General features: G+C 42.6%; 7 protein-coding genes across 11 annotated transcripts; 2 read left to right on the top strand and 5 right to left on the bottom strand.

The window, feature by feature from the left end:
- Positions 1-3,015: 3,015 nt before the first annotated feature.
- On the bottom strand, positions 3,016-20,191 carry LOC114659736 (macrophage-expressed gene 1 protein-like). The gene is made up of 2 exons (XM_028812370.2): positions 19,663-20,191; positions 3,016-6,423 (listed from the first exon to the last, which is right to left on the bottom strand). The coding sequence occupies exons 1-2, from the start codon at positions 20,116-20,118 to the stop codon at positions 4,702-4,704; spliced, it is 2,178 nt and encodes a 725-aa protein (XP_028668203.1). The 5' UTR covers positions 20,119-20,191; the 3' UTR covers positions 3,016-4,701.
- Positions 20,192-26,594: 6,403 nt separating this feature from the next.
- Positions 26,595-34,254, top strand: LOC114659739 (uncharacterized). The gene is made up of 2 exons (XM_028812377.2): positions 26,595-27,532; positions 31,375-34,254. Exons 1-2 carry the CDS (start codon positions 26,956-26,958, stop codon positions 31,929-31,931), a joined length of 1,134 nt encoding a protein of 377 aa, XP_028668210.1. The 5' UTR covers positions 26,595-26,955; the 3' UTR covers positions 31,932-34,254.
- Positions 34,255-50,129: 15,875 nt separating this feature from the next.
- On the bottom strand, positions 50,130-60,791 carry LOC114659738 (zinc finger protein 883-like). 3 transcript variants are annotated; one of them, XM_028812374.2, is made up of 4 exons: positions 60,556-60,791; positions 58,702-58,878; positions 57,666-57,920; positions 50,130-51,720 (listed from the first exon to the last, which is right to left on the bottom strand). In XM_028812374.2, the coding sequence occupies exons 2-4, from the start codon at positions 58,832-58,834 to the stop codon at positions 50,300-50,302; spliced, it is 1,809 nt and encodes a 602-aa protein (XP_028668207.1). In that variant the 5' UTR covers positions 58,835-58,878; positions 60,556-60,791; the 3' UTR covers positions 50,130-50,299. The 3 variants fall into 3 exon arrangements, with proteins under 3 accessions (XP_028668207.1, XP_028668206.1, XP_028668208.1); XM_028812373.2 differs by having other exon boundaries at positions 58,702-58,875; XM_028812375.2 differs by lacking the exon at positions 60,556-60,791 and adding an exon at positions 60,386-60,547 and having other exon boundaries at positions 58,702-58,875.
- A 9,605-nt stretch (positions 60,792-70,396) lies between these two features.
- Positions 70,397-84,079, bottom strand: LOC114659743 (lectin-like). The gene is made up of 5 exons (XM_028812380.2): positions 84,020-84,079; positions 82,397-82,527; positions 81,564-81,704; positions 74,539-74,650; positions 70,397-70,536 (listed from the first exon to the last, which is right to left on the bottom strand). The coding sequence occupies exons 1-5, from the start codon at positions 84,075-84,077 to the stop codon at positions 70,469-70,471; spliced, it is 510 nt and encodes a 169-aa protein (XP_028668213.1). The 5' UTR covers positions 84,078-84,079; the 3' UTR covers positions 70,397-70,468.
- Positions 84,080-100,850: 16,771 nt separating this feature from the next.
- On the bottom strand, positions 100,851-133,525 carry LOC114659740 (uncharacterized). The gene is made up of 7 exons (XM_028812378.2): positions 133,399-133,525; positions 128,508-128,583; positions 123,853-123,948; positions 115,089-115,474; positions 111,160-111,289; positions 107,563-107,719; positions 100,851-101,028 (listed from the first exon to the last, which is right to left on the bottom strand). Exons 2-7 carry the CDS (start codon positions 128,572-128,574, stop codon positions 101,013-101,015), a joined length of 852 nt encoding a protein of 283 aa, XP_028668211.1. The 5' UTR covers positions 128,575-128,583; positions 133,399-133,525; the 3' UTR covers positions 100,851-101,012.
- A 16,753-nt stretch (positions 133,526-150,278) lies between these two features.
- LOC114659741 (phospholipase A and acyltransferase 3-like) lies at positions 150,279-238,116 on the bottom strand. Of its 3 annotated transcripts, XR_007936042.1 has the most exons (7): positions 238,037-238,116; positions 235,445-235,516; positions 234,839-234,934; positions 225,925-226,316; positions 224,078-224,187; positions 222,864-222,936; positions 150,279-150,485 (listed from the first exon to the last, which is right to left on the bottom strand). XR_007936042.1 is itself a non-coding variant. In XM_051932676.1 (6 exons), exons 2-5 carry the CDS (start codon positions 235,500-235,502, stop codon positions 224,104-224,106), a joined length of 630 nt encoding a protein of 209 aa, XP_051788636.1. In that variant the 5' UTR covers positions 235,503-235,516; positions 238,037-238,116; the 3' UTR covers positions 150,279-150,557; positions 224,078-224,103. The 3 variants fall into 3 exon arrangements, 2 of the variants coding, with proteins under 2 accessions (XP_051788636.1, XP_028668212.1); XM_051932676.1 differs by lacking the exon at positions 222,864-222,936 and having other exon boundaries at positions 150,279-150,557; XM_028812379.2 differs by lacking the exon at positions 150,279-150,485 and having other exon boundaries at positions 222,712-222,936.
- LOC114658481 (phospholipase A and acyltransferase 2-like) lies at positions 203,624-209,012 on the top strand. Its single transcript, XM_028810557.2, has 4 exons — positions 203,624-203,741; positions 204,554-204,625; positions 205,152-205,247; positions 208,612-209,012. The coding sequence occupies exons 2-4, from the start codon at positions 204,568-204,570 to the stop codon at positions 209,010-209,012; spliced, it is 555 nt and encodes a 184-aa protein (XP_028666390.1). The 5' UTR covers positions 203,624-203,741; positions 204,554-204,567.
- Positions 238,117-288,358: the final 50,242 nt, after the last annotated feature.

The raw sequence follows: 288,358 nt of genomic DNA, 5'->3' as shown, positions 1-288,358 counted from the left end.
CACACAGTCCTGCAGTGCAGCTTTTTGTTCCGCTGACGTCTGCGCCGTGTGACCTTCTGCCTCGTGGATGGCGAGTGCCTGCTGTGAGGCTTTTTATTTTGGAAATAAGTGAAATTATTTGATTAAATATGAAGAAAAGGTTGTTAAATGGGATTCCCAGCAGATTTTTGTCTAAATGACTGGGTGAGCTGCCATGTCCCTTGGAGCTGATTGCGACCTTATCTCAAACATGTTAGGATGACCTGCAGTTTCAAAAGTAAATCATTAAAAAGAAAAAGAATGTTACTTTTGTTTCACTTCTTATTACTGCACCGCAAACAGCAGGTGGAAGGTTGATGTGAAACATACGCGGTGCAGGAGTTCAGACACAATCTCTGATCCACAGTCAGATTGGTTATGTATAATTAAAACAGCATTCGAGTTTTTAAAAAGATTAAACGCACTCTTTCAGTTCCACTTTTGTTATTACTATTTTTTTGTTACAGCTCTACTAGAACTAGCAGGCTGAAACCATATATGGAGAGTACTCTGATATCCTGCAACGTTCAAATGAATTTCATTAAATGTGTCTGTAATGTATTTCACTTCAGTTCAATGATTCAGAGTCTTTGTTGTTGATGTACCCCATAGGAATGAAAACATCAAAAATTCGGATGTGAGCGTCAGCATGGCTTTGCGCCCCAGGGACCGACTTACCCCAACTATCTGTCTTGTCCTTTTTTTTCCTTCACAGTTCCGAGAAACTACCCAGGGAGGGCAACCTTCTGGTCCCTGCACTTCAAAAGGGCAACAACATCCCAGAATAAGGAAGACAAGCTGAATGAAGGAGCTCCGTATCGATCGACCTGACTGGCAAGGCCGGGTTAGTGACAGCCACTCACCTCACATGGTGACTGTTTTGTTTTCATTCTGTAAGTCTTGTGAGTGCTGTAGTGTTATGTCTGTTTAACTTTCTTCAGAAAATTTCCGTGAAGTATATTATGGCTCCCTTGGCTGAAATACTGAACTATAAATTTACAGTGCATCCAGAAACTATTCCCAGTGCATCACTTTTTCCACATTTTCTTATGTTACAGCCTTATTCCAAAATTAATTAAATTCATTTTTTTCCTCAGAATTCTACGCACAACACCCCATAATGACAATGTGAAAATGTTTACTTGAGATTTTTGCAAATTTATTAAAAAAAAAAAATTGAGAAAGATAGATAGATAGATAGATAGATAGATAGATAGATAGATAGATAGATAGATAGATAGATAGATAGATAGATAGATAGATAGATAGATAGATAGATAGAAGAAAGCACATGTACATACTGTAAGTATTCACAGCCTTTGCCATGAAGCTCAAAATTGAGCTCAGGTGCATCCTGTTTCCCCTGATCATCCTTAAGATGTTTCTGCAGCTTCATTGGAGTCCACCTGTGGTAAATTCAGTTGACTGGACATGATTTGGAAAGGCACACACCTGTCTATAGAAGGTCCCACAGTTGACAGTTCATGTCAGAGCACAAACTAAGCATGAAGTCAAAGGAATTGTCTGTAGACCTCCGAGACAGGATTATCTCGAGGCACAAATCTGGGGAAGGTTACAGAAAAATTTCTGCTGCTTTGAAGGTCCCAATGAGCACAGTGTCCTCCATCATCCGTAAGTGGAAGAAGTTTGAAACCACCAGGACTCTTCCTAGAGCTGGCCGGCCATCTAAACTGAGCGATCGGGGGAGAAGGGCCTTAGTCAGGGTGGTGACCAAGAACCCGATGGTCACTCTGTCAGAGCTCCAGAGGTCCTCTGTGGAGAGAGAAAAACCTTCCAGAAGGACAACCATCTCTGCAGCAATCTACCAATCAGGCCTGTATGATAGAGTGGCCAGACGGAAGCCACTCCTTAGTAAAAGGCACATGGCAGTCCACCTGGAGTTTGCCAAAAGGCACCTGAAGGACTCTCAGACCATGAGAAAGAAAATTCTCTGGTATGATAAGACAAAGATTGAACTCTTTGGTGTGAATGCCAGGTGTCACGTTTGGAGGAAACCTGGCACCATCCCTACAGTGAAGCATGGTGGTGGCAGCATCATGCTGTGGGGATGTTTTTCAGCGGCAGGAATTGGGAGACTAGTCAGGATAAAGGGAAAGATGACTGCAGCAATGTACAAAGACATCCTGGATGAAAACCTGCTCCAGAGCGCTCTTGACCTCAGACTGGAGCGACGGTTCATCTTTCAGCAGGACAACGACCCTAAGCACACAGCCAAGATATCAAAGGACTGGCTTCAGGACAACTCTGTGAATGTCCTTGAGTGGCCCAGCCAGAGCCCAGACTTGAATCCGATTGAACATTTCTGGAGATATCTTAAAATGGCTGTGCACCGACGCTTCCCATCCAACCTGATGGAGCTTGAAATGTGCTGCAAAGAGGAATGTGAGAAACTGGCCAAGGATAGGTGTGCCAAGCTTGTGGCATCATATTCAAAAAGACTTGAGGCTGTAATTGCTGCCAAAGGTGCATCGACAAAGTATTGAGCAAAGGCTGTGAATACTTATGTACGTGGGATTTCTCAGTTTTTTTATTTTTAATAAATTTGCAAAAACCTCAAGTAAACTTTTTTCACGTTGTCATTATGGGGTGTTGTGTTCTGAGGAAAAAAATTAATTTAATCCATTTTGGAATAAGGCTGTAAAATAACAAAAGGTGGAAAAAGTGATGCACTGTGAATACTTTCCGGATGCACTGTACATTATGGCTCCCTTGGCTGAAATACTGAACTATATATATACAGTACTATACTATATATACTGTAATTTGGCTATTTAGTCAATACAGGCACACTACAGTATCCCATATAGCTTTGCTAAGTACAGTATGTAGCATGGTGTTCGCACAACATCCAAATTATTACAGAATGTATCATGGACATTAAGTGATGCATACCTGTATATGTTTATATATAAAACAATTAACAATGATCAAAATATTAAACTTTATTTCAGATATAAAAAAAAATCCAGATTCATGTAATATTTTAAAAACTTTATTAGGTGAAATATATCAAAAGCACCACAGTACTTCCATAACAGTTAGCACATTTATTACATTCAGACAATCCTGATATTGGAATTTGGGAAGATAAAGATTAAAGAAGTGCTTAGTCTTTGAGTGTCTTTGATATAGATCCTCCATAAAGGTGGGATGGCCAAATCAGAGTCCAGAATTCCTGGAGTAAGTGGTTTACTCAACCACCGATAAAGTTTACTTCTTTGATGGCTCAGAAAACTTTAAAAAGATCCTCATTTATGTTTCATTTAAGAATCAGCTTTGTCACAGATGTTGCTCCTAAAATTGCTTAGAAGAAACAGCTTTAGACATAAAGGAGACATGAGCTATGGCTAAAGGTTAAAGGAGTCCAAATTGTGAATTTGATTTGAAAAGCCTAAAATATCTTGTGAGATCTGTAATCTCTTTCAAGACTTCATATTGTTCATTTATTATTGGACTGATGTCTTTAGCCAAGTTGTCTTGCAACATCTGAGATACGATTGGTTGCATTTCTTTTCATTATCCAATTGAAGCACAGGCAGGTGAAGTGACTTGCTCATAGTTACATGGTGTCAGTAGTGGGATTTAAACACATAACCTCAGGGTTTGAAGCCTGGCGTCTTAACAAGTAGTACAGCTTTGTGATTCTAATGAAGTGTTTTATTACTGCCATCCATACCTTACATCATATATTACCAAACACACAAATACTGAGAAGATCTGAACCCATTGTGCAACTTTGTTGAGATCTCCGCAAAGCGTGAAGGAGACCCTTGTGGGAATACCGTGGTAAAGCATTCATTAAAAAAACCTGAGAAGCAGGACACCAAAGACAAAGGCATCCATTTTATTTCTTTCTGATCTCATTGTTGTCGAGGAGAAACCAAGAAGATATGAAGGAGATTCCTTTTTGGTTTTTCATTCCTGTCCCGGCAGAGAAATCGGAGTGAACACAAAAATATTTGTGAAGGCATTCAAATAGGTCAAAGTTTGTTACCTACTGGTTGTCCTCTCTCTCTAAAACTTCTTAATAAAGAGATTCCAATAAAATATGTCTGATTAAATCAGACTCAGGCATTCCTTTCATTGGATGGAAATCCGTCATGGCTTAGTCACAAGTCTCATGTCTTAAATGGTTTTTACTTCATAAATGAGGTGGCACGACATGCAAACAAGTCTGGGAAGGGATTTCCTAAATTTATGCAAGGGAGGCTTTTTCTTATTTGTGGTGTGCCCGCCCTCCTCGGCCTTAGTCATGAAAGAGTCAACAGAAAAAGAAAGAATATGATTAAACAAGTAAACAAGTCAGTTGCCTGGCAGCCGGCTTAAAGCACACAATAAGGTTTATAAAAGAATTTCCAGATGCATAAAGTGAATATCCATACAGTGAATACAAAGTTTTTCATTGTTAGTAATAAAAAAATGCATATTTAAAAAAACACACAAAAATCTGATATCTGAAATAAAAAATTAAATCTATTCTTTAATCCATTTTCAAATTCGAAATTTAATTGCACTAGAAATTCAAAGTAGGTGATTTTATATATATATATATATATATATAAACATTATTTATCAATAGTTTAAAAGATGCAATAAAGTGAAAAAAGTGAACACAAAAACGTGAATAGTAAATGTATGGCATTTTAAACCCAGACGTGTTTATTAGGCACGTGACATCTGGCTGGAAGAATCTGCAGCTTCTGTTTCTGATCCCGAAACGTCAATCTCCACTTCTGCTTCATTTCCTCTCGTTTCCTCATTTAGATTCTCTCTGCTGCTATTTGCCAACTCTCTGTACCCTCGCCGGCGACAGCGCTTCACTCCAAATACCGCCACTGTTATTACGGTGGCAAGCACAACGGTGACGGCTAACGCCACGCCAAATGCCGCCCCGCCACTCAAAGCATTGCGATTGGGGTCGATCAGCGTGGCCATCTTCTGGATATCGGCACTCTTGACGGTCTTCCACAATTTCGTGGTGGAGTCTTTAATCCAGTACATCTCGCCCTCTGTCATCACCATGACGGTGTTGGTGAAGCTGTGGCTGGACAGAGGTGGGCGCGTAAAAGGAGGTAATTTGATGGGAAGTAATTCCCCCCCGTTAAATACTCCTGACGTCACACAAAAAAGAACCTGGCATCCATCACTAATAGCGGCTACGTGTTGACTGAAGCCCGTGGCACATGCGGTGCGAGACTTGCCTGCCAGTGGGTTAGTAGCCTCACAGCTAAGAAAACCCCCGAATCCCACTGCATACTGGGATGCCATCTCATAATCATTACTAACGCAGATACTGAGATCTTGTAAGATCTTCAACGGGATAAAGTGAGAGGGACATGACTGAGAATTAGTTATGGGGTTCTGCATGGATTTACTGTACAGACCACCAAATAGATAGCCATTAAATTCCGGAACAACTTCATTGATGGCAGCACACCAGTAGGTGGTAAATTGGACCCTCCTGATGTAGTAGGCATCACCACAGACATTATCACAACAACTAAATAACAACCAGCAGCCATGACACCTTTTATGACACTCGTAGATGCTATAAATTTCTTCCTTGACTTCACTGCGCAACTTGACAGCGGTATATGACGCTGCACACGAAAAGCCTCCAGTGAGCGGGTTCTTCTGCTCCAGCGAACGACAGAGCTCCTCACCATTTCCAACGAGGATGGAGCATTCTTGATAGACACCACCGAAGCTGAAGTTGGTCGCCACTCCTTCACAGGACCCATCGTCCACGTTCGCCTGGAAGTTGAAATTCTTGGAATCAGGTTTCAGACATCCAGGGTGTTTGTTGACGGTGTAATAGAGCATGATGGCCTTCTCAATTGACTTGGATAGCCTGCGGATGGTAGGCTCTGGCAGATCCTCCAGGGTCTCCTTGTTCAGGAAGAAATGAAGAGGCAGGCCACTGCGGTCAATGGCCACCAGATTATTGGTAATACCTTCCTGCCAGATTTTCAGTGTGATGCCAGGGTAGAAGGGGAGGCTCCCATGGCCTTCTATTAGAGAGTAGGTGGTGTTACCCGTGTATTGCTTGGTGTCCGAATCTTCAGTGGTACTGGAGCCCTTAACTCCAATGTTGACCTTGTTAAAAAAGTTAATGCCAGCTGATGCTGTGATTGTCGACTTTTGGTTGGTGAAATCAGAGAAGTACAACGAATGCAGATAATCCTCCTGCACTAAGAGGGCCCCAGCTTTGACACTGGTGATGACATGGGTGCCGTAATTGAGCACAAGTAATTCTGACAGATATGTGGCCGCTCTGGTATGGTTGTTCTCTAAGGCGTTGGCAATGTCTACAAGTTGCCTCTTGAAACGAGGGTCGAAGGAGAAATTGGGATTAGTTTTGACGCTGTAGATGTGGTTCCTCACCTGTTGAAAGAGCACAAAAAGACAGATCAGTCACCTGGGGCTCTGTGTGGTATCTCTTTTCATTTTTACTCTACTTGAATTACATTATGGACACCAGAATCTTCACTCATATCAAAGAACCATCCATCCATCCATCCATCCATCCTCTTCCGCTTATCCGAGGTCGGGTTATATCAAAGAACCCCTCAGGAAATTTTTACTTCTCAAAGTTTGATCTTTGATGGCTTGGGAAACTTACATTAGATTCTCTTGTATATTTCCTTTAAGAATTAGCTAGTCACAGATGTTCCTCCTAGAATTCCTTAGGAGAAACAGCTTTAGATAAAAAGGAGACATGACATACAACTGAGGTAAAAGGAGTCCAAATGGAGAATTTGGTTTGAAAAGCATGGTGCATTTTGTGAGATCTCTTTCTAGTCTTGCTTTTATCTCCTTCAAGATGACCAATTTTTTATTTATTGTTGGACTGATGCCCTTAACCAAGGGGGTTTACAACATCTGAGATTTGATTGGTTACATTTCTTTTGTTTTTCCAGTCGAGAGCACAGGCAGGTGAAGTGATACATGGTGTCAGAAGTGGGATTTAACCTCAGGGCTTGAAGCCTACAAATCCACTTTGTCACAGAAGTTGCTCCCAGAATTTCTAAGGATAAACAGCTTTAGACTAAAAGGAGACTTGAGATACACCTGAGGTCAAAGGAGTCCAAATAGAGAATTTGGTTTGAGATATTTTGTCAGATCTCTATCTAGTCTTGTTTTAATCTCTTTCAAGACTTCATGATTTTTACATTTTATTGGACCGATGCCTTTGTCCAGGTGTTTTACAACATTTGAGATACAATCAGTTACACTTCTTTAGTTTTGCTAGTTTGAGCACAGGCAGGTGAAGTGACTTTCTTGTGGTCACACAGTAATGATAATAAAACATCTGACCAGGGGGTGGCGAAGTGTGCTGACTGTCTTTCTCAGTTCCCTACAGACCTTTTCCGGGAAATCCTGGAAGGTTCCGGCGCCTCAGAAGACATCACTTTTGAAGCCGGCCCCTTTACTGACGTCACTTCTGGTTCCGGCCCTTTTGATGACATCATTCCCTCTACGGCCTTTAAAGCCTCCATCTTTGTCTATTGTAGTCAGTTCAGTTGTGGACTCTGTTCTATGCACATTGTGCTTAAAAAACTTAAACTTTTGCAGCTGGGAAAACAATATACGGGTGGCTGCCCCAAATCTTTATGATGTCTATGTTGTATTATTGTCACAGCACACAACCTTTGGGTTTGAAGCCCCAAAGTCTTAACTACTGTGCCACATTGCCTGTTTTTTCTTCTAGAATGAGTCTCGTGTAACTGGATTTGGTTTGGTTTGAGAAGCATGGAATGAAAACTCTTGACTAGGATTACAAAGCTGTAGTCCTCGCTTCTGAAGAATTCTGAGTTGCTCTAATTTACATTGCTGTGCTCCAGTTAGATCATTTAGAAGAAAAGGCAGGCAGTAGGGCAAAGTGGTTAAGACGTTGGCTTTCAAACCCTGAGATTGTGGATTTAAATCCCACTTCTGACACCAGTGTGAAATGGAATGGAACCAATTGTATCTCAAATTTTATAAGTCACCTTGGATAAAGGCATCAGTCCAATAATAATGGAATCTTGAGAGAATTAAACAAAGGCCTAACAAACCCTTATTTTTCAAACCAAATTCTTAATTTTGACTTCTTTAACCTCTCATGTCTCCTTTTTGTCTAAAGCTGTTTATCTTAAGAAATTCTAGGGGAGACATCTGTGTCAAAGAGACAGAAGTTGGCAGCATACATCGATACAGCATGTTGCCGCACCCACCACATGACGAATCACCTCAGGATCCCAAATTAGGACCCTGTGTAATGGGTGACACCTTAGCAACACACTGGAACAGCGTGAGGTGTTTTAGAGTGACCAGAGTGTCTCCAACCACCACGTTTTCCCCACAAGTTGGAGGACCTGCTTGCAGGGCTGGATGCTGGTTAACGTTATTCCCAGGACGGAGCAATGGCCGGTTAAGGGCCTTACTCAAGGGCCCAACGGAGTGGAATCCCTTCTGGCAAATTACGGGATTTGAACTGGAAACTTTCTGATTGCTGGTGCAGATCCTTAGACACAGAAGCCACCACTCCGCCCTACTATGACGAAGTGGATTCTTACATGAAATATAAATGAGAATCTCTGTGAAGTCTCATAAGCCATCAAAGATCCACCGTTGAGAAGCGAAATGTGCCTAATGGTCCACCCTCTTTCACAAATTGTGTTGTGTTTTCTTGGCAGTGGTGGCGTAAGCTAGCGAGCGGCCTAGCAAATCAGAGAGAGAGAGGGTGAGATCAAAGCTGTGCTGTCATTGGATCAAAAGAGTTGAATATCCACAATCATATCGATATGAATAGCCAAGTATTAAGAATCAACTCAATGGTTCAAAGGGGAGATCAGAAGAACCCACGGTTGTTCATTTCCAGCTGTTTAGGGTGGCATATTTTGTATTGTGAAGGGCAGTCACCTGAAAGAACTGGGCAAACATTTGGAAAATGAAGTTTAATGTAGAAAAGTGCAAAGTGCTACATGTGGGCTAAAGGAACGTCAGTCATAAATGCAAGATGGGTGACACTGCCCTACAGGAAGCAACCTCTGAAAAGGATTTAGGGGTTTATGTTAACCTAGTGTTTTCATCATTCTATCAATGTGCAGAAGCAATTGAAAAGAAAAGGAAAAGAAAATGTTAGATTGTTTCGTAAAAACTTTTGAATGTAAGTCAAGGGATGTTGACACCACATCTGCAGTATGGTGTGCACTTCTGGTCACCACACTCCAAGAAAGACATAGCAGCAGCTGAAGCTGAGCAATGGAGTGCGAGCAAGTGCTTCCCAGGACTTAAGGGCCTGTCTGACTCTGGCAAACTGATTAGCGTCGGGTAGAGGACTCTGCTTTGGGACCTCAACCACGTATTTAAAATCCACAAAGGCATCGACAGAAGAGATCCAACTTAAGGATGAAATGCATACTTGAGGACACCAGTGGGAATTAAGACTGAAGACTAAAGGTGGGAAACGCTTCTTTATGTAAAGAATTGTGGGACTCTGGAACAAACTACAGAGTCATGCAGTTCAGGCAGAAACCTTGAAAACCTTCAAGATGGATCTGGATGAGATGTTGGGACATCTTAGCTATTAACTCAGTGGTTCTCAAACTGTGGGGCGGGCCCCCCGGGGGGGGGGGGGGTGTGAAGTATCAAAAAGGGGGACAGGAAGATGTGAAAAAAAGACAACAAGAATCGAAAATATGAAAAATACATCTATTGAAACCAAAACAAATTAACTTAAACTACATTCTGATACTAGAAAAATAAATATAGAGTTAGATAAATGTCGATAAAAGTTAAGTAGGTATAATAAAATATGCATCTATGATATATCATTAATTAAAAAAGAACAGATTGGTATTAGTGGGCTCTTTTCAAAAAAATGTTAGGGGGGGGCGCAATTAAAACTGTTATGAAAACTTGGGTCGCAAAAACTTAAAGGTTGAGAAATGCTGAATTAACTAAGCAAATGGGTTTGATAGACTGAGTGGTCTCTGTGGTATAGCCAGAAAAAGGGCCAGGTTAGTTTAAATCCGTATAGCCATGTCGTCCTCCGTGGTCGCGATCGCACGACCGCGGGGAGTTAATGAGGTAGTTGGGGCGAGTCGCACCTGCACGTGTGGGTGCGATTGTTCTCAGTTGCTTCAATGGCTTCCTGTGGCGTGTGATTAAGGCGCTGCGGCCACAGAGGCGGGGTGAGACAGGGCTATATATACAGATCTGCAGCAGGAAGGAGGGGGGGGGGTAGATGAATAGATGGATGGATGAAGAAAATGAAACACAATAGAAGATGTGAAGCAGCTACGATCTATGAGCTGGGGCCCCACGAAGGATCGTTAGGTTGTGGTGCTCTAGGGGCTAGTTTGCCCCACTGAATGTTCTATTGGAGTGGAGTGAGCAAGGCAGGTGTCCTCCCGAGGGATCTGAGGAGCAACTGCGTGAGCACGAAGGATGAAGGGAGGAGAGCCGACCTCGGACGGTCTGGCAGTGATGTCCTTATAGAAGCCAAGATGGAGGTTGGCCAAAAGGAGCTTGTGGCTGTTGGGTCTCTGCCAACTGCGGGAGTTATGGGTGAGCTAGGGAGAATGAGAGACAGAGGTGGGCTAAGATCGGGAAGAGAGAGACTGCATATTAACCTTATTATCGGATTTATTTATTGTTGTTTTTATCCCCACTGAATGCTTGTTTTTAAGGATTTGTTGAACCCGCTGCACTGTACTTTGGACACTGTTTTGTTGGTTTTAATAGATAGATAGATAGATAGATAGATAGATAGATAGATAGATAGATAGATAGATAGATAGATAGATAGATAGATAGATAGATAGATAGATAGATAGATAGATAGATAGATAGATACTTTATTAATTCCAAGGGGAAATTCCCACACTCCAGCAGCAGCATACTGATAAAGAACAATATTAAATTAAACAGTGATAACAATGCCGATAACAATGCAGGTATACAGACAGACAATAACTTTGTATAATGTTAACGTTTACCCCCCCCGGGTGGAATTGAAGAGTCGCATAGTGTGGGGGAGGAACGATCTCCTCAGTCTGTCAGTGGAGCAGGACAGTGACAGCAGTCTGTCGCTGAAGCTGCTCCTCTGTCTGGAGATGATCCTGTTCAGTGGATGCAGTGGACTCTCCATGATTGACAGGAGTCTGCTCAGCGCCCGTCGCTCTGCCACGGATGTCAAACTGTCCAGCTCCATGCCTACAATAGAGCCTGCCTTCCTCACCAGTTTGTCCCTGTAAAAGCACTTTGGCACTTTTTGGATATATCCCCTGGCTTCATTTGAGAAGTGTCCTCATTTGTCAGCTCATCTCGGTGACATTACCGACGGTGTCGGGTTCAGGGCTCCCGAACGCAAGATGGGCGTGTGGAGCGGACCTGCATCGTCACAGTCTCCTATCATTTGTCAATTATTTTTTTTTTATTAAATTTTATTCCATTTTTATTCTTTGATGGCATAATATTTTGAACAACCTTTGAGCGTTAACAAAATCCTCCAATGGGAGAACCTTAGAAATGTTTTGACGACAAAAAGCCGTTCACCCCATCGAAGCTCATCAATCCTATTCACCGAATTCTGTAAATAGTCGAGTGTTCTATGTCCTTGAGGTCCCACTCTCTACCACTCTTCTGGTAATTTATTCCGTGTGTCTATGAAGGAAACCTTTCTTAACGCCATGTTCTTGTTAAACTCATTTTAACCTAACAGTCTCGATCAACCGTTCATAGCTGAAATCATTTCAGTCATGTCACCTCTTAAACTCTGTTTGCTTAAAGTGAAAAAGTTCCACGTTTTCAGTCTCTCCTTATAACTCATCCCCTGCACTCCTAATCAGTCCAGTTACTCTACTGTAGACTATATTTAGTGCTGCTATGTCTGTATTTTTATAATATTCAGACCAGAACGGCACACAGTACTCCAGATGAAGTGTGACCTTTGTGTTAAATGACCAAAGCATCAGGGCGGCTACATAACCTAACATCCTGTTAGCTTTTGTTATTTTATTAAAATCAAAAAACATTCCATACATGCAAGTCAAGTTTAACTCAAGTGGTTTGAAATAAATCGACCCCCCACCCATGGGAAAGAGAGCTAGGTCAGCAGAGTAGCACTTTAATAATAGTACAAATATGTAAATAAACAAATAGAAATAGAATAGAATAAAGAAAAAGAGGGGAGAGAATCCACTTCCTCAATTTAAATGCTTATTCTAAAATGTTATTCATCAGATCCCAACAGGTTTTGGAAAAGTTTTGTACAGATCCGCTAAGTGAGAATTTGATTTTTTTCCTATTTCAGATGATACATAAACATCAGTTACCCGCTGACTTTAAAGAGAAGAGTTAGGATTCTTCCGCTTGAGCAAGACAAGTCTACGTGCCAATAGTGAAGTGAAGGCCATTACAGTTTGTCACATTTTCTTATGCTCTTATGAAAGGTCAGCAGAAGAACTGAGCCATGGAGCACTTGGTATCCTCTCACAGAGAGTAATTGCTGATGATAACCCACAGAATGCTGCCCGGGATTGGTTCCTGCCTTGTGCCCTGTGTTGGCTGGGATTGGCTCCAGCAGACCCCCATGACCCTGTGTTTGGATTCAGCGGGTCGGAAAATGGATGGATGGATGCCTCAAGAGGGAATTCCTCCTGTCTCCCCAGCGGCGGTGTTGTCTTCCACCTGCCATTGTATGCATTCTTTTGGAGGGCTGATAGAAACACGTCCTCTCTGACTCAGCCCAAGTTGTGACTCACAGTCACTCTGAGCCTCGGGCACTAAAACTGCTCCTTGAGGTTCTTTGTCTTCCCTGTCAAACAGATGAATTTCTGTTTAGGCATAATTGCTCATACATAAAGAGTGTTGGCTAATATTATTACTTTGGGTTTGTGGTGGGCTGAACCCTGCATCGAAGCTTGAAAGAAACCAACAATGGGTGGGCCAGGGCACAGTTATGCCAGCGAACACAGACTACACGCCATCAAACTGAAGGGCCAAAGTAAAACTTACACCAGAGACTTAGAGACTACGACAGGGCCGGGATTTGAATTCAATGTTCCATGGACTCATATCCCATCTTCTTGTTAGGAGTTGTTAACTTCCTCCTGTGCCAGACGGCTGGGGACCCAACCCAGCCGGGATGCCTGGACGGTCCACGAGACAGACGATACCTCCCCTGGGCTACGAGAGGGCAGCTGCCCGGGTCTGCTTAGGGGTCACTGGAACGGAGCTGGGAAGCTCATCCCTATGGGAGGACAAGACCACTGCCAGAGGGCTCCCGGACGGCTATGGAACCCTGGATGGCAGCACTTCCACCACACCAGGTAGTGCTGCGGGAAGAAATCCCAGGGGCACCCAGAGTGCTCTCCTGACACTTCCGCCACACCAGGAAGTGTCATCAGACGGAGCACCTGGAGCTCATCCGGGTCATTATAAAAAGTGCCGCCTCCTTCCAGTAGACGAGCCGGAGTGGGGAGAGAGGAGACAGAGCTTGTAAGGAGGGGAGTGGAGCTCCAAGAAAGAGAAAGAAAAAGAGACAGAGAGAAAGAAAGGAAGGAGAGTGTTGGGATAAGGCATTGTGGAGCTGTGAAGACAATAAAGGAGTGTGCTTTTGGACATTCTGGTGTCTGGCTGGCTTTCCACACTCCTCATTTTCATCCACAGCCCCAAAGGGCAAGCCGAAGAAGACATCTGACCTCACCTCTCTTCCTGACCTGGAAGGGTTCCCCCTATATATGAGGATAAATCACAAAGTAGAGGGAATTTGAAAATTACATAGTAACTGCAATGGATAGGAGCTGATGTAATACAATACGCTAATGGGTTGATCAAACACAAACAGCACAGTCTAGTCAGATGAACATGGACGCTCCACTGTGGGATTGCACCCTTGTTGTGAGGTTTCCATGGGCAAAGGGAGTGAAATCCTGCTGGAATTCAACAAAGGACGTTGGCTCAGTGTAGACGTGAAAACAGCAGAACTCAACGAAACATTTATGAATGGGAGGAAAGGGTTAAAGCAAGAAGAACAAGTGTAACCGATGAAGATCAATCTGGTTGACCATCAACATCACTCACACAAGCCCGCATCGACATGGCTAATGCCTTGTCACACATGCGTGTCTGTCCGCCACTCTATGGGCTGATCAGAGGTGTGTAATACCACTCCAGGTCAAGAGGGGGTGCTGATGCTAATGTTCTCCTGTTATGTTCCCTCCTCAGCACAAAGAAGACACCCGGTGAGGCCAACTGACTCCAGTCTCCGAGCTATAAATCCTATTGTTGGCCGAGAGGAGGAGTTCATTCTTGCAGCGAAGCCAATTCAAGATGGAGTTCCTTCCTGACTCCCTTTCTATCACCGAGCCCGACGGCAATCTTGCTTTGAAGTTTTCTCTGTTGGCGCACGTAACGGCCCTAATTTTTGTTGAGTTAAAAACAAAACATTTAGGTTTGAATTAAATGGGGACAACCGGGTTGGCGCCCCAACGTTTTTCTCAGTGGAGACTTGCAGTTCCTTTACAGCCTTCATCAGAGAAGACCGATGGATTACGTAGTCTGCTGTCTCTGTGCATTTGGATATCGGCTATGGATCTGCACGTGTGCACAGTGCGTGAGGACTCAGGGCACCGTAAAGTTTGTGCAAGATGGGTCCTGATCTGCACAATCAACACTATGTGCAGGTTACAACATAATTTCTGAAATATTATGGGGTAGACCTGAGTGTCTTGAAGTGGATTGCTGCCGGAGATGAGATGAGACAGGGGTCCATCACTGTGAGACAAATGGAAGTCTCTCCGGGAAAGAAGAAATTCAAATGAGAGCCCTTCTCCATGAAAATCAGGATGACATTCCTTTGGGACATGAAGAGTCCTATTCTGGCACATTTTCAGGCACTCGGAAGATCGATGACCAGTGCAGCATACTGTGCTAAGCTCCGCAGGAAACTGAAACCTGCAATTTGCAGAAGAAGTAGAGGAATGCTGAGTGTGCACGCCCCACTTCAGAGGCTACAATGGTGGAGGAAATGCAACATCTGCGGTTTCAAGATCTTCCACATCCCCATTACAGGCCTCATCAATTACCACTCGACTGTCACATCTTTGGCCTACTTCAAGAGGCTCTAGATGGTCACCGGTTCACCTCTGATGATGAGGATAAGGACCACAGACCTGGTGCAGACCTGGATTAGGGAGAAGCTAAAAAGCATCTTCTCCCAAGAAGCGAAGAAGTTAGTGGAACGATACCAGAAGCACATCAACCTTCAGGAAGATTACGTGGAGATGTGACAGAACTCTTATGTTTATCTGCTCACACTTGCCGGTATTAAATGGTTGTAAGAGACGACCAGCAGCTCAACCCGGCCAAGGCGCCCCTGAGATGGAAGGATGGGGAAGACAGCTTTTTTAGGACACTACCTCCCCAAAGACGCTAGATGGCAGCTTCCATGGACTGCAGCGGTGCCCCGGATTCCCGCAGGGCATGATGGGACATGGAGTTTGGCAACACAGCCCTGCTGGGTACCGTGGTTGCCGCCTGGGGACGCTGTGAGAAGATAGTGGGAGATGAAGTTCTCACCTAGCCTGGAAGTACTAGTGGATCACGAGGACGCAAACCCTAAAGAACTTCCGGGCTGATTAAAGAACTTGAATTCTCCAGCTGACCAGGAAGTGCTGGCAAGTCACATGGGAGAGAAGAACAGAAGCACTTCTGGGTCAAGGACTATTTAAAGGACTGCTGAAGACCCAGCAAGCGAGCCAGAGTCGGGTGGAGGTGGACGAAGCTTGCTGGGAGGTGTGGAGGAGAAAGAGAATTGTGTTGATTATTGTCTTACTTGCCCGTGTTATTGTGGCTGTGGTGCTTGGGGAAGTTGGAGAAGAAAAGAATTTTACCTGGTGTCCTGAGTGTCTGTCTGTTGGGTTTAAAGGGACAACAGTGACCCCCTAGCGTTCACAAAGTTAAGTTGCTCTTAATTTTTGATTATCCCTCGTATACCGAGTGGCTGCCGGAGGCCAGCATTCTAGACGGTGATGCTGCTCCCAGTAGCTCCCCAGCAGCACCATATCAAAGCATTTGAACCCCGGCTGAGACCCTCATTTGATTCTATTTCACTTTTGAGTTCATGAAACGGGGTTCTACCAGGGTGTACCTCGATACTCATTTCCATCCCTCTGATCTCGCCAGGTTTCTGTTATTACTATAACATCACAATTATGTGCAGCTACACAGAACTCAACTCACGTGTTTAATTCTTGATACACCAAACACTGATGTAAGCCATTTTAAATTTATACACTTTCAACTTTGACCTTTTAACTGTAGGCTACAAAGTTACCTTCGATCTGTGTAGGTATACTGCTGCCCATCATCAGTGGCAGAGCAAGGCTTCTGAAGCTTGTCAGTGGACCCTGCCTCCCAGGGGGTCTCCCACTATATAAATGTGTTGGGGTGGTTGGTTGTGGTCCATGGGTTCCAGGGAAAAGGGGGCTTCTTTGATTGGCTGCAGAGGATAGTTTTCAGGGTGGGAAGATGGGGGAGGGGCGGGGGGGATTTTGGTGGCAGAGGATGATTTCCAAGGGGGGGTTATGTTCTGTTAATGCAAGCTTTCAGGGGAATGTTGGTGACATTCAGTATAAATCGGGGAAAGGGGATGGAGTGGGTGGGTGTTTATTGTTCTTCAGTGGATGGTTTGTGGTAGTGGGGAGGAATTAGTGTTCATCTTTTAATTTGCCCTGCTGGCTCTGCCTTTGACACCCCTTTATGTTGAGGTTCAAAAAATAGTTTGTCATGACAAAAGCTGATTAGGGAGTTTCTGCTGGTCAATCACAATAATGTTTGGTGAAAAATTATTAAAGTGAACTGCTGAACTATTTCCTTTTTTGATAGCATCGTCATGGATTGTGTGATATTTCATACAGTACAGTTTTATTACCCTCATGTTTGTCTGAACCCTTATCAGGCCACAGCTTCCTGCTTAATATTTGACCGAGTTCTGGACTTCCCTGTCACTGTGTACAGAACACTGGATGACAGTTGGATAAGAGTGATTCCCTATGTGACGCTTGCAGTGTTTCAGTTCAAAAGAGTGAAGCAAAGAGACTGAGTAGGCGTCATTACCACAAACAACAACAGCACAATTATTTTTGTGGTTTTGCATTCAAAGTGTGTGTCTATGCTGCAGTGCTAGTGTTGAAAGGTCCATAGTCCAAAAATTAATTCATTGATAAACATTCATGTGATTTACCAGCAAGCACCCTACTGATTGGACACCCCTGATTTTTATTATTTACATTTTATGATAGATAGATAGATAGATAGATAGATAGATAGATAGATAGATAGATAGATAGATAGATAGATAGATAGATAGATGTAGTTGGCAGGATTAGATAGACAGACATACAGCGTAGTTGGCAGGATTAGACAGACAGACAGACAGATACACATGAGAGGCACTATATGATAGATAGATAGATAGATAGATAGATAGATAGATAGATAGATAGATAGATAGATAGATAGATAGATAGATAGATAGATCGGCACCCTGCCCAGGATTGGTTCCTGCCTTGTGCCCTGTGTTGGCTGGGATTGGCTCCAGCAGACCCCCGTGACCCTGTGTTCGGATTCAGCGGGTTGGAAAATGGATGGATGGATGGATAAAGAATGCAGAAAGTCAAAAACTAAAAAAATATCAACCAGGCTAAAGAAATGAACTGCAAGTATGTCAGATTTTTCAGTTTTGTTTCTCATTTTTCATTGTCTAGGAGATGAGAACATTGCTTTTCAAGTTCCTGCTTTTTAAGGTCAGGATTGGACTGTTCAGAATTACCAAAGGTCCCGGCAGAACTTATTCCAGGTAACTGATGGCTGCCGTGAGGACCCTTTATGTTGTCTAAGGCCTCCTGCCACTTGTTAAAGATGGCAGGCTACTTGCAGATCTTTTAATTTGTGCTTGGAGATGAAATTTCAGGGACGAATGAGACAATAAGAGGAGCAGTCCCAGGGATTATACAGAATATTCCTGACCCCAGAAGTAGCTCAGCATTGGGGTTTAAGACCACCTCTGCACTAATAGAGTGGATCTGTGACGAAAATTGGACCAAAGGAAGAGAGGACAGAGATCTGAGTGAGAGTGAGAGGAAGAAGAGACAGAGATAAGTGGGCCATATATGGGTCACCCCACGGGTTTGCCTGCCTAGTTCGGCTTAGTATGGATGTGAATTGATGTGAAAGGCACTGTATAATAGATAGAAAAAGGATGGAAGGACTGGATTTGAAAACATTAGATGATTAGAAAATAATGAAGTATGTTGGGCTGAATGACCTGTTTTAATTAAAAATAATAATACATTAATTGTATTTTCCTTTGCATTTGGTGGGCTAAAATAAGAATTAGCCTTGTCACGCATGCACGTCAGAAGGTCACCTTCCGATTTCTTCCCTGGAATGTGTTACCACCCCAAGCCAAGAGGGGGCATTGCCACTAACTGCCTGGTCTTCTTTGTTTTCTCCAGACTGCAGAAAAACTGCCCAGTGAGGGCAGCTGACTCCGCCCCCTTCTGGTTCCTGGGCCATAAAAGCGAGACCACCTGGAAGGAGATGGAGAGCCTGCTCATAATCTCTTGCTTTATTGTAATCGAACAGGCCAGAGTGTTACAGGGCAGACTACTTGCTGCTCTGTTTCGAACATCATGGTGCATTGTTTTTGTTATCCTTTTCCAGTAAACGGGGACAGCTAAGTTGGCCCCCCAAAATTCAATATTATATCAGTCTGTTAATCATTCGGACGGCTTCAACCTCTAAGGGGAAACACTAGTTAGCCATGCTGCCCCATAGCTCCAGTGAGCAGGGATCAAGCATCATCTCCATGGCTATCTGACCATTATCATTGCCATTGTAACTATAAGAAATCAAGATAAATTCAAAAGTAATTTCAGTTGATCCATAAGAACAAATCAATCAATCAATTAATCAATATGTAAAACACCATGAGCAACAATATTCATATGAATATGTGCTGCAGAAATTATTAACGCTGCTGTTGTGTGGAGGCTGCATGCTTCCCCTGTGTCATTGTTGGATTTTTCTCCAGGTAGACCAAGTTTTCACCCACATTCCATTGACATGTTAGTAGGGTATATCGATTATTCTAAATTGATGGGTGCATGAGTGTGTGTAGGACTTGGTGTCCCACCCAGTGCTGCCTGGGTGGACTCTGACCTTTGGGACCTGCCTTTGGGACTTGCATGCTTTTGGACTCTCAGCCATAGCAATGCAGATGAGGGCTGGCAAACCATCTCCAGGTTTGTGGATGGATGGATGAATAAAAAATGGCCACCCATAGTTGGCCTGTCACCCCCAGAAGGAGCTCCCTCATCCCTGACTTGCCATAATCTTCTTCTCTTTATGACCTGCCTTTGTGGCTGGCATAATTTGGGACTCTCGGCCATAACAGTACAAATGAGGACATGAAGATCATCTCCATGTTTGTAGATGGATGGATGGATGGATAAAAAATGACAACCTGTAGATGATCTGTCACCCCCGTAAGGAGTTCCCTCACCCCTCACTCACAATCATCTGCCTCTCCTCCATGAACCCTTAGCCTTTCTTTAAGTTGTCTCTCACCTGCACCCTGGTCGTCGATGTCTTGTCCCGGACTTGATGAGTTTTGACTCTCTGATTTTCGGCTGAAAACTTCCCGTTGACCACAGAAAAGAAGGACGTGTCCACATTGATGGAGTGGGCGACGGTGCTCTTGTGCTCCATCCAGTTCTCTATGATCTCCGAGTTGGTCTCCACTTGGGTTTGCTTCTGGGGAATCACAAAGACTTCATCTGGAATCAAGTAGTAGCCATCTTCAGTGGTCTGACACTTGGAGAAACTGAAGTTCATCACCCGGCCCATGTCTACGTTGCGCAGATTGTCCCAGCCTCCACCTGGCAGGACCTCCAGAGCGGGGACTGGAATCAATTTCTTGCACTCCTGAAATTCTGGCAAATTTTTTAGTGAGGGACCCTGACCGGCACATTGCTGGACCAAACCGAGCAACCAAGAAAGGCAAAGAACCGAAAGCCAAGGCATCGTGGTGACTCTGTGCGAGCGCGAGGGGAGAAGCTCTTCAGCCACAATGAACAAAAGCAGACTTTGGTGTGCATATAAATGTTGGTGCTTCCTCTTTGTGCGGCCGTACGAGTTTCACTGAGTGGAATTTCCCGGCAGTCATGTGAGTTACTTTCTTTCTATTCTGTTTTTCAGATTTCTCTCTCTCTCTCTGTCTCTGTCTCTCTCTCTTTCTCTCTCCTGGTCTGTTTTTAGAAGAAATGTTAGCATTCCACCTGGAGATGTAATCTCTTCCCCAAAAATCACAGCAAAGTGCCCTCGGGCCGTGTCTTTAAAAACAGGTGTCGACAGGTAGAGTTCAAAGGTAATGGGGAACTGAGAGGGAAATTCATTCTTATGTTGAAAATGCAAGTAACCCAAATTTGGCCCATATTTTCATCCTGCACCCCAAACCCAGAACACACCTATTAATACCAAGTTTTGGGTTCAAAAACATTCTGTTTTCCACCATTACCTTCTAAATGCCAGTGTTCCTCTTTCTTCTGTTCCAGGCGAGCTTCTGTCCTACTCCTCTTCTAAACCGACTCACCTGTCTGATGTATGGAGACTTCTATAAGACAAGACCTGGGAGGACCTCTGGCACGTATTCCCCCAAAAGAACTTCAAAGTCATACGTGTTATATTTCGGCCTCTAGTTGGGCTTCAAATATGTGTCATATCTCTTCTTTGTCCATGTTTCATTCTTTTCTTTATGTCGTGAATTATGTCCTGTATAAGCAGCCTTTGTTATAGGCCTTGTGTTTTGTGGGCGGTCCTCCAAGAGGAGGAGCCACCTGCCAATCATAAACTCTGTCCTCCATCTTATATATCTGGACTGTCTCCCACAATTCCTGGTGGTTCCTTTCAAATGCGCTAGCAGGCCGGTGAGTTTACTTTGTTTTTTTGTTTTTGCTGTGTTTGTGTTTTTTGTTATTTCTGGATATTTTTGACCATTTTGCACATTTTTTTTTTTGACTTTGCTATTGGATTGTGTCTTGGGACTTGTTCACCTTGGATTGCCTTTTTAGACTTGTGTGCTCAACAGAGCTTCAAGTACTTACTTTTTATTTGGAAAGGTTGCCTGTTCCAATCCCATTACTGCCAGAAGGGATCCTACTCCGTTGGGCCCTTGCTCTTAACCTGAAAAATTGTTGACCCTGAATTCTGATCCCCCACAGGTCATGCAAAATGACAATTTCCCCAATATAGAAATCAGATCAAAAATGTAATGTAATGGCACTTCTTGTATATACCTTGGGGTGGAGTGGTGGCTCTGAGGCTAAGGATCTGCACTGGTATCCAGAAGGTTGCCGGTTCGAATCCCCGTCACTGCCAAAAGAGATCCTACTCTGCAGGGCCCTTGAGCAAGACCCTTAACCTGTAATTGCTCCAGGGGCGCTGTACAATGGCTGACCCTGCGCTCTGACCCCAAGGGGTATGCGAAAACTAACAAATTTCTAATACGAGAAATCGTATAAGACGAAATAAAGAACAAAAATATATATATATATATATACCTGGGGTTTTGACAGGATTTCCCCCTCTAGTGGGCATTTTTGGAACTGCTTTTGGGACAATGGCATAAGAACATGGATGAGGAAAGACAAACCATCTCCAAAGGCAGAGCATTTTTGTGATAGATAATAAATCTTTTATTTTATAAAGCTTCTCAGTGGCCCCTTTTGTATTTAGCCAGGATTTTTTGATGGGATCTGCCCCTCTAGTGGCCATTTTTTGTTTGTGCTCGCTGGGGTCTGCTCGAACCCCACATCTGGATTATAAACGGGATTGAAAATAACATGACATGAAAGCCAATGTTTCTCTTCATTGTGTTTGAACACACAGCTGTAACAATGGATGTGAAAACCAGCAGTTGCACTCGCCGCACGATTGTAGGTATCTGGAAAGGAGTGAGTAGACACCAGCTCAGAACTCTTCAGCTCTACTTGCGGGGCAGTGGCAAGACTCTTATCTGTGAATCGAGCGCGATCCTCTCAGCGGTCAGACGCTGTCAATAATTTTATTATTGTATATAATTCAGTTGTTTCTGATCTCTAAATTAGTTGCTTTTCCTTCGACAAGGTAAATATATTAGTTGGGTCTGAAAAAAAGAGAAAGGGGAGAGGAGAGAAAAGGAGAGAAGTGTTGGGTACGCTCAGTGCACTTAAAAAAAGAAGAAGAAAAGAAAAAGGAAAAGAAAAGGTTGAAAAGGAACCCCCACAGATTCAGTGTCTTTACTCGTCTTTTACAAACTTATATTATTGTAACTAAAGGGTCGCAAGCTGCAGATACCATGGGGAGCCCTGACTCACCAAACACCCACATTTGTGGGGACTAATAATACTGACTACAGCGTGCTATGGGCAATGAGGGAAACAAACCTTAGGGCTCCATATCGGTTTCAACCACCACTGACAATAGCTATTAACTTTACAGAAAAATAAATACAACTTCTTACTGCTATTGATGCTGTCAAATTAAAATAAATATATGTTGCATTCCGCAGTCAGCTTTGTCAGCTGTTACGTGCTGAATGACCGCGCTATGTGCAAATCCCATTACAACGAAATCCCCGTTATAACGAATTGTTTTTTTCAGTCCCGAGCACTTTTGTTCTAACGGAACTTCACCTGTATAGGGTAGTCCAGATCTAACTATGCAACATTTAATGTAATACAATGCAATAATTGCATAATTATATCTGGACCACCCTCTACAGTATATAAATAACAAAGGTAAGCGCGGAGTGTTTCTGTATAATTGAGGCTTTGGCGCCCTCTTGTGGGTAAACAGAGACATTACTAGGAGACATTTAAGGTTCAGGCTCTGCGCTCAAATGACAACTCCAGTTGTCTCGGTGTCGCTTTGGGGCTAGTCGGGAGAGAAGAGGTGGAGCCTGGGGGCTGGGTTTAGTGAAGTTATTTAATAATAATAATAATAATAATAATAATAATAATAATAATAATAATAATAATAATAATAATAATAATAATAATAATAATAATAGGGGCGGCACGGTGGCGCAGTGGGTAGCGCTGCTACCTCGCAGTTGGGTGACCTGGGGACCCGGGTTCGCTTCCCGGGTCCTCCCTGCGTGGAGTTTGCATGTTCTGCCCGTGTCTGCGTGGGTTTCCTCCGGGCGCTCCGGTTTCCTCCCGCAGTCCAAAGACATGCTGGTTAGGTGGATTGGCGATTCTAAATTGGCCCTAGTGTGTGCTTGTTGTGTGGGTGTGTTTGTGTGTGTCCTGCGGTGGGTTGGCACCCTGCCCAGGATTGTTTCCTGCCTTGTGCCCTGTGTTGGCTGGGATTGGCTCCAGCAGTCCCCCGTGACTCTGTGTTCGGATTCAGCGGGTTGGAAAATGGATGGATAATAACAATAATACATTTTATTCATATAGTGTCTTTCCCATGCTCAAGGCACTTCACAGAAGTGTTACTTGTCTCCTGGCCGCTGTTCTCTTATTCTATGGAAGCGCTATAAATAAACGTTCCTCCCGCTTTATTAAATCCCCTGGTTTACGCTGAAATAAGTTTATGTGATATGCCCTCTGAAAGACTGGTGCTCCCTGTCCAGTGTTTGTCCCTGCCTTATGCCCTACTTGGATAGGCAAAAAATAAAAAAATGCGATACTGGTCTGGATTAAGCGGGTCAGAAAATGACCAGACATGACAAGTTCGTGTATCGGAGTCACCAAACCAGTGTGTGCGACACCCCACCCATTTAGTGATTGGTTGTGTCACCTTCAGCTGCAGTGCACCGTCCACTTCAGCATCTCTACAGGCGTCTGAACGTTAACTAGACTACTGTACACCAAAAAGGATTTTTGCTGCTTTTTTTCCCTCATTCTGATTAGATTAAACTTTACTTCATTTGTCCCCAACGGGAATGGGGGCAGCTTTTTTGCTTTGGGTCTTTGTCTTGAGATATGACATAACCATGTCTCAGCTCCGGGTTATGGGTGAATGACGAGCAGAATTCATGGTCCCTTCCATTATGACAAGCCATCTAGTGAGACAACGCCACACCGTCAACCTACCACTACTGCTCAGCACGACCTTCTTACTGTGAAATGTTAAGTTTGCTGTATGCCAGACATGAAGGGACCCCCTCTTGTCTCGTTTGCCCACAGAATATGTTCACAAAAAACAAAAAAATGCTTGTGGATCAATTCCACTCGCAAACTTCTGCCACCTTATGGTTCTTTACTGGGGTGTGTGGTTCCTGGTAGCACCTTTGCTTGACTGACCACCATTTCATTATGTGATGGGTTCTTTGCATATGAAGTTAGTCGTTTATGCGATGAAAAACTTCCTAATATGGAGAAAAAAAATGAAAAACAGAACAGTTGGTTGGAGAGGATTTTTTTTTTAATAGTGTAAGTTCATGAAAATATGGGTTGTTAATGTATTTAGTTTGAAAACATGCATTGAAATGTATTACTAGTTTTAATTTGGAGTGAAAAACTATCTTTTCTGTGCATTAAATAGCACATTTCTTATCTGTCTACCTAGTATGTGGATTATATAGTGCCTTTTTCAGTTAACTATCAATGTGTTTCTATAACACCTATCCTATATTATATAGTGTCTTTCACATCTATCTATCTATCTATCTATCTATCTATCTATCTATCTATCTATCTATCTATCTATCTATCTATCATGTGTATTATATAGCACTCCATCCATTAACCAGCCTTCCATAACTACAGGGTCACGGGGTTCTGCTGGAGCCAATCCCAGCCAACACAGGGCGCCAACCCACCACAGGGCACACCCACACACCCACACACCAAGAACACACTACAGACAATAATAGGATCGCCAATGCACCTAACCTGCATGTCTTTGGACTGTGGGAGGAAACCGGAGTACCCGGAGGAAACTCACGCAGATACGGGGAGAACATGCAAACTAAGCGAACCCGGGTCTCCTAACAGCGAGGTGCTACCACTGCGCCACTATGCCGCCCTATATAGCACCTTTCCTATCTATCTATTATATAGTGCCTTTCATATCTATCTATCTATCTATCTATCTATCTATCTATCTATCTATCTATCTATCTATCTATCTATGTGTATTATATAGCACCTTTCCCATCTATCTATTATACAGTGCCTTTCATATCTATCTATCTATCTATCTATCTATCTATCTATCTATCTATCTATTATGTGTATTTTATAGCACCTTTCCTATCTATTATATAGTGCCTTTAATATCTATCTATCTATCTATCTATCTATCTATCTATCTATCTATCTATCTATCTATCTATCTATCTATCTATCTATCTGTTATGTGTATTATATAGCACCTTTCCTATCTATCTATTATATAGTGCCTTTCATATCTATCTATCTATCTATCTATCTATCTATCTATCTATCTATCTATCTATCTATCTATCTATCTATCTATGTGTATTATATAGCACCTTTCCCATCTATCTATTATACAGTGCCTTTCATATCTATCTATCTATCTATCTATCTATCTATCTATCTATCTATCTATCTATCTATCTATCTATCTATCTATCTATCTATCTATCTATCTATCTATTATGTGTATTTTATAGCACCTTTCCTATCTATTATATAGTGCCTTTAATATCTATCTATCTATCTATCTATCTACCTGTTATGTGTATTATATAGCACCTTTCCTATCAATCTATTATATAGTGCCTTTCTTACTTATCTTATCTATCTACCTGTTATGTGTATTATATAGCACCTTTCCTATCAATCTATTATATAGTGCCTTTCTTACTTATCTTATCTATCTACCTGTTATGTGTATTATATAGCACCTTTCCTATCAATCTATTTATAGTGCCTTTTTTGCTATCTATCTAATCTATGTATCTATTAATTGTATTGTATAGCTCCCTTCCTATCCTATTAATCTGTCTGTTCAGTATGTGTATTATATAGTACCTTTGGTATGCTATCCATCAATCTAATACACGTACGGTTGCTGTCCACTCACCCGCTTACACCTCTGTCTAATCACACACCTTATTTATTCACCCCTTGTATCCATCACGACGTCATTTCACGGAAAAGATGACGAGTCCAGCGCGCACTTCGCCTTTGTCCTTTTGGAATTGCCCCGGAGGAGCAGCGCGCTCCATTGTGTTATTAAAGTATTCGCTCAGACGAACGCCCTGCTGACATGACACGGATCTCCTCGGCATGTTACGCAATGAGATCAGCCGTCGGAGATGACTTCTACCCTGAGATCTGCAAAGAGCAAAACATAAACAAAGTCCGGCGGAGCTGCGAGGCGGATATCAGCTGACGAGCCGGAGTGGGCGTGGCTTCGCGTCAGCTTTGGCCAACAGCTGCTGAGGAGGTGGGCAGCTGTGGCGCGTCGCGTCTCTTATTATGTACTTCTAGACGGTGTTTTTTTTTTATCATCACAATAATAAAGGGGGGCATCGATCACAGGCGACGTATTCAATGCATTCAGAACTGTGTCGAAGCTGGCAGCTGGATATGTCGGGACTCTGCCCATGGAGCTCTCAGTATTCCTTCTGTATAGCGCAGTGGACGCACTAATCTAAACGCTAAAGACTATCTTCGTTCGGCTTGCTATCGGCAGCTGTACCGCTTGTTCAAGGCGTTGTTATTTTTCTTCCTAGCACCCAGGATTAATTAAACTTTTGAACAAAGACAAATGAAGAAGTGATACTTCAGCGGAGCTTAGCGATACATCACCGAATTGCGCAGAGACGGACAGCGTTAAAAACTTTCCAAGCACTTATCAGTTTGTAACGTTATCTTAGCTTTCACCTCGCTTCGCACGGACATGGCAGCGAATCAAAGTGACATCCTTCAGCTCTTGCTTCATCAACCAGGGGGAATTCCTATTGAGAAACTCCCAGGAGCTTTTCTGTGGGTTTACAATCGACCATTGATCCTTCCCAGACTTGGAGATGGGTTTCTGGAAGGTCTGCTTCGTGTCATGGGGAGTTCAGTCGTTTTTGAAGAAGATGAAGGGGAGCTGGTAATGAAGCCAATCTTTCACTTTGCAGACTTTGCCAATGTGGACTCCAACATTTGCCTGAGCGGAATGTTAAGAAATGCAAGTTCTCTTCCTAATCTCAACTCTGCAGTGGACTGGAGGCAGCTTGAAGGCCTCCCTGCACCTCCACGCAGCCCACCACACATGGCCGACATCTCAGCCCAGGTGTCAAAACCCTGGATGCAGCGTACCTGCGAGGACCTTTCTGGTGGACACAGAGCACCCCTCATGACTGATGTCCAGGCTTGTTGGCAGCAAAACCAACCGAAGTTATATAGCGACATACTGAAGGAGTCGATAAAACAAAGGAGGAACATAAGTCACTCGGTGGGCCCGCGGAATTCTTCTCCAGTAGTGCAAGGTAAAATATTCATCTTTGAAGTATGATGGTGTGTTTTATAATTTAGGTGGGAGAAGAAAGCAACTTGAGCAAATGAGTTAAGAAAAGAAATGTTAATATTTTATATTAGAGAGAGATGCTTTATTTCACTTCCATTACAGCATAAAAGATTTAAACTGCAATGCGGCGCTGGCATGATGGTGGTACAAAGTATGGCAGTCAGGTGGGGAATTGTGTGCACCTCCCATTAGCAAAACCAAGGAGCTGCTCATTGACTTCCACTGCACCAAATAACCTTTATGTCTGGTCATCATTCAGAAAGTAGACGTGGAGATGGTGCACACTTGTGGGTCCACATCACTGACAGAGTGGGCTGGTCTAGTAATACATAATGCCCTCCATAATGATTGGGACAAAGACACATATTTCATTGATTTCCCTGGGGCTCCACAGTTTATATATATATAATAATTCTTTATTTATTTGTCACATACATAGTTATACAGGACAACACGCAGTGAAATGCATCTTCTCGCATACCCCTTGGGGTCAGAGCACAGGGTCAGCCATAGTACAGCACCCCTGGAGCAATTGAAGGTTAATATATATATATATATATATATATATATATATATATATATATATATATATATATATATATATATATAGTGGTGGATGGCCAGGGCCCTTGCCTGACCAGGACGCCTCTTCTATATATGGTCCTGGGGAACAAGTATGGATTGAACAGTACCTCCCCCGAGAGGTTAGATGGCAGCACCCCTGGGTGGCAGTGGTACCTCCGATTCCCACAGGGCTTCTGTTGGGATCTGGGGGTGCCGCCAGGGGGTGCTGCAGTTGTTCCTGAGCCTTTGTGGGCGGCTCTTCCGCCACACCCGAAAGTGCACACAGAAACAGGTCATCAAATACCTGGAGCACTTCTTGATGGGCTATCAGAGGACTCAGCAGCCACCACTCCGGGAGCCAGAGTCGGGTGGTAGTGGATGAAGCTTGCCGGAGAGGAGTGGTGGAGAAAAAGAGGAAGAGAAGAAGAATTGTGGGGATTGTGCTTGTGCTTATTGGAACTATGTTGTGTCTGTGGGAACAGTGAAGGCGTTACCCACAGGCAAAGAGAAATAAAAGATTTATTTGTTTTATCAGTGTGCCTCCTGCGTCTGTGTGTGTCAGGCTGAGCGCTGGTATAACGCCTTTTGTCACAATATATACAGTGCATTCGGAAAGTATTCACAGCGCATCACTTTTTCCACATTTTGTTATGTTACAGCCTTATTCCAAAATGGATTAAATTCATTTTTTTCCTCAGAATTCTACACACAACACCCCATACTGACAACGTGAAAAAAGTTTACATGAGAGTTTTGCAAATTTATTAAAAATAAAAAAATTGAGAAAGCACATGTACATAAGTATTCACAGCCTTTGCCGTGAAGCTCGACATTGAGCTCAGGTGCATCCTGTTTCCCCTGATCATCCTTGAGATGTTTCTGCAGCTTCGTTGGAGTCCACCTGTGGTAAATTCAGTTGACTGGACATGATTTGGAAAGGCACACACCTGTCTATAGAAGGTCCCACAGTTGACAGTTCATGTCAGAGCACAAACCAAGCATGAAGTCAAAGGAATTGTCTGTAGACCTCTGAGACAGGATTGTCTCGAGGTACAAATCTGCAGAGCGAAAGCATTTGCCAAGAATGTGTTCATTAATCAAGAACGAAAGTCGGAGGTTTGAAGAAGATCACATACCATCATAGTTCCGACCATACACGAGGCCGACTGGCGATCCGGCGGCGTTATTCCCATGACCCGCTGGGCAGCCAACTGGGTAACCAAAGTCTTTGGGTTCCAGGGGGGAGTCTGGTTGCAAAGCTGAAACTGAAAGGAATTGATGGAAGGGCACCACCAGGTGTGGAGCCTTTGGCTTAATTGGACTCAACACGGGAAACCTCACCCGGCCCGAACGTGGCGCACAGGTGCATGCGACTGAGGCGGTGTGTGAAAAATGAACAGTCAACGTGACTCACAAGTGCATGTGGACTGTACACAGACGAAAGCAATTCAGGTGAGGAGTTGGGGGCGGACACATGAGCAGGCAGTGCGTACTGAACGATGACCAAGAGATGACTTAAGAAATCGGCAGACTAGAATGGCGGGGGTGGAATGGGCGTCAGACGATCGAACTTGCCTATCTAGAGGATGTAAATGTCCTAACACAGGTTCCGTATGTGAACCTGCGGAAGGATCGTTACCGGTTGTGCCGACCCGTCGTTGGGACGGTTAGGACCCGAAACCTCTCAGGCCCGCTTCCCTGCCCTCTCTCCAGAGTTCCATCTTTGCATTCACTTACAGTCGTATCCTCAAATCCACCCCATTTGGACAACTGTGTCTTTCAGGAAGTGTTCACCCATCGATACATAATTATGGGTTGGCTAGTATAATTAAAAAAGGATAAGAAGAAATAAGGTAGAACACAAACATTCAACATAAGACCTTAATTGCACATGAACACTAGTGTACGAGATGTCACCTATTGCACTGCTGCATTGAAGGTGATGAGGTGGCATGCAGTGCCCTGATAGCAACAGGGTAGAAACTTCTATTCAGTCTCTTAGTCTTTGTTTTGATGCTCCTCTGTCTTTTGCCTGATGTCATGAACGGGGTGTGAGGAGTCTTTTAAGATATTTTCTGCTTTCCTGAGGCAACGAGAGCTGTACAGTTCATCCAGAGAGGATAAAGAGCAGCCGATGATCTGCTGGGCAGTCTTTACGATCCGTTATTTTTCCTGAGGACTCTCGGCTGTAGTACTATACTACTATATATGTAAATAAAACGCTGAGGTCTACTTAGGTTTCATCCTGCCGTAGCTGGCAGCCCAGATAGTTTAAGAATAGTTTAATGAAATTCATGTTTGGGATGTTGTGGGTGGCGCGGTGGCACAGTGGGTAGCGCTGCTGCCTTGCAGTTAGGAGACCTGTGTTTACTTCCCGGGTCCTCCCTGCGTGGAGTTTGCATGTTCTCCCCGTGTCTGTGTGGGTTTCCTCCCACAGTCCAAAGACATGCAGGTTAGGTGGACAGGCGATCCTAAATTGTCCATAGTGTGTGCTTGGTGTGTGTGTGCGCACCCTGCGGTGGGATGGCGCCCTGCCCATGGTTTGTTTCCTGCCTTGCGTCCTGTGTTGGCTGGGACTGGCTCCAGCAGACCCCTGTGACCCTGTAGTTAGGGTATAGCGGGATGGATGTTTGGGATGTTATGAGCATATGACTAACTGACTTGAAATGTGAATTATTAAATCACCGTTTGCATTTTTCTGTATGTCTGCTTCTTTCATGGTTTGCCCAAATCCTCATTATTTTCTGGATGCTCCCAGCCAAGGTTGGCACGGTGTGCAGTAAGGAGACCCAGGTTTGCTTCCCAGGTCCCCCCCGCGTGGAGTTTGCATATTCTCCCAGTGTCTGTGTGGGTTTCCTCCCACGGTCCAAAGACATGAAGGTTAGGTGTATTGGCAATCCTCAATTGTCCCTAGTGTGTGTGTCCTGTGGTGGGTTGGCACCCTGCCTGGGATTTGTTCCTGCCTTGTGCCCTGTGCTGGCTGGGATTGGCTCCAGCAGACCCACGTGACCCTGTGTTAGGATACAGAGGGTTGTAAAATGGATGGATGGATGCTCCCAGTCAACTGCATCTTCGTACAGTGGAGTGTTGCCCAGAATCCCACCGGTCTGCTCTTTACCCCTGTGTCCGGCCTGCTGTTCAAACCTCTGCCAGTGCACTAACCCCATGGCACATCTGCTAGACAGACTGATATTAATTCATTTATTTATTCACACTCGGTTTTCTTTTTTGTTTCTCCAGTCTGTACATCTCAGAAAAGAGGAGAATCCAGAAGACGTCCCAGCGCACCATCAGAGAAACTTCAGACGGCTTCACAAAAATTGCCACTGAAATCAAAGAAAAAACATATGAAGGTGAAGTCATCTAACCAAAGTTTAAGCAAACCCCACTTTAATCCCCAAAGAAGACCATCACAGACCCTACCTGCAGGTCAGGAAAGAGTGAACCCTCAGCTGACGAGCTCAGCCATTAGAAAAGCGGCTCCACGCCATTATGCCGCGGCTAATGTAGTGGCACCTTCAACTGCCATGCAGAGCATCTCTCATCTGAAAAGCACCCTCCATTCGATTTTATGGGATAAAGAGGAGGGTCTTCCTATCGCTCAGGTGAGGAACATCTGCCTTTCTCATCTGTCTGAGCCATCTCTTCTCCAGGGCTATTCATCGATTAAGGATTTCTTGGAGACTATGAATGATGTGGTGGCCTTGGAAGGATATGGAGTACAAACGAGAGTATTTTCAGCTGGGCTCAAACCGGATGCAGTTTGTTACTCACAACTCAATTTATTTACGGATTAAAATTCTTCACTTTATGCTTCTTCATTTATATGCAATGTCAGAACCCACCCTCTTAGCAAAAGTGAAGCATGGATAAGGTGGCAGTCCATCATAAGAGTTGCCAATCAAGTTTACACATATGTCTTCAGGCCGTGGAAGAGGAGTTTTTGGGAGAGTTGGCTGGCATTTGTATGGGTGGAATATTACATAAAGAACATGAAAACCCCACACTTGCAGTCTCTAAGCTGGGATTCAAGTCCGCTTTATGGAATCTACAGCAACCACTGTTCATGCATCAAGAAATGGAAAGCTGAAACATCGGAGCTCCTCCAAAAATGATCACCTTAATGGGGTGGTGGTTGTTTTTCATTTTTATTATCTCATGGAACCTAGAAGCAAGTCAATTAAGAAGGGGAAAGTGCAACCCACCCACCACCCTACACACACCCTGCCCAATCCCACTAATACAAGCTTAGGAACAAAAACAAGACTGAAGTATATATATATATATATAAAGAAGTTAAAAAAAATGTACAGAACTAATAAGAAAGTAACCACACCACTCAATGTGACAAGAAAAATGACAAGAACAACATCAATGGGGTCGTAATCCGTGGGTCTTCTCTGATGAATCATTTGCCGTGTCGATTTGCGATCAGATCGGACTCTGTAGCTTTCGTTTGTTCTTCTCACTTTAAGCCTTTCTTCTTCTGGCTGCTCCCATTAGGGGTGGCCAAAGCAGATCATCTTCTTCCTTATCTTCCTGTCCGTCCTCTCCATCTTGCTCTGTTACACCCATCACCTGCATGCCCTTTCTCACCACATCCATAAACCTTCTCTTAAGCCTTCCTCTTTACTGGCAGCTCTATCCTTAGTACCCTTCTCCCAATATACCCAGGATCTCTCCTCATGTCCAAACCAACACAATCTCGCCTCTCTCGTCGTCCAACCTGAAGCCTTTCCACCCATTCAGAAACTTTTTGTTAAATCCTGCTGTTTTCTCTTCCATGCTGAGCCAACATCCTTTAGTGGAGTAGGTTTATCTGCAAGTAACCTGAGGCCTCATGCATAACGGCGTGCGTAGAATTCACACTAAAACATGGCATATGGACAAAAGCAGAAATGTGCGTACGCACAAAAAAATCCAGATGCATGAATCTATGCGTATGGCAACTTCCACGTTCTTCCGTTACATAAGCCCCGGTCAGCGTGAAAAGTAACGCACGTGCACGCGCCTGCCGCCACTCACCAACTCCTCCCAAAATCGCTAAATTTGTTGATGAGCTGAATATACAATGCTTACTCCACAGCACAATTACAGCAGACAAGGGCTCAATGCTTGCTTTCATTTTATGGAGGTGAAGCTGATGTTTTCTTTTTTTGCCAAGGGAGGAGTACTGTTATGTTTTGTTTTGTTTTTTTAAGAAACTTGGTTTTTGCTTTTACCGGATTCCTCACCTTATCCCGGTTTTGTGTGTACATGCAAATGCACTCACTGACGTAAGATCTTTCAATGTCTTCTAAAATGGCCTTCCGAGAAGGATCTGTGGAATATTCTGGCCTGAAAAGATTTCAGAATGGGGAACTCTACAGGACGATGAAATGCCTAAGGGCAAATAGTTGTCTAAAATGACTTAAGCACACGTTAAGAATGGACCATGAGTGCCTTCCAAAATAAACTCTTAGATGGACTCTCATTTGGAAAGAGGAAACAATGACAGACAAAAACAACATGGGCAAGGGAAATAACAACTGAAGTAAAGGAGGTGAACCTTACCTGGAGTGAGACTCAGCATGTGGTCAAAGACCCGGGTCAGATGCAAGCATGTCGTCCCAACTTTGGGACGAAGAGGACTTGTAGTAGTAGCAGCAGAAACATTCTGAGCTTGACTGGATGTTAGTTTGCAAGTGTTCGCTGAATAGAGAGTGATGAGTAGTGTTGAGCTGAATGACTTCTTCTTGTCATAAATAATCGGCGATTCTAAATAAGTAGCAGATGACATATAGTATGAACATAATTATCAGACTTTGCTCAATAAGTAACTAAGGGCAACATGGGGACTTTTTGTATGATGACAGCCCCCCCTAAATAAATATTAATAAGAGTCTGCTGTTGCATGTTATATGCACTTCTCATTTTCCTAATTAAGTGCGTCTCACTGACCCAGTCTTGTATACGTTTAAGACAATCTAAGGAATTTTTATTTAATGTTTGCAAAAACCGAAGGACCAAATCCAAATTTGTATTTCAATGCACTTTATGTTAAAAAAATGAAAATGTAAATGTTGTATATTTTTATTTTTGAACTTCATTTTCAATTTTGATTAAAGCGGTACACTTTCATTGTTTTGTGTTCCTGTGTCGAATTTAAGGAGGGCACATACTGTACGTATTTATTGTGTGGCGTGGCCCATTGTTTTCTCGACTTTGTAAATGACCTGTAAGGTGGGGCGTGAAACATTTGACTTCAGCACCAGTTCAGCAACTTCCTTGCGGGAGGAGAACACAGCGCTGACATTTCACACAAACCAGTCTGAAAAATTCACTGTTAATGACAGGCGGTGAAAAGTGAATCTTTAACAACGAATAGCTGAACCGAGGAAGGACGCCTCTGTAATAAAACAATAACCATTTCTTTACAGCAGCTTTCCTTAAATACGTTTGGTTCAAAGCGCATCACAAATTGCAAAGGAAAAACAAGTAAGAAAATGTCCTCACGGTGTAACCTTCAGGTGCATTGGTACACTTGGCTAATTTCTAGATTTTCCAGTCACTTCAAACAGTTTTATCTATTAAATATTTTTGCAATACGGAGTCAATTAAAAAAAAAACAGTGATATGAGAATGCTACCTTTTTATTTCTTTCCAGTTTGTTCTTCCCTTTTCTTTATTTAATCAATAAATTAAATTAACAAACGTTATTGCACTTTTGTTCTAAAAGGCCAGTGGTTTACGGTCATCTCTCCCCATGAAGAACAGTTCTTTGAGGTCTTTGTACTGAGCCCATGTTGAACCTGTGCAGGCCGGAAAGCCAGTTTGAGTTTGGGGCCAAGCTGCCTGGTGTGTGGCCTATCTCTGAGGTTCAGACCAAGTGGCGTTCTACGCCCGTCTTTATGAAGAATCTCAGAATTACTCTTTGGAATCACACTGTACTAGGACTAGGGGAAGAATTTATCCCATCATGTGATCTGCTAGTCCACAGGTGTCGAACTCTGGTCCTCGAGGGCCGCATGTTTTCATTCTAACCATCTTCTTCATTAGTGAGCCGTTTTTACTGCTAATTAACTTCTTTTGCTTTAGTTTTAATTAACTTGACTCAGGCCCCTTAATTGTCTCCTTTTCCTTAATTAGTAGCCAAACAATAATGAGACATCAAACAAGCCACCATACAGTGCATCCAGAAAGTATTCACAGTGCATCACTGTTTCCACATTTTGTTATGTTACAGCCTTATTCCAAAATGGATTCAATTCATTTTTTTCCTCAGAATTCTACACACAACACCCCATAATGACAACGTGAAAAAAGTTTACATGAGAGTTTTGCAAATTTATTAAAAATAAAAAAACTGAGAAATCCCATGTACATAAGTATTCACAGCCTTTGCTCAATACTTTGTCGATGCACCTTTGGCAGCAATTACAGCCTCAAGTCTTGTTGAATATGATGGCACAAGCTTGGCACACCTATCCTTGGCCAGTTTTTCCCATTCCTCTTTGCAGCACCTCTCAAGCTCCATCAGGTTGGATGGGAAGCGTCGGTGCACAGCCATTTTAAGATCTCTCCAGAGATGTTCAATTGGATTCAAGTCTGGGCTCTGGCTGGGCCACTCAAGGACATTCACAGAGTTGTCCTGAAGCCACTCCTTTGATATCTTGGCTGTATGCTTAGGGTCGTTGCCCTGCTGAAAGATGAACCGTCGCCCCAGTCTGAGGTCAGGAGCGCTCTGAAGCAGGTTTTCATCCAGGATGTCTCTGTACATTGCTGCAGTCATCTTTCCCTTTATCCTGACTAATCTCCCAGTCCCTGCTGCTGAAAAACATCCACACAGCATGATGCTGCCACCACCATGCTTCACTGTAGGGATGGTGCCAGGTTTCCTCCAAACGTGACGCCAGGCGAGCTGCCATGTGCCTTTTACTAAGAAGTGGCTTCCGTCTGGCCACTCTACCATACAGGCCTGATTGGTGGATTGCTGCAGAGATGGTTGTCCTTCTGGAAGGTTCTCCTCTCTCCACAGAGGACCTCTGGAGCTCTGACAGCGTGACCATCGGGTTCTTGGTCACCTCCCTGACTAAGGCCCTTCTCCCCCGATTGCTCAGTTTAGATGGCCGGCCAGCTCTAGGAAGAGTCCTGGTGGTTTCGAACTTCTTCCACTTACGGATGATGGAGGCCACTGTGCTCATTGGGACCTTCAAAGCAGCAGAAATTTTTCTGTAACCTTCCCCAGATTTGTGCCGAGACATTCCTGTCTCGGAGGTCTACAGACAATTCCTTTGACTTCATGCTTGGTTTGTGCTCTGACATGAACTGTCAACTGTGGGACCTTCTATAGACAGGTGTGTGCCTTTCCAAATCATGTCCAGTCAACTGAATTTACCACAGGTGGACTCCAATGAAGCTGCAGAAACATCTCAAGGATGATCAGGGGAAACAGGATGGACCTGAGCTCAATTTTGAGCTTCACGGCAAAGGCTGTGAATACTTATGTACATGTGCTTTCTCAATCTTTTTATTTTTAATAAATTTGCAAAAACCTCAAGTAAACTTTTTTCACGTTGTCATTATGGGGTGTTGTGTGTAGAATTCTGAGGAAAAAAATGAATTTAATCCATTTTGGAATAAGTCTGTAACATAACAAAATGTGGAAAAAGTGATGCGCTGGGAATACTTTCCGGATGCACTGTATGACAGAAAAAACAGGAAAATCAACAGATTTGGAAATGTCTGCTGTGGCAGAATGACAGCAGCAACAAGCCATTGAATTAAATAACGGGCTTAATTAACAGCAAGAATCAGCGTCTCATTAAGAGATTGGTTGGAGTTTGAAATGCCAGTTTAGCTGCTATTCTGTTGGCTCATTTCACGTCTCATTTCTGTTTGGCTGTCATTTAATGAAGAAACAAATCAATTCAGAGGACTGAATCCTTAAAAACAGGGCTATTGAAATGAAGGGAAAAGGAGTTGATTAGCAGTGAAAACTGCTCACTGATTAGGAAAAGGGTTAGAATGAAAACCTGTAGCCACTGCAGCCCTCCAGGCCAGGAGTTCGACACCCCTGTGCTAGTCCATAGACAATCGACTAGTGTTAGGAAGGACAAGGAAGAGAAGTCAAAATGAAAGCGAAGGTCAAAACCCTGAAAAACAATAGTGATGAGACGGAGGGTTAGACAAGAGTGAGATCAGTAAACAAAACAGGGGTCTAAACCAAAAACAAAGTAACACAGCAAAAAGTCCTATAGAAAGACGTAACAAACTTGGACATTGATTGGTCAACGCAGAAGCTATCACACCGATGACAAAGGTGGTCACAATCTCTGGGGGGGCAGGACCCTTGACATCTGCATGGCCACCAGGCACAAAATGGTGTGGCGGAATTCCAGAAATTACAATAACCAAAGGTTTTAAATAAAGAATCTGGTTAACCTCAAATGACCCTAGTAGGAGATCTTAGGTTAATAAAGAAAAATGTATTTCTTCCCAAATAAATTTAAAGGAACATTGGTTTGTGACACCCCAGAGAGAAACCTAAGAAGTATTTATGAAGCCTCCTACTCTTAACCTCAGCGAGGAATAGGAGTTCACACATTAGCAGCATGAATGTTTACAGTGCACCATGTATTGGAGAGTATTTTGCAATGCATGTAGTGATAAAGTGCATTCCATCTGTCATTCCAACAGATGGCACTTCAGAAACAAGTCAAAATACATCACTACAATAGTCTGTGATGCACCATCTGTTGGAATAACATGCAATTCATGTGTCTCTGTTTCATGCGATTTGGTAAGGGATTGGTTAAAAAGTGTGCCGTTTGTTGGATTGACAAACGCAAAGCATGTTATTACTACAAATGTTTGCGATGTACCCTCTGCTGGAATGACAGAGAGACCGCAACAGGGCGGACACACAGATACTTGGCGGAAAATTATGTAGATTATAATATAAGGCAAAATGGACTCTTTGTGGCTTTAATAAGGGTGACAATTTGAATACACAGTAAGTTAACGAATCAAACTTGCGATATCCTTTAAAAGTCGAAAGTTGACTCCCAGACAGGATCTTTTCCTTAAGGTTTCAGCCAATGAGAATGTCACTGAACTTGCTGTATAGAAACAGGGGGTAAGGAGAACAAAGGAAAGCAAATTTGTGTTTTCTATAAAATAATATGCAGTTCTGTTTTAATATGTTCAAGATGCAGGAGAGGAGTGACATGTTGCGTCTTGGTACGGATGACAATATGACGACTACTACTGCTGTTGTTACCATCATAAACCTCTTGGGCACGGCCATCAGCAGTGTGTCTGTTTGCGGAGAGCGTGTCGACCTCATCGAGAGGTTTACTTACCCAGGCAGTGACATTCACGTCTCTGGTGACTCTTCCTATGAAGTCAGTAGATGGATTGGGAGACCATGGGGGGGTCATGAGGTCATAAAGGGGTGTGTGGCGCTCCCGATATCTGTAAAAAGGATGAAGGTCCAAGTCTTTACAGTCCTAGTGCTTCCTGTTTGTGAGACATGGACGCTATCCAGTGACCTGAGATGAAGACTGGACTCCTTCATGTGTGACTCTTCAGAGGGTCCTCAGGTGCCGCTGGTTTGACTTTGCATTGCTCACAGAGTCCCAAATGAGGCACATGACCTGCATTGTGAGGGTGCGTCCGTTACGGCACTTCGGCCATGTGGCGCGATTCCCCGTGGGTGACCCTCATTGTTGAGGAGCCGAGTGGGTGGACCAGGCCAAGGGGTCACCCACATAACACCTGGCTGCAGCAGATATATTGTCATTTCAGAAGGGTGGGACTGGACCACATGTCTGCCTGGGGGATTGCCAATCAGGATCCCAGGCTGTTTCGTCGTGTGTGCGCTGTGCCAGTGCATGTCCCCAACTTGACTTGACTAAAACACTTTTTTTTCTGCTTCCATGCACACATAACTCACCATTTTGGTAACCACTGAACACCAACAGCCCATTTCTGACCAAAGGACCGAGGCCGGCTGATGTACGACGCGCCCAGAGAACCACAGCTGAGACTGGCATGCCTGGTAGCCTGGTGTTACAAAGCGTTTGCCTTTCTCTGAGCTGCTCACGTCACACACGACGTGTTGATCCACCTCACCAGGCCTTAAAAACGCCATCTACACGTATAGGACTGTCTCAATCCGAGCAGCAAATTACTTACACACACACACACACAAAAACAAGACCACCTGCATCCCCAACAGAGCAGACCCCCAGAGCAGGATCTACTGCCACACTTTTCACAGAGAATCTGTTTCATTTACATGCATTCAGACTTTCTGCGTATTGAATAAAATCAAATACATTCAAGTGACTTGAACTTTTATTGAGAAAAGATCTGAAACGTTACATTTCACTACAAAGCTCAAACAGATTAATCGATTTCGCCTTCAACAATACATTTTCACGTGGCATTTATTTTTTACAAGCCATTCTGAGGAGAGCTTATTTCAAGGCCAACTACAAGTTTTGTAGTTTTTGTATAATTTCTTGGCCACAATAAATATCAGAGAAAACAACAACACGCATATGGAAAGCATCAGGCCCCGGCAAATGTGTTGTTACTCTCTCAGCATTTGTTCTTTATTTCGCCTTAAACAATTTCTCGTATTAGGAATTTGTTAGTTTTCGCATACCCCTTGGGGTCAGAGCGCAGGGTCAGCCATTGTACTGCGCCCCTGGCACAATTACAGGATAAGGGTCTTGCTCAAGGGCCCAGCAGAGTAGGATCTCTTCTGGCAGTGATGAGGATTCGAACCGGCAACCTTCTGGATACCAGCACAGATCCTTAGCCTCAGAGCCACCACTCCGCCCCTAGCATGTCATTCATTTCATGTTTGCACCATAACTCAATAAAAATGAAGGCCTGTACTAGGGGTAGGGTTAGGGGTCTTGCATAAATTTAGAGTATTCCGCCCTCAGCTAGGATGTCACACTTTTGTTTTTGCAGTTACTCAATGAAAGGTAACTTCACTCTGCAATTCCTCTGAAGTCACTCACAGTACGCCCTTTCAAGGTGTGGCACAATTCGCAAATCGCTTAGAGAAACATACAGCTGACTCACCCACATCTTAACTTCTAACTCTTCCTGCATCTTTCACTCCACCATGTTGATCTTTCTTCTTTCCTCGACAAATCGACTGACATTAATTCGAATTTGGCAGCGGTCACAGGCTGCTCTTAGACCGCCATCTTCACCCAGTTCCCGGTATCTACAGGCACTAAGAGGACAAAATACTGCAAGAAACAAATAGGTGACAAATGAAGAGAAACTCATCATGATACAGTATCATCGTAGGACATTCGTCGCTTTGCTGCTGTCACTGGTGAGAAATCGCAGAGAACCTCGCCATATCCATTTCATGTCCACACATGGTAAGGTCCCCCCAAGTCTGTAAGACTATCCACTGAGGTAGACACAACTGTTCTGTAATCCAAAAGTCCGACAAAGAAGCCGAGAAGAACGGTGTCACCCTGGTCGAATTCCTGGGCAGAGACCATAACCAACAGTTGAAGGAGGAGGAAAAAACAGTTGTGAGAGACATGCAGGCTAACTGAGGTGGAGCTTCATTTACCCATGATCCTGTTCTGTTATAGAGTTGCAAGCAGCAGCACGGGGTACAAATCAGGGACCGGCCCAGAGTCCAGTTCATCACAGTGGTCCATCTTTATTTATAACTTTCAAGCTGCATGTCATAGACATAAAAAAATTACATTATCATTTTCTCCCGCTGCATTCAGCTTTCCCTTCTGCATCTAACTACTTGTACACATTTTTTATTTCACGTATACGAAGTACAGTAAATCGTGAAAAAATTCGACCTCGAGATTTTGATGAATCTTGATGTTTTACACCTCCCCGAGTCTGAAACTACTATTTTTTGGAATTATGTCTGTATGTGTAAACACGATAACTGAAAAAACGCAACGAGATAGATGGATGAAATTTGGCATGTGGTTGTTACACCAAAATCACAGTATTAACGTTTGAGCCAAATCCATCAACCGGAAGTGGCACTTTACCTGAACACATACTCGATTTTTTTTTTTTTTACTTCATGCAGATGCAGAAATTTTCATATCGGCGCATCACTACAAAGAGAATTTAGGACTGAAGCTAGGAAGCAAGTCTTTACACAAAGTTGTGGGAATCTTAAAAACGAACAGCCGAGACATGGAGTCAAAGCAGAAACCTTGAGGACCTTTAAGGATCAGAATTGCATTGTGGTGGCCTGCTGCTGGTCAGCTGAGATCCCACAACGTTAGTCAAGTAAACAGGGAGAGTCTCTGAACACTTTGAGTGGTGCGCTTCAGGGTGAGGTCAGCTGATCACTCTCACCGTCGCAATCTTTGTTTTTTTGCTTTCTCGTATATGAAGAAGTATAGGGAAAGTATTGGAATCGACCGAAGATTCCATGTTGAGATCTTGACATTTTAGACCTACCAGAGTCACAAATGTTTTTGGAATTATGTCTGTGCGTCTTACGTGCGTAAACACGATTGGGTACGCTTTGACTTCGGTCAACCAAATTTTGCATACAAGTATTAAAGTGCGAAACGTAGATTTCTATCAACTTTTGGACAATTTCCATTAACCGGAAGTGGTACCTTACCTTTTATTCATGCAGCTGCACAGTCTGATTTATTCAACTGTACTCTTACAAAAATTGTTCAATATATTATTCATTTGAGTTGTTGTTGATGGTTCTTTAATAGAATCATTGTCTTCCGATTTACTTCTCAAATATCCATCCCCATATCTGAGCATACGAGAAAGTCTACGGGAGATCACTCCCAATTTTTTTTTTTTCTCATTTTCTCAGCCAATTATTCAACCAAACGAAAACAAAGAGCTCTAAAATGCTGGGAGACAGCAAACATACTGGCTTGCAAGAAGTGGGAAATGCAGATCGAGGACATTGGTGTATGACTAAAGGTGAACGTGATTGTATTTCTTCCCCAATCTGCTCCTCAGTCATTTATACTTTAAAGCGAGAGGACACACAGTAATGAGGGATCTCAGGCATCAATTCCCTGGTGTAGCCAACACGCGGATCACAAGGAGTGGATCATAATGGACTCTCTATGCGAGACTCTCCTGAAGAGAAAACAAAAATCCATGCCATACCCCCTTCACAGTACTTCAGCCAAAAGTAGGACGTTTTTTCTGTTACGTATCGTGTGCTGTTTGTAGTGATGGCGGAGAAAAATTTTTAACCTCACGTTTTCATGGAGAAATGAGATCACAAAATTTATGACACAACCGACTACGGATGTTACAATCTAAGAAAATCAGGTAAATGTTCAGAATGCAAACATTTACACAGAGTTCTCAAGTTAATGTCGAATTGTAGCAGTTCAGAATTTGCATGTTTTAATTTCCAGTGCGTTTTTGTGCATTAACACTCATGGGCAGCTGGACGCTAACAATTTGAGACGTGCGACTGTCGCAACTCAGCCAGGAACAGAGACAGAGGGAACTCCATAAGCTCACAATCGTTTTATTTTAAAAGGGATAAAATGGAAATCAACATACTGCTCTGCACTCCACCAACCCATCTGTATGTAGACCAAACAGCCCAGCCGCAAGCATAGCCACCAACAGTTAGAATTATGAAAGAAGTCAACACCTGATATGCACTGCTTATCGTACTCGCCATACTGTGTCCGGAGTCCAAGAAAGCCCCGACATGTCTTTTCTTAGTGTAGCTATGCTCTGCAGTCCTGTATCTCACTGTCATTTTGCTTGTTGGCTACTTGACTATAAAGTCACTGTCGGTTCTATGCCTGCGTTATAAAAGGTAGTGGGGCAAGAAAAGTTCCTTATTTTAAAAGGTGTCACCGTGAGTTTGAAAAGGGAAGAACTGACATGGAAGATTTCAGTTACCCCTTTCATCTGGGACCTCATGTATAACGCTGTGCGTAGAACTTACACATAACATGGCGTAAGCACAAAAGCGGAAATGTTCGTACGCACAAAAAAATCCAGATGCATAAATCTGTGCAAACGCCAACTTCCACGTTCTTCCGCTACATAAATCCCGGTCAGCGTGAAAAGTAACACACGTGCACGCGCCTGCTGTCCCGCCCTAACTCCTCCCAAAATTACGCCTCTTTGAATATGCAAATCAATATAAACAGCCTTCTGTGAAAAGACAATGGCAAAAGCACGAGGGAAAATAGAAGAATTTCAGCGAATACCAAGTGGAGGCAAAGAAAATGTACTATTTGTTGGTTTAAACAGTAGTATAATCAACAAAAGGAAGCTGATCGAGTGACATGGCGTGTCGGAGAAACTCGAAAGCTCAAGTTCACAAAGTCGCACAGTGCCCAAAATAAAAAAGAAGCTGTCAGATATCAAGTCGTAGCTCACCGTCTGAGTGTCATATGAGAGCTTATTAGGGTACAGAGAAAAAAAAAAAAGGCACTCAGTGGGGAAAAAAAGCACGAAATGTTAACTTTAATCTTGAAATTTCCACATTAATCATATAGTTTATTTTGTCATTAAAGTAGAACATCATAAACGTCATCTTAAAATCGTTTAATTTACTAGTTTCTCAAACCCCATCGTAATTTAAGTAGCACGTTAAATGCTTTGTTTTGTATTTGATGGAGGCGCAGTGAGTAGCGCTGCTGCCTCGCAGTTAGGAGACCTGGGTTCGCTTCCCGGGTCCTCCCTGCGCGGAGTTTGCATGTTCTCCCCGTGTCTGCGTGGGTTTCCTCCCACAGTCCAAAGACATGCAGGTTAGGTGGATTGGCGATTCTAAATTGGCCCTAGTGTGTGTCCTGCGGTGGGTTGGCACCCTGCCCGGGATTGGTTCCTGCCTTGTGTCCCGTGTTGGCTGGGATGGGCTCCAGCAGACCCCCGTGACCCTGTGTTCGGATTCAGCGGGTTGGAAAATGGATGGATGGGCTCTATGTGTGTGAATCACTATGTGCTTCTTAAATGGGCTTTCTCTTCCTCCGACAGGACACAGAACCCATTATATTCGTGCTACTACAGCTCTCTGAATAATTAAAATACTGAGATGTATACAAAATATAATTTTCATGATGGTAGAAGTTAAAGCATGTAATTAAACATGGGAACACGGTGGTGCAGTGATTGTGCGCGACCTTCGATGAAATACTTTATTGTAGCAGTACTGTCTCTTTCAAATGTACTAACTCCCAATTCCTGTCCTTACTTTTCTTTCTCCAAATACCCAATCGCCACACAATCTGCTCTGTAATAGACGTTAAGCCATCTCTAAGCTTAAAACGCAGATTCTTCAAAACTTTTAAAGAACATAGAAATATCTTCATAGTACACGTTTAATTATTTTATCCATCTATCCATCCAGTGTCACGCTAGCACCAGCAAGAATACAGCGTGAGGCAAGAACAATCCGTGAACGGAGCGCCAGATCCTCGCTAGCACAGCGACACCGTGTCCTCACACATTTAATTATTAACAATATAGATTACTTAAATTAAGTTAAAGTTTTATCTGTGTAATAAACATATTTTGCTGCATTTCATCTTAAAAATGATATCATCATCATATGTAAATACGTGCTTTATAAAGTGGCTCAGGTTGTGCAATATTATAACTATTGCAAGTTTACAGTGAGGTGATTGTACTAATAAGCACAGACAGTTCTACAAGGGGCACTTGATGGACTGATTGAGTGCGTTTATAGTTCTTGGAATGAAACGGTTTCTGAACCATGAGGTTCGTACAGGAAAGGCTTTGAAGCATTTGTCATATGAGAGCAGTGCAATAGCCATCATGCCTGAGGTAGCGTGTGCTTGATACTGTATCCCGGTAATTCTTTCTGATCAGCTGCTGTTGTGATTCCCCACTCAGATACAGTGATATAAATACTACGAGTGGTGCAGTGAGAGTAATATGGAAAAAGATGATCCACTGTGGCAACCCCTAACGGGAGCAGCTGAAAGGAGAAGAAGAAGAAGGTGCAGTGAGAGTAACAACGCTAAAGCAGTTATGGTATTTGGAATAGTTTGGCCATTCCGTGGACCATTATATTGTTACAGGTTACTTACAATTAGATGCCTTAAACTAATAAAGCAATATGCAGTTAGTTTCAGTGTATATGATAAAGCCGCTTCAGGGATATGGATCTAAAAAAGAAAGGGTAACCACACAGGAACAGTAGCACTGCTTTGACGCTGGGTGCGACCAGTTTGCAAAATCTAGCGGAGAACTTGCGTACGCCAGGGTTGGAGCTACTGTGAAAATGTGCGTGGCTTTACGCCAAGTTTAGGTTTTATACATCGCGATTTGAGTGTGGAAACGTTTGTACGCAACATTTTTGTGCGTACGCACAGTTTATACATGAGGCCCCTGGTCTGTCAGAAGATGCTTTGCTATTTAGAATATTTCACTCAGTTGGGCAATTTTGAATGTTAGTATCGATACGCATTTTGACAAGGAAGTCTTGTTTTCTGTATAAAGCACACCATGATTGGGCAGGGGCGGCACGATGGCGCAGTGGGTAGCGCTGCTGCCTCGCAGTTGGGAGACCTGGGTTCACTTCCCAGGCCCTCCCTGTGTGGAGTCTGCATGTTCTCCCCGTGTCTGCATGGGTTTCCTCCCACAGTCCAAAGACATGCAGGTTAGGTGGATTGGCGATTCTAAATTGGCCCTAGTGTGTGCTGGGTGTGTTTGTGTGTGTCCTGCGGTGGGTCGGCACCCTGCCCGGGATTGGTTCCTGCCCTGTGTTGGCTGGGATTGGCTCCAGCAGACCCCCGTGACCCTGTGTTCGGATTCAGCGGGTTGGAAAATGGATGGATGGATGATTGGGCAGAGAAGGAGAGATTAAGGTGCTAACCATTTTTTTTGTTTTTTTAATTTAAATGCTTCTATTTTCAAATCCGCTCAATGTATAATTGGGTTTCATTGACTTCCCTACATGGCTTCACAAAAATGATCAGTCTCTCCCCCAAAAAGCTTGGTTCTGTTTGAACTCACTTCTTGTTTGTGCACTGCCCTGATTTTCTAGAAGATTTTTTTTAACAATACTTAAGAAATGCATGCGTTTTGGATGGCGTGAGCACACAACTGGATAAAAGATACGAGCAATTTGAGATTTTTTTCCCATGAATGTTCAAATATTGTTTACTGTTGTTCATTATTTCCCTTCTACGCCCCCCCACTGAAGCCTGTTGCATCATAAGCATTGTGATGACATTAAAAAATTTTCTTGACCATTACTACAAACACCGGGTAAGCAACAAATAAATACATTATGATTTTTTGGAAGAAGGATCCCTTTAAAGAGTAACATGTTAAGTTATACAGTAAAAACTGTTGAAAATATGAATAAAAGAACATTACACTCAGGTTATAAAATGCACTAGTGAGATGGCATCTGAAGTACTGGCTGCAAACCTGGTCACCATGCTACAAGAAAACAACAGTTGAAGCTTTGCAGAGGAAAGCAACCAGGTGCACTCCAGGACACAAGGACGTGTCACACTCTGATGACGGACTCACAGAATTAAAGATGTTTCGTTCCGGACAGATGAGACTAGGCGGGTGCCTAAACCAGGTCTTTAAAATTTTCAAAGACATCGATGAAGTAGATCCAGCAGAATTACCGTTTAAGTTCTCCCGCAAATAAGTCGTGGCTTATTTTTACTGTATACTTTCTGGTATTTTATAACGTCGGTCGTATAAGTCAAATGCGGAGAACTCACGCTATTGTTCCAAGAGATTACGATATGCTAACACCCACCTGAGAGAGTAACCACGAAGCATACAACCTTTTTTTCGCCCCCCCTATGTATTGTGCCTACGTGACCACATGGTAATACCCGAACTATTCCGAAGCGACATTTGCACTGTTTTGTGTATCTCACACCCTCATACACCTTTATCGTAACAGCATCCCTTATCTACCATGGAGTGCTCGATCAGAAGAAAATATGAAGCTGGTTTTACATTAAAGTCGTTGAAGTGGTGAAAGAAACTGGTAACTGAGCTGCTGGAACAAAATTCAATGTTTCTGAAAAACTGATGAGAGATTGGAGGCGGCAAAAAAAAAAAAAAATGGTCGTATTTTTGAACAGGCAGATAAGTTGGGGTCTGATTTTATGATCGATTTTTCGGGTTTCAAGACCTGACTTATACGCGAGTATATATACGTTATTTCAACTAGACGATGATTCACATATTCAAAGATGCCGCTGGAAATGAATGGAAGCTCCTCCTTATGCCGAGGAGTTATGGGAATCTGGAATAAACTAAAGAAGACATGGAGTTTAAGTAGAAACCTTGACAACCGTTAAGAATTGTCTAGATAAGATATTTGGACAGCTAAGCTATTAGCTAAACAAACATGCAGGATGGACTGAAAGGTCTTCTCTGGTTCGTCAGATTTCTTATGCAAGTTTGAACCTTTAATAAATGCAGGAAAATGGCTGAGATGGCTGCTGTCTCGCAAGGCCCGCTGAAGCCAGATGAATAACAAATCTGTCTGGGGACAACCATGAGTGAATTTTGTTTGAAACTGTGGGAACTATTAGTCAGCTCATTGAGTGTTTCTAAACCATTCCAGTGCCTTATTAAGGTGGCGCTCAAAGTAGGGGCGGTGATTATAAACTGAAAAGATTAAGGGGGGCTCTCACTTCTGATTATGATGAACTGTCAGAAAGTCTCCTAAAAACAACCCTGGTAGACATATAAAGGTGTGTCGCATGCACAGAGAGCACATTGCGTGTTTTACAAATAAACATAACTTGATGCAAAAGTGAAAACACTTTCTATTGCTTCACAATATACAGTGCATCCGGAAAGTATTCACAGCGCATCACTTTTTCCACATTTTGTTATGTTACAGCCTTATTCCAAAATGGATTAAATTCATTTTTTTCCTCAGAATTCTACACACAACACCCCATAATGACAACGTGAAAAAAGTTTACTTGAGGTTTTTGCAAATTTATTAAAAATAAAAAAACTGAGAAAGCACATGTACATAAGTATTCACAGCCTTTGCCATGAAGCTCGAAACTGAGCTCAGGTCCATCCTGTTTCCCCTGATCATCCTTGAGATGTTTCTGCAGCTTCATTGGAGTCCACCTGTGGTAAATTCAGTTGATTGGACATGATTTGGAAAGGCACACACCTGTCTATAGAAGGTCCCACAGTTGACAGTTCATGTCAGAGCACAAACCAAGCATGAAGTCAAAGGAATTGTCTGTAGACCTCCGAGACAGGATTGACTCAAGGCACAAATCTGGGGAAGGTTACAGAAAAATTTCTGCTGCTTTGAAGGTCCCAATGAGCATAGTGGCCTCCATCATCCATAAATGGAAGAAGTTCGAAACCACCAGGACTCTTCCCAGAGCTGGCCGGCCATCTAAACTGAGCGATCGGGGGAGAAGGGCCTTAGTCAGGGAGGTGACCAAGAACCCGATGGTCACTCTGTCAGAGCTCCAGAGGTCCTTTGTGGAGAGAGGAAAACCTTCCAGAAGGACAACCATCTCTGCAGCAATCCACCAATCAGGCCTGTATGGCAGAGTGGCCAGATGGAAGCCACTTCTTAGTAAAAGGCACATGGCAGCCCGCCTAGAGTTTGCTAAAAGGTACCTGAAGGACCCTCAGACCATGAGAAAGAAAATTCTCTGGTCTGATGAGACAAAGATTGAACTCTTTGGTGTGAATGCCAGGCGTCACATTTGGGGGAAACCAGGCACCGCTCATCACCAGGCCAATACCATCCCTACAGTGAAGCATGGTGGTGGCAGCATCATGCTGTGGGGATGTTTTTCAGTGGCAGGGACTGGGAGACTAGTCAGGATAAAGGGAAAGATGACTGCAGCAATGTACAGAGACATCCTGGATGAAAACCTGCTCCAGAGCGCTCTTGACCTCAGATTGGGGCGACGGTTCATCTTTCAGCAGGACAACGACCCTAAGCACACAGCCAGGATATCAAAGGAGTGGCTTCAGGACAACTCTGTGAATGTCCTTGAGTGGCCCAGCCAGAGCCCAGACTTGAATCCGATTGAACATCTCTGGAGAGATCTTAAAATGGCTGTGCACCGACGCTTCCCATCCAACCTGGAGCTTGAGAGGTGCTGCAAAGAGGAATGGGCGAAACTGGCCAAGGATAGGTGTGCCAAGCTTGTGGCATCATATTCAACAAGACTTGAGGCTGGAATTGCTGCCAAAGGTGCATTGACAAAGTATTGAGCAAAGGCTGTGAATACTTATGGACATGGGATTTCTCAGTTTTTTTATTTTTAATAAATTTGCAAAAATCTCAAGTAAACTTTTTTCATGTTGTCATTATGGGGTGTTGTGTGTAGAATTCTGAGGAAAAAAATGAATTTAATCCATTTTGGAATAAGGCTGTAAAATAACAAAATGTGGAAAAAGTGATGCGCTGTGAATACTTTCCACATGCACTGTAGGCCTACGTACACAAGTACCCACACGGTGTACCAAATGCATGATTCTGAACTTGCGACCGTGCATCCTCTCATAAAACCGGCTGGGGGAACACTGGAGGGAAATCATTGCGACACTGGACTTCTAGTGAATCAAGCTGAGGTCAGATGGCGGATGCTGCCGGAAGGTTCAAGTAAAAAGACGTTGAACAAAAAAAACTTTAAGGTTGGTGTACAAAATAAGGGTTAAGGGTTAAGCTTCAATTACCTTATGCTACAGAGCTCCCCAACAGTAATTTTAACTTTTTATTTTCTCTCAGCGCCAAGTCTTTTGTTCAGCATCTTTTGCGCTGTCCCCGAAACCCCAGCGGAGATTTAAAAATGCATGGACTGCAGGTGTTTTAGGAAGAAGCCCTGTGGGCGAGGATTTCACCGTTATTCACCACACACTTTTTAATCAGTTGATCCCGCACATGCATTCTCGTTTGAAGAAAAATCATGCCTGGCCCTGCGAGACTATAATCAAATTAATTCTAGCATTCTTAAATAGCTCTACTGTATAAAAGAGACAGGTAAGAGTATTTTCTAATGATTCTTTAACATTCAGCACGTTTCTAATGCAGGGTAGAAAACAGAAACGAAAGCAGCCCAAATTAGCTACTGCCATGTTTACGAGTAATACGAGTTTATAACTGCAGTCAGGCTCGAGCTTATGTTTTACCGTCCTGAAAAGCAGCAGCAACGTACAGTTATGTTTGCTTTTTAAGGTGAATGTTTCGGTGCTTCTTCATGTTGCCCAGCTGATTAAAACGTTTGCCACAGTCAGGACATTCGAAAGGCATCTCACCAGAATGAATGAGGAGGTGCTTTTTGAGGTTTCCCAAATGGTTGAAACTCTTGTTGCATGTTGTGCACAGGTAAGGCATCTCGCCCGTGTGAATCCGTTGGTGTTTCTTAAAATCGCTAGCATGTTTAAAGGTCTTCTCACAGTCACCGCACATATAAAGAGAATTGACTCGACGATGAACCTGTTGGTGCTTTTTTAAACAGGCTGCACTCCGGAAACTGCTGTTGCACTCATCACAGTGGTACAGACTGTCCACCATGTGAACTTGTATGTGCCGTTTCAGGTTATCCACGTGATTGAAACATTTGTCACATTCCGTGCATTTATAAGGTGCCATGCCAGTGTGGATCTGCTGATGTCTCTTGAGGTTCCCTACCTGGTTAAACCTCTTCCCACAGTCACTGCAATTAAAAGGAGCTTTCCCACTATGAATTAACTCGTGTTTTTTAAGGGTGCTGGATTCCCTGAAATGCTTCCCACATACCGTACACTGGTAAGGCATCACCCCAGTGTGAATACGTTGGTGTTTCCGCAGGTCCCCGGAGAACCTGAAGCGCTTGTCGCACTCGTCACAGGGATACGGCATCTCCCCAGTGTGGATTCGTTGATGTCTCCGCAAACGTTCAGAGTCTCGAAACTTCTTGTCGCACTCTGAACAGTGGTACGGCATGTCTCCTGTATGGATTCGTTTGTGACGGCGAAGATGTTTAGCATTTTTGAACACCTTTCCACAGTCCAGGCAGCAGAAAGAAGGGGGAACTCCCTGGTGAATCTTCTGGTGCATTTTCAAATGGGGCAGTTCCTTGAAATTCCTCCCACAGTCACCGCATTGGTAAGGCAACTTCCCTTCATGAAACAAGCGGTGTTTCTCCAGCGTTGATGCGTATCTGAAACTTTTCCCGCATTCGTCGCAGCGGAAGCGTCTCCGCCAACGAAAATACTGGAATAAGTCGACCGACTTGTCCACGCTATCACCGGACTCCACAAAACTTATTTGCCCTAGTAGCTGTTTGTGGACAATCAGGTGTCTCTGAAGGAGGCCCAGATCTCTGAAAATCTTGCCGCACTCGTTACACTGGTGTTGGAGATTTTCTTCTTGGCATGCTGTGTGCTTCTGATGGGCCTTCCCAGTGGACAAATGTACTTGCTTATGTTCGGCTGAAGAACTGTAACTCGGTTGCACTACTTCCACAGGAGCTGTTAAACCGCTATCAGAATAGTTCCTTAATCTCACAATTTTGTTTTCCAACTTGTTTTTAAATTGATCTTTGTGAAATTTCACAATGTGCTGCTCCATGTAGTATCCATCTTCTACTTGCTCATCTGTAAAGAGGATATTAAGACAAACATGAGCAACTTCAATCCATTAGAAAGTGTTAATAATTCCTAATAATTCCTTAGTACTAGGGTGTTGTACCGTGTTAGCCATTATGAATGTAGAGAAAAGCCAAGCAAAATGACACCTTTTATTGGCTAACTAGAAAGATTACAATATGCAAGCTTTCGAGGCAACTCAGGCCCCTTCTTCAGGCAAGATGTAATCATGTAATCGATTACATCTTGCCTGAAGAAGGGGCCTGAGTTGCCTCGAAAGCTTGCATATTGTAATCTTTCTAGTTAGCCAATAAAAGGTGTCATTTTGCTTGGCTTTTCTCTACATTAATAATTCCTTACAATTTATAAAGTGTTTATTTCACTACTCAAAACACTTTACATAGTGAGCCACTACTAATGTGTATCATCCACCTGGATGATGTGATGACAGCCATTTTTGCTCCAATACGCTCACCACACATTTGCGATTACATGGTGTAGGGATGAAAGAGTGATAGGCAATTAGAGACAGGAGATGATCAGGGCACCAGAATGACTAGGCCAGACATTGGGATACCCTTTACTCTTTACAATGGATGCCCAGGGATCTTCTATGACCACAGAATCAGGACCTCAGTTTTACATCTCACCTGAAGGACGGCGCCATTTTTACAACATGGTGTCCCCGTCACCGCACTGGAGCACTGGGATCTACATTCAGACTGCTGGGTAAGCGCTATCTGCTGGTCTGACCAACACCTCCTCCAGCAGCAACCCATACTTTTTCCTAGATGGTCTCCCATTCAACTACTGGCTGGGCCAGAAGATGCTTAGCTTCAGGTAGATGACCCCTTTTGAAGTGCATGTGGTATGTACCACCATCTGGCTCTGAGCTACGTGGACAGCTACAAAATTTATGGATGAATTAGAAAGACATGTTAAAACAACATTACAAGTAACTTTTGGTTCCATCTATTGGTCTAATCCTGTTAAAAATGAATTGCTTAGTTTACTTTCGACTGATCGATTACATTACACTCAGAAATTGGTCTTATGATCCAAGTCTCAGAATCGCACAAAACTTTACAGATTTAAAAACACACTTCTGATAGCACACATTACTTCATTCATAATGGTCATCCCTACTGACCATTCACAAAATGTATACCAAGTTCAGGGAGGTCTCAAACGATTACATTTCCAGGTTATTAACCTCTCCTATTTTCTCATGAGCCAGTCACAAAGAACCTGATATTAAACTGTAAGGAAAGCTGTCCACCAACTCAAACATAATTATCTCTTTCTCTCTGACGTCCGAGGTTCAGTTCCCCGAGAGGGGGGTGCAGTGAGTGTGTACGCCTGATGAGCCTAGAACTAGGCTGATGTAATGTGCGCAAAAATAAATCTACTTTTACTTTACCGGGCCAAGCTTCGTAATTGCAAATCTGACATCCTCAGAGTGAACACTTGCACAACAATGGGGAAGCTGGTCTCCACGTCTCAGTACCCGATTGGATTTTTCGTGTTTTCTGTTTTAGGTCTTACCTCATTTACCGAAATCTGATTGGATCTGCCACGCGATATTTTATAGGTTCCACCCTCTCTGTCTTGTGTGACACGTCAGGCGGCCTTTGAAGCATCTGCTTTGAAGCATCGCACCGTGCCCCGCGCATGCGCACTTCACCAGAAGACACACACACGGACACTGGACGCACACAGGGGTTTTATTAAAGAGGATATAATAATGATAATTGACTTTGATTTGATTTACTGATCCCAGAAGGGAAATTGTCTTTCCACATGACCTTTGAAGTTCAGAGTACAGGCTCAGCCATTGCACAGTAACCCCAGAGCAAGTTTCATGTTAAAGACCATGCTTAAGGGCCCAATGAAGTAAGATCCTTTCTGGAAGTAACAGGATTTGAACAGGCAACCTTCCAGACACCAGTGCAGATCCTTAGCTTCAGAGCCACCACTCTTCCTTTAACCTTGTAGTTAAGCTAGGATGGGTAAATGCTCAGCAACATGCCTCTCATAAACGATTGTGATTCACTGTGTTCCTTTTATATGTGAGTGGTCTCTTCTTTCCAGCTATCCTTAGTTAAAGTCTTCAGAAATTACCAAAAGGTTATTTCCTTTACTACTGTGTATTCGTAGTTAACTGTAAAATTGGATTCTGTGCTGTCATTTTTTTCTTTGTAGTGTATCCACTTTCTTCAAGAAATGGTTCGGAAAGAAAAAGACTTTAGTGCAAAAGTCACATTACCAAGACATGGAACTGGCAAATGTGCCATGGTATTAAATGCAGGAGGTGACTCGGGTTCAAACTCCTGAATATTGACTGATGCGAGTTTATTGTTGCTAACTGCCCTACTTGCTTTTTCCAAAACCATCCCACAGACAGGGTTGAGTTACTTTAATAAATTGCAATTGGTAATGGACAATCATCTTTCACTTCAGATATCCTTCTAAAATATGGCGGGGCCAGCTGGCTGCTCTTATAGCCTTTCACATCTTACATGCGAGATCATTTCCACCTGAAGTGGTAGAACAGGTGTTCAAGATAACATAGTAGCTCTAGCCCAAAAAATCATCACATGAAGGCATGTTTTTTATGCCCTGTTCTTTGGAAAGAATGCGAGTTATGGTTACATATTTAAAAAATAAAACAAAAAAAAAAAAAACAGGAGTGTACTCCCCTTGACTTTCTCGTATACTGAGATCGAGGAAAAGGTAATCCGAACCACTTCCAGTTACGCAATATTTCTTATATATCATATGTCATTGTTTCTCATCATAACTAATTGATAATATTGATACACAATCATTTATCTTTATTTATAATCAAACTTTATATTAAAATTATATTTTCGCACTTAGGGAGGTCGAAAACGGTGGTGGAACATTTTCATGATTACATATGCATTACCTCGATTATGTGCAAAGTAAAGAGTTATAAGTCACCTAAAAACATAGAAAAAGTGTTATTATATAATATTTGTTGCAATAAATTGCTACAGGAAAAACTGCATTTAGCTACATTTAATACGATAATGCTGGCGGAAAAAAAAAATATATATCATTAAATTAAATGTATTGCCAGGAACATGACGGGGATGTAGCAGCTTATTGTCCCCATTACATCTTTATACGTACATGGCATGTTCAATGTTTACACGTTATTGTTAAACTGATTATGTATAAATTAAAATCAAGATATTGAAGGACTATGCGTTATATTACAGTTTTTAATATTATGTAAACATTTAAATTTCCATGATACAAAAAATTCACATGGTTGCTTAAATAAAATACTACTTCCGTTTGAGTAATTTTTCTCAAATTTCATATCGGTTTGCTTTTTATCATAAACTAGGGGGCTCTGCCCGCTGCTCGCTTCACTCGCCAACCCCTGGTCGTGGGTAAGCCGAAATACAGTTGAAAGAGATTATTGTCATTCTTGGTAATTGTTACATATTTGTCATGCGCCCTCCGTACTATCTCGGGTTTGAGTATGCTGTGTTTTGTGGACGTTTGGGGACCTTGTACTCTCTACGGTTTGAGTGTGGGGCGGGATGCCGAAGCCTCTTGTGTTTGTTTTTTCTGTGAGGACATATGTATGTCTGTGAGTACTTATTGTATTACTGGAATGTGATTCACATATGCTGTGGAATCCGGAACCTTGGGGCTTCTGCACCATCTCGGGGTGTTGCCTGCGGTGTTTTAGACGCGCGTTGTAGGCGCCTGCAGCTTCCGTACTATGTCGGGTTTGACTCTGCTGTGTGTTGTGGACGTCTAGGGTTCCGTATTCTCTGGGCTTGTTGCTTTATTTCTTATTTCTGTTAGTTGAGCTCTTTCGTTGTAGGCGGTGTATAGCGCGTTGTAGGTGGCTGCGCTTTTCGTACTATCTCGGGTTTGATTATGCTGTGTGTTGTGGACTTTTGTGGACTCTGTAGTCTGTCCTGTTTCACTCTGTTGCAGGGGGCTGTATCCTTGTTTTTGTGTGGCTGTGTCGTCACCTATGGGCGCGTTACCTCATTTCTTATCCACGTTAGGTGAGCTCTTTCGTTTTTGAGCTGTGTCTCCTTCGTTCTTGGAGGATCGCGCTGTAGCCGCCTGCGCACCATGTCTCCTGCGTGCATGGGTATCTCGGGTTTGACTATGCTGTGTTTTGTGGACGTGTGGGGACTCCGTACTCTCTCCGGTTTGACTGTGGGGCGGGATGCGGACGCTTCTTGTGTTTGTTGTTTCTGTGAGTACTTATAATATTGTATTACTGTAATGTGATTCACATATGCTGTGGAGTCCGGGTCTGTGGGGCTTCTGCACCATCTCGGGGTTTTGCCTGCAGTGTTTTAGACGCGCGATGTAGGTGCCTGCACCTTCCGTACTATGTCGGGTTTGCCTCTGCTTTGTGGTGTGGACGTTTAGGGTTCCGTATTCTCTGGGCTTGTTGCTTTATTTCTTATTTCTGTTAGTTGAGCTCTTTCGTTGTTGGCGATGTATAGCGCGTTGTAGGCGCCTGTGCTTTCCGTACCATCTCGGGTTTGATTATGCAGTGTGTTGTGGACTTTTGTGGACTCTGTAGTCTGTCCTGTTTTACTCTGGGGCGGGGGGCTGTATCCACTTTTTTGTGTGGCTGTGTCATCACCGTTTTACGTACTCTCTCGGGTTTGATTTGTGAACCTTTGTGGACTCCGTAGTCTGTCCCGTTTCACTCTGGGGCGTGGCGCGGACTCCTCTTGTTTGTGTGGCTGTGTCGTTCGTAGTCTCTCCCGTTTCACTCTGGGGCGGGGGGCCGATTCCTCGTTTTTGTGTGGCGCCTGTGCACTATGTCTCCTGCGTCCATGGGCATGTACTGCGTCCATATCTGGTTTACCATTCTCGGTTAGTAATATGGATATCTGTACAAAATTTGAATCATCTATCTGTAATTATAACCACAGTTTACTTGAAAATTTGCAAAAGTTAAAGTATCACTTCCGGTTGCCAGAATTGCCCCAAACGTTGATAGGATTCCTTATTTTTTGATATAAAGCAGGTGTACAAAATCTCAATAACGGAGGTCAAAGCGTTTGAGTTATCGTCTTTACACACAGACAGACAAAATTTCAAAAATGGTATTTTCAGACTCAGGAAGGTCTAAAATGTTAAGATTCATCAAAATCTCAAGGTGGAATTTTTTCATGATTCTTATACTTTCTCTATACGATGTATTCAAGAAAGTAAAAATGAAGACCGTGTCGTGCATTTTTTTTCATGATAAAGAAGACTGTTTGCACTTTCAAATTGTTTAAATGGTTCCTAGAGAAAATAGAGGATTTTCACTAAGCACAGAGTGACAAAGAGTGAGAGACTGAAAATGTGGAGTCCTCAAAGTACTAGAGGACAAGTTTGGCGTGTTGTTTGTAACAGATAGTGGACAGGATGAATCAAAAGCAGCAGTGCTAGGGCAGCTTTCCTTTTCAAATTTGTACCTAATGCCCGCTCCTGTACTGTGATGCTTAATATAAGCAACCTCATTACGCCCTTGGAAAAGCTTTGATGAATGTGGTTCCTAAGTGCATAAACACTTCTTGAAAGGTGAGGGTTAATTCCTATTGAATAGTTCAACAAGCATTCCCACTTCTTAGATATTCAGGTCTAGAGGTTCTCTCAAATATCAAACCACAGTTAGGATAATCACTGCAATTCTTGAAACTAAAGTCCGCAATTGGAATAGCAGAATGGCAAAGCGTTGTTGAAAATGTCGGTTCCTCTTTCTGAACACAAGAAAGACCTTCACTCAAATCACAGTTAACACAACCAGAAATAGTTTCTGAAATTGCATGTGTTGCCACTTCTTGGACTTGTCCACACAGGTCTAACGTGTTTCCTTTATTCAAAGTCGCATTTTAAATGAAGATCCCCAATCTAAGCAACAGGAATCCCATGCACTGGTTTGGTGCACTCACCTTTATAATCAAGCGATTTTTTGGCGTGGTTAGGAAGTTGCTCAAAATCTTCTCCTTCAAAACAAGCAGAAGTGAATTTGTGCAGAGTTGGATAAGGACAGCACACTTTAACAAAGTTAATGGGGGCTCCGTTAAGTGAGCTCATATCCATTAGATTGATGACTGCTGATGTGGTGCAGCATTTTTCATCCTCTTCATGTTTCACTTCTGCACGGCTTTTGAAAGAATCTTCTTGCACATCATCATCACCAATGCCTTGGACAAAAAGAGTTAATAGATTATTATATAAAACAGCAATATAAGTAATAAAGTGAACAACAGGCTCATCTTTGGGATGTGGGAGGAAAGGTGGAATACCTGAGGAAGCCCCACAGAGAGACAGCATGTGAAAACACAAACTCCGTATTACTTGATGTTGAGTGTTTTGTGGGCAGGATATTTAGCTTATTTAGACAGACAATAGATGAAAGGCACTATATGATAGTGTATCCATATCTATCATATAGTGCCACCTATCTATCACATAGTGTATCCATATCAATTATATAGTGCCCTACGTGATAGATAGATAGATAGATGGCAGATTTTTCTGCTGGTGTGGTCACAGAAAGGTGCACAGCAGGAGTGTCAAACTCAGAGATCCACAGTAACTGTTGGTTTTTGTTCCATCCACTTTCTAAATGTATGTGAAACACAAATGTTACACGACATCATTTAAATGAAATGCCTGACAAAGTTTGCATTTCTTATCAGATGGAACCGGCTTCAGATGGGTCCTCCACAGCTCTGCGATTCAGTGGGTCCGCTGGGCAGCCAGTTGGACTGCAGGTTTTTGTGACTTGGTTTACTTGACTTGAGGTCAGATAACCCACCGCCAACTAAAATCTTAACCGCAATGTATAATATAAAGCAACAACCGCCTCAATGGAGTGCAACTCTGGAAGTCCACAGCTAGAGTCTACTGACTGGCTTCAGAGTTATGACAGTCTTATTAGCATTCACATGGCACAATATGCCAGACAAAACACATTTGTACCTGTATTTGGGACAGCAGCCTGTGATGGCACCAGACGATAAATAATTGGAATTTCTTCTTCTTTCATTCTGACCTCCTTGTCTTCGGAGACCACCCACTGAATAGGCGCCACTGGTTCTTGAAATGATTCCATGATTATGTAACAAGGAATACATAGATATATATTCTAGGAATCTGCTGAGAAACAGAAAAGGCACAATATGGTATCCTTAAATGGGGCACTAGTCCAATATAATTCTGTTAATAAATAACTACAACTGTTTAATCAGTACAGACAGCGAGAAAAGATGTGCAATATCATATTTTCCTCAAGATAATGGGATAATTTTCTTTAGGAAGTCCAATTTTTTTTTCTTATCGAAACAATGGAATAATTTTCTGAAGAACTTTGACAAAACAAAGGATATAAGGGAATGTTTGAAGAAAATAGCTTAACTCCTAGCTTATTTAATACCATGTGATGACTGGATTGTGGGGAAAAAAAATGCAATCCTGTTTGGACCAAAGATGATGAAGCAGGTGACTCTGAAGAAGGGGACCAAATTACACCTGGCACATGGACAGCTATGATAAACTCACAACTGGAGACTGGGCTTGGGTTACCCCAAAAAAACATTCAGAGCAGATCTCAGTACTGAACTCATATCTGTTAGTAGTGGCAGTTTGACACGAAGTAATGGAAAGCAGACATGTGCCCATCCCATCCACCCTTCAGCAGCGCATGATGCAAATGGCTTACATTTGTGTACATATCACTGGATCTTATCAGTTGCTGGCATGCAGCTCACCAGGAGCAAAGGTTAACTTTCGTTTTCTGAGAAAATGATTCCATTACCATGACAAGACAAAACAAAAAAGATAATGCACTTCTAGAAAATGATTCCATTACCTGAGTGAAATAAAAAAAATACATATAATTAACCTGCACATTCTCTCCTCTTCTGCAAGTCAGTATATTGCGTTCTGGATTCATCTTGTTTATTGTGCTATACCCATTTCTTTTAATATCACATCAAATAATATACCTAGACCTGATAATATACAAGGTGTTTTAAATTTTTTTTTTAAGAAAAGTTTGGGTTTATTAAAGCCAAAATGACAGACAAACTCGCACTTTGGTATACAGTATAATTTACTTGGGAGTATGTGTAGAATAATGGAGGAACTCGGTTTAAAATGAAAAGAAATGAAAAAAACCTGTCACGTATTGATTTTAAGCTTCCAAGCGTTTCGTTTGACTATCAATACTAGTGGTAGTTTGTTTTTTAAAATCTTTCTTTTTTGTGATCGATTACACATCCCACAAATTGCGCTTACGTTGTTTAAAACGCACTCTTAGGAGATTCTAATGACACACGGATTATTAATATTGCAGTGTTACGTTCATTTCTCCAAAGTTATATGACAAAGACATATAAGCATTCTGCTTCTGTTTTGAAAGCGTTAAATGGCTGCATTTGTTTCCCTTCTCCACAGTGAAACACTATGCGCAAACTTTTCCTTGGCGTCCCACCGAACCGTTACGCCTCATTATTTGCAGACAATAAGCGGCACTTCCCTTCCCTTCCCTTCTATTCTGTTCTGTTCTTCTATTTATACCGACCACGTTGCGTGTTTAACAACCGATTCCCTCATCTCGCATCGTCTGCATACTTCTCTACCACAAAACGGAAACGTTACCCACATTGTGGCCTCCCTCGGAAGCGCTCATAAAGACGGGAAACCGGTGCAGGCGTCTGTTCAGATTGAAACGATCGTCTTATAAAGTGCTATCCTGCTACGCTGCCATTTCCTACAACTACAAAACACGCCGCCGCTCACTTTTGCAACTTCGTGCACGTTTACAACTGTTACCTTATACCAACTGCACAATTCCCTTTTCCCCTTCAAAGCCTTACGCCTCCATTAACAAAGAATTCAAACCACGTGTTACGTTCCGCCCCAGGCTTGCTTGTTATTGGCCGCTGCTTCGCACTGGGGATTTACGTTCTCGTTGATCATTGGGTGGGTCACTTTCCTCTCTGGTGACGTCATGACGTGTGCCCTCGAACTACGGAAAAACTTTGAAAGTGCAGACAGTCTTGGCAGAGCTGTGATCGGCGGACGCGCTGTGTTTGTTTTGGTTTTGTGTTTGTTTGGAACAAGGATGTCATTTGCAGTCACAGCTTTACAAGTGGCCATGTCACCTCGATTAATACGTCACTGCCGCAGTGCTGGGCACTTGCCTGGACAGCATTAGCCGCACGTACTGAAAATCCCACGTATCCTGGAACAATTATTATTTCTGTTGTATATTGTGTTCTTAAGAATTGCATGTGAATGCTTTGAAATCACTTCAGTTGTTGCTTTCGGTCCGGCGCCACCTGATTCACCGGTACAAGAAAACCCCTCATATGATATAGCGTTCGACTCGTCTCGATGTGGAGTTACGCTTTTTGGGGTCCCCAACCCTTATGTTTGGTCCGCTAGACACGAAACCCCTAATTTTGGACCATATTTTATGCAGTACATTACATTACAGTACAGTACATTCCTTATAAAAAAGAGTAAACCAATAGGTGTCTTTTGCAAAAATGATCAGAAGGACTTGGAAGTTGTGCATGCCTCATCAAACGACATCCAGGGGTTCATCCCCTAATGGGATACGAGGGGTCAAAGTTACTTCTTTTCGCAAAACTTGAAGTATAAGCAGGTGGAGTGTCCTTTTATGCTATTTTCAAGGGTGCTGATCACGATTCTGATGATTTTTTGATAATTTGATTCTTTACTGGAAGTCCAACTGCTCTAGGAGCCAAATGTCAAACATAAACATGTGGGGTATCATTTTAAGTTGTTTGAAGGTCAGTGATTGTGAATATGATGTTATTTTGATTTTGGATTCTTTACTAGGCATCTAGTCCTCTATGGTCCACTACGAAGGGGTGTAAAATGACATATTTCTATTACAATTGGTATTATTTAGTTACATCTTGCCTGAAGAAGGGGCCTGAGTTGCCTCGAAAGCTTGCATGTTGTAATATCCTTAGCCAATAACAGGATTTTGCCTGACTTCTGACTACGACTTCAAGCATTTAAATTAAAGCACACATTTTAGTATTTTAAATATCTGATGCAGCTATTCTTGTTTGTTATGATACTTCTACTTCATGAACTAAATCATTAACATTTCTTATGAAGGCCTCGATTTAGGGTGGCATACACTAATTCAGACTTTTTGCTATTTGTATTCAGTCCTGGACTCTGACTTTTTATAATGTGAAATCCGAGCCTGGAGTTGACTACTTGTTTGCATTTTTCACATGCCATGTTAAAAAAAATACATTCAAATTTCTTTTTAGGATATACACTACTATTCAAAAGTTTGGACACACTCAGAAATATTTATGTTTTTGATAGAAAAAGTTTATTTTTTATCAAGATAGCATTAAATTGATTTAATAATACTGCCAAGACATTACTAGTGTTATTCCATTCCATCAAACTAGTGTGTTGCTGAGGTGTCACCTATTGCACGGATGCACTCGGTCCTAATTTGGGATCCTGAGGTGGTTAATAATAATAATAATTCTTTGCATTTATATAGCGCTTTTCTCACTACTCAAGGCGTTTAGCAATTGCAGGTTAAGGGCCTTGCTTAAGGGCCCAACAGAGCAGAGTCCCTTTTGGCATTTAGGGGACTCAAACCGGCAACCTTCCGATTGCCAGTGCAGATCCCTAGCCTCAGAGCCACCACTCCGCCTTCTGGTTCATCTTGTGATGGGTGGAGTGAAGGCTCTGACGCTAGGGATCTGCCCCAGCAATCGCAAGGCTGCCGGTTTGAGTCCCCTAAATGCCAGAAGTAATTCCACTCCATTGGGCCCCTGAGCCAGGCCCTTAACCTGCAATTACTTTGTCCTGGGTATGATGTTACCCTGCATCCGGCCCTGCAAGCAGGTCCTCCAAACTGCAGGGAAAATGTGGGGATTGGTGGCAGGATTGGCACTACAGCCGCTCTAAAAAAATCTCACACTACAGTGCATCCAGAAACTATTCCCAGCACATCACTTTTTCCACATTTTGTTATGTTACAGTCTTATTCCAAAATGGATTAAATTAATTTTTTTCCCCAGAATTCTACACACAACACCCCATAATGACAACGTGAAAAAAGTTTACTTGAGATTTTTGCAAATTTATTAAAAATAAAAAAATTAAGAAAGCACATGTACATAAGTATTCACAGCCTTTGCCATGAAGTTCAAAATTGAGCTCAGGTGCGTCCTGTTTCCCCTGATCATCCTTGAGATGTTTCTGCAGCTTCATTGGAGTCCACCTGTGGTAAATTCAGTTGACTGGACATGATTTGGAAAGGCACACACCTGTCTATATAAGGTCCCACAGTTGACAGTTCATGTCAGAGCACAAACCAAGCATGAAGTCAAAGGAATTGTCTGTAGACCTCCGAGACAGGATTGTCTCGAGGCACAAATCTGGGGAAGGTTACAGAAAAATTTCTGCTGCTTTGAAGGTCCCAATGAGCACAGTGGCCTCCATCATCCGTAAGTGGAAGAAGTTCGAAACCACCAGGACTCTTCCTAGAACTGGCTGGCCATCTAAACTGAGCGATCAGGGGAGAAGGGCCTTAGTCAGGGAGGTGACCAAGAACCTAATGGTCACTTTGTCAGAGCTCTAGAGGTCCTCTGTGAAGAGAGGAGAACCTTCCAGAAGGACAACCATCTCTGCAGCAATCCACCAATCAGGCCTGTATGGTAGAGTGGCCAGACAGAAGCCACTCCTTAGTAAAAGGCACATGGCAGCCCACCTGGAGTTTGCCAAAAGGCACCTGAAGGACTCTCAGACCATGAAAAAGAAAATTCTCTGGTCTGATGAGACAAAGATTGAACTCTTTGTTGTGAATGCCAGGCGTCACGTTTGGAGGAAACCAGGCACCGCTCATCACCAGGCCAATACCATCCCTACAGTGAAGCATGGTGGTGGCAGCATCATGCTGTGGGGATGTTTTTCAGCGGCAGGGACTGGGAGACTAGTCAGGATAAAGGGAAAGATGACTGCAGCAATGTACAGAGACATCCTGGATGAAAACCTGCTCCAGAGCGCTCTTGACCTCAGGCTGGGGCAACGGTTCATCTTTCAGCAGGACAACGACCCTAAGCACACAGCCAAGATATCAAAGGAGTGGCTTCAGGACAACTCTGTGAATGTCCTTGAGTGGCCCAGCCAGAGCCCAGACTTGAATCCAATTGAACATCTCTGGAGAGATCTTAAAAATGGCTGTGCACCGACGCTTCACATCCAACCTGATGGAACTTGAGAGGTGCTGCAAAGAGGAATGGGCAAAACTGGCCAAGGATAGGTGTGCCAAGCTTGTGGCATCATATTCAACAAGACTTGAGGCTGGAATTGCTGCCAAAGGTGCATCGACAAAGTATTGAGCAAAGGCTGTGAATACTTATGTACATGGGATTTCTCAGTTTTCTTATTTTTAATAAATTTGCAAAAACCTCAAGTAAACTTTTTTCACGTTGTCATTATGGGGTCTTGTGTGTAGAATTCTGAGGAAAAAAATGAATTTTTCAGGGGGTATAAAGGACTCTGGGAAACAACAGACGAGTGAGCTGAGCTGGGTGGAAGGGTGGCAACGCATCTGGGAGAGGAGGATTGGATTATTGTATTGATTATTTATGATTATGAGTATTGTGGAGAGAAGGGTGCTTGGTGCACATTATTATTATAAAATAAATAATAATTGGATTTTTATCTGGTGTCTGACATCTGATCTGAGGGCTCAAGGGGACAACAGTGCCTCAATCATTCACAATATGAAAAAAGTGCCTTAGAAATAAATGTTGTTGTATCTGCCCACCACACCTATATGAGCTTTTTGGACATTCCAGTCCATAACTGTGGGCGTTCATATGAAGCTGGCCACAATTTGAGACTTTAACAGCTGTAAGAAAGCACAAGACATATCAAACAGATTTGGGGATTGTCACTCATGTGCGATTGGGAGACAACTGAAAGGCCTTAAGAATAGTAATACCACGTCAGACCAGGGGGTGGCAAGCTGCACTAACTCTCTTTCTCAATCTTCTACAGACCATCCAAGGGAAATCTTGCTAGATCCTGACGCCAGTAATGATGTCACTTCCGGTTCCGATACCATGGATGACGACACTTCTAATATCGAAGACAACACTTCAGGTTCCAGCGCCAATGATGACATCACGTCTGGTCTCGGACTTTGAAGCCGCCATCTTTTCCTGTTACACTCAGTTCTGTTTTGGACTCAAACCTGTGAACATCACAATCAATTTCAACCCTTTTTTGCAGCCAAGGCACAATTTACGGGTAGCTGCCCCAAACATTTTTATGTTTGTGGTCTGCTACTGTGACAGGATCCACCTCATATATTGTGAAAAAAAATGTTTCAAAGGACTGATCTTAATTGAGTTCTGAAACTGGGCCTCTTTGTGTGTTTGTGGGGGTTTGGGGACTTGCTGAACCCCCCAGTTCCATCACAATTGGCATAGTCGGCAGAATAAAGCTCCAAGAAGAATGACAGAAGAGCAGGACCTGAACACAGTTCTCTCGACCATCATGGTGGATCTATAGAGGCTGTTGGTGCAGATGGGGGGAGACATGAATTCGGCTAGTAGAGCTGGAGCTAAGAAGATGTGGAGCAACACTCGACTGGAGGAGGAGGAAGAGGAGGAGGGCACTGCAGTTGTGTGAAGAGGGGAGAGATATTGTGGTGAGTCAGAGATGTTGTGCTTTGTGTATGCAACATTGTCAAGGTATGGTGTTCATTAAACCATTGATTATTTGAACCAGGGTCTCTCTGTGTGTTCGTGGGGTTTTGGGGGGCTCGTCGACACCCACTGGTTCCATCACACAGCATCCAATCTTTTCATAAGATTTAGAGTGTGTCTGAAGGAATTTGTACCCTTTCAGCCTAAAGAGCGTTAGTCAGGGTGGGTACAGATGTTAGATGAGAAGACCCGGCTCACCATTGGCATTCCAGTGGGACCCCCTTTTGCTTTAATTACATCCACGAGTCTTTTGGGATTCTTCTTTACCAACTTGGCACATCTCAACTATGTAATACTTGCCCACTCGTTTTTGGAGAACTGTTCAAGCTCAGTCAAGTTGAACCGTTGGTGGACTGCAGTCGGGTTTAAGTCTGGGCTCTGACTCGGCCACGCAAGGACATTCACCTTTTTCTCCTCCGTCCACTGTGTGGTCAACTTTGCTGTGCGCTTCGGGTCATTGTCACGTTGGAAAGTGAACCTTCTTCCCATTGACAGCTTTCTCGTTGACAACTTTCAGAGAACACGAAACACACATGAACGTCCAAAAGATTAAACGGAGGATTATTAATGAATGTGAACCTTGTCCAGCTGGAAAGTGTCCTGCAGCAATTATACTGAAATGAAATTGTTGGCTTGCTCTGGAACCCCGGGGTTTTGCGTAATGATGGTGAAGTCGTTAATGTCTGGCGTTGAAAGTGGCAAGCAGGAAAAGGTATAAAGTGATCTGTATCAGTGCTCTCTCTTGGCTATTTTTTTCTTCTGTGAAGTGTCGGTGTTGCAAGCGATTCTCCTTTTTTCCTTTCGCTCTCTTTTTTAAAATTGCGATGGCCCGGATGGAGTTGATATGTTTGACAGGGAAAACTATCACAAGGGATCACGGATCCACAGCGTTATCCTTCTCCCATGTGTTTCAAGGGGACAACATTTAAACAGACACACATAGACCATATAAACGGGACAACGCTATTAAAGACGCGACTCAGCACAGAACACATTTGAGATGTCCTCATTCATGTAGCACCGCTACAAGTTGTTTGGGACCAATGTGACCTCGTTTAGAACCCCTTGCCATTAGTGACAATGGAGCAGTGGAGTGGTGCGCATCGAGCGTTCTCTGTGAAAGCCTTTTATAAGTATAGCGACAGTGTGACAAAGGGAATTTCTGCATCATTACCAATTAGGACGTCATGATTGTGTCCCATGCTCATGCGGTGCGTAATTTCGAAGAAACGGGTTCAGCCTTAAAAATGAAGTCCCCAGGCAGCTATCCGACGATTGTTTGGAAGGTGCATCATTTCACGCAACGGTGACATTCCATGGCCTCCGAGATCCTCAGATCTCACTGTTTGTGATTTTCTTTTCTGTCGGGACATCTGAAAACCCAAGTGTACTGCACACGTCCTGCAACTATTGCTGAACTAAAATGGAGGACTGAAGAGGAAACCGCTGGCATTGCTCTTGACGGATTACGTTGAGCAATGCAGAATTTCCGCAACAGGCTGCTAGAATGCGTACGGAGAAATGTACAACACCTTCATGACGTTTTCCTCAAAACATAAAATGAATATTGATTATCCTCATTAATTACATATTCTGTTGTGGCCGACAGAGGGTGCTCCAACCGCGCCAACGCAACACAGACAGACGGAGGAGGCACAAGTCAAGAACACAAATTTTATTTTTCTTTTCCCTTGCAACACAGTCCAAAAAGCACAGCACTCTCTTTCTTTTCTTCCCTTTATATTCATTTCGTCTCTTTTTTCCTCCACTCCTCCTCAGCAAGCTTCGTCTCCCTACTCCCGACTCTGGCTCCCTGAATACTGTCCACTGGCTCCTTACATAAGGCACCCAGAAGTGCTGCTCTCCAGGGCTCAGTGTCAGCTGCAGCACCCCCTAATGGTGACCCCAGACCCCAACAGGGCTGTATCAAACTTCAATTCCCATGAAGCCTTGCGGGAGTCCGAGGCACCGCTATCATCCAGGGCAGTTGCCACCTAGCGTTCCGGGGGAGGTAATACTCTGACCACATCTCCTCCCCTGCTCCTTCCGGTATAGAGGCATCCCAGCAATACATTTCATCATTAAATGTATTTTGTAAAGTGTTTATTAGTGCATTGAGCGTCAATTGAAAAGTTCCTGTTTCCATGCGCCGCCCTGTATATTCATTTAAATAAAACACACAGCCCAATCATGTGTGGTGCGATGTATTTATTATCAAAGTAAAAGAAAAAGTCCTGTTATTCTAGCAACTTTCTAAGTTTATAAGAGCAATATTATATTTATTTCCCTATTTTTGGGCCTTTGTCCCCCCCACCTCCTATTATTTTAGGATATGTCCAAATTTCTTTTGTCAAGAGGTACGGAAAGAAATGTTTCAGATTCTGAAGAGGGAAGGCTGTCAAAGATACGCCTTGTTACACTTCCCTATCGCCACTGTCCACACACGGCCTACCGTGAACAGTGTGGAAAATAAGATAGATAGACGCCTCCCTGGGTGGAGGTGTTCCGGGCACGTCAACCGGGAGGAGGCCCCGGGGAAGACCCAGGACACGCTGGAGGGACTATGTCTCTCGACTGGCCTGGGAACGCCTTGGGATTCTCCCGGAAGAGCTAGAAGAAGTGGCCGGGGAGAGGGAAGTCTGGGCATCTCTGCTCAAGCTGCTGCCCCCGCGACCCGACCTCGGATAAGCGGGAGACAATGGATAGATAGATAGATAGATAGATAGATAGATAGATAGATAGATAGATAGATAGATAGATAGATAGATAGATAGATAGATAGATAGATAGATAGATAGATAGATAGATAGATAGATAGATACTTTATTAATCCCAAGGGGAAATTCACATTCTCATTTCTCACAAATAAGCCAGCTCTAAACGGGATTAAGAGGGACAGTTGAAAGAAATGTAAACCAGCAGCCACTCCAAAATGCAGACTACTGGCCCTTTGCAGAAGTGTAACCACAAAGACAAAAACAATGTCAGCAGTGCCCTTTGCAGAGCCTACCGAGACAGTATACCGACATAGTCTTTGAGGTTACAGCCACAGTGGGATCGTATATTCCTCCGATACTTTTGGTGGCAGCTTTCTCCAGGTAGAGCTCCCATTTGTACACCTGCAGGGCATAGTGGGAGTTGTAGTCCAGATAGTGAGCTTAGTTGCAGTACTTGAGTGTCATCAGGGGGCGCTGCAGCGAACCTCTGCTCCTACTTTGGGGCATTTCCACCTGACCCAGAAGTGCTTCCTGGATGCAATGTTGTTGCACCGGACGTGCTTCTGGATCCGGCATAAATGAAGCAACTTTGTCTTCAGCAAGGCTGAGTCGGGTGGAAGAGGGCAACACTCCCTACAGAAATGGAAGGAAACCAAAAAGTCATGTGTTTTATTATATTATTTTGAATGGACTGATGTCGAAGCCTGTTGAGGTATTGTTAGATATAAAAACCTTCATTTTAACTTGGAACTGTGCTTTGTGGAGTTCTGCTGGCCCTTTGCCGAAGTGTAACCACAAAGACAAAAACAATGTCAGCAGTGCCCTTTGCAGAGCCTACTGAGACAGTATACCGACATCGTCTTTGAGGTTAATAACTTCCCTTACCTCTGCAGTAGTGTTGTTGAACTGGCTCCTGGCACCTCACACAAGCAACGAATTCAAAAGCCGATTTCACACAGGCGCTGATAGTGCGCTCATTTTGGAGACTGCAATTGCAGATGTCATACCTGAGCCTTGACAATGAGCTTCCAGTGCAAGCGGTTAAAGGTTGTGACCACCAGGGTGACCCCAAACATGGGCTTCCCCGACACAATAGGAAGCAGCCCCCCTGGGTGGCTGGACCTGCACAGATACCCGCAAGGCACGCTGGATGTTGTAGTCCTCAAGAAAAGCCTTGTCAGGTTCATTGGGAGCCACTAGGGGGTGCTACAGGGATTCCCCATCCCTGCTTTATGGGACTTCCATTTGACCTGAAAATACAGGATGGTTCAAAAAAATTCATCCGATTTCAAAGCGCCATATTTTTACAACCGTGAGGTGACTAGGAACCAATCACATACCAATTAAAAGAGAGGGGGTCATAGAGTTTCTGACTGTCACCGGAAGATGGCTCCCTTCAGTCTACGAGGAGATGGCGACCCCTGAGCAGAAAGCATTGGATTGGCCGTAAAGGAGCCCACGATTTGGTGCTCTACTTCTGGCCCCCAAGATCACCAGATCTCTCGCCATGTGACCTTTTTTTGTGGGGATACGTCAAGGATTCTGTTTATGGACCACCACTCCCAACAACACTGGACAATCTCCGAAACCGCATTGAAAGAGCCGTGAGTACAGTGACATGCTCAATTGAGAATGGCATGAATTTGACTATCGCATTGATGGAGGAGGTCATTACTGAGCACTTGTAAAATTACATAATAAACTTTATGCTCACCTAAACTATTCACACTTTACTGCATTGTTCTGAACTGACTTACAAGTGAAATAAATCATTTTGAAATTGGATGAATCTTTTTGAATCACCCTGTACTTCCATCAGGCTATGCCCTAGCACCTGAAGTACTCCCTGGTCCAGCATTTAAGAAACCGCTCGACCTCATCCAGGTGGGTCAGAGTTGGGTGGAAGTGGACAAAGCTCACCAGGGAGGTGTAGAGGAGGAGAAATGTAAGAGAAAAAGTGAAGAGAATTGTGTTTATTGCACAACTGGAACCTCCGTGGAAGGTAGCTGTAACAATAAACCGGCCGTGTGTCTGTGAGGTTGTGTCCGGGGTTGGGTGCTCTCTGGCGCCCTCTAGTGTTCACACCATATTAAAAACAGCCACATTACACGTGTAAAGTATTTGCCGAATAACGTTTTTTATTTATGTTTCTTGCAGATTTTTTTGTACACACCTTCTTTAAAGTTGCCTTTAACAATATGTACATTTTTAGAACTTAAGGACTTCCTCTGCTTAATGAATTTAATATTGTATTTGACAGACGAATGGCTTTAATTCTTCACAATTACAATCATTCCACTCTTGTTCCACTGAAATAAAAAAAAAGAAAAATAATAAAACAAATTAGAATGAATAAGAGAATTTTTCTATGATTCCACCAATACCAGAGCTACAAACAAGTCCAAGTAGTCACAGAGCTAATGATCACAGCCAGGGTCGGCTCTCCCCCATAGGTGAGCTTGGTGGTCAGAGGTTTTGGGGAGCAGCATTTTGTCAAGCATCACAGATGTTGTGTGTACAAATACTCACCAATTCCAAGGGGGAACCCCATAGCCCCCCACAAGCTCCTCAAGCTAATGTGTGTGTTTCATTGCATTCAGAATTCCCCCTAACCAGCTCTTCCATGTATTTGCTTTCAATGCTCTGTGCTTTGGGTGCGACATTTTCGCTTTTGCCTGGGGCAGAAAAAAAAGAGCCGGCCCTGATCCCAGTGCAAGTAATAATGCTGACTCTCGCCCCCCAAATAAACAGGCATAGGGTGGTCCTCCTGCTGATCATTATGGCAGCCTCATCCCCTGCTAGGACTCATAACTAAACATGAAAGCATGAGCACGATACCTTCTGAGAGAGTTATAGCAGATGGATGAGCATCCTGACTAGGATGGAGGGTGATTGCTTGCATGACCGGGTCGCCATGAGGAAGGAAAATGAATGGATGGGCATTGCGGCCGGGTTGGTTGTCAGTAACTTTCCTGGTCAGAAAGTCACAATGGGATTGTATATTCCTTCGATACATGTGGTGGCAGCTTTCTCCAGATGGAGCTCCCATTTGTACACCTGCAGGGCATAGTGGGAGTTGTAGTCCAGATAGTGAGCTTAGTTGCGGTACTGGAGTGTCAGCAGGGGGCGCTGCAGCAAACCTTTGCTCCTACTTTGGGGGATTTCCACCTGACCCAGAAGTGCTTCCTGTTGTTGCACCGGAAGTGCTTCTGGATCCGGCATAAAAGACGCAACTTTGTCTTCAGCAAGGCTGAGTCGGGTGGAAGAGGGCAACACTCTCTACGGAAATGGAAGGATACTGAAAAGTCATGCGTTTATTATATTATTTTGAATGGACTGATGTTGAAGCCTGTTGAGGTATTGTTAGATATAAAAACCTTCATTTTAACTTGGAACTGTGCTTTGTGGAGTTGTGCCTGGTGTCTGGGGCTTGGTGGTGCCCCTTTGTGGTCACAATACATAATAAATAATGAAACAAAATAATATTCAAAGCATAAATACACACAAGGAATAAACAAACTGTATTTCCAAAAACAAAATGATCAACTCTATAGTTAAATTCTAAAGTGTATATATGTGTGTCTGGTCCATATGAACAATCTGATTGGTGGTCATCTTGAATTTGGTGTGATTGGTCAGTTTTTGGCTTTGGTGACGTGATCAAAAGAGGAAGTGTGAGGAGTAAATGCGTAGGAGGCACGCTGAGAGTCACCTTCACAAATGGGAAGTGATAAAAGTGGACAGGAGGCAAGCAAGGCACCTTGAAAGGACTGAGAAAGAGGAACGTGCAGGAACGATTGAGATCCAGTCAGGAGAGCTTCAGACACACAGGGACACCAAAGAAAGGCACTGAAGGTATACTGTGTTATCGTGATATTTGTGTTATACGGTGTTATCGTGGTATTTCCTTCTACGTACCCTTTACCTATTTTCTTTAAGGGTAAGTTTACTTGTCAAGTTTGTTACCGGGTTGGTCTACTGTTGCACTTTAAGATTAACACACAGACCCTAACCACAAAAGCACCGTATGAAAGACATATACACATGCACGTTACTCTCTAGCACTTGTGAACGCTGAAGTCGAAAAACAACTGGAAAAACACCAATTTAAAAATAAAAAGCAATTTCTTTATTCTTGGTGAGTGAAAAAGACTGAGAGACTCCGTTCCGGACCGTACGAACTGTATGCAAATATGTTTTTTTTAAAGATTTTTAAGCACAAAAATAGTTAATTATACCATAGAATGCACAGTGTAATAGTAAACTAAATGTAAAATAACACTGAGAAAACCTTGAACAGAGAAAACTAACATCGTAAAAGTTCACGCTACAGCCTTACGAACTGCTCGCTGTAAACACTTTTTTTTAATGAGTTTTAAGCACAGGGAAATAAATGAAAATTTGAAAAATCCTTAAGTTATACAAAAACTAACCATAAACAACCAAGAAAACTAACCTTGCATGAGTCGAGTTCTGGCATGAAGGAAGTGAGCAGGAAGCTGGGTGGAGAGGAGATTACAGTTTTGAGGTAGAGTCCCTTGGCGTGATGCACGTCTGACTGAGAACAATGTACTGTACAGGGAGAGACTGAACACATGCGGAAATCATCGGCGCGTACGAACCGGAAGAGGAACTGGCTTGTTCGTCACCCGAGTTTGTGGCCGTGAACAGATGCAAAAGTTTGGCGAACTTTTTGGTCATAACCCGATTTGTACGTGTTTCGAGATGTTCGTGACCCGAGGTTCCACTGTATGCAGAGCAATGTTTTGATTCCCGTTCTGAGCTATACCACATAACAATATATATGTTCCATCACATAGTACAGAGGCTCATACAACAAACAACACATTTATGACATTTGTCATAAATAAATATTTTATGTTGATTGATATGTGAAATCATTGCTTTGTGTACTTTGTAACAACTGAGTTTTTTGGAAAAATATTCAGCCCTGGGACAAAAGGAATACAAAAATATTCAGCTCTGAAAGGGTTAAATAAAAGCACTGAGCACTATGCACCAACCCCTCGCTGACTGTGTGTCCCCTCATTTTCCTGGCTTGTCCTCAGGTATGTGATTGACGGCTTCCAGGAGCTACCAGGGTGAGTGGAGCAGACACGCACCATGACATGCCTGTCTAGTTCTACATCTTCTTCTTGTTCTTCTGTTGGCAGCTCCCGTTAGGGGGTCACCACAGTGGATCGTCTGTTTCCATATCTTCCTGCCCTCTCCATCTTGCCATGTTACACCCATCACCTTCACATCCTCTCTCATCACATCCATTAACCTTCTCTTAGGCCTTCCTCTGTTCCTCTTGCCTGCCAGCTCTATCCTTAGTACCCTTCTCTCAGTATACCCCTCATCTCTCCTCTGCACATGTCCAAACCAACGCAATCTCGCCTCTCTGACTTTATCTACCAACCGTCCAACTTGAGCTGACCCTCTAATGTCCTCATTTCTAATCCTGTCCATTCTCGTCACACCCAAGGCAAATCTTAGCATTTTTAACTCTGCCACCTCCAGCTCCGTCTCCTGCATGCGATAAATAAAAAATATTTAAAGAAAACTTTCCAAGAGACAGGAGCAAAACCCAGAGTATGCCATGACAGTTTGGAGTGCGTCGTGCGTGATGTCACTTGTGTGACAATATAAAGGTCAGTGCCATTCACGTCCTGATACTCTGAGACTGCAGATAAAAACAATTCTACTCGTTGGGCTCTTTGGTTGTGAAACAGACATACGGTTTCATGAAAATTGACTTCAAATTGGAGGGTGTGATTTCTGATTTCTGTTTAGGGTTTTTTTCTTAGGTTTGACTTTTGCTTACAGAATTTGGCTTAATGCTTGACGACGTCTCATCTGCTGTTCACTTCTGTTTCAAAAATCTTCCTCCTTTCAGAAGGCATAACAGGGTTCCCAGCTTACCTGTGCCGACATCAAGGCAGTCACCATCAGAAAGGAAAAGGACCAGGAAAAAGACGAAGAAAGCGTGTGGTCAGAAACCAGAAACACTGAAGCTTAAACAAGAACTGAGGATCGCAAGTCAAAAGGAACAGCAGGTTGAAAACAGAAATTTGAGAGCATCACTAGAAGCAGAAGGGGTTTTGTTTTTTTGAAACTGAGCCAATCTTCCAAGCCTACAAGGGGGGTATAAATACCGTTGCGATTAGAGACATCAGAAAATGCGTGATTCCGCATAAATGCGTCCTCGCCACCTGTGAGTGCGTCTAGACGACAAGAGTTCAAAACAGCATCATGACAAAGTGGCAAGTAATACCCAATTGACTAATTAAATAACTTTCTGACATTACCTTTCCAGTTCATCTCCACGCAGTTCTCATTGCCCCTGCCGTTGTCCGGTTGCCCGTATACCCAGTTGGAGTAGTCCCATTTTGATCCGTCTGTCCAAATGAAATATGAGCTCTACAACAGAAGAGCATAAGGCAGCGACATTATGCTTGACTCGGCTCTAGTGTTGGATGTTATACCAGTACTGGAAAAATTGTGAAAAGCTCAAATTTTAAAAAAAAGGTACAATGCCGGCATTTCAAGACTTTTGGTAACCGGAAGTAAACATCAGTTGTCCTTCTCAATGCCCATCATCTTGCTACCGCAGTTGTGGAAAACGTCTGTTTCATAGACATCGTGAAATGAAACCACACACTTTGACGCAATCAGAACTTCATGAGGGACCACCACAACTACCCCTCCCCCCTTATTGATTCAATGTAATTGTTACTACACGGGTGACCTCCCCTTTACTGCTTTGATATGATCTGGACTTTATGGGGGACCCCCAATCCTACCCCCTTATTGCTTCAATTTAATTGCTTCTACACAGGTGACCTGCCCTTTACTGCTTCAACATGATCTGGACTCCATGGGGGACCCCCAATACCCCCTCCTCTTTATCGCTACAACATGATCGATAGCTATCAAGAGGGAAGTGGTGTGTAGTGTGGTGAGATGGCAGGCGCAGTGCACCAGAGAGGTATGCAATTGTGTGGCACACCAGGGAGGCTGAAGGGGTCCGGGAGTTATTCGTATGTTTTGGTATCTGTACTGAGATCCGAAAGCTGGAATCCATACCAAATTCAACATTTGTATACTGATCCTATTGATCCTACGGTGGGTTGGCGCCCAGCCCGGGATTGGTTCCCTGCCTTGCGCCCTGTGTTGGCTGGGATTGGCTCCAGCAGTGCCCCGTGACCCTGTGTTCGGATTCAGCGGGTTGGAAAATGGATGGATGGATCCTACTGATCCAACACTACGTTTCTATAGAAATTTACTGTATGTCTTCTGATCACTTTGATAAATTAAATAGATGTTGGAAGCCCATAAATGACTTACTCCTCCAGCATTACAGGGGTAGATGAAAGATTTAGTAACTTGTGTGTGGTGTGCAAACATCCACATCCACTCATGTGAGTTTTTCTTTCAGATTTTAAAAAATACCGCAAGTCTCATGTGCTATAGGAGGGGATGTGGACAAAGCTAACACCCTGTACTGATTATTTAATAGATTTTCCCTACTACTGCCACCTTCTTCCAGTGACCAGTCTCCCCACACCATCTCCACTACATCAACAACTCCTTTTATGTCAACTAAAATGGCCAGTGCCATCTCCTCCTTGGGCCATCAGTGTGGGCTGTCAATGACTGAAGACCAAATGAGGATGCAACTGAGGAAGCTGCACACAAAAAAAGCTGCAGGACCAGATGGGGTTAGTCCTCGAGTTCTTAAGGTTATGCTCACCAGCTTTGTGGTATCCTCTGTCACCTGGTCAGTTTGTCCCTAGGGCTTCAGAAAGTGTCACTGCTGTGGAGAACATTCCTGTTCCAAACAAGACAGGCGTCTCTTCACCTTATGACTACAGACCAGTGTCACTGATGTCTCACATCACGAAGACCCTTAAGGTGCTGGTACTGGACTATAGGAGTCCTCTTGCGGTAGACCACCTGGATCCACTGCAGTTTGCCTATCAGACAAAGATTGGAGTGGAGGATGCAGTTATCTGTCTGCTCCACTAGGCTGGACAAAACTGGCCACAATGTGAGGATTAGGTGTTTTGATTTCTCCAGGAAATCAAGAAATGATTCAGAAATGTTAAGTAAATAGTAAGGATTTGAGATGTAACAAGATTTAAGCTTTGAACAGAACTTTTCTTAACAAGAATGTTTCTTTTTTTTTTTGCTATTTTAATTTTCTTTTTTGTGTGAACTGTTTTACTTTACTTACTGAATTTCCCCTTCAGATTAATAAAGTCTATCTATCTATCTATCTATCTATCTATCTATCTATCTATCTATCTATCTATCTATCTATCTATCTATCTATCTATCTATCTATCTATCTATCTATCTATCTATCTATCTATCTATCTATCTATCTATCTATCTATCAGGCAGACCACCAGTTTGTGAGACTTAAGGACTGCGTGAGAAACACTGGAGCACCACAAGGGGCAGGCCTGTCACCTATTGTCTTCACTCTGTACATCTCAGACTACAGATATAACAGCAGGTCAGGTCACTATCAGAAATTCTTAGATGATTCTGCGCTTATTAGGGGGGTATTGATTAGAGGGATAAGACAGAGGAGAGGAGTCGGGCGGGGAAGGTTTGTTTCTTGGTGTCTGCATCTTCACAACAGCAAAACCAAACTATCTGCTTATTGACTTCCATCACAACAAAGAGCCCCTCTGCCTAGTCACTGTTCAGGGAGTGGATGTGGAAGTGGTGCACCACTACAAGTACTTGGGGGTTGGACTGGTCTCAGAAAACAGAGGAATTATACAGGAATGGGCACAGCAGGCTCTTCTTCCATAAGAGACTGCATTCCTTTAGTGAGGGAAGAACATCCTTCACATCTTCTGTAACTCTGTGATGGCCAGTGTGATGTGCTGGGCTGGTAACATCACTTCAAGAAAGGCCCACCAAATCAAGAGACTAATTAAATGGGCAGGCGATTGTGTTTAAAGAGTTGGAAGAGTATGCAGGTTGCGGGAGGAAGACGGTTTGGTCCTTAATTTGATAGAAAATCAGTTACTTGAGTATTTCACTACAGCTGTCTATTTTAAATAGCAATGAAAAATAAAACCTAGTAAAAAATAAAACAGTAAAAGTAGAAGTAAAAAAGTAAAACATAATAAAAATAAAAAATAAATAATAATAATAAATAAATAAAATAATTAATTACATTAACGCCTCGTTAAAAACAATATTATGAATTACTTTACCCCCTAACTTACATTCTACAAACGTTGCTTTTTTTGCATTTCTGCTCGCATATTGTTTGGGATATTTTTCCCTTTCTCGTTTATTATACGATTCTTATTGTTCTTGATTTTTATTACAAGCAGCTCTTTTTTGTTCGTTTTCTTTTTTTCGACGTTCTTTATAAGGTCTTGCCGCTGTTTCTCTATTGCGATCTAAAATTCGACTTTCTTGAACAGATATTTGCTCTTCTGCCTCGCCATTATAACCGACTGCGTTGAAAGGGCGAGTTAGCTGCACTGAGTGCGTCACGGGGTGGGACGGAGGGAGGACGTGCGCAGCAGGAGTAATGATTGGGCGAGCGGTGTGGAGGGGCGTGGCCAAGGCCGAATAGTCGGACAACTTTTTTAATATAATAGAGAGCTTATTATTATTATTAGGGGAGACTGGGGACGGTTGCAACACTTTTTGCATTCCCCTCATTTACTCAGAGACTGTTTGGACTACACCAGCCAAATTTGTATACTATAAACTTACATCTGTCTGCTAATTACCCATAGTACTTGTAGTTAATTATATTTTACATATCCTGCACAATATTGATTTGAACTGAAGAAGTCAGATGTTGCAACCGTCCCCAACATTGGGGACGGTTGCAACACATATAAGGGACGGTTGCAACATGTTAAACATATATTAAATTTCAATAATTAACCTTTGCTTTTTCTCTGAACTTGCATAGTACTGTGTAAATCTACAAATATACAATAATATTAAAGTAGATTTTTATTCATATTGAAAGTTCTGTATTTTTATGTCACATCGGATTTTTTAAAAATACATTTATTGTCCAAACATGGATCTGCTTTAAAACAAGTCAAAAAATATTGAATACAAAGTGAATTTAAAGTCACCCCAACAATTCTACTGGCTCTCAGGATAAATCTGCCAGTTACTAGAACAATTATAATATAATTCTTACTAATTAACAGTATTTAAACATACATTTATTGTACAATATTGAGAATATCAAATACAACCCAAATAAAGTTGCACATATATTCCTGAACAGTGGCTAATCACCCCTCATATAAAGTACCCCACATCTATACTGACTAACAGTAGAAATCTGCCAGTTAGAAGAACAATTTTGGGAACTGGCTTCCAGTGAACCTTTCTACAAACAACAAGAACAAAATAATGCAACTCTTTTAGTCAGATTTACAGTTGTGGGTATGGAGTTACCAAGTGCATTGATTGTACAAGCTAGTGTGACAAGTGTGCCTCTTTCTGCTGAGGTAGCTGCACCAACTTGCCTGTCACCACGTCTTGCCACAACCCTGTCGGGAGTTTGAACAGTTGTTATCCCAGTTTCATCCATGTTCCATATGTTTTGTGACTGAAACTTGTGTTTGTCCAAAACCTGGCTTAAATTGTTAAAAAATTGTTAACATTTGTTTCATTAAAACTGGTTGCCCTCGAAAGGCTTGTGGCTTGAGGACGTCTTATTGAAAGAGTTGGGTGCCGTTTTAAAAAACCATTAAACCAGTCAACACCAGCCATACAGGCCTCATTCCACTGTGAGGGAAAGTTGCACGTATAGTGAGAGGCGAGTTGAAAATGCAAGCCTACGAACCTGAAATAAAATGTTATAAAATGTAAATAGTTTTTATTATCTTTCACTTTTTACCGATATTACCCTAACCCTCTCACCCTCACACCCTCTTACTCTCTTTATACATTTCTGTTAATTTCTCTTCCTCTTTAGGACTTAATCCATAATATAAGTCTGCTGCCCTTTGTAAATACTGTTTTAGACTCCTCTCTTGGTCTTCTGAGAACACTCTTCTGATGGTCCAGTACACTGCACGTGGTAACTTATCTGATCCCTCACTTGCAAGCTTCTCTCTTTTCTTATGGAATCGAAATAAGGTGGTATGACAGATGGAAAAGTCCTTGGCGACTGCCCTGACTGTCCTGCCCTCATTCCTAATTACGTTTGAAGCTTGTTCTAAAATTTCGAGGGGAACCCCTCTGTTAGTAATTCTCTTCCTCACTCTTGGCATACTGGAAAAAAACAGATTATTTCTATTTTTAGATCCATAAACTACAGTTAAGCTGTATAGCAGAATACTTCGGACTTAAACTGAAAAAAATGTGCTGATTCTGAACTAAAAATGTTAAAAAGTAATGATATGTAGTCTATTTCAATATGGCTGGTTGGCTTGGGAACGGTTGCAACAAGTTGTTGCAACCGTCCCTGACCTGCCAGCCATGACAGAACACCATGTGCTAGCTATTCAAAGAGTCAGGGAAACATGCTAACAATACTTTTTAAAAGTCAACACCACAATGATTTAAACTAGGTATGTTTTGATTAATTAAAATAAAAGCTATGGACAGTAAGTCAAAAAAACAACTTGCAAAAAAAATTACTTTCATACCTTCAAAACAGTTATTTTTCAATAAATGCAGCAGCAGATGATGAAACTGTATAGTTTCTCTCTGGTGGAGAGAGGGCCTAACTGAGCATGTACAGTATGAGTATCATCACTCTAGCATGTTTCTAATTGGAGAAATAAGACTTGTTGCAACCGTCCCTTGTTGCAACCGTCCCCAGTCTCCCCCTATTATTATTATTATTATTATTATTATTATTATTGTAAACTGAATAAATGTATTTTTTTCAAAATCTCACTTTATTCAGTCACAAGAGTTCTGAGTCATTGAGTAAAGGTGGAATTCCTTACACTGAAAAAAATGGCATGTCAGTAAAAAAAAAAAAAAAAAAACTATGTACATCGGTTACACATAATAAAATTGTTTTTATGCTTACTGCACAAAATGAATATATCCTGAAACAACAAGATATTTTTATATAAAATGAATGAAACTGTATTCATTCTCTGTTAAATTAATTATATTATGTTAAATGGACATGTCAATAAAGCATAATATTTGAACAATTATTTTATAAACTTTTTAAAAAATGCACCTTACTTAGCTATAACCTTTTTAGGTTGTCAATTATACTTTCAGTTCCAGTTTCATTTTGTAGTTCATGTTCTAAGTTATTAATAAGAAATAAACAGGTTTGCTTATACCAAAGCTAGTTTTATTTGGTAAAAACAATATAAACCAACAAAAATACGAAAGATTATTTTTCAAAAGCTGAAATGTACAATAGTTGTACAAGAACACAGCTTCTTTGGCTGTGCCAGAATGCCATGGCGAATGTAGAACTAAATATGAACACACCTTGGATAGAGTGTTATATTATAAAATACATTTATTTATATTTATGTAACTGTATATATTATAGAATAAATGTTAAACATTTGTAAAATATAAAGTGCAAAAATTGCTGCTTGACACCTTCTTTCACAAAATATTTTATTCTTTTTTATTTTCAAATGAGCAAATTTCGCAACTGCATTGTATTGTATTTGGGTGTATTATTTATTTGTCTGTTTTAATAGTATTTATCTGTTTGAGCAATGTTATGATAATACTAATGAACGGCAATGCTGAAAGTAGTTGACCCGTAACTAAAGTCAGAACTTACTTTAAACGTACCCGTACTAAGTTAATAAATCTAGACAATTTAATTGTACCTTTACTGACTTGTGACGGTAGTTAGTGAGTATAGTTTGGTAAAATGCGCAAAACTCAGTAACATTAGTCTGCATGATTAAATGTTTAAATGAATATCTGAATATTTTTTTTGTGTGTTATAACTTTAATTTCACTAACCTTTTGCTCTTAACCAGCGACATTAACTCAAACCCACAACCTGTTGCTTCTTTGAAAGTCACGTGACTTTACCGCCAAGTTAGCCAGTCTCCGCTGACGATGAATTCGCTTGGTGCTTATTAATTTCCGGTGAGGAATAAAAAAACTATTTTGACTTCTACCTAAATGATGGAAATTAGTATATTGTACATCTCACATGATTCAATAAATTAAACATGATCAAGTTATGTTCAAAAGTGTAACATAAACAATACATGTAATATAAAGTAAATGCATTTTTGTAAATACAACAACCTGCCATTTCCCTTTTTTTCAGTGTACGCATGTTCTCTATAAGGTACAAATCGAGCAAAGAGCTCCCGCTTACCTTGGGAAAGCGCAAGCCTCCAATCCAGAAGCGTTGAACAGATGAAGTAATTTTTATAGCAGCTTCAAATACGTCTTTGTTTTCTTTCAGGGAGTGGATTGAAGCCAGATTGGCATCATTCCCCTGCTCCTTGCAAAACATCTGTTGCAAATATAAAATATTTCTTAAAATTACAGTCATCTCTTGTTATCTGATTGTAATCTATTACAGGAAAGGATGGGAAACGAAAAATTGAATCTCGAAAAAGTATCTCACATTATTTAAATGGGAAAAAAGTGATCATGTGATCCTGATCCATGGAAACCCCTCGACCACTCTCATACCTCGAGCTCTTGGTTTGATGTTTCATCACATTCTGGTATTGCTTTGTCTTTAATTGTTTTCTCTGCGTTCTTTCCTTTTTTTCAATAACACACTTGATTCATTTTGGACATGCACCCCGCCACTGGCAGTATCAACATGTCCTTATCATTCCCCTCCATTCCAAACTCTATTGATACTCCCCTAGAACATGATGCCTACATATTTCAAATTCATATTCAAGTTTATCGCCATAATGGTGGACTATACGTCCCTTTCGATTGCCTCTCAATGGAGGACCGGAGGTCCGCGTGCTCCTTTAGTGTCACTGCACGTTTTCTTTGCTCTCAGAATGATCCCAATATAATGCATTTTTATTGTCCTCTGGGACGCTAGCACAGGTCGACACCCCTACGCCGAATATTTAAAAAGAGCAATTTTAGCTCAGCTAATTTGGCTAAAACCATTATCTTAATCCTTTGTAATTAAAATGTGTCCATTTTCATGACAGTCCTGAAAGAAATCGCGCTTACCTCAGCTGTGTAAAATGTTTTCTTCTGCTCCACAAATTTGTAATAGCGGGCCTTGGATTCCCCCCAGTTGCCTGAACCTTCAACATCCTTCTTGACCTCACAGGTCCCATTATAACATGATATGTCAATCTCTGCGAACAGAATAAGGTATTTGTAAATAAATAATTCACCTTACAACTAAATAAAGCCAAAACAGTAAAGCAGATTGATGTGGCATCCACCTTAACTAAAAAGGATAAGTGTCAAGAGTATTTTGTCTTTGTCTCCATCAGGTAGCCATGCCACTGTCATTCCAACAGATAAAACGTCACAAGCATTTGTAGCAATAAAAAACATTTGCATGACACATAACACTGCTTTTTTGAATCCCATACAAAATGACATATAACAGAGAAATACTCATTGCACAGTGCCCTTCAAATGTTAACTCTGAGGTCTACGTTGATTATTCAGATTTTAGCCCGTCTTAGATGAGTAGCACAGCTAGTCCACCTTAATAGAAGCATAACGGACTGTGTGTCTATGTATTAATGTACTGTATCTGTCCAGTTGCCATGTCAATGTCATTCCAACAGATGGTGCATCACAAATACTTGTAGTAATAAAAATCTATTAAAAAATTTTTTTAAAGTAAAACAATTTTATTTAATTTAATTATAAATGCACTAAAAGGCAAAAAATAACTCTTTTTAACTACAATTTTCATGGTTATATGCGACTAAATAAAATCGTGGGGCGCACATAAATTAATCGATTCAAACAATTTTTGAAACTTGTTTAGCATGGTGGAGAATTACAATGTTGTCGTTGCTTTATACTTTATGATGAAAGTAGCTATTCTATTAATTGATTAAATTAATTAATTTATGTGCGCCCCACGATTTTATTTAGTTTATTGTATTGTCATTGATACTGAACACATATGCTAAATTTGAAGAAATTCGCTTGGCCAAAACTGGGTTTAAAATCAGTTGCAAGATTTGACCCAGACAAACAAACAGACAGAGGAGTCAAGTTAAATAAAATCATTTGATAAAAAGCATTGCATTTGTCATTCTTTAAACTTCAACACTGCTTTTACGATTTCCATATAACAGAGACGTATGAATTGCATGGTGCACTGCAAACAATAACACTCATTAGATTTCAACCCCTCTTAGGCGGACAACGCAGCTAGTCCACCTTAATAAATGGATAAGTGTTAGTGTGTTTGTCTGTGTGTCCATCCAGTTCTTATGTCCCTGTCATTCCCACAGATGTTGCACCACAAACATTTGTAGTAATAAAATGCACTGCATTTGTCATTCCAGCAGATGGTGCATCAAAAGCATTAAACGCGCTTGTATGAATTTCAGACCAAGTAGTACATCTAGTAATTCAATACTTTCACACTTGTAGTGCACTTATAGATTACTTTCAGGTGTTTATACTTTTGTTATCACTAAAATCCTGCTGTGAAAGTTTTTTAAAAAGGTGTTGACTTTTATTTAAATCATTAATACAAAAGTTACATTTCTAACATGAAAACCTGGCAGAGGAAACTTTTTCTTTATGTTATTAAAAAAATCTTATTTTTGTAGGCCATAGGTTTCATTTTTATTTTAGTTCATGTGTAGTGATTACCTGAAGCGAGCAGACCCTCTATACAGACGAGAAGTAAGACAGCATGAGCACTTTTCATTCTGGCAGGTGGACAATCTAGAAATAATAATAATAATAATAATAATAATAATAATAATAATAATAATAATAATAATAATAGATCTCAGGTAACATCAAAATATAAGAATTACAAAATAATCACACTACTTGGAACATGTCATATCCTAACGAAGGGCACTACCCATTAAATTAGACTTCTACCTCATTGTAACCCTATACCAAAGGAATGGCCCCGGTTATTATGTTGTATTGTGGCATGAACTCAGATGGACTAATAATAATAATAATAACTGGTGTGAAACAGACAAGAGTTTCACACCACAACAATCTTTCAAGTATCACAATGCCATCAGCTGAGTTTTGCCCAACAACATCAAAAATATGGCGGAGAGCAAGGCAATACAGGGAGGTGTTGTAGTTCTTAGTGGCTGTGTGCCCGTTAGGAACTTATTTAACAGGGGGAATAAAATTACAATCAAAAAAGTGAACAAAAAGCAAAACTATCATATATGATGTAGACTTGCATGTTTTCTTTCAGTTTCTTTGGATAAGTCCATTGTATAGTCAAAGATTTGTGAACACTGGGCCATCACACCTATATGAATTTGTTGGACATCCCATTCCAAAGCCATAGCCACCCCTTATAGCTATGACAGCCTCCTTTCTTCTGTGAAGGCTTTCCAGAAAATTCTGGATTATGTCTCTGGGAGTTTGTCAGCTAAAAGACTATTTCTGAGGTCAGGAACTAATGCTGGATGAGAAAACTGGGCTCACAACTGGTGTTTCAGCTCATCCCAGAGGTGTTCAGTAGGACTGAGATCAGGGCTCTGCACAGCCCACTTGAGGTCCTCCATTTCTTTATGAATTTGGCTTGGTGCACTGAAGCCCAGTCATGCTGGAAGCAGATGAAGTTCTTCTTCAAACTATTACTGCGAAGTTGGGAGCGCACCATTGTCTCAGACATCTTAGTGTGTTGTAGCATTAATAGTACACTTCACTGGAGCCAAGAGGCCTTTTCCCAAACCCTGCCATTATCCTTCTTCCACCAAACTTTACAGTTGGAACTTTGCATTCAGAAGGTGGTGTTCTCTTGGCATTTGTCAATCAGACTTGAGACACTGAAGCGTGATCCATCCCTCCAGAGAGCATGGTTGCATGCTCCAAAATCCATAAAAACCATTGAATTTAAGTCAAGGGGATGTTAGGCTTGGACTATATACTACACTAGTGAGACCACTTCTGGAGTACTGTGTGCAGTTCTGGTCACCACGCTACAAAAAAGACATAGCAGCACTTGAAGCTATGCAGAGGAGAACAACCAGGAGCATCTCAGAGCTCGAGGACACGTCCTGCTATGACAGACTCAGAGAATTAAACCTGTTTAGTCTCAAGCAGAGGGGACTACGTGGTGACCTGATCCTGGACTTCAAGGCATTCATTAAGTAGATCCAAGAATATTCTTTTAATTTAAGGGTATTCAAGGACATCAGTGGGAATTAAGGGGAAGTGCATTTAGGACTGAAACCAGGATGCACTTCTTTAAGTGAAGAGTTGGGGGACTCGGGAACAAACTGCCAAGACATGGAGTTTTAAGGAGAAATCTCGACAACCTTTAAGAAGAATCTGAATGAGGTATGGAGACGGCTGAGCTATTGGGCTTGATGGACTGAAGGGTCTCCTCTCATTTGACCGTTATGTTCCTATTTTCTAGGTTCAGATCCAGGTGCACTACACTATCGTTTCTACGGCACACCAAAGTACCTCTAATGGCGCCTCACTAGTTGAAAAACACTGGTCTTGTTGAAACCAAGCTCAAATGAACATGGATGTAGGCGTGTATGATATACATTGTTTACGATTATATCATAATTGCTGTTTTAACGATGTGCGAGATTAAATTATCGAGCATGTAACTCTCTTTGCAAAAAAAAAAAGAAAGAGTTCATTCACTAATGCAACAGTATAGACCACTGCGCGTGCGCAAAGCGAGTTGCATAGGCACGCACGTCCAGCAAGCCGCAAGTTAGTGTCGCTCCCTGCCTCAAAATGAGTGAACAAGCAGCGCCAGATGATAAAACAGCCGCGCCATCTACGTCGTCAGAGTTAATTGCAGTGGTTTGGTTTTGAAAAGACTGATGTTGCTCAAAAGACGGCAATCTGCAAACTATGTGGTAAATCGGTTGCCGTTAAAGACAGCTCGACAACTAACTTGTTTCACCATTTGCGAACTAACCACCGCACAGAATACGAAGAATACGAAAAGCTTAAGGAGTCAACTGTCCAACACAAGTCTAAAGTAATCAAGGTACAAGCACAAAAACACACTCCTCAAACTTTAGCGGACTCATTCTGCAAAAAAGTGACTTACGACAAGAAAAGCAACAGATGGCATGACATAACAAACGATGTCACCAATTACATCGCAAAAGATATGGTGCCAATTCAAGTGGTTGAGAGAGTTGGTTTTAAACAACTTTTGAATACTTTAGACCCAAGGTACACACTGCCTGGCCGAAAATATTTCAGTCAAACAGCTCTGCCTAAGTTGTATGATTCGTGTCGCCAAACTCTGACGCATAAACTGCAAAAGGTTTCACATTTTGCCACAACAACAGATTTATGGTCAAGCCGAACATCCGAGCCATACCTCTCCCTGACGGTGCATTTCATTGACGAAAACTGGCAACTACAAAGCTTCTGTTTGCAGGGCCGGATTTATATGAAAAGAGGCCCTAGGCTATTCCACTTATGAGGCCCTTTCACCTTCCATTTTTAAGTTTGTAAATTACATGAGAGATAATAAAATACATCATTACTGTGATTAACCAATACATTTTTATGTTTGTTTATTAGTCATATGCGTAGAATTTCTCCTTATTTTCGGTTCAGTGTTTTAGTGTTCACTGTTTTTAGAATAGTGTAATTTTAATTTTGCTAACAATTTGAATGTAGGCCCCTCTTGATCTTGAGGCCCTAGGCTGAAGCCTAGTTAGCCTATAGGAAAATCCGGCCCTGTCTGTTTGCAAACATCCTACTTCCCACAAGATCACACTGGCGACATCATTGCGCAAGGTCTGAAAGATGCGCTGGCATCATGGTCACTGCGAGAAGACCGCATGGTTTGCATGACAACAGACAGAGGGGCTAACATTGTCAGTGCACTACAGATTAATAACTGGAAGAGGCTACCTTGTTTTGGGCATAGGCTTCATATTGCGATTGGTGAATAATTTGGGGTTCCTCTATAAAATGCAGTTTAGGTTAAATTGATCTTATTTATTATGACGTTTAAAAATACAAAAAGACCTGATAAGTAAAGCTATACATGACAAAAATATAATTCAATATAATTTCAAATAGGGGCAGCATGGTGGCGTAGTGGGTAGCACTGCTGCCTCGCAGTTGGGAGACCTGGGGACCTGGGTTCGCTTCCCGGGTCCTCCCTGCGTGGAGTTTGCATGTTCTTCCCGTGTCTGCGTGGGTTTCCTCTGGGCGCTCCGGTTTCCTCCCACAGTCCAAAGACATGCAGGTTAGGTGGATTGGCGATTCTAACTTGGCCCTAGTGTGTGGCTTGGTGTGTGGGTGTGTTTGTGTGTGTCCTGCGGTAGGTTGGCACCCTACCCAGGATTGGTTCCTGCCTTGTGCCCTGTGTTGGCTGGGCTTGGCTCCAGCAGACCCCCGTGACCCTGTGTTTGGATGTTCTGCTGAATGACAAATAAAACTGAATTGAGAAAGATATGGAAGAAGATGATCTGCTTTGGCGACCCCTAATGGGAGAAGCTGCAAGAAGAAGATTTATTTATTGATGAAACCCTGCATTTTGGACACCAACGTTTGATTTTTAATAAAAGCACTTAGCACCTCCCCTAGCCGACTGTCTGCATATGTATGTGTATGTGTGTGTGTCCTCATTTGCCAGGCTCTTCCTCTGTTTTGTTATCCCAGGTTCAAGCTGCCAAGGACTGTGGAGCCAACCCGGATCATCACAAGCACTGGACACCCTGCTTTTGGTTCTCCAATACGCAAACCCATACTGTCTCTATCAATTTTGCACAAGCTCTTCATTTTAGAAGGAAGACCGTCCTCTTAGACTTCATTTGGAAAATGTAATCGGTGCCACCACCCTGGGCAGCACTGGATACCCCTGCTTGTGTTTGTCCAACATGTGAACCCTCACCATTGAGCCTGCCTCCATCAATGTGGCGCAGGTTCTCCATCTCCACAGTTGAACACCACTGAAATTGAATCAGTGCCCCCCAGCCCAGGCGGTGTGGGGTATCCCTGCTAGAATATTACACATCCAGAATGTTTCAAGGTTTCTGTTCAATGTAGAAATGTTGAAAAAATAAAATTGTCTATTAACAATTCACACAGTATGCATTAACAAATACAGTCGTGTATTAAGTTTAAGCTGCGTGAGCCATGCACTGTAGTCACTTATTATGTGCTCTTTCCTGGGAATTCAAATTTTCTCAACAACACAGTTACTCAATTTCCAAGATAAAATATGATATTTTTAGAATGTCTTTAATAAAGACCTTAAATAATTTGTACATTCATACTTTCCTTTGTTTCTAAAACAGAACAAAACCTTTTTCTGTCATACAAACGATCCTGTTACTTGAATTCTCCATGACATTAATACGCCAATACAGTAATAATGACCCCACTATTCGCCTTACATTTTTAAACACGTACCTTTATCACGGCTCTCACCGTATCCCTTGGTCTTTGTTGAGCAGCAGAGAGGAAGTCACACAATTCCCAGCAAGAAGAATCTGAAAGCACAAACCTGATAAAACAACCTTTTGGATTCCTTCGAGGTTTGCATTTACAGTGAATGTGCAACAACACCACAGTTTAGTAACACGACTGATATGTGAGGCGCTTGCAAAATAAAGTCAAAAGTTTATCACATTTCAGTGAAGTCCATACGGCCCTTCGGTCAGTTTCTCAAAAGATTATCTGGAAATCTCCGGAGGGTAAAAATTTAGACGAGCTGCAGTGCCTTTAAGTAAATAGTCTTGAACAGGATAAGTTGATGAAATGTTAAAAAAATGATTTGATATAAATGTATATATAGTGCCTTTCATCTATCTATCTATCTATTGTGACAGATTAGGGTCCCTGTGACCCCTTGAACCCTCAGACCACACGTCAGACACCAGGTAAAAGTCCAATAATTATATTTATTTAGACAAAACGTGCACAAAGCACCCTCTTCTCCACAATATTCAAATAAATACACAATAAACAATCACTAATCAGTAACAATAATCCTCCACTCGCAGACGCATTGCCACCCTTCCACCCAGCTCAGCTCAGCATCTGGGATTTCCCATCGTCCTTTTATATTCCCTGACCAAGAAGTGGTTCTAACCTTACAGTCCGTGTGATTCCTTATCACTTTCGGGTCAGATAAAAAGTCCTTTTCTTCATCCTGGAAGCATGTCATTTCCTTTGTCGCCTTGCCTACAATGTACTTCCGGGTTATAGGGCACAAACGACTCTCTGGGTCTCCCTGCAGCGTCATCTGTTGGCCCCTGTGGTATCCAGGAAGGCTGTAAAGAAAAACTCCATCGTCTTTGATTCCCTGCTGGTATTCGGGGCACTTCCATGCCGCAGGGAGAGCTCCATCTGGCAGTCTGAGGGTGTTGGCCGGGATGACAGGTCGGCCATATCCCACACTATCTATCTATTATATAGTGCCTTTTACATCTATCTATCTATCTATCTATCTATCTATCTATCTATCTATCTATCTATCTATCTATCTATCTATCTATCTATCTATCTATCTATCTATCTATCTATCTATCTATCTATCTATCTATCTATCTATCTATCTATCTATCTATCTGTTATATAGTGTAATAGATATAGTAGATAAATAGTATAATAATATATCTTTTTCTAGTAACCTGACTAGGATGCACACTCTATTAGCTTAAGGGAATTCCCATCAGAATGAGAAATCAACACAGAGATCTCCTTAAAATCGTTTTGATTTCACTTCAATAATCTGTATGATGCAACAGCAGCCATTTTGGTGCCAGTACGCTCACCACACGTTATCTGTAAGGCGGTGAGAGATAGTCAGCCAATTAGACACAGGGGACCAGAATGGAGGAGGCCATAGAGAACCATTTAGCCAGGACATTAGGCTGTACCCTACTCTTCATGAAAGATGCCCTGGGATCTTTAATGACCGCAGAGACTCAGGACTTTGGCTTTATGTCTCATCTAAAGGGTGGCATCATTTTTATAGCCCACTGTCCCCATCACTGCACTGTGGCATTACGATCCACACACAGACCACAGCAGCAACCCAAGCTTTTTCCCCAGGTGGTCTCCCATCCAAGTACTGGCCGGGCCTGAACCTGCTTAGCTTCAAGTGGGTGACCTGTTTTGAAGTGCAGGTGGTGTGAATGGACAACGTCCAGATGTAGCAGCTGGACACAGGATTCAAACAGAAGATGCTGGTGAGGCAGAGGGGCACCTAACTACAACACTTTGTTGCCTCAAATTTAATTGTTTGTGAAGATTAAGAAAAGCCTGGGACTGACATAGTTAAGAAAAGCCTGGGACTGACACAGAGATGCAGTTTTTTATTAATCCTTAATAAATTGTACAGTATTTGATGTAATATAATCACTGCGGTGGCGCAGTGGTAGCTCTGCCATCTCACAGTAAGGAGACCAGGGGTCACCTTCCTTTTCCTTCCTGCGTGGAGGTTGCATGTTCTCCATGTGTCTTCATGGGTTTCCTCCGGGTGCATTGGTGTGTGTGTGTTTGCCCTGTGCAGGGTCTGCTCCTGCCTTGTGTCCTATGCTAGCTGGGATAAGCTCCAGCAGATCCCCTGGGTGTAGGTTTAAAAATGGCTGACTTGTCAATATTGCTCTTCATAAAAGAATTTAAGATTCCTTTATTAGCCATATCATCTATGCAAACAGTTGTTGGACTCGGGAACAAACTACCGAGACATGGAGTTGAAGCAGAAACCTTGAGATCCTTTAAGAAGAATCTGAAGGAGATGTTGGGACAGTTTAGCAATTGGCTGGCCAAACGGGCCTGATGGACTGAATGCTCTCCTCTCATCTGTCAAATTTCTTATGTTCTTGGAAATCATTTTTCTTTTATAGAAAAACTAAAGAGGATCAGCCACCTGTTTTACTAAAAGGTTCTTGTCATTTCTCTGCCCTTGACAGTTACTTTCACGCTCTTATTTTAATTTTCTCAATCGAAACCACACATTGCTGAAAGAACAGGAGGCCTGATCTTCATCAGTCCACAGCCGCAATAAAGATGAACTCTTTGCCGTGTCATGAGCTGCTCGCTGCAGATAACGGCTTGTGAGGAAAACCTTTCAAATGCAAAATGAGCTTTTGGATAGAAATGTGTGAATCATTCAGCTAGAATAATGCTACCATTACAACCTTTTCAAAGCTCAAAAAAAAACTCACCAGATGATACGAGGGTAAATCAAAAAGTCAGGGCAATTTGAACATAACACGGTAACAGCAACGGATTAAAGATGACGCAATACAAGACAATCGCAGAGGCTTATGGGTAATTTGGACATCTGCGCTTAGTCTAGTTGAAGCCAAGGTCCAATGAGCATGTACACTCTGCTGCAGGGTTGCACCATTTCTTAACAATGTGCTGTAGTGAGATATCCTTGGGCAGAGTTGCTGAAATTCACAAAGTATTACAAAATGCTGTGACCACTGGGGGGGTGTTGCAGCACCCCAAATCCCAGTACCTTCTTTAATAAACACAATATCTCTCCTTCCAATCCTCCAGGCGAGATTTGTCCTCCTTCCATCCGACTCCAACTCACCTGGATGAGGTTGAGCAGTTTGTTTAATGTTGGACCTGGGAGAACTTCCAGTGCTAGGACAGAACCCAATGGAAGCAGTTCTGGATCAATTGGAAGTGCCATGAAGTAGAGATGATGAATCCCTGCAGCACCCCCATGGCATCACCTATGGAACCCAACAAGGCTGTCCTAAGGGACGGGAGTCCCCAGTGTGCCCTGCGGGTGTGCCCATAAAGGGAGGCTGCCACCAAACATGTGATCCTGCTAGGTTGTCTCCCCCTAATCTTTCTCTGTACTGGCCTCCTTGCTGGTTACTGTTCCTCGGTCCAACTCTGCTGGGATGACAGTGTACTCACTGCCACAATGGCATCTTCTACCCGTCTTCTAGTTGATATTTGCCTTGTTTCTTGTGCCACTGAAGGGCTGGCCTGCCATCCGGGTAAGGAATCTTGCCCCATCCTGGCTGATCCATCACAATATAAAAAGCAATGTGGTATTAATTAATGTATAGAAATACCAAATTGAAGAAAATATAGTAAAACTAGGGGGCTTTGCTCACCAACCCCCGGGCCTGCACTACGCGCTAGCCTCTTCGCAGTTCTGCCGCTCGCGTATGGGGATGCAGATGTACAATTTAAACAGATTTTTATTTTCATGGGAATTGTTACATATGCATCAATGCAACGTATAACTGATTGAATTTTGTTTCTTTCTCTCTATTAAATAAAACGACTTTTTCGAATGTTTGGCTCTGAGATTTGTTATTTGTCTTTGCTATTCTAACAGGAAACTGTCAACATTTTAATACGAATGGCATATCAAGATCTCCTTTGGTGTCTAATGTTATCCCCTGAAGATGGACTACATTACCTTTCTTGGATACATCCTTCTTTCTACAGTAATTTGTGCGGAGGAAGACTGGATGGTGTTAACGGTTGTAGATATTCTTTCTGATATTGTAAGTTGATGTTTTCATCTTCCATGCCATCGCCACCAACTGTTTCAGCAGAGTCTATTGATACGCATTTAACTCATTTGCCGTGTAACCATTCGACATTTTTGGCATTAATTTGTTTGACTTCATAGTTTCTCTGTGCTAGGATTGCCCGTGTACTCACTTTTTCTGTTGATAATCCTTCGGGATGAAATTCTTCAATAAGACTTGGACATAATATGTCTTCTTTAATTGGGAACTTAAAGTGAGGAAAACGTTAAAATTTTTAAGAGCTGAGAGTGCAGGAACTGCGTCTGACAAAAGCATTCACATGAATGAGACTCTGATCAAAGTGTTTGATCTTTTAGTGCCCACCGCACTCATTCCTTTCTCAAGCTGTAAATAAATTCTGTTATTGCTAGTCCTACGGTGTCCATCTATTTCCAGGTTTTAAATCGATTAAAGCAGGATCTATGGCATCGGTGCTTATTTGCTTTCCCAGGTCATGAACTAATTAAAGTTGATACCACCTGGAACTGATGCATAAATTATTGGTACAATATGGGAAGAATGAACATGAAAGTCTTCTTCTTCTTTTTCTTCTTCTTCTTCCATAGCTGTTCCCATTTTTTATGGGGTCACTATATTTTGAGTAGACTTCTCCAATAGAGGTTTCGCCATGATTTTTACAGTCCTGATCCCTTTCCACATGCCCCCCATACATCGAGGCTTGGAATGCCTGTAGTTAAAGTCAGATTCCTCCTACTTCATTTGAGCAGAATAATCAAAGCTTATTATAAACAGTCTGCAGCTCAAAAATTGAAGATTTTCCCCACCAGGACAGCTTTAAGAGCTGTAATGATCCCGCTGTCTTCCTTTGTTAATCAAGTTTTCTTGCCATTATGATAGCAATATCCAGTGCAGTATTATCCAAATCACACTTCAGAGGGTGTAGCCACACAGTTTGTGCCAACTCTTATTTTATACAGTGGGTCAGTAAGTAATTGACAAACATGGGGACACCTGCAGGAATTGGCTTCCTTAACCTCCGTTACTGCAGAAAAACTGTAAGTTGTTAACCCACTTCTTGTTACCTGAAAATGGGATTTTGTATAACATTATTTTTTCAGGTTCTGGTACACTAAACTTTATTTTTTAACCACTGACAGTTTACTGCTTACCTGTGTCCCATTTCATGTTATTCATAATCCTTAAACTGCTTACGTTTCAGTAACAACTGGAAAATGGAGGTGTTCCAAAGCATTTAGATAGATAGATAGATAGATAGATAGATAGATAGATAGATAGATAGATAGATAGATAGATAGATAGATAGATAGATAGATAGATAGATAGATAGATAGATAGATAGATAGATAGATAGATAGATAGATAGATAGATAGATACTTTATTAATCCCAAGGGGAAATTCACATACTCCAGCAGCAGCATACTGATAATAACAATATTAAATTAAAGAGTGATAAAAACACAGTGCAAGTTAAAAAGTGCAAGGTGGAGAGTGGCGGGTATAATAGACAATAATCTTGTGTAGTATTACTGTTTACCCCCCTGGGTGGAACTGAAGAGTCGCATAGTGTTGGGGAGGAACGATCTCCTCAGTCTGTCAGTGGAGCAGGACGGTGACAGCAGTCTGTCGCTGAAGCTGCTCCTCTGTCTGGAGATGATCCTGTTCAGTGGATGCAGTGGATTCTCCATGATTGATAGGAGTCTGCTCAGCGTCTGTCAATCCGCCACAGATGTCAGACTGTCCAGTTCCATGCCTACAATAGAGCCTGCCTTCCTCACCAGTTTGTCCAGGCGTGAGGCATCCTTCTTCTTTATGCTGCCTCCCCAGCACACCAATGCGTAGAAGAGGACGCTCGCCACAACTGTCTGGAAGAACATCTGCAGCATCTTATTGCAGATGTTGAAGGATGTCAGCCTTCTAAGGAAGTATAGTCGGCTCTGTCCTCTCTTGCACAGAGCATCAGTATTGGCAGTCCAGTCCAGTTTATCATCCAGCTGCACTCCCAGGTATTTATAGGTCTGCACCCTCTGCACACAGTCACCTCTGATGATCACGGGGACCATGAAGGCCTGGGCCTCCTAAAATCCACCACCAGCTCCTTGGTTTTTCACTGATATGTGTAAATTTATCATAATGGATCTCTACAATTATGGATAATGGATGCAAGGGGGAGCCCCAGAAACCCAAATGCCTGACAATGCTCAGCCAGATATGAATTCAGGTGAAATTAAATGATATTTTTTTTACAGAAGTGTATCTTGCACAGGTTGAAGGCAGTCCAATACCATAAATACAAGCACTAAATGAATAAATAAGCAAAATAAGCACCCCCATTCCTTTTACTCCTCCTCCCTCTTGAGCGCCATCCTCTACCTCCTGATTCTGTTTTTGCCTCAGCAACCACCGAAGCCGCATTCCGTTTGGCCTGCCGGTACCTATCAGCTGCCTCCAGAGTCCCACAGGACAAAAGGGACCGGTAGGACTCCTTCTTCAGCTTGACAGCATCCCTCACCGCCGTTGTCCACCAATGGGTTCGGGGATTGCCGCCACGACAGGCACCGACCACCTTACGGCCACAGCTCTGGTCAGCCGCCTCAACAATAGAGGCACGGAACATGGCCCATTCGGACTCAATGTCTCCCACCTCCCTCGGGACATGGTCGAAGTTCTGCCGGAGGTGGGAGTTGAAGCTACTTCTGACAGGGGGCTCTGCCAGACGCTCCTAGCAGACCCTCACAACACGTTTGGGCCTACCAGGCCTGACCGGCATCCTCCCCCACCATCGAAGCCAACTCACCACCAGGTGGTGATCAGTTGACAGCTCCGCCCCTCTCTTCACCCGAGTGTCTAAGACATGTGGCCGCAAGTCCGACGACACGACCACAAAGTCGATCATCGAACTGAGGCCTAGGGTGTCCTGGTGCCAAGTGCACATATGAACACCTCTATGCTTGAACATGGTGTTTGTTATGGACAATCCGTGACGAGCACAGAAGTCCAATAACAAAACACCACTCGGGTTCAGATCTGGGGGGCCATTCCTCCCAATCACGCCCTTCCAGGTCTCACTGTTATTGCCCACGTGAGCATTGAAGTCTCCCAGCAGAACGAGGGAGTCCCCAGAAGGTATGCCCTCTAGCACCTCCTCTAGGAACTCCAAAAAGGGTGGGTACTCCAGACTGCTGTTCGGTGCATACGCACAAACAACAGTTAGGACCCGTCCCCCCACCCGAAGGCGGAGGGATGCTACCCTCTCGTCCACCGGGGTAAACCCCAATGTGCAGGCTCCAAGTCGGGGGGCAATAAGTATGCCCACACCCGCTCGGCGCCTCTCACCGGGGGCAACTCCAGAGTGGCAGAGAGTCCAGCCCCTCTCAAGGAGATTGGTTCCAGAGTCCAAGCTGTGCGTTGAGGTGAGCCCGACTATATCTAGCCGGAACCTCTCAACCTCGCACACAAGCTCAGGCTCCTTCCCCTTCAGAGAGGTGACATTCCACGTCCCAAGAGCCAGCTTCTGTAGCCGAGGATCGGACCGCCAAGGTCCCCGCCTTCGGCCACCACCCAACTCACACTGCACCCGACCTCCTTGGCCCCTCCCATAGGTGGTGAGCCCATGGGAAGGGGGACCCACGTTGCCTCTTCGGGCTGTGCCTGGCCGAGCCCCATGGGTGCAAGCCCGGCCACCAGGCGCTCGCCATTGAGCCCCACCTCCAGGCCTGGCTCCAGAGGGGGGCCCCGGTGACCCGCGTCCGGGTGAGGGAAAACGCCGTCCAAATTTTTTGTTCATCATAGGAGGTTGTGTTGAGCCTCACTTTGTCTCATCCCTCACCTAGGACCAGTTTGCCTTGGGTGGCCCTACCAGGGGCATAAAGCCCCAGACAACAGAGCTCCTAGGATCATTGGGACACACAAACCCCTCCACCACGATAAGGTGGCGGTTCGAGGAGGGTTCGAGTGTCACCATATTGGTTGTTGAAATAACCTATGGGACTTATGGATGCTTCCCACAGTACGGAGGTGTATTCTTCATAGAGCCCCATTGTGGCACCCAAGGACCTACCCTTCCATACTATAAGACCCTGGCAACCTTGCAGGTGTCCAAACTGGGCTCCCATTATTCCAGAAATCTGTTTTTCCCCCAGTCCATCCATTATTGGGTCATCCTAACTAGGACAGATCTCGTCCATTCTGGCAGGACTGCATCCTTCTATTATGACCTCCAGGCTGGGTAGATGATCATCCCTGATCTCAGTCGGGATGCCAGTTAATCCAGTCTGACATTTACAGTATATATTATTTTTGTTATGTTTTGTAGGTGTTGCCATATTGTGGACCCATTGCTATGATGGTTCAGTCTGTTGCTGGGGACAGAGTTCTGGAGATCAAGCTGCATGATGTCACCCGTGAGATTGTTTATAAACTGGTGTTGTGTGTTTAACAGCATCCAAGATTGTGGACAATTCAAACAAAACTTTATGCCCAATGTTGGTGTGTTTCTTTTATGATCTGCATTGTTTTGGGTTTGCTGCCATTCTACTAAACCCTTGGTTTACCATTTTGCTCCAGTATTGAGCTCCTGGTCCTTTCTTAAAACCTGTCTGCTCAGTTCCTCAATTACTAGTCAGAAGACCAGAATGAAGTGAAGGCTGAGGTCCAAAAGCCAAGATCACCATGTTAGCAATGGTATATTTTTGTTTTTCACATTTTTCTTGTTATAGAATCTCACTTTTAGTCTTTCCTATTTGGATTTTTTTGGACTTTCCCACAGAAAAATTTTATCCCTCAGAGGTTGATCTTTAATGGCTCATGAGATTTCACCGAGATTCTCATTTATGTTTCATTTTAAGAATCACCTTTGTCATAGATGTTGCTGTTAGGTGCCTTTATCCAGGTGACTTACAAATTTTGAAATTGTTACATTTATTCAGTTATTGCAATTGGAGCGCAGGCAGATAAAGTGACTTGCTTGTGGTCACACAGTGGTGTCAGAAGAGGGATCTGAAACCACAATCTCAGGGTTTGAAGATCTTCAAGTCTTAACCACAATACCACACTACCTTCCCTTTCTTCTAGAATGAGTCTGATCTAACTGGAGCACAGCCATGTAAATTAAGGCGACTAATGTGATTATTCAGAAGCATGGACTACAGCTTTGTAATCCTAGTAAAACATTAGCAAAAAAATAAAACAAAAATGTCAAGACACTGCTTGGAAGATCTGAGCCCACTGTATGACTTTGCTGAGATCTCAGCTGAAATCTAAGAGGAGACCCTTGTGAGAATTGCAGGGGATTTTGTCTCTGTGAAGCAGGAGACAAAAGACAATGTCTCTATTTTATTTTTATCTGATCTCATTCCTGTTGAGAAGAAACCAAAAAGATAATAAGGAGTTCTCTTTTTTTTGTTTTTTTCATTCCTATGGTTTAGACCAGGGGTGGACAGAGTCAGTCCTGGAGGGCCGCAGTGGCTGCAGGTTTTTGTTCCAACCCAGTTGCTTAATTAAAAAACAATCCTTGTCGATTATTTAAGTTCATGGCTTGTTAGTTTCTTTACCTCTTTAAAGTCAAGTCATTCTCATATCCTAGATTTTTTTTTCTTTTCTAAGGATATCGTCCACATTATCCCCACAGGTGGCGCAGTGGTAAGCAGTAAGGAGATTGTGGGTTTGCTTCCCAAGTCCTCCCTGTGTGGAGAGTGCCTTGAGTGGTGAGAAAAGTGCTATATAAATGTACTGTAATGAATTATTATTATGATTTGAAGGCTAAAATGGAGGAGTAATTCTTGTTTCTCTTTACTTTATTAATTAAACCAAACAGTGCACGATAAACGCACACAGGGGTAAATGGAAACAAGCTACATGGAGAAATGCTGGTTTCTTTTCTCATATGCATGTTATTGCTAATTAGGAGCAATTAACCAAGACTACAGCTGTTTAAGACTAAAATAAGCAATAAGTGTTCAAAATCTTAACAAGCGAGACAACTAAAGTGAAGCAGAAGTGTTACTGGAGCAATACAGTGCATCCAGAAAGTATTCACAGCGCATCACTTTTTCCACATTTTGTTATGTTACAGCCTTATTCCAAAATGGATTAAATTCATTTTTTTCCTCAGAATTCTACACACAACACCCCATAATGACAACGTGAAAAAAGTTTACTTGAGGCTTTTGCAAATTTATTAAAAATAAAAAAAACTCAGAAATCCCATGTCCATAAGTATTCACAGCCTTTGCTCAATACTTTGTCGATGCACCTTTGGCAGCAATTCCAGCCTCAAGTCTTGTTGAATATGATGCCACAAGCTTGGCACACCTTTCCTTGGCCAGTTTCGCCCATTCCTCTTTGCAGCACCTCTCAAGCTCCATCAGGTTGGATGGGAAGCGTCGGTGCACAGCCATTTTAAGATCTCTCCAGAGATGTTCAATCGGATTCAAGTCAGCGCTCTGGCTGGGCCACTCAAGGACATTCACAGAGTTGTCCTGAAGCCACTCCTTTGATATCTTGGCTGTGTGCTTAGGGTCATTGTCCTGCTGAAAGATGAACCGTCGCCCCAGTCTGAGGTCAAGAGCGCTCTGGAGCAGGTTTTCATCCAGGATGACTCTGTACATTGCTGCAGTCATCTTTCCCTTTATCCTGACTAGTCTGCCAGTCCCTGCCGCTGAAAAACATCTCCACAGCATGATGCTGCCACCACCATGCTTCACTGTAGGGATGGTCCCAGGTTTCCTCCAAACGTGACGCCTGGCATTCACACCAAAGAGTTCAATCTTTGTCTCATCAGACCAGAGAATTTTCTTTCTCATGGTCTGAGAGTCCTTCAGGTGCCTTTTGGCAAACTCCAGGTGGGCTGCCATGTGCCTTTTACTAAGGAGTGGCTTCCGTCTGGTCACTCTACCATACAGGCCTGATTGGTGGATTGCTTCAGAGATGGTTGTCCTTCTGGAAGGTTCTCCTCTCTCCACAGAGGACCTCTGGAGCTCTGACAGAGTGACCATTGGGTTCTTGGTCACCTCCCTGACTAAGGCCCTTCTCCTCTGATCGCTCAGTTTAGATGGCCGACCAGCTCTAGGAAGAGTCCTGGTGGTTTCGAACTTCTTCCACTTACGGATGATGGAGGCCACTGTGCTCATTGGGACCTTCAAAGCAGCAGACATTTTTCTGTAACCTTCCCCAGATTTGTGCCTCGAGACAATCCTGTCTCAGAGGTCTACAGACAATTCCTTTGACTTCATGTTTGGTTTGTGCTCTGACGTGAACTGTCAACTGTGGGACCTTATATAGACAGGTGTGTGCCTTTCCAAATCAGGTCCAGTCTACTGAATTTACCACAGGTGGACTCCAATGAAGCTGCAGAAACATCTCAAGGATGATCAGGGGAAACAGGATGCACCTGAGCTCAATGTCGAGCTTCATGGCAAAGGCTGTGAATACTTATGTACATGTGCTTTCTCAGTTTTTTATTTTTAATAAATTTGCAAAAACCTCAAGTAAACTTTTTTCATGTTGTCATTATGGGGTGTTGTGTGTAGAATTCTGAGGAAAAAAATGAATTTAATCCATTTTGGAATAAGGCTGTAACATAACAAAATGTGGAAAAAGTGATGTGCTGTGAATCCTTTCTGGATGCACTGTAAGTACTTCTTATTAAGCAACTGGGTTGGAACAAAAACCTGCAGCCACTGCTGCCCTCCAGGACTGATTTGCCCACCACTGGTTAAGGCTATACGATCTGTTAATTTAAACTTAAACCAGAACATTTTTATTTTATGCTAGTAGAGCAAATTAGAACAATCTGGACAAGAACAGGCCATTCATCCCAACAAAACTCGCCAGTCCCATCCTATTAAGAAGATCTCTTTTTTGATTTTTCATTCCTATGGGTTACTGGCCCACTTCCTGCACTATCACACTGCCACTGTGGGCAATTTGTTAAGTTTCACTGCACGTCGCATAATATGCAGAGCCACAATAATTAAAAATAAGCCATACACACAAATCTGTTTGCTTCATCACACATTTATTATATGAATAAAATTGCAAGCATTTTAAGCAAAAGCTACAAATATTATTACTTGATAAAGATTCCATTTTTTATGGCATTCTTGCTTCTTGCTGGTGTTGCAGCATCGTCGACACTCCCTTTAAGGTTTGCCAGGTAGCTTTGTATTATTCATTTCACTTCATTGCTGTGGAGAAAAAAAAAATGAAAATGTGTCAATTGTCAAATTTAAGAAACACCAGCTGGATGGCACAGCAGCACAATTTGGGCCATTAGTATGAACCGGGGTATCTTTTAAAGACATCTTCTGATTGGGGAGCGGCACGGTGGGACAGCGGGTAGCGCTGCTGCTTCGCAGTTGGGAGACCTGGATTCACTTCCCGGGTCCTCCCTGTGTGGAGTTTGTATGTTCTCCCCGTGTCTGCGTGGGTTTCCTCCAGGCGCTCCAGTTTCCTCCCACAGTCCAAAGACATGCAGGTTAGGTGGATTGGCGATCCTAAATTGTCCCTAGTGTGTGGTTTGTGTGTGCCCTGTGGTGGGCTGGCACCCTGCCCAGGGTTTGTTTCCTGCCTTGTGCCCGGGATTGGCTCCAACAGACCCCTGTGACCCTGTAGTCAGGATATAGTGGGTTGGATAATGGATGGATCTTCTGATTGCTGTCACTGAATTGCTTCTCTTGTTCAAGCACTCCAGTAAACGTGTCCCTACTCTGAACTTACAGTAGCTTATTACATTTACATTTATTTGCTTAGCAGATGCTTTTATCCAAAGTGACTTACTGTACAAAAGAAGACAACGTATTCGAGTAAACATCAGTCTGGGAGCAAATGTAACAGAACAGGGGTCCAAAACCCACCATGACAAGTGAAGAGCTCAGAACAATACAAGCGAAAATAAAACCTAACTTAGACAGAAATTCACCCCACAAAAGAGTCCTCAGACACTCCTTAAACACATTGATGTAGTCCGAATTCAGAATGGATGTGGGCAGCTCATTCCACCTGCTTGGAGCTACACAAGAAATGAGTCTGGGCTGAGATTTCATACTGTCGGGGCATAAAATGCACCAGAGGTTTTCACCTTGAATGAAGGCTCTAGGAGTCGAAGGATAGGCAAACAGAGTCATTCGCTTTATTGCAAGAATCAATAACGCAGACTCAACCCACTTGAGTCAAACTGAGCCGAGCCCTAAACAAGCCAAAAGTTACAGTTAATATAATAATTTCTTATCATCTTGACCTCATTCGCTGCTTAATCTGACTCCTCGGAAACCAGCAATATTTTTATTTTTGCCATTCATTATCTTGAGCACCTCAATAAACATGCTATTCTTGATAAATTTCAGTCAGGTTTTAGAACAAATCACAGCACAGAAACTGCACTCGTTAAAGTAGTAAATGACTTGCGGATAAATGCAGACAGAGGCCATTTATCTGTTCTCATCCTCTTAGATCTGAGTGCCGCATTTGACACCATTGATCATAATATTCTTAAGAATCGCCTTAGTCAATGGGTGGGCCTCTCTGGCAGTGTCTTAAATTGGTTTGAATCCTACCTGGCAGGGAAAAAATTCTTTGTTAGTTGTGGTAATTATAACTCAAAGACACATGATATTCTATATGGTGTTCCACAAGGCTCTATCCTGGGTCCGCTGCTCTTCTCAATCTACATGCTTCCATTAGGTCAGATTATCTCGGGACATAACGTGAGCTACCACAGCTATGCTGATGACACACAGCTGTATTTATCAATAGCACCTGATGACCCCAAATCTCTTGATTCGCTAACACAATGTCTAACCTGTATCTCAGAATGGATGAATAGTAACGTTCTCAAATTAAATAAAGAAAAAACCGAAATCTTAGTGATTGGCAATAATGGATACAATGAGGCTATTAGAAATAAACTGGATGCATTAGGATTAAAAGTCAAATCGGAGGTAAAAAGCTTAGGGGTAACCGTTGATTGTAATCTGAATTTTAAATCGCATATTAATAAGATCACTAGGACAGCATTTTTTCACCTAAGGAACATAGCAAAAGTTAGACCTCTTATATCATCGAAAGATGCAGAGAAATTAGTTCATGCGTTTGTCTTTAGTCGGCTAGATTACTGTAACGCACTCCTCTCAGGACTACCCAAAAAAGACATCAATCGTTTGCAATTAGTGCAGAATGCAGCTGCTAGAATCCTTACCAGGAAAAGAAAATCTGAACACATTTCTCCAGTTTTGATGTCACTACACTGGTTACCTGTGTCATTCAGAATTGACTTTAAAATTCTGCTTATGGTTTATAAAGCTTTAAATAATCTCGCCCCGTCTTATATATCGGAATGTCTGACACCTTATATTCCAAATCGTAACCTCAGATCCTCAACTGAGTGTCTCCTTAGAATTCCAAGAGCAAAACTTAAAAGAAGTGGTGAGGCGGCTTTCTGCTGTTATGCACCTAAAATCTGGAATAGCCTGCCAGTAGGAATTCGCCAGGCTAATACAGTGGAGCACTTTAAAAAACTACTGAAAACACATTACTTTAACATGGCCTTCTCATAACTTCACTGTAATTTAATCCTGACACTCTGTATATCCAATTCATTATAATAACTATTCATTCAAAATCTGTACTAACCCCTACTCTCTCTTCTGTTTCCTTTTCCGGTGTCCTATTGGTGGTGGCTTGTGCCACCACCATCTACCCAAAGCACCATGATGTTCCAACAATGATGGATGGATTAAAAGCCAGAAGTCTGTATAACCATCAGCATCAAGTGACTCCGTGAGAACCCTAACTACAAAGAGGACTATTTCATTTATGTTAGGTAGAATGCCCAAAGGGGACTGGGCGGTCTCGTGGCCTGGAACCCCTACAGATTTTATTTTTTTTCTCCAGCCTTCTGGAGTTTTTTTTTGTTTTTTCTGTCCACCCTGGCCATCGGACCTTACTCCTTTTTATGTTAACTAAGGTTGTCTTATTTTAATTTCTTATTTGTCTTTTATTCTTCTTTTCTTCATTATGTAAAGCACTTTGAGCTACTTTTGTATGAAAATGTGCTATATAAATAAATGTTGTTGTTGTTGTTGTTGTTTTTCTTCCTTTCCCTTATTTCCTAGCCGGCCTCCAACCGGCAGGTGTTCCTCCTTCTCCGACCTCGGGCTGTCTCCATTCATCATTCTCCCCCTTCTCCATCGTTTTGGGTTAATTAAATATTGGTGGTTTCACTCTGAGCTCAATTAAAAAGAAATATGGCATATGCCTTTGTTTAACTATTTGCTTGGCATACCTAATTTGTGTTAAAGCTCACACTAAGTTTAATGCTTATAAGTTTTATATCTACTTATGCTAATACATGAATAAATGACTTTTTATTTTCCATAATACCATGCAACGTTGGCATTGCCAGATTCTGTTCATCAGCAGACCTGAGCGGGTGAGAAGGAACATAGGACTTACAAGTGTCTTCTCCATATATATATATAAATGCTGATCCATTGAGGGGCAGCACGGTGGCGCTGCTGCCTCGCAGTTGGGAGACCTGGGGGCCTGGGTTCGCTTCCCAGGTCCTCCCTGCGTGGAGTTTGCATGTTCTCCCCGTGTCTGCATGGGTTTCCTCCAGGTGCTCCGGTTTCCTCCCACAGTCCAAAGACATGCAGGTTAGGTGGATTGGCGATTCTAAATTGGCCCTACTGTGTGCTTGGTGGGTGTGTTTGTGTGTGTCCTGCGGTGGGTTGGCACCCTGCCCGGGATTGGTTCCTGCCTTGTGCCCTGTGTTGGCTGGGATTGGCTCCAGCAGACCCCCGTGACCCTGTGTTCGGATTCAGCAGGTTGGAAAATGGATGGATGATCCATTGATTAAGGAGTTGAACTTAATGCATGCCGCTACAAGAAGAGGAGTAATGTGTGACCGCCTTGGCTAACTGAACACCAGATGTACCAGTACATTCTGAATCGCCTTCGGCAGCTTTTGTGACAGTACATGCCAGTACTCCTGCCAGCGGAGAGTTACAGTAGTCCAGACATGACAAGACCAAAGCCTCAACGGGAGCTGTGCTACGTACTCTGTTAGATTTTGTAAACAGTGAATCCACAGGACTGAGAGACAGTAGTAACATGCTACCTGAAGGACAGGTGGTCAGCGATCACCATCCTAAGGTTGCATACCAACTTAGTGTGTGTTAGTGATAATAAACCAAGTGAAACAGAGATGGGTGTTGGCATAGCAGGAAGGTCTGTATTGGTCAAGCTGAGCTGGAGATGTTGTTCCATCATCCCGGTTGCAATATCAGTGAGACCTGCAAAGATTATAACTGATACTGTGTGGTCTTCTGGAGAGAACAACAACATTTAGATTTTAAACTTTTCAATTGAAGTACACATTTCAATATTTCAAATATCTGTCCTAACTATTCTTGTTAATTATGTACTTCTACCTCACAAAGTAAGTCATTGTATTTTTTATGAACACTCCAAATTAGGATGGCCAATGCTAATTCAGACTTTTGAAAAACAGCAGCAGCCCCCAGCACTGACCCCTGCTGGTCACCACTCTTAACATCCCCCAATTCTGATGAGGTTCCTCGCACCATCACCCTCTGCTTCCTGAGTCTGAGCCAGTTCTGCACACATCACTCTGAACTCCCACTTCTTTTAGTTTGATGCCCAACCTCTCATGTGGCACCTCGTCAAATGCTTTCTGAAAGTCAAGATAAATAATTTCATCTGCTCCACTCTGTTTGTATTCTTTTGTTGCCTCCTCATAGAATTCCATCATGTTAGTAAAAGACGATCTCCCATTTCTGAACCCTTGCTGACTGTTCAGCAAAACTCCTGTTCTTGTCATATGTTGCTCCGACTTATCCTTAATAATTCCTTCCAATAATTTTCTTTTGATGCACGTTACGTTTAATGGCCTATATAGTTGCTTGGATCTTCCTGGTCATCCTTTTTATATAACAGGATAATATTTGCCATTTTTCAGTCCTTTGGAATTCTCCAAGTGCACAGTAACTTCCTAAAAATATGTGACAACAGTTTATATCTGTTCTCAATAATCACCCTAATCACTCGAGGGTAAATATTATCTGCTCCTGCTGATTTATTTGACTTCAGCCTTTTTAATCATCACAGCTCTTCTCCCTCTACAATTCCAAAATCACTAAGTACACCCTTAGTAATTCCTGTTGCTGGTGTAATTTACTATCCATCCATCATCCACCTCGCTGTATCCTAACTACAGGGTCACGGGGGTCCGCTGGAGCCAATCCCAAGGCAGGAAACAAACCCCAGGCAGGGCGCCAGCCCACCGCAGGGCACACACGCACACACTAGGGCCAATTTAGAATCGCCAATGCACCTAACCTGCATGTCTTTGGACTGTGGGAGGAAACCCGCGCAGACACGGGAAGGACCCGGGAAGCGAACCTGTGTCTCCTAACTGCGAGGCAGCAGCGCTACCCACTGCACCACCGTGCTGCCCTGTCATTTACTATTCATTTATTAATTATTTTAAACCAAAATGGTTCAAGAATATATATCAAATGTTGTTTAAATTCTATAAAAAGTTGCCGAAGCAAAAAAAAAAAAAAACAACAAACTTTTGAATTATGTTAAAAAATGCTGTAAGAGCTATTTTCCTTGTTCTATAAGATTCATGAATATTTCTTAGATGACAATGCATAAATAATGGGAGGTTCCTATAATCCCCGTAAATAGAATCGTAGTGGTATATTCTTATCATTTCTAACAGCTTGGAGTAAATATTATTCTCCAGTCAGCTAGTGATAGCCTTGCCTTGTATAAGGTGTAGAGGCATACGGTTTTTAACCGTGATCGCACGTCACCGTGCCTGGGCACTTGCCTATGTGCCAACCGACTTACGAGCCTTTTGAGTGTGTGAAGCAAATATGCACTTAACAGCACTTAATTTATGTGTTGTGCCGTACGTAAAGCGTACAAAAGAAGAAGCTAAGAACCTTTAAGTAGAGAAAAAGAAATTAAGAACCTTTAAGTAGAGAAGAAGAAACGTGACCGCACGTAACAGTGCTCGATGGCCTACGGGCTCTTTGAACGTGAGAAATAACAAGTAAAGAAAACTTGTTTATTTAAGTACTGCACCGTACACTAAGGCGTACAGAAGAAGAAATTAAGAACCTTTAAGTATAGAAATAACTAAAGTCTTTCAAGAAAAGCTAAGTTTAAAGAGGATACATTTTTCCCTTTTTCTTTTTGCCTTTTATTTTACGTGTGTAACTATTTTTTCTTTCATTCTTGTGTGGATTATTTATTTTTACTTTTCACTAAATACCGTTAAAACAAACTCTTGGACTCTGAGAATTCTTTTGACACACGTCTTACCCGTGCCTGATGACACCTTATATATTTCAGCAGCTACAAATGCTAAATGTTTAAAAATGTTTAGTTTGTCATTTCTGGGGGTAATTAATGCAGCTTCCTGATTTTAGTTAAACTTCTCATTGTATTGGTTCTCTTTTGTTTACAGGTTTATTTAAAGCTTTGTAAAATGCCTTAATAATTAACTAAAATTATGAAAACAATGAAGTTATAGCCATCAACATTATCTCTATTTCATTTCTTAACTCAACCAACTAATATAAGCCAACACCTATCACCAGGTCTAAATACAGTAGAGAAAAAATAAAGATTAAATTTAGAATAATAACTAATAAATCATCTGTGTTCCACTTTACAGAAAAAAAACTGACCTTTTAGGGTGCATAGAACCTTTGCCAGATCTCTTGGGCTGAGCTTTCAAAAACTTAGTTGGTTCCATTTTCAGAAGGACCCCCCCTGAGTTTTGAGACCCGGGGCTTGGGAAATCAGGACCATTCAGGTATCCATCTCCGTGCCTCCCCTTTGACTCTGAAAGGACAAAAGCAAGTACAGATAAATGGGCAATTCAAGAAGTTAATTAGCAGCATAAACAGGGCACCCATTATAAAAAGGGTTAGAATGAAAACCTGCAGCCACGGTGGTCCTCCAGGACTGGACTTGGCGACCCCTGCTTTATAGTGTTTTAAACTGCCTGGTTCCTTTACGCATATGTTTTGGTCCTGGCTTCCTGCTGCATCTTTGTGAATCTCCATTTCTAGTTCTCTTTCACTCGTTTTTAATGCCTTTATTCCTTGTTTTCCACAGCTTGTTTACTTCTTGATTTTTTTCTTTTTTGTGATCAAATTTTTGTTGAAATACAACACAATCATTATACTCCTTTTGTCATCCACTAATAATAACCTGATTTCTCAAAGTTCTTTTTCTACTAAAATCCTCCTGGTCTCTTGTTGTGTAAAACTATGAGCAATGTTTAATAAATGCCTGGAGGAACTTTTCTTATACTTTACTTCAAGATAGATAGATAGATAGATAGATAGATAGATAGATAGATAGATAGATAGATAGATAGATAGATAGATAGATAGATAGATAGATAGATAGATAGATAGATAGATAGATAGATACTTGTGAAAGACACTATATAATAGATAGATAGATAGATAGATAGATAGATAGATAGATAGATAGATAGATAGATAGATAGATAGATAGATAGATAGATAGATAGATAGATAGATAGATAGATAGATAGATAGATAGATAGATACTTGTGAAAGACACTATATAATAGATAGATAGATAGATAGATAGATAGATAGATAGATAGATAGATAGATAGATAGATAGATAGATAGATAGATAGATAGATAGATAGATAGATAGATAGATAGATAGATAGATAGATAGATACTTTATTAATGCCAATGGGAAATTCACATTCTCCAGCAGCAGCATACTGATACAATAAACAATATTAAATTAAAGATTGATAATTATGCAGGTAAAAAAACAGACAATAACTATGTATAATGTTAAATGTTAACGTTTACCCCCCGGGTGGAATTGAAGAGTCACATAGTTTGGGGGAGGAACGATCTCCTCAGTCTGTCAGTGGAGCAGGATGGTGACAGCAGTCTGTCGCTGAAGCTGCTCCTCTGTCTGGAGATGATACTGTTCAGTGGATGCAGTGGATTCTCCATGATTGACAGGAGTCTGCCGAGCGCCCTTCGCTCTGCCACAGATGTTAAACTGTCCAGCTCCATGCCAACAATAGAGCCTGCTTTCCTCACCAGTTTGTCCAGGCGTGAGGCGTCTTTCTTCTTAATGCTGCCTCCCCAGCACACCACCGTGTAGAAGAGGGCGCTCGCCACAACTGTCTGATAGAACATCTGCAGCATCTTATTGTAGATGTTGAAGGACGCCAGCCTTCTAAGGAAGTATAGTCGGCTCTGTCCTTTCTTGCACAGAGCATCGGTATTGGCAGTCCAGTCTAATTTATCATCCAGCTGCACTCCCAGGTATTTATAGGTCTGCACCATCTGTAGACAGTCACCTCTGATGATCACGGGGTCCATGAGTGGTCTGGGCCTCCTAAAATCCACCACCAGCTCCTTGGTTTTGCTGGTGTTCAGTTGTAGGTGGTTTGAGTCGCGCCATTTAACAAAGTCATTGATTAGGTCCCTATACTCCTCCTCCTGCCCACTCCTGATGCAGCCCACGATAGCAGTGTCATCAGAAAAATTTTGCACGTAGCAGGACTTTTTTTTTACTATCCATCCATCCATCCATCATCCAACTCGCTGTATCCTAACTATAGGGTCACGGGGGTCCGCTGGAGCCAATCCCAGCCAACACAGGGCGCAAGGCAGGAAACAAACCCCAGGCAGGGCGCCAGCCCACCGCAGGGCACACACGCACACACCAAGCACACACTGGGGCCAATTTAGAATCGCCAATTTTGCTCGTGGCTTCCAGCTGCTACATTCATTTCTCTTTTCCATCCACTATATTGAATTAAATTGAATTAAAATTTATTGGCCATGTACACTTACATGTACTAGTAATTTAATTTGATGCAACTTGTGCAAGAGGCACATACTGTACGTCCATATGTAAATAATAGCATAAGAATTAAAGTCCCTAAAACTCTGTGACTAGATAGCACCTCAGCAGGACCCTTGCCTGCAATATACTGTACTGCAGGGAAGCAAAAACAATAAAAAACTGGCAAAAGCTTCTTATTGCAGGTGTTTTTTTGTTAAACTGGACCTCATCCCCTTACCAGAAGGAAGTGTCCTGCAGAATCCATGACCTGGACAGTTATTATTAGCTATGATTTTCACTTGCACGCCTGGCAATCCTGGTGGCATGTACAGTGCCCTCCATAATGTTTGGGACCAAGACCCATTTTTCCCTTGAATTACACCTCTGATCCACAGCTTTAAAATTACAAATCAAACAATTCAGATGTGATTAAAGATAGATAGATAGATAGATAGATAGATAGATAGATAGATAGATAGATAGATAGATAGATAGATAGATAGATAGATAGATAGATAGATAGATAGATAGATAGATAGATAGATAGATAGATAGATAGATAGATAGATAGATAGATAGATAGATACTTTATTAATCCCAATGGGAAATTCACATTTTTCAGCAGCAGCATACTGATACAATAAATAATATTAAATTAAAGAATGATAATAATGCAGGTGAGAAAAAGACAATAACTTTGTATAATGTTAAATGTTAACGTTTACCCCACCGGGTGGAATTGAAGAGTCGCATAGTTTGGGGGAGGAACGATCTCCTCAGTCTGTCAGTGGAGCAGGACGGTGACAGCAGTCTGTCGCTGAAGCTGCTCTTCTGTCTGGAGATGATACTATTTAGTGGATGCAGTGGATTCTCCATAATTGATAGGAGCCTGCTGAGCGCCCTTCTCTCTGCCACAGATGTTAAACTGTCCAGCTCCATGCCAACAAACTGCCTTCCTCACCAGTTTGTCCAGGCGTGAGGCGTCTTTCCTCTTAATGCTGCCTCCCCAGCACACCACCGTGTAGAAGAGGGCGCTCGCCACAACTGTCTGATAGAACATCTGCAGCATCTTATTGCAGATGTTGAAGGACGCCAGCCTTCTAAGGAAGTATAGTCGGCTATAGAAAATATATATATTGCACATTTGAGGGAATCTGCATACATGTCGGTCACACAACACTTTTTTCTACACGGCCCCCCATTTCTGGGTACCATAAGGTTTGGACACAGCAATGGCAGGTCTATTAAAGCCGTCATATCTAGGATATCTTCTGAACTCCTGAACATTATATTGAATAGTCAGAAATAAACGTCTTATTTTAAAATACTTGTAAAAGTAATTTTTCATAATGTAATCTTCAAAATATCTTAAAAAAGAGCCTAAAGTTCAGTAAAGTTAAAAACGATAAGACAGTGTTACTTACTTTCTTTAACTGCACGATATGCAAAGCCGGCAGACATTGAGGATGCATGTTCATTCATCAGATCTTTTAATTGCTTTGTTGCAGTGATGATACGACTAACTTGTTCCTGCTGATTTAAATGTTTTTCTGCCTATAGGGAATAAAATATTTGAGACAAATGCTGAATGTTGTAAAGCTCTCTTCAATAAGTAAATCTTAAAATTTTTGAGGTAGGTATGTGAATTTCTGAATCTTTTAAAAGCAAACTGCCCATGTGATCCAAAACACTGGGCACATTCAAAATCCTAAAGTCAAAGACAAATACTAAAGGAATATGTTTATTCAAAATAAAAAAAATTAAAAGTTACCACTGAATGAATTATATGAGGGGCAGCATGGCAGCACGGTGGTAGCACAGCTGCCTCGCAATAAGGAGACCCAGGTTCGCTTCTCGGGTCCTCCCTGCGTGGAGTTTGCATGTTCTCCCCGTGTCAGCGTGGAATTCCTCCGAGTGCTCCGGTTTCCTCCCACAGTCCATAGACGTGCAGGTTAGGTGCATTGGCGATCCTAAATTGTCCTTAGTGTGTACTTGGTGTGTGGATGTGTGTGTGTGCCCTGCGGTGTGCTAGCGCCCTACCTGGGGATTTGTTCCTGCCTTGCACCCTATGCTGGCTGGGATTGGCTCCAGCAGACCCCCGTGACCCTGTAGTTAGGATATAGTGGGCTGGAGAATGACTCATTATATGAGGTGGGCCTCTCCGCTCTAGGGTCTCGGGTATGATTTGTCACTCACAGAGCGCGTTTACATGCACACACAAGACCGAGATAAGGTGAGTAAGTCCATTAAGGTAGAAGCCCGGCTTGTTAAACACCTCCATTTATGTGTGTGAGTCCACTTTGGCAAAAAGCTCCAACGCCATTAGAATACGCACAAAAAAAAACCCCCAAGAATTAAAAGTCATCATCCCTTGCTGTAAAAGTAGCTTACATTACTCATTACTTACAAAAAAAAATAACCAAGTGTGATATAATAATAATTCATTACATTTATATAGTGCTTTTCTCAGTACTCAAAGCGCTATCCACACAGGGAGGAACTGGGAAGCGAACCCACAATCTTCCACAGTCTCCTTACTGCAAAGCAGCAGCACTACCACTGCACCACCTGTGAGGATATATAATTACATATTATAAAATGGAATGCCATACATTATCTTCTTTTGTGTAAAAAAAAAGCACATTTCGCTGGCCAGCGTTTGTTGTTAAATCCTAAGCCCACATATGAACCTCATTAACCAGACAATAGTAGAGTCAAATGTGAACATTTTCTTGTGTTTTATAGACACAATTGATCCTCCATGAGATGTGAAGTCAAACACATCCATCTTCTTTTTACACCCTCGACCTGCCTATAGGAAAATGTTACTACTCAAAAGCTGACCCTTGATGGCTCAGGAGACTTCATGCTGATTCTCATTTATGTTTCATTTAAGAGTCAACTTTGTCGCAGATGTTACTTCTAGAATTCCTTAGACAAAAAGGAGACACGAGATACGACTGAGGTCAATGGAGTCCAAATTGAGAATTTGGTTTGAAAAGCATGGAATATTTGGTGAGATCTGTTTCTAGTCTCGTTTCAAGACTTCAAATTTTAGTATACTGGTGCCTTTATCTAAGATGACTTACAACATTTGAGTTACAATTGGCTACATTTCCTTTGTTGTTGCAATCGGAGTACAGGCAGGTGAAGTGACTTTTTCGTGGTCACACATTGGTGTCAGTAGTGGGATTTTAACAGAGAAGCTAAGGATTTGAAGTTCAAAGTCTTCACCGCTATGCCACACTGCCTGCCTTTTTTTTTCCCCACAATGAGTCTGACCTAACCGGAGCACAGCGATATAAATTAGAGCAACTAATAGTATCATTCAGAAGCAAGGACTACAGCTTTGTAATCCTAGTAAAGTGTTTTGTTGCTGCCGTCCATACATTTCATCATATATTATTGAGCACACAATGCAAATACTTTCAAATTGGAAAAAAAAAAATGTCAGGACGCTACTTGGAAGATCTGAGACCCATTGGGTGACTTCACGGAGATATCTACAGAAACTCAAGAATACCGGGGTAAATCATTCAGGAGAAACATCTGAGAAGCAAGAGACAAAAGACAATGTCTCTATTTTTTTTTCTTTCTGATCTCATTGCCGTCGAGGAGACACACAAAAACATATTAAGCAATCATTAAGATACATTAGATCATAATGATGATGATTTGTGGTATTAACACTGGCAGCTATCTCACCCGACCACACTGTTTCAACATATTTAAAGCCAATAGCAGGTGTGGAATACCAGGGTGTGTACAGCTGTCCCAACACGGACACAGACAGGCGTAGACGAGAGTCCAGCAACATACACATTTATTCACAGCTGGGAAGTTCTTCTCCTCGCTCCCCAGCTGGATTGAGGTTCCATGCCTATAACCCATGGCCCCACTACAAGCCAAGGCGATGCCCTCTGTCGGTCTGGGGTAGAAATACTCTCTCCATCTTGTCCTTCTACAATCAGGGTGTCCGGGCTGGGTAAGTGCCCCGGCCATCTGCCACACAGGTTTCACCTTCTCTGCCCAAAGAAACCTCACTTTGGTGCACCTTGTTTAACTTTGGTGCGATCTCACAGTGGAGCGCCCATGTTCATTTGACCATGGCGTCAACTAGACTAACGGCAGAGCGCTGCGCTGTGTGTGTTTGAAACTACTGATAAGCCATCAGAAACGTCTCCTATTGCGTCAGCTTCTCTCCGTTGTGTGTACCTTATAATTTTCTAATTGCCTTTAATTTTTTGATTTACCCTCGGGTATGAGTTTCTTACGTCCTAGTCACTACAGTAATCCCTCCTCCATCGCGGGGGTTGCGTTCCAGAGCCACCCGCGAAATAAGAAAATCCGCGAAGTAGAAACCATATGTTTATATAGTTATTTTTATATTGTCATGCTTGGGTCACAGATTTGCGCAGAAACACAGGAGGTTGTAGAGAGACAGGAACGTTATTCAAACATTGCAAACAAACATTTGTCTCTTTTTCAAAAGTTTAAACTGTGCTCCATGACAAGACAGAGATGACAGTTCCGTCTCACAATTAAAAGAATGCAAACATATCTTCCTCTTCAAAGGTGTGCGCGTCAGGAGCAGTGACTGTCAGAGAGAGAAAAGCAAACAAATCAATAGGGCTGTTTGGCTTTTAAGTATGCGAAGCACCGCGGCACAAAGCTGTTGAAGGCAGCAGCTCACACCCCCTCTGTCAGGAGAAGAGAGAGAGAGAGAGAGAGATAGAGAGAGAGAGAGAGAGAGAGAGAGAGCGAGAGAGTGAGATAGAGAGAGAGAGAGAGTTTGTTTTTCAATCAAAAATCAATACGTGCCCTTCGAGCTTTTAAATATGTGAAGCACCGTTCAGCATGTCGTTTCAGGAAGCAGCTGCACAAAAGATAGCAACGTGAAGATAATCTTTCAGCATTTTTAGACGAGCGTCCGTATCGTCTAGGTGTGCGAACAGCCCCCCTGCTCAATCCCCCTACGTCAGGATCAGAGAAAGTCAGCGCAAGAGAGAGAGAAAAGTAAGTTGGGTAGCTTCTCAGCCATCTGCCAATAGCGTCCCTTGTATGAAATCAACTGGGCAAACCAACTGAGGAAGCATGTACCAGAAATTAAAAGACCCATTGTCCGCAGAAATCCGCGAACCAGCAAAAAATCCACGATATATATTTAAAAATGCTTACATATAAAATCCACGATGGAGTGAAGCCGCGAAAGGCGAAGCACGATATAGCGAGGGATTACTGTATATACTGACCGCATTAAAAAAAAAAAAAAGAACAAATACGTACTTCAATTTCAAGGTCAGTGGTAATTTCTGAAAAAATCAATTCTATTTACCAAATTAATGAAACTCACCTGGTCAGAAATAGCTATGCCATAGCGGGCAAATGTGGCAAAATGTTCACAGTTCAGGTACAAGAGGCTATAAGGGTAACTCTTGTTAATAAACTTATTGAGTCGATTCAGGATCTCATCAGGTGGAAATGGAGAGAAAGTGAAGTTTGCCAGGTGCCGATTATCATATTGCGGATTATGAATTAGAGAAACACCCGCTGTTGCTAATGTCTCCTTCTTTATGACAATGCCAGATGATTCAGCTTCGACTAACACTTTCTGAAATCCTTTTCCTGATGTACTGTTATTCTTGAGTTCTGCCATAAACTCTTCAAACCCATCTTCAGTTGGCTCCTCATCTGGCCCCAGTGACATCAGATATCTTTCTGCAGCTGTGGAGAGGTTTCCTAGGAGAACAATACGAGGGAGATCATGTCATTGTATATTACGCCAGATTTAGTGAAAGTGAATATGTGAAGGAGCTGGCAGCAGTGTTCACGGTTGGTGCCAGCCTTATACCCAAAGCACTGACTTCCCATGGCATCAATTCATCTTTTTCTAGGAACTACTTTTCCACAGTTCACTGTACTGGTAGAGCATGGTCTACATCATTGGCAGTGGTGGAACCAAACCCAAGTGGGACACTAGTTCTATCCAAATCTCACTGTAGCACTGAAGTATGAATAACAAGATCAGGGAGCAGATGAATAATAACATAACTAAATGTTATGAAACAAAAAACCAAGTATATGGTGGTCCGTTCCTGGAATATCACAAAAATAACATCTTTGGAATGCTGAGATGTTGACTTTAGGCGATATCATTTCTTAATTACGACAGCACACAACGACTCAGTTCTGGTCAGCACATCTCAGGACAGAGTGTCAAAAATTAGGTGAGACTGGGATGTGGTTAAAAGGATTCAAAGGGGTGTTTTAATTGTCCAACTTGTTCATGTTTATATTTGATTTTATGTGCAACTCGACAGCTTAGCTCATGCTGGCGTGGGATACTCATGTGAACACGTGCTAGGTGGCAAAATGATTACCGCATTGATCAGTAGGCACCAGCTGGGAGAGCAGTTGGTGTAAAAGGGGAAGGTGTGTGCCATGAAAAGAGAATTTTTTTGCTAGAGAAGTTCGTAAGGGAGGTGAGTGCAAACGGGAGAAGCATCTGACTGACAGGACTGGGTGGGCAGCATCAGCCATGCTGATGAGTTAAAAATGAACAATGTATGGTGGCCATGATCCTGCAGTATAGAAAGAGACAACGGGAATAATGAGAAGGTGTGAGGATCAAAACGTGGTGTAGCTGTGTTTTTCCAAAGTTACCAAATTTCAGTAGCTCTAACTCAAAAAATGGGATTCAACAAAAGCCTGATGCGTAGAAATGATTCCACAGACAAAATATCTTTGTTTTTAAAAGTTTAGTTAAAATTCAAAGTAGATAGATAGATAATTGTGAAAGACACTATATAATAGATAGATAGATAGATAGATAGATAGATAGATAGATAGATAGATAGATAGATAGATAGATAGATAGATAGATAGATAGATAGATAGATAGATAGATAGATAGATAGATAGATGAAAGGCACTATATGATAGATAGATAGATAAAAGGTACTATATAATAGACTAGCAAAATACCCGCGCTTCGCAGCGGAGAAGTAGTGTGTTAAAGAGGTTATGTAAACATATATATACATAAACATATATACTTATATATACATATGTACATATACACATATCTACATATATACATATATATATACATATACACATCCGCATATATATACATATATCAACATATATATACATATACATATTTACATATCTACATATATATACACATATATACATATCTACATACATACACATCTATCTATCTATCTATCTATCTATCTATCTATCTATCTATCTATCTATCTATCTATCTATCTATCTATCTATCTATCTATCTATCTATCTATAACTATATATCTATTTATATATATATATATATATATATATATATATACACATATATATCTCTATCTATCTATCTATATATATACATCCCCGTGCTTTGCAGCGGCGAAGTACTGCTTTTAAATTTTTATTAAGAAGAAAACCTTTTTAAATTGAGTGAAAATATACCAATAAAAATTAGTTAAGGATCTGTTTTTTTGTGAAGCTGACTTCACACAGCCTCTCCACTGTTTTATAAACGAACGTCATATAAGGTCTTCCTTTTTCGTTGCTTTGCCAACGGAAGCAGCCTTTTTATTTAATCCTGTTCTTACGATTGTTCTGTTTGTATATGACATTGTCAGTTCAGCACTCCGGTTGTAATATGACGAAGCCGTGCAAGCTTACTGTTGAGAATGCAACGTATAGTTGTACAGGAGAAAAGAAATCTTGCCTCAAATCAATGGGAACCTTTTGTAGGTCTATGAACTTAATTTAAACTTTAGGTTTACACGGTTCTTTGTTTCCGAAGTACCTGCACACATGAATATGTCTGTATGCGTCAGTCGCATCATATGTTCACGTGAGCCGCTCTCTTGTGTGATGTTGCGATGTCCACGGCTTTATTTAATGTTAGCTAAGACCCGGCACTTAAACGTTTCTTGCTACAGCAATTTTAACTCCGTTACAAAGTGATCCAAAGTCTCGTTTATATCTCGTGTCTTCTCATTAAACTTGTAAGTCGCGAATATGGTATTGCAAACGGCAGCGGGAGCATTTCTATAAACTTAATTTAAACTTACGGTTTACACCGTGCTTTGTTTCCGCAGTAGCTGCACTTATGAATATGCTTGTATGCGTCACTCGCTCGCTTCTTATTGTTTCGCTGCCTTCTCAATTGTGTAATGAATGTTTTCTTCAGCGCTCTTTGGGGCTCTTCCTTGTTTTGTACGTACTGCGTTCACAGTCAGTTCACGTGATTACGTGGGTGGCGTGATGACGCGATACGCAACTCCGCCTCCCACGGCCATGGAGGTGCACTCTATTACAGTATATGGACAAAAAAGAGGTCCCAGTTATGATCATTACGCATAGAATTTCGAAATGAAACCTGCCTAACTTTTGTAAGTAAGCTGTAAGGAATGAGCCTGCCAAATTTCAGCCTTCCACCTACACGGGAAGTTGGAGAATTAGTGATGAGTGAGTCAGTCAGTCAGTGAGTGAGGGCTTTGCCTTTTATTAGTATAGATAGATAGATAGATAAGGCACTATATAGGGCTCCTTGCCCCTTCTCGGATGTCATCACGTGTAAGAACCAATCTTAGAAAGTTAACGTTTTGAGTTAAACTCTCATTAAAGTTTGCTTAATTTGAATAAAATATAATTTCTTTCATAGTCATAGTTAATGGTATATTCTTTCCCCCTATAAGTCAGTAAAAGATAGAACCTTCTTGAACCCGATAGATAGGCCACTCTACCATACAGGCCTGATTGGTGGATTGCTGCAGAGATGGTTGTCCTTCTGGAAGGTTCTCCTCTCTCTACAGAGGACCTCTGGAGCTCTGACAAAGTGACCATCAGGTTCTTGGTCACCTCCCTGACTAAGGCCCTTTTCCCCCGATCGCTCTGTTTAGATGGCCGGCCAGCTCTAGGAAGAGTCCTGGTGGTTTCGAACTTCCTCCACTTACAGATGATGGAGGCCACTGTGCTCATTGGGACCTTCAAAGCAGCAGAAATTTTTCTGTAACCTTCCCCAGATTTGTGCCTCGAGACAATCCTGTCTCTGAGGTCTACAGACAATTCCTTTGACTTCATACTTATTAATCCCAAGGGGAAATTCAGTAAGTAAAGTAGAACAGTTCACACAAAAAAGAAAATTAAAATAGCAAAAAACAAAAAATTCTTAAGAAAAGTGCTGTTCAAAGCTTAAATCTTGTTACATCTCAAATCCTTACTATTTACTTAACATTTCTGAACCATTTCTAGACGGTCAGAAAACTGTATGCTTATCCCATTTCTAAGTTGAAAATGGGTCTTTCAAGTCCCTGCTTACTGGGACCCGTTCTAAACACAACTGAAACCATTATCACACTGTATCTCAGTTATAGTCAGAAGGTTCTATCTTTTACTGACTAATAGGGGGAAAGACTATGCCATTAACTATGACTATGAAAGAAATTATATTTTATTCAAATTAAGCAAACTTTAATGAGAGTTTAACTCAAAACGTTAACTTTCTAAGATTGGCTCTTACACGCGGTGACATCCGAGAAAGGGCAAGGTGCTCTGGGAGCTGCGTGGTGGAGCGTCGATACGACAAACTGTGGTCTTGAGATCCCAGCATCCTGATGAGGACAGAAAGAAATTGAAAGGGCAAAAGGGGCTTTACCACTGCACCTCTGTGATTTTAATTTATTTATTTTATAATGTATTAGCCCCCTAAAATACTGGATTTCATTGATTTGTTCATGGTTCTATTTATCCATTTTTGGTCATGCATTGTTTGCACACTTTTGCACTTTAATGCTCATTGTGCTAAATAATCTGCCATTCTTTAGATTTTAAAGTCTTGCTTGTCTGTTCCCATTTCACTGGTCCATCCTTGATTCATGACCATCTAAAAGCTATCCATGGCTGTGGGTACCTACCATACATTTCACCGCATATTAATGATCACACAATGGAAATACTTTCAAATTGAAATAAAAAAATATCAAGACCCTACTTGGAAGATCTGAGCCCATTGTGTGACTTTGCTGAAATCTCCACTGAAATTGAAGAGGAGACCCTTGTGAGAATACCGGGGTGAAGCATTCAGGAGAACAAAAGACAAGGTCTCCATTGTATTTCTTTCTGATCATGTTGAGGAGAAACCAAAAAGATATTAAGGGGGTCTCTTTTTTGGTTTTTCATTCCTAAGGGGTTAGAGGCATAGGAGCATCCTTCACAATGCTTTAGGCTTTACTTTAGAAGGACGTCTTTAATGGACCTATGGGAGGGGCCAAGGAGGTCGGGTGCAGTGTGAGTTGGGTGGTGGCCGAAGGCGGGGACCTTGGCGGTCCGATCCTCGGCTACAGAAGCTGGCTCTTGGGATGTGGAATGTCACCTCTCTGAAGGGGAAGGAGCCTGAGCTAGTGCGCGAGATCGAGATGTTCCGGCTAGATATAGTCGGGCTCACCTCGACGCACAGCTTGGACTCTGGAACCAATCTCCTTGAGAGGGGCTGGACTCTCTACCACTCTGGAGTTGCCCCCGGTGAGAGGCGCCGAGCGGGTGTGGGTATACTTATTGCCCCCCGACTTGGAGCCTGTACATTGGGGTTTACCCCGGTGGACGAGAGGGTAGCCTCCCTTCGCCTTCGGGTGGGGGGACGGGTCCTAACTGTTGTTTCTGCGTATGCACCGAACAGCAGTTCAGAGTACCCACTCTTTTTGGAGTCCCTGGAGGAGGTGCTAGAGGGCATACCTTCTGGGGACTCCCTCCTACTGCTGGGAGACTTCAATGCTCACGTGGGCAATGACAGTGAGACCTGGAAGGGCGTGATTGGGAGGAATGGCCCCCCCGATCTGAACCCGAGTGGTGTTTTGTTATTGGACTTCTGTGCTCGTCACGGATTGTCCATAACGAACACCATGTTCAAGCATAGGGGTGTTCATATGTGCACTTGGCACCAGGACACCCTAGGCCTCAGTTCGATGATCGACTTTGTGGTCGTGTTGTCGGACTTGTGGCCACATGTCTTGGACACTCGGGTGAAGAGAGGGGCGGAGCTGTCAACTGATCACCACCTGGTGGTGAGTTGGCTCCGATGGTGGGGGAGGATGCCGGTCAGGCCTGGTAGGCTCAAACGTGTTCTGAGGGTCTGCTGGGAACTTCTGGCAGAGCCCCCTGTCAGAAGTAGCTTCAACTCCCACCTCTGGCAGAACTTCGACCACGTCCTGAGGGAGGTGGGAGACATTGAGTCCGAATGGGCCATGTTCCGTGACTCTATTGTTGAGGCGGCTGATCGGAGCTGTGGCCGTAAGGTGGTCGGTGCCTGTCGTGGCGGCAATCCTCGAACCCGTTGGTGGACACCGGCGGTGAGGGATGCTGACAAGCTGAAGAAAAGAGTCCTACCGGTCCCTTTTGTCCTGTGGGACTCTGGAGGCAGCTGATAGGTACCAGCAGGCCAAGCAGAATGCGGCTTCGGTGGTTGCTGAGGTAAAAACTCGGGCATGGGAGGAGTTTGGGGAGACCATGGAGAACGACTTTCGGATGGCTTCGAGGAGATTCTGGTCCACCTTCCGGCGTCTCAAGACGGGGAAGCAGTGCAGTGTCAACACTGTATATGGTGGGGATGGTGCGCTGCTGACCTCGACTCGTGATGTTGTGGGTCGGTGGGGGGAGTACTTCGAAGACTTCCTCAATCCCACTAACATGCCTTCCAATGAGGAAGTAGAGCCTGGGGACTCGGAGGTGGGCTCCCCCATCTCTGGGACTTAGGTCACCGAGGTGGTCAGAAAACTCCTTGGTGGCAGGGCCCCAGGGGTGGATGAGATACGCCCGGAGTTCCTCAAGGCTCTGGATGTTGTAGGACTGTCTTGGTTGACACATCTCTGCAACATCGCATGGACATCAGGGACAGTGCCTTTGGATTGGCAGACCGGGGTGGTGGTCCCACTCTTTAAGAAGGGGGATCGGAGGGTGTGTTCCAACTACAGAGGGATCACACTCCTCAGCCTCCCTGGAAAAGTCTATTCGGGGGTTCTGGAAAGGAGGGTCCGTCGGATAGTCGAACCTCTGATTCAGGAGGAACAGTGTGGTTTTCGCCCTGGTCGCGGAACAGTGGACCAGCTCTACACCCTTAGCAGGGTCCTAGAGGGTGCATGGGAGTTCGACCAACCAGTCTACATGTGTTTTGTTGACTTGGAAAAGGCGTTCAACCATGTCCCTCGGGGAATCCTGTGGGGGGTGCTCCGAGAGTATGGGGTACCAGACCCCCTGATAAGGGCTGTTCGGTCCCTGTACGATCGGTGTCAGAGCTTGGTCCGCATTGCCGGCAGTAAGTCGAACCTGTTTCCTAGTGAGAGTTGGACTCCGCCAGGGCTGCCCTTTGTCACCGATTCTGTTCATAACTTTTATGGACAGAATTTCTAGGCGCAGCCAGAGTGTTGAGGGGGTCCGGTTTGGTGGGCTCAGGATTGGGTCACTGCTTTTTGCAGATGATGTTGTCCTGTTTGCTTCATCAGGCCGTGATCTTCAGCTCTCTCTGGATCGGTTCGCAGCTGAGTGTGAAGCGGCTGGGATGGGAATCAGCACCTCCAAATCCGAGACCATGGTCCTCAGCCGGAAAAGGGTGGAGTGCCCTCTCAGGGTTGGGAGCGAGATCCTGCCTCAAGTGGAGGAGTTCAAGTATCTCGGGGTCTTGTTCACGAGTGAGGGAAGAATGGAGTGTGAGATCGACAGGCGGATCGGTGCGACATCTGCAGTGATGCGGGCTCTGCATCGGTCTGTTGTGGTGAAAAAGGAGCTGAGCCGTAAGGCAAAGCTCTCAATTTACCAGTCGATCTATGTTCCTACCCTCACCTATGGTCATGAGCTATATGTAGTGACCGAAAGAACGAGATCGCAAATACAAGCGGCTGAAATGAGTTTCCTCCGCAGGGTGTCTGGGCTCTCCCTTAATGATAGGGTGAGAAGCTCAGTCATCCGGGAGGGGCTCAGAGTAGAGCCGCTGCTCCTCTGCATCGAGAGGAGTCAGATGAGGTGGCTCGGGCATCTGATCAGGATGCCTCCTGGACGCCTCCCTGGTGAGGTGTTCCGGGCACATCCAACCAGGAGGAAGCCCCGGGGAAGACCCAGGACACGCTGGAGGGACTATGTCTCCCGGCTGGCCTGGGAACACCTTGGGATTCCCTCGGAAGAGCTAGAAGAAGTGGCCGGGGTTAGGGAAGTCTGGGCATCTCTGCTCAAGCTGCTGCCCCTGCGACCCGACCTTGGATAAGCGGAAGAGGATGGATGTCTTTAATGGAGGGCAAAGAGGTCTTAATGATCTTTTCTGTTGTGCGTACTAGCCATTGTAGGGACACGCAGTCAGAGACATTACAGTTCCCAAACCAGATGGTAATGTAGCTGGTCAGAACGTTCTTGATGGTGCCCCTGTAGAATGTGGTGAGAAGGGGGTGAGGTAGGCTTGACTCTTTCAACTGTAAAGGGAAGCGAAGACACTGCAGCGCCTCCTTGGTTATGGAGGTGCCGTAAATTGACCAAGTAAGGGCAGCTGCCAGGTGCCCAAAAAGGAATTTCGTGATTTCGATCAGTTCCACCGCAGATCCCGCAGTGTGCATGAGGGTTTGGAAAACATGGGCCTTCTTAAAGTCAACAATCATTTCTGTCATTTTGTCCACATTAAGAGACAGGCTTATTGTACTTGCAACGGTCCACCAATTGACGTATCTCCGTTATGTAAGCTGACTCATCCCACTTCCATTGTGTCAATAGCAGACTTCATGATGGTGTTAGAGTTGTACGCAGCCGCAAACAGCTGTGAGTCAGCAGGGTGAACAGAAGTGGGCACCTGTGCTTAGCGTGATGGTGTTGGAGATGGTGTCTCCGACACAGACTTTCTGGGGTCTCTCAGTCAGTAAGTCTCAGAGGTGAGTGTTGAAGCCTAGCAGACTCAACTTCCCTGTGAGTTTCTGACAGATGAGGGTGAACACGGGTCCAACATGAAAGGGTACCCCAGGGTGTAGGATTTCCTTTTTACTGTGGTAGTACCTTAGGCTTATAATGTTATGTCTAAAACAAAACTTAAAATGTCGTAGATAAAATGAAAAGCACCAGTGTTTCCTTACCAGCCACGTGAATGACTTGACCATCACCATAAAACACTGCCCAATGCTCGTAGAGTTTGCGGTCGCCAACAAGGAGATCACCAGGCTTTGGGATACCTACAGATGAGAAATACAAAAAAAAAATATGCAGTTTATATTCCAATTGTAACGAATTGCTGTATTTTAACTAATATTAATAACTAGTTGGGGGGGCTTATTTCAGTTGCTTTTCCCCTTGTATAGGGTGTGATGGATGGCAGGCATTTCGGTCTGGCCGGGACGTCCCTCAACAGAGAAAAGGAAGAAAAGCAGCCTTTTCAGGGCACTACATCCCCCGGAACGCTAGATGGTAGCTTCCCGGGACGGAAATGGTTCCCCGGATTTCCTCAGGGCAACATGGGACATGGAGTCCGTTTCTTCAGCCCTGTGGATGCCGTGGGTGGCGCCAGGGGGAGCTTACCAAGAACCTGGGGACTATTACTGTTACACTAGTGCTTCGGAGTCACAAGGACGGAAGCCCGCAGTACTTCCGGGATACTTGATGAAGGAGGATGTGGCGTTTGACCCGGAGAAGAAATACTTCCGGGTCATGGACTATAAGCCGAGCCGGAGTTGGGAGGGACTGTTGGGAGTGGAGGATTGTGTTATTGGTTATTGTATTATTGATTATTGATTTATTAAGGAGAATTGTGGAGTGTGTGCTGCTTTGTGCACTTATTTTGAAGAATATTATTAAAGAATCTTCTTGGTGCTTTTATACGTGTGTCCTGGATGTCAGTCTGGTGGGTTTAGCGGGGCAACAGCGACCCCTAGATTCCACAAGGGTGATACTAATACTGAATTGATGCTAGCCTTGGTCATTTTGTATCGATAGATATTTTTCAGTTATTGGGTACTACTGTAATGGGACTGCATTTCCAAAATCTTATATTAAAAAAGATCAAACATCAGTTTGTCGCGGACCCCCCACCACTAATACACACATCACTTGAGGCCACTTTCACATCTTGAACTGCAGTCTGCTGTGTAAGAAAGCCATTGAGCCACCACAAGCCTCTTTGTGATACAATTTAAACTTCATTGTAAAGTGCTGTTAAGAAGCTCAGATTGAAAGTCGTCTACCAACATGTTACTGCATTCTGTTATTGCTGTAATTTTTGAATATGATTCATTGTTACTAAACTATTTAATAAGCAAAAATGTAATACCTGACTCTTAGATAAAGTAAATAAAAAATTGTGAAATGCTCCAGCTTTCATTTCAGTTAACTTAATTGCCAAACGCACCTGAATGTCCCACCATGCCGACATTGTCTAACTTGCCTAATCTCTTCAGTGGGATTCTGCTTTCTATGAAAGCTGTTTAATCGCCACCAGGCATATGTGGCAGCAGCTCTTAAGTTCATGATAGTGTAGAAACATCATGTCATTTTCCAACCCACTTAATCGAGACCAAGGGTATGGTATACTGGACGCTATCCCAACTAGCATAGGGCTCAAGGCAGGAGCAAACTTCATCACAGGGTGAACACACACTCACACACTCACGCACACACACACACACACAGAGGCCAATTTTGTGTCACCAATTCACCTGACCTTCCTGTCTTTGGAGAGTGGGATGAAACCCACACAGATATGGGGAGAACATGTAAAGTCTGTGCTAGGAGGACCTCGGACGTGAACTTAGGTCTCCACACTCCACCATTCAGCCCTTGAAAAGATGTGTTTAAAACATATTTTATATCAAGACATGTAATTACATTTTATTATTGCTGTTATTTCTGAATATGATTCATTGTTACAGAAGTGTTCAATAAACAAAATGTGACAATAAATTTTTGTTGAAGCAGCTCATCAGCTTTCAAAATGGTTAAGAAAGTTCCAGAATATGCGTGAATGTTACACCGTGCCAACACTTTTTTTAGTTATATGGTTCACTTATCTGGTAAAACTCCAAGCAACAGGAAAGTAAGCTGCATTGCAGAAGTCTGACAGTGAGTTCACATCATTTACTCTGCTGTGGTATCAATAACCTGTAAGGATTTGCTTGTGCCACCAGGTGGGGCTAAAGGAGTGTTTAAAAAAAGAAAAATACACAAGATGATTTCACATTTAGATAGATAGATAGATAGATAGATAGATAGATAGATAGATAGATAGATAGATAGATAGATAGATAGATAGATAGATAGATAGATAGATAGATAGATAGATAGATAGATAGATAGATACTTCATTAATCCCAAGGGGAAATTCACAAATTCACATTCCTCGAGGTCCATGTGAAACTTTACATTCATCATCAAAGTGTCGCTCTCTTTATAAGATGGCTTATTTCAAAAACATATGAATAGTTTTAAATGGGACTTTTCAAATTTGAAACATTTCTACAGGGCACTCGATTCAAAATAAAGCAACAAAAATGTGAACTTTCTCAACTTTCTTTTCTCGTAGGCTAAGCGAACCAAAGAAATAAGTCCACTCTTGAAGAATAAATGACAGGTTGAAGGTGGGTCTTCAATACAAAAGAGTTTTGATTTTCTGGACACTTTTATTTACTGTAATAGAATGGTAAGTGTCCATGTGTCCGTGTATCTGTCTGTCTGTACCTGTGTATAATTGTATATCTACTGTATCATAAAACACTTGGTTTGGGTGTGTTTGAGTTGTCATTTTGACTTTGGTGATGCGATCACAAGAAGAAGTGTGAGTTTGAGACACATGAGAAGGAGTAGGAGGCACACTGAGAGTCAAAGATGGGAAGTATAAAAGCCAACCTGAGGCAACCAGAGTCTGAGAAGATGGCTTTACAAGAACTCGCTTAACATAGAAAGTGTCGGTCAGGAGAGGATTAGACACATGAGGATACCAAGGAAAGGCATTGAAGGTACATGTAGGTCAGGTCCGGTCGGGTTGGGGAGCAGGCACTGGTAGAATGGGTTGCTGCACCTACCACACAATGAATCAGCTTAGGATCCCGGTTGGCAACCCCCCAGGGAGACACGTGGTCCAGTCCCACCCTCTGGAAATGACCCTCTAGCTGACCCCTTGGCCTGGTCCAGCCACTCGTGTCCTTAACAATGAGGGTCCTAAGAGCCGGATCACCCTCGGGGAATTGTGCCACATGGTCGTAGTGCCGTTACTGACGCTTCCTCACCATGCAGGTCATGTGCCTCATTCGGGACTCCGTGAGCAGCACAAAGTCAAACCAGCGGTACCCAAGGATTCTCTGAAGAGACACACATGAAGGAGTCCAGTCTTCATCTCAGGTCACTGGATAGCGTCCATGTCTCGCAAGCAGGAAGCACCAGGACTCTAAAGACTTGGACCTTCGTCCTTTTGCAGAGATATCGGGAGCGCCACACACCTCAACCCAGCAACTTCATGACCCCCCATGCTCTCCCGATCCATCTACTGACTTCATAGGAAGAGTCATCAGAGACATGAATATCACTGCCAAGGTAAGTAAACCTCTCTATGAGGTCGATACTCTCTGTGCAAACAGATACACTGCTGATGGCCGTGCCCAAGAGGTCATTAAAACCTGGATCTTGGTTTTTATACGTAGGGCAGGAGATATCACACATTTTAAAACATATTCTATTATCTGTCTTTGACAGGTAACGTGGCTGATTTGATTTGATTTGATCTGATGCCTCCACGACACTCCAAAGGAATACAGCATGGCAGAAACCAGCACCATCTTCCAGTGTGCTCTTTCCAAACCAGCAGCAGAGTGATTTCTTAACTAAGGACACCAACTCTTCGTCATTTTACTGAATATCGATGTATGTTGATGTGTATTTTTCTATGTCTAAGGCACAGAGTTAAACATATTTGATACAGAGTCACGCTGTATGCCAGCCCAAATATAAATATAAAACATGATTTCCAAAATTTTGAAGGCTTTTTCATGCCCTTACCAGTCAGTCTGATGCTCCAGGAATTCATTTTGTAATGCCACCTACCATACTAAGTCCACTGAACCTGCTCACGAGGTGGTGGTCTAAGTGAGTAAGTGGCTTTGTTTCCAGCCTCCAACTCCAAGAAGCCCACTGCCTCTGCACAAAGTCCTGGTCGTGGTCTGCTGCTGGACATAGCACTAAACTACATTGACGATGCTAAAGCCCAAAGTGAGTTTTATGACCGTAAATGTGGACTAAGAGCAGACCAGCAGGGGATCATCTTGAGCTGACGGCACACTGCAACTGGCACACAGTTTCCTTCAGTGTCTGAAAAAATTATTATTATGTTTTAAGAGTGGCACGGTGGCACTGCTGCCTCGCAGTAAAGAGACCAGGGTCCACGTCCCACGTCCTCCCTGTATCTGTTGAGGTGTTCCCCCAGAGGCTCCAGTTTCCTGGCATGCAGGTTAGGTGAAGTGGCAACGCTAAATTGGCCCAAGTGTGTGTGTGTGTGTGTGTGTGTGTGTGTGTGTGTATGCGTGTTCACCCTGTGATGGACTGGCACCCTGCCAGGTTAGTTCCTGCCTTGCGCCCTATGCTACTTGGGAGAGGCTCCAGCACCCCCCACATCCCTGGTTTGAATTAAGCTGGTTAGAAAATTACATGACTTTAAGTTTTAATAACATGTATGGTATAGCTGAATGTAAGACATAATATGAGAATGACATATCATAAATTACATTTTTGAAATAATTTAAGCTTTAACTACCTGGATTCACTGCAGCTCTGATTGTTTCATCTGATATTAGAAAGCACAGAACAATGAAGATCCTCATTGCAATACACTGAGAAAACAAAAGAAAACAAGCAATCAAAAAAAACACTTCTGCCATCTGTAATAGAAAGCTAAACATATTCTGCACAGGAAAATCTGACCACTCAAAGGCTGATCTTTAATGACTCAGGAGACTTGCACAGAGATTCTCATTTATGTTTCATTTAAGAATCAACTTTGTCACAGGTGACGCTCCTAAAATTCCTTAGCAGAAACAGCTTTAGACAAAAAGGAGACACGAGATACGACCAAAGAAGAAGGAGGCCAAATTGAGAATCTGGTTTGAAAAGCATGACATATTTTTGTGAAATCTTTTTCTAGTCTTGTAATCTCTTTCAAGACTTCATATATTTTATTGGACTGATGCCATTATTCATGGTATCTTACAACATCTGTGATACAATCGGTCACATTTCTTTTTTTTTCCCCAGTTGAAGCACAGGCAGACACAGTGACTTTCATGTGGTCACCCAGTGGTGTCAGTAGTGGGATTTAAATCCACAACCTCAGGGTTTTGAAATCCAAAGTCTTAACAACTGTGCCACATCACCCACCTTTTCTTCTAGACTGAGTCTGATCTAACTGGAGCACAGCAATATAAATTACAACAATTCATAGAATTATCTAGAAGCAAGGACTACAGCTTTGTAATTCTGGTAAAGTGTTTTATTACTGCCGTCCATACATTTCTGAGAACACAATGCAAATTCTTTGAAATTGCAAAAAAATGTCAAGACACTAGATAGATAGATAGATAGATAGATAGATAGATAGATAGATAGATAGATAGATAGATAGATAGATAGATAGATAGATAGATAGATAGATAGATAGATAGATAGATAGATAGATAGATAGATAGATAGATAGATAGATAGATAGATCTGCGGTGGGTTGGCACCCTGCCCAGGATTGGTTCCTGCCTTGTGCCCTGTGTTGGCTGGGATTGGCTCCAGCAGACCCCCGTGACCCTGTGTACGGATTCAGCGGGTTGGGAAATAGATAGATAGATAGATAGATAGATAGATAGATAGATAGATAGATAGATAGATAGATAGATAGATAGATAGATAGATAGATAGATAGATAGATAGATAGATAGATAGATAGATAGAAAATTCACATACTCCAGCAGCAGCATACTGATAAAGAAAAGTATTTGTGACCCGAGTTTTCATAACAGTTTTAATCGTGCCCCTCTAACGTTTTTTTGAAAGGAGCCCACTAATACCAATTTGTTCTTTTTTAATTAATGATATATCATAGATGCATACAGTATTTTATTATACCTAATTAACTTTTGGGTGGCACGGTAGTGCAGTGGGTAGTGCTGCTGCCTCACAGTTAGGAGACCTGGGTTCGCTTCCTAGGTCCTCCCTGCGTGGAGTTTGCATGTTCTCCCTGTGTCTGCATGGGTTTTCTCCCAAAGACATGCAGGTTAGGTGCATTGGCGATCCTAAATTGTCCCTAGTGTGTGCTGGATGTGTGTGTGTGTGTGTATGTGCACGCCCTGCGGTCGGCTGGCGCCCTGCCCGGGGTTTGTTTCCTGCCTTGCACCCTGTGTTGGCTGGAATTGGCTCCAGCAGACCCCTGTGACCCTGTAGTTAGGATATAGTGGGTTGAATTATGGATGGATGGATTACTTAACTTTTATCGACATTGATCTAACTCTATATTTATTTTTCTAGTATCAGAATGTACGTAGTTTAAGTTAGTTTGTTTTGGTTTCAATACATGTATTTTTCATTTTTTCGATTCTTGTTTTCTTTTTTTCACATCTTCGCGCCCCCTTTTTTGTTACTTCGGGGGGCGCGCAACACAGTTTGAGAACCGCCGGTGTAAAGTATTCACAAGAAAAACCCGAAAAGCAGGAGACAAGAGACAACGTCTCCATTTTATTCCTTTTAGATCTCACAGTTGTTGAGGAGAAAACAGAAAGATATAAAGGAGATCTCTTTTTTGATTTTTCATTCCTATGGCTGCGACTCATTTTTCTTCAACATTACATACAAAATACAGTAACTGAAGAGTCAGTACTTGTCATTCATTATTCCTTACTCGTATTCCTTTCCTAATAACTTAATTAACCCAACCGTCTATGAAGCATATAAAACTACTACTCAGTAGTAGTCGGACTGAGACAATGTCCGTAAAGAATGTCTCATCAAAGCTCAAACTTCACAATAGAGCCTAAGCCCTGCATATACCTGTATGTATACCTGTATGTTCCATCTAAAGTTGTCTAGGTGAAGACACCAGCATTCTGAATGACTCATCTTCAGAGCGTTCATAAAGGGGTGAATCATTTCTGATGGTGAGATCTATCTATTTATATTCAGTGTATACACTTATAAATGTGATTTTGTAAATATATTTTGTGAATTTCCCTTTGGGATTAATAAAGTATCTATCTATCTATCTATCTATCTATCTATCTATCTATCTATCTATCTATCTATCTATCTATCTATCTATCTATCTATCTATCTATCTATCTATCTATCTATCTATCTATCTATCTATCTATCTATCTATCTATCTATCTATCTAAATGGGGCACCAACCATCTTGTATATATACCTTTCCAGAGTGACAACCCATCCCTGCCTTCCATCAGTTTATATATAGTACAAGGGGGCTCCGCCCCCGGCAAGCTTCGCTCGGCTACCCCCGGCATTTTGAACCCGTGCTTGCTGGGCAGCCGTAGTTTCAGACACGCGTTGTAGGAGCCTGCGTTGTTTTGAACCCGTGCCTGCCCTGCTTCTGTGGTTTGAGACGTGCGTTGTAGGCGTATATCCGTCAGTCGAGCTTGTTTGGTTTGAATCCGTGCCTGCTTTGCCTCCGCAGTTTCAGACACGCGTTGTAGGAGCCTGCGTTGTTTTGAACCCGTGCCTGCCCTGCTTCTGTGGTTTGAGACGTGCGTTGTAGGCGTATATCCGTCAGTCGAGCTTGTTTGGTTTGAATCCGTGCCTGCTTTGCCTCCGCAGTTTCAGACACGTGTTGTAGGCGCCTGCGTACGTTGATTGTATCCAGGTGGGTCGCGTTCGGCGTTTTGTACGATCCCAAGCAGCACATTATTCCTAACTTCACTCCGCAGTAGTGCCATGCACAATATGGCGGTGACGCCTGCGTCTTCACTACGCAGTAGTGCCACTCACAATATGGCGGCGACGCCTGCGCCTTCCGTATTATGTCGGGTTTTACCATGCTGTGTAGGCGCCTTTGCCTTTCGTACTTTCCTGCGCCTTCCGACGCGCGATGTAGGCGCCTGCACCTTCCGTGTCCGCCTCCGCTGTGTGGTGTGGACGTTTAACTGTCTGCGTTTATATTCTGTATCTCGCTGTGCATGTGTTTCGTGCCTAGGTGTTTTTGAAGATGTTGCATTCCAGATTTCATCATCTGTAACCTGCTCTCCATGTGTTTGGCCCCGTTCTTTAACCTCTTTATGACGTTTTACTTTGTTTTCTACTCTGTCTTTAATTTCTGACCTCGCTTTATCCTGCTTTTGTTTCAATGACACCTGGTCCGTGGTGATTATATTCCCCCTTTTTCGAGTACTAATTTCCATTTGTTTGCGATACTGTGATCTTTACTGTACTGTCAATAATGCATCACTGTAATGCAATCCACCTATGCTGTATAGTTTGGACATGTGAGGATGACGTACGTTTAATACGGAGCGTCCGCCCGTGTCTCTCTGGGGCCCCCCACTGTTAATTCAGAGCTCCTTCCGTACTATCATGTGGTGCATTGTGGACCACTACGGACTCCGTGGTGTTTCCCGTTTCACATTGTAGCCTGGTCAGTCGAGCTGTTTCTTTTTGGAGCCGTGCCTGCCTGGTTTGCGCCATGTCAGATGGTTCGTAGTCTCTCCCGTTTTGCTCTGGGGCGGGGGGGCTTTGTGTGGCGCCTGCGCACGTTCGTAGTCTCTCCCGTTTCACTCTGGGAAGGGGGGCTTTATGTGGCGCCTGCGCACTATGTCTCCTGCGTCCACGGGCATGTCCCTGCATCCATATCCAGTTTACCATTCTCGGTTAGTAATATGGATATAGTACAGCAAATATAGTATATATATATGATACAGCACTGCGGTGGGTTGGCACCCTGCCCTGGATTGGTTCCTGCCTTGTGCCCTGTGTTGGCTGGGATTGGCTCCAGCAGACCCCCGTGACCCTGTGTTCGGATTCAGCGGGTTGGAAAATGGATGGATGGATGGATGGATACAGCATCTAATAATCTATTAATACAAAGAAAACACAAGTGTTCTGCCCTTATTGGGGCTCATCAGGTGCAGGCACTTTTGCATCCTCTTATGGGGATTGAACCATTCGAGGTTCGATCCCCATAAGGGGAAGCAAAAGTATGTACACCTGATGAGCCCCAATAAGGGTAAAACACTTGTCGTGTACTCTTTGTATTATTGGCAGATGCTGGATCACATATCTGTGATCTGCTTCTCGCAACTGAGAGGACATGGTGGATGTTTGCCATCTGGCTCACCAACCATTAAGTGTTACCTGGTAGGTAACCACCTAATAATAAGATTGCGATTCAGACCTAAGAATGTAAGAATGCCTTCACCCTGTCAAATAAGAAAACCGCCTGCTGTGGCACAACGTCAGAGGTTCAATCCCCATAAGGGGATGCAGAAGTGTGAACACCTCATGAACCTCAATAAGTGTGAAACACGTGTCGTGTTCTCCTTGTATTATATTGGGAGATACTCTATAACATATAGAGAGAAGACAAAAAGTTATATAATTGCCATTAGTGTCAGTTACTATCTACAAATGTACTATCTAGAAAAGTGCTAATTATTTCTTACCAGTGCCGTCCAGTGGTTTTGATGGAGCTCTCTGATTATCTGGTGTACATCTTATTGCTGGTCAATAGCAGCTTTATATTTTTTAAAAGAGGAACCGCCAAGGAATTTCAGCAGCCCCATGCTACTACACACTTTTGACCCACTAACCTCTAAACAAAGCAACAACCACAAGAGTATTGGGAATTATAATTGTTTCAATGCTTTTGTAACTTTTCAGTAAATCTCACTTATGTATGCGCTGTACACACATTGATAAAAACGATAAGGAAAGTTTGGTGAATGATTGATCAAGTGTGTCACTGAAAGTTCAGGCTGGTTTTTGCTTCTTATAATTCTGGCTATCCGAGCTACTCGCCCTCAGTAAATTTGATGGAGTGGATGTTTCTCTGACATCAATTGTATTAATGTTTTAAATGGAGTGTCTGATTGATTCGATTTCTTCAGTTTTTTTCTCAAACTTGGGCTCTCCGTGGAATTTACCCATAAAAGACTAAATGTTGATAAATCTGAGCAAAGCATCTCAGCTGTTTCGACATAGTTAAAATTTAATATCATTTCAATGTTATGATTTGGTTTATGGTTAACTATTACTATAAATTGACTGGATCAAGGCTAAATGTTAATAAATTCTAGCGAAGCATCCCAGCAATTACTCAGGTTAAATTTTAATATCATTCCAGGACATTTAATTGCTCTTTTAATGTGCAAACAAACAAAATTACAAAGTTACAAGGTCACAAAATATCACACTATCCTTAAAATATGAAGCTAAAAGTATGAGTGGTCACATCTCAGATGGCTGGGGAAACAATTTCTAGTGTATGTAGAAGGACATTGACTAGCTTGCTGGTTATCACAGACAAGTGCGTAAGTCTGTTTCTTTTGCAATCAAATCTATTTGAAAAATGTATGATCACTAAATTAAAATCTGATCCCTTTGACTATTCTATGGCTATTCAGCTGCCCGATTCTGATTGTTATTCATCATTTGCACCACAAAAAAGACTGATCTTTGTGCAGAGAGCAAAACTATACAACCTTTCATGTGAGATTTGGACCACTAATCGCATGTTCTCCCAATTCTGATACAGACAAAATGGCGTTGCTCTGCCTGCTCCACTCAAACTGTATGTTGATTTCATATTATGTGTTATTTTATTAAGATTTCTTTTTATATCCACTACTTTAGTATCATGAATTCTGAGGACCTTCAGACAAAGAATCGTTCAGCAGATATGTCTCAAGAAACGCTACTTGTAGTCCTTTATACCAACAGTATTAATCCTGCATATGTATCTATCTATCTATCTATCTATCTATCTATCTATCTATCTATCTATCTATCTATCTATCTATCTATCTATCTATCTATCTATCTATCTATCTATCTATCTATCTATCTATCTATCTATCTATCTATTGTGGTCACTGAAGTCGAAATCAATGGGAAACTACCTTCCCCCCCCCCCCCCCACACACACACACACACACACAGCTCAGTGCCACTGGCTGGTCAGAACAGAATGTCTGTTAAAAGAAAAAAAATCCTCTCTTATATCACCTAGCTTATACATTAGCCATAGAGAAATAAACATGACAGTTCATTGTGAGGTCATACATAGATTGCTGTAAGTTATGGTTATATCCTGATTTATTACATTCAGGAGTGTACCAAAACAAAGAGCCACCAGGCACTCGCATTCCTAAGGAATATGCCCTTCTCAGTATACACACACAAGACCAGTTTAAAGCAGCTTCTTATAGTTCAGTACATTAGTTACAAAGAAATCACATTCTTATAGCTTTAATATCTTCATTAGATTTTGTCTGGTTAGATTAATAAATCCTTATTTATTAATTCATAAGTGACATGTTTCTTATAGTTTTAAGCAAGGATTCAGAAACTATAACATTGATTTATAATATCACAGGGTGTTGTGTTAGTATTAAGAGGTCAGCATTTTCTCATAAAAGAATGAAAGTTAATCACATAATTCTGTGCACAAGCTTAATTCTTTTTCTACCTAAATGAAGAACAAATTCATATAGAAGTAATAAATCATACAGCTCTCTGCAGCATGATTACAGTAGTCCCTCGCTATATCGTGCTTCGCCTTTCGCGGCTTCACTCCATGGCAGATTTTATATGTAAGCATATTTAAATATATATCGCGGATTTTTTGCTGGTTCACGGATTTCTGCGGACAATGGGTCTTTTAATTTCTGGTACATGCTTCCTCAGTTGGTTTGCCCAGTTGATTTCATACAAGGGACGCTATTGGCAGATGGCTGAGAAGCGACCCAACTTACTTTTCTCTCTCTCTTGCACTGACTTTCTCTGATCCTGACGTAGGGGGATTGAGCAGGGGGGCTGTTCGCACACCTAGACAATAAGGACGCTCATCTAAAAATGCTGAAAGATTATCTTCACGTTGCTATCTTTTGTGCAGCTGCTTCCTGAAACGACATGCTGCACGGTGCTTCGCATACTTAAAAGCTTGAAGAGCACGTATTGATTTTTGACTGAAAAACAAACTCTGTCTCTCTCTATCTCTCTCTCTCTCTCTCTCTCTCTCTCTCCCTGCTCCTGACGAAGGGGGTGTGAGCTGCCGCCTTCAACAGCTTTGTGCCGCAGTGCTTCGCATACTTAAAAGCCAAACAGCCCTATTGATTTGTTTGCTTTTCTCTATCTCTGTGACATGCTCTGCTCCTGACGCTCACTCCTTTGAAGAGGAAGATATGTTTGCATTCTTTTAATTGTGAGACGGAACTGTCATCTCTGTCTTGTCATGGAGCACAGTTTAAACTTTTGAAAGAGACAAATGTTTGTTTGCAGTGTTTGAATAACGTTCCTGTCTCTCTACAACCTCCTGTGTTTCTGCGCAAATCTGTGACCCAAGCATGACAATATAAAAATAACCATATAAACATATGGTTTCTACTTCGTGGATTTTCTTATTTCGCGGGTGGCTCTGGAACGCAACCCCCGCGATGGAGGAGGGATTACTGTAATACAAAATACAGTCCTTGGTATTTGTGAGTTAAATACTTATAATCATTACAGTTACTAATGTTTTTTCTTATTTCTCAATATCTATCTATCTATCTATCTATCTATCTATCTATCTATCTATCTATCTATCTATCTATCTATCTATCTATCTATCTATCTATCTATCTATCTATCTATCTATCTATTTATACAAAAAACAATATTAAAGAGTAATAAAAATGCAGGTAAAAACAGACAATAACTTTGAATAATGTTAACGTCTAACCCCGGGTGGAATTGAAGAGTCGCATAGTTTGGGGGAGGAATGATCTTCTCAGTCTGTCAGCGGAGCAGGACGGTGACAGCAGTCTTACGCTGAAGCTGCTCTTCTGTCTGGAGATGACACTGTTTAGTAGATGCAGTGGATTCTCCATAATTGATAGGAGCCTGCTGAGCACCCGTCACTCTGCCATAGATGTCAAACTGTCTATCTTCATGCCAACAATAGAGCCTGCCTTCCTAACCAGTTTGTCCTTCTTCTTAATGCTGCCTCCCCAGCACACCACCATGTAGAAGAGGGCACGCGCCACAACCGTCAGATTATTCAAGGAATGTTGAAGGATGCCAGCCTTCTAAGGAAGTATAACCGGCTCTGTCCTTTCTTACACAGAGCATCAGTATTGGCAGTCCAGTGCAATTTATCATCCAGCTACACTCCCAGGTATTTATAGGTCTGCACCTTCTGCACACAGTCACCTCTGATGATCACGAGGTCCATGAGGGGCCTGGTCCTCCTAAAATCCACCACCAGCTCCTTGGTTTTGCTGGTGTTCAGGTGTAGGTGGTTTGAGTCGCACCATTTAACAAAGTCCTTGATTAGGTTCCTATACTCCTTCTCCTGCCCACTCCTGATACAGCCCACGATAGCAATGTCGTCAGTGAACTTTTGCCCATGGCAGGACTCCGAGTTGTATTGGAAGTCCGATGTATATAGGCTGAACAGGATGAAGCTATGAGAAAGCCATCTTAAAGTAATGAGTTTTCAGCAGTTTTTTAAAGTGCTCCACCGTATTAGCCTGGCGAATGCCTATTGGCAAGCTATTCCAGATTTTAGGTGCATAACAGCAGAAGGCCGCCCACCTCACCACTTCTTTTAGGTTTAGCTCTTGGAATTCTAAGCAGACACTCATTTGATGATCTAAGGTTACAATTTGGAGTGTAAGGTGACAGACTTTCTGAGATATTAGATGGAGTGAGATTATTGAAGGCTTTGTAAACCATAAGCAGTATTTTAAAGTCAATTCTAACTGGCACCGGTAACCAGTGTAGTGACGCTAAGACTGGTGTGATGTGCTTGGATTTTCTTTTCCTAGTTAAGATTCTAGCAGCTGCATTCTGCACTCGTTGCAATCGCTTGGTGTGTTTTTTGGGTAGTCCGGAGAGGAGGGCGTTACAGTAATCCAGTCGACTGAAAACAAAGGCGTGAACTCATTTCTCAGCATCTTGCTGAGTCAGAATGATTCTAGGAGAAAAGTGGTTAAGACAGTGGACTTACTTTGAAATCCTGAGATTGTAATTTCAAATCCCACTACTGACACCTGTGTGAGCACAAGAAAGTTACTTCATCTGTCTTTTCACAATTTCACATTTTTTGCATTGCATGCTCAGTAAGATACGGTGAAATGTATGGATGGTGGTAATTAAACACTTTACTGTGATTCCAGAACTGTCATCCCTTCTTCCGAATAATACTATTAGTTACCTTATTTTTTATTGCTGTGCTCCATTTAGATCATTCTGGTAGAAAAAGCAAGCAGACTGACATAGTGGGTAAGACTTTGGTCTTCAAGTCCCGAGGACAGCATGTGTTTGAATAATGGAAAATATTTGGCATCTCCTGTAGTAAATCTATGTGAATACAAAGAAAATGAGAGTACAGGGCTGCACAGACACTTCAGAGTTGAAAGGTACAAATGAGCAAACACCATTGTGAAACCTTGAGATCTTAAGTAATGGGTTTGTGTAACAGCAGTGATAAGGTCTTCTTACAAGCCTGCGTGTTACAAGAACTTGTGTGCACTGTGGCCTTCAAAGACCTCACCGGTGACCTGTCTGCCTCTTATCGGTCAGTAGCCTTCTATGGCTTACTCTTTTTTTTCTCTTTTATTGAATTTACTAAACGCATATAACGTTCCATACAATCTAGTCAAACTTAACAAAATTAAATTCAGTTCAACCTCCACCCATGAGAAACAGAGGAAGGCCAACAGCCTGAGTGAAACTTTAAGAGTAGTAAAGAGGGAGGAGGATCCTTCCCCCCAATATAAATGCTTATTCTAAAATGTTATTGATCAGATCCTCCCAGGTTTTAAAAAAGTTTTGCACAGATCCTCTAAGAGAGAATTTGATTTTTTCCCAATTTCAAATAATATATAACATCAGTTAACCACTGACTTAAAAGAGGTGGGCTAGGATTCTTCCAGTTGAGCATGACAAGTCTACGTACCAATAGTGAAGTGAAGGCCATGACAGTTTGGTTGTCCTTCTCCACTTTAAGCCCTTCAGGGGGTCCACAAAACACAGCTGTTAGTGGATTAGGAGGGATTGTGACACCAATGCTGTCTGATAGGTATTTAAAGATTTTGCTTCAGAATGATGCTAATTTGCTAAAATCTGGCCAAGCAGAAGGTAGGTATGATAAAACGGCAAACGTTGGCACTGTATCTGATCGTGTTCAGCTCTGACGGGAGAGCGTCCACCGCGTGGGGAGAATGTGGCCGTGAAATCTCTGCCAATGAACAGCTACCCTGTAAAACATACGTAGCTCTGATCAAAGCTCTCTCAAAAACGTCAAACTTTACTCCTTAACAACTTCTCGATGTCTGCTAAACAAACGGGTATCACTAGTGTTTTGTCTTGTTTTGTATTATTAACTAGGGGACCCCGCCCCCTGCTCGCTTCGCTTGTCCACCCCTGGGTTTGGTTTACCAGATATACATCCATCCATCCATTTTCTAACCCGCTGAATCTGAACACAGGGCACAAGGCAGGAACCAATCCTGGGCAGGGTGCCAACACCCACACACCAAGCACACACTAGGGCCAATTTAGAATCGTCAATCCACCTAACCTACATGTCTTTGGACTGTGGGAGGAAACCCATGCAGACACGGGGAGAACATGCAAACTCCACGCAGGGAGGACCCGGGAAGTGAACCCGGGTCTCCTAACTGCGAGGCAGCAGCATTATCACTGCGCCACCCGGATATACAATTTAAAGAAATTGTTATTTTCATGGGAATTGTTACATATGCATTATTTTCACTTTTGCTTTAAAACTTTTGTTTTAAATAATATATACTTGTCCTTTATTTCCGGCCCCGGGCGTGTGTAGCCGCCGAAGTGTAAGGCAAGGTCAAGCACGGGTAAAATGCGTGCCGAAAAAAATCTCTCAGTCCAAAAGTTTGTTTTAAAATTATTTAGTGAAAGTTAAAAGCAAATAATCCACACAAGAATAAAAGAAAAAATAGTTACACATGTTGAATAAAAGGCAAAAAAAAGGAAAAATGTATCTTCTCTAAACTTAGCTTTTCTTGAGAAACTTTAGTTTTTTTCTGTACTTAAAAGTACTTTACTTCTTCTTCTTTACTTAAAGATCCTTAACTTCTTAAATACTTAAAGATTCGTAGCTTCTTCTTCTGTATGCTTTAAACATACGGCACAGCACATAAATTAAGTGCTGTTTTCTTACATATTTACTTCAAACACTCAAAAGGCCCGTAGGCCAGTTGGCACGGTTTAAAACCTTATGCCTTCCACACCTTACTCGTGGCAAGGCTGTCACTAACTGAAGAATAATGTTTACTCAAAGCTGTTAGAAATGGCAAGAATATACCAATACAATTCTACTTATGGGGGTTATAGGAACCTCCCATAGATTATGCATTGTCATCTAGTAAAATATTCATGAACTAGCCATGTGCTCCCAACTACGTTGTGCGTGTTAAAGTTGTCTGTGAAGGGCTCCCTGTTTAAACGCGGCTGCCAGTCGTGAATTGGGCCCTTCGTAGCACAGCATTATCTATACTAATAAAAGGCAAAGCCCTCACTGACTCACTGACTGACTGACTGACTGACTGATTCACTCATCACTAATTCTCCAACTTCCCGTGTAGGTAGAAGGCTGAAATTTGGCAGGCTCATTCCTTACAGCTTACTTACAAAAGTTAGGCAGGTTTCATTTCGAAATTCTACGCGTAATTGTCATAACTGGAACCTGTTTTTTGTCTATATAGTCTAATGGAGGAGGCGGAGTCACGTATCACGTCATCACATATTACGCCTCCTACGTAATCACGTTAAGTGAAAACAAGGAAGAGATTTACAGCATGAGTCAAATGCGGGAACGAAGGTAAATGACGTTAATTGTTGAATGTCTTTTAATACTGTGTAAGCATACATATTAACAGATGTGCAATTAAACGTGTGCATTTACGGGGTGATTTCTCAGGCTTAAAAGCTCGCCTTTTATTAAAAAGGTAAATGCTGTTTTCATTCTGAAGGGCACAAACCACGTTAAGATTTCATGCTGAAGAGTAAGCTCAGCACACAGCTTGGTCATATTACAGCCGGAAGGGTGAACTGACAATATGATATACAAAGAGATCCTTAAGAAATAATTATTGATTCATTTTCCCTCAGTTTAAAAAGGTTTACTTTTCTTCTTAATAAAAATTTTAAAGCGGTACTTCGCCGCTGCGAAGCGCGGGTATTTTGATATGTATCAAAATATATCGCGTCATCACGCCTCCCAAGTAAGCACGTGAACTGACCCGCTGCCGTTTGCAATGCCATATTCGCGAGATACAAGTTTAATGACAAGACACGAGGTATAAACGACAGTTTGGATCACTTTGTGACAGAGTTAAAATTACTGTGGCCAGAAACTTTTAACTGCCGGATCTCAGCTAACATTAAATAAACCCGTGGACATCGCAACGTCACACAAGACAGCGGCTCACGTGAACTGACTGAACGCAGCAGGAGTGATCACTTCAATGAATCAAACCTGTTCAAAAAACACATTACACAATTGATAAGGTACGAAAACAATAGATAGATAGATAGATAGATAGATAGATAGATAGATAGATAGATAGATAGATAGATAGATAGATAGATAGATAGATAGATAGATAGATAGATAGATAGATAGATAGATAGATAGATAGATAGATAGATAGATAGATAGATAGATACTTTATTAATCCCAATGGGAAATTCACAATATGAAACCGATTGTGGATTTCCGTACAGCCACTGAAACTTTGTGACGGCACGAGACTTCAGGTCACGTGTCTGCAAAAGAACCTCATTCAGGCAACTATTTTTACTGGCGGTGGCTCGGGGGAGAGAGTTTTTATTCCTCGCATCCCCGTTATACCCTCTGATCTCCAATTTCAATTCAAACACCTCCAATTTACACTAAGGCTCTGCTTAGCAATGACAATTAATAAGTCTCTTTTGTTGAGTGTCTTTTAATACTGTGTAAGCATAGATATTAACACGTGCAATTAAACATGTGCATTTACGGGGTGATTTCTCAGGCTTAAAAGCTCGCCTTTTATTAAAAAGGTGAATGCAAACTGTTTTCATTCTGAAGGGCACAAACCACGTTAGATTTCATGCTCAAGAGTAAGCTCAGCACACATCTTGGTCATATTAGAACTGGAAGGGCGAACTGACAACATGGTATACAAAGAGATCCTTAAGAAATAATTATTGATTCATTTTCCCTCAGTTTAAAAAGGTTTACTTTTCTTCTTAATAAAAATTTTAAAGCAGTACTTCGCCGCTGCCAAGCGCGGGTATTTTGATATACAGTATATCAAAATATATCGCGTCATCACGCCTCCCATGTAAGCACGTGAACTGACCCGCTGCCGTTTGCAATGCCATATTCGCGAGATACAAGTTTACTGAGAAGACGCCAGGTATAAACGACAGTTTGGATCACTTTGTGACAGAGTTAAAATTGCTGTAGCAAGAAACTTTTAACTGCCGGGTCTTAGCTAACATTAAATAAACCCCTGGACATCGCAACATCACACAAGAGATCGGCTCACGTGAAGTGATTCAACGCAGCAGGAGTGATTACTTCGATGAATCAAACCTGTTCAAAAAACACATTACACAATTGATAAGGTACGAAAACAATATGAAACCGATTGTGGATTTCCGTACAGCCACTGAAACTTTGTGACGGCACGAGACTTCAGGTCACGTGTCTGCAAAAGAACCTCATTGAGGCAACTATTTTTACTGGCGGTGGCTCAGGGGAGAGAGTTTTTATTCCTCGCATCCCCGTTATACCCTCTAATCTCCCATTTCAATTCAAACGCCTACAATTTCCACTAAGGCTCTGCTTAGCAATGACAATTAATAAGTCTCAGGGACAGACCCTACAAAAGGTTCACATTCATTTGATATATATATATATATATATATATATATATATATATATATATATATATATATATATATATATATATATATATATATATATATATGTCAATGTATGTATGTATATATGTATGTCTAGATATATGTGTATATATGTGTAGATATGTATATATATATATTTATATATATGTAGATATGTATATATATATGTGTATATATATGTAGATATGTAAATATATATATATATATATATATATATATATGTATGTGTATGTATGTATATGTATATATGTATATGTGTATATCTATGTGTATATATATATGTGTGATATGTGTGTATATATATATATATATATTTGTATATATATGTAGATGTGTATATGTATATATATATATATATATATATATATATATATATATATGTATATATGTGTATATGTACATATATGTTTATGTGTGTATGTGTATATTATATATATATATATATATATATGTGTGTGTGTGTGTGTATCTATGTATGTATGTGTGTATATATATGTATGTGTGTGTATCTGTATCTATGTATGTGTATATGTATATATGTATATGTATCTACAGTGTATGTATGTGTATATGTACATATGTGTGTATGTATGTGTGTATATATATATATATGTTGATATATATATATATATATATATGTGGATGTGTATATGTATATATATATATGTAGATATGTGTATATGTAGATATGTATATATGTATATATATGTTTATGTGTGTGTGTGTGTGTATAGCAACACTTATAACAATGACAACACAATTACATTGACAATCATGTTACATTATTTTTAAAATGTTTCCTTTTCTTTTTCATAACCTCTTTAACACACTACTTCTCCGCTGCGAAGCGCGAGTATTTTGCTAGTGATTTTTATAAGGGAAACAAAATTACAAAAGAAAACCCTTGGACATTGATTCGATAGGAACGGCCTACTCGGAATCACTGTCCGAATAGTAATTATGTGGTGGTGTAGGAGCATTTCTGCTTCTCTCCGTTCACAGTCCGTCTCGTTTTCACGACGCTGTCGTTTCCTCTCATGATCTCTTCTCAACCTTTCTCCAATCTCGCAGGTTGCTTTGTGGCAATCCAAAGAGTAAAGAAGAACCAATGCTTCTTTCTTGAACTCCAAACGCTGACTGATGGAAAATCACAGAAGTGTGTCCGACTTATATACTCTGACTGCCGACTCCAAGAAGTGGATGAACATTCGATTTGGATGAAGTGCTGTCAACGACAGTCGACAGAAACACAAAAAACCACAGTCTCGACAACGAAGCAGGTGTCGACGCCAGATCTAAACACAAAGAGTGGTATCGACAGTGTTTGTAAACAAAAGTAACAACCAAGGCAGTGTCAGGGGAACATGAATACGCGGACAAACAAAGATCAAGATCCAAATGAAGATTATATATAAAGATGTGACTCAGAGTTGCCATCTAGCGGTTAATCACAGCATGTAAACTTTTTGCGGACAAACAAAGATCAAGATCCAAATGAAGGTTATATACAAAGATCTTATAGAACTAGGAAAATGGCTCTTACACATGGTTAAATCTCTTTCTCGCAGGACGTATAATGCTGCTCGTGTTGTGAAGGGGAACTGCTGAACGCACGCTAAGGAGATGCAGTCAGATCATCTGCTTTCTTTCTGCTGCTGCTGCTGGTGAGCTGCGTGCTCTGTTTGTCGCGCTGCATGTCAATCATTTTAAAGGCTGTGCAGCAGCTGTCCTTTTGCCACCTCGTGTCTCCTGCCGCTCGCGTTGTCAAGGGGGGTTTGAACGCATGCTATGGAGTTCCAGTTGGATCATTTGCTGGCTTGTTGTTTCTGGTGAGCTGCGCGTCGATTGTTTAAAAGCCTCTACAGCAGCTGTCCTTTTGCCACTTCGCGTCTCTGCCGCTCACGTGTAGAATTTGGGGGTGGGGGTGGCTGAACGCACGCTAAGGAGAAGCAGTCGGATCATCTGCTGCTTTCCTGCTGTTGCTGCTGGTGAGTTGCGTGTTCTGCTTGTCGCTTGTCATTGTTTTAAGAGCTGGGAGCACACGAAGTGGGTCTGCCAAAAGCATTCCAACAACTGCTTGGTTAGATGTCCGTGAACTTGTTTTAAATGTTGTCTCACTGCCTGGTCTCACGTGACGTTAAAGTGTCTTTTGTGGGATGTCACATTGTCTTCTGAGAAGATCACATCTCGTATCTCTAGTCTACCTCCCAAGATTTTTTTTTATAATAGAGAGATATGTAGCCTTTTGTCAGAAGGCCTCAAATCTCCCAGACTTACCACTGTTTATAACGTATTGTACTTTATAACCTGCTGTGGACTGGCACCCTGCCCGGGGTTTGTTTCCTGCCTTGCACCATGTGTTGGCTGGGATTGGTTTCAGCAGACCCCCGTGACCCTGTAGTTAGGATATAACGGGTTGGACAATGGATGGATGGATGGATGTACTTTATAACTTCTTCCCACCTTCCCTTCTACATCTATGACCTCAGGCAATTAGGTGTAGTAAAAGATAAGCAGGAGTTAAGTTACAATTTAAACAATGTATTATTGGTAATATTCATAAATAATAACAATATGCAAAGTACATTTGAATACTGGCAACCATACAACCTGATAAATGGTGATGTGTAGTTTCAGGTGGCACACAGACTTATTAGTTACTTAAAAATGTCTCTAGTTAAGGCATCATTGGTGGTCAGCTTCCTTCAGAACAGGCCGCATGCCTGTCTCAATATGGCTGCTGAGCTGCGCTCTCCATTGTGTTGTCCATCTCAGTTTATGGTGTGAGATGGTCATTCATCAGTTTGGTAAGAGAGAGAAGGTGAGGTGAAGAAAGCAAATTTATAGGTTTTCTGTCCAACCCCTACAGCCAATAGGGCGTCATGGTATTTAATGGCTTCTGATAGAAGCTGATTCCAAACAGTCATATTTCAGACCATTGGGGGGATGGAACATCTTAACACCTGCCCACCAAAACCACATGTTAAGGTAAAGCTTGGCAGTTAGGCAGCCTGGCTTTGTGTGGGGGTTGAGAGAGAGACTTTATCAGAGAAACAATTACCAAACTGGTTTGAGGCACTTCCCCCAAACCCTGTTGTAAAATTCAGAGAGACCCATTCCTAAAAGTGGAGGTAAACATAAATGCTTCTCACTAATGTAACACTAATATTACATCGCTTTGCCTAATTACAAATAAAGACATACAAAATATTTATCAACTTGAATGAGACAAGGTGTGCTCCAACACGTGGTTCTCCACTCCTGAGGTCCTGCCTCCCCCTCCCCTCGGCCCACAGCGAGTCTCTTGGATTCATGCTTATTAATCGGTGCCACAAGTGAACTGTAATACTTAGCGTGACGAGAGAAGTCATAAGATCAACCAGAATGTTCAAGCAAATTATAGAAAAAAAAAAAAAAAACGATCTAAATCCGTTATGTAGTTCTCTCGTGAAAAGCAAACAGCCATTCAGACAGACAGACACACAATGGATTTTATATATATAGAGATAGACTTTTATTTTATACAGGTGCTGGTCATAAAATTAGAATATCCGCCAGGGCTGCCCTTTGTCACCGATTCTGTTCATAACTTTTATGGATAGAATTTCTAGGCGCAGCCAGGGCGTTGAGGTGGTCCGGTTTGGTGGGCTCAGGATTGGGTCACTGCTTTTTGCAGATGATGTTGTCCTGTTTGCTTCATCAGGCCGTGATCTTCAGCTCTCTCTGGATCGGTTCGCAGCTGAGTGTGAAGCGGCTGGGATGGGAATCAGCACCTCCAAATCCGAGACCATGGTCCTCAGCTGGAGAAGGGTGGAGTGCCCTCTCAGGGTTGGGAGCGAGATCCTGCCTCAAGTGGAGGAGTTCAAGTATCTCGGGGTCTTGTTCACGAGTGAGGGAAGAATGGAGCGTGAGATCGACAGGCGGATCGGTGCAGCGTCCGCAGTGATGCGGGCTCTGCATCGGTCTGTCGTGGTGAAAATGGAGCTGAGCCATAAGGCAAAGCTCTCAATTTACCGGTCAATCTATGTTCCTACCCTCACCTATGGTCATGAGCTATGGGTAGTGACCGAAAGAACGAGATCGCGAATACAAGCGGCTGAAATGAGTTTCCTCCGCAGGGTGTCTGGGCTCTCCCTTAAAGATAGGGTGAGAAGCTCAGTCATCCGGGAGGGGCTCAGAGTAGAGCCGCTGCTCCTCCACATCGAGAGGAGTCAGATGAGGTGGCTCAGGCATCTGATCAGGATGCCTCCTGGACGCCTCCCTGGGGAGGTGTTCCGGGCACGTCCAACCGGGAGGAGGCCCCGGGGAAGACCCAGGACACGCTGGAGGGACTATGTCTCCTGGCTGGCCTGGGAACGCCTCGGGATTCTCCCGGAAGAGCTAGAAGAAGTGGCCGGGGAGAGGGAAGTCTGGGCATCTCTGCTCAAGCTGCTGCCCCCGCGACCCGACCTCGGATAAGCGGAAGAGGATGGATGGATGGATGGATGACAAAGTTGATTTATTTCTGTAATTCCATTCAAAAAGTGAAACTTGTATATTAGATTCATTACACACAGACTGATGTATTTCAAATGTTTATTTCTTTTAATTTTGATGATTATAACTGACAACTAATGAAAGTCCCAAATTCAGGATCTCGGAAAATTAGAATATCAATTAAGACCGATGCAAAAAAAAGGATTTTTAGAAATGTTGGCCAACTGAAAGGTATGAACATGAAAAGTATGAGCATGTACAGCACTCAATATTTAGTTGGGGCTCCTTTGGCCTGGATTACTGCAGCAATGCGGCGTGGCATGGAGTCGATCAGTCTGTGGCACTGCTCAGGTGTTATGAGAGCCCATGTTGCTCTGATAGTGGCCTTCAGCTCTTCTGAATTGTTGGCTCTGGCGTATTGCATCTTCCTCTTCACAATACCCCATAGATTTTCTGTGGGGTTAAGGTCAGGCGAGTTTGCTGGCCAATCAAGAACAGGGATACCATGGTCCTTAAACCAGGTACTGGTAGCTTTGGCACTGTGTGCAGGTGCCAGGTCCTGTTGGAAAATTAAATCTGCATCTCCATAAAGTTCGTCAGCAGCAGGAAGCATGAAGTGCTCTAAAACTTCCTGGTAGATGGCTGTGTTGACCTTGGACCTCAGAAAACACAATGGACCAACACCAGCAGATGACATGGCACCCCAAACCATCACTAACTGTGGAAACTTTACACTGGACCTCACGCAATGTGGATTCTGTGCCTCTCCTTTCTTCCTCCAGACTCTGGGACCTTGATTTCCAAAGGAAATGCAAAATTTACTTTCATCAGAAAGCAGCAGGCCAGTCCTTTTTGTCTTTAGCCCAGGCGAGACGCTTCTGACGCTGTCTCTTGTTCACGAGTGGCTTGACACAAGGAATGCGACAGCTGAAACCCATGTCTTGCATACGTCTGTGTGTGGTGGTTCTTGAAGCACTGACTCCAGCTGCAGTCCACTCTTTGTGAATCTCCCCCACATTTTTGAATGGCTTTTGTTTCCCAATCCTCTCCAGGGTGCGCTTATCCCTATTGCTTGTCCACTTTTTTCTACCACGTCTTGTCCTCTATTAATGTGCTTGGACACAGAGCTCTGTGAACAGCCAGCCTCTTTAGCAATGACCTTTTGTGTCTCGCACTCCTTGTGCAAGGTGTCAATGGTCGTCTTTTGGACAACTGTCAAGTCAGCAGTCTTCCCCATGATTGTGTAGCCTACAGAACTCGACTGAGAGACCATTTAAAGGCTTTTGAGTTAATTAGCTGATTAGAGTGTGGCACCAGGTGTCTTCAATATTGAACCTTTTCACAATATTCTAATTTTCCAAGATACTGAATTTGGGACTTTCATTAGTTGTCAGTTATAATCATCAACATTAAAAGAAATAAACATTTGATTAAACATCAGTCTGTGTGTAATGAATGAATCTAATATACAAGTTTCACTTTTTGAATGGAATTACTGAAATAAATCAACTTTGTCATGATATTCTAATTTTATGACCAGCACCTGTATAAGTCGTTTGGGTGTAAACCAACGAACCAACTAGAGTAAATGTATGCATTGATTAACGCTTTATGTATATTCAGTAGTTTATAAAATGAACCTCTTTTCTTTGTTTTCCTCTGACCATTCTGACCAGGCTGCTTTTGAAGAACGCTCCCTCCAAGACATTTTCCATCCATCCATTTTCCAACCCGCTGAATCCGAACACAGGGTCACGGGGGTCTGCTGGAGCCAATCCCAGCCAACACAGGGCACAAGGCAGGAACCAATCCCGGGCAGGGTGCCAACCCACCGAAGTCCAAGGCATTTTGATGAGAGGTAATTAAAAGATACACTGAACAGTTTGTCACCTGCCTGATTACTGATTTGTCCTGTTAGAGGATGTTTCTTTCTTTAATAAGACGTTAAATTTCTACCACAAAGGTAGAACTAGGGTGTTGCACGGTTTTAGCCATTATGAATGTAGTGAGAAGTCAAGCAAAATGACTCCTTTTATTAGCTAACTAAAAATATTACAATATGCAAGCTTATGAGGCAAGTTACATCTTGCCTGAAGAAGGAGCCTGAATTGACTCGAAAGCTTGCATATTGTAATCTTTTTAGTTGGCTAATAAAAGGAGTCATTTTGCTTGACTTCTCACGACCACAAAGGTGGATATCCATTCACTTCAGTTTGCCATAGGTGGGCTTCCATCAACCACTAGACACAGAATTAAAGCAAGCAGGAGGCACTTGAACTCAACTGGGAGCGGCAAAGCAAAGTGCTTATAGAAATGAAAGATTTCAGTTTTTGATTTGTAATGAATGTACTCACTTTTCTGAAAAAGCGTTTTCAATTTCTCCGTCTGGGTTTTTTCAGTGGAGGTTGATGGGCAAAAATGGCCCACCGGAGTCTTAGACCCCAACGAAAGTGCGGAAAGTGAAGGGGGTCTGAATACTCTCTCAACCAAGTGCAGACAGGTTTGATTCTACACTTCAGGCAGCGCCACATTTTTGCATTGCAGAGGTCCATATTCTGTTACACCCACCTCTACCCCCTCCTATGACCCCCCACTAGTGTCCCAAATCACTAAGACTTTCTGTATTGCCAGAAAAGGTTCATGCAGTGAGCGTCCCATTTGACATTTTTCTTACTTCTCATTGCCATTTTAAAATTAATTTTCTTAAAAAATAAACCAAGCAAAAACATTACAACTATAGTCTCACCTCTGGTAGCTAAATAGTTTTGTTAAAAACAGAATTTGCTTTATTTTTTGATTGTTGCCTGTATAAGTCCAGCTATGAGGTGGTGCAGATCTTTAAGGTGGGCATTGAGTAAGTTCGTTTCCCCCTTTAATTCAGGGTCATATCCAGTTTAATTAACCCTGTAAACCGGGCTTCACACAAAAGCCAAATTACACACATGAAACACACACACACCTTTATCGTCTTTGCTTCAATGAAATGTATTAGCTGTAAAAACAAGCGAATTTTAGTCAAACAGCAGTGCACCCTACAACTTGGAAACTTTGAACAAAGCTGGCAACATCCTTTGAATCGTTCACGTGTTACGTTGGCTTCCACCTCATCATCCACCTTGTCTATGACTCCAAATTTTCACTCAGTCATAATTTCCAGAATTTCATAATTTAGAAAGTCGCTGGTCCACTGTGAAGAGAAAACAAAATGTATTAGTGGTGGGCACCGTGTTAAGACTTGTGCCAGGAATGGCTGCCATTGAGTTGTTTCATTTGCTAAATCAAGTGGCTTTACTGCCATAGCATCCATACACCATATTGCAGCAAACAGTGGCATGAAATAACATTCCCCAGGACCGTGGTGGACAAGTGCAGAGGTCAAGTAGAAGACAAGTAAAAAAACTACACCGTACTATGATTAGTACTGTAACTAATGTACTGCATGTAAATAAACCAGGAACAGATCTGAGTACAGGGGGGGGCAGCACAGAGTTCAGAGGCTGGACTGCCAAGGGGTCGAAGGTGGTGCAGAACCAGTGTGGATGCTACAGCACCTTCTGCCAGATGGAAGTGGGACAATGGGAGAGGTGGGAGTGGTCCTTCACACTGATGTAGTCTTTGACAACAGATTCATAAAAGCAGTATCAATGTTTGTGATGTGCCATCTGTTGGAATGACAAATGCAATGCACATGTCTCTGTTATAAGTCATTTGGTATGTGATTTCTTAAAACAGTGTCAATGTTTGTGATGTGCCATCTGTTGCAATGACACATGCAATGCACACGTCTCTGATATATTTAATTTGGAATGGGATTTCTAAAAGCAGTGTTAATGTTTGTGGTGCACCATCTATTGGAATGAGAAATGAAATGCACATGTCTCTGGTATATGTCATTTGGTATGGGATTTCTTAAAGCAGTGTCAATGTTTGTGATGCACCATCTGTTGGAATGAGAAATGAAATGCACATGTCTTTGGTATATGTCATTTGGTATGGGATTTCTTAAAGCAGTGTCAATGTTTGTGGTGCACCATCTGTTGGCATGGTTGTTGCAATGCGTTTTATTTCTACAAATGTTTGTGATGGACCATCTGATTGAATAACAAATGCAATGCTTATGTTTCTGTTATGTGCCATTTGGTATTGGATTCATAAAAGCTGTGTTAATGTTTGTGATGTACCATCTGTTGGAATGACAAAATACATTTTATTATAAGAGATGTTTCTGATACATTTAAGTAGTGAGAAAAGATCTATATATATGTAAAGAATTATGATTGTTACTATTATTATTATTATCATCTGTTGGAATGACCGAGACACAGCAACTAGATGGACACACAGATACACAGACACTTATCCTTTTATTAAGGTGGATTCCTGCTTATTTCATAAATTAGTAATTTAGAATGCATCCTTACTTACCTTTTGCCAAAGCCAAAACTTTGGGATTAAGCATTCATCAGATCTTCTAATTTCTTTGTTGCCACAGAAATGCGTTTCTTTTTTCCCCAAGACAGCAGAAAACGTTCTGACTGTGTTAACAAAAATATACATACATGATTCAGTATATTTTACAAAGTAAATGAAAAGAAATACAATGCCAATCCCTCTTACTTTAACAGTTGTTATGGTTGGCAGGTGGTGTTTTGGGTGTCATGGTGACTGAGTTTTTGCTTTTTTATTCCCCTAAACCCGAGCTGATTAAATTCAGTCCTGGAGACCACTCTGTCACTGTCAGTGCCTGTGTCTGTATGTGTGTCTGTGGAAAATGGAAACTGATCATTTCACATGTTAAACTTACAATTCCGTCTGAAAAATATGCATTGTGTAAGACCTCCTGGATGAGTAGATCCTGGCTAAGGTGCAAATATTTGGAGTCAGCGATTTCAGGGCTATCCGCCCTGAATGCCAAGACCTAGTGTCACACACAGGAAAAATTATACGTGTGGCTGCCCCATTTCTTTTTTGTGGCTCTTTCCTCATCTTTGACACAAGGTACAATGATAGATTCCAAACAACGGACCTTTAACCAACAAGTTATGTCATTTCTTGTTCCAGGCCAACTTACATTTCAAGCTAAGTGACTGACCTCTTCATATCAGGATCTGCCTGGACTTCATCTGATAACAAAGGTATAAATCAGAGTTGACCTGACATCTCTTCAGAGGCCCCTTGGCAGACTTTCAGGACAGAAGGCGTGAAATGGACTCAAGGAAGAACGAAAGGATTTATCACAAACATTTGTAGTAATAAAATGCATTGCATTTTTCATTCCAACAGATGGCGCATCACAAACATTAACACTGCTTTTACAAATCCAGACCCATCCCCAGGTGGACTCACAGATAACTCGACTTATGTCCAGCAGTTACTCCCTGTTGGACATATTGGGCATTAACGTTTGCAGCTTAAGCTAGAACAGTATGAAGAACAGAGTTTGTGTCTCCGGTACTTTCTGCATGGAGTTTGCATGGTCTCCCTGTGTCTGTGTGATTTTCCTCCCACTGTCCAAGTATATACAGCTTAGGTGAATTGTGTGTGTATGTGTGTTCTCCCTGTGATGTATGGGTAGCCTGGTCAAGGTTTGCGCCCCATGTTTGCTGGGATGGGCTCCAGCAACCCATGACCCTGGGCTGGACTGAGTGGGCTAGAAAATGACATGACAAGTTTGCAGTGCACCATCTATTGGAATGATTTTGTAATGCATGTAATAATAAAGTGTGCCAGTTTACACTTCATACAGTCACCAGCTCCATCAGGTGGCACATAATTGAATGTCAGGTGAAACATCAGCACAATGGTGCGGAAAGCTTGTCTCATAGTCACTAAATGTGACATGGCTAGTGATTTTCAATCATGCAATTTGATGTGATCCACTGCAGTCAGCAAGTCTGACATAACCTATGGACTTAAAGTCCTGTAATGTGACATCAGCTTTAGTAAGAAGCTCAGTTCAGCAGACTTTCAATGCTTACCTGGTCAGAGATTGCGGTGCCATAGCGAGCAAATGTGCTAAAATGCTCACAGTTCAGGAAGATGGGCGAGTACGGGTAGATCTTGTCAAGAAACCGATTGAGGCGTTCCAAAATTGTACTTTTTGCAAAAGGTTTGAAATTGAAGCCCAGTAACTCTCGGTTATCATACTGACTGCTGGCCACTGCAAAAGTATTTGCAGCGAGCATCTTTTCAAACTTTTCTTTCTTTATGTAAACTTTTAGTTGGGCCTCAATGTCTTCCGCTGTGCTGTTTCTCCTGATCAGTGACAGGAACTCGTGAAATCCTTGCTCACTTGGAACATCCTTTGGTGACAGCGACTGCAGATATCTTTCTGACAGCTCTTCAAGACTTCCTGAAATAAAAAGAAAACAATTTTTTTTTTGCCATGGAATGACTGTGGGTCATTAAATTTTATGCACTCGTAGAACAGGACAAAAACCAAGAGCCAGGACTTTAATGACCTCTTGGGCACGGCCATCAGCAGTGTGTCTGTCTGCGGAGAGAGTGTCAACCTCGACATCGAGAGGTTTAGTTACCTCGCTAGTGACATTCACGTCTCTGGTGACTCTTCCTATGAAGTCAGTAGACGGATTGGGAGAGCAGGGGGGGTCATGAGGTCATAAAGGGGTGTGTGGCGCTCCTGATGTCTGCAAAAGGACGAAGGTCCAAGTCTTTAGAGTCCTGGTGCTTCCTGTTTGTGAGACATGGACTGGACTCCTTCATGTGTGTCTCTTCAGAGGGTCCTTGGGTACCACTGGTTTGACTTTGTGTTGCTCACGGGGTCCCGAATGAGGCAAATTACCTGCATCGTGAGTGGGTGTCAATTACAGCACTACGGCCATGAAGCACAGTTCCCCGAGGGTGATCCTCATTGTTGAGGACCCAAGCGGCTGGACCAGGCCAAAGGGGATGCCCACATAACACCTGGCTGTGGCAGATAGAGGGTCATTTCTGGAGGATGGGACTGGACCGCGTGTCTACTCTTGAGGGGGGTTGCCAACTGGGATCCTGAGTTGTTTGGTTGTGTGGTGGGTGTACCAGTGCATGCTCCCCCACCTGACCTGACCTGACAGTCGTAGAGCAGGGGGTCCCTAACTCCAGTCCTGGAGGACCACAGTAGTTGCAGGTTTTCATTCTAACCCTTTTCTTAATTGGTGACCAGTTTTTGCTGCTAATTAACTCCTTTTCCTTTCATTTTAATTGACGTGTTTTTTCCCTGAATTTCCTCATCGTTCCTCTGAATTGCTTCATTTCTTTCCTTAAATGGCACCCAAACAGAAATGAAATGTGAAGTGAGTGAGCCAACAGAAGACCAACTCAGTCAGGGCCTCAAACTCCAACCAATTTCATTCCAACCAGTTACTTAATTAGGCAAATCTTGTCGCTAACTAAATTCTTAAATTCCATGGCTTGTCGCTGCTCTCGTGGTGCAATACCAGGCATTATCTGAAATTGTTGATTTTCTCTTAAGAGCAATGGGGACCTGAGCAGATCGATATTCCTGAGACCTCCACCCTATTAATTTTCGGATATTGCGTGATGGTGGGGCGGCACGGTGGTGCAGTGGTAGCGCTGCTGCCTTGCAGTTAGGAGACCCGTCTGGGTTCACTTACCTGGTCCTCCCTTCGTGGAGTTTGCATGTTCTCCCCGTGTCTGCGTGGATTACCTCCCACAGTCCAAAGACATGCAGGTTAGGTGGATTGGCGATTCTAAATTGTGCTTGGTGTGTGTATGTGTGTGTGCCCTGCGGTGGGTTGGCACCCTGCCCGGGGTTTGTTTCCTGCCTTGCGCCCTGTATTGGCTGAGATATGCTCCAGCAGACCCCCATGACCCTGTAGTTAGGATATAGCGGGTTGGATAATGGATGGATGGATGTATGATGGTCACAGTTTACTGGTCCTGTTATGGCTCTTTTTGTACGTCATTATTGTTTGGCTGCTAATTAAGGAAAAAAACAATTAAGGGGTCTGAGTCGTCAAGAGCAAGTCAATAAAAATGAATTCAAAAGAAGTTAAACAGCTCACTATCAATCAACAGGTTCGATCGATTTAGGTTGTTCAAACAAGGATTTCAAATGTAACTGCTCAAAGCAAGAACACAGGTACATTGAGTTAAGCTAATATCAGACAACATTAAGAAGGACTACATCGATGTAACATTAAACAACAAATTAAAAACAGAAACAGAAGACATGTTCTGTACATCCTTACCAGTTATGTGAATGACAGAACCATTGCCGGCATACACGGCCCAGTGCGAAAACAGCATCCGTCTCACTCTAATGAGGTCTCCTTCCTCTGGACAAACTGTAATGAGACGCGACAAACATTAGGCTTTTCATTCATCACATTATACTTCATTAAAAAAATAAAAAGACTTTTGATGATAAATTAGTGGAATTTGGGAGTTTCATAGAATGAAAAATGTCACAGAGTTAAACTGTGGGTCTTCAGGCAACACTTTCATCCATTCTGATTTAGCAGCATCGCTAGCTTTAGCACTTCTTAGGGGCGTAGAAACCCCATACACCCCCCTCTCCCCCCAAGCTAGGGGTCTCATTACAAGCAGAGCCTGGATACGAAGCCAAGTACATGAGAATATCCTCCTGTTACAAGGAGATGATCTCCACATCTATTGGAATGCAGTCATTAAATGCATTTGCTTTTGTCATTCCAACAGATGGCGCATCACAAACCTTTTACTACACAGTTTTTGATGTGCCACCTATGGAAATGACAAATACAATGTCAAAGCAGATGGCATTTAGAAAGTAAGGGTACTGCACTTAGTAGTTTTAGAACATGCAGGGTTATTTATTTTTAATGTTGCTCACTTGAAGCTGAGATGAGTTCCACTGAAATTAAAAGGTAAAGAACAAAGACAATCCCCATTTTTGTCAACAGACCTGCAAAAGATAAGAAATATATTTTAAAAATAAAATAATGTACATGACAGAACTCAACAGTGTCTAAAATTCCTTCACTATTACAGGTTAACGAAGGTTGTAGGAAAACTGGGTTTTATAACTGGAGTTTATAGAGGGCTTGAGGACAATCCCACAGCAGTAGCGTCAGGTGTGCCGACCAACCTGGGCTCAAAACACAAAGGACAAGGAGTATAATAAATATCAAGTAAATGGAAATACACATTAAATACACAAGCATACGTGTACAAAACATTCATTACGGAATAATAAAATACAACAAACAGAAAGACAAAAGCATTTCCATCAATCCAATTTACAGATGAAGACACAAAGCACAACACAATCTCACCCTGCATGGCATAACAAGCGCTCTCTCTTACATTTGTGGATTTTGCTGTCTATTTGCTCTTTTTAACATTCTGGTTTAGGAACTTTGTCTTTCTTAAAAGATTTAAATTATTGGTTCTCAGGCTGAGTCTGTCCGCTTTTTCTTTCTTTCCTTTTGTTTTGCTTCTTGTCTTTATTCCTGTTTTTTGTTGAATTTCAATGTTTTATGTTTTGTTTTTTTTTTTTGAAAATCGTACACCAGGGCAATGAAATATTCAATAAATCAGCAATAGAGAAAGTTATTGGTATAAATTAGAAGTCCCAAGCACTTCCAGAACTGACCACCATCAAAACCCTGGCTAGTAACAGGTCAACACAGAATCCTTATAAAATAAAAAGATTAATTCTGCACAAAAATGTTCTGAAACACATGAAGCTCTGTAGAGCACAAAAAGCAGAAAGGAATTACCTGAAAGACCAAGACAGTCCAAGGCGAGCAAGTCCACAGCACAAATCCAAAGTCAAAAACCAGAAATATAGGAAATCACAAAAAGTACAAGAGCTCACCACTCCCTAACACACTGGACATGAACTGCCAGGAATTGTGGGAAACCCTCACTTTATCATACCGAGGACAGCCCCTAGCAGTGATAGACAGGTGGCCCCGCCTCTTGGGGGACCACTCACAGAACACAAGTAACATAAGACATATAGACAAAAACAAGCATAAATAAAATGAACGCAGACATTCATGTGCCCTCAGGATGTGCCAATGGGTGGCATGGTGGGTGTTAGCAAACGCTTTATGAAAATCAACAAATTTACAAAAGCTGCCTTTGCAACTCTGTGGCACTCTGCTTGTTCTTTCTTTCCTTATCTGCTGATCAACTGCATCCAAAACCCGCTATATGATGATCTTTACAAAGGCTGTGAATCTGATTGGAATAAAAACCTGCAGCCACGGGGGTCCGCACGGACTGAAGTTGAACACTTCTAACATCTGTGCTGGTTATTAGGCTCTTCTTATTTTCATGAATGATGCAATTAAATTTAATTTTACCTTCTCATACCATTCTGACTAAAATCCTAATCTGCCTTAATGAAAGGATAAGAGTCTGTGTGTCTGTTTATCTGTATTGGTATGTTTATGTCATTCCAACAGATGGCACATCACAAACATTAATACTGCTTTTACGAATCCCATACCAACTGGCATATAACAGAGGAATAAGTAGCACAAACCTTTTTCTTACATTTTTTTATTTGATATGCTTTATTAATCCCTGAGGGTAAATATCTTTTCTCTTGACTTTGGAAAGTCAGCTTTCAGGGCTAGCCATTGTATAGCACAACTGGTGTAATTTTCAGGTTAAGGGTCCAACGGAGTGGGATCCCTTCTGGCAGTAACTTGAGCCTCAGAGTCACCTATTCATAGTTAGCATTTGTCATTCCAACAGATGGTGCATCAAACTGCTTTTATGAATCGCATTAAAAAGGCATAAAACAGAGACATATAGATTGCATTTGTCATTCCCATAGATGGCACATCACAAACTTAGTAGTAAATCATTTTATTACTAAAAAGGTTTGTGTTATGCCATCTGTTGGAATGACAAATAAATTGCATTTAATTACTGCATTAACTACAAAATACTTTTCAATAGATGTTGAGGTCTGTGTCAATTACTTTGATTTCAACCAATCTTAGACAGGTTGCCCAGTTGGTGCACTGATATAGCTCTCAATGTTCTATCAGCGTTTATTTTAAAATAGAATTTTCTACCTAATTTTTCTGTTTGGCCTGTGTTTATTAGAAGCAGGCCATTACCTATCAGTTCATCTGCTGGTCCATCTGAAGTGTGTTTCAAATGACAGAGCCACTGAACTGCTGCTTTATAGCAGGCGTATTTCAGTCCCATGGACTTTTTGGTGGTTCTTTCCCTTTTTTAATGTTTTTTTCATTAGCAGATTACAGTGTACCTTTCTATTTTATACATTCAGAACTGAGAAAGAACACAGAAACCTGCATTACCTTGATCACATACACTATAATAACAGTAAGATTTTTTTTTCATGTCTTACCGATGTTTCGAGGGTCTCGCTCATTGCATGTCTGTGGTTAATCATATCAGCTCTCATCATCTTTTTATCTATTCTCAAAGCAGAACTGCTAGTGAATTCAGACAGAAGCTCATTGCTTTTATCTACTGGACATGAACTACTGTGCCAGCAAAAAGACAGTTTTATGTCAGTAAAGTTTTAATTAAATCATCGTTGAAAAGATGAGCATATGCCCTCATTTTCACAAAAATATGTCAAATAAACGGATTGTTCAGATGTAATTGGTTACATCAGGGTTAGGCTTAGGGTTAGGGATGGAGTCCAAAGCTCTCTTAATCTCTCACAATTCTTTAAACTGTACCAGCACTACAGTGAGGATTATCTTCTGTAATGAAGTAAACTGAATGAGGAGTTTCTTCATTGATAGAGGATACCCTTCTCATATTGTGGATGGGACCCTCAGTCCAGTCAGAAGTAGACCTCTCATACCTGCCGCTGTTAAAGAGACCCCAATAATGAAACCTGCATCTCTACCATAACAAACTTGCTCTCTTTCCCACAAGTAATTCCCCATTTTGCTAACTGACCCATTCTTGACCCCCCCCCCCTTGATATTTTTACATTGACCACCGAACTTACAGTCGTGGCCAGAAGTTTAGAGAATGACCCCAGTGTTGGTTTTCATGCTGTTTCAGTGTTTTTAGATCTTTTTGTCAGAGCGAGATCGCGAATACAAGCGGCTGAAATGAGTTTCCTCCGCAGGGTGTCTGGGCTCTCCTTTAAAGATAGGGTGAGAAGCTCAGTCATCCAGGATGGGATCAGAGTAGAGCCGCTGCTCCTCCACATCGAGAGGAGTCAGATGAGGTGGCTTGGGCATCTGATCAGGATGCCTCCCTGGTGAGGTGCTCCGGGCACATCCCAGGGAAGACCCAGGCCTGGGAACGCCTCGGGATTCTCCTGGAAGAGCTAGAAGAAGTGGCCGGGGAGAGGGAAGTCTGGGTATCTCTGTTAAGCTGCTGCCCCCACGACCCGACCTTGGATAAGAGGAAGAGGAAGGATGGATGGATGGATATCAGATGTCTCTGTTGGATACTAAAGTAGATTTACAAGCAGTTCAGAAGTTTCAAAGGCTTTTATTGACAATGGCATGAAGTTTATGCGCAGAGTCCATATTTGCAGTGTTGGCCCTTCTTTCTTTTTCAAGACCCAATGCAAGTTTGCCCTGTCTGTCAATCAACTTCTGGGCCCAACCCTGATTGATGGCAGCCAATTCTTGCAGAATTAATGCTTGGAGTTTGTCAGAATTGGTGGGTTTTGGTTTGTCCACCCAGGATTGGAATTAAAGGTATGGGGAGTTTCCTGGCCATGGACCCCAAATTTCGACGTTTTCTTCTTCGAGCCACTTAGTTCTCACTTTTGCTTATGGCCCGGTGCTCCATCATGTTGGTCACCAAACTGTTCTTGGATGGTTGGGAGATGTTGCTCTTGAATGATGTTTTGGTCCCGTTCTTTATTAATGGCTGTGTTCTTAGGCCAAATTGTGAGTGAGCCCACTGCCTTGGCTGACATGAATGGTCTCAGGATGCTTTACTCTTGGCCTGACACAGGACTGATGGTAGCGCTCATATTTTCATTTTTTCCAAATGCCCCAAACAATCGGAAATGGGATTCCATCGGAGAAAATGACTTTCCCAAAGCAGTCCTCAACCGTCCATCCCTGTACCTTTTGCAGAATATCAGTCTGTCCCTGATGCTTTTCTTGGCTTCTTTGCTGCCCTTCTTGACACCCACCAGGCCATCCTCCAAAAGTCCTTGCCTCACTCACACCTGCCTACTGCCATTCCTGAGCAACCTCTGCACCGGTGGTGCCCCCAGGGCCGTCTTAATGTATGTGCACAAGCCAGGGGCCCCAGAAGCTTAGCGGCCCACAATGTTTCTGATGCCTATGTATGTTTCTGTTTTGTTATCGAAACAGGGGCACCAGTGCACTACGGCCCTGGGTGCCCCGATCCTTCGGCTGATTCGACATTATGAGACGGTCCTGGCGCTTGCTGGACTTTCTTGGGCGCCCTGAAGCCTTCTTCACAACAGCAGTGGAAATGGGCTTTTTGGGATTAAAGTTCATTTTCATGGCAAAGAGAGACTTTGCAATTCATTGAAATTAATCTGATCACTCTTCAGAACATTCTGGAGTAGATGAAAATTGCCATTGATAAACATGGAGGCAGCAAACATTGTGATAATTAATATTTGTGTCATTCTCAAAAGTTGTGGCCATGACGACTTCTCGTCCGCAGCTCGCTTCACATTCCCCACCAGATACTTTGAACTTTGTGTCCTTTGGAAATACATCACCAACAATCCCCTCGTATCTGGTCCATCTGGTGAATTCAATATCAAGTAATGGACCTCTTGCTATTCTAAAAATCGTATTAAATCCATTTCTTGTAGGAAATGTCCAGCCAACTGCACAGGTGAAACGGGAAAACGGCTAGCCGATGATTTCAGGGTGCAGGTCTGAGCCATTAAAGTCAAAGTGCCCACAAAGCTGATTGTGGAACACGTCACAATCCTTGGTCACAGCCATCCTGAGCTTTCTGTTTGTGTTCTTTCACAGGGATTCAAAGACACTTCACAGAAGAAACTCAGCTCCTTTTCAGCCTGGGATCAGACATTTCTCCCCGGTCTTAATGGCTTCTTCTCTAATATCAGCTTTTTCTCTCCTACTCTCACTCTTTCTCTTTTCATCTGCGCTGACTTTGTCCCATTCTCTCCATCCTATGTATTTCACCTGCTGCTTTCTTTTCAGCGTGTAGAGGGGCCGCATTGGGGTTTTATTTGTGTGTACGTGTGTCCTGTTGAGTGATTGTTAACTGTGAATAACAAGGCTGGGTGCACAGATTCCTGTTTGTAAATTGGGGTTCAGTGCTTTTAAATGGGTTTGCACTGATGTGGAGGGGCTTGTGGGATTTGTAGTTTGTGGTTTGTACCGGAAGAGAAGGATGTGGCAGGACTTTTTGATTGTCCCATTCCCCAATCAACTTCATCATCAGCAGTTCCTAAACCTTTCATTAACTGGGCCTTCGTAGCGGAGGAGGAGGATGGCACTCAGCCATCGGCTTTAAGGACAGCGGTGGGTTCTTTTTCCTCCCGATCCAGTCCACCGATGCTCTTTGAGAAGAGGTGCGCCTCTTAAGACTGCTCTTCTGGACTCTGGTGGTAGGAAAGTATTTCACTATCCAAGTTCCAGGAAGCAGTTTATTAAAAGGGAACGTGCCGCACTTCTTTCCATCCTTTAACCACAGTTTACATTTCCAGAACCACTTCCATCACCTACAGTAAGGACTTTTTCTAGGACTGTAAATACCATTGTGTGGGGGTTTGTTTGGTACTTTTGTCATTATTTGGCTTTACTGTGTTTGTAAGCATTTATTTGTAGTAAATGAGCAATATTTATATAAACTGCTCAAAAACAAGTAAAGGAACACTTTGAAAACACATCAGATCTCAATGGGAAAAGAAATCCATCCTGCTGGCTATCTCTACTGCTATGGACTGACATGGTGATGTGTTAGGAATGAAAGGATGACATTTGCCGTTTGATGGAAATGAAAATGATCAACCTACATAGGGCAAAGGGAAAAAATGATGCAGATGGCAGGCTCATTCATCTTGCCGAAAATTCATTGCAGCATCTCCAAATCATACTCAGTAGTTTGTATGGTCCCCATGTGCTTGTATGCATGCCTGACAATGTCCTAATGAGACGAAGGATGGTGTCCTGGGGGATCTCCTCCCAGATCTGGACCAGGGCATCACTGAGATCCTGGACAGGCTGCGGTGCAACTTGGCGGTGGCGGAAGAACCGAAACATAATGTCACACCCAGAGGTGTTCTATTGGATTGGGATCAGGCAGGTGAGTGTGGGGGGGGGGCAGTCAATGGTATCAATTCCTTCATCCTCTCGGCACATGAGGCCGGGCATTGTCATGCACCAGGAGGAACCCAGGAGCCACTGCAACAGCATAGGGTCTGACGATGGGTCCAAGGATTTCATCCTGATACCTAATGACAGTCACAGTGCCGCTGTCTAGCCTGTAGAGGTCTGTGCGTCCATCCATGGATATGCCTCCCCAGACTGACCATCACTGACCCACCACCAAGCAGGTCATGCTGAATGATGTTACAGGCAGAATAAAGTTTTCCACAGCTTCTCCAGACCCTTTCACGTCTGTCACATGTGCTCAGGGTAAACCTGCTCTCATCTGTGAAAAGCACAGGGTGCCAATTCTGGTATTCTGTGAAAAATGCCAATCGAGCTCCACGATGCCGGGCAGGCAGTGAGCACTGGGCCATCTATAGGACATTGGGCCCTCAGGCCACCCTCATGAAGTCTGCTTCTGATTGTTTGGTCAGAGATATTCACATCAGTGGCCTGCCTGCTGGAGGTCATTTTGTAGGCTCTGGCAATGGTCAACCTGTTGCTCATTGCCCAAAGGAGCAGATACCGGTGGGTCCTGCTGATGAGTTAAGGACCTTCTACGAGGGGTCCTGTCCAGCTCTCCTAGAGTAACTGCCTGTCTGTCTCCTGGAATCCCCTCCATTCCCTTGAGACTGTGCTGGGAGACACAGCAAACCTTCTGGCAATGCTACATATTGATGTGCCATCCTGGAGAAGTTGGACAACCTGTGCCACCTCTGTAGGGTCCAAGTATGGCCTCATGCTACCAGTAGTGACGCTGATCGTAGCAAAATGTAAAACTAGTGAAAGAACAGATGAGGAGGGAAAAATGTCAGTGGCTTCCACCTGTTAAACCAATCATTCCTGTTTTGGGGGTCATCTCATTGTTGCCCCTCTAGTGCACCAAAGCAGCTGAAACTGATGAAGAAGCCCCTCTGCTACTTTACTGACCAGATTAATATCCCTGATTAAAAAGTGTTCCTTTAACTTTTTTTCAGCAGTATATTTGTGTTGGCCCAATTCTATCCATCCCTCTTTTTAAAAGCGTAGCGTCTTCTTTGCTACATAAATCTGGTGGCAACCTCTGCACTTGCTAGGAGTCAGGGTATGCACTACAAGGTGCACACCTGATGAAGTCTTTACACCTGAAATGTTGTGTCTTTACCCTCCTTTTTTCATTTCCATTCTAGAAATAATCTTTAACTTTTTTGGTCCCTAGAAATAGACGAGGCAGAAAAAAACGTGCAAGAAATCCATAGGTGGTCATGGCTGCCTGACCCTCTGCGTGGTGTCATCAGCAGATACCTAAACCCATCACCCAAACACAATGTCATGATCAGGCTTTGTTTTTGATTTCATTAATATCAGCTTGGCCTGCGCAAATTCTTGAGACTTCATTTTAGGGGTTTTACAGGTCAAGGAATCTTTAATGGTAGTGAAAAATCAGTAACCACCTCCCATGATGCCATTCTATTTCAGCAAGAGTTCCTCTTTGTTTCACATTTGATTTATTTATATTAATGTTATTTTTAATTAGTAATGGAGGGGGGTGTTGGTGAAACATTTGCCTGATAATCATCAGAGATCGTGCAGTAGTTCTGCTTCACCATTTCCTTCTTTCAAGTGGTCTTTTAGCTGTTGCTGGTATCTGGGTAAAGCCTTTCTCAGATTAACAAGTTTAAGACCCCTAATACTAGCGTACAAGAATGAGGTTGACCATTTTCTTCAAATTACTGGACAACAAGGACTGCATTTACATGTGGTGTAAAGTCAAGAGCCATAAATACAATGGATGGACGTTTATATTTAATGTCAAGAGATTCTAACTCCAGGGAATACACTTTATTGTTATCCTGTTAATTTCGCCCCATTCCTGCACAATAGCATATAAATAATAAAAAGTGAAGGATCAGGTGATTGGTCAGCTTGCAGTAGAAAGAAACCTAACAGACCGACCACCAATTCAGCACTGACTAACGTAGGTATGTTTCATTAAAAGAGACAGAGGCCCTGCAGTGACCTGAGCCGTGAGTCTCACAAGTCCTTGGTGTACGAGAACCTAATTTGTCTATAGTTTCAACAGTCAGTGGCGCCCTACCCTATTTTGGAAGAGTGATTAAAGCTGTATTTGGAGGCGAAAATTGGAATATAGGTGCTGTCAACTGCTTCCAAAAGCCTGACGAGAGTTTGGGGGGAAAACCGCCAGGGCCAGGAGATCTCCCATAGCTCATTCTGTAGATTCTGCAACTTTCTGAGGTGCAACTGAGACTGAGGCCTCATCCATGACCCTTTTGTGGGGCAAATCCTTGTTACACAGGTGGGACTGGGTGACAAATTCAAGGTTCCTGTATTGGTAAATCCATCCCATGCCTAGGGTTGACGCTGCAACCTACTGTCTCTCCTGTCTTTTGTCTTCAGACCTGACGATCAATGGTTTGAGGAACTTTGACGTCACTTCTGGCACCACTACTACATCAATCGTCAGTCAACAGAAAACGTCACTCTTTGGCAATAAATGCTATGTTTTCTTTTGTTGTCTTTTGCCTTTTTTTGTCCACCCAGTTATATGTGGTTCATCTTCAAGGTGACCTCAATCTATGTCTCTATATTTGAATTTGGAGGCCTTTGCTGGATGTTTCTACACACCTCAGAATTCACTGTACCACTGATATCAGCCGTTCCATCACCAATGAAAACAAGTGTCCCAAGACCTGTGGCAGCCATGCACATCCCTCACATGCAATGACTGCTTTGAGTCTGTGATTCACAGACATCACCAAGTGCTGAGGGACTTCTCTGGTGATGCTCTCCCGATTCTATAATGCAGCCATCTTCACATCCTGTTTGTTTTGGGGGGCTTGTCCCCTTAAGGTTCCTCTTCAGCATATGGAAGCCATGCTCAATTGGATTTAAAATGGACAATGGGCTTCGCCATTCAAAATAGTGGTGCTTCAGTAGTATGTTTGGCTCATTATCTTGTTGTAGGATGAAATGCAATCCAATGAGTTTGGAAAACTTACTGGAACTTGAGCAGATCAGGGGCCTCATGTATAAACAGTGAGTATGCACAAAAATGTTGCGTACGCCCGTTTCCATGCTCACATCGCAATGTATAAAAACTAAACTTGCCATAAAGCCACACACATTTTCATGGCAGCTCAATCCCTGCCGTACACAAGTTTGCGGTTAGGTTTTGCAAAGTGGCGGCACCCAGCGTCAAAGCAGTGCTGCTGTTCCTATGTGGTTTCCCTTTATTTTTTAGTTTAACATCCCTGATGCGGCTTTATCAAATGCACTGAAAATAACCGCATATCATTTTTATTAGTTTTAAGGCATCTGATTGTAATCAACACTTAAACATATAATGGTGCACAGAATGGGCAAAATATTCCAAATACTATAGCCTGCTTTAGCGTTGTTACTCTCAGTGTACCACTGAGTATTTAACACACTCTATCTGAGTGTGAAATCACAGCTCTACAGCAGCTGATCAAATTATCGGTATACAGCATCAAGCACACGCTGCCACAGCCATGCGCACAGTCTGTTTGAACTCCTTCTATATGGCAAACACTTCAAAGTCTTTCCTGTAGGGACCTCGCGGTTCAGAAACAGTTTCATCCCAAGAGCTCTAAACACACTCAATCAGTCCATCAAGTGCTCCTTGTAGAACAGTTAGTACTTATAAGTACAATCACCTCACTGTAAACTTGCACTACAGTTATAAAGTGCGTATTTGCAGATATTGATGACTGGCTCCAAAGTCGATTTAGATTTCCAAGCACTATCTTCTTGAAGCTCTTGATATTATTTTTAAGATGAAATGCAGTAAAGTATGTTTATTACATTATACAGATAAGTTTTAAACTTTTTTAACCCCTTAACCGCCCTCTGCCGGATATATCCGGCATCGTAGCGTTATTGCTGACGCCTTACTGCCGAGAATTATCCGGCACATTTGCCTATGGTTATGTGAATGCCTGGCGCGTAGTATAACTGACAGTTTGGCGTGGGTATTATTACTACATTGTATTTCGACAACTCTGCGGTTGTATTGGCCGCTCACGTGATGTGATTCGAAAGTGAAAGCTGTGAATATGGCGAAACGTAAACTGACTTCAAGTGAGGTTTTGCAGGCGATTTTGGACAATAATTCTGATCATGATTGTAGCAGTTCTGAAGAAGATTTTAGCGACAATGATGATCAGCAACGTGCGCTGCATGATACTGTGAATGACGACGCATCGGATGATGGCGATGAGTGGGTGTATCCCCAGCATCTCAACTGGACTGCTGCCCGTTATCTGAGCCAGACAAGAAAGATCCAAACCGTGACCGCTTGTTCAAGCTACGTCCTTTGATTGACCATTTATTTGAAACATTTCAGCAGGTATTTCAGCAGGTAAATACTGCTTGAATAAATGTAAAGTAAAAAAAACAAAAATTGTTCAGATTTCTCCTGGCATGGGGAATATTTAGGGAGTTGGCGGTTAAAGGGTTAAAATAATCTATATTGTTTAATAATTAAACATGAGAGGGCACAGTGGACAGCGGCAGCGACGAGCTAGTGCCCCAGACATGGATTGTTCTTGCCTCGTGCTGTATGCTTGCAGGAACTGGCGTGACCCGGGATGGACAGATGGATAGAATAATTAAACATGTACTACGAAGACGTTTCAATGTTCCATAAAGGTTTTGAAGATTCAGCATTCTCAGCTTACAGATGGCTTGGCATCTATTGGAGACCTGATTGTGTGTTGATTTGTTACTTGGAGAAAGAAAAGGAAGGACAGGAATTGAGTGTTAGTACATTTGAGAGAGACAGTACTGCTGCAATAAATTATTTTATTGAAGGTCATGTATGTTTCAGTAGGCAGGAACTATCTCTGGATAGGGTGCCAGCTCATCGCTAATACCGTGCCACCGTGTTCCCACGTTTAATATATGCTTAAATTCCTATCATCATGAAAATTATATCAAGTGTACATCTTAGTATTTAAATTATTCAGAGATCTGTAATATCATGAATGAAATGTATTTTGTGTCCTGTCGGAGGAAGAGAAAGCCCGTTTAAGAAGCACATAGTGATTCACACAAATAGAGCACATAGAAGATCAAATACAAAACATTTACCGTGCTACTTTAGTTATGATGGGATTTGAGAAACTAGTAAATCAAAAAGATTTTAAGATGAAGTTTATGACGTCCTACTTTAATGAGAAAATAAACAACGTGATTAAAGTGGAAATTTCGAGATTAAAGTTGACATTTAAACATTTTTTTCAACTGTGTCCCTATTTTTTTTTTCTTATCTCAGTACCCTAATACATTCCATATGACACTCAGACGGTGGGCTATGACTCGCCTTTTTATGTTGACTTTGATATCTGACCACTTCTTATTTATTTCAGGCACTGTGCAACTTTGTGAACTTGAGCTTTCGAGTTACTCTGACACGCTATGTCACTCAATCAACTGCCTTTTGTTGTTTATATCACTGCTTAAACCAACAAATAGTATGTTTAGCCTTTGCCTCCACTTGGTATTAACTAAAATTCATATTTTCCCCCCGTGCTTTTTCCATTGCCTTTTCACAGAAAGCTGAGCTTAAGGGCTATTTATTTTGATTTGTATATTCAATGAGGCGCAATTCTGGTAGGAATCTGCAAGGGGTGTCAGGCACATGCACGAGTGTTACATTTCATGCTGACTGGGATTTATGTAGCGGAAGAACGTGGCGGTTGGCGTACACACAGATTTATACATTTGGATTTTTTTGTGTGCATGCACATTTCCGCTTTGTTCGTACGCCATTTTTTAGTGTGACTTTTACGCATGGCGTTATGCAGGCCCCAGATGTTTCTACACACTTCAGATTTCATTGTGCCACAATGAAGTGTGCCAGGACCTGTGGCACCATACTTGCCCATAACACTCCCAGCACCCATTTTTTACAAAGGAGGTGGTCTTCTTTTTCCCTTGGGCAGTTGCTTGCTCTCTCCTCACTTTTGCCATCACACTGCTGCTGGTTCATCTTTGTCTCGTCTGTCCACAAAACTTTTACCCAGAATTCTGCAGGGACTTTGAAGTCCTGTTTCACAAACTGTGATCTGGCCGTACTGCTTTTGTGGTCTCCATCTTGCAGTGTGGCATCTGTATTTGTGTTCATGAAGTCTTCTGCTGATAGTCATCTCTGACACACACACATTTGCCTCTTGAAGACCCTGAAGACTGTTTTTGGTCTGCTGGACAGGTGTTTGGGGGATTTTACTTGACCATAATGAGGATTCTTCTGTCATCAGCAGTCTTCCTTGGCCTACCAGTCCCTTTGTGATATATTGAGCCCACCAGTGTGTCCTTTCTTCTTCATGATATTCCAGACAGTTGCTTACAGTCAGCCTAAGGGTTTTCTGATGTCTCCAGTGGTTTTATTCTTTTTCGTCAGCCTAATAATGCCTTCTTTGACTTTCATTGGCACAGGTCTTGTCCTCATGTTGAACAATGGCCACTACAGACTCCAAAGGGTAGAAGCAGGCCGAGATATCTTATCAAGCACTTGTGACGCCAATTGTCTCAAACATTACGGTGCCCTGAAATGGGGGGACTGTGGAGAAAAAGTGTTGTGTGACCGAAATGTCTGCAAATCCCCTTCAGTGAAAGTCTGCCATGTGCACTTTAATCACGATGTTTAAATTGTTCAATTTGTAAGTTTAAACTGTGGAGCAGAAGGGGAGATCAAGGAACAAATGTGACATTGTCCCAGGCATTTGGAGGGCACTGTATTCTGTCATACGGTGTTTTTAAAATTATCTTCTGTAGTACTACGGTGTACCATATTAGACATTATGGATGTAGTGAGAAGTAAAATGACCCCTTTTATTGGCCAACTAAAAAGATTACAATATGCAAGCTTTCAAGGCAACTCATTCCGATTGTTCAGGTGAGATGTAATTACAACTCAAATGCTCGCATATTGTAATCTTTTTAAATGATCTTCCATATTCGTATTTGCCTGTTGGATTTCTTAAGCGTTCCTGATGTTTTATGCAGAATGCATAAGTGAAGTTTGTGAATTTCTGACTATTCAGCTGACATATTCATTTGGTGTAAATGCTAGTTTGATTTACTGTATCTTCTATAATGTAATTTCATGTCATGTTTTGTAAAAAATTGCTAGGCAACTTGCAAAAAATTAAATGCAACTACTGACTTCTAAATAGGAACAAAGTGATGGCAGTAATGAAAATGGAGCAGTGAAGAAAGGGAGATGTTTATCCTTCTCAGAGAAACTTTCACAACATCACGTTGATACATTAAAGAGATGGCCTACTGAGCAAGATTTCTTCACAGGAAGAGGTCTCACATTTTATATGAAACATCTTCTCTCCCTCTTACTATAAGAAGATAACAATTTTTAATGAAAAAAAATATTATGCAGAATTTTAACGCTTTTGTGTATTGAACCTACGATTTTTCACCAGGAATCGCCAGTGAAATGTACCTCTCTAAAGTCCAAAACGTCCAGACTTAAAGTCAGAGATTGCTAAGAGGGCTCGGACTTACACCTTGTTTATGGTAGTTTTACATGTAGGTTCAAACAGCGATTTCAGTTAGTTGCGACATTGAAATAATAAGTGTCTGAAGCAAGGTGTTTAAACTTTCAAAGTCTCACAAGATTGCCACGTGCAAGTGTGGTCGAAATCTAACTAATTAAAGAAATAAAACATCCTCTAACAGGACAATTCAGTAATCAGGCTGGAAAAAAGACGTTCATTGTCTCTTTTAATTACTGCTCGGCAAAATGTCTTGGAGGGAGCATTCATCAAAATCAGTCTGTTACAGCCTGGTCAGAATGATCAGAATGGTCAGAGAAACAACAACATTTATTTCTAGAGCACATTTTCAAACAAATAATACAGCTCAAAGTGCTTTACATGATGAAGAAAGAGAAAAAAAGACAAAATAAATAAGAATTAAAATAAGGGAACACTAATTAACATGGAATAAAAGTAAGGTCTGATGACCAGGGAACACAGAAAAAACAAAATAACTCCAGACGGCTGGAGAAAAAAATAAAATCTGCAGGGGTACCAGGCCACGAGACCACCCAGCCCCCTCTAGGCATTCTACCTAACATCAATGACCTCAATCAGTCCTCATTGCATTCAGGGTTCTCATGGAAGAACTTGATGGTGACGGTCACGTGGACTGCTGGCCTTTAATCCGTCAATGGAGGGACATCACGGTGCTTTGATCAGGTGGTGGTGGTGCAGGTCACCACCCCAGAAAACCGGAAAAAGAACAGCAGAGAAAGTAGGGGTTAGTATGGATTTTGACTATGAATACCATAAATAATAATGATAATTAATTGAATATACAGAGCATCAGGATTAAACTAAGATGAAGCTGTGAGAAAGCCATGTTAAAGTAATGTGTTTTCAGCAGTTTTGTAAAGTGCTCCAACAAAGAATAGAGATCCATTTTATAAACTACTGAATTTACATCCAGTGTCAATCAATGCATACATTTTACTCTGGTTGGTTCATTGGTTTACACCCAAATGATTTATATAAAATAAAAATCTGTTATATTATATTCTGGTTCTTCTTATACCTTTTGAGAGGAGACACCACCCTTGAAATGTCTGTGCATATCACAAGTGTCCATTGTCGTTGTTTATAGGACATCTGCTGATTTCTTACTCATCCTTCAGTACATTTTGTATATTACATCAACCTTTCTTCTGGTACATTCTTTCTTTACTTGACCATCTCAGTATTTTTCTAAACCAATTCTTATATTTCAGTGTACATTTTGTTGTTCACTTGACCTTTATTTGGTTTCCCACATTTATTAACCCTTTATGCTATTTCTTTAAGATGAATGCTCTGTTACCCTAAAATTATTCTTCCACTGCAACTTCAACTGCCTTTCAGACAAGCTGCAGACTTGAGAGATGTCACAGGGTGGGTGATGGCCGCCTACGTCTATGACATCTGAGAATATAAGAGACGCTTGTCATATCTCAGCTAGGGTTCCTCTTCCTCTGTCTGGGGTTGAAATTCATGGAAGGCCCTCCATTTTAAATGGGGGGGGGGTGTCTCCTGGCGCTTATTGGCAGCTGGCCCCGCCCCTTGGGGAACCACCCAGAAAACACAACGCATGTGGCAGAAAACTGATCCACTCATAGAAACCAATTATCCAATTTGACAGAAAAATACATAATTCTATGAAGAATAAACACAAATAGCAATAATAATTTAAAAATTAAAAATGAATGGAAAACATATATAAGAGGAATCTAAAGTTAAGTTAGCAGGAGAACCCTGACTTGCACATATAGGCACCGAAATGTAGTAGCAGTGAGACTACTGAAGAGGAAGATCACTTAAACGTGATAGGCGCTCATTTCACAATTTAACATTCTTTTTTAAAGATGTACCAGTGAGCAAGGCAGCTTTTTGAGGAAGTGGTCTCACATATTTTACAAGATCATAATGTTGAGCACAACAAAATAGGTCATTCGAAATGTGACGTAAGGTTTTCACTTGCAGCACCACAAAAACAAACATTTTGAGATGTTCATAACATGATCTGAGCAGAGCCTGCTGGCGCTCACGCACAGGATTCTGGGTTAATTGACCAGGCTGCCCAGTCATCATTACTTGAAATTAGGTGAGACCTTGAAGTCTGAAAGTAGAGTTTAAAATTAGAACCATGGGGTTAAAGTTTCAAAACTTCTCATAATCTCCATTACATGCAAATTGGAGTTTTTGCTAAAAACAATATGATCTGATTAGATACATAGATAGATAGATAGATAGATAGATAGATAGATAGATAGATAGATAGATAGATAGATAGATAGATAGATAGATAGATAGATAGATATCTTATCAGTCCTACATTATCAACCAAATAACCGCTACTCGATATTAATAATACAGACTGAGTACTTGCAAACCACTGGTCAGGTCAGGTTAGCACTGTTACTGCACCCAGCACACCACGAAACACCTCGGGATCGTGGTTGGCAGCCACCCAGGCAAACACCCACCCTCTGGAAATGACCCTCTATCTGCCGCAGCCAGGTGTTATGTTGGTGCCCCCTTAGCCTGGTTCAGCCACTTGGGTCCTCAACAATGAGGATCCTGTTGTAGGAATCGTGCCACATGGCCGTAGTGCAGTAACTGACAATCCCTCACAATGCAGGCCATGTGCCTCATTCGGGACCCCGTGAGTAACACAAAGTCAAACCAGCAGCACCCAAGGATTCTCTGAAGAGAAACACATGAAGGAGTCCAGTCTTCATCTCAGGTCACTGGATAGTGGCCATGTCTCGCAACCTTATAGCCAGAGGTGGGTAGAATGGCCAAAAATTGTACTCAAGTAAGAGTAGCGTTACTTACTTCAAAATAATATTACTCAAGCAGAAGTAAAAAGTAGTCATCCAAAAAATTACTCAAGTAAGAGTAAAAAAGTATTTGGTGAAACGACTACTCAAGTACTGAGTAACTGTTTCAACATAATAAATGATTTATTTGTTAGAAATGTTGTAATAAGGTATTACAATAATAAGTGACAAAAATATAAAATAATTTGCAAATTCTGCTATTTCCAAATAATAAAATAAAAAGATGAGTCAAAATAAATAACATCTTTACAAAATAAAGATGCACAAATAACACAAAGTTCCAAATCTCAGTTTTTCCCAACAAAGCTTTTGAAGCCAATACCTACAGTAGGTAACATGTATGTTTGAACAGTGCAAACTACTTACAGTGACGAGATATACTGTACACTGACAGTATAATACTGCATACTCACTTGGCCTCCAAATAGCACAGCTGATAGAAAATAACATTAGAACACGGCAGCTTGTGCAGGTACAAGAAGTCTCACTTTACCTTGACTGTCCGTGTCTGTGCATGTTTGAGTAAAACCTGCTTGTTCTTCACTCACTGAAGTGATGGTTAAGCTTCAGGAGTTGGCTATCAAGGTTCTTGCAGTGATGCTGTGACCGTTTAGCAGTAAACAGGAGCCCCGCATGACTAAAAAGTCTCTCACAGGCTGCAGACGCAGGAAGTTTGTGTGTGGTCATGTGACTGCATGGCTACATCTGATTGGTGAAATGGAGTCATGTGATTATTATTGCTACAACTGATTGGTGAAACAGTCATGCAGTAGATCCCCTGGTGACTTCTCTGGCAAAAATATAGCGTATCTAATGTGTAAATGGAAAAAAGTAACGAGTCGAGTGTTGCCCAATGTAGCGGAGTAAGAGTAGCATTTCTTCTTCACAAATGTACTCAAGTAAAAGTAAGAAGTATTATGCAGTAAAAGTACTCAGAAGTACAATTTTTTAAAAAGTTACTCAAGTAAATGTAACTCGTTACTACCCACCTCTGCATATAGCAAGACAGGAAGCACCAGGACTCTAAAGACTTAGACCTTCGTCCTTTTGCATAGATATCAGGAGCACCACACACCCCTTTCCAGTCACCTCATGACCCCCATGCTCTCCCAATCCATCTACTGACTTCACAGGAAGAGTCACCAGAGACAAGAATGTCACCGCCAAGGTAAGTTAACACCACGATGAGGTCGACACTCTCTCCGTAAACAGACACACTGCTGATGTGCCCAAGAGGTCATTAAAGGCCTGGCTGTTGGTTTTTATCAGGACCCTCACAAGCCCAGACACTTAGACCCCTCACTCAGTCTCTCAAGACCCCCAATCAGAGCCTCCATTGACTCAGTAAAGATAACAGCATCGTCAGCAAAGTCAAGATCAGTGAATCTCTCTTCACCAACAGATGTCCCACAGCCACTGGACCCCACAACTCCACCCAACACCCAGTCCATTCAATCATTGAATAGAGTAGGAGCAGAACACACCCCTGATGAACCCCAGAATCAACTGGGAAAAATGCAGAGGTCCTGCCTCCACTCTGCACAGCACTCACGGTACCAGTGGACAGGCCGGCCATGACATCCAGAAACCTTGAGGGTTGAGTAAACAATACTTATGTTTTTTTTTACAGAAACACATTTTCCAAATTGGGGTCTCAAACATTTGACATATTATATATACACCCTTTTTGCCAGTACCACAGCTTAGTACTGCTTATTGTCACACATGCCCACCAGAGGATCGCCTTTGTGGCTTCCCTGAGGTATGCAGTACCACCCCAGGATGAGAGGGGGTGCTGTTGCTAGTGTTCTTGTCTTTGTTTTTCCCTTACCGTGCAAGGAAGACACCCAATAAGGGCAACTGAGCTAGAGGAGCCCCGCCCCTTCCTCTCCAGACCATGTAAGGTGGCGTCACATTTTGGACCTGAGCACCCGAGGGACTGGAGCTCGCCCAAAGCCTGACCCTTTTTGTATTTTGATGCTAAGTCTCTGCCTGTGATTGTTTGTGTTTGAGCACCACTTGTACCTGTTGATTTATTTTATTTTTCTGCCTGTTTTATAAATGGGGTTGGCACGGTGGACAGTCCAAATTATTTTGGACTCATTCTGTCACTCATGCCACATTCATCTTGAATACCACAGTAAGGGGGAAAAGAAAACACGATGTGCTTCTCTGGTGACGTCAGCTGATCACTGTCTGTGTCAGCCCTCATCTTCTCTGCACTACAGCAGCCACCCATTTCATCTGAGGTTTCAGCTTTTTGAGGTAGCATCGGTCCACATTGCTTCTGATAATTGGCATTCTACTGAACTAAATATATATATAATATAAAAAACAATAAAGCCCCCTGTGTCCAGGTGCAATAATGAAGTTTTTAGATAGATAGATAGATAGATAGATAGATAGATAGATAGATAGATAGATAGATAGATAGATAGATAGATAGATAGATAGATAGATAGATAGATAGATAGATAGATAGATAGATAGATAGATAGATAGATACTTTATTAATCCCAGAGTAACAGGGAGTGTGGAAGAGAAGTGAAAAAGAGAGTGCAGGCAGGGTGGAATGGGTGGAGAAGAGTGTCAGGAGTGATTTGTGACAGACGGGTATCAGCAAGAGTGAAAGGGAAGGTCTACAGGACGGTAGTGAGGCCAACTATGCTATATGGGTTGGAGATGGTGGCACTGACCAGAAAGCAGGAGACAGAGCTGGAGGTGACAGAGTTAAAGATGTTAGCACATCATCTTTCTCTCAATCTTTACCATTTTAATATTTGGCTTTGCCCCTTTAATATTATCTGGTTTTTTTTTGTTTCTTTCCAAGCACCCTGGCCCCAGTGGTGCCCCCAAATCTTCTCCATGTGAACCTTACTAAGCTGCAGACTGATGTGGTTGAGAATGCGAAAGCCGACCACACCGTGCGGGTGCAGATCTTCATTGGTAACTCCGACAAGACAATCAATATAAAGGCAAAGGCTTCGGACACCATTGAGAAGCTGAAGCAGCAGCTCCGGGGGGTTTGTGGCCCGAAGTGTTCCTGGCATTCCAAGGAAAACCAGTGGGTGACAAGGACAGGCTGTGTGACCTGAACATCATAAACATGGCCCAGTTTGTCACCTACCACAGGTGCCATGAGGGTTAAACTTCTTGAAGTCAGCCCAGGTGTCTCTCCACACATTTGCACTTTGTGACGCCCTGATAGTTACTGGTGCAGTAAATCCTCTTCATTGTACTGTTAGGCTGGTGTCTCATGTTTGTTAAGACGTTTCTTTGCACTGTTTCAGAATCTTTTATCCACACATCCATTGCCATTACTGGTTTTGCCATCATCAGCGTACAGAACGTTTGGGCAAAGGAAGGACTTGCCAGTGTGGATTAAATCCCATTAGGAAGGTGAAGTCTGATCCAGATGAGCTGATCACGTTGCTTCACTTTGTCAGCAGGCCAGTTCTGTCCTTGTGACTAGTGGATGTCCCTAAACGCACAGTATGAGGTCACTTTTGTGACACTACTGTAAAAGTCCTGATGGCATTTCTTAGCCTGTTATTTCTTTGTATTCTTTTCTCTTGACTCCCATTTGCTATTTGGTCAATTCATTGCTGCTCTTCATTTTCTTGATCCATTGCCGCTAACTTGTCATTATTTTCCTAAAGATAATCCCAAACTTCTTGATTATGATTATTCTAATAAAATATGTAGAGCATGCATTGTACAGAATGAGCTTTTAGTATATTTATTAAATAAACTCCTTACCAGGAAGGAATGAAGTCTTGAGTGCCTTCTGTTATGCAAATAAATTATAGGTTGAAAAACCATTTCCAATAATGCCCACTAGAGGGGGAAAGACCACAAAAACCCTGGCTAAATAAACAGGCAAACCCAGAAACTTGTTCTTTTGGCTGCTCCCGTTAGGGGTCACTACAGCGGACCATCTTTTTCCATATCCTCCTGTCCTCGTCATCTTGTTCTGTTACACCCATCACCTGCATGTCCTCTCTCACCACATCCATAAACCTTCTCTTAGGCATTCCTCTTCTCCTCTTTTCTGGCAGCTCTATCCTTAGCACCCTTCTCTCATTATACCCCTCAACTCTCCTCTGCACATGTCCAAACCAACACAATCTCGCCTCTCTGACTTTGTCTACCAACCTGAGCTGACCTTCTAATGTCCTCATTTCTAATCCTATCCATCCTCGTCACACCCCAATGCAAATCTTAGCATCTTTAACTCTGCCACCTCCAGCTCTTTCTCCTGTGCCACCGTCTCCAGCCCATATAATGTAGCTGGTCTCACTACCGACCTGTAGACCTTCCCTTTCACTCTCGCTGATACCCGTCTGTCACAAATCACTCCTGACACTCTTCTCCACCCATTCCACCCTGCCTGCACTCTCTTTTTCACCTCTCTTCCACACTCCCCGTTACTCTGTACAGAAACTTCATAAAAATAAAATCTTTGTCACACAGCGAAGCCCGTAGAGCACAAATGGAAAATGGAGTTGCCTCAAAACACAGGGCAGTCCCAATACAGAAATTGAAAAAGAGAAATCAAAAATCACAAAGACAGAGAAACACAAAAACTCACCAACCTCCCGGAGCACATTCAAAGTGAGCTTCCAGGGTCTGCGGGAGACCCAATGGATTTATAGGGGCAGAGGGCAGTTCTTGGAGGTGAGTGACCACCAATAAAACACACAGAACATAACCCCAGGCAGCTTAAATACAGAGACACAATAAAAGAAAGAATAAGGCAAACAACCAAAAAAGTAACATCAACATAAATTAAAGAGACACAAATGGACAAAACACACCTAAAACGTGAATCTGACCCTCAGGCAGATGGGGGAATACGCTGAGGCTGAGGCAGAACACGGAAATCGAAACAGTGAGTTTGTGGATGGCAAGTTTATAAACTGATAGATTAAATAAATTTGGCCTAGTGGGCCGTAAAGTGGTGAAGACTTTGGACTTCAACTCTTGATGTTGTGGGTTCAAATCCTGTGTGACTCTGAGGCAGTCGGTTCACTTCCCTGGGCTCCAATTGGAATAAACAAACAAACAAACAAAAGGAATGTAACTAATTGTATCTCAAAATTGTAAGCTGCCATGGATAAAGGTGTCAGATAATTAATAATAATAAAACTGAAGGGCATCACAGTAAAATAATTATTAGATCTAAATATCAACATACTGGTGCTACCTTTGCATTGTGGATATTTATTCAAATACTGGAGCTTTGCTGCCCTCTAGTGACAGCCATGGATGATGCACACTTTCACACTGATACTTTGGCCTCACAGATGGAGCGTCATGAGATGGGGTCTGCCACCCGGTCACTGTCAGTAAGACAAAACAGAACACAGAAGTGTGAACAAGGCTTTACAGAGCCCCCCCAAAGAAAGTTTAAATCATTTAAAATAAGTGAGGTTCACATTTTTCAATTGAAAAATCCCCCTACTCGTATTTCATTAGAACATCAGAACAATCTGGAGGATAACAGGCCATTCAGTGTCCAAGAGCTTGCCAGTCCCATCCACTTAATTCTTCTGAAGTAACATCAAGTCGAATTTTGAAAGTTCCTAAAGTCCTGCTGTGCACCACACTACTTGGTCGCTTATTCCAAGTGTCTGTGGTTCTCTGTGTGAAGAAAAACTTCCTAATGTCTGCATGAAATATACCCTTCACAAGTTTCCAACTGTGTCCCCATGTTCTTGATGAACTCATTTTTAAAGTTATTGTCTCAATCCACTGGACTAATTCCCTTCATAATTTTAAACACTTCAGTCAGGTCTCCTCTTCATCTACTTTTGATTAAACTGAGAATCTTTCTTAATAACTCATCCCCTGTAGCCCTGAATCAGCCGAGTCGCTCTTCTCTGGATATTGTTATGCTTCTATATACTTATAAATACTGCTTCTAAAATGACACTTTACTGGGTTATGTGGTTCCTTCAGTGCTTCACAAAGAACCATTTCATTTTGTGAAGGGTGCTCTGCATATGAAATTCTAATGCTGCTATGTCCTTTTTTGTAGCCTGGAAACCCAAACTGCACACAGAACTCCAGTTGAGGCCTCACCAGTGTGTTATAAAGGTTCAGCATCACCTCCTTGGACTTGTAGTCCACACAGCAAGGTGCTACATAACCTGACATTCTGTTAGCCTTCTTAATGGCCTCTGAACACTGTCTGGCCGTTGATAGTAATGAGTCCTCTACAACTCCTTCGTTCTTCTCATGATGGATACTCTCAAGTTTCGGACCTCCTATTGTGTGTTCAGATTAGAACTTTGGAAAAATCCAGACGTAAACAGGCCATTCATCCCAACAAAGCTCGCCAGTCTTATCCACATATTTCTTCCAAAAAAAACATCAAGTTGAGTTTTGAAGGTCCTTAAAGTCCTACTGTCCACCACACTACTTGGTCACTTATTTCATGTGTCTGTACTTCTCTTTCTTTACTCAAAGTGCCTAATGTTTCTGTGAAACTTACACATAGGCTTCCAACTGTGTCCCCGTGTTCTTGATGAACTCATTTTAAAGTCACAGTTCCAAGCCAGTGAACTAATTCCTTTCATAATTGTAAACACTTCAGTCAGGTCTCCACTTCATCTCTATAAAGGCTCAGCTCTTTAAATTTTTCCTCATAACTCATCCCCTGTTTCCCTACAATCAGTCTAGTCGCTCTTCTCTGAACTTTTCCAACGCTGCTATGTCCCTTCTTTTGTAGCCTGGAGACCAAAACTGCACACAGTATTCCAGATGAAGTCTCACCAGTGTGTTATAAAGGTTCAGCAGAACCTCCTTGGACTTGCACTCCCCACATCAAGGCGCTATATAACTTGACATTCTGTGAGCCTTCTTAATGGCCTCTGAACACTGTCTGGCCATTGATAGTGACGAGTCCTCTATGACTCTTTAGTTCTTCTCATGAGGGATACTCTCAAGTTTCAGACCTCCTATTGTGTTTTCAAATTAGAACAATCTGGACGTGAACAGGCCATTAAGCCCAACAAAGCTGGCCATAGTTCTCTTTCTTTACACAAACTCCCTGATGTTTGCATGAAACTTACACTTAGGTTTCTAGCTGTGTTTTTGATGAACTCGTTTTAAAGTCACAGTTGTGATCCACTGCACTAATTCCCTTCATAATTGTAAACACTTCAGTCAGCTCTCCTCTTCATCTTCTGTAAAGGCTCAGCTCTTTTAATCTTCTCCTCATAACTCATCCCCTGTAGTCCTGGAATCAGCCTGGTCGCTCTTCTCTGGACTTTTTCAATCACTGCTTTGTCCTTTTTGTAGCCTGGAGACCCAAACTGCACCCAGTACTGCAGTTAAAGAACACTCAGAGTGTCCCTAGTTAAATGTTCCTTGTTCCTCTTTCTTCAGCTAGGCTGGTCTCCAGCTCATAATGGGAGTGCTCAACATTTACAGAGTCACCATGACAGAGCCCTTTCTGGTGGTTATTGATGTCTCCCCAGCCCTGAGGATCATTTACAGGGTCCAGTCTCTAAGGTAGCTTCAAGGTAAGTGATATTGAAACCCAGATGAAGGAAAACTCCAATTCACCCTGGCAAAGTCGACCCTTCATGTTATCACATCTCGCCCACCTTTTCAGGCCCCCAACACTGTAAGGAAAAAAAAAAGCAAGAACACTAGCAACAGCACCCCCTCTCATCCCGGGGTGGTACTGCATACCTCAGGGAAGCCACAAAGGCGATCCTCTGGTAGGCATGTGTGACAATAAGCAGTACTAAGCTGTGGTACTGGCAACAAGGGTGTATATATAAAATGTCAAATGTTTGAGACCCCAATTTGGAAAATATGTTTCTGTAAAAAAAAAACATGAGTGTTGTTTGTTCAACCCTCAAGGTTTCTGGATGTTATGGCCGGCCTGTCCACTGGTACTGTGAGCGCTGTGCAGAGTGGAGGCAGGACCTCTGTGTTTTTCCCAGTTGATTCTGGAGTTCATCAGAGGTGTGTTCTGCTCCTACTCTGTTCAATGCTTGCATGGACTGGGTGTTGGGTGGAGTTGTGGGGCCCAGCTGCTGTGGGGCATCTGTTGGCGAAGAGAGATTCACTGATCTTGACTTTGCTGACAATGCTGTGATCTTTACTGAGTCAATGGAGGCTCTGATTGGGGGTCTTGAGATACTGAGTGAGGGGTCTAAGTGTCTGGGCTTGTGAGGGTCCTGATAAAACCAACAGCCAGGCCTTTAATGACCTCTTGGGCACATCAGCAGTGTCTCTGTCTGCGGAGAGAGTGTCGACCTCATCGTGATGTTAACTTACCTTGGCGGTGACATTCTTGTCTCTGGTGACTCTTCCTTTGAAGTCAGTAGACGGATTGGGAGAGCATGGGGGGTCATGAGGTCACTGGAAAGGGGTGTGTGGTGCTCCTGATATCTATGCAAAAGGACAAAGGTCCCAAGTCTTTAGAGTCCTGGTGCTTCCTGTCTTACTACAGGTAGAGGTGGGTAGTAACAAGTTACATTTACTCTGTTACATTTACTTTAGCAACTTTTTAAAAAATTGTACTTTTAAGAGTAGTTTTACTGCATAATACTTTTTACTTTTACTTGAGTGCATTTGTAAAGAAGAAACGCTACTCTTACTCCGCTACATTGGGCAACACTCGACTCGTTACTTTTTTCAATTTACACATTAGATACACTATATTTTTGCCAGAGAGAAGTCACCAGTGGATCTACTGCATGACTGTTTCACCAATTAGACGTAGCAACAATAATCACATGACTCAGTTTCACCAATCAGACGTAACAACAATAATCACATGACTCCATTTCACCAATCAGACGTAGCCATGCAGTCACATGACCACACACAAACTTCCTGCGTCTGCAGCCTGTGAGAGACTTTTTAGTCATGCGGCGCTCCTGTTTACTGCTAAACGGTCACAGCGTCACTGCAAGAACCTTGAGAGCCAACTCCTGCAGCTTAACCATCACTTCACTAAATGAAGAACAAGCAGGTTTTAACCAAACATGCACAGACACAGACAGTCAAGGTAAAGTGAGACATCTTGTACCTGCACAAGCTGCCGTGTTCTAATGTTATTTTCTATCAGCTGTGCTATTTGGAGGCCAAGTGAGTATACAGTATTATACTGTGAGTGTACAGGATATCTCGTCACTGTAAGTAGTTTGCACTGTTCAAATATACATGTTACCTACTGTAGGTATTGGCTTCAAAAGCTTTGTTGGGAAAAACTGAGATTTGGAACTTTGTGTTATTTGTGCATCTTTATTTTGTAAAGATGTTATTTATTTTTACTCATTTTTTATATTTTTGCCTGTCTTATTACAACATTTCTAAAAAATAAATCATTTATTATGTTCAAACAGTTACTCAGTACTTGAGTAGTCGTTTCACCAAATACTTTTTTACTCTTACTTGAGTAATTTTTTTGGATGACTACTTTTTACTTCTGCTTGAGTAATATTATTTTGAAGTAAGTAATGCTACTCTTACTTGAGTACAATTTTTGGCCACTCTACCCACCTCTGGCTATAAGGTTTGAGAGACATGGCCACTATCCAGTGACCTGAGAAGAAGACTGGACTCCTTCATGTGTGTCTCTTCAGAGAATCCTTGGGTGCTGCTGGTTTGACTTTGTGTTGCTCACGGGGTCCCGAATGAGGCACATGGCCTGCATTGTGAGTTAGCGTCAGTTACGGCACTACAGCCATGTGGCACGATTCCCAAAAGAGGATCCTCATTGTTGAGGACCCAAGTGGCTGAACCAGGCTAAGGGGGCACCAACATAACACCTGGCTGCGGCAGATAGAGGGTCATTTCCAGAGGGTGGGTGTTTGCCTGGGTGGCTGCCAACCACGATCCAGAGGTGTTTCGTGGTGTGCTGGGTGCAGTAACAGTGCTAACCTGACCTGACCAGTGGTTTGCAAGTACTGTCTGTATTATTAATATCGAGTAGCGGTTGTTTGGTTGATAATGTAGGACTGATAAGATAATTGGATCGTATTGTTTGTAGCAAAAACTCCAATTTGCATGTAATGGAGATTATGAGAAGTTTTGAAACTTTAACCACGTGGTTCTGATATTAAACTCTACTTTCAGACTTCAAGATCTAAGCTAAATTAAAGTGATGATGACTGGGCAGCCTGGTCAATTAACCCAGAATCCTGTGCGTGAGCGCCAGCAGGCTCTGCTCAGATCATGTTATGAACATCTCAAAATGTTTGTTTTTGTGGTGTTGCAAGTGAAAACCTTACGTCACATTTCGAATAACCTATATTTTTGTGCTCAACATTATGATCTTGTAAAATATGTGAGACCACTTCCTCAAAAAGCTGCCTTGCTCACTGGTACATCTTTAAAAAAGAATGTTAAATTGTGAAATGAGCGCCTATCACGTTTAAGTGATCTTCCTCTTCAGTAGTCTCACTGCTACTACATTTCGGTGCCTATATGTGCAAGTCAGGGTTCTCCTGCTAACTTAACTTTAGATTCCTCTTATATATGTTTTCCATTCATTTTTAATTTTTAAATTATTATTGCTATTTGTGTTTATTCTTCATAGAATTATGTATTTTTCTGTCAAATTGGATAATTGGTTTCTATGAGTGGATCAGTTTTCTGCCACATGCGTTGTGTTTTCTGGGTGGTTCCCCAAGGGGCGGGGCCAGCTGCCAATAAGCGCCAGGAGACACCCCCCCCCCCCCCCATTTAAAATGGAGGGCCTTCCATGAATTTCAACCCCAGACAGAGGAAGAGGAACCCCAGCTGAGATATGACAAGCGTCTCTTATATTCTCAGATGTCATAGACGTAGGCGGCCATCACCCACCCTGTAACATCTCTCAAGTCTGCAGCTTTTCTGAAAGGCAGTTGAAGTTGCAGTGGAAGAATAATTTTAGGGTAACAGAGCATTCATCTTAAAGAAATAGCATAAAGGGTTAATAAATGTGGGAAACAAAATAAAGGTCAAGTTAACAACAAAATGTGCACTGAAATATAAGAATTGGTTTAGAAAAATACTGAGATGGTCAAGTAAAGAAAGAATGTACCAGAAGAAAGGTTGATATAATATACAAAATGTACTGAAGGATGACTAAGAAATCAGCAGATGTCCTATAAACAACGAGAATGGACACTTGTGATATGCACAGACATTTCAAGGGTGGTGTCTCCTCTCAAAAGGTATAAGAAGAACCAGAATATAATATAACAGATTTTTATTTTATATAAATCATTTGGGTGTAAACCAATGAACCAACCAGAGTAAAATGTATACATTGATTGACACTGGATGTAAATTCAGTAGTTTATAAAATGGATCTCTATTCTTTGTTGGAGCACTTTACAAAACTGCTGAAAACACATTACTTTAACATGACTTTCTCACAGCTTCATCTTAGTTTAATCCTGATGCTCTGTATATTCAATTAATTATCATTATTATTTATGGTATTCATAGTCAAAATCCATACTAACCCCTACTTTCTCTTCTGTTCTTTTTCCTGTTTCTGTGGTGGCGACCTGCACCACCACCACCTGATCAAAGCACCGTGATGTCCCTCCATTGACGGATTAAAGGCCAGCAGTCCACGTGACTGTCACCATCAAGTTCTTCCATGAGAACCCTGAATGCAATGAGGACTGATTGAGGTCATTGATGTTAGGTAGAATGCCTAGAGGGGGCTGGGTGGTCTCGTGGCCTGGTACCCCTGCAGATTTTATTTTTTTCTCCTGCCGTCTGGAGTTTTTTTGTTTTTTCTGTGTTCCCTGGTCATCAGACCTTACTTTTTTTCTATGTTAATTAGTGTTCCCTTATTTTAATTCTTATTTATTTTGTCTTTTTTCTCTTTCTTCATCATGTAAAGCACTTTGAGCTGTATTATTTGTATGAAAATGTGCTCTAGAAATAAATGTTGTTGTTTCTCTGACCATTCTGATCATTCTGACCAGGCTGTAACAGACTGATTTTGATGAATGTTCCCTCCAAGACAATTTGCAGAGCAGTAATTAAAAGAAACAATGAACGTCTTTTTTCCAGCCTGATTACTGAATTGTCCTGTTAGAGGATGTTTTATTTCTTTAATTAGTTAGATTTCGACCACACTTGCGCGTGGCTATCTTGTGAGACTTTGAAAGTTTAAACACCTTGCTTCAGACGCTTATTATTTCAAGGTCTCATTTAACTGGAATCGCTGTTTGAACCTACATGTAAAACTACCATAAGCAAGGTGTAAGTCCGAGCCCTCTTAGCAATCTCTGACTTTAAGTCTGGACGTTTTGGACTTTAGAGAGGTACATTTCACTGGCGATTCCTGGTGAAAAATCGTAGGTTCAATACACAAAAGCGTTAAAATTCTGCATAATATTTTTTCAGTAAAAATTGTTATCTTTTTATATTAAGAGGGAGAGAAGATGTTTCATATAAAATGTGAGACCTCTTCCTGTGAAGAAATCTTGCTCAGAAGGCCATCTCTTTAATGTATCAGCATGATGTTGTGAAAGTTTCTCTGGAAGGTTAAACAACTCCCTTTCTTCACTGCTCCATTTTCGTTACTGCCATCACTTTGTTCCTATTTAGAAGTCAGTACCGGTAGTTGCATTTAATTTTTTGCAAGTTGCCTAGCAATTTTTTACAAAACATGACATGAAATTACATTATAGAAGATACAGTAAATCAAACTAGCATTTACACCAAATGAATATGTCAGCTGAATAGTCAGAAATTCACAAACTTCACTTATGCATTCTGCATAAAACATCAGGAACGCTTAAGAAATCCAACAGGCAAATACGAATATGGAAGATCATTTAAAAAGATTACAATATGCGAGCATTTGAGTTGTAATTACATCTCGCTTGAACAATCGGAATGAGTTGCCTTGAAAGCTTGCATATTGTCATCTTTTTAGTTGGCCAATAAAAGGGGTCATTTTACTTCTCACTACATCCATAATGTCTAACATGGTACACCGTAGTACTACAGAAGATAATTTAAAAAACACCGTATGACAGAATACAGTGCCCTCCAAATGCCTGGGACAATGTCACATTTGTTCCTTGATCTCCCCTTCTGCCCCACAGTTTAAACTTACAAATTGAACAATTTAAACATCGTGATTAAAGTGCACATGACAGACTTTCACTGAAGGGGACATTTCGGTCACACAACACTTTTTCTCCACAGTCCCCCCTTTCAGGGCACCGTAATGTTTGAGACAATTGGCGTTACAAGTGCTTGATAAGATACCTCAGCCTGCTTCTACCTTTTGGAGTCTGTAGTGGCCATTGTTCAACATGAGGACAAGACCTGTGCCAATGAAAGTCAAAGAAGACATTATAAGGCTGACAAAAAAGAATAAAACCACTGGAGACATCAGAAAATTCTTAAGCTGACTGTAAGCAACTGTATGGAATATCATGAAGAAGAAAGGACACACTGGTGGGCTCAATATATCACAAAGGGACTGGTAGGCCAAGGAAGACCTCCACTGCTGATGACAGAAGAATCCTCATTATGGTCAAGTAAAATCCCCAAAACACCTGTCCAGCAGACCAAAAACAGTCTTCAGGGTCTTCAAGAGGCAAATGTGTGTGTGTCAGAGATGACTATCAGCAGAAGACTTCATGAACACAAATACAGAGTCCACACTGCAAGATGGACACCACAAAAACAGTATGGCCAGATCACAGTTTGTGAAACAGGACTTCAAAGTCCCTGCAGAATTCTGGGTAAAAGTCTTGTGGAAAGACGAGACAAAGATGAACCCGCAGCAGTGTTATGGCAAAAGTGTGGAGACAGCAAGAAACTGCCCAAGGGAAAAAGAAGACCACCTCCTTTGTAAAAAATGGTTGCTGGGGGTGTTATGACTTGGGCAAGTATGGTGCCACAGGTCCTGGCACACTTCATTGATGATGGAACTGCTGATGGCTGTGGCACAATGAAATCTGAAGTGTGTAGAAACATTTGGGGCCTGCATAACGCCATGTGTAGAAGTCACACTAAAAAATGGCATATGAACATAGCAGAAATGTGAGTACACACAAAAAAATCCAGATCCATAAATCTGTGTGTACGCCAACCGCCACATTCTTCCGCTACATAAATCCCAGTCAGCATAAAATGTAACACTCGTGCATACGCCTGACACCCCTCTCAGATTCCTACCAGAATTACGCCTCTTTGAATATGCAAATCAATATAAATAGCCCTTAAGCTCAGCGTTCTGTGAAAAGGCAATGGAAAAAGCACAGAGGAAATAGAAGAATTTTAGTTAATACCAAGTGGAGGCAAAGGAAAAACATACTATTTGTTGGTTTAAGCAGTGATATAAACAACAAAAGGAAGTTGATTGAGTGACATAGCGTGTCGGAGAAACTTGAAAGCTCAAGTAAATAAATAAGAAGTGGTCAAATATCAAAGTCGCCGTGAAAAGGCGAGTCATAGTCTGAGTGTCACATGGAAGCATATTAGGGTATAGAGAAAAGACAAAAAATAGGGACAAGTTTGAAAAAAATTTTTAAATGTCAACTTTAATCTCAAAATTTCCATTTTAATCACGTCGTTTATTTTCTCATTAAAGTAGGACGTCATAAACTTCACCCTAAAATCTTTTGATTTACTAGTTTCTCAAATCCCATTGTAACTAAAGTAGCACGTTAAATACTTTGTTTTGTATTTGATCTTCTATGTGCTCTATGTGTGTGAATCACTACGTGCTTCTTTAACGGGCTTTCTCTTCATCCGACAGGACACAAAATACATTACATTCGTGATATTACAGCTCTCTGAATAATTTAAATACGAAGATGTACACTTGATATAATTTTCATGATGATAGGAATTAAAGCATGTATTAAACATGGAAACATGGTGGCACCGTATTAGTGATGAGCTGGAACCCAGTCCAGAGATTGTTCCTGCCTCCTGAAACATACATGACCTTTAATGAAATAATTTATTGCAGCAGTACTGTCTCTCTCAAACGTACTAACACTCAATTCCTGTCCTTCCTTTTCTTTCTCCAAGTAACAAATCAACACACAATCAGGTCTCTAATAGATGCCAAGCCATCTGTAAGCTGAGAATGCTGATTCTTCAAAACCTTTAAGGAACATTGAAATATCTTCGTAGTACATGTTTAATTATTCTATTCATCTCTCCATCCAGGGTCACGCCAATCCCTGCAAGCATACAGCATGAGGCAAGAACAATCTATGAACGGGGCACCAGCTCATCGCTGCTGCTGTCCACTGTGTCCTCACATATTTAATTATTAAACAATATAGATTATTTAAATAAAGTTTAAAACTTATCTCCAAATTTAAAGTTTAAAACTTGCCTCCAAATGCAGACCCGAACGCCACAGGAAATCCTTTCTACCTGTGGCAATAAGACTGTATAACTCTTCCTCATTCTGTAGGTGATCTTTTTCAGAATTTTTGTCATTAGGTCTCATTCGGTTTTTTATTTACTCATCTGTATGTTACTGAATGTTTGTTTCATCCCATCATCACATGCTGCTATCTCATTTATTCATGGCACAAACACTAAGTCACTTTTCATAACCACTTGCACTAATAATCTGTTGTTTTATTATATCTGTTATAGTTTTAGTTATAGTTGTTTGTTGCTTTGCACAAATTAGTTATACAGTTATAATACAAACTATTAGTTATAGTTATTTGTTACTTTGTTTAGAGTTGTTATTCTGTTTGCACTATTACTACTGTTCTTTTTAAACTCTTTACTACCTTATCTTTATTCCTCTTGTTGCACTGAGCATGTATATGACAAAAGAATTTCCCTCGGGATAAATAAAGTTCTTATCTTATCTTATCTTATCTTACAATGTAATAAACATACTTTACTGCATTTCATCTTAAAAATGATTTCAAGAGATACAAGAAGATAGTGGTTGGAAATCTAAATCGACTTTGGAGCCAGTCATCATCATCTGTAAATACACACTTTATAGCTGTAGTGCAAGTTTACAGTGAGGTGATTGTACTTATACGTACTAACTGTTCTACAAGGAGCACTTGATGGACTGATTGAGTGTGTTTAGAGCTCTTGGGATGAAACTGTTTCTGAAACGCGAGGTCCCTACAGGAACACTTTGAAGTGTTTGCCATATAGAAGCAGTTCAAACAGACTGTGCGCATGGCTGTGGCAGTGTGTGCTTGATGCTGTATTCCGATAATATGATCAGTTGCTGTAGAGCTGTGATTTCACACTCAGATACAGTGGGTTAAATACTCAGTGGTACACTGAGAGTAACAACGCTAAAGCAGCTATAGTATTTGGAATAGTTTGCCCATTCTGTACACCATTATATGTTTAAGTGTTGATTACAATCAGATGCCTTAAAACTAATAAAAATGATATGCGGTTATTTTCAGTGCATTTGATAAAGCCGCGTCAGGGATGTTAAACTAAAAAATAAAGGGAAACCACATAGGAACAGCAGCACTGCTTTGATGCTGGGTGCCGCCACTTTGCAAAACCGAACTGAAAACTTGTGTATGGTAGGGACTGAGCTGCCATGAAAATGTGTGTGGCTTTACACCAAGTTTAGTTTTTATATCGCGATGTGAGCATGGAAACTGGCGAACACAAAATTTTTGTGCACATGCACTGTTTATATATGAGTCTCCTGATCTGCTCAAGTTCCAGTAAATATTCCAAACTCATTGGATTACACTTCATCCTACAACAAGATAATGAGCCAAACATACTTTTGAAGCAGCACAATTCTTGAATGGCCAAGCCCATTGTCCATTTTAAATCCAATTGAGCAGGGCTTCCATATGCTGAAGAGGAACCTTAAGGGGACAAGCCCCCCAAAACAAACAGGAGCTGAAGATGGCTGCATTATAGAATTGGCAGAGCATCACCAGAGAAGTCCCTCAGCACTTGGTGATGTCTGTGAATCAGAGACTTCAAGCAGTCACTGCATGTGAGGGATGTGCATGGCTGCCACAGGTCTTGGGACACTTGTTTTCATTGGTGATGGAACTGCTGATGTCAGTGGTACAGTGAATTCTGAGGTGTGTAGAAACATCCAGTAAAGGCCTCCAAATTCAAATATAGAGACATAGATTGAGGTCACCTTGAAGATGAACCACATATAACTGGGTGGACAAAAAAAGGCAAAAGACAACAAAAGAAAACATAGCGTTTATTGCCAAAGAGTGAAGTTTTCTGTTGACTGACGATTGATGTAGTGGTGGTGCCCGAAGTGACGTCAAAGCTCCTCAAACCATTGATCTTCAGGTCTGAAGAGAAAAGACAGGAGAGACAGTAGGTTGCAGCGTCAACCCAAATCATGGGATGGATTTACCAATACAGGAACCTTGAATTTGTCACCCAGTCCCACCTGTGTAACAAGGATTTGCCCCACAAATGGGTCATGGATGAGGCCTCAGTCTCAGTTGCACCTCAGAAAGTAGCAGAATCTACAGAATGAGCTATGGGAGATCTCCTGGCCCTGGCGGCTTTCCCCCCAAACTCTCGTCAGGCTTTTGGAAGCAGTTGACAGCACCTATATACCAGTTTTCGCCTCCAAATACAGCTTTAATCACTCTTCCAAAATAGGGTAGGGACCCCACTGACTGTTCAAACTATAGACAAACTAGGTTCTCGTACACAGAGGACTTGTGAGACTCACGGCTCAGGTCACTGAAGGGCCTCTGTCTCTTTTAATAAAACATGCCTACGTTAGTCAGTGCTGAATTGGTGGTCGGTCTGTTAGGTTTCTTTCTACTGCAAGCTGACCAATCACCTGATCCTTCACTTTTTATTAGTTATATGCTATTGTGCAGGAATGGGGCGAAATTAACAGGATAACAATAAAAGTGTATTCCCTGGAGTTAGAATCTCTTGACATTAAATGTAAACGTCCGTCCATTGTATTTATGGCTCTTGACTTTACACCACATGTAAATACAATCATTGTTGTCCAGTAATTTGAAGAAAATGGTCATCCTCAACCTTGTACGCTAGTATTAGGGGTCTTAAACTTGTTAATCTGAGAAAGGCTTTACCCAGATACCAGCAACAGCTAAAAGACCACTTGAAAGAAGGAAATGCTGAAGCAGAACTATTGCACGATATCTGATGATTATCAGGCAAATGTTTCACCAACACCCCCCTCCATTACTAATTAAAAATAACATTAATATAAATAAATTAAATGTGAAACAAAGAGGAACTCTTGCTGAAATAGAATGGCATCATGGGAGGTGGTTACTGATTTTTCACTACCATTAAAGATTGCTTGACCTGTAAAACCCCTAAAATGAAGTCTCAAGAATTTGCGCAGGCCAAGCTGATATTAATGAAATCAAAAACAAAGCCTGATCATGACATTGTGTTTGGGTGATGGGTTTAGGTATCTGCTAATGACACCACGCAGAGGGTCAGGCAGCCATGACCACCTATGGATTTCTTGCACGTTTTTTTCTGCCTCGTCTATTTCTAGGGACCAAAAAAGTTAAAGATTATTTCTAGAATGGAAATGAAAAAAGGAGGGTAAAGACACAACATTTCAGGTGTAAAGACTTCATCAGGTGTGCACCTTGTAGCACATACCCCAACTCCTAGCAATTCCAGAGGTTGCCACCAGATTTATGTAGCAAAGAACACGGTACACTTTTAAAATGAAGGATGGATAGAATTGGGCCAACACAAATATAGTGCTGAAAAAAAGTTAAAGGAACACTTTTTAATCAGGGATATTAGTCTGGTCAGTAAAGTAGCAGAGGGGCTTGTTCATCAGTTTCAGCTGCTTTTGTGCACTAGAGGGGCAACAATGAGATGACCCCCAAAACAGGAATGATTGGTTTAACAGTTGGAAGCAACTGACATTTTTCCCTCCTCATCTCTTTTTTCACTAGTTTAGCATTTGCCTCCGGTCAGTATCACTACTGGTAGCATGAGGCCATACCTGAACCCTACAGAGGTGGCACAGGTTGTCCAACTTCTCCAGGATGGCACATCAATACGAGGCATTGCCAGAAGGTTTGCTGTGTCTCCGAGCACAGTCTCAAGGGCATGGAGGAGATTCCAGGAGACAGACAGGCAGTTACTCTAGGAGAGCTGGACAGGACCCCTCGTAGAAGGTCCTTAACCCATCAGCAGGACCCACCGGTACCTGCTCCTTTGGGCAAAGAGCAACAGGTTGACCACTGCTAGCGCCTTCACAATGACCTCCAGCAGGCAGGCATGCCACTGGTGTGAATATCTCTGACCAAACAATCAGAAACAGACTTCATGAGGGGGGCCTGAGGGCCCAATGTCCTCTACTGGGCCCAGTACTCACTGCCCGCCCGGCACCGTGGAGCTCGATTGGCATTTATCATAGAATACCAGAATTGGCACCCTGTGCTTTTCACAGATGAGAGCAGGTTTACCCTGAGCACATGTGACATACGTGAAAGGTTCTGGAGAAGCCGTGGAAAAAATTATTCTGCCTGTAACATCATTCAACATGACGTGTTTGGTGGTGGGTCAGTGACGGTCAGTCTGGGGAGGCATATCCATGGAGGGATGCACAGACCTCTACAGGTTACACAACAGCACCGTGATTGATACCTAATATCAGGATGAAATCCTTGGACCCATCATCAGACCCTTTGCTTGTGCAGTGGCTCCTGGGTTACTCCTGGTGCACGACAATGCCCAGCCTCAGGTGGCGAGAGGATGAAGGAATTGATACCATTGACTGGCCACCCCACACTCACCTACCTGATCCCAATCCAATAGAACACCTCTGGGTGTGACATTATGTTTCGATTTAATCGCCACCGCCAGGTTGCACCTCAGCCTGTCCAGGATCTCAGTGATGCCTAGATCTGGGAGGAGATCCCCCAGGACACCATCCGTCGTCTCATTAGGACATTGTCAGGCATGCATACAAGCACATGGGGACCATACAAACTAGTGGGTATGAGTTGGAGTTGCTGCAATGAATTTTCGGCAAGATGGATGAGCCTGCCATCCGCATCATTTTTTCCTTTTGATTTTCGGAGTGTCTTTGAATTCAGCCCTATGTAGGTTGATCATTTTCATTTCCATCAAATGTCATCCTTTCATTCCTAACACATCACCATGTCAGTCCATAGCAGTAGAGATAGCCAGCAGGATGGATTTCTTTTCCCATTGAGATCTGATGTGTTTTCAAAGTGTTCCTTTAATTGTTTTTGAGTAGTTTATATAAATATTGCTCATTTACTACAGTAAATGCTTACAAACACTGTAAAGCCAAATAATGACAAAAGTACCAAACAAACCCCCACATGATGGTATTTACAGTCCTAGAAAAAGTGCTTACTGTAGGTGATGGAAGTGATTCTGGAAATGTAAACTGTGGTTAAAGGATGGAAAGAAGTGCGGCACGTTCCCTTTTAATAAACTGCTTCCTGGAACTTGGATAGTGAAATACTTTCCTACCACCAGAGTCCAGAAGAGCAGTCTTAAGAGGCGCACCTCTTCTCAAAGAGCATCGGTGGACTGGATCGGGAGGAAAAAGAACCCACCGCTGTCCTTAAAGCCGATGGCCGAGTGCCATCCTCCTCCTCCGCTATGAAGGCCCAGTTAATGAAAGGTTTAGGAACTGCTGATGATGAAGTTGATTGGAGAATGGGACAATCAAAAAGTCCTGCCACATCGTTCTCTTCCGGTACAAACCACAAACTACAAATCTCACAAACCCCTCCACATCAGTGCAAACCCATTTAAAAGCACTGAACCCCAATTTACAAACAGGAATCTGTGCTGCCAGCCTTGTTATTCACAGTTAACAATCATTCAACAGGACACACGTACACACAAATAAAACCCCAATGCGGCCCCTCTACACGCTGAAAAGAAAGCAGCAGGTGACACATATAGGATGGACAGAATGGGACAAAGTCAGGGCAGATGAAAAAAGAAAGAGTGAGAGTAGGAGAGAAAAAGCTGACATTAGAGGAGAAGCCATTAAGACGGGGAAAAATGTCTGATCCCAGGCCGAAAAGGAGCTGAGTTTCTTCTGTGAAGTGTCTTTGAATCCCTGTGAAAGAACACAAACAGAAAGTTCAGGATGGCTGTGACCAAGGATTGTGACGTGTTCCACAATCAGCTTTGTGGGCTCTTTGACCTTAATGGCTCAGACCTGCACCCTGAAATCATCGGCTAGCCGTTTTCCCGTTTCACCTGTGCAGTTGGTTGGACATTTCCTACAAGTAATGGATTTAATACGATTTCTAGAATAGCAAGAGGTCCATTTTTTGATATTGAATTCACCAGATGGACCAGATACGAGGTGATTCTTGGTGACGTATTTGCAAAGGACATAATGTTCAAAGTATCTGGTGGGGAATGTGAAGTGAGCTGCGGACGAGAAGTCATCGTGGCCAGAAGTTTTGAGAATGACACAAATATTAATTTTCACAACATTTGCTGCCTCCATTTTTATCAATGGCAATTTTCATCTATTCCAGAATGTTCTGAAGAGTGATCAGATGAATTTCAATGAATTGCAAAGTCTCTCTTTGCCATGAAAATGAACTTTAATCCCAAAAAGCCCATTTCCACTGCTGTTGTGAAGAAGGCTTCAGGGCGCCCAAGAAAGTCCAGCAAGCGCCAGGACCGTCTCCTAATGTCGAATCATCAGCAGGATCTGGGCACCCAGGGCCGTAGTGCACTGGTGCCCCTGTTTCGATAACAAAACAGAAACATACATAGGCATCAGAAACATTGTGGGCCCCTAAGCTTCTGGGGCCCCTGGCTAGTGCCCATTGTGCCCATACATTAAGACGGCCCTGGGGGCACCACCGGTGCAGAGGTTGCTCAGGAATGGCAGTAGGCAGGTGTGAGTGAGGCGAGGACTTTTGGAGGATGGCCTGGTGGGTGTCAAGAAGGGCAGCAAAGAAGCCAAGAAAAGCATCAGGGACAGACTGATATTCTGCAAAAGGTACAGGGATTGGACGGCTGAGGACTGCTTTGGGAAAGTCATTTTCTCTGATGGAATCCCCTATCCGATTGTTTGGGGCATGAGCGCTACCATCAGTCCTGTGTCAGGCCAAGAGTAAAGCATCCCGAGACCATTCATGTCAGCCAAGGCAGTGGGCTCACTCACAATTTGGCCTAAGAACACAGCCATTAATAAAGAACGGGACCAAAACATCATCCAAAAGCAACATCTCCCAACCATCCAAGAACAGTTTGGTGACCAACATGATGGAGCACCGGGCCATAAGCAAAAGTGAGAACTAAGTGGCTTGAAGAACAAAACGTCGAAATTTGGGGTCCATGGCCAGGAAACTCCCCATACCTTTAATTCCAATCCTGGGTGGACAAACCAAAACCCACCAATTCTGACAAACTCCAAGCATTAATTCTGCAAGAATGGGATGCCATCAATCAGGGTTGGGCCAAGAAGTTGATTGACAGAGAGGGCAAACTTGCATTGGGTCTTGATAAAGAAAGAAGGGCCAACACTGCAAATATGGACTCTGCACATAAACTTCATGTCATTGTCAATAAAAGCCTTTGAAACTCAGTATCCAATAGAAACATCTGACATCCATCCATCCATCCTCTTCCTCTTATCCAAGGTCGGGTCGTGGGGGCAGCAGCTTAACAGAGATGCCCAGACTTCCCTCTCCCCGGCCACTTCTTCTAGCTCTTCCGGGAGAATCCCGAGGCGTTCCCAGGCCTGGGTCTTCCCCGTTGCCTCATCCCGGTTGGATGTGCCCGGAGCACCTCACCAGGGAGGCATCCTGATCAGATGCCCAAGCCACCTCATCTGACTCCTCTCGATGCGGAGGAGCAGTGGCTCTACTCTGAGCCCCTTCCGGATTACTGAGCTTCTCACCTTATCTTTAAGGGAGAGCCCAGACACCCTGTGGAGGAAATATTTTTTTCAGTAAAAATTGTTATCTTTTTGTAGTAAGAGGGAGAGAAGATGCTTCATATAAAATGTGAGACCTCTTCCTGTGAAGAAATCTTGCTCAGTAGGCCATCTCTTTAATGTATCAGCGTGATGTTGTGAAAGTTTCTCTGAGAAGGATAAACAACTCCCTTTCTTCACTTCTCCATTTTCATTACTGCCATCACTTTGTTCCTATTTAGAAGTCAGTAGTTGCATTTAATTTTTTGCAAGTTGCCTAGCAATTATTTACAAAACATGACATGAAATTAGATTATAGAAGATACAGTAAATCAAACTAGCATATATACCAAATGAATATGTCAGCTGAATAGTTGGAAATTCACAAACTTCACTTATGCATTCTGCATAAAACATCAGGAACGCTTAAGAAATCCAATAGGCAAATACGAATATAGAAGATCATTTAAAAAGATTACAATATGCGAGCTTTTGAGTTGTAATTACATCTCGCTTGAACAATTGGAATGAGTTGCCTTGAAAGCTTGCATATTGTAATCTTTTTAGTTGGCCAATAAAAGGGGTCATTTTACTTCTCACTACATCCATAATGTCTAACATGGTACACCGTAGCACTACAGATGATAATTTAAAAAACACCGTATGACAGAATACAGTGCCCTCCAAATGCCTGGGACAATGTCACATTTGTTCCTTGATCTCCCCTTCTGCTCCACAGTTTAAACTTACAAACTGAACAATTTAAACATCGTGATTAAAGTGAACATGACAGACTTTCACTGAAGGGGATTTGCAGACATTTCGGTCACACAACACTTTTTCTCCACAGTCCCCCCATTTCAGGTTACCGTAATGTTTGAGACAATTGGCACCACAGATGTTTGATAAGATACCTCGGCTTGCTTCTACCTTTTGGAGTCTGTATTGGCCATTGTTCAACATGAGGACAAGACCTGTGCCAATGAAAGTCAAAGAAGACATTAAAAGGCTGACAAAAAAGAATAAAACCACTGGAGACATAAGTAAATCCTTAGGCTGACTGTAAGCAACTGTCTGGAATATCATGAAGAAGAAAGGACACACTGATGGGCTCAATATATCACAAAGGGACCGGAAGGCCAAGAAAGACTGCTGATGACAGAAGAATCCTCATTATGGTCAAGTAAAATTCCCCAAACGCCTGTCCAGCAGACCAAAAACAGTCTTCAGGGTCTTCAGGAGGCAAATGTGTGTGTGTCAGAGACGACTATCAGCAGAAGACTTCATGAACACAAATACAGAGGCCACACTGCAAGATGGAGACCACAAAAGCAGTACGGCCAGATCACTGTTTGTGAAACAGGACATCAAAGTCCCTGCAAAATTCTGGATTAAAGTCTTGTGGACAGACGAGACAAAGATGAACCAGCAGCAGTGTGATTGCAAAAGTGTGGAGACAACAAGAAACTGCCCAAGGGAAAAAGAAGACCACCTCCTTTGTTAAAAATGGGTGCTGGGGGTGTTATGACTTGGGCAAGTATGGTGCCACAGGTCCTGGCACACTTCATTGTGGCACAATGAAATCTGAAGTGTGTAGAAACATCTGGGGCCTGTATAATGCCATGCGTAGAAGTCACACTAAAAAATGGCGTACGAACAAAGCAGAAATGTGAGTACACACAAAAAAATCCAAATGTATAAATCTGTGTGTACGCCAACCGCTACATTCCTCTACTACATAAATCACAGTCTGTGGGAAATGTAACATTCGTGCATGTGCCTGCCACCCCTCGCAGATTCCTACCAGAATTACGCCTCTTTGAATATGCAAATCAATATAAATAGCCCTTAAGCTCAGCATTCTGTGAAAAGGCAATGGCAAAAGCACAGAGGAAATAGAAGAGTTTTAGTTAATACCAAGTGGAGGTAAAGGAAAAACGTACTATTTGTTGGTTTCAGCAGTGATAAAAACAACAAAAGGAAGTTGATTGAGTGACATAGCGTGTCGGAGAAACTTGAAAGCTCAAGTTGACAAAGTTGCACAGTGCCTGAAATAAATAAGAAGTGGTCAGATATCAAAGTCGCCGTGAAAAGGCGAGTCATAGTCTGAGTGTCATATGGAAGCATATTAGGGTATAGAGAAAAGAAAAAAAAATAGGGACACAGCTGAAAAAAATTTTTAAATGTCAACTTTAATCTCGAAATTTCTACTTTAATCACGTCGTTTATTTTCTCATTAAAGTAGGACATCATAAACATTCATCCTAAAATCTTTTGATTTACTAGTTTCTCAAATCCCATCGTAACTAAAGTAGCACGTTAAATACTTTGCTTTGTATTTTGTTCTTCAATGTGCTCTGTGTGTGTGAATCACTACGTGCTTATTAAATGGGCTTTCTCTTCCTCCGACAGGACACAAAATACATTACATTCGTGATATTACAGCTCTCTGAATAATTTAAATACTAAGATGTACACTTGATATAATTTTCATGATGATAGGAATTAAAGCATGTATTAAACATGGGAACACGGTGGCACCGTATTACCGAAGAGCTGGCGCCCTGTCCAGAGATTGTTCCTGCCTCCTGAAAGATACATGACCATCGATGAAATAATTTATTGGACTAGTACTGTCTCTCTCAAATGTACTAACCTCCAATTCCTGTCCTTCCTTTTCTTTCTCCAAGTAACAAATCAACACACAATCAGGTCTCTAATAGATGCCAAGCCATCTGTAAGCTGCGAATGCCGATTCTTCAAAACCTTTAAGGAACATTGAAACATCTTCATAGTACATGTTTAATTATTCTATTCATCTCTCCATCAAGGGTCACGTCAATCCCTGCAAGCATACAGCGCAAGGCAAGAACAATCCATGAATGGGGCACCAGCTCGTCGCTGTCCACTGTGTGTTCACATGTTTAATTATTAAACAATATAGATTATTTAATAAAGTTTTAAACTTATCTGTATAATGTAATAAACATACTTTACTGCATTTCATCTTAAAAATGACTTCAAGAGATCCAAGAAGATAGTGCTTGGAAATCTAAATCGACTTTGGAGCCAGTCGTCATCATCTGTAAATATGCACTTTATAACTGTAGTGCAAGTTTACAGTGAGGTGATTGTACTTATAAGTACTAACTGTTCTACAAGGAGCACTTGATGGACTGATTGAGTGCGATTAGAGCTCTTGGGATGAAACTGTTTCTGAACCGTGAGGTCCCTACAGGAAAAACTTTGAAGTGTTTGCCATATAGAAGCGGTTCAAACAGACTGTGCGCATGGCTGTGGCAGCGTGTGCTTGATGCTGTAAACCGATAATCTGATCAGCTGCTGTAGAGCTGTGATTTCACACTCAGATACAGTGGGTTAAATACTCAGTGGTACACTGAGAGTAACAACGCTAAAGCAGCTTTAGTATTTGGAATAGTTTGCCCATTCTGTGCACCATTATATGTTTAAGGGTTGATTACAATCAGATGCCTTAAACTAATAAAAATGATATGCGGTTATTTTCAGTGAATTTGATAAAGCCACATCAGGGATGTTAAACTAAAAAATGAAGGGAAACCACATAGGAACGGCAGCACTGCTTTGACGCTGGGTGCCGCCACTTTGTCAAAACCGAACCAAAAACTTGTGTACGGCAGGGATTGAGCTGCCATGAAAATGTGTGTGGCTTTACGCCAAGTTTAGTTTTTATACATCGCAATGTGAGCATGGAAATGGGCGTACACAACATTTTTGTGCATACACACTGTTTATACATGAGGCCCCTGATCTGCTCAAGTTACAGTAAATATTCCAAACTCATTGGATTGCACTTCATCCTACAACAAGATAATGAGCCAAACATACTACTGAAGCACCACAATTTTGAATGGCCAAGCCCATTGTCCATTTTAAATCCAATTGAGCAGGGCTTCCATATGCTGAAGATGAACATTAAGGGGACAAGCCCACAAAAACAAACAGGAGCTGAAGATGGCTGCATTATAGAATTGGCAGAGTATCACCAGAGAAGACCTCAGCACCTGGTGATGTCTGTGAATCACAGACTTCAAGCAGTCATTGCATGTGAGGGATGTGCATGGCTGCCACAGGTCTTGGGACACTTGTTTTCATTGGTGAGGGATCTGCTGATGTCAGTGGCACAGTGAATTCTGAGGTGTGTAGAAACATCCAGTAAAGGCCTCCAAATTCAAATATAGAGACATAGATTGAGGTCATCTTGAAGATGAACCACATATAACTGGGTGGACAAAAAAAGGCAAAAGACAACAAAAGAAAACATAGCGTTTATTGCCAAAGAGTGAAATTTTCTGTTGACTGACGATTGATGTAGTGGTGGTGCCAGAAGTGACGTCAAAGCTCCTCAAACCATTGATCTTCAGGTCTGAAGACAAAAGACAGGAGAGACAGTAGGTTGCAGCGTCAACCCAAGGCATGGGATGGATTTACCAATACAGGAACCTTGAATTTGTCACCCAGTCCCACCTGTGTAACAAGGATTTGCCCCACAAATGGGTCATGGATGAGGCCTCAGTCTCAGTTGCACCTCAGAAAGTAGCAGAATCTACAGAATGAGCTATGGGAGATCTCCTGGCCCTGGCGGTTTTCCCCCCAAACTCTCGTCAGGCTTTTGGAAGCAGTTGACAGCACCTATATACCAGTTTTCGCCTCCAAATACAGCTTTAATCACTCTTTAAAATAGGGTAGGGACTCCACTGACTGTTCAAACTATAGACAAACTAGGTTCTCATACACCGAGGACTTGTGAGACTCACGGCTCAGGTCACTGCAGGGCCTCTGTCTCTTTTAATGAAACATGCCTACGTTAGTCAGTGCTGAATTGGTGGTCGGTCTGTTAGGTTTCTTTCTACTGCAAGCTGACCAATCACCTGATCCTTCACTTTTTATTATTTATATGCTATTGTGCAGGAATGGGGCAAAATTAACAGGATAACAATAAAAGTGTATTCCCTGGAGTTAGAATCTCTTGACATTAAATATAAACGTCCATCCATTGTATTTATGGCTCTTGACTTTACACCACATGTAAATACAACCATTGTTGTCCAGGAATTTGAAGAAAATGGTCATTCTCATTCTTGTACGCTAGTATTAGGGGTCTTAAACTTGTTAATCTGAGAAAGGCTTTACCCAGATACCAGCAACAGCTAAAAGACCACTTGAAAGAAGGAAATGCTGAAGCAGAACTATTGCACGATATCTGATGATTATCAGGCAAATGTTTCACCAACACCCCCCTCCATTACTAATTAAAAATAACATTAATATAAATAAATCAAATGTGAAACAAAGAGGAACTCTTGCTGAAATAGAATGGCATCATGGGAGGTGGTTACTGATTTTTCACTACCATTAAAGATTCCTTGACCTGTAAAACCCCTAAAATGAAGTCTCAAGAATTTGTGGAGGCCAAGCTGATATTAATGAAATCAAAAACAAAGCCTGATCATGACATTGTGTTTGGGTGATGGGTTTAGGTATCTGCTGATGACACCACGCAGAGGGTCAGGCAACCATGACCACCTATGGATTTCTTGCACGTTTTTTTCTGCCTCGTCTATTTCTAGGGACCAAAAAAGTTAAAGATTATTTCTAGAATGGAAATGAAAAAAGGAGGGTAAAGACACAACATTTCAGGTGTAAAGACTTCATCAGGTGTGCACCTTGTAGCACATACCCCAACTCCTAGCAAGTGCAGAGGTTGCCACCAGATTTATGTAGCAAAGAACACGGTACACTTTTAAAATGAAGGATGGATAGAATTGGGCCAACACAAATATAGTGCTGAAAAAAAGTTAAAGGAACACTTTTTAATCAGGGATATTAATCTGATCAGTAAAGTAGCAGAGGGGCTTGTTCATCAGTTTCAGCTGCTTTTGTGCACTAGAGGGGCAACAATGAGATGACCCCCAAAACAGGAATGATTGGTTTAACAGGTGGAAGCAACTGACATTTTTCCCTCCTCATCTCTTTTTTCACTAGTTTAGCATTTGCCTCCAGTCAATATCACTACTGGTAGTATGAGGCCATACCTGAACCCTACAGAGGTGGCACAGGTTGTCCAACTTCTCCAGGATGGCACATCAATATGTAGCATTGCCAGAAGGTTTGCTGTGTCTCCGAGCACAGTCTCAAGGGCATGGAGGAGATTCCAGGAGACAGACATGCAGTTACTCTAGGAGAGCTGGACAGAGCCCCTCGTAGAATGTCCTTAACCCATCAGCAGGACCCACCGGTACCTGCTCCTTTGGGCAAAGAGCAACAGGTTGACCACTGCTAGCACCTTCACAATGACCTCCAGCAGGCAGGCATGCCACTGGTGTGAATATCTCTGACCAAACAATCAGAAATAGACTTCATGAGGGTGGCCTGAGGGCCCAATGTCCTCTGGGCCCAGTGCTCACTGCCCGCCCAGCACCGTGGAGCTCGATTGGCATTTATCATAGAATACCAGAATTGGCACCCTGTGCTTTTCACAGATGAGAGCAGGTTTACCCTGAGCACATGTGGCAGACGTGAAAGGTTCTGGAGAAGCCGTGGAAAACATTATTCTGCCTGTAACATCATTCAGCATGACCTGTTTGGTGGTGGGTCAGTGACGGTCAGTCTGGGGAGGCATATCCATGGAGGGACGCACAGACCTCTACAGGGTACACAACGGCACCGTGACTGTCATTAGGTATCAGGATGAAATCCTTGGACCCATCGTCAAACCCTTTGCTGGTTCAGTGGCTCCTGGGTTCCTCCTGGTGCATGACAATGCCAGGCCTCATGTGGCGAGAGGATGAAGGAATTGATACCATTGACTGGCCACCTCACACTCACCTACCTGATCCCAATCCAATAGAACACCTCTGGGTGTGACATTATGTTTCGGTTCATCCGCCACCGCCAGGTTGCACCTCAGCCTGTCCAGGATCTCAGTGATGCCCTGGTCCAGATCTGGGAGGAGATCCCCCAGGACACCATCCGTCATCTCATTAGGACATTGTCAGGCATGCATACAAGCACATGGGGACCATACAAACTAGTGAGGATTCGTAAAAGCAGTATTAATGTTTGTGATGTGCCATCTGTTGGAATGACATAAACATACCAATACAGATAAACAGACACACAGACTCTTATCCTTTCATTAAGGCAGATTAGGATTTTAGTCAGAATGATATGAGAAGGTAAAATTAAATTTAATTGCATCATTCATGAAAATAAGAAGAGCCTAATAACCAGCACAGACGTTAGAAGTGTTCAACTTCAGTCCGTGCGGACCCCCGTGGCTGCAGGTTTTTATCCCAATCAGATTCACAGCCTTTGTAAAGATCGTCATATAGCGGGTTTTGGGTGCAGTTGATCAGCAGATAAGGAAAGAAAGAACAAGCAGAGTGCCACAGAGTTGCAAAGGCAGCTCTTTATAACCTTGTTGATTTTCAGAATGTGCTTGTGAACTCCCACCATGCCACCCATTGGCACATCCTGAGGGCACATGAATGTCTGCGTCCATTTTATTTATGCTTGTTTTTGTCTATATGTCTTATGTTACTTGTGTTCTGTGAGTGGTCCCCCAAGAGGCGGGGCCACCTGTCTATCACTGCCAGGGGCTGTCCTCGGTATTATAAAGTGAGGGTTTCCCACAATTCCTGGCAGTTCATGTCCAGTGTGTTAGGGAGTGGTGAGTTCTTGTACTTTTTGTGATTTCCTATATTTCTGGTTTTTGACTTTGGATTTGTGCTGTGGACTTCCTCGCCTTGGACTGTCTTGGTCTTTCAGGTAATTCCTTTCTGCCATTTGTGCTCCACAGAGCTTCATGTGTTTCAGAACATTTTTGTGCAGAATTAATCTTTTTATTTTATAAGGATTCTGTGTTGACCTGTTATTAGCCAGGGTTTTGAGGGTGGTCAGTTCTGGAAGTGCTTGGGACTTCTAATTTATAACAATAACTTTCTCTATTGCTGATTTATTGAATATTTCATTGCCCTGGTGTATGATTTTCCAAAAAAAAAAACAGAAAACATTGAAATTCAACAAAAAACAGGAATAAAGACAAGAAGCAAAACAAAAGGAAAGAAAGAAAAAGCGGACAGACTCAGCCTGAGAACCAATAATTAAAATCCTTTAACAAAACCAAAGTTCCTAAACCAGAATGTTAAAAAGAGCAAATAGACAGCAAAATCCACAAATGTAAGAGAGAGCGCTTGTTATGCCATGCAGAGTGAGATTGTGTTGTGCTTTGTGTCTTCATCTGTAAATTGGATTGATGGAAATGCTTTTGTCTTTCTGTTTGTTGTATTTTATTATTCCATAATGAATGTTTTCTACACGTATGCTTGTGTATTTAATGTGTATTTCCATTTACTTGATATTTATTATACTCCTTGTCCTTTGTGTTTTGAGCCCAGGTTGGTCGGCACACCTGATGCTATGGCTGTGGGATTGTCCTCAAGCCCTCTATAAACTCCAGTTATAAAACCCAGTTTTCCTACAACCTTTGTTAACCTGTAATAGTGAAGGAATTTTAGACACTGTTGAGTTCTGTCATGTACATTATTTTATTTTTTAAATATTTTTCTTATCTTTTGCAGGTCTGTTGACAAAAATGGGGATTGTCTTTCTTCTTTACCTTTTAATTTCAGTGGAACTCATCTCAGCTTCAAGTGAGCAACATTAAAAATAAATAACCCTGCATGTTCTAAAACTACTAAGTGCAGTACCCTTACTTTCTAAATGCCATCTGCTTTGACATTGCATTTGTCATTTCCATAGGTGGCACATCAAAAACTGTGTAGTAAAAGGTTTGTGATGCGCTATCTGTTGGAATGACAAAAGCAAATGCATTTAATGACTGCATTCCAATAGATGTGGAGATCATCTCCTTGTAACAGAGGATATTCTCATGTACTTGGCTTCGTATCCAGGCTCTGCTTGTAATGAGACCCCTAGCTTGGGGGGAGAGGGGGGTGTATGGGGGTTCTATGCCCCTAAGAAGTGCTAAAGCTAGCGATGCTGCTAAATCAGAATGGATGAAAGTGTTGCCTGAAGACCCACAGTTTAACTCTGTGACATTTTTCATTCTATGAAACTCCCAAATTCCACTAATTTATCATCGAAAGTCTTTTTATTTTTTTAATGAAGTATAATGTGATGAATGAAAAGCCTAATGTTTGTCGCGTCTCATTACAGTTTGCCCGGAGGAAGGAGACCTCATTAGAGTGAAACGGATGCTGTTTTCGCACTGGGCCGTGTATGCCGGCAATGGTTCTGTTATTCACATAACTGGTAAGGACGTACAGAACATGTCTTCTGTTTCTGTTTTTAATTTGTTGTTTTATGTTACATCGATGTAGTCCTTCTTAATGTTGTCTGATATTAGCTTAACTCAATGTACCTGTGTTCTTGCTTTGAGCAGTTACATTTAAAATCCTTGTTTGAACAACCTAAATCGATCGAACCTGTTGATTGATAGTGAGCTGTTTAACTTCTTTTGAATTCATTTTAATTGACTTGCTCTTGACGACTCAGACCCCTTAATTGTTTTTTTCCTTAATTAGCAGCCAAACAATAATGACGTACAAAAAGAGCCATAACAGGACCAGTAAACTGTGACCATCATACATCCATCCATCCATTATCCAACCCGCTATATCCTAACTACAGGGTCATGGGGGTCTGCTGGAGCATATCCCAGCCAACACAGGGCGCAAGGCAGGAAACAAACCCCGGGCAGGGTGCCAACCCACCGCAGGGCACACACACATACACACACCAAGCACAATTTAGAATCGCCAATCCACCTAACCTGCATGTCTTTGGACTGTGGGAGGAAACCCACGCAGACACGGGGAGAACATGCAAACTCCACGAAGGGAGGACCAGGTAAGTGAACCCAGACGGGTCTCCTAACTGCAAGGCAGCAGCGCTACCACTGCACCACCGTGCCGCCCCACCATCATGCAATATCCGAAAATTAATAGGGTGGAGGTCTCAGGAATGTCGATCTGCTCAGGTCCCCATTGCTCTTAAGAGAAAATCAGCAATTTCAGATAATGCCTGGTATTGCACCACGAGAGCAGCGACAAGCCATGGAATTTAAGAATTTAGTTAATGACAAGACTTGCCTAATTAAGTAACTGGTTGGAGTGAAATTGGTTGGAGTTTGAGGCCCTGACTGAGTTGGTCTTCTGTTGGCTCACTCACTTCACATTTCATTTCTGTTTGGGTGCCATTTAAGGAAAGAAGTGAAGCAATTCAGAGGAACGATGAGGAAATTCAGGGAAGAAAAACGTCAATTAAAATGAAAGGAAAAGGAGTTAATTAGCAGCAAAACTGGTCACCAATTAAGAAAAGGGTTAGAATGAAAACCTGAAACCACTGTGGTCCTCCAGGACTGGAGTTGAGGACCCCTGCTCTACGACTGTCAGGTCAGGTCAGGTGGGGGAGTATGCACTGGTAAACCCACCACACGACAAAACAACTCAGGATCCCAGTTGGCAACCCCCCTCAAGAGTAGACACGCGGTCCAGTCCCATCCTCCAGAAATGACCCTCTACAGTGCATCCGGAACGTATTCACAGCGCATCACTTTTTCCACATTTTGTTATGTTACAGCCTTATTCCAAAATGGATTAAATTCATTTTTTTCTGCCGAATTCTGCACACAACACCCCATAATGACAACATGAAAAAAGTTTACTTGAGGTTTTTGCAAATTTATTAAAAATAAAAAAATTGAGCAATCCCATGTCCATAAGTATTCACCGCCTTTGCTCAATACTTTGTCGATGCACCTTTGGCAGCAATTCCAGCCTCAAGTCTTTTTGAATATGATGCCACAAGCTTGGCACACCTATCCTTGGCCAGTTTGGCCCATTCCTCTTTGCAGCACCTCTCAAGCTCCATCAGGTTGGATGGGAAGCGTCGGTGCACAGCCATTTTAAGATCTCTCCAGAGATGTTCAATCGGATTCAAGTCTGGGCCACTCAAGGACATTCACAGAGTTGTCCTGAAGCCACTCCTTTGATATCTTGGCTGTGTGCTTAGGGTCGTTGTCCTGCTGAAAGATGAACCGTCGCCCCAGTCTGAGGTCAAGAGCGCTCTGGAGCAGGTTTTCATCCAGGATGTCTCTGTACATTGCTGCAGTCATCTTTCCCTTTATCCTGACTAGTCTCCCAGTTCCTGCCACTGAAAAACATCCACACAGCATGATGCTGCCACCACCATGCTTCACTATAGGGATGGTATTGGCCTGGTGATGAGCAGTGCCTGGTTTCCTCCAAACGTGACGCCTGGCATTCACACCAACGAGTTCAATCTTTGTCTCATCAGACCAGAGAATTTTCTTTCTCATGGTCTGAGAGTCCTTCAGGTGCCTTTTGGCAAACTCCAGGCGGGCTGCCATGTGCCTTTTACTAAGGAGTGGCTTCCGTCTGGCCACTCTACCATACAGGCCTGATTGGTGGATTGCTGCAGAGATGGTCGTCCTTCTGGAAGGTTCTCCTCTCTCCACAGAGGACCTCTGGAGCTCTGACAGAGTGACCATCGGGTTCTTGGTCACCTCCCTGACTAAAACCCTTCTCCTCCGATCGCTCAGTTTAGATGGCCAGCCAGCTCTAGGAAGAGTCCTGGTGGTTTTGAACTTCTTCCACTTACGGATGATGGAGGCCACTGTGCTCATTGGGACCTTCAAAGCAGCAGAAATTTTTCTGTAACCTTCCCCAGATTTGTGCCTCAAGACAATCCTGTCTTGGAGGTCTACAGACAATTCCTTTGACTTCATGCTTGGTTTGTGCTCTGATATGAACTGTCAACTGTGGGACCTTCTATAGACAGGTGTGTGCCTTTCCAAATCAGGTCCAGTCAACTGAATTTACCACAGGTGGACTCCAATGAAGCTGCAGAAACATCTCAAGGATGATCAGGGGAAACAGGATGCACCTGAGCTCAGTTTCGAGCTTCATGGCAAAGGCTGTGAATACTTATGTACATGTGATTTCTCAATTTTTTTATCTTTAATAAATTTGCAAAAATCTCAAGTAAACTTTTTTCACGTTGTCATTATGGGGTGTTGTGTGTAGAATTCTGTGGAAAAAATTGAATTTAATCCATTTTGGAATAAGGCTGTAACATAACAAAATGTGGAAAAAGTGATGCGCTGTGAATACTTTCCGGATGCACTGTATCAGGTGTTATGTGAGCGTCCCCTTTGGCCTGGTCCAGGTAATTTGCCTCATTCAGGACCCCGTGAGCAACAGAAAGTCAAACCAGCAGTACCCAAGGACCCTCTGAAGAGACACACATGAAGGAGTCCAGTCCATGTCTCATAAACAGAAAGCACCAGGACTCTAAAGACTTGGACCTTCGTCCTTTTGCAGACATCAGGAGCGCCACACACCCCTTTATGACCTCATGACCCCCCCTGCTCTCCCAATCCGTCTACTGACTTCATAGGAAGAGTCACCAGAGACGTGAATGTCACTAGCGAGGTAAGTAAACCTCTCGATGAGGTCGACACTCTCTCCGCAGACAGACACACTGCTGATGGCCGTGCCCAAGAGGTCATTAAAGGCCTGGCTCTTGGTTTTTGTCCTGTTCTAAAAACCCACAGTCATTCCATGGCAAAAAAATTGTTTTCTTTTTATTTCAGGAAGTCTTGAAGAGCTGTCAGAAAGATATCTGCAGTCGCTGTCACCAAAGGATGTTCCAAGTGAGCAAGGATTTCATGAGTTCCTGTCACTGATCAGGAGAAACAGCACAGCAGAAGACATTGAGGCCCAACTAAAAGCTTACATAAAGAAAGAAAAGTTTGAAAAGATGCTCGCTGCAGATACTTTTGCAGTTGCCAACAGTCAGTATGATAACCGAAAGTTACTGGGCTTCAATTTCAAACCTTTAAGAAAAAGTAAAATTTTGGAACGCCTCAATCGGTTTCTTGGCAAGATCTACCCGTACTCGTTATTCTATCTGAACTGTGAGCATTTTAGCACATTTGCTCGCTATGGCACTGCAATCTCTGACCAGGTGAGTATTGAAAGTCTGCTGAACTGAGCTTCTTACTAAAGCTGATGTCACATTACAGGACTTTAAGTCCATAGGTTATGTCAGACTTGCTGACTGCAGTGGATCACGTTGTAGCAACCGCACAATACGGAAACGCGATTCCTACACTTCACAACCCGTACAGGGGGGTGGACGATGTTTGAAAGCATAATAGCACAACCATATTCGGTCCTAGTCCCCTCTTGCCAAGATTCCCTTCTTAATAATTTGCAGCAAATAAAAACACAACAGGAAGTTGAACAGAAAAAATATATTAACAGTTGCTGTTACATTAACTTGACCGGTGCCTGAGTACTCCTTAGTGAACCCCTTCCCCAGACGCCCTCCCTAGCGCCCAAATACTAACCCCCGGTTTGACACAGACAAAAAAAAAGTAAATAATAAGAAAAACTGTTCTTTGAGAAAGCAAAAGGAAGATTTCACTTAGTCCAAAATATAGGAAAACAAGAAACACTGCAGTTTAGTTCCTCCGTGAAGGCAGGAAACACACTCGGCCTTTTGGCGGAACGGCTTCTCCGCGGACTATCACGAAGAATAAAACTCAGGAATCCGACTCACCAGACGGGAGCACCCGGAGAACACCAGACCCTGGCCTCTTCTCGGGGATTCGTCCTTGAATATTTCTTCGGGGTGGCCACCCATGAATAGCAGACGTCCCTGGGTGAAGTAAAATCCTGAATAGTTCTTAGAGCGTGGATAGTCGCTGCGATGCCTTCAGCATTATCCTTTCTTTTTTCCTCCTTACTTGTTCCGCCATTCCCCTTAAAAAGAAAAAGTTTCCCGCCGAAAATCCTTGCCCCTCTCGGTTGTTATGGCAACCTTACGCCGGCAACAGGCAGCTGGAAAGTGTACTCGGGCGGGATCCTCCCAGAACGGGACGTCACCAAAGGTGCCTGAAGGGCTATTTAAAACACCCTCCCAGTCAACATTATAAAGTGACGGACAATTCAGAAGGCTAACCCGACTGTCCATTATGCAGCCTTGCAACAACGTCAACTTGCATGACTGAAAATCACTGGCCATGTCACATTTAGTGACTATGAGACAAACTTTCCGCACCATTGTGCTGATGTTTTACCTGACATTCAATTATGTGCCACCTGATGGAGCCGGTGATTGTACGAAGGGTAAACTGGCACACTTTGTTATTACATGCATTACAAAATCATTCCAATAGATGGTGCACTGCAAACTTGTCATGTCATTTTCTAGCCCACTCAGTCCAGCCCAGGGTCATGGGTTGCTGGAGCCCATCCCAGCAAATATGGGGCGCAAATCCTGGACAGGCTACCCGTCCATCACAGGGAGAACACACACACGCACACACAATTCACCTAAGCTGTATGTACTTGGACAGTGGGAGGAAAACCACACAGACGCAGGGAGACCATGCAAACTCCACGCAGAAAGTACCGGAGACACAAACTCTGTTCTTCATACTGTGCTAGTTTAAGCTGGGGCGGCACGGTGGCGCAGTGGGTAGCGCTGCTGCCTCGCAGTTGGGAGATCTGGGGACCTGGGTTCGATTCCCGGGTCCTCCCTGTGTGGAGTTTGCATGTTCTCCCCGTGTCTGCGTGGGTTTCCTCCGGGCGCTCCGGTTTCCTCCCACAGTCCAAAGACATGCAGGTTAGGTGGATTGGCGATTCTAAATTGGCCCTAGTGTGTGCTTGGTGTGTGGGTGTGTTTGTGTGTGTCCTGCGGTGGGTTGGCGCCCTCCCCAGGATTGGTTCCCTGCCTTGTGCCCTGTGTTGGCTGGGATTGGCTCCAGCAGACCCCCGTGACCCTGTGTTTGGATTCAGCGGGTTGGATAATGGATGGATGGATGGATAGTTTAAGCTGCAAACGTTAATGCCCAATATGTCCAACGGGGAGTAACTGCTAGACATAAGTCGAGTTATCTGTGAGTCCACCTGGGGATGGGTCTGGATTTGTAAAAGCAGTGTTAATGTTTGTGATGCGCCATCTGTTGGAATGAAAAATGCAATGCATTTTATTACTACAAATGTTTGTGATAGATCTTTTGGTTCTTCCTTGAGTCCATTTCACGCCTTCTGTCCTGAAAGTCTGCCAAGGGGCCTCTGAAGAGATGTCAGGTCAACTGTGATTTACACCTTTGTTATCAGATGAAGTCCAGGCAGATCCTGATATGAAGAGGTCAGTCACTTAGCTTGAAATGTAAGTTGGCCTGGAACAAGAAATGACATAACTTGTTGGTTAAAGGTCCGTTGTTTGGAATCTATCATTGTACCTTGTGTCAAAGATGAGGAAAGAGCCACAAAAAAGAAATGCGGCAGCCACATGTATAATTTTTCCTGGCTGTAAATGGATGAATTTTTATTACAGATATGTACAGGTTCCGGTCCAAAACAGAACTAACTGGTGAGGTTGAGATGGTGGGTTTTTAAAGTGTGGCAGAGGAAGTGAGGTAATTATGTCCAGAAGTGGAAGTGGCGTCATCGGGATAGTGACCAGAAGTGACGTCATGGGCCACCTGACTGGAAGTGACATCATGGAGGCCAGGCAGAATTTCCTGTGATGGGTCTGCAGTGGAAAAAGAGAAAGGATCAGTACGCCTCGCCAACCCCTGGTCTGGGGTGGAATTACCTTCCTTAAAGCTCTTTAGCTGCCTCCCATGCGCACGTGTGTGACACTAGGTCTTGGCATTCAGGGCGGATAGCCCCGAAATCGCTGACTCCAAATATTTGTACATTCGCCAGGATCTACTCATCCAGGAGGTCTTACACAATGCATATTTTTCAGACGGAATTGTAAGTTTAACATGTGAAATGATCAGTTTCCATTTTCCACAGACACACATACAGACACAGGCACTGACAGTGACAGAGTGGTCTCCAGGACTGAATTTAATCAGCTCGGGTTTAGGGGAATAAAAAAGCAAAAACTCAGTCACCATGTCACCCAAAACTCCACCTGCCAACCATAACAACTGTTAAAGTAAGAGGGATTGGCATTGTATTTCTTTTCATTTATTTTGCAAAATATACTGAATCATGTATGTATATTTTTGTTAACACAGGCAGAACGTTTTCTGCTGTCTTGGGGAAAAAAGAAACGCATTTCAGTGGCATCAAAGAAATTACAAAATCTGATGAATGCTTAAACCTAAACTTTTGGCTTTGGCAAGAGGTAAGTAATGATGCATTCTAAATAACTAATTTATGAAATAAGCAGGAATCCACCTTAATAAAAGCATAAGTGTCTGTGTATCTGTGTGTCCATCTAGTTGCTGTGTCTCGGTCATTCCAACAGATTATCATAATAATAATAGTAACAATAATTATTCTTTACATATATATAGCGCTTTTCTCACTACTCAAATGCATCAGAAACATCTCTTATAATAAAATGCACTGAATTTTGTCATTCCAACAGATGGCACATCACAAACATTAACACAGTTTTTACTATCCAATACCAAATGGCACTTAACAGAAACATCCATCCATCCATCCATCCATTTTCCAACCCGCTGAATCCAAACAGGGTCACGGGGGTCTGCTGGAGCCAATCTCAGCCAACACAGGGCACAAGGCAGGAAACAATCCTGGGCAGGGTGCCAACCCACCGCAGGACACACACAAACACACCCACACACCAAGCACACACTAGGGCAAATTTAGAATTGCCAATCCACCTAACCAGCATGTCTTTGGACTGTGGGAGGAAACTGGAGCGCCCGGAGGAAACCCACGCAGACACGGGGAGAACATGCAAACTCCATGCAGGGAGGACCCGGGAATCGAACCCAGGTCCCCAGATCTCCCAACTGCGAGGCAGCAGCGCTACCCACTGCGCCACCATGCCGCCCTAACAGAAACATATGCATTGCATTTGTTATGCAATCAGATGGTGCATTTCAAATATGTGTAGAAATAAAATGCATTGAACAACCATTCCAACAGATGGTGCTCCACAAACATTGACACTGCTTTAAGAAATTCCATACCAAATTACATATAACAGAGACATTTGCATTACATTTGTCATTCCAACAGATGGCACGTCACAAACATTGACACTGTTTTAAGAAATCCCACACCAAATGACATATAACAGAAACATTTGCATTGCATTTGTCATTCCAAAAGATGGCACATCATAAACACTGACACTGTTTTAAGAAATCCCATCCCAAATGACATATAACAGAAACATTTGCATTGCATTATGTCATTCCAAACGATCGCACATCACAAACATTGACACTTCTTTAAGAAATCCCATACCAAATGACATGTAACAGAGACATGTGCATTGTATTTCTCATTCCAACAGATGGCACATCACAAACATTGACACTGTTTTAAGAAATCTCACACCAAATGACATATAACAGAGACATTTGCATTGCATTTGTCATTCCAACAGATGGCAAATCACAAACATTGATACTGCTTTTATGAATCTATCGTCAAAGACTACATCAGTGTGAAGGACCACTCCCACCTCTCCCATTGTCCCACTTCCATCTGGCAGAAGTTGCTGTAGCATCCACACTGGTTCTGCACCACCTTCGACCCCTTGGCAGTCCAGCCTCTGAACTCTGTGCTGCCCCCCCCTGTACTCAGATCTGTTCCTGGTTTATTTACATGCAGTGCATTAGTTGCAGTACTAATCATAGTACAGTGTAGTTTTTTTAGTTGTCTTCTACATGACCTCTGCACTTGTCCACCGGGGAATGTTATTTCGTGCCACTGTTTGCTGCAATATGGTGTATGGATGCTATGTCAGTAAAGCCACTTGATTTAGCCAATGAAACAACTCAATGGCAGCCATTCCTGTCACAGGCCTTAACACAGTGCCCCCCACTAATACCTTTTGTCTTCTCTTCACAGTGGCCCAGCGACTTTCTAAATTATGAAATTCTGGAAATAATGACGGAGTAAAAGTCAGGAGTCAAAGACAAGGTGGATGATGAGGTGGAAGCCAACGTAACACGTGAACGATTTAAAGGACGTTGCCAGCTTTGTTCAAAGTTTCCAAGTTGTAGGGTGCACTGCTGTTTGAGTAAAATTCGCTTATTTTTACGGCTAATACATTTCATTGAAGCAAAGACGATAAAGGTGTGTGCGTGTTTGATGTGTGTAATTTGGCTTTTGTGTGAAGCCCGGTTTACAGGGTTAATTAAACTGGATATGACCCTGAATTAAAGGGGGAAACGAACTTACTCAATGCCCACCTTAAAGATCTGCACCCCCTCATAGCTGGACTTATAGAGGCAAGAAATAAAACAAATTCTGTAATTCACAAAAGTATTTAGTTACCAGCAGTGAGCCTTTAGTTGCAGGGTTTTTGCTTGGTTTAATTTTACGAAAATTCATTTTAAAAATGGCAATTAGAAATCAGAATAATGTCAAATGGGACGCTCACTGTGTGGATCTTTTCTGGCAATGCAGAAAGTCTTAGTGATTTGGGACACAAACGGGGGGCATAGGAGGGGGTAAGGGGGTGAAGTGTAATCGAATGTGGACCTCCGCAATGTAAAAATGTCTGCTGTGTAGAATCAAACCTGTCTGCAGTCGGATAAGCAAGTAGGCAGACCCCCTTCACTTTCTGCGCACTTCGTTGTGTTCTAAGATTCAGGTGGGCCATTTGTGCCCATCAACCTCCACTCAGAAAACCCAGACGGAGAAATTGAGAACACCTTTTCAGAAAGGTGAGTAGATTTATTACAAATCAAACCCTGAAGTCTTTCATATCTATAAGCACTTTGCTTTGCCACTTCAAACTGAGTTTGCTGTTAGTCCACATTTACAGTCGCAAGACTCACTAGCATCGTCGCAGTGTAGCTTAGTGCTGCGGACCACAACCAGGACTCTGTGCGAATGCAGTGGGCTTCTTGGAGTTGGAGGCTGGGAACAAAGCTGCGTAACTCACTTAGACCACCACCTCGTGAGCAGGTTCAGTGGACTCAGTATGGTAGGTGACGTTACAAGATGAATTCCTCGAGCATCAGACAGACTGTTGTGGGCATGAAAAAGACTTCAAAATTTTGGAAATATCTGTTTTATATTTATATTTGGGTTGGCACACAGCGGGACACTGAGTTAAATATATTTAACTCTGTGCCTTAGAAAAGACAAAGGATGCATGGAATTATTTATATTGTGTTGTATAAGAAATGAAAAAAAAAACACATCCGCATAAAGGGTGGCATGGTGGCACAGTGGTAGTGCTGCTGCCTCACAGTAAGGAGACCTGAGGTTTGCTTCCTGGGTCCTCCCTGTGTGCAGTTTGCATGTTCTCAATGTGTCTGCGTGGGTTTCCTCCCACAGTCCAAAGACATGCAGGTTAGGTGCATTGGTGGTCCTCAATTGTCCCTAGTGTGTGTGTGCCCTGCGGTGGGGTGGCGCCCTGCCCGGGATTTGTTCCTGCCTTGTGCCCTGTGCTGGCTGGGATTGGCTCTAGCGGACCCCCATAACCCTGTGTTAAGATAGAACGGGTTGAACGATGACTGACTGACATCAGCATACATCGATATTCAGTAAAATATTGGAGTGTCGTGGAGGCATCACATCACATCACATCAAATCAAATCAGCCATGTTACCAGTCAAAGACAGACAATAGAATACCTTTAGAAATATTTGATATCTCTTGCCCTACGTATAAAAACCAAGAGCCAGGCTTTAATGACCTCTTGGGCACGGCCATCAGCATTGTGTCTGTCTGTGGAAAGAGTGTCGACCTCGTCATCGAGAGGTCTACTTACCTTGGCAGTGACATTCATGTGCCTGGTGACTCTTCCTATGAAGTCAGTAGATGGATTGGGAGAGCATATGGGGGGTCATGTGGTCATAAAGGGGTGTCTAATGTCTCTGCAAAAGGATGAAGGACCAAGTCGTTAGAGTCCTGGGATCCCTGTCTGTGAGACATGGATGCTTTCCAGTGACCTGAGACGAAGACTGGACTCCTTCATGTGTGTCTCTTCAGAGAATTCTTGGGTCCCACTGGTCTGACTTGTCCTGAATGAGGCACATGACCTGCATTGTGAGGGAGCGTCAGTTACGGCACTATGACCATGTGACGCGTTTCCCCTAGGATGATCCAGCTCTGAGGACCCTCATTGTTGAGGACCCGAGTGGCTGGACCAGGCCAAGAAGTCGCCTATGTAACACCTGGCTGCGGCATATAGATGGTCATTTCCGGAGGGTGGGACTGGACCGCGTGTCTGCCTGGGGGGTTGCCAACCGGGATCCTAAGCTGATTCGTCATGTAGTGGGTGAAGCAACCCGCTCTACCAGTGCCTGCTCCCCAACCTGACCTGACCCACATGTACCTTCAGTACCTCTACCTCCTGAACCTCTCCTGACCGACACTTTCTATGTTAAGCGAGTTCTCGTAAAGCCATCTTCTCAGACTCTGCTTGCTTCAGGATGGCTTTTATACTTCCAATCTTTGACTCTCAGTGTGCCTCCTACTCCTTCTCACGTGTCTCAAACTCACACTTCTTCTTGTGATCGCGTCATCAAAGTCAAAGGGATAACCAAACACACCCATACCAAGCCCTTAGCATTCTCTTATACAGTAGATATACAATGATACACAGCTGTAGCAACTGGACAGACAGACTGACAATGCGGGATCTGCTCCAGGCTCCAGTTTGAGAGCTCTTGAACCCGACACCGTCGGTAATGTAACCGCATGAGCTGCACAGTGAAGACATCAACGATGAAACAAGGGAATGGTGCAAAAAGGTGCAAAGTGCTTTTATTTAAAAACAAACCAAAAACAGTTTCCAAATAAATAATGCAGTGTTGCAAATAAATAAATAATCCAATAAAACCAGTGAAAAGGTGGAGGATAAAAATACAATAAATAAATCCTTTAAAAAATGGGGTTAAAATCAATGGCTGGAAGCAGTCCTTTTTTTTTTTTTTTAAACAAAGCCTGGTGATCTCTTGCTACTGACGACTTCCCTGCTTCTCCCATCAGGCTGATTCACGCTATACCTGCAGCGGACCTTCTCTTTTTGTGCTGGTCTGGTGGCCTCCCGATCCCTGGCTTCGTTCAGCCCTCACCAGACCGAGACTTGGCTTCCCACATCGGACAGAACGCTCACGCTGGGGTTCCACTCCAAATCTCCGACTCCTGCTGCCTTTGCAGCGGTGAGCCAACCTTCTCCTGGTCACTCCTGCTCCACACAAGCGCGAGAATGGTAAACCAGATATGGACGCAGGGACATGCCCGTGGAAGCAGGAGATATAGTGCGCAGGCGCCTACAGTCACGGCTCAAAAACGAAACAGCGCGATCCAGCACGATCCACCGAGAACGCAGGAGTCATGGCTCAAAAACGACACAGCTCAACTAACGCGCAATCCACCGAGAACGCAGGAGTCATGGCTCAAAATCTGACATGCCGCAAACCAGGCAGGCACGGCTCCAAAAAGAAACAGCTCGACTGACCGGGCTACAAAGTGAAACGGGAAACACTACGGAGTCCGTAGTGGTCCAGAATGCACCACATGATAGTATGGAAGGAGCTCCGTATTAACAGTGGGGGGCCCCAGAGTGACACGGGCGGACGCTCCGTATTAAACGTACGTCATCCTCACACGTCCAAACTATACAGCATAGGTGGATCACATTCCAGTGATGCATTATTGACAGTACAGTAAACATCCCAGGATCGCAAACAAATGGAAATTAGTACTCGAAAAAGGGAGAATATAATCACCACGGACCAGGTGTCATTGAAACAAAAGCAGGATAAAGCGAGGTCAGAAATTAAAGACAGAGTAGGAAACAAAGTAAAACATCATAAGGAGGTTAAAATACGGGGACAAACACATGGAGAGCAGGTTAGAGATAATGAAAACTGGAATTCAACAGCTTCTAAAACAACGTAGGCACATGCAGAGCAACATACAGAATATGAAAGCAGAACAAAACGACAGTTAAACGTCCACACCACACAGCGGAGGCAGATCCGGAAGGTGCAGGTGCCTACACAACATGGTGAAACCCGACATAATACGGAAGGCGCAGGCGTCACCGCCATATTGTGCGTGGCACCACTGCGGAGTGAAGTTAGGAATAATGTGCTGCTTGGGATCTTACAAAACGCTGAACGCGACCCACCTGGATACGATCAGTGAACGCAGGCGCCTACGACGCGCGTCTGAAACTATGGAAGCAAGGCAGGCATGGGTTCAAAACGAACAAGCTCGATTGACGGATATACAAACACGAGGCCGCCTGGATATACTCAATGAACGGAGGTGCATACAACGCGCTTCTGGAATACCGCGGGCAATGCGGGCACGGCTCCAAAACGAATGAGCTCGAGTAATAAATTTCAGGATACCCAACACCGGGGGTAGGCGAGCGAAGTGAGCGGGGGGCGGAGCCCCCTTGTTATATATAACAGGACGTGGATCAGGTGTGGTGATTAGCAGCTCCAGGCATCAATTACGGACAAGCTGCCTCCTAATCGCAGGTGTTTGACACAACGCATGTAATTACATTTCATTGTTGCTGTTATTTCTGAATATGACTCATTGTTACAAAAATGTTCAATAAACAAGATGTGACAATAAACTTTTTTATGAAGCAGCTCATCAACTTTCAAAACGGTTAACAAAGTCTCAGAAAACGCGTGAATGTTACACCGTGCCAACACTTTTTTAATTATATGATTCACTTATCTGGTAAAACTCTGAGCAACAGGAAAGTAAGTTGCATTGCAGACGTTTCTACAAGTCGCTGACATGACGGTGAGTTCACACCATTTACTCTGCTGTGGTGACAATAACCTGTAAGGATTTGTTTGTGCCACCAGGTGGGGCTAAAGGAGTGTTTAAAATAAAGAAAACTACGCAAGATGATTTCTCCCTTCTCGAGGTCCATGTGAAACTGTACATTCATCATCAAAGTGTCGCTCTCTTTATAGGATGGCTAATTTCAAAAAAACATATGAATAGTTTTAAATGGGACTTTTCAAATTCGAAATATTTGTACAGGGCTCTCGATTCAAGACAAAGCAACACAAATGTGAACTTTCTCAACTCTCTTTCCTCGTAGGCTAAGCGAACCAAAGAAATAAGTCCACTCTTGAAGAATAAATGACAGGTTGGAGGTGGGTCTTCAATACAAAAGAGTTTTGATTTTCTGGACGCTTTTATTTACTGTAATCGAATGGTAAGTGTCCATGTGTCCGTGTATCTGTCTGTGTGGTGTAGCGGGTCCACAGCTCAGATTGAAAGTCCAGTTTTAAAGAGATAATCGCCGCACTCGCTGCTTAAAGAGGGGGCGTGGCAGCGTGGCCGGGGCGGTGCTTCGTGATTGTGGGCGGTCCTTGCTTAAGTGCACAGGTGAGGAGTGGTCCGCATCCGTAATTGATGCCTGGAACTGCCAATCGCCACACCTGATTCACGTCCTGTTATATATAATAGAAGTGTGAGTGCAGGGGGGGAGAAAAAAGGAACGAAGGGTAAGGAAGAAGGCAGCAGCTGGAAGCGCGTGCAGACTCGCGGATGTTTACAGGCAGCTGGGAGAGGCGAGCCCTAGTGGGGTGTTTGGCTGACACCTGGGGGCCGACGGTAGTGGTCACTCCTGCTGAGCATTTCTGTGGAGCAGGAGTGACCAGGAGAAGGTTGGCTCACCGCAGCAAAGGCAGCAGGAGTCGAAGGTTTGAAGTGGAACCCCAGCGTGAGCGTCCTGTCCGATGTGGGAAGCCAAGTCTCGGTCTGGTGAGGGCTGAACGAAGCCAGGGATCGGGCGGCCACCAGACCAGCACAAAAAGAGAAGGTCCGCTGCAGGTATAGCGTGACTCGGCCTGATGGGAGAAGCAGGGAAGTCGTCAGTAGGAAGAGATCACCAGGCTTTGTTTAAAAAAAAAAAAAGACTGCTTCCAGCCATTGTTTTTAACCCTGTTTTTTAAAGGATTTATTTATTGTATTTTTATCCTCCACCTTTTCACTGGTGTTATTGGATTATTTATTTATTTGCAACACTGCACTATTTATTTGGAAACTGTTTTTGGTTTGTTTTTAAATAAAAGCACTTTGCACCTTTTTTGCACCATTCCCTTGTTTCATCGTTGATGTCTTCACTGTGCAGCTCATGCGGTTACATCACCGACGGTGTCGGGTTCAAGAGCTCTCAAACTGAAGACCGGAGCCTGGAGCAGAATCCGCATTGTCACAGTCTGTCTGTCCAGTTGCTACAGCTGTGTATAATTGTATATCTACTGTATAAGAGAATGCTAAGGACTTGGTATGGGTGTGTTTGGTTGTCCCTTTGACTTTGATGACGCGATCACAAGAAGAAGTGTGAGTTTGAGACACGTGAGAAGGAGTAGGAGGCACGCTGAGAGTCAAAGATGGGAAGTATAAAAGCCATCCTGATTCAAGCAGAGTCTGAGAAGATGGCTTTACGAGAACTCGCTTAACATAGAAAGTGTCGGTCAGGAGAGGTTCAGGAGTTAGAGGTACTGAAGGTACATGTGGGTCAGGTCAGGTTGGGGAGCAGGCACTGGTAGAGCGGGTTGCTTCACCCACTACATGACGAATCCGCTTAGGATCCCGGTTGGTAACCCCCCAGCCAGACACACGGTCCAGTCCCACCCTTCGGAAATGACCATCTATATGCCGCAGCCAGGTGTTACATAGGCGACTTCTTGGCCTGGTCCAGCCACTCCGGTCCTCGACAATGAGGGTCCTCAGAGCTGGATCACCCTTGGGGAAATGCGCCACATGGTCATAGTGCCATAAATGACGTTCCTCAAAATGCAGGTCATGTGCCTCATTCGGGACAAGTCAGACCAGTGGGACCCAAGAATTCTCTGAAGAGACACACATGAAGGAGTCCAGTCTTCGTCTCAGGTCACTGGAAAGCATCCATGTCTCACAGACAGGGAGCACCAGGACTCTAACGACTTGGTCCTTCATCCTTTTTCAGAGACATTAGACACCCCTTTATGACCACATGACCCCCCATATGCTCTCCCAATCCATCTACTGACTTCATAGGAAGAGTCACCAGGCACATGAATGTCACTGCCAAGGTAAGTAGACCTCTCGATGACGAGGTCGACACTCTTTCCACAGACAGACACAATGCTGATGGCCGTGCCCAAGAGGTCATTAAAGCCTGGCTCTTGGTTTTTATACGTAGGGCAAGAGATATCAAATATTTCTAAAGGTATTCTATTGTCTGTCTTTGACTGGTAACATGGCTGATTTGATGTGATGTGATGTGATGCCTCCACGACACTCCAATATTTTACTGAATATCGATGTATGCTGATGTCCGTCAGTCATCGTTCAACCCGTTCTATCTTAACACAGGGTTATGGGGGTCCGCTAGAGCCAATCCCAGCCAGCACAGGGCACAAGGCAGGAACAAATCCTGGGCAGGGCGCCACCCCACCGCAGGGCACACACACACTAGGGACAATTGAGGACCGCCAATGCACCTAACCTGCATGTCTTTGGACTGTGGGAGGAAACCCACGCAGACACATTGAGAACATGCAAACTGCACACAGGGAGGACCCGGGAAGCAAACCTCAGGTCTTCTTACTGTGAGGCAGCAGCACTACCCACTGTGCCACCGTGCCACCCTTTATGCGGATGTGTTTTTTTTTTCATTTCTTATACTCCACAATATAAATAATTCCATGCATCCTTTGTCTTTTTCTAAGGCACATAGTTAAATATATTTAACTCAGTGTCCCGCTGTGTGCCAACCCAAATATAAATATAAAACTTGATTTCCAAAATTTTGAAGTCTTTTTCATGCCCATAACAGTCTGTCTGATGCTCGAGGAATTCATCTTGTAACGTCACCTACCATACTGAGTCCACTGAACCTGCTCACGAGGTGGTGGTCTAAGTGAGTTACGCAGCTTTGTTCCCAGCCTCCAACTCCAAGAAGCCCACTGCATTCGCACAGAGTCCTGGTCGTGGTCCGCTGCTGGTCCGCAGCTCTAAGCTACACTGCGACGATGCTAGTGAGTCTTGCGACTGTAAATGTGGACTAACAGCAAACTCAGTTTGAAGTGGCAAAGCAAAGTGCTTATAGATATGAAAGACTTCAGGTTTTGATTTGTAATAAATCTACTCACCTTTCTGAAAAGGTGTTCTCAATTTCTCCGTCTGGGTTTTCTGAGTGGAGGTTGATGGGCACAAATGGCCCACCTGAATCTTAGAACACAACGAAGTGCGCAGAAAGTGAAGGGGGTCTGCCTACTTGCTTATCCGACTGCAGACAGGTTTGATTCTACACAGCAGACATTTTTACATTGCGGAGGTCCACATTCGATTACACTTCACCCCCTTACCCCCTCCTATGCCCCCCGTTTGTGTCCCAAATCACTAAGACTTTCTGCATTGCCAGAAAAGATCCACACAGTGAGCGTCCCATTTGACATTATTCTGACTTCTCATTGCCATTTTTAAAATGAATTTTCTTAAAATTAAACCAAGCAAAAACCCTGCAACTAAAGGCTCACTGCTGGTAACTAAATACTTTTGTGAATTACAGAATTTGCTTTATTTCTTGCCTCTATAAGTCCAGCTATGAGGGGGTGCAGATCTTTAAGGTGGGCATTGAGTAAGTTCGTTTCCCCCTTTAATTCAGGGTCATATCCAGTTTAATTAACCCTGTAAACCGGGCTTCACACAAAAGCCAAATTACACACATGAAACACACACACACCTTTATCGTCTTTGCTTCAATGAAATGTATTAGCTGTAAAAACAAGTGAATTTTAGTCAAACAGCAGTGCACCCTACAACTTGGAAACTTTGAACAAAGCTGGCAACATCCTTTGAATCGTTCACATGTTACGTTGGCTTCCACCTCATCATCCACCTTGTCTTTGACTCCTGACTTTTACTTCGTCATTATTTCCAGACTTTTCATAATTTAGAAAGTCGCTGGGCCACTGTGAAGAGAAGACAAAAGGTATTAGTGGGGGGCACTGTGTTAAGGCCTATGACAGGAATGGCTGCCATTGAGTTGTTTCATTGGCTAAATCAAGTGGCTTTACTGACATAGCATCCATACACCATATTGCAGCAAACTGTGGCACGAAATAACATTCCCCGGTGGACAAGTGCAGAGGTCATGTAGAAGACAACTAAAAAAACTACACTGTACTATGATTAGTACTGCAACTAATGTACTGCATGTAAATAAACCAGGAACAGATCTGAGTACAGGGGGGGGCAGCACAGAGTTCAGAGGCTGGACTGCCAAGGGGTAGAAGGTGGTGCAGAACCAGTGTGGATGCTACAGCACCTTCTGCCAGATGGAAGTGGGACAATGGGAGAGGTGGGAGTGGTCCTTCACACTGATGTAGTCTTTGACAATAGATTCATAAAAGCAGTATCAATGTTTGTGATGTGCCATCTGTTGGAATGACAAATGCAATGCACATGTCTCTGTTATATGTCATTTGGGATGGGATTTCTTAAAACAGAGTCAATGTTTGTAATGTGACATCTGTTGGAATGAGAAATGCAACGTAAATGTCCCTGATATATGTAATTTGGTATGAGATTTCTTAAAGCAGTGTCAATGTTTGTGGTGCACCATCTGTTGGAATGAGAAATGAAATGCACATGTCTCTGGTATATGTCATTTGGTATGAGATTTTTTAAAGCAGTGTCAATGTTTGTGGAGCACCATCTGTTTGAATGGTTGTTCAATGCATTTTATTTCTACAAATGTTTGTGATGCACCATCTGATTGAATAACAAATGCAATGCATATGTTTCTGTTAAGTGCCATTTGGTATTGGATTAGTAAAAGCTGTGTTAATGTTTGTGATGTGCCATCTGTTGGAATGACAAAATTCAGTGCATTTTATTATAAGAGATGTTTCTGATGCATTTGAGTAGTGAGAAAAGCGCTATATATATGTAAAGAATTATTATTGTTACTATTATTATTATGATCATCTGTTGGAATGACCGAGACACAGCAACTAGATGGACACACAGATACACAGACACTTATGCTTTTATTAAGGTGGATTCCTGCTTATTTCATAAATTAGTCATGTAGAATGCATCATTGCTTACCTCTTGCCAAAGCCAAAAGTTTAGGTTTAAGCATTCATCAGATCTTCTAATTTCTTTGTTGCCACAGAAATGCGTTTCTTTTTTCTCAAAGATAGCAGAAAACGTTCTGCCTGTGTTAACAAAAATATACATACATGATTCAGTATATTTTACAAAATAAATGAAAAGGAATACAATGCCAATCCCTCTTAATTTAACAGTTGTTATGGTTGGCAGGTGGAGTTTTGGGTGACATGGTGACTGAGTTTTTGCTTTTTTATTCCCCTAAACCCGAGCTGATTAACTTCAGTCCTGGAGACCACTCTGTCACTGTCAGTGCCTGTGTCTGTATGTGTGTCTGTGGAAAATGGAAACTGATCATTTCACATGTTAAACTTACAATTTTGTCTGAAAATTATGCATTGTGTAAGACCTCCTGGATGACTACCCTAGCAAAGCTACAAAAATTATGAGCCTAAAAATTTCGGGGCTATCTGTCCTGAATGCCAAGACCTAGTGTCACACACGTGCGCATGGGAGGCAGCTAAAGGGCTCGAAGGAAGGTAATTCCACCCCAGACCAGGGGGTGGCGAGGCGTACTGATCCTTTCTCATTTTCCACTGCAAAACCATTACGGGAAATTCCACCTGGCCTCCATGATGTCACTTCTGGTCCAGAAGACGCCCCTTTCCGGTCACTAACCCAATGACGCCACTTCCGGTTCCGGACATAATTACCTCACTTTCTCAGCCGCACTTTAAACACCCACCATCTCAACCTCACCAGTTCTGTTTTGGACTCGAACTTGTACACATCTGTGTACTCTTTTTTGTGGATCTTGTCTCATCTTTGACACTAGGTACAATGGTAGATTCCAAAAAACGGACCTTTCTTTTTCCAACAAGTTATGACATTTCTGTCTTGTTCCAGGCCAACTTACATTTCAAACTAACTGCCTGGACTTCAACTTATAACAAAGGCGTAAATAGATAACAGAGTTGACCTTTCATCTCTTCAGAGGCCCCTCGGCAGACTTTCAGGACAGAAGGCGTGAAATGGACTCAAGCAAGAACCAAAGGATCTATCACAAACATTTGTAGTAATAAAATGCATTGCATTTTTCATTCCAACAGGTGGTGCATCACAAACATTAGCACTGCTTTTACAGATCCAGACCCACCCCCAGGCGGACTCAAAGATAACTCGACGTATGTCCAGCAGTTACTCTCCGTTGGACATATTGGGCATTAATGTTTGCAGCTTAAGGCAGCACCCTGGCACAGCAGTGGCGCTGCTACCTCACAGTATGGAGGACATGGTTTGTGTCTCGGGTACTTTCTGCATGACGTTTGCATGGTCTCACCGTGTCTGTGTGGTTTTCCTCACATTGTCCAAATACATACAGATTAGGTGAAGTGTGTGTATGTGTGTTCTCCCTGTGATGGACGGGTGGTCGGACCAGGGTTTGCGCCCCATGTTTGCTCCGGCAGCCCTTGACCCTGGTCTGGATTGAGTGGGTTAGATAATGACATGACACGTTTGCAGTGCACCATCTATTGGAATGATTTTGTAATGCATGTAATAATAAAATTAGAATTAAAGGGACGAGATTATGGCTGAACTCGGTGGGCCAGTTTACCCTTCGTACAACACTGGCGGCTCCATCAGGTAGCACACAATTGATTGTCAGTAAAAGAGGCGAACACGATTTGCAGTCACTAAATGTGACATGGCTAGTGATTTTCAGTCATGCAAGTTGATGTGATCCACTGCAGTCGTCAAGTCTGACTTAACCTATGGACTTGAGGTCCTGTAATGTGACATCAGCTTTAGAAAGACGCTCAGTTCAGCAGACTTTCAATGCTTACCTGGTCAGAGATTGCGGTGCCATAGCGAACAAACGTGCAAAAATGCTCACAGTTCAGATAGAGGAGCGAGTACGGGTAGATCTTGCCAACAAACCGATTGAGGCGTTCCAAAATTTTACTTTTTGAAAAAGGTTTGAAATTGAAGCCCGGCAACTCTCGGTTATCATACTGACTGTTGGCAACTGCAAAAGTATCTGCAGCGAGTATCGTTTGAAACTTTTCTTTCGTTATGTGATACTCTCGTTGGGCCTCAGAGGAACCCGAGTCTTCAGAGTCTCCTGCTGTGCTGTTTCTCCTGGTCAGTGACAGGAATTCATGAAATCCTTGCTCACTTGGAACATCCTTTGGTGACAGTGACTGCAGATATCTTTCTGACAGCTCTTCGAGAATTCCTGAAATTAAAAGTAAACAATTTATTTTGCCAAGGAATGACTGTGGGTCATTAACGTTTGTCCAGTCGTAGAACGGGATAAAAAGCCAAGAGCCAGGCCCAGAGGTGTGACCAGAACATCATGTGTGGGTGGGCATTTGGCTTGTCTGGGGGGCAAAAAATATCCATCCATCCATCCATCCATCCCCATTTTTGTAGGGGGGTTAAATAATAATAACAACATAGTTTAATATAACATATAAAAGCAAAAATTGTGGCATAAATCATAACCTATTGTTCAATAAAATTAACAGAGGCAATGGAACTGGTATTATTATTTTTTGTGAAGAAATATAGAACTACATCTACAAGGTAAATATCCATCCATCCATCCATTTTCCAACCCGCTGAATCCGAACACAGGGTCACGGGGGTCTGCTGGAGCCAATCCCAGCCAACACAGGGCACAAGGCAGGAACCAATCCCGGGCAGGGTGCCAACCCACCGCAGGGCACACACACACAAACGGGCCAGTTTAGAATCGTCAATCCACCTAACCTGCATGTCTTTGGGAGGAAACCCACACAGACACGGGGAGAACATGCAAACTCCACACAGGGAGGACCCGGGAAGCAAACCCGGGTCTCCTAACTGCGAGGCAGCAGCACTACCACTGCGCCACCATGCCGCCCCAAGGTAAATATCAATAAAGTCAAATGTATACAACATATAAGAGACAATCAGGTGTTCTTCAGGGATGGAGTTCTGGACAAATCTAATCACTACAGACAAATTCTCAGTGTTACCATCATTTTTAATGCAAAGTCCAGGAGAGTCAGCTTTTTCATATTTGGTCCTGATCTCTTTTACCACCATTTTGGCAAGAGTCTCAATTATTTCATTTTGAATTACATTGGATGTGTATTTTGCGTTGTCTGGGATGCATTTTACAATTTCTGCAAGTTTGGCATCTTTTTTGATTGTGTAATCAAAGAACTTAAGGAAAAGTCCCTCCTCACCACCTTCGTGATTGTGACCACGCAGAGCCAGTCCATTGACTGCAAGGAACTGAACGGCCTCCCCAATGCTTTTCACATCACATCTATTCTTTTCTATCTGGGTTGGACCCAGTAGTTGAACTATATGCTTTCACCCGTCTCTGCCCGGCGCCGATACTCTTGCCATGCAGACATGACTCTGACGTGCGGGATACTAGACGCGTGTTTGTGGAAGCCGCCACCATCTTTTTCTAGAGCTTTCTTCCAATTAGTGTAGCTGTGCTTGGTGAATATGTCCTCGCGGTCAGAATTGGAAAAACTAAATTTGCGGCAGGCAAAGCAAAAGCTGGCTTCACGGACAACAGAATATTCAAGCCATGGTGGAGACTGATACCAGCTTGCACTAAAACGTCTGAGTGTCTTTCCGAATGCGCGCTTGGGATAATTCATTAAAACGGGCTGTGATGGGTTATCCATATTTAAGTCAGGCAGACCGGACTGTATATTTTGTTGAAGGCAGAAGTTTGGAGTACCCGACACGGGCGCAGAGCTGGAGGATTGTGTAGGCTTATCTACATCTTTTGGAGTTTCAGTTCCCGACGTGGGTGCGCTGTGCTCCGTGTTGGTAGCAGCGGTGCTGGGCTCAACCGTGGAGCCAGCAGCTTGCAGAAGGACAGAGGTTGATGATGTCTGCTTTTTAATAAGCCACCTATGCATAGCCTTTGGTGTTACCAACCAGAAAAGAAAAGAAGAATGGAACGTATACGCTGTTTTAATTAAAGAATGCGGTCAACAGGTTCAAAACATGCTGCAAAATATGCGGCGAAGTGAACTGTGAGCAGCACGGTGCCTGTCTAGTGGAGGAGACACTGATGGATACGCCGCAAATTCAAACAGCCAATTGGAAAGCAACTCAGTTTTGAAAATCAAATGTTATTCTTCTCCGGAGTTTTCATTGGACAGACAGAGCATTTCGCAGGGTGGGCACGGCTTGTCTCTGGGGGGCAGTGCCCATCCCAGCCCCCAGCCCCCCGGTCACGCTTCCGGCCAGGCCTTTAATGACTAGTGATGGGAAGTTCGGATCATTTTACCGACTCGGACCTTTGAGTCTCATTCAGCAAAATGAACGAATCCTTTTTCGAGTCATTTCGTTCATTTTAGCAAAATATAATTAAAATGTTACCTGTTACCTCCCTAACACATCTGCTGCTTACACAAATGTTGATCACACTACAAACAAGACAAAACCATAATGCTATAAGAAACATCCATCCATCCATCCATTTTCCAACCCGCTGAATCCGAACACAGGGTCACGGGGGTCCGCTGGAGCCAATCCCAGCCAACACAGGGCACAAGGCAGGGAACCAATCCCGGGCAGGGTGCCAACCCACCGCAGGACACACACAAACACACCCACACACCAAGCACACACTAGGGCCAATTTAGAATCGCCAATCCACCTAACCTGCATGTCTTTGGACTGTGGGAGGAAACCGGAGCGCCCGGAGAAAACCCACGCAGACACGGGGAGAACATGCAAACTCCACGCAGGGTGGACCCGGGAAGCGAACCCGGGTCTCCTAACTGCGAGGCAACAGCGCTACCACTGCGCCACCGTGCCGCCCCTATAAGAAACAGAAAATATTAATTCATTGTTTACCTGGGTCTTTAGTCTATGATTCGCTCACCTCGCCTCTTATCTGACAAGTTTTCGGGTTTGAGTCGTTCGTTCATCACGTGACAGCCCAATTAGCTAACCAAGGCAGTCTGAGCCGGAAACAGAATTGATTAGTTCATCGTATTTGTTCATCACGTGACAGCCCCATAAGCTTAACCTCTGAGCTGGAAAGAGAATTGATTACAGTAATCCCTCCTCCATCGCGGGGGTTGCGTTCCAGAGCCACCGGCGAAATAAGAAAATCCGCGAAGTAGAAACCATATGTTTATATGGTTATTTTTATATTGTCATGCTTGGGTCACAGATTTGCACAGAAACACAGGAGGTTGTAGAGAGACAGGAACGTTATTCAGACACTGCAAACAATGTCTCTTTTTCAAAAGTTTAAACTGTGCTCCATGACAAGACAGAGATGACAGTTCCGTCTCACAATTAAAAGAATGCAAACATATCTTCCTCTTCAAAGGAGTGCGCGTCAGGAGCACAGAATGTCACATAGAGAAAACAATCTCTAGCAAACAAATCAATAGGGCTGTTTGGCTTTTAAGTATGCGAAGCACCGCGGCACAAAGCTGTTGAAGGCGGCAGCTCACACCCCCTCCGTCAGGAGCAGAGAGAGAGAGATAGAGAGAGAAAAACAAACAATCGAAAATCAATACGTGCCCTTCGTGCTTTTAAGTATGCGAAGCACCGTGCTGCATGTCGCTTCAGGAAGCAGCTGCACAAAAGATAGCAACGTGAAGATAATCTTTCAGCATTTTTAGACGAGTGTCCCTATCGTCTAGGTGTGCAAACAGCCCCCCTGCTCAATCACCCTACGTCAGGATCAGAGAAAGTCAGTGCAAGAGAGACAGAAAAGTAAGCTGGGTAGCTTCTCAGCCATCTGCCAATAGCGTCCCTTGTATGAAATCAACTGGGCAAACCAACTGAGGAAGCATGTACCAGAAATTAAAAGACCCATTGTCCGCAGAAATCCGCGAACCAGCAAAAAATCCGCGATATATATTTAAATATGCTTACATATAAAATCCGCGACAGAGTGAAGCCGCGAAAGGCGAAGTGCGATACAGCGAGGGATTACTGTAGTTCATTCCTTGAGTCTTTCGAGTCATTCGTTCTTTTGTCACGTGACCACTTACTGGCTCAGTACCTCAGTCAAATACTAACATAAAATTCCATTTGTTGTATGTTGGATCATATTTAGAAATTATCATAAAATTATCAAAAATATCTAAAACGCATTTTCTTATAAAAGAAAGTGAATGAGTGAACGAATCACTCCCACGAGATGACTCATTCTTCCTGAGTCACATTAAAGATTCGTTCAAAATGAACGAATCGTTCAAGAACGACCCATCACTGTTAATGACCTCTTGGGCACGGCCATCAGCAGTGTGTCTGTCTGCAGAGAGAGTGCCGACCTCGTCATCAGAGGTTTATGTACCTCGGCAGTGACATTCAAGTCTCTGGTGACTCTTCCTATGAAGTCAGTGGATGGATTAGGATAGCACGGGGGGGTCATGATGTCACTGGAAGGGGTGTGTGGTGCTCCCGATATCTATGCATGGTTGCTTTTCAATGTCCTGAGATGAAGACTGGACTCCTTCGGTACTGTGGCTCAACGGAGAATCCTTGGGTACCACTGGTCTGTGTTGTGGTTACTCATAGAGTCCCGAATGATGCACATCACCTGCAGTGTCAGTTATGGCACTACGGCCATGTGGCACAGTTACTAGGGAATCCATTCCCGGACATTTTTCATTCCCGCATTCCTGGGAATGAAACTGCTGTAATTCCTGGGAAAACGGGAACGGCCAAGCTCGCATATATAGCGGGTAAAAGTGCAGCTCGTGAATGCCAGGACGGGGCAGAGTTCATTGACGTCTGTGCTGTTGACAGCTTTGAACAGGAACTTGAAATTGCAATGCGTCAGTCTGTTGCATCCGCATTATCTGTGCCAAGAAACTTGCCATCACAGAATGATGACAAGAAACTGGATGCATCAGTAAAAGCTGAAATGGAGGTGTTTCAGAGCAACAGCAAGCGTGGGCATCGTTTAGAACAAGTGTATCAGTATCTGATGACTGTGCCACCTACTTCAGTGGAGGCAGAGCATGCTTTCTCAGCGGCTGGCATACTCTGCACGAAGGTGCGCTCTCGCTTGGACAACCGCACGCTGGACACGTTGTGCTTTCTACTTTCTTATTACCGCAACTAAAGATACATGTAGTTGTATGACAGCATGAACTGCTTGTAGATAAGGTTAGTCTTTTATTTGTGTCAACATATTGCAGTAGTTTTATTAAAAATAAGTGTTGGTCGTTCTAAAACCGTTCACATGTGAGATGCCCATGCACTGTGTCATCCCCGAGAGCCCGGGATTCCCGGGAATGGATTCCCTAACAGTTATTCATTGTTGAGGACCCAAGTGGCTGGACCAAGGCAAAGGGGATGCCCACGTAAGACCTAGCTGTGGCAGATAGAGGGTCATTTCTGTATGGAGGATGGGACTGCTCTCTTTGCCAACTGGGATCCCGAGCTATTTTGTTGTGTGGTGGGTGTACCAGTGCATGCTCCCCAACCTGACCTGACCTGACAGTCGTAGAGCAGGGGTCCTCAACTCGGGTCCTGGAGGACCACAGTGGCTGCAGGTTTTCATTCTAACCCTTTTCTTAACTGGTGACCAGTTTTTGCTGCTAATTATCTCCTTTTTATTTTAATTGACTTGTTTTTGCCCTGAATTTCTTCATCACTCTCCTGAGTTGCTTTAAATCTTTCCTTTAATGGCACCCAAACAGAAATGAAACGTGAAGTGAGTGATCACTGCCAACAGAAGACCAACTACATCAGGGCCTCAAACTCCAACCAGTTGCTTAATTAGGCACCCAGTCTTGTCGTTAATTGAATTCTTTAATTCCATGGCTTGTCGCTGCTCTCATTGTGCAATAGCAGACATTTCCGAAATTGTCATTTTTTTCTTTTTCTAAGAGTACTAATGAAATGTTTTGGGGACCTGAGCAGATCTTCATCTTTCTTTAGTTTCAGATATTTCATAATGGACTGTGGTATAGCGGGTTCGCTGTAAAAAGGCCAGTTTTTAAATAATCCATTTGGCCGTGTCAGTCTCCGTGGGCACAATCGGGCAGCCGCCAGGAGTTGATGAGATAATCGGGGCGAGTCGCACCTGCACGTGATTGGTGTGATTATTCTCAGTTGCTTCATCGGCTTCCTGCGGTGGGTGATTGAGCCGCCGAGCCGTGTAAGTACGGGCCGGCACGGGAGATCGGGAGGAAAATCGGAAAAGAAAAATGAAGGAAAGGCGGCACAGGCGCCCCCATCTTAAATAGGGAGGACAGCCGCAGTCAGGGGTCCAGTATGGACGGATCGCACCCACTGACAGTGTGTAGGAGTGCGTTCAGGGGCAACTGGGCGACAGACAATCATTTACCAGTTAGGTAATAGTTAGGTTCAAAGAGATTTTTTTAATTACATTTAAATGACAATGTATAGGGCTCCGGGAAATCCACAGCATCACCTGCTTTATGAGAGTCCCAATACATTGAGAGTAAAGAGATTCCTTAAGCCGCACTTGCAGGTCACCCTTTTGTATTCTAAATATCGTTATCATACATAACAATCAATACAATTTATATAAGGTATAAAGGTGATGGAGGATCGCAGGAATCATGGGAAAGAGGGGTCCTTTCATCGGATTAGTGCTATTTCAGCTGTGAAATGGCCAAATGGGGGAGGCAGCTTGATGGATGAGGTCTCCAGGACTCTAAACAAATCCAAATAATATTATGTGATATCATCCATCCATCCATTTTCCAACCCGCTGAATCCGAACACAGGGTCACGGGGGTCTGCTGGAGCCAATCCCAGCCAACACAGGGCACAAGGCAGGAAACAATCCTGGGCAGGGTGCCAACCCACCGCAGGACACACACAAACACACCCACACACCAAGCACACACTAGGGCCAATTTAGAATTGCCAATCCACCTAACCTGCATGTCTTTGGACTGTGGGAGGAAACCGGAGCGCCCGGAGGAAACCCACGCAGACACGGGGAGAACATGCAAACTCCACGCAGGGAGGACCCGGGAATCGAACCCAGGTCCCCAGATCTCCCAACTGCGAGGCAGCAGCGCTACCCACTGCGCCACCGTGCCGCCCTATGTGATATCATCTACTGTTAAATTCTAATCTGTACTTCTAAAATTTTTATTTTTATACTGTATTGAGGATTTGTTCTGTTCCATGTATTGTATTGTATTGACCCCCCTTCTTTTTGATACCCACTGCACGCCCAACCTACCTGGAAAGGGGTCTCTCTTTGAAGTGCCTTTCCCGAGGTTTCTTCCATTTTTTCCTACAATATTTTTTTTTTTGGGGAGTTTTTCCCTGTCTTCTTAGAGAGTCGAGGCTGGGGGGCTGTCAAGAGGCAGGGCCTGTTAAAGCCCATTGTGGCACTTCCTGTGTGATTTTGGGCTATACAAAAATAAATTGTATTGTATTGTATACAAAGGATTAGCAATTTTGATTGCAGAATATGGGTGGCACGGTGGCACAGTGTTCACTTCCCGGGTCCTCCCTGCGTGGAGTTTGCATGTTTTCCCCGTGTCTGCGTGGGTTTCCTCTCACAGTCCAAAGACATGCAGGTTAGGTGGATTGGCGATTCTAAATTTGTCCTAGTGTGTGGTTTGTGTGTGTCCTGCGGTGGGTTGGCACCCTGCCCAGGATTGGTTACAATGCCTTGTGCCCTGTGTTAGCTGGCATTGGCTCCCCATGACCCTGTGTTTGGATTCAGCGGGTTGGAAAATGGATGGATGGATTGTAGAAGATAATGTAAGAGAGTTTGTTCCAGCTGCAGAATAAAGTTCGTTCTTCAATTATAAATTTATTTTCAACATTTTAAATCACGTTGTCATTTAAATATCATTAAAAAAAATCTCTTTGAACCTAACTATTACCTAACTGGTAAAGGATGTCGCCGGGTTGTCCTTTCACCCGTAGGAGTGGGCTCGATCGAGGTGGAGTCCTCCCTAGAGATCTGAGGGACGACTACGTGTGCGAGAAGGAAGACGGAAGGACAACCGACCCCGAGCGGTCTGGCAGACATATCGGTGAAGGCAGCCAAGATAGGGGTCGGTAGCGAGAGGACAATGGCTGCTGAAGTCTCTTCAGCTGAGCAAACCTTGAATGAGCTGGAGAGACTGGGAAGGAGCTGTGCATAGGCTGGTGTGGCTCCGATGTTTGCTGCAGGTTTTAATTCTCGTGTTTTAGCCTTGTTTAAAACCTTTGGGATTTTTACCTTTTTATGGATTCTTTATTTATGGACATTTTGGAGCACTGCACTGTTTTGAACACTTTTTTATTTTCGGTTTTGACTGGTTTTGTAATCAAAGCACTTGCACCTTTTGCACAGTCCCCTTGCTCAGTTTGATTTGTCCCCATCAGACATTACATAAATCTGGAAGTGGGAGTATGGAGCAGGACTCGCACCCTTACAAGGACAGACACAGTTTGCTGGTCCTGTTTTGGCTCATTTTGTACCTCGTTAGTGTTTGGTAACTACTTAAGGAAAAAGAAACAACTAAGGGGTCTGAATCTTCAACAGCAAGTCAATTAAGATGAATTCAAAAGAAGTTCAGTAGCTGCAAAAACAGGTCACTATCAGTCAACAGGCTCCATCGATTTAGGTTGTTCAATCAAGGATTTCAAATGTAACTGCTCAAAGCAAGAACAGACTTACCTTGAGTTAAGCTAATATCAGACAACATTAAGAAGGACTACACCGATGTAACATAAAACGGCAAATTAAAAAGACGGAAATGGAAGACATGTTTTGTACGTACTTACCAGTTGTGTGAATGGCAGAACCATTGCCAACATACACGGCCCAGTGCGTATACAGCATCCGTTTCACTTTAATGAGGTCTCCTTTCTCTGGACAAACTGTAATGAGACCCGGCAAACATTAGGCTTTTCATTCATCACATTATGCTTCATTAAAAAAAATAAAAAGACTTTTTATGATAAATTAGTGGAATTTGGGAGTTTCATAGAATGAAAAATGTCACAGAGTTAAACTGTGGGTTATCAGGCAACACTTTTATCCATTCTGATTCAGGGGTGTCTTAGGGGCTTAGAACTCCCACACATCCCCCTCTCCCCCCAAGCTAAGGGTCTCATTACAAGCAGAGCCTGGATACGAAGCCAAATACATGAGAATATCCTCCTGTTACAAGGAGATGACCTCCACATCTACTGGAATGCAGTCATTAACTGCAATGCATTTGTCATTCCAACAGATGGTGCATCACAAACCTTTTACTACACAGTTTGTGATGTGCCACCTATGGAAATGACAAATACAATGTCAAAGCAGATGACATTTAGAAAGTAAGGGTACTGCACTTAGTAGTTTTAGAACATGCAGGGTTATTTATTTTTAATGTTGCTCACTTGAAGCTGAGATGAGTTCCACTGAAACCAAAAGGTAAAGAACAAAGACAATCCCCATTTTTGTCAACAGACCTGCAAAAGATAAGAAATACATTTCAAAAATAAAATAATTTACATAACAGAACTCAACAGTGTTTAAAATTCCTTCACTATTACATTTTCAAAAAGGTTGTAGGAAACCTGGGTTTTATAACTGGAGTTTATAGAGGGCTTGAGGACAGTCCCACAGCCTGGGCTCAAAACACAAAGGACAAGGAGCGTAATAAATATACGAGTATTACACAAAGGACAACACAATCTCACCCTGCGTAGCATAACAAGCGCTCTCTCTTACATTTGTGGATTTTGCTGTCTATTTGCTCTTTGTAACATTCTGGTCTAGAAACTTTGGTTTTGTTAAAGGATTTTAATTATTGGTTCTCAGGTTGAGTCTGTCCGCTATGGTTTTTCTTTCTTTCCTTTTGTTTTGCTTCTTGTCTTTGTTCCTATTTTTTGTTGAATTTCTGGGAAAGAACTCTTCAGGGTTAAAGAATTTCTTTTGATATTCTCGGGCAAGGTTTTTTTTTAACTCATACACCAGTGGAATGGAATATTTAATAAATCAGCAATTGAGAATGTTATGGTCCTGAGCTAGGAGTCACAAGCACTTCGGGAATTGACAACTAGAGGGCGATATCACCCTCAAAACCCAAGCTAATAACAGGTCAACACAGAATCTTTATAAAATAAAAAGATTTAATCTGCTCAAACATGTTCTGAAACACATGAAGCTCTGTAGAGCACAAATGGCAGAAAGGAATTACCTGAAAGACCAAGACAGTCCAAGGCGAGCAAGTCCACAGCACAAATCCAGTCTAAAACCAGAAGCGTAGGAAAAAAAGTACAAGAGCTCACCACTCCCTAACAGACTGGAGATGAACTGCCAGGAATTGTGGGAAACCCTCACTTTATAATACTGAGGACAGCCCCTGGCAGTAATGGACAGGTGGCCCCGCCTCTTGGGGGACCACTCACAAAACACAAGGCACATAAAACATATTGACAAAATGAAGCATAAATTAAATGAATGCAGACGTTCATATGCCCTCAAGATGTGCCAAAGGGTGGCATGATGGGTGTTATCAAACGCTTTCGGAAAATCAACAAGGTTATAAAGAACTGCCTTTGCAACTCTGTGGCACTCTGCTTGCTCTTTCTTTCCTTATTTGCTGATCAGGTTCATCCAAAACCCGCTATATGATTATCTTTGTAAAGGCTGTGAGCCTGGTTGGAATAAAAACCTGCAGCCACGGGGGTCCCCAATTATTGGAGTTGAACACTTCTAACGTCTGTGCTGGTTATTAGGCTCTTCTTATTTTCATGAATGATGCAATTAAATTTAATTTTACCTTCTCGTATTATTCTGACTAAAATCCTAATCTGCCTTAATGAAAGGATAAAAGACTATGTGTCTGTTTATCTGTATTGGTGTTTTTACATCACAAACATTAACACTGCTTTTACGAATCTCAAAATGGCATATAACAGAGGAAATAAGCATTGCATTTGTCATTCCAACTGATGGCGCAGCACAAACCTTTTCTTAATTTTTTTTTTTATTTGATATACTTTATTAATCCCCAAGGGGAATTTGTCTTTTCTCATGATCTTGAAAGGTCAGAGTTCAGGGTTAGCCATTGTACAGCATAACTGGTGCAATTTTCAGGTTAAGGGCCCATTAGAGTAGGATCCTTTCTGGCAGTAAGTTGAACCTCAGAGTCCCCTATTCATAGTTAGCATTTGTCATTCCAACAGAAGGCATATCACAGACATTAATACTGCTTTTATGAATCCCATACCAAATTGCATATGACCAAGACATATGCACTGCTTTTTCACTTCCAACAGATGGCGCATCATAAACATTAACACTGCTTTTATGGATCTCAAAACAAATTGCATATAACAGACACATATGGATTGCATTTGTCATTCCAACATATGGTGCATCCCACTACTTTTATGAATCGCATAAAAATGGCATAAAACAAAGACATATGCATTGCATTTGTCATTCCAACAGATGGCACATCACAAACTTTGTAGTAACGCATTTTATTACTAAAAAGGTTTGTGATGTGCCATCTGTTGGAATGCATTGCATTTAATTACTGGATTAACTACAAAATACATTCCAATAGATGCTGAAGTCTATGTCAATTACTTAGATTTCAATCCAGTTGGTGCATTGATATAGCTCTCAATGTTCTATCAGCTTTTATTTTAAAATAGAATTTTCTACTTAATTTTTCTGTTTGGCCTGTGCTTATTAGAAGCAGGCCATTACCTTTCAGTTTGATGATTTTTTCATCTACTGGTCCATCTGAAGTGTGTTAGAAATGACAGAGCCGAGGCACTGCTGCTTTATAGCAGGCGTCTTTCAGTCCCGTGGACTTTTTGGTGGTTCTTTCCCTTTTTTAATGTTTTTTTTCATTAGCAGATTACAGTGTACCTTTCTATTTTATACATTTAGAACTGAGAAAGAACACAGAAACCTGTATCACCCCCATCACATACACTATAACAACAGTAATATTTTTTTTCTTCTCTTACCGATGTTTCGAGGGTCTCGCTGTCTGCGTGTCTGTGGTTAATCATATCAGCTCTCATCATCTTTTTATATATTCTCAAAGCGGAACTGCTAGTGAATTCAGACAGAAGCTCATTGCTTTTATCTACTTGACATAAACTGCTGTGCCAGCAAAAAATAAGACAGTTTTAATTCAGTAAAGTTTTAATTAAATCATCTTTGAAAAGATGAGGATATGCCCTCATTTTCACAAAAATATGTCAAATAAATGGGTTGTTCAGATGTAATTGGGGTGGCATCAGAGTTAGGCTTAGGGTTAGGGATGGAGTCCAAAACTCTCATAAGTCTCTTTCAAAATTCTTTAAACTGTACCAGCACTACAGTGAGGATTATCTTCTGCAATGAAGTTCAGTGAATGAGGAGATTCTTCATTGATAGAGGATACCCTTCTCATGTTATGGATGGGACCCTCAGTCCAGTCAGAAGTAGCTGCCGCTCTAAGATGGACCCCAATAAAGAAACCCACATCTCCACCCTGACAAACTCGCTCTCTTTCCCATAAGTCAGTTCCCCATTTTGCTAACTGACCCTTTCTCAACCCCCTCTTGGTATTTTTCCATTGACCACCTAAGCCTACAGTCATGGCCAAACGATTTGAGAAGGACCCCAGTGTTGGTTTTCACAAAGTCTGCTGCTTCAGTGTTTTAAGATCTTTTTGTCAGAAGTTTCTATGGGATACTGAAGTAGATTTACAAGCAGTTCTGAAGTTGAAAAGGCTTTTATTGACAATGACATGAAGTTTATTATTTGCAGTGTTTGGCCCTTCTTTCTTTTTCAAGACCTCTGCAATTCATCCTGGCAGGCTGTCCATCAACTTCTGGGCCAAATCCTGACTGACGGCAGCCCATTCTTGCAGAATCAATGCTTGGAGTTTGTCAGAAATGTTTTGTTTTTTTTGTTTGTCCACCCGTCTCTTGACCACAAGATCTCAAATGGGATTAAAGGTCTGGAGAGTTTCCTGGTCATGGACCCAAAATGTCGATGTTTTGTTCCTCGAGCCACTTAGTTCTCACTTTTGCTCTATGGCCCGGTGCTCCATCATGTTGGTCACCAAACTGTTCTTGGACGGTTGGGAGATGTTGCTCTCAAAGGATGTTTTGGTCCCATTCTTTAATTAATGGCTGTGTTCTTAGGCCAAATTTTGAGTGAGCCCACTGCCTTGGCTGACATGAATGGTCACAGGATGCTTTACTCTTGGCGGGACACAGGACTGATGGTAGCGCCGCTCACTTTTTCTTCTAAAACAGTCGCAAAAGGGATTCCCCAAGCAGTCCTCAGCAGTCCAATCCCAGAATATCAGTCTGTCCCTGATGTTTTTATTGGCTTCTTTGCCGCCCTTCTTGACGCCCACCAGGCTGTCCCTCCAAAAGTCTTCGCCTCGCTCCCACCTGCCTGCTGCCATTCCTGAGCCAGCTCTGCCCTTGTGGTGCCCACAGCTGAATCAACTTTAGGAGATGGTCCTGCTGGTTGCTGGACTTTGTTGGGCGCCCTGAAGCCTTCTTCACAACAACAGCGGAAATGGGTTGTTTGGGATTAATGTTCATTTTCATGGCAAAGAGGGACTTTGCAATTAATTGCAATTCATCTGATCACTCTTCAGAACACTCTGGAGTAGACTGCAAATTGGCATCATAAAAACTGAGGCAGCAAACTCTGTGAAAATGAATATTTGTGTCATTCTCAAAACTTCTGGCCATGACAACTTATCGTCCGCAGCCTACTTCACTGAGGACGGCCACATTCCCAAACCAGACACTTTGAACTTTGTGTCCCTTGCAAATACATCACCAGTAATCCCCTTGTATCTGGTCCATCTGGTGAATTCAATATCAAACAACTGACCTCTTGCTATTCTAAAAATTGTATTAACCCTTAAACCGCCACCCCTGGAACACCAGTTTTTTTTTTGCTGCACTTTTAAGGAAATGTCACAATTCACCAAGAAAAAGTGAAATATTAATGGAACACAATTGTTTTCATGAAAAAGAGCATCACAATTACTGCAACACTATAAAAAAAAAAACTACTGCAATAATCTATTATTACATGCACAAGGTGCAACTGACGCCATTGATGAAATTTAGTAAATCACCGAGCCAACTGCGCTTTAACTGTCTCCACGCAGGCGCACAGAGGCCAACACTGACGCTTGCAGGCCAGTCTAGTGCAGTGGCTGAATCCTGGGGACAGTGATGCTGATTCACTAGGGGGTGCCAGTGGTCATGAGCTGGCTGCTCAACGAAAGTACGGCACTGACTGATCAGCTCTGGCGTGCTGGCAAATTGCACTGGGAACCGACTATAGGCAGTTGTGGCGATTCAAGGGTTAAATCCATTTCTTGTAGGTAATGTCCGGCCATGTGCGCAGGTGAAACAGGAAAACGGCTAGCTGATCATTTCAGGGTGCAGGTCTGAGCCATTAAAATCAAAGAGCCCACAAATAATAATAATATATTTTATTTATATAGTGCCTTTTCCATGCTCACAATCCTTGCTCATAGCCATACTGAGCTTTCTGTTTGTGTTCTTTCACAGGGATTCAAAGACACTTCACAGAAGAAACTCAGCTTCTTTTCAGCCTGGGATCAGACATTTTTTTCTCTAATGTCAGCTGATTCTCTCCTACTCTCACGCTTTCTCCTTTCATCTGCCCTGACTTTGCTCCATCCTGTCCCTCCTATATTTGTCATATTTGTCACCTGCTGCTTTCATTTCAGCTTGTAGAGGGGCCGCATAGAAGGTTTGTGTGTACGTATGTCCTGTTGAGTGATTGTTAAGTGTGAATAACAAGGCTGGTCACCCCGATTCATGTTTGTAAAATGGGGTTTGGTGCCTTTAAACGGGTTTGCACTGATGTGGAGGGGCTTGTGGGATTTGTGGTTTGTGGTTTGTACCGATAAAACCAGAAGAGACGGATGTGGCAGGACTTTTTGATTGTACTTGTTCTCCAATCAGCTTCATCTTCAGCTGCTCCTAAACCTTTCATTAACTGGGCATTTGTAGCAGAGGAGGAGGATGGCACTTGGCTATCGGATTTAAGGATGGCGGTGGGGTCTTTATCTTCCTGATCCAATCCACCGATGCTCTTTGAGAAGAGGTGTGCCTCTGAAGACTTTTCTTCTGGACTCTGGTGGTAGGACCAACAACGCTGTTTGGGGGGCCCTGCTTTTGTGGTCCATGTGTCCCATTCGAGTGGATTTGTCAAGTTATATTCTCCAGTATATATATATATATTCAGACTACAAATACCATGAATATATATATATATATATATATATATATATATATATATATATATATATATATATACATATATATATATATATATTTGAGATGCTTCTAAGAGGAACCCTTTTAAAATCTCTCTTCAAGGTCAAATTCTTTATATGTATGTGAAAACATTCCACCGTCAGAATATTAATGTACAAAACCACGTATCACTAATGATAACCAGCTGTCATGACATCAAGGCGAGTTATGACTACAACATCCTACATATCAAGACTGAGAGTATACTTGTAATTAGAGTATTTTTCTAGAAGATGCCCTGCTAATTTCTGCATGACACCGAATTGTCGTGGTTTTGTCATGAATTATGAATTGCACTTTTTTAACAGATTATATCGTAATATTTTGTTAAAGTCTGCATGTTATCTTGCAGAAAATTTAGCTGAATACTGTAATGAGAAAATCCAGTGTATTGTAACATTATTTTTATTAAATTTGTGCACACGTTTATACAGTCCACACATACCGGTAACAGCGTTTGATGTAACTGGCCTCGCATGGGGTTGGTCAGCCCTGGGCTCCAAAACCCCCCGCCACCCCCCTAAAGCCTAGGACAGTATTTCCAGGAAGCAGTTTATTAAAAACGAACATGGCGCACTTCTTTCCATCCTTTTACCAGAGTTTGTTTTCAAAACCACTTCCATCGCCTACAGTAAGGACTTTTTCCAGGACTGTAAATATCATCACGTGGGGGTTTGTTTGTGGGGTTTGTTTAGTACTTTTGTTGTTATTTTGCTATATATTTGTGTGTTGGGTGTGTTTAATCTGTATGGGCTTTTCCTGTGGTGTTGTTGGATGGCAGGGTGGAAAAACGGTAGGGCTTAGGTGTTGGCCCGATTTTGTCCGTCCCTCATTTTAAAAGCGTAGCAACTTCTCTGCTACATACTGTAAATCTGGTGGCAACCTCTGCACTTGCTAGGAGTCGGGAGATGCGCTACAAGGTGCACATCTGATGAAGTCTTTACAGCCGAAACGTTGTGTCTTTACCCTTCTTCTTTCCTTTCCCAGTGTAGAAATAACCTTTAACTTTTTTGGACCCTAGAAATAGACGAGGCGGACAATGACATGCACAGAATCCACAGGTGGTCATGGCTGCCTGACTCTCTGCATGGTGTCATCACCAGATACCTAAACCCATCACCCAAACACAGTCCATCTGAGATGATCAGGCTTTGTTTTTGATTTTATTAATATCAACTTGGACTCCACAAATTCTTGTGACTTCATTTTAGGGGTTTTACAGGTCAAGGAATCTTAAATGGTAGTGAAAAATCAGTAACCACCTCCCATGATGCCATTCTATTTCAGCCAGGGTTCCTCGTTGTTTCATGTTTGATTTATTTATATTAATGTTATTTTTGTTAATTATTAGTGGAGGGGGGTCGTGGGTGAGACATCCGCTTGATAAGTCTCAGAGATCGTGCAGTAGTTCTGCTTCAGCATTTCCTTCTTTCAAGTGGTCTTTTAGCTGTTGCGTGTATCTGGGTAAAGCTTTCCTCAGATTAATAAATTTAAGCCCCTAATACAAGCTTGCAATAAGCAGGATGACCATTTTCTTCAAATTGCTGGACAACAAGGGCTAAATTTACATGTGGTGTAAAGTCAAGAGCTATATATACAATGGATGGAAGTTTGCATTTAATGCCAAGAGTTTCTAACTCTAGGGAATAAAAAAAATTTGTTATCCTGTTAATTAGGCCCCAATCCTGCATAATAGCACATACCTAATTAAAGTGAAGGATCAGGTGATTGGTCAGCTTGTAGTAGAAAGAAACCTGACAGACTGACAACAAGCTCAGCACTGACTAACGTAGGCATGTTTCATTAAAAGAGACAGAGGCCCTGCAGTGATCTGAGCCGTGAGTCTCACAAGTCCTCGGTGTACGAGAACCTAGTTTGTCTAATGTGTGAACAGTCAGTGGGGCCCTACCCTATTTTGGAAGAGTGATTAAAGCTGAATTTGGAGGCGAAAATTGAAATGTAGGGGCTGTCAACTGCTTCCAAAAGCCTGACGAGAGTTTGGGGGGAAAACCGCCAGGGCCAGGAGATCTCCCATAGCTCATTCTGTAGATTCTGCTACTTTCTGAGGTGCAACTGAGACTGAGGCCTCATCCATGACCCTTTTGTGGGGCAAATCCTTGTCACACAGGTGGGACTGGGAGACAACTTCAAGGCTCCTCTATTGGTAATTCCATCCCATTCCATGGGTTGACGCTGTTACCTACTCTCTGTCCTGTCTTTTGTCTTCAGACCTGAAGATCAATGGTTTGAGGAGCTTTGACGTCACTTCTGGCACCACCACTACATCAATCGTCAGTCAACAGAAAACTTCACTCTTTGGCAATAACCGCTATGTTTTCTTTTGTTGTCTTTTGCCTTTTTTTGTCCACCCAGTTATATGTGGTTCATCTTCAAGGTGACCTCAATCTATGTCTCTATATTTGAATTTGGAGGCCTTTACTGGATGTTTCTACACACTTCAGAATTCATTGTCTCACTGCCATCAGCAGTTCCATCACCAATGAAGAGAATTGTGCCAGGACCTGTGGCAGCCATGCATGCCCAAGCCATGCATATCCCTCACATGCAATGACTGCTTTGAGTCTGTGATTCACAGACATCACCAGGTGCTGAGGGTCTTCTCTGGTGATACTCTGCCAATCCTCTAATGCAGCCATCTTCAGCTCCTGCTTGTTTTGAGGGGCTTGTCACCTTAAGTTTCCTCTTCAGCATATGGAAGCCCTGCTCAATTGGATTTGAAATGGACGATGGGCTTGGGCATTCAAGAATTGTGCTACTTCAGTAGTATGTTTGGCTCATTATCTTGTTGTAGGATGAAGTGAAATCCAATGAGTTTAGAATATTTACTGGTACTTGAGCAGATCAGATGTTTCTGTACACTTCAGAATTCATGGTGCCACTGCCGTCAGCAGTTCCATCATTAATGAAGAGAAATGGGGCAGGCCCTGTGGCAGTCATACATGCCAAGCCATAACATAATTTCCCCAGCACCGCCATGTTTAACAGATGAGGTGGTCTGCTTTGGCTCTTGGGCAGTTTCTTGTCATCTCCACACTTTGCTTTTGCCATCACACTGCTGCGGGTTCATCTTTGTCTCGTCTGTCCACAAGACCTTTACCTAGAATTCTGCAGGATCTTTGAAGTCCTTTTTCACAAACTGTAATCTGTTTTTGTGGTTTCCATCTTGCAGTGTGTTCATGAAGTCTTCTGCTGATAGTCGTCTCTGACACACACACACATTTGCCCCCTGAAGACTGTTTCTGATCTGTCAGACTTTTACTTTGACCATAGTTGAGGATTCTTCTGTCCTCAGCAGTGGAGGTTTTCCTTGGCCTTGCAGCCCCTTTGTGATTACTAAGCCCACCAGTGTGTTCTTTCTTCTTCATTATATTCCAGACAGTTGATTTTGGTCATCCTAAGGTTTTACTGATGTCTCTGATGGCTTTATTCTTGTTTTTCAGCCTCATAATGGTTTCTTTGACTTTCATTGGCACAGCTCTTGTCCTCATGTTGAACAATGGCACCTCCAGACTACAGAGGGTAGAAGCAAGCTGAGGTATCTGATGAAGCCATGAAACCCACCTGAGGAATAACAAACTCTTGTGACGTCAATTGTCCCAAACATTATGGTGCACTGAAATCGGGAGGCTGTGTAGAAAAAGTGTTGTGTGACCGAAATGTCTGCATATCCTCTTCAGTGAACGTCTGCAATGTTCACTTGAATCACGATTTTCTGAATTGTTCGATTTGTAATTTTAAACTGTGGAGCAGAGGTGGAGATCAAGGAACAAATGTGACTTTGTCCCAGACATTCGGAGGGCACTGTATTCTGTCCAAGAGTGTTTTTTAAATTATCTTCTGTAGTACTAGGGTGTTGTACCGTGTTAGTCATTATGGATGTAGTGAGAAGTCAAGTAAAATGACCCCTTTTATTGGCCAACTAAAAAGATTACGATATGCAAGCTTTCGAGGCCACAATGGTCCCTTCTGTAATTACATCTCGCCTGAAGAAGGGGTCTGAACGGCCTCAAAAGCTTGCATTTTGTAATCTTTTTAAATTATCGTCCATACTCGTATTTGCCTATTGGATTTCGTTAACCATTCCTTGAGTTTTTTTACAGAGTGCATAAGTAAGCTTTGTGAATTGCCGACTATTCGTCTGACATATTAATTTGGTGTAAATGCCAGCTTAATTTATTCTATCTTCTGTAATCTGATCTCCTATCATGTTTTGTTAAAGATTTAGTAGGCAATTTGCTGACCTCTAAATAGAAACGAAGTGAATGGCAGTAACTGAAATGGAGAAGTGAAGAAAAAGAGGTGTTTGTGCTGCCAGAGAAACATTCACAACATCACGCTGAATACATTAAGGAGACGGCTTGAGCAACTTTTCTTCAGAGGAAGTGGTCTGACATTTTAAATAAAACATCTTCTCTCCCACTTAATATTAACAAGATAACAATTTTTACTGAAAAAATGATTTTGTAGAATTTTGATGCTTTTTTGTATTGAATCTACGATTTTTCACCAGAAATTGCCAGTGAAATGTACCTCTCTAAAGTCCAAAACAGCCAGACTTAACGTCAGAGATTGCTAAGAGGGCTCGGACTTACTCCTTGGTTATGGTGGTTTTACATGTAGGTTCAGCCAGCAGTTTCAGTTAGTTGAGACCTTGAAATAATAAGCGTCTGACGCAACGTGTTTCAACCTTCAAAGTCTCACAAGATTGCCACGTGCAAGTCAGATGGAAATTCGACTGCCTTTCAGACAAGCTTGTGAGGGATTGCTGGCCATATATTCCGGCCGCCAACACCTCCAAGCCGCCAAATGGAGCCCTACCTGCGACATAGGGATGCCCCGAGTTCCAGCAGGGCATCATGGACTATGGAGTTTTAATATACAGCCCTGCTGGATAACGTTGGGGCCGTCAGGAGTCACTGCAGGGAGGCTCACAGAGTGCTACGTGCCCTATAACCCGGAAGTGCATCATAAACACATGACCAGAAGGAATGACGTGCTTCCGGGGTGAAGAAGTGGAGTTTTTATATGACCTGGAAGTGTTCCTAGTCACGTGGACAGAGAGGGCGAAACACTTCCAGGTCAAGGACTATACAATAATCCCTCCTCCATCGCGGGGGTTGCGTTCCAGAGCCACCCGCGAAATAAGAAAATCCGCGAAGTAGAACCCATATGTTTATATGGTTATTTTTATATTGTCATGCTTGGGTCACAGATTTGCGCAGAAACACAGGAGGTTGTAGAGAGACAGGAACGTTATTCAAACACTGCAAACAAACATTTGTCTCTTTTTTCAAAAGTTTAAACTGTGCTCCATGACAAGACAGAGATGACAGTTCCATCTCACAATTGAAAGAATGCAAACATATCTTCCTCTTCAAAGGAGTGCGTGTCAGGAGCACAGAATGTCACATAGATAGAGAAAACAATCTCTAGCAAACAAATCAATAGGGCTGTTTGGCTTTTAAGTATGCGAAGCACCGCGGCACAAAGCTGTTGAAGGCGGCAGCTCACACCCCCTCCATCAGAAGCAGAGAGAGAGAGAGACAGACAGACAGACAGACAGAGACAGAGTTTGTTTTTCAGTCAAAAATCAATACGTGCCCTTCGAGCTTTTAAGTATGCGAAGCACTGTGCAGCATGTCGTTTCAGGAAGCAGCTGCACAAAAGATAGCAACATGAAGATAATCTTTCAGCATTTTTAGATGAGCGTCCGTATCGTCTAGGTGTGCGAACAGCCCCCCTGCTCAATCCCCCTACGTCAGGATCAGAGAAAGTCAGCGCAAGAGAGACAGAAAAGTAAGCTGGGTAGCTTCTCAGCCATCTGCCAATAGCGTCCCTTGTATGAAATCAACTGGGCAAACCAACTGAGAAAGCATGTACCAGAAATTAAAAGACCCATTGTCCGCAGAAATCCGCGAACCAGCAAAAAATCCGCAATATATATTTAAATATGCTTACATATAAAATCCGCGATGGAGTGAAGCCGCGAAAGGCGAGGGATCACTGTAAAAGGACTATGGGAAATCCCAGATGGCGAGCTGAGCTGGGTGGAAGGGTGGCAACGCGTCTGGGAGTGGAGGATTGGCTATTGTTTATTGATTATCGTGTTATTTATGAGTATAGTGGAGTGGAGAGTGCTTGGTGCACATAATTATTATAAAATAAAATCATATTGGACTTTTATCTGGTGTCTGGCGTCTCGAACAAGGGTTCAAGGGTGCGATAGCGCCCTCAATCTGTTACAAGCTGCAGACTTGACAGATGTCACAGGGTGGGTGATGGCCGCCTACATCTGTAACATCTGAGAATGTAAGACACGCATGTCATATCTCAGCCGGGGTTCCTCTGCCTCTGCCTGGGGTTCAAGTTCATGGAAGGCCCTCCGTTTTAAACGGGGTGGGGGGGGGGGGGGGGGCGTCTCCTGGTGCTTATTGGCAGGTGGCCCCACCCCTTGGGGAACCACCCAGAAAACACAATGCATGTGGCAGAAAACTGATCCACACATAGAAACCAATTATCAAAATTGGCAAAAACTGCATAATTCTATGATGAATGAACACGAATACCAATAATAATTAAAGAGTTAAAAATTAATGGAAAACATATAAAAGAGGAATCTAAACTAAAATCATTGGGAGAACCCTGACTTACACATAGCAGCACCGAAATGTAGTAGCAGTGAGACTACCGAAGATGAAGTCCACTTAAACGTGATAGGCATTTCGCAATTTGACACTGTTTCTTTTTAAAGATGTACCTTTGAGCAAGGCAGCTTTAGAGGAAGTGGTCTCGCATATTTTACAAGATCACAATGTTGACCACAAAAAAATAGTGCATTCAAAATGTGACGCCTTATGAGACACACTGCACCGTGAGGTTTGCACTTGCAACACCACAAAAACAAACATCTCAGAAGTTTGAGATGTTCATAACATGATCTGAGCAGAGTTTGCTGGCGCTAGCGCACAGGTTTCTGGGTAATTGACCAGGCTGTACAGTCATCGTCACTTTAATTTAGACCTTGAAGTCTAAAGGTAGAGTTTAAAATCAGAACCATGGGGTTAAAACTTCAAAACTTCTCATAATCTCCATTACATGCAAACTGAAGCTTTTGCTAAAAACAATACGATCTGTTTATCTTATTAGTCCTTCATTATCAACCAAACAGCTGCTACTCAATATTAATAATACAAACTGAATACTTGCAAACCACTGGTCAGGTTAGGTCAGGTTGGCACTGGTACAGCACGTTACTGCACCCCCTACACCACAAAACAGCTCGGAATCCTTGTTGGGAGCCACCTAGGCAGACATGGGGTCCAGTCCCACACTCTGGAGATGATCCTCTATCTGCTGCAGCCAGGTGTTATGTTGGTTCCCCCTTAGCCTGGTCCAGCCACTTGGGTCTTCAACAATGAGGATCCTGCAAGCTGGATCACTATTGTGGGATTCGTGACACATTGCCGTAGTGCCATAACTGACGCTCCCTCACATTGCAGGTAATGTGCTTCATTCGGGACTCCATGAACAACACAGAGTTATACCAGAAGGACCCAAGGATTCTCTGAAGAGACACACATGAAGGTCTCCAGTCTTCACCTCAGGTCACTGTCTCTCAATCATATAGCCAGAGAGGAAGGATTAGGACTCTAAAGACTTGGACCTTCGTCCTTTTGCAGAGATATCGGGAGCGCCACACAACCCTTTCCAGTGACCTCATGACCCCCCATACTCTCCCAATCTGTCTACTTACTTCATAGGAGGAGTCACCAGAGACATGAATGTTGCCGCTGAGGTAAGTAAACCTCTCGACGAGGTTGAAACTCTCTCCGCAGACAGACACACTGCTGATGACCGTGCCCAAGAGGTCATTAAAGGCCTGATGTTGGTTTTTATCAGGACCCTCACCAGCCCAGACACTCAGACTCCTCACTCAGTCTCTCGAGTGCCCCAATCAGAGCCTCCATTGACTCGGTGAAGATCTCAGCATCGTCAGCAAAGTCAAGATCCGTGTATCTTTCTTCACCAACAGATGCCCCACAGCTGCTGGACACCACGACCTTGCCCATCACCCAGTCCATACAAGCATTGAACAGAGTAGGAGCAGAAAACACCCCTGATAGACCCCAGAATCAACTGGGAAAAAGGCAGAGGTCCTGCTTCCACTCTGCACAGCACTCACAGTATCAGTGGACAAGCCGGCCATGACATCCAGCCACTTCGAGGGTTGATCTGACCATACTCATTTTATTTTATTTTTTTACAAAAACAAATTTTCCAAATTGGGGTCTCAAGCATTTGACATTCTGTCTATACAAACTTGCCACCAGTGCCAGAGCTTAATACTGCTTCTTATTGTCTCACATGCCCACCAGAGGATCGCCTTCATGGCTTCCCTGAGGTATGCAGTACCACCCCGGGATGAGAGGGGGTGCTGTTGCTAGCGCTCTTGTCTTTTTTTTTTCCCTTACAGTGCAAAGAAGACACCCAATGAGGGCAGCTGAGCTAGAGGAGCCCCGCCCCTTCCTCTCCAGACCGTGTAAAGTGGCGTCACATTTTGGACCTGAGCATCCGAGGGACTGGAGCTCCCCCAAAGCCTGACCCTTTTTGTATTTCAATGCTAAGCCTCTGCCTGTGATTATTTGTGTTTGAGCACCACTTGTACCTGTTGATTTATTTTATTTTTCTGCCTGTTTTAAACGGGGTTGGCACGGTGGACAGTCCAACTTATTTTGGACTCATTCTGTCACTCATGTCACATTCATCTTGAATACCACAGTAAGGGGGAAAAGGAAACACGATGTGCTTCTCTGGTGACGTCAGCTGATCGCGGTCTGTGTCAGCCCTCATCTTCTCTGCACTACAGCAGCCACCCATTTCATCTGAGGTTTCAGCTATTTGAGGTAGCATTGGTCCACATTGCTTCTGATAATTGCCATTCTACTTAATGAAATATATAAATAATATTAAAAACAATAAAGCCCCCTGTGTCCGGGTGCAGGAATGGCTGGTCACGGAAAGAATGAAAAGACGGAACAACTCCCATTTAACTGAATACACTGTACAGGTGGCCCAAAAAAAGTATTCGGCTCTTCAATGCAGAACTGAGGGTCATTTTTACGGGAGCTCCGTCCGGCAGGCCACTCTGGTCACAAAAGGCACCTCCTTCAGGATAGCTGGGCTTCTTATAGCACACAAACTGGAAGGGCCGGGCCAAGTGCCCTCACTGGGTGTTTTCTCAGAGCTCCATCCTGGTCTGATTAGTTGAGATAAAATACTGATGGGATGCTGAATAGATGGACGAGATGTGATAATATGAAGGGTCGTCTTTGCCAAGGTGAGTTGGAGATGGTGTTCCTTCATCCGGGTTGCAATCTCAGTTACCTTACAGGCCAAACCTTGCAAATGATGCTCAGGGCTGGGGAGACATCTGAGACCACCAGAAGAGGCTCTGTCAGGGTGACTCTGTAAAAGCTGAGCACTCCCATTATGAGCTGGAGACCTAAAACCTAAAAGTCACCTGAGCTGAAGAAAGAGAAACAAGGAACATTTAACTAGGGACACTCTGAGTGTCCTTTAACTGCACTGGTGAGGCCTCATCTGCAGTACTGGGCGCAGTTTGGGTCTCGAGGGTACAAAAATGACAAAGCAACGCTGGGAAAAGTCTAGAGAAGAGCAACCAGGCTGATTCAGGGCTACAGGAGATGAGTTATGAGGACAATATTCAAAGAGCTGAGCCTTTACAGAAGATGAAGAGGAGACCTGACTGAAGTGTTTAAAATCATGAAGGGAATTAGTGCAGTGGATCGAGATGGTGACTTTAAAATGAGTTCATCAAGAACACAGTTGGAAACCTAAGTTTAAGTTTCACACAAACACAAAGAAAGAGAACTACAGACACATGGAATAAGTGACCAAGTAGTGTGGTACAAAGCAGGACATTAAGGACCATCAAAACTGGACTTGATGTTATTTTAGAAGAATTAAGTGGATATGACTGGCCAGCTTTGTTGGGCTGAATGGCCTGTTCACGTCTGGATTGTCCTAATGTTCTAATTTGAATACACAATACGAGGTCCGAAACTTGAAAGTATCCCTCATGAGAAGAACTAAGGAGTTGTAGAGGACTCGTCACTATCAAGAGCCAGACAGTGTTCAGAGGCCATTAAGAAGGCTAACAGAATGTCAGGTTATATAGCGCCCTGATGTGTGGAGTACAAGTCACAGGAGGTTCTGCTCAAGCTTTATAACACACTGGTGAGGCCTCATCTGCAGTTCTGGGTGCAGTTTTGGTCTCCAGGCTACAAAAAGGACAAAGCAACGTTGGAAAAGTCTAGAGTAGAGCAACAAGGCTGAGTCCAGGGCTACAAGGGGTGAGTTATGAGGAAAGATTAAAAGAGCTGAGCCTTTACAGTGATGAAGAGGAGATCTGACTGGAGTGTTTAAAATCATGAAGGTAATTAGTGCAGTGGATCGAGACGGTGACTTTAAAATGAGTTCATCAAGAACACGGGGACACAGTTCGAAACTTAAGTGTAAGTTTCACACAAACATCTGGGAGTTTGTGTAAAGGAAGAGAACTACAGACACATGGAATAAGTGACCAAGTAGTGTGGTGCACAGCAGGACCTTAAAGACCTTCAAAACTGGACTTGATGTTATTTTAGAAGAATTAAGTGGATACGACTGGCCAGCTTTGTTGGGCTGATTGGCCTGTTCATGTCTGGATTGTTCTAATGTTCTAATTTGAATACACAATAGGAGGTCCGAAATTTGAGTGTATCCCTCATGAGAAGGACTATAGAGGTGTAGAGGACTTGTCACTATCAACGGCCAGACAGTGTTCAGAGGCCATTAAGAAGGCTAACAGAATGTCAGGTTATGTAGCACCCTGATGTGTGGACTACAAGTCACAGGAGGTGATGCTGAACCTTTATAACACACTGATGAGGCCTCAGCTGGAGTTCTGGGTGCAGTTTGGGTTTCCAGGCTACAAAAAAGGACATAGCAACACTAGAATTTCATATACAGAGCACCCTTCACAGAATGAAATGGTTCTTTGTGAAGCACTGAAGGAACCACATAACCCAGTAAAGTGTCATTTTAGAAGCAGTATTTAAAAGAGTGGAGAAGCATAACAATATCCAGAGAAGAGCGACTAGGCTGATTCCAGGGCTACAGGGGATGAGTTATGAGGAATGATTAAAAGAGCTGAGCCTTTATAAACACGAAGAGAAGACCTGACTGAAGTGTTTAAAATTATGAAGTGAATTAGTCCAGTGGCTCGAGACTGTTATTTTAAAATGAGTTAATCAAGAACAGGGGGGCACAGTTGGAAACTTGTGAAGGGAAATTTTCACGCAGGCATTAGGAAGTTTTTCTTCACACAGAGAACAACAGACACTTGGAATAAGCGACCAAATAGTGTGATGTGCAGTAGGACTTTAGGGACTTTCTGAATTCGACTTGATGTCATTTCAGAAGAATTAAATGGATGGGACTGGCGAGCTCTGGTGGACTGAATGGCCTGTTATCCTCCAGATTGTTCTGATGTTCTAATGAAATACGAGTAGGGGATTTTTCAATTGAAAAACGTGAAACTCACTTTTTTTGGAGGATTTAAAGTTTCTTTGGGGGTGCTCTGTAAAGCCTTGTTCACACTTTCGTGTTCTGTTTTGTCTTACTGACAGTGACCGGGTGGCAGACCCCATCTCATGACGCTCCATCTGTGAGGCCAAAGTATCGAAGAGTGTGAAAGTGTGCATCATCCATGGCTGTCACTAGAGGGCAGCAAAGCTCCAGTATTTGAATAAATATCCACAATGCAAAGGTAGCGGCAGTATGTTGATATTTAGATCTAATAATTATTTTACTGTGATGCCCCTCAGTTTTATTATTATTATTAATTATCTGACACTTTTATCCACGGCAGCTTACAGTTTTGAGATGCCATTAGTTACATTCCTTTTGTTTGTTTGTTGTTTCCAATTGGAGCCCAGGAAAGTGAACCGACTGCCTCAGAGTCACACAAGATTTGAACCCACAACGTCAAGAGCTGAAGTCCAAAGTCTTCACCGCTTTACGGCCCACTAGGCCTAATTTCTTGAATCAATCAGTCTGTAAACTTTCCACCCACCCACTCACCGTTTCCATATCCGTGTTCTGCTTCAGTCAGGTATTCCCCCATCTGCCTGAGGTTCAGATTCACGTTTTACGTGTGTTTTGTCCATTTGTGTCTCTTTAATTTATGTTGATGTTACTTTTGTTAGTTGTTTGCATTTTTCTTTCTTTTATCGTGTCTCTGTATTTAAGCTGCCCTGGGTTATGTTCTGTGTATTTTATTGGTGGTCACTCACCTCCAAGAACTGCCCTCCGTCCCTATAAATCCAGAGAGTCTCCCGCAGACCTTGGCAGTTCATTTTGAATTCTCTCCAGGAGGTTGGTGAGTTTTTGTGTTCCTCTGTGTTTGTGCTTTTTGATTTCTCTTTTTTGATTTCTGTTTTGGGACTGCCTTGTGTTTTAAGGCAATTCCATTTTCCCTTTGTGCTCTACGGGCTTCACTGTGTGACGAAGATTTCATTTTTATGAAGTTTCTGCGTTTGCCTGTTTATTTAGCCAGGGTTTTGGTGGTCTATCCCCCTCTAGTGGGCATTATTGGAAGTTGATTTTCAACCTATGATTTATTTGCATAAAAGAAGGCACTCAAGATTTCATTCCTTCCAGGTAAGGAGTTTATTTAATAAATACACTAAAAGCCCATTCTGTAAAATGCATGCTCTACATATTTTATTAGAAAAATCATTTGGAGTTATCAAGAAGTTTGGGATAATCTTTTGGAAAACAATTGTGAACAAGTTAGTGACCATGGATCAAGAAAATGAAGAACAGCAACGAATTGACCAAATAACAAATGAGAGTCGAGAGCTAAGCAATAACAGGCTAAGAAATGCCATCAGGACATTTACAGTAGTGTCACAAAAGTGACCTCGTAGTGTGCATTTAGGGACATCCACTATTCACAAGGACAGAATTGGCCTGTTGTCAAAGTGAAGCAACATGATCAGCTCATCTGAATCACACTTCACCATCCTAACGGGATTTAATCCACACTGGCAAGTCCTTCCTTTGCCCAAAAAAATCTGTACATTGGTGATAGTTAAACCAGTTATGGCAATGGATGTGTAGATAAAAGATTCTGAAACAGTGAAAAGAAACATCTTAACAAACATGAGACACCAGCCTAGCAGCACAAAGAAGAGGATTTACTGCAGCAGTAACTATCAGGGGGTCACAAAGTGCAAATGTGTGGAGAGACACCTGGGCTGACTTCAAGAAGTTTAACCCCCATGGCACCTGTGGTAGGTGACAAACTGGGCCATGTTTATGATGTTCAGGTCACACAGCCTGTCCTTGTCACCCACTGGTTTCCCTCGGAATGCCAGGAACACTTCGGGCCCCAAATCCCCCCGGAGCTGCTGCTTCAGCTTCTCAATGGTGTCCGAAGCCTTTGCCTTTATATCGATTGTCTTGCCGGAGTTACCGATGAAGATCTGCACCCGCACGGTGTGGTCGCCTTTCGCATTCTCAACCGCATCAGTCTGCAGCTTAGTAAGGTTCACATGGAGAAGATTTAGGGGCACACTGGGGCCAGGGTCCTAGGAAAGAAACAAAAAAAAAACCATAATATTAAAGGGGCAAAGCCAAATATTAAAATGGTAAAGACTGAGAGAAAGAGGAAGGGGGCTGTCATGCCGATGCGGTGAGACCCCACGTCTTCACACCTTCAACTCACTGGAGTCTCCTGTGAGGACAAATCGTAAGCAAAAGACGTGTAATTTATGAGAAAAATCTTCGGATGGGATATGTGAAAATGGGATTCTCACAGATATAATTTTTGAAATTGTTTAAATTATTCTAATTTGTTTAATTGTTCAACTTTCTAAGGACAATTTTAACTGGTCAAACATTACAAGGTGGATAGATAGATAGATAGATAGATAGATAGATAGATAGATAGATAGATAGATAGATAGATAGATAGATAGATAGATATGAAAGGCACTATATGATAGATAGATAGATAGATAGATAGATAGATAGATAGATAGATAGATAGATAGATAGATAGATAGATAGATAGATAGATAGATAGATATGAAAGGCACTATATGATAGATAGATAGATAGATAGATAGATAGATAGATAGATAGATAGATAGATAGATAGATAGATAGATAGATAGATAGATAGATAGATAGATAGATAGATATGAAAGGCACTATATGATAGATAGATAGATAGATAGATAGATAGATAGATAGATAGATAGATAGATAGATAGATAGATAGATAGATAGATAGATAGATAGATAGATAGATATGAAAGGCACTATATGATAGATAGATAGATAGATAGATAGATAGATAGATAGATAGATAGATAGATAGATAGATAGATAGATAGATTCTTTATAACTAAGACCCCCCCCCTCTCCTTCCCTCCCTTCTTTTCTTTCCCTCCAAACTCCACATTCCCTCTACTTTCATTTTACTAATTAGAGGGTCACATTACATCACTGCCGTAACTGGTCTTGTCATTTTATGAGGTTCCTCGACTTTAAGATGTTTACTCACATTGGAAGGGGCACACAAGACCTCCTCAGTACAGACTTTTGGTTTCCAGTTGTCCAAACCTGGGGGGTGGAGAACATTCTGAGGGGGCGTCCACCTGTAATAGCACACGTTCTGCAAAACGAAAAAAAAATAGTTTTGTCAATACATGCTTATCATCTTTCTTTCTTTCTTTCTTTCTTTCTTTCTTTCTTTCTTTCTTTCTTTCTTTCTTTCTTTCTTTCTTTCTTTCTTTCTTTCTTTCTTTCTTTCTTTCTTTAGGCTTTGAAAGCCAAGAAACAAAAACAATCACACAATAAACAAATAAATAACATTTTGTAGACAGTAATAGTTGTGTATATTTATGTATATTGTTATGCTTCTCCATTCTTATAGTTACCGCTTCTAAAATGACTCTTTACTGAGTTATGTGGTTCATCCAGTGCTTCACAAAGAATCATTTCATTCTGTGAAGGGTGCTTTGCATATGAAATTAGTTCTTTAGGCTTTGAAAAAGTTCTTGATATGTGGACAAAATAGAAGTTTTAATTAATAGTAGGCTGCCAAGCAGAATATCAACAGATCGAGAAAACCTGAACTCAGTCTGTGTTATTGTATGCAGCGAGAGTCCTTTGAAAATCAGGAACCCATCAACATTTTCCAAATCTGTTATCACCTATTCATGGAGCCTCTTACAGATCTTAATAAATGAAGGTTCTTTCTGGAAGTTCTTTTGGGAACCAAAATGGATCCCCTATGGCATCACTATGAAAAGCCATTTTGACACCTTCATTTATAAGAATGGACTCATTCGTTTTCAGAAACCTATTTTTCTTATAGAATACAATGGATGACAAGAAGTTGCCCTGACAGAAAAAGCACGAGAAACAATGGAATCTCACGTGTCAACCCATTCAAAATGGACTCCCAGTAGCCAGTTGAGTCATCCACCCTAACTCTAAGTGCTTAGTAGAGTCCACTCATTCGTATAGCACCTGTTTTTGGTTTCATTTTATGCCATCGAGTGTTGTTTGTGTTTTACTTAACGAGAGAGCCCTGTTGGCACCCCAAACTTCTCCGGAGGTGACGACTCTTCTTTCTTGACCCCCCAACCCATCCCTACTGTATCAGGTGCCGTCAACTTGTGTCACCTTCCAGACCTGTCCCACCTTGAGGGAGTTCTCCAGCTGTAGTCTATGAGGTGGACCCACTCTGGTGCAGGCTGAATGATGGAGAATGGCTCTCCAAAGGCGTATGGTTCTCTGGCGCTACAAACTGAGCTAATGGTAGGTAGGCTGGTTGGTAGACCTTTGTTACCCAAGGAAGGAAATTTGTTTGTAGCAGGAAAATAGAAAACACAGGAAACCAATGCAAAGATACAAAAAAAGTAATCCAAGAGACAACATATGAGGGTCATTGTTATAAACAGTCCGCACACCCACAAGATGTCTACAAATAAGAATAACTAACTAGAGCAGCACCCAGTACTAATCTGTAATTCAGCACCATCCCCACATTACAATAATTCAGATGTTCTGAGGATAAGAGAGTTCTCAAATCTGTCGCCGTTCACCCTTGGAAACCTAAATCTGGATGCCTGGTGGCAGCAAATGAAATGGATGATGTCGTCTCTCCTTCTTTCTCACTCGTTTGTGATACAAATAACAGCTTACAAATCGTACAATCTTTGCCATTCACACTGGCCTGGTTATGAAGGAAGTAATGCACAGTATAAACAACGTAATCTTATTATCACTATCGAAAACAGGTTGCCCCCCTTCATAGCTGCTGTCCTGAAGATGGCAGTAGTTGTCCTTGAATTTCATCAATTCAATGGCAGGCTTCTCTGTAAGAGGAACTAAACTGAAAACACCATCAGCCTGCTGCTAACCTCGAGCCGGGGGGCCAGTAGACTCCACCGCACTTGTCCACCACAGAGTTTACCACACACACTCACACACAGAATTCAACTTTCGCCCACCTGCAAAACCAGCGCTGTCGAATACGCCCTTGGCACACAGCCTTTGGATCGCCCCCCTTGTGTTAAGGAGCTCATTATGCTGATTTACAAGTGCGAAGTTGGAACAGTAAAGGACTTAAGCACGCAGCATTTCCACCAACGTCTGCCTACTTTAAACAGGCAGTGATACAGAGCTCCGCACAGGTGGGCTGAAATGGTAAGAGGAACTGTGCCCACCGAGGGTCCGGCTAAAAGGCCGTCTAGTCCGCACGTCAGGTGTTTTATACATACCGCCATGTAGCTATGCTGTCGAGTTCTTTCTACTTCTGTATGCAGTCCTTCCTTCTTCGCTTCTAAAAGCTTTCTTTCAATATTCGTATTAATACTTTTTGCTTGTCTGTGTTTTTTTTTCAGCTCCGCCTACTGTACACGCCCTGGGATCTCCCTCTTATTATCCTTTCGCTTTCTCTTAGGTTTTCTTAGAACTCAAATGATTTCTCAAATCTATTAGACGCGTAAACAAAGTCATGAATTTTATTGGCCACATTCTAGCCACTCTCTCACTCTCATCTGAAATAAGCTTCAGTATCATCCTGGCCGCTCTCCATGTTACCTGACACCTTGTTCTATAATCTTCTAAAATGAAAGCTAAACCACAAAAACATTAGTCATCTGTGCCTGTGCAGGCCGAACCTGAAAGGAAAAACATTTCAAAACAATGCAGCTTATTTTTTTTGTATAGTGCTCTTCACTGAGTGTGGGCTCGGAGCAATTCTCAGATAAAATGCAAGTATAGATTATACTGATTACTAAATGCAGAGCTGGTACACATTGTAACTACCACAGGGGTTGGACGGGCATCCCAAACAGAAAAGGGGATGGTTCCTTACCCGGGCGGGAGGCTCCGAGCAAGCAGATGGGTATCCCGACCAGGAGAGAGAAAGGAGCCAGACCTGGAAGTGATGGCTGGTTTGGAATGACAGACAGCCTGGTGGAAGATGTCACTGGGGCAGAGGCGTGACCAAGGTGGGGGCTTGGGTGGGCACTGCCCCTCAGGGACAAGCCGTGCCCCCCCTGCGAAATGCTCTGTCTGTCCAATGAAAACTCCGGAGAAGAATAACATTTGATTTTCAAAACTGAGTTGCTTTCCAATTGTCCCGTTTGAATTTGCAGCATATCCGTCAGTGTCTCCTCCACTAGACGGGCACCGTGCTGCTCACAGTTCACTTCGCCGCCCATTTCGCAGCACGTTTTGAACCTGTTGACCGCATTCTTTAATTAAAACAGCGTATACGTTCCATTCTTCTTTTATTTTCTGGTTGGTAACACCAAAGGCTATGCATAGGTGGCTTATTAAAAAGCAGACATCTACAACCTCTGTCCCTCCACAAGCTGCTGGCTCCACGGTTGAGCCCAACACTGCTGCTACCAACATGGAGCACAGCGCACCCACGTCGGGAACTGAAACTCCAAAAGATGTAGATAAGCCTACACAATCCTCCAGCTCTGCGCCCGTGTCGGGTACTCCAAACCTCTGCCTTCAACAAAATATACAGTCCGGTCTGCCTGACTTAAATATGGATAGCCCATCACAGCCCATTTTAATTAATTATCCCAAGCGCGCATTCGGAAAGACACTCAGATGTTTTAGTGCAAGCTGGTATCAGTCTCCACCATGGCTTGAATATTCTGTTGTCCGTGATGGCAGCTTCTGCTTTGCCTGCCACAAATTTAGTGTTTCCAATTTGGACCGCGAGGACATATTCACCAAACATGTCTACACTAATTGGAAGAAAGCTCTAGAAAAAGATGGTGGCGGCTTCCACAAACACGCGTCTAGTATCTCGCGCATCAGAGCCATGTCTGCATCACAGCAGTCATCATTGGTGTGTCTTCAGCTGCATGCAAAAGCTCTTTCTCTACTTTGAACCGCATTCTCACTCTATTCCGCCGAGCAATGCTGCATTCAAGGAAGAGAAATGTAGTCATTCTGGCACATGAGAAAAACATCACAGAAAATCTAGACATGAATGAATTTATTTCAGAATTTGCCAAGAGTAACCGCAGACTGGTCCTGTAGATAATATCCAGGTTAAACGCTGGAAACTGATGTCCTATAGCCTCCCATGACTACAATAAGCCACGTTTCTGTTATTGCTCTCATATGTTATATACATTTGACTTTATTGATATTTTCCTTGTAGATGTAGTTCTATATTTGTTCACAAAAAATAATAATACAAGTTCCATTGCCTCTGTTAATTTTATTGAACAATAGGTTATGATTTATGCTTTTATATGTTATATAAAACTATGTTGTTATTATTATTTGACCCCCCCTACAAAAATGGGGATGGATGGATATTTTTCCCCCCCCCCCCCCCAGACAAGCCAAATGCCCACCCACACATGATGTTTTGGTCACACCTCTGCGCTGGGGACTCTTTATTTCCCCAGGTGCGCAGTACAGAACCAGTAGGGCATGCTGGGTAAGTGTAGTCCAGCAACACAGTCCATGGGTGTTGCAAGGGGGCGCTGCAGGGAGATGCGCTGCCTAATAAATGGGACTTCTGTATGACTCAAAAATACTTCCATCGGGCAGTAGCCCTGGCACCTTAATAAAAGTGTCTGCACTCCCTTATCCAGGGAGTCGGAGCTGGGAGGACGTGGAGCAACACTCACCTGGAGGAAGGTAGTGTGGAAGTGCAGAGCGAGAAAGAAAGAGAAAAACTTGTGTTTGTGCTTTGCAAGTTTTGGAGGTATTGTGTGGAATAAATCTTCCATTATCTGAACCCAGGACTCTTTGTGTGTTCGTGTTTTGGGGTTTGGGGGCTTGCTGACAGCTCAGTTCCATCACAACATATAAATACAAAATTGTTAAAACACCCAGAGAACAATTTAGAAACTGATTAAACATAATTGGAAGCCCACAAGATCTGTCCATGAATGAAGTGATGAATTATGGCCGCTTGACAGCAGAGGAGGTTAAAATTGTAAACAAGAAAGTCAGAAACAAAGACAGCCACCGGGCCACCTAAGCCACTCCTGGGTTTTCAGCTTGGGAGTCATTGTCTCCAGCAGGGGATATTTGTGTTCTTTTAAAGAAATTCAGGGCTTACTTGAGTCTGTATATATTGTGACGTGTGAGTCCCTGTCTTGCACCCCAAAACACAAGGCTGAGTCTCAGTACTTTAGCAAAACCAGCTTTATTCTGCTTGAAATATGAATAGTTATTTATTGTAGCGGGATCTGCCGCTCTCCTATACACAGACAGGCAGGGTCATGGCCAGGTTAGTGGCCAAGTAATACAGCTCTGTACATTTATAATGTTCCTTGCATCACCCATTGATGACATGTGCTTATAGCACAACCACGATCAGCTCAGGAGTTGCTTTGGCAGTGAACTGCTGCAGCACTGTGAACCTGAGGTTGCCCCAGCAATGGATAAACAGTCTTCCACAGACGCAGTGATCGTACTTCAGGATGCTCTTCGGCGTCTCGTCCAATTGGGGGGAGTCCCAAAAGTCTCAAAAGAGTTTAGAAACCATCCATCCATCCATTATCCAACCCGCTATATCCTAACACAGGGTCACAGGGGTCTTCTGGAGCCAATCCCAGCCAGGACAGGGCGCAAGGCAGGAACAAATCCCAGGCAGGGTGCCAGCCCACCGCAGGGCACACACACACACAGACACACAAGGGACAATTTAGGATCGCCAATGCACCTAATCTGCATGTCCTTGGACTGTGGGAGGAAACTCATGCAGACACGGGGAGAACAAGCAAACTCCACACAGGGAGAACCCAGGAAGTGTGGAAGATGAATGTTCTCTTCGTTCCCTTGTACTAATCCATGTCTGAGAAGTTAAGCAGAAGGAAGCTTTACATTTTGTAAAAGCATGCTTTGCTGAGCAAACAGAAAAATATTTGTCCAAAGGACTCAAGGTCTAAGCATTCCACACATCAGTCTGCCTTATCATATTTTCCCTTAGTTTACATCTGAATGCCATAACAAAGGGGCCAAGAAATCAAGTTGCACAGGGGGTGTTGAAGGGGCTCAAGGATTGTGTATAATAAAAGTGTCGACTGTTGCATTTCATAATGATATTAAATCATGCATTCTAGGGATATAAAAACTTTGCCCCACCCAACAGACAGGGTTCAGAAGAGCCCTGACGCTGTCATGTAATATTGATTGCCTATTTTTCTGAAACTCTGCTCACTGTGCCGATGAAAAATAAAGCTGCTATATGACCACACCTGCAGTTTTGTCTAAGTCTTCGTCCACAGAAGCAAACCCAGGTCTCCTAACTGTGAGGCAGCAACGCTACCACTGCACCACCATACCGCGAATTTAGAAACCTCACAATATAAATATATCATTTATATAATTATAATGATTTCAAATGAAGAGAAATCAGGGCAATGCAGGTGAGGATTAGCGCCATAAGATGTTCTTGAGGTAGTCTGTGTACTGCTTGTCCAAGACGACAGCAGTTTAGAGAGAGCGTGGATTCAGTAGGCAAAATTGTCACAGGGTTTGTAACTGGGAAGACAACCATTTAACACTCATGACGTGTCGCCAGGACTATAGTCAAAAAACAAAGCGGTAAAGTGCTAGCCAAAAAGGGTACAGGTAACTTGAGGCCAAAAATTCGAGATGTAAATTGTAAAGATAATCGTACCAAATGCTCTGTTTACTGTTACGCAATACCCAGGGTTTAATTTTAATTTGGATTATAAAGTATCTTTGTTCTGATTTTTATTTATTATCTCTTGGCGAATATTCTTTGGTTTGTTAAGTTTGTATTACCTGATGTTATTAGTTCATTTATTTGTTATCTAACTTATGTGCACTTCAGATTGAACCTAAGGAGGCAGGACCCCTTGGTGCCACAACTAAGGGACTAAGACTAAGCTGGCTTCAGTGCCACTGCAGCGACGTTTCACCAAACTTCTGTTCTTTGGCTTTCCTGTATTTTTGGATTTTCATGATTATTATTGGATCCTCTGGTTTGCGAATATTCTATGGATATGTCTAGGTACCGCTCTTTGGATTCAGGTCTGGCTTTGTTGGTCATTGTTTGCCATTTATAGCCATTCATTTTTAATTTTGCTCATATTTTTTAATTTATATTTTGTTAATTACTCTATAAATATAAAAAGGAACATTGTTTTGTTTTTGTGGGTCACTCTCTCACTTTAGAACGTTGTAATAATTGAAGACGGAAGGCCTATTTGGACAGGATTAGTTTTACACGAGGAGAAGTGGTAAAGTAAAGCAGTTCTTACCAGAGGTCCTCTGTAATTTTAGTCCCATCTGAACCGCTCATATCAATGACTTTTTACATATTTCGCATTCACGTCTTGGTAAAGATTACAAAGTATTTCTATAAAAAGTCTGAAAAGAAAACAGCCCAGTTTAAACTAGCTAACTGTGAATCGACATGTCAGTAAAATTCCACCATTTGAGCAATTCGGACGGGGGTCAACTTATAGATAACAATTACTTCTTAGGAGAATCAGCTTTAGACAAAAAGGGGACATGAGATACGACCGAGGTAATAGGAATCAAAATGGAGAATTTGATTTGAAAAGAATGTTATATTTTGTGAGATCTTGTTCTAGTCTTGTTTAAATTTCTTTTAAGACTTCATCATTATTGGACTGGTGCCTTTATCCAAGGTGTCTTACAACATTTGAGATATGATTGATTACACTTCATTTGTTTTTCCAATTGGAGCACAGGCAGGTGAAATGACTTTCTTATGGTCACCCACTGGTGTCAGCAGTGGGATTTGAATCCACAAGCTCAGGGTTTGAAGCCCAAACTCTTCACCACTCTCACACACTGCCTGCCTTTCAGACCAGAATGAATCTGACGTAGATGGAGAATGGCAATATAAATCAGAGCAGCTAATAACATTATTCAGAAGCGAGGACTACAGCTCTTTAATCCTAGTAAAGTGTTTTATTACCACCGTCCACACATTTCACCATATATTACTGAGAACACAATGCAAATACTATGAAACTGCAAAAAAATGGAAGATCTGAGCCCATTGCATGACTTTGCTGAGATCCCCGCTTAAACTCCAGATAAGATGATTGTGAGAATACTGGGGTGAAATATTCAGGAGAATCATCTGAGAAGCAGAAAACAAAAGACAATGTCTCCATTTGATTACTTTCTGATCTCATTGTTGTCGAGGAGAAACCAAAAAGATCTCTTTTCTCTGATCTCTTTTTTGATTTTTTATTCCTATGGGAGCTTTGGTTGATCTTGAGAAGGCCGAAAGCCTCCTTCTTGAGTTTTTATTTCTAAGCGTCATCTGGAAGTGAAATGAAGCCTTGAGTTTCATTTGAGAACTTCAGGTTTGGTTTAGGGTTGCATAATATTACAGCCAACCAAGAGCTTAAAAGGAAACATGCAAGATTCCCTGGACCCAAACTCTCTGTTTACAAGAACCATTCGCTGTTTCCCATCCAAGCCATCATTCCTTTTGAGTAAGAACTTTATTTTCTTAAAGACTCCTTAGACAACGTCTTCTTCTTTAGCATTATATGTGCTTATCTTCTGCTCCACCTTTAAAAGTATTTTATGGGATCTCCCTCATCTAACGACTTTCATTTTTCCTTTACCAGTAGTTTCCTGTAATGCAAATAGTTTCTTGTCAGCGGGGAGAATGGTGGTGTGATATGATGAGACCTTTGACCACACGCCTAGACACATCCCTGCATGTTATGTTTATTGCCCCCTTTGTTAGTGTGAGGGTGTGTGTGTTTTGGGAGTGGGCCCTGTGATGGAGGCTTGAGTCCTGCCTTCTACCCGGTGTTTCCAGCCCCCTGTAAGCAGATCAAGTGGGCTGAAGGTTCATTTATTATGTCTTGAATTTGGTTAAGTACAAATTAATTTGTAGAATGTGAGACTCTGTATTGTATTACTCACGATAGTGACTAATGTGTACATTCTAATTAAAAATACCACAACCATTTTTTGATCAGCAACTAAAACCTCACACTGTTCCAGTGAGGTGCTGAGGTTTCTCCCACTGCTCTCGGGTCCCAATCCAGGTGGTCCGTCATGTGGTGGGTGCAGCAATGAGCTATCAGCACATGCTCCCAACCAACTGTCTTTTACTTGTAAAATTGACGTATTTCGCAAATTTTTAAGCTTTTCCTCCATGCCCCATCGCCTACAATGTAAAGCACCAGATATGTTTTTAAATTTAGAGAAAACTCTCAATTTTGGAACATAATTTTACATTGCAAATACATAAAATGGCATGTCTGTGAGGAAACAACCCACAGGAACATTTTCCCGCTCAAAGGTTGATCTTTGATGATTCCTGAGACTTCACAGAGATTCTCATTTAAGAATGAACTTCGTCACAGATGTCTCTCCGAGAGTTCCTTAGGAAGCAATAATATATACAGTGGAACCTCGGTTTGCGAGCATAATTCATAGTCCAAAGCACTCGTATATCAAAGTGAATTTCCCCATAAGAAATAATGGAAACTCAGATGATTTGTTCCACAACCCAAAACTATTCATATAAAAACGATTAATACAAAATATAAAGTAAAAATACATTAAACAAATTAACCTGCACTTTACCTTTGAAAAGAATCATGGCTGGTGTGAGTGAGTTTCTAAACTCTTGTGGGATTGCACCCAATGGGACGACATGTGTCCCAAAGCAATCACAGTCTCCCAGCACTGTAGCAGTTCGCAGTAAAAGCGAATCCGAAAAGATCGCGGACATGCTATAAGCGCCTGCCGTAAATGGGTGATACAAGGAACAAGGAACATTATAAATGTGCAGGGCCCTGCCTGACTGCTGTGTCTGTTTCAAGCTAAATAAACCTGGTGTTGCTAAAGTACTGAGACTCAGCTTTGTGTTTTAGTGTGCAAGACGGGGACTCGCACGTCACAGCACACACACACACGAGCACGCGCGTGCACACACACATATACACACACACGTCCGCGCGAGCACTCACACACATACACACACAAGCGCACACACAGTCACAATGTTAATGCTGTAGTAAACAGTATACGCTTGTACGGATGTTTATTATGAGTGAGGCACGCCGACTCAGACGGAGAATAGGAGACGATTGCTCACAATCCCGCAGCGAGAGAGAGAAGAACCATCAGCTCAGTTGTGATCACATGACGCTCAGCAGACAAAGAGTATATATACTACTCGAACTGCAAGACCACGTTCATTTATCAAGTCAAAATTTATTCAAAATTTTAGCTCGTCTTGCAAAACACTCGTAAACCAAGTTACTCGCAAGACGAGGTTCCACTGTATAACATTGATGTTGTTCATTCAATGTAAATTTTCTCTTTCAAGCAACTTAAGATTAGTCATTTAGTGTTGTAGCTTGAAATATTTGGTTTCAGATCTCAATAAAAGTAAAAAAAAATTGTTTGTACCAAAGTAAGTTATGGTGGAGGGAATAAACATAAAAATCCTATTTCAGTTAACCTAATATTTTAGGTTGTTCGTGTGCTGTGTGCGAGGGGCCGTTTGTATATTCTCCCGGTTGAACTTTCCAGCATGTTGGATTTCCAACTGACAAAAAAGAAGAACACTTTCACGAGTGGAGGGGACGTGACTATACAGGTCTGGTCATTTTCAGCAGCAGACTTTCATAATGGAGGATTTCTGGTAAGTAACCCTGTTTCTCAACTGTTAATTTTAAGTATAAGAACTCGAATTAAAACATACTTTCAAGAAAGCTGTAGAAACGTTTAATAATTTTTTGTTGTATATTTAAGATTTACACTGCAAAATGCTTGTGTATTTGCACTAGATTTTTAAATAAATGTAAAAAGTACAGCATTGGGATGTGTTATGTTCATAATATTTCTAATAGCATAAAAACAGGTTACGACCAATAAACCATTTTAAATTGTAACAGCTTAAAAAATAGATTTACTTCAGTTTAAAACAAGTGAATTACACCCAATGACCCTAAATGATTTGCCTCAACTTAAAAAATAGATTTACTTCAGTATTAAACAAGTGAATTGCACCCAATCACTCTAAACGATTTCCCTCAACTTAAAAATTGTGGGTTCAATAAGATAAAAAGAATTATATTGGTTCAGATTGATAATATTAAGTGTGAATCATTACCTTAATTATTTTAAGTTGAATGGAGGTTATAGTTGTAGTTGTGAATTTCCCCTTGGGATTAATAAAGTATCTATCTATCTATCTATCTATCTATCTATCTATCTATCTATCTATCTATCTATCTATCTATCTATCTATCTATCTATCTATCTATCATATAGTGCCTTTCATATCTATCTATCTATCTATCTATCTATCTATCTATCTATCTATCTATCTATCTGTCTGTCTGTCTGTCTGTCTGTCTGTCTGTCTGTCTGTCTGTCTATCATATAGTGCCTTTCATATCTATCTATCTATCTATCTATCTATCTATCTATCTATCTATCTATCTATCTATCTATCTATCTATCTATCTATAGTGCCTTTCATATCTATCTATCTATCTATCTATCTATCTATCTATCTATCTATCTATCTATCTATCTATCTATCTATCTATCTATCTGTCTGTCTGTCTGTCTGTCTGTCTGTCTGTCTGTCTGTCTATCATATAGTGCCTTTCATATCTATCTATCTATCTATCTATCTATCTATCTATCTATCTATCTATCTATCTATCTATCTATCTATCTATCTATCTATCTATCTATCTATCTATCGTTTTTTCAGTGCGTTTCGCCAGATATTACTGAGCGCACAATGCAAATACTTTCAATTTGCAAAAGAAATGTCGAGATATGCCACTTGGAAGATCTGAGCCCATTGTGCAACTTTACTGAGATCTCTGCTGACACTCAAGAGGAGACCCCTGTGAGAATATCGGGGGGTAAAGTATCATGAGAAAAATCTGAGAAGCAGGCGACAAAAGACAAGGTCTTCATTTTATTTCTTTCCAATCTCATTGTTGTCGAGGAGAAACTAAAAAGATATTAAGGGGTTCTCTTTTCTTTTTGATTTTTCATTCTTGTGTAAAGCTTTGACTTGAAAAATACCAAACTGGCGGCATCAGTAAGGAAAGGTCTTGTCACACACGTGCGCATGGGAGGCAGCTAAAAGGCTCGAGGGAAGGCAGTTCTGAGGCATGCCGGGATGTGGCAGAGTGCACTGATTCTTTTTTTCCCTTGCCTGTAGACCATTCCCTGGAGATCTCACCTGGCTCTCATGACGTCACTTCCGGGACCGAGCCAATGGAAGAAGACCTTACCGGCTCCGGCCCCTGTGATGTCACCTCCGGGCTTGAACCAATGGCCGATGATCCTGAGCCAGACCCATACGACCTCACTTCCTGTCTTCCCCTTTAAAAGTCTAACCGTTTCCCCTATGTGTCAGTCTTGTTTTGGACTCTGTATTATGCACAACTGTGTTCTTTATTTGAAGAAACAACTTAGCAGCCAGGATACCATATTATACGGGTGGCTGCCCCAACCCTTTATCAGTGTGATGTCTCATTATTATGACAGTCTCTTTATGTTTGAACGTGTTCCATTGGCCACTTTATAATTGTGCATTAGTGCAGCTCTCTCAGGCTGCTAAGTGAAACAAGCACTATAAAAAATAATAAACCAAAAATGAAATTGATATTATAATTTGTTTTGTTATAAAACTGGGCTTAAAAAGAAAATCCATAGGAAAGCACCCTGAAAACAGAAAGTAAAAGTCCCTGCATGTTGAACTGATCTGTTTATCTGACTGCCCATAGCCCCAGATCTCATGTCCTATTATCAAGTGATCTTAAACCAACCAGATGAGGTTTCAGCCTGCTGCAGCCTTGCCTTTCTTTAAAGTTTTATTGAACTTACAGGCCACATTTCAAGATGTGAAACTCCATGCAGTTAAAAGGCAGCAGCGTTTTATGCTGTCAATGTGTCCAGGATCGGCACTTCAACCTCTGAGGTTCTCTTTCTGGGTAATACTGGAAATGCCTAAACTGATGGCCTCGATTCACACACACGTCCTGTAAAATGTACCTCTTCAACATTCACTCAACACAGATAAGCACAAATATAAATTAAGAACATCTCGACACTGGCTCAGCTTCGATACCAGGGGCTAAAAAACCGCTCTGCTCATGAGGCATCCCTAGGATTCACTTACACGTCGATCTGTCTTCAGATGGCGTCCCCTGGTCGGGTTCACTTTATAAAACTCTAGCAAAAGCCGGGAGCCGCTACTCTTGCTTGGGGGCTACACCCTTGACAGGACTACACTGTCAAACAGAAGCCACAGGATAATGGCTGCCCCTAATTGTAACCTAAATGGACGCAGCTCGTTTCATTAACAATCATCGGCCATTGCTAAATGTCAGTACACAATAGGACAACTGCAGCAAAGCAACTTCAATCATCACTTATACTTTGCTTTGCTCACGAACCCCCCCGGGGAGTGCTTTGCGTCTCTGCCACTTGCATTGTGAAGGGATGGAGGCTGAACGCATGCTAAGGAGATGCAGACGGATCAGCTGCTGGCTTGCTGCTGCTGAGCTGCGTGTTCTGCTTGTCGTGCTTCACGTCAGTCATTTAAAAGCCTGCACAGCAGCCGTCCTTTTGTCTCACTGTGAGACAAGGCATGGATCTTGCTTCTTAAGGTTGTAATGTCTAGTCTCGCGTGACGTCAAAGTGTCTCTCTGAGATGATCACGTCTCGACCCATGATGTTTTTATTATAATAGATAGATTTATATGAAGGAGGAACCAGCTGTAAATGTTTCCATCTTACCATCATAAAACACTCTACTAGGATTACAAAGCTGTAGTCCTTGCTTCTGAATAATACGATTAGTTGCTCTAATTTATATTACTGTACTCCAGTTAGATCAGACTCGTTCTGGAAAAAAACACAGGTAGTGTAGCAGAGTGGTGAAGACTTTGGGCTTCAAACTCTGAGGTTATGTGTTTAAATCCCACTTCTGACACCACTGTGTGACCATGAACAAGTCACTTCACCTGCCTTTTTTAAACCTTAAACAATTTCTTGTATTAGGAATTTGTTAGTTTTCACATACCCCTTGGGGTCAGAGCACAGGTTCAGCCAGTGTACAGCACCCCTGGAGCGAGGGCAGGTTAAGGGCCATACTCAAAGACCCAGCTGAGCAGGATCTCCCTTGACAATAACAGGGATTCGAACCGGCAACCTTTTGGATACCAGCACAGATCCTTAGGCTCAGAGCCACCATTCCACTCTGTGCTCCAATTGAAAAAACAAAAGAAGTGCAACCAATTTATCTGAAATTTTATAAGACACTGTGGATAAAGGCATCGGTCCAATTAAAAAATATGAAGACTGCAGCAAGACTTGAAAGAGCTCTCACTAATTGCACAATGCTTTTCAAACCACATTCTCCATTTTGACTTCTTTCACCTCAGTCGTGTTTCTCCTTAGGAATTCTAGGAGAGACATCCGGGACAAAGTTGATTCTTAAATAAAGCATAAATTAGCATCTCTGTGAAGAACACTGAGCAATCAAAGATCGAAATTTTCCTGGAGGAGAACGACATGGTGCTTCATCAAACAATGTAGCTATGAGGAACCACGCAACTCAGTAAAGAATGATGAGGTGCCATTAAAGAACCAGGATTTTTAAGAGTGTAAGGGAGAGATCTAAGAAAATATAGGAAAGTATGTTGAAGTGGTACGGACATGTGATGAGGAGAGACAATGAAGATGTGGGCAAAAGAATGATGGGATTGGAAGTCCAGAAGGTGTGAAAGTGAGGGAGGCCAAAGCAGAGGTGGATGGATAAAGTCAAAGAAGATGTGAAGAAAATGGGCCTGACTGGTGAGGAGCTGCAGGACTGACTTGTATGGAGAAGGGTGATCAGGCACATCAACCCCACACAGCAAGTGGGAAAAGATGAAGAGGAGGAAGAAGAAGAAGAAGAAGACCAAGAATCTGCTATGGTTAGCTCCACACTCAGGATGGAAAATCGATGGATGGTTAGGGAAATCGGAACTACAAAGACTCCCGGAGAAGGGTGCCGGATGAGAACAGGAGGTGATGTGAGCTCATTACCTTCTTACCAGTCATCTGCTCCAAGTTGTGTGGTTGATCAGGCACATCAACCCCATATAAAAGTGGGAAGAGATTTTTATTTTTTCGATTTTGAAATAATTCCTTATTGTCTTTTCACATGGCCCTTTTGGGGGTCCGAGCACAGGGTCAGCCATTGTATGGCACCCCCCCTAGGGGCCTTGCTCAATGGAGATGAAGGTAAAGGAGAAAGAAACACACAAAAGGCGAATCAATTAAAACTTTATTGACAAAAATGAAGCATTCCAAAAAGACCAAAATGAGATTAGTTTAAGATTTCATTGCTAGAGTTTTCAAGAAAGATGAACGTTAGTCTTGCTTTATTTTAGCCAATCACCACAGACGCCAGCTTTAATTATCCACTCTTTGCCATCTTCAAATCTTACCAAGTTCTTTCCATTCACAATTTACAGTCACCTTCTTACTTTTAATTCAGACTTATTTTTCTTTCATTGCGTTTGAGAGTTTCCTTCAATAATGAAGTGAGAAAAGCATTTTTTTTTACAGTATTGTGGTTAATGTGGTTAGCTGATTATTTCTTCTTTATTTTCATAAGAGAAGTGAAGCCAGCCCAAAAGTTGAAGCTAGGAATTTGTTTTCTAGACATTTCTAAAATGTGATCATGAGGCTAAACAAAAAAAAATGCTTACTTAATAAAACTCATAATGTACTTCCGTTCAGGACAACGAGCTGTGAACGTCAAGACACCTCGGGGCTCCTCTTGAGTTAGCCACCACGGCACCTATGGTAGGTAACGAACTGGGCACACTTCCGGATATTCAGGTCACACAGCCGGTCGTTGTCCCCCACTGGCTTCCCCCGAAATGCAACTGCCACGTCTGGACCCAGAGATTCCTCCTCCTCTGAGAGCATCTCCTTCAACTTCTCCACCGTGTCGGTGGCCTTCAGGTCCAGTTTGATGGTCTTGCCAGTGTTGCCGATGATAATCTCCACGTGAACTGTGTGGTCACCTTTGGCGCTCTGGTCCTCAACTGCCGTCAAATTCAGGTGGGTGTAGGGTGTTGAGATGGAGTTGAGTTTGGGTGAAGGAAGAGAATATTGCATACACTGCCCATAATGAGACTTCAGTTTATTCCGGGCAACCTGGAATTATAAGGAATAGCCAAAACAGTCACTCCTTGGTGTCAATTACAACAAATATTAGAGGCAATTATGTGACATTTCATATAAGGGGCACTGATGGGAATAATCGTTCATCTAAAGCTGATGTCTCATTGCATGACTTCTAATCGAAGGGGACAAGCTGAGGTTGCTGACTTTGTGGCCTGTGGATGCCAGATTACGCAATTGGCAAGAGCAGGGGATGGCAAATTAGATAGATAGATAGATAGATAGATAGATAGATAGATAGATAGATAGATAGATAGATAGATAGATAGATAGATAGATAGATAGATAGATAGATAGATAGATAGATAGATAGATAGATAGATAGATAGATAGATACTTTATTAATCCCAAGGGGAAATTCACAATGGATGAATGATGACTCCATGACAACTTTCCAGCACCATTTTACATATCCCGTGCTGGCTCCATTCTTTTTTATCATTGTAACTGACTCTGTCATGTGCACCTCTGCAGAACAATTCATTACCCGTCCCAGAGAAAGCAAGCGAATACCAGAACAACAGGTCAATGGCTTAGCCCATCGGAAGTCTTTACTTCACAGGGATTCTCATTTACATTTCATTTAAGAATCCACTTTGTCACAGATGTTTCTCGGAAACTTCCTTAGGCTTAGACAAAAAGGAGACACGAGATGTGACTGAGGTAAGAAAGAGGTTAGGAGCATACGCCGAGAGTGTGTTGCTGCACCCATCACACAACAAACCATTTGGACTGGGACCCGAGTGCAGCAGGTGACACTTCAGCACCACACTAGAACAGTGGGAGGCTTTTTTATGGTGGCTGGAGTGCCAATTCTGCCACCAACCCCCAAGTTTTTCTCTGCAGGTGATGGAGAGCCTACATGCAGGGCTGGATGCCAGTTAACGTCTTACCCAGGAAGGAGCAATTGCAGGTTAAGAGCCTTACACAAGGGCCCAACAGAGTGAAATCACTTCTGGTGTTTATAGGACACGAACCGACAACCTTCTGATTGCCAGCGCAAATTCCTAGCCTCAGAGCCACCACTCTGCCCTATAATGAAGTAAAAGGAGTCCAAATTGAGGATTTGGTTTGCAAAGCCTGGTGTAATTTGTGAGATCTCTTCCCAATCTTATTTTAATCTCTTTCAAGACTTCACTATTTTATTTATTATCAGACTGATGCCTTTATCCAATGAGTCTTACGACATCTAAGAAATGTTTGGTTACATTTCGTTTGCTAATTGGAGAATAGGCAGGTGAAGTGACCTTCTTGTGGTCACACAGTGGTGTCAGAAGTGGGATTTGAATCCACAACCTCAGGGTTTGAAGCCTAAAGTCTTACCCACTGTGCCTTTTCATCGAGAATGAGTCTGACCTAAGTGGAGCACAGCAATATAAATTAGAAGAAGAAACTACATCTTCTTCTACTTTCGGCTGCTCCAGTTAGGGGTCGCGACAGCGGATCATCTTGTTCCATATCTTCCTGTCCTCTCCACACCCATCACCTGCACGTCCTCTCTCACCACATCCATAAACCTTCTCTTAGGCCTTTCTCTTTTTCTGTTGCCTGGCAGCTCATTGGAAGAAGGATGCTAAGGATAGAGCTGCCAGAGAAAAAGAGGAAGGCCTAAGAGAAGGTTTATGGTTTATGGATGTGGTGAGAGAGGACATGGAGGTGATGGGTGTAACGCAACAAGATACAGAGGACAGGAAGATATAAGGTGAAAACAAAAGGCAGGTGAAGCGACTTGTTCATGGTCTCACAAGTGGTGTCAGCAGTGGGATTTCAACATATAACCTCAGGGACTGAATCCCAAAGACCTACCCACTGTGCCACACTGCCTTCCATTTCTTCTTGAATGAGTCTGACCCAACTGGAGCACAGCAATATAAATTAGAGCAATTATTCAGAAATAAGGACTACAGCTTTATAATCCTAGTAAAGTGTTTTCTTACTACTGTCCATACATGTTACTGAGCACACAATGCAAATACTTTTAAACTGCAAAAAAAATCTCAAGAACGCCACATGGAAGATCTGAGCCCATTGTGTGACTTTGCCTCATCGAGAACACGGGGACACAGTTGGAATCTTGTTAAGGGTAAATTTCATGCAGACATTAGGAAATTGCTCTTCACAGAGACAAACATAGACATGTAGAATAAGTGACCAAGTAGTATGGTGGGCAGTAGGACCATAGAGACCTTCAAATGTTATTTGGGGTTGGACTGGCCAGCTTTGTTGGTCTGAATGGCCTGTTCTTGTTCTAAATTGTTCATTTGAGAAAAATACAAAGTTGAGAAAAGACGCACGAGAAGCAAAGGTGCTGGTAAGCCTTCTTGACAAGAGCTGAACGTGTTAGGTCAATCAGTGATGACCACTACCAGATGTTTAAAGCTGCCCACCTGATCTACAGCATCCCTTCGATAAAAGCTGGACCTTATATTTACAATATAGTGACAGTGACAGCAAAAAAAAATATCAAGGCATTAGAGACAGATCAGCACGTACCTTTACAAGTGGTCTGCAGACTGCCACGGACATGGTTTCGCCTTTCTTTCTCGCTTGTCCTCTCTGCACACAGCTGCAGTGTTGGATCTCTAAATAAGAAGGTTGTCTGGAAATCCCCTGAACATCTCTGACTGGAGCCCCGCCTCGAGTCTTTTCCTCTTTCATTTTTCATAAACGCTGCAGAAAGTGAAAAAAAAACTAGATAAACCTGCGCGTCCAAAAATGAAATTAGGGCAAAATTTGCATTCACAGCCGTGTTTGGCTTCCAAATATCCATCTCACATTTTGTACCCTTCATGTCATCCTGCCTTAGGAAAATGTCATTGCTCAGAGGTCGATCTTTGATGGCTCAGAAGACTTCACAGAGATTCTCATTTATTTAAGAATCAACTTTGTCACAGATGTCTCTCCTGGAATTCCTTAGGAGAAAGAGCTTCATACAATAAAGGATACTCGAGATAAAATGAGAATTTGGTTTGAAAAGTGTGGTAGACTTTGTGAGATCTCTTTCTAATCTTGTTCAAGACTTCATATTTATTATTGGACTGACGCCTTTATCCTGGTTACATCTTTCAAGATATGACCAGTTACGTTGCCTTGGTAATTGGAGCACAGGCAGGTCACATAGTGGTGTCAGTAGTGGGATTTGAATCCACAACCTCAGGATTTGAAGCCTAAAGACTTCACCACTATGCCACACTACCTCCCTTTTCATCTAGAATGAGTCTGACCTAACTGGAACACAGCAATAAAAATTAGTGCAACTAATAGTACAGGGAGATTCACTCGAAAGAGGCCCTGAATATTCTGTAATAACTCTGACTAAGATAAAGCAATCTGAACAAAACAACATGCAAGGAGCAGTGAGGTAGGTGCTGGACAGCCGTCGCGACATTTACAGTGCATCCAGAAAGTATTCACAGCACATCACTTTTTCCACATTTTGTTATGTTACAGCCTTATTCCAAAATGGATTAAATTCATTTTTTCCTCAGAATTCTACACACAACACCCCATAATGACAACGTGAAAAAAATTTACTTGAGATTTTTGCAAATTTATTAAAAATAAAAACATTGAGAAATCACATATACATAAGTATTCACAGCCTTTGCTCAATACTTTGTCGATGCACCTTTGGCAGCAATTACAGCCTCAAGTCTTGTTGAATATGATGCCACAAGCTTGGCACACCTATCCTTGGCCAGTTTCGCCCATTCCTCTTTGCAGCACCTCTCAAGCTCAATCAGGTTGGATGGGAAGCGTCGGTGCACAGCCATTTTAAGATCTCTCCAGAGATGTTCAATCGGATTCAAGTCTGGGCTCTGGCTGGGCCACTCAAGGACATTCACAGAGTTGTCCTGAAGCCACTCCTTTGATATCTTGGCTGTGTGCTTAGGGTCGTTGTCCTGCTGAACGATGAACCGTCGCCCCAGTCTGAGGTCAAGAGCGCTCTGGAGCAGGTTTTCATCCAGGATGTCTCTGTACATTGCTGCAGTCATCTTTCCCTTAATCCTGACTAGTCTCCCAGTCCCTACCGCTGAAAAACATCCCCACAGCATGATGCTGCCACCACCATGCTTCACTGTAGGAATGGTGCCAGGTTTCCTCCAAACGTGACGCCAGGCATTCACACCAAAGTGTTCAATCTTTGTCTCATCAGACCAGAGAATTTTCTTTCTCATGGTCTGAGAGTCCTTCAGGTGCCTTTTGGTAAACTCCAGGCGGGCTGCCATGTGCCTTTTACTAAGGAGTGGCTTCCATCTGGCCACTCTACCATACAGGCCTGATTGGTGGATTGCTGCAGAGATGGTTGTCCTTCTGGAAGGTTCTCCTCTCTCCATAGAGGACCTCTGGAACTCTGACAGAGTGACCATCGGGTTCTTGGTCACTTCCCTGACTAAGGCCCTTCTCCCTTAATTGCTCAGTTTAGATGGCCGGCCAGCTCTAGGAAGAGTCCTGGTGGTTTTGAACTTCTTCCACTTACGGATGATGGAGGCCACTGTGCTCATTGTGACCTTCAAAGCAGCAGAAATTTTTCTGTAACCTTCCCCAGATTTGTGCCTCGACACAATCCTGTCTTGGAGGTCTACAGACAATTCCTTTGACTTCATGCTTGGTTTGTGCTCTGACATGAACTGTCAACTGTGGGACCTTCTATAGACAGGTGTGTGCCTTTCCAAATCATGTCCAGTCAACTGAATTTACCACAGGTAGACTCCAGTTAAGCTGCAGAAACATCTCAAGGATGATCAGGGGAAACAGGATGCACCGGAGCTCAATTTTGAGCTTCATGGCAAAGGCTGTGAATACTTATGTACATGTGCTTTCTCAATATTTTTATTTTTAATAAATTTGCAAAAACCTCAAGTAAACTTTTTTCACGTTGTCATTATGGGGTGTTGTGTGTAGAATTCTGAGGAAAAAATGAATTTAATCCATTTTGGAATAAGGCTGTAACATAACAAAATGTGGAAAAAGTGATGCGCTGTGAATACTTTCCGGATGCACTGTAAACTCCGTTTGCAACTTCTGGGTGCCTACTGCCCGTACCCCTTCACTCAGTCACTCCATTTCTCATCAGGATGGTGGTGTCCATAATTGAGCAGTGCGTCTTAATGGTGCAAACCTATTGGGTCACCAATTCGTTTAAGCGATGTCAGAATCAACTGGTTGATTGTGAGTTAACGGAAGGTTACTTCCAGCAAGATGGAGCGACGTGTCACACATCGGCAAGGAGCACATGGCAGAAATTGAGTTCTTCTTCTGCAAAAGGGACATTTCAAAGGGGCTTTGGCCACCACGGTCACCGGGATCTGACATCACCGACTTCTTCCTTTGGGGTCTGCTCAAAGGAAAAGTTTATCAGAACAAGTCTTGCACTGCGGAAGACCTGATGGAAAACACTGAACGTGAAATTGCTGCTATCCCCCCGTCGAGACGCTTGCTGATATGTTCAGGAATGTGGAGCATCGCGTGAAAATGTGTCTGGCAGAAAACGGAAACCACTACCAGCATGTAATACAATCGATTACACATACGTCAAGGAAGAGAGTGGATTTATTTGGCTCAGATTGCTTCATCCTAACAGAAGTTACAACCGAATATTCGAGAGAACCTCCCCGTACTATCCAGAAGCCAGGACTACAGTTTTGTAATCATAGTCAAGTGTTTTATTATTACCGTCCATACATTTCACCTGATATTACTGAGCAAACAATGCAAATACTTTCAAATTGCAAAAAAAAAAAAACAACTCAAGACACTAGTTGGGAGATCTTTGCCCATTGTGTGACTTTGCTGAAACTCAAGAGGAGACCCTTGTGAGACCACTAGAGTATTTTATCTCAGGAGAAACATTTGAAAAGATGGAGACCAAAGACAATGCCTCCATTTGATTTCTTTCTGATCTCGTTGCTGTTGAGGAGAAATCAAAAAGATTTGAAGGAGATCTCTTTTTTCATTTTATACCTATGGGATGGGAAGAGTTCTTTGCATATGAAGTTAGTTCCTTGTGCTTTCAGGAAGTGCCCAGTAGTTGGACAAAAATGAAATCTTTTTATGGTAGCCTACATAGCAGGACACAAACAGATTCTGTTAGTTCTCTCTTGGAGATAAAACCGTCAGTGGAAGTATCTCAGGAGTGATGGAAGAAGGGAATGTGAGATCGACAAGTGGGTTGGAGAGGGGGCAGATGTTCGGAGGATGTTGTACGGGTCCGTGGTGGGGAAGCAGGAGCCGAGTATAAAGACAAAACTCACGGTTTACCGGTCAGTATAGATATCCCCGTCCACACCTCTGGTGGTGAGGTGTGGGTAATGACCAGATGAATGAGATCTCAAGTACAAGCAGCAGACATGAGGGGTCTTCATGGCCTGACTGGACTGACCCTCCATGAGAAGGGGAAGAATTTTGGGATATCCTCAGAGTAAAGTCCCTCCTCCTCCAGATCAAGAGAAGCCAACTCAGGTGGTTAGGGCGTGTTAGAAGAATGGAGAACCCGGGGCAGAGGGAGAATATCTCTCGGCTGGCTTGGGAATTCCCCAGGAACAGCTGGAATGAATAGTTGGGGATGGGTGAAGTTTGCTGCCACCACCACCCTCACCTGAAGAAAATGAGATGATTTCTCATTTGGGTTATGTGATCATCTCCCTTCTGACCAGGATGTTATATTATGAGGCACTCATAAGTGTCAGACTCTGTGTGACCTTTCATTCATAAATGCAAATTAGGAAAAAATACAATGGGCGTTAATGAAGTATCATAAAAAAAAAAAAAGACACCAAACCAGTGCCAAAACAAAGAGGCGGCTTGGCAGGAAAGCACGTGATTTCTGGGCAGGCAGTCAAGCTTTGCTTTGCTTCTTTTCATTTGGAAATTACCGTGTCAACTGCTCTGGTGAAAACAAAAATAATGACACCGCACGCATGATAAAGAACTATGGAAGGTAAAAGACAAGCGAGAACAAAACAAAATGACAAAGACTATGGTGAAAGTGAAAGAATGTAAGAGAAGAAACATGGTGAATACCAGACTTGCTGGTCACATATCGAGAGTGTCTGCTCCCAGCTGACTGCCAAGGAGGTCATGAGCTCACATCACCTCCAGTCCTCATCCCACACCCTCCTCTAGGAATCTTTTCAGTGCTGATTTCCTTAACACCTCCATTTTATTATCTTCCAACCTGAGTGTGGAGCTAACCATAGCAGCTTCTTCTTCTTCCTCCTCCTCCTCTTCATCTATTCCCACTTCCAGGTGGGGCTGATGCTCCTAATCAACCTTCTCCACACAGCTCACCCTGCACCTTCTCCTCACCGGTCAGCCCTTCCCTTCAGATCTTCTTTGACTTTATCCATCCACCTCTGCTTTTGCCTTCCTCACTTTCTCCTTCCCTGGACCTCAATTCCCATCACTCTTTTGCCCACATCTATCATTGTGTCTCCATATCACACGTCCTACCACTTCAGCCTCTTTTCCTGTCCTTCCTTAGGTATCTCTCCCTCTTTTGTTGTCTCATTTTGTATTCAGTTCTTTTTTGTAGCTCCACACATCCATCTCAACGCTCTCATTCCTGCCACATCTAACGTCTTCTCCTTTACTGTCTCAGCTCTAGACATCACTTCTCATCTTACTACGGTGTTCAAACCTGACCTTTCACCTTGGTCTTAATTCTTCGAGCACACAACACTCCTGCTATGTTCTTCCAACTGTTCCATCGGCACTTCACTCTACGGGTTATCTCTGCACCTCGGGCTACCACTGATCCTGGATATTTAAATGTATCCCCTCTTTTCAGTGGCTCTCCCCGCACTCTAACTTCTGAATCCTGATCAACATTAAATTCCATATCTTCTGTCTTCTTCCTATTTACCTTCAACTCTTCCTCTTCCAAAGCCCTTCTCCTTTCTTCCAATTTCCTCTTTTCTGGTGCTACACAACACAATGTCATTAAAAACTGGGGTGGGGATTGGTCTTTTATTCAATGACTCAACACATACATAACCAGATGAAACAGGTAAGGACTTCAAGAAGACCCCCGGTGCAGACCTCCTCCAACTGGGATCTTGCCTGTGACCCCAACCCCAGTCCTGTGAGTACCACATTTCAAACGTTTATTCTACAAAAACACTACAGGATTAAACAAATTTCATAGCGACACAAGAAAGGGTATACAAAAATGATTTTTTTCACCGTGTTTTAAAAGGTGGTGGCCATCGTTAGCGATACACTCTTCGAGACGATTTCAGAACGCTCGCACGACTCGTTGGGCCATTTCGAGGTGAACAGCGTCCTTGAGGGGCTTCAAGGTTTTGAGGTCGAGGTGTGTCGACTCGAGAAGAAGAAATCGCGCGCAGCAAGATCAGACAATAGTGAAGGCCACCCGACATCGCCGTGCAAGGAGATCAGCTTCCCCGGAAACATCTCCCAGCAAAACTTGCATGGATCTCTCCGTGCCATATGAGCTGGAGAATGTAAAATTGATACCCTTACAGTTTGGCTGTTTTCAGGGGTTTGTATCTGGGCCGGACTGCAGGGACTGTCAACCATGAAAAGTAAAAAAAACTAATAATGATAACATAAAATAAATGGGGCGGAACCATGGCACAGTGGGTACTGCTGCTGCGTTGCAGTTAGGACACCCGAGTTCGCTTCCCGGGTCCTCCCTGCGTGGAGTTTGCATGTTCTCCTTGTGTTTGCGTGGGTTTCTTCCCACAGTCCAAAGACACGCAGGTGAGGTGTATTGGCGATCCTAAAATGTGCTTTGTGTGTGTGTGTGCCCTGCGGTAGCCTGGTGCTCTGCCCGTCCTTGCGCCCTGTGTTGGCTGGGATTGGCTCTTGAAGACCCCGTGACCCTGTAGTTAGGATATAGCAGGTTGGATGATGGATGGATAAAATAAATGTGTCCACTGGTCTGTGCTATAAACTTGTTTTCTGTATGATTCCAATAATTTTGATATTTTTTATAGTCGCTGAATATAGGCACTATATAATAGATAGATAGATACAGTTAGGTCCATAAATATTTGGACAGAGACAACTTTTTTCTAATTTTGGTTCTGTACATTACCACAATGAATTTTAAATGAAACAACTCAGATGCAGTTGAAGTGCAGACTTTCAGCTTTAATTCAGTGGGGTGAACAAAACGATTGCATAAAAATGTGAAGCAACTAAAGCGTTTTTATAACACAATCCCTTCATTTCAGGAGCTCAAAAGTAATTGGACAAATTAAATAACTGGAAATCAAATGTTCATTTCTAATACTTGGTTGAAAACCATTTGCTGGCAATGACAGCCTGAAGTCTTGACCTCATGGACATCACCAGATGTTGGGTTTCCTCCTTTTTAATGCTCTGCCAGGCCTTTACTGCAGCGGCTTTCAGTTGCTGTTTGTTTGTGGGCCTTTCTGTCTGAAGTTTAGTCTTCAACAAGTGAAATGCCTGCTCAGTTGGGTTAAGATCAGGTGACTGACTTGGCCATTCAAAAATTTTCCACTTCTTTGCTTTAATAAACTCCTGGGTTGCTTTGGCTGTATGTTTTGGGTCATTGTCCATCTGTATCATGAATCAATTTGACTGCTGTATTTAGCTGGATTTGAGCAGACAGTATGTCTCTGAACACCTTACAATTCATTCGGCTGCTTCTGTCCTGTGTCACATCATCAATAAACACTAGTGTCCCAGTGCCACTGGCAGCCATGCACGCCCAAGCCATCACACTGCCTCCCTCCACCGTGTTTTACAGATGATGTGCTATGCTTTGGATAATGAGCTGTTCCATGCCTTCTCCATACTTTTTTCTTGCCATCATTCTGGTAGAGGTTGATCTTGGTTTCATCTGTCCAAAGAATGTTTTTCCAGAACTGTGCTGGCTTTTTTAGATGTTCTTCAGCAAAGTCCAATCTAGCCTTTCTATTCATGAGGCTTATGAGTGGCTTGCACCTTGCAGTGCACCCTCTGTATTTACTTTCATACAGTCTTCTCTTTATGGTAGACTTGGATATCGATACGCTTACCCCCTGGAGAGTGTTGTTCACTTGGTTGGCTGTTGTGAAGGGGTTTCTCTTCACCATGGAAATGATTCTGCGATCATCCACCACTGTTGTCTTCCGTGGAAGTCCAGGTCTTTTTGCGTTGCTGAGTTCACCAGTGTTTGCTTTCTTTCTCAGGATGTACCAAACTGTAGATTTTGCCACTCGTAATATTGGAGCAATTGGGTTTTTTCTGTTTTCGCAGCTTAAGGATGGCTTCTTTCACCTGCATGGAGAACTCCTTTGACTGCATGTTGTCTGTTCACAGCAAAATCTTCCACATGCAAGCACCACACCTCAAATCAACTCCAGGACTTTTATCTGCTTAATTGATTAAGGACATAACGACGGACTTGCACACACCTGCCCATGAAATAGCCTTTCAGTCACTTGTCCAATTACTTTTGAGCCCCTGAAATGAAGGGATTGGGTTCAAAAAACGATTTAGTTGCCTCACATTTTTATGCAATCGTTTGGTTCACCTCACTGAATTAAAGCTGAAAGTCTGCACTTCAACTGCATCGGAGTTGTTTTATTTAAAATTCATTGTGGTCATGTACAGAACCAAAATTAGAAAAAGTTGTCTCTGTCCAAATATTTATGGACCTAACTGTAGATAGATAGATAGATAGATAGATAGATAGATAGATAGATAGATAGATAGATAGATAGATAGAAGGCACTATAAAATAGATAGATAGATAGATAGATAGATAGATAGATAGATAGATAGATGTGAAAGGTGCTATATAATAAACTATATAACAGATAGATGTGAAAGGCGCTATATGATAGATAGATAGATATGAAAGGCACTATATGATAGATACAGATGTAAGATGCTATATGATAGATAGATAGATAGATAGATAGATAGATAGATAGATAGATAGATAGATAGATGTGAAAGGCACTATATATAAGAGATCGATAGACAGAACTTTATTCATCTTTATTTATTAAGGGGAAATTTGGCAGTCACCTTACGCCCCCATTACGCCACTTGTCTGATTATTTCATGTCTTGATGGTTCTTTACATGAAGAGAAAGTAAATCCAAGAACACGGAGGTATTTAAACACAGGTGGTTTGCTGCACGTCCTGTACACGCAGTGCCTTCACAAAGGACTCAGATCCTTCACTTTTTTCACATTTTGTTTGGTTGCTGCCCTCTGCTAAAATCGTTTCAGTTCATTTTTTTCTACCCACATCAAGCAACATTTGAATATGCCACAATGACAAAGCAAAATCAGGATTTTCAAAATTTTGCAAATTTATTAAAAATAAAATACTGAAATATCAGTGTATCAGTGTATTCTTACGCGCATGAGTTATAATGCAGCACGTTGTCACTCTGGCACGGTGCTCAGGGAGTATTTTTACACACCTTTCCTTGACATTTCTGTCTTTCTTGTCTGTAAAATCTCTAAATTTATTTGCCATTAGCAGAGAAGCAGAATACTTAAACGTGTTGTACGCAACCTCCTAAAATGTAAAATATTTCAGAACAGTGACTTCGTCGTGACCCAGATAAACAGAGCAATGTAGATTATGTAACATGACGGGGACTTTTCTCTCCGTGTATTTATATTTTGTATTAACTGCCTTTAGTTTCGGTTTCTTTCTTTTTGAGTGCAGGTTTCGTAAATACTGGCCGTTACAGTCTTGCTAATAAGACGGGAGCCCTCTGCTGGCCAAATGGAGTATTACAGTTAAAGCCAAAAGTTTCCGTCCACCTCGGCTGAAGACTTTCGAAGCCCTATGCTTCACAAACCCCACCCGTGTCACGTTGCTCTACAATTCATGCGTTTGGTGAATTAGATTATCTGCTTCATTTCCATAATGTCACAATAATAGATGCAAAATTGATCGACCAGATTCATAGTTAGCATGTTGCCCCTTTGCTGTGGCACTACGGATTGTGCTCGGGTGCTTGAATGATTCTTGAGATGTGTCCAGGACTTGACTGAAGTTGGACAAAGTTTAGAAAAGTGCACACCTGGGTACAGAAAGTCCCACAATACACACTGCATGTCAGGACAAAAAACACAAGCCATGTGATCAAATTTTGGGGAGGCACACATCAAGGCAAGGGGATCAAACCATTTTTTAAACTTTGAGTGTCCTCTGGAGCTCTGTGGTCCCAAAAACTATGAAACGAAAGATGTATGGAAACAGCGGGAGTCTTTCTTGATGGGCCTTGGGCAGGGAGGTCAATCTAGCAGACCTTTAGAAGTCCTCTGCTGGGATGGGAGGACCCGTCAGAAGGACGACCATCTCAGCAGCACTCCGTCCATCAGGCGTTTATGGCAGAGTCACTTTGATCTACGCATGTCACATTGTAAGGAAATTGAAATAACTGTGACCTTGGCATAAGTAAGCTGCTAGAATGGAAAACACCACATATTGTAAATTAAAGCATTCTTCTTTTTTTTTTTTCTTTTGGCTGATCCCGTTAGGGGTTGTCACAGCAGATCATCTTCTTCTATCTCTTCCTGTCCTCGTCATCCTGTTCTGTCACACCTACTACCTGTATGTCCTCCCTCATCACCTCCATAAACCTTCTCTTAGCCCTTCCTCTTCTCCTCTTGCCTGGCAGCGCTATCCATAGCACCCTTCTCCCAATATACCCAGTATCTCTCCTCTGCACATGTCCAAACCAAAGCAATCTCGCCTCTCTGACTTTGTCTCCCAACCGTCCAACTTGAGCTGACCCTCTAATGTCCTCATTTCTAATCCTGTCCATCCTCGTCACACCCAATACAAATCTTAGCATCTTTAACTCTGTCACCTCCAGCTCTGTCTCCTGTGCCACCGTCTCCAGCCCATATAACATAGCTGGTCTCACTACCGTCCTGTAGACCTTCCCTTCCACTCTTGCTGATACCCATCTATCACAAATCACTCCTGACACTCTTCTCCACCCATTCCACCCTGCCTGCACTCTCTTCTTCACCTCTCTTCCACAATCCCCGTTACTCTGTACTGTTGATCCCAAGTATTTAAACTCATCCACCTTCACCATCTCTACTCCTTCATCCTCACCATTCCACTGACCTCCCACTCATTTACACACATGTATTCTGTCTTGTTCCTACTGACCTTCATTGCTCTCCTCTCCTCTCTAGAGCATATCTCCACCTCTCCAGGGTCTCCTCAACCTGCTCCCTACTCTCGCTACAGATCACAATGTCATCAGCAAACATCACAGTCCACCGGGACTCCTGTCTAATCTCGTCTGTCAGCCTATCCATCACCATTGCAAATAAGAAAGGGCTCAGAGCTGATCCCTGATGTAATCCCACCTCCGTCACTCCTACCGCAGACCTCACCATGGTCACACTTCCCTCGTACATATCCTGTACAACTCTTACGTACTTCTCTGCCACCCCTGACTTCCTCATACAATACCAAAGCTCCTCTCTCCTCACCCTGTCATTTGCTTTCCCCAGGTCCACAAAGATGCAACGCAACTCCTTCTGGCCTTCTCTAAACTTCTCCACCAACATCCTCAGAACAAACATTGCATCTGTGGTGCTCTTTCTTGGCATGAAACCACACAGCTGCTCACTGATCATCACCTCACTTCTTAACTGAGCTTCCACTACTCTTTCCCATAACTTCATGCTGTGGCTCATCAATTTTATCCCCCTGTAGTTATTACAGTCCTGCACATCCCCCTTATTCTTAAATATCGGCACCAGTACACTTCTTCTCCACTCCTCTGGCATCCTCTCACTTTCCAAGATTCCATTAAACAATCTGGTTAAAAACTCTACTGCCATCTCTCCTAAACACATCCATGCTTCCTTAGGCACCACATCCTCTTTAATAAAACCCCTGTGTGCGTCCAGTGTCCGTGTGTGTGTCTTCTGGTGAAGTGCGCCTGCGCGGGGCACGGTGCAATGCTACAAGGCAGATGCTTCAAAGGCCGCCTGACGGTAAATGAGGTAAGACCTAAAACATAAAACACGAAAAATCCAATCGGGTACTGAGACGCGGAGACCAGCTTCCCCATTGTTGTGCAAGCGTTCACTCTGAGGATGTCAGATTTGCGAATAAGAAGCTTCGCCTGGTAAAGTGTAAAGTGAAAGTCATTGAAGGGGTTTTCCTAAATACAGTATACGAATTTTCATGATATTACAATACAATGACTTTTAAAAGTAGATTTATTTTTGCGCACATTAAATCAGTTGCTGGGGAGAATCTGCTGATTGCCCACTGTTGTGACACAAAATTAAATGCATATTACGGACAGCAAAGCCAGTATTACTGTCAGAGAAAATTACAGGCATTTTACGGAAAAAATTTAATGAGGTAAAAGGTCCCTTGCCATTTAATATAGACTGTTCCTACTAATGTTTATGAACTACTGTTCTACTGCCCGTTATTGTAACGGGCTTAATGTCTAGTACTGTAAATAAAAGCATTAAAAGTAAAATCTAAGAGCAGACCTTAGTCTTCACTCTTCTACCGTTTTTACTGCCACAGACATCAGAACGTACCATTGCCAGTTCTTCTTGTCCGCATTTTGTTTTTTTTTTATATAGTTTGCATTAACATTTATTTTCTATTTGCTGAAATACCCAACGTTGCTCGGAAGGGAAATAAAGTGTTTTGTTTTTTTTTAATTGTTTGAAAAAAAAATAAAAATAATAATAACTTTAAAAATAAATTAACAAACAATGAAGACTCACTAACGTGCTTGTCTTGCAGTCTTGTATGTACCTTACCATCCAGCTGATGCTCTGAACTGGCCAACTCGATTTCATTTCAAAAGTAACAGAGGCCCGCACGGTGGTGTCGCTCAAACATTAAGAATGCTGGCAATAACCTCCAGTTTGCCCTCTGGTGGTCGTTCCGAGTGTTAACTGGATGAGAACTTGCATACCCGTAAGACCACTACCCGCCACCCTACCCAGAAGGGGGTGGGTTAGGGTTGATTCATTCATTTTCCAACCCGCTGAATCCAAACACAGGGGGTCTGCTGGAGCCAATCCTAGGCAACACAGCGCACAAGGCAGGAACCCAATCCCGGGCAGGGTGCCAACCCACCGCAGGACACACACAAAAACACCCACACACCAAGCACACACTAGGGCCAATTTAGAATCGCCAATCCACCTAACCTGCATGTCTTTGGACTGTGGGAGGAAACCAGAGCGCCCGGAGGAAACCCACGCAGACACGGGGAGAACATGCAAACTCTACACAGGGAGGATAGGGTTGATTTCACCCTACAGTATTTTTAGTCGAACAATGAGAAACATGTGTACTAAGTGTCATGAAAATCGATCCAGCCATTCGAAAGTGATGCTGATAGATAGATAGATAGATAGATAGATAGATAGATAGATAGATAGATAGATAGATAGATAGATAGATAGAACTATGTAATAGTGGATAAATGGGGATGGTTATGTCAGAAAGGGCATCCAGTGTAAAATTTTGCCAAATCAATGTGCGGACAATTTTTTTTGAGATGATCCACTGTGGCAACCCCAAATGGGAGCAGCCGAAAGAAGAAGAAAGTAAGACGGTAAAACCAGGAGAGGGAGAGAATAAAAATGGCAGGATCAGATTCAGCGGGTGGTCAGGTTGCCCAATTTGGAGTAATAAGAGCGGGTGCTCTGAGGGTGGGAGTCACTCCGGCTGAACTCTCGAGTGGTGCAGGAGCTGCCGATTGCCCTTTTGGTCACCCGACTTATACCGAAAGATGGTGGTGGGATGAGGGAACTGGGCTTGTGGTATCATCACGTACGCCGAAGGATGGTGGTGGGGACAAGATGAAGGCTGATAGCAGTCGTTGGCCTCTCGGCTCTGCTGGGCAAACTTGTATGATGAGGAGGGGAGACGAAATACAGAGAGTGAGAGGCTGGGGCTCAAGGGGAAGAAAGAGAAATTTAATCCAATCCTGAGCTTTCCTTTATTGTTAAGTTAATTGGAACTATTTAACCCTTTAAACTCAGCCCCACTGTTATGAACCCACCGATGGGATCAAACAATAATGCAACACAGAAAAAAAAAAGCATAAAAACATTTACTCACTGCCATAAACTATCATGCTTTGCTATTAATATATCATAGTGCATACCCCACTACAATGT

This window comes from Erpetoichthys calabaricus, chromosome 10 (genome assembly GCF_900747795.2).
Source record: "Erpetoichthys calabaricus chromosome 10, fErpCal1.3, whole genome shotgun sequence".
Lineage (NCBI taxonomy): Eukaryota > Metazoa > Chordata > Cladistia > Polypteriformes > Polypteridae > Erpetoichthys > Erpetoichthys calabaricus.
Note: the sequence above shows the minus strand (reverse complement) of the source record. Positions and strands in the feature narration are given on the sequence as shown.

Excerpts from the sequence above, each read along its gene's own strand:
- LOC114659738 (XM_028812374.2), bottom strand. The coding sequence starts at position 58,834 with ATGGAATCATTTCAAGAACCAGTGGCGCCTATTCAGTGGGTGGTCTCC. Across the intron at positions 57,921-58,701 it reads GGCTGCTGTCCCAAATACAG|GCATTGGTGATGATGATGTG; the intron begins GTACAAATGTGT and ends TTTTTGTCCAAG. Across the intron at positions 51,721-57,665 it reads AAAATCGCTTGATTATAAAG|ATGAGCAAGTAGAAGATGGA; the intron begins GTGAGTGCACCA and ends TCCTCTTTACAG.
- LOC114659743 (XM_028812380.2), bottom strand. The coding sequence starts at position 84,077 with ATGAAAAGTGCTCATGCTGTCTTACTTCTCGTCTGTATAGAGGGTCTG. Across the intron at positions 82,528-84,019 it reads AGAGGGTCTGCTCGCTTCAG|AGATTGACATATCATGTTAT; the intron begins GTAATCACTACA and ends TTCTGTTCGCAG. Across the intron at positions 74,651-81,563 it reads GAGGCTTGCGCTTTCCCAAG|AGCTCATATTTCATTTGGAC; the intron begins GTAAGCGGGAGC and ends CTTCTGTTGTAG.
- LOC114659739 (XM_028812377.2), top strand. The coding sequence starts at position 26,956 with ATGGCAGCGAATCAAAGTGACATCCTTCAGCTCTTGCTTCATCAACCA. Across the intron at positions 27,533-31,374 it reads TTCTTCTCCAGTAGTGCAAG|TCTGTACATCTCAGAAAAGA; the intron begins GTAAAATATTCA and ends TTGTTTCTCCAG.
- LOC114658481 (XM_028810557.2), top strand. The coding sequence starts at position 204,568 with ATGGGGATTGTCTTTCTTCTTTACCTTTTAATTTCAGTGGAACTCATC. Across the intron at positions 204,626-205,151 it reads GGAACTCATCTCAGCTTCAA|TTTGCCCGGAGGAAGGAGAC; the intron begins GTGAGCAACATT and ends GTCTCATTACAG. Across the intron at positions 205,248-208,611 it reads TTCTGTTATTCACATAACTG|GAAGTCTTGAAGAGCTGTCA; the intron begins GTAAGGACGTAC and ends TTTTTATTTCAG.
- LOC114659736 (XM_028812370.2), bottom strand. The coding sequence starts at position 20,118 with ATGCCTTGGCTTTCGGTTCTTTGCCTTTCTTGGTTGCTCGGTTTGGTC. Across the intron at positions 6,424-19,662 it reads CATCGACGACCAGGGTGCAG|GTGAGGAACCACATCTACAG; the intron begins GTGAGAGACAAC and ends CTCTTTCAACAG.
- LOC114659741 (XM_051932676.1), bottom strand. The coding sequence starts at position 235,502 with ATGGGGATTGTCTTTGTTCTTTACCTTTTGGTTTCAGTGGAACTCATC. Across the intron at positions 234,935-235,444 it reads GGAACTCATCTCAGCTTCAA|TTTGTCCAGAGAAAGGAGAC; the intron begins GTGAGCAACATT and ends GTCTCATTACAG. Across the intron at positions 226,317-234,838 it reads TTCTGCCATTCACACAACTG|GAATTCTCGAAGAGCTGTCA; the intron begins GTAAGTACGTAC and ends TTTTAATTTCAG.
- LOC114659740 (XM_028812378.2), bottom strand. The coding sequence starts at position 128,574 with ATGAGGATCTTCATTGTTCTGTGCTTTCTAATATCAGATGAAACAATC. Across the intron at positions 123,949-128,507 it reads CAGAGCTGCAGTGAATCCAG|GTATCCCAAAGCCTGGTGAT; the intron begins GTAGTTAAAGCT and ends TCTCATCTGTAG. Across the intron at positions 107,720-111,159 it reads ATATCGTGCAGTTAAAGAAA|AGTCAAAGGGGAGGCACGGA; the intron begins GTAAGTAACACT and ends TTGTCCTTTCAG.